Raw genomic sequence first — 288,358 nt, forward strand, 5'->3', positions numbered from 1 at the left:
AGCTACTTTAAAATAAAAATGTTGGATTCTAACAAAGATCACACTGCAGCAACAGAAAAAAAAATCTGATTGTGAGCACAATCTAAGGTAATTCACATTTCAGACAAAGGTCTTATTCCCCCTGCCAAGTTGCACCACTATCCAGCCATGTTAGAGTTATTTTATTGTTGGTTTGTTTGCTGCCCATCTCGTTTCAAACAACTCAAGCAGACAAGTTAGGGGAAAACATTGCTAATTCCCATCCTGCCTCTTTTCAAACCCTTACAGTCCCCTTATTTCCCTCCAAGAAATGGTGCACAAAGGCTAACTGATCTTCTTGATGGGCCTTATGTATATCCTTGGATGCTATTAGCAGAAAGGAGAAAATGCCATTCTAATATCTGCTTAAAATGTCTCTGCTGGCATAACACAGAAAACAATTTTCACCTGTCTTACCTAACCAGTATCTTTCAAAGTGTAGTCCGAAGACCTTTGGGGAGCCCCTCCAAAACTCTCAGAAGTGCATAAAACCAAAATTATTTATAAACCAGGCTGAAAAATACTGTAATAAATATTAAACTCCCACCGAACAATAGTAAGAAGTAGTACAGTAGTGGTAGTGATTTCATAATTTTAAACTTTAATATGGTAATTATTAATATATATAAAATCCATACAAACAAAAGATATTTTGGGATACTCCATAATTTTTTTAAAGTGGGGAGAGATCCTAAAGGTTAAAAAAAAAAAAGAAAGGAACACTGATCTAAATCATCCTTGGACTGTCTTAGAAGCACATTGACAGATTTAGAGCCAAAGTTGTGAGGAAAACTTTCAACAAACAGTAGGTGGATTTTTTTTTTCTTTTCCTGGGGCAAGACTGGGCATGGAAGGGCTTAGTGTGTATGGAACCAAATCCAGCCATTGAATTCAAGCTGGGTACTTAAGAATTTCTTATTCAAACATAGTAATCAGTATATGAATATGAATGTTGACGATGCTGAAACATTGTTGGAAATGTAAATATGTTTTAAATTGTTGGAAAATGTTTAATAAAAAGTATTTTAAAAAGACTTCTTATTCAGTTTGTTGCCGCTCTTGCTAATACACAGATGTGGCTGTGCATGGCAACATAGGTAGTCCTCAACTTATGATGACAACTGAGAGAAGAATTACCATTGTTAGGCAATGCGATCATAAAACGTGACTACATCACTGTAGGGATGGCAATCCCTGCAATCTTGGTTGCCATCATTAAATGAATCCAACAGTCATTATGTGAGACAACTTCCTGCTAGTTTCATAATCAAAGTCAGTGGAGAAGCCAGCTGGAAGTTGCAAGTAGATACAGATACAGATTAACAGTTGGAAGGGACCTTGTAGGTCATCTAGTCAACTCCCTGCCCAAGGAGGAGACCAGGAAATCCTACACCATTGGTGATAGATGGCAGTCTAGTCTCTTCTTGAAAGCTTCCAGTGATGAAGCTCCCACAACTTCCGAGGGCAAGCTATTCCATTGATTGATTGCTCTCACTGTCAGAAAGTTTCTCCTTATTTCCACGTTGAATCTCTCCTTGTTCAGTTTCCATCCATTATTCCTTGTCTGGCCTTCAGGTGCTTTTAGCTTGACCCCTTCCTCCCTGTGGCAGTCCTTCAAATATTGGAAGACTGCTATCATGTTTCCCCTGGTCCTTCTCAGTCCCAGATTGGCTGGCAAGTAAGCGCTACTGCCAGGCGGGGCAGGGAAGAAGTGCACGGGTGTGTGTGAGAGGCGCCTTGTGGCTCAGAAAGGGTGCGTGAGAGGTGCTGTGTGGGTCAGGAGGGAGTGCAAATATGTGTGAGAGATACCGTTCAGGTTAGGGAGGTTGCACGAGGTTCAGGGCAGGTTGGGGTGGTTGAGCAGGGATGCAATAGGGTGCGCATGGCTGCAAAGGAGCATGGTAAGGGTTGGGGAGGTGCATGGTGATTCATGAGTGGCCAGTGTGAATTCAGAGGGGTTGGGGAGGTGCATAGGGGAAGGGGAGACGAACTTGTGACCTTTCCTGCTGTCTTTCCCATTTAGTTTCTGAGGAAGCCAGTAGGAAAGGTTGCAGGTGGCAATCACCTGATTGTGGGGTGCTTGGCAACAGATTATATATATATATAGCTAATTGCCCAGATTATAATCACGTGACTATGGGGTTGCTGGGATGGCCAGATGCTGAACGAATGGTTGTAAATTGAGGACTATCTATAATCATTTGCAGGTTTTATTCCTCTCATTACTTGAACAACCGATTTCTTGCCTGTGGCTCAGTTGTTTATTTATTTAAAATATGGTTCCCAAATGACTCTGGTTAGCTTATAGCAATAGCGCTTAGACTTATATACTGCTTTATAGTTCTTTACAGCCCTCTCAAAGCAGTTTACAGAGTCAGCCTATTGCCCCCAACAATTTGGGTCTTCATTTTACCCACCTCGGAAGGATGGAAGGCTGAGTCAACCTTGAGCCTGGTGGGATTCGATCTGCCAAATTGCAGTAGAAATAGCTTGCAATACTGCACTCTAACCACTGTGCCACCGAGGCTCCCTATAACTAGGGACCAACATGCATATAAAATATATATATGTGAAAGATACAATTGACTGTAAGATCAAATATTCAAACTAATATTCATGCAAAACTAAACAAGGAAAAGGATAAAAGCAGCCTCCCCTGTCACCCTACGCCTACAAGGCTTGGAAGAACAACCAGGATGGGATAAATCCTGGCAGAATCTCCGGAGGTGGTCATTAGGGCAGGAATTGCAATTGAATACTGTAGATGTGCTTCCTGGTCCCACAAGATGACACCCTAGTACACTAAACTGGATGGGCAGAAACCATGGGAGATATAGGCAGTCCCTCAGGTATCCAGGCCCTATTTCTTAAAGGGCTTTAAAAGTGATAACAAGGACCTGTTTATTGCACCCAATGCTGCTCAAACTATTTATCAAATCTCTAAGGCCACTTATGCCAAAGCAAATCTGGGTAGCATTAAGATCAAATTTAAAAAAACAACTGTTGAAATAAGTTAATGAAAGATAAAAAGCAACACCCTCCTAAAGTACATACATATAGCTTTCCCACCTGTGACCCACCATCTAAACATAACCTAAAGCCTACAGGCAAAACCAAGTTTTAAAGGCTTGCTTGAATGAGGTTAGAGTAGGGGCCATACAAATCTCACAGGGTAGGGGAAACCTTCCTTTTAATCGGGATGAGCAGCTAACTCAACTGTGTGCCTCTGACTCCAAGGTTTAAATTTCTGGAGTCAGAATAGCAGCCCTTTTGTAGAAAGCAATCAATTTTACTTTTCGAATTATGCTGCGCTAGAGAGAGTTATCTACAGGCATCCCTAAGTATCTTTTTTCCTCAAATAAGTCCCACTGCATTTAGTGAGATTTACCAGTAAGCAAATATGGAAATGATTATAAAATCAGTTTATTAAACCAGAAGTAAACCCAATTCGATATACTGAAAAAATAGGCATATGTAAGCAACTACTGTAAGCAACATTATGCATATTCCCCTCTTCTCTTCTCTTTTCATAAAAACCGCCTCCGTTGTTCCCCCCCCCCCCCCCCCCCCCCCTTGGTGGCCGCTGCTTTTTTGTTTTGGGGTCTCCCCCTGTGTGTCCGCTTCCCCCCTCCCCCTCCGTTCCCCCCCCCCCCCCCCCGTTCTTCTTTTTCTTTTCTTCTTTCTCTTCCTTTTTTTGGATTTAATGATGCTAGACTAAAATTATACTCTAGTTAGAGGTGGGCTGTACATTCCTAAGTAAATAAATGATGTTCCAGCAAGCCATGGCTTACTAAATAAACAATGATTGGCTTTTACCCATTAAATTAAGAATTCCCTTACAAGCTATAATGGCTGGTTTGCCCAGGATGCTAGACCAAAAGCAAATCACCGCATTATGGATTAGCATGACTGATGAATCAGCATTATGGGACAAATATTGCCAAATAAATTAAATTAAAGCTGAGTATCTTTGAATACATTTTATGGGATTAAACATCTCATTGGCCAACTGATGAAATCTCAATTTTTAAAGAATGCAAGACTGGAGGTGAACACATTGTTAAGTTTTATAAAAGTGGGATAGGGATTTGGAAGCAAGCCATCAGATTTAATGTTAACCAAAAACAATACGGTACCGAAAAGTCCTACAGATTCGCCAAACATGGTTTACTTTCTCCCCAATTTTTTGAAGCTTATTTTACAAAAAGAAATCCCAGTTTAAAATGTCAAAGACCTTCTTTGCATCAAAGAAAATTAACATGGCTTGCTTTTCAGCAGTGGTGGGATTCAAATTTTTTACTACCGGTTCTGTGGGCATGGCTTGGTGGGCGTGGCAGGGGAAGGAGACTGTAAAATCTCCAGTCAGAGGTGGTATTTGCTGGTTCTCCGAACTACTCAAAATTTCCGCTACCGGTTCTCCAGAACTAATCAGAACCTGCTGAATACCACCTCTGCTTTTCAGTATGTTGTTCCAAATATTCCAGAACATCCAACATATTTCTAACATTGTCCTTGAATTGTCTTTTAAAACTCAATCTGATCTTCCTTATACAATATATTATACAATAATTTTCAGCCTATCAGGTATAATTGTTGGGAAAAACTTGTAGTTATTCTTCAATAATCATATCAGCTTAAAGTTTCTTATTAAAATCAACTCTTGTCCTCTTTATGTATTAATGCTATATTGGCCTTTCCCCAATTTTCTAGCATCTTTCCTCCTTGTAGGATAGAGTTCATCATGCTTTCTAAAGGCGGTAAAAGTTCATCTGCAAACCATTTATAATAGCTCGATACCCATGCTTTGCTATGAAACTATGTGGTCGGGCTTAGTTTTGGGGGAGGAAAATAAGGGGGGGGGGAATCTGCCTCTGCCTACCAGCATCCATCGGTATTCATCTGGCTAGGATCCTATCAATGTGTGTGAGAGTTGAGAGCTGTTTGGAAACTGAAACAGTATTTGCTGTGTGAGCAAGAAGGAGACACATTTTTTTCAGTGCTGAACAACCATTAAATGAATGGCTGTAAGTCAAGGACTCTCTAGTTTCATTGCCATATGTTCTCCACATTTTATTCTCAATTGAATATCATAGGTGTTGTATCTTTCTTCCAACATTGGGCAAAGTTTATCGCTGAAGCTGTAAGCATCTGTTTCAACCCCTCATCCCCCTTTTCTTTTTTTCTTTTCTTTTAGTTTTCATAATTAAAAATACAGTGGAGACTTTGGTATTAACCTCACAGATCTAAACATTCATATTACAAAATAATTCAGCATAATTTGCAACTTGTAATATTCAGCATCAACTGTATAATTTGAGCAGCTCTGTCCATTTACATCTCAGAAATCTTATTTCACATCGATATACATTTTCTATTTTGAAAGACAGTTTAATCATTATGGTGTTAATATCTTCTAGTAAGTTCCTATTATATGCTAGCTCTAGACCAGTGCTTCACTACAAAACTATGTGATTGGGCTTAGTTTTTGGGGAGGAAAATAAGGGGGGAAAATTGTGCCTCTGCCTACCAGCATCTATCGGTATTCATCTGGCTAGCGTCCTGTCAGTGTGTGAGAATTGAGGGCTGTTTGGAAACTGAAACATGGAAACTGAAACAGTATTTGCTGCCTGAGCAAGAAGGAGACAGCAAGAAGCCTGGATATCGCTTAAGTCAACTGTTCTGTACAAAAGCTGGTTGCTGCTGTGAAAATAAAACTGAAACTGAAACTCCCCTCCTCTGCTTGTGTTTTGCATTTGGAACAGATTTCTTTTCAGGTGGGGAGGGGGAGTAGAACTCCTTAGTATCAGAGCGTGTTAATAATGATATAGGAAATACTAATGCTCTGATGGTCATTTCGAAAAATCCTTTCTTAGTGAGCACCTAGTGAGCACCAAACTTTCTTAGTGAGCACCAAACGGAACATACTTGCCAAAAAATCCTTTCTTAGTGAGCACCAAACGGAACATACTTGCCAAATTTCAAGTTTGTGTGTATATATATATATATTCTGGGGTTTGTAGGCCAGGGCTGTTTCTCAAGACTACAGCTCTCAATATTTCCTGGGAAGAGAAGGAAATGGCTATTAAGTCAATGTTAGTATTTGCATGGCGAGTAACACAAATTTTAATTATACCTTCACTTTAAAAAAAAAGCATTATTATTTCAGGCTTGCATGACGCAGGCTCCACAAACTAGTCAGCCACATTCCGACCTAGGTTGTTTTATTAATTCAACCTCTGTGGTTAGGTTATGGTTTGTTGTGTAATGCAGACATATACGTTGCGTGAGTAAACCACATCTTTCTTAACTATGGTGAAGCACGGACACTGTCTGGAAAGCTCTGTCCTTTCATTCTTGATTTGGGAGAGTTGGCTATGATGGTGTAGCCTTGCTGGAAATATACTAGCATCTGCTGGTGGTTATTACTTCTTACGGAACTTTTCATGTGCCTTTAAATCAGTTCTGGTTCAGAAGCCAATCTAATCTCTCCGGAGGCAGTGTGTTGTCCCAAGAAGGTCCTTGCCCTTACATTGAAGGAAAGCCTCCTCCTCCTCCTCCTCCCAGAATACTTCCCCCCTCCAGAGTAGAAAGGGTGAGATCTGGGAAACCGTCAGACCAAGCAGCTTTTGCTAGCGTCACACAGCCTCTGGTTTTCCAGCTGGCAAGACTGACCGTAACTGCAGATGTGTTGGATGCCAGCCCAACTCTTCATGAAGGAGGGGGCAAAATGGTTGGGAAATATGTAGCCAGTTTGTTTTGGCTGAAAGACCAGTTTTCTGTCCAGGCAGAGAAGAGAGAGAGAGAAAGAGAGATGGGTGGGTCCTATTTTGTAGTGACCCCAAACGGCTGACTTCACAATATGTTGCTGGAGATGGGACCCAAGAAGAGCTGGCTTCAAGGGAACAACAGCAAAAAAAATAAAAAATAAAAAAATGGCATAACCCAGACATTGTTTTATTGAATCCCTCTACACTTGCACTCTCTTCCAGATAAAGGAAATCCAGGCCAGGAGTCACTGTTTTTTTTTTAAAGTATATTATTGGTTGTCTGCATTTCTTGGCATGGAAAAGCAAAGGCTGGTATGTGTACTGTATAGGCTTGCCTGAGATAGGGGCAAAAAAGCAGACAGCATTTTTAAAAAAGTATTTTAAAAAATTAAGCACATTGTCAACTTAGAAGAAACATCTTTCAAATATTTCCTCTTCAAAGCTGTATTGTACCAAACTCTGGAGCTCCAAAAGAGGTCTTCACAGGAGTTGAAAAAGAGAAAAGGAAGGCTGGCTATTGGCAAATATTAGCAAGGAGGCTACAGCATAAAAATGAGAATTATCACAGATAATGATATTAAAGTGGTATCGACCAGGACTGGCTAAAAAGTCAACATTTTTTCCAGTTTGCAGTGAAAAAGCGAAGAGCAGTAATAAGACAGTTTTTGTTTTCAGGTATATATATACAGTACTTTAAGAATATATCAAAAGAGGAAAAGTAGTTGAGAGAGATGAGAAAAAAAACACTAACATGCAGGTTGAGAATTAATTTAAGGACTGCTCTGAGTTCATCCTATTCAAGAAGAAGAACTAAGATGCTGGCCTTTCAAAGAAATTATAATAGTGCCTCATTTTTTCTCTGGTACAACCTGACTGAGTGACTGCTGTCAAAAGACAACAGAAAAAAAAAAAAAAGAAATAGGAAGCATAATGCAGTCCTAGTCTGCATTAATACAGGGAGAGAATCAATATCACGTGAAGTGTTAATACCACTTTATAATGTCTTGGTAAAGCCACCAGTTTTGGTTGCCACAATATAAAAAAAGTTGTTGACAGTCTAGAAAGAGTGCGGAGAAGAGCAAGAAAGATGACTGGGGACTGGAGGATAAAACATATGAAGAACAATACGTTTAGTCTAGTAGTGAAAAGAAGGATTAGGTGTAATATGATAGCAGTGTTCCAGTATCTCAGGGGCTGCCACAAAGAAGAGGGAGTCAAGCTATTCCCCAAAGCACCTGAAGGCAAGACAAGAAGCAGTGGATGGAAACTAATCAAGGAGAGAAACAATCTAGAATTAAGGAGAGCTTTCCTGACAGAACAATTAATCAGTGGAACAACTTGCCTCCAGAAGTTGTGAATCCTCTGACAACTGGAGGTTTTTAAGAAGAGATTGGACAACCATTTGTCTGAAATTGTATGGGGTTTCCTGCTTGAGCAGGGGGTTGGACTAGAAGACCTCCAAGGTCCCTTCCAGCTCTCTTATTCTGTAATTGCTTAACAATTTTTCATTTAGTTCCTGTAATTCTGGAGCCCAATATTGTCCAAACCAATAGTTTTCAGAATTCTTAATAAACTATACTTGTCAATTGATTGGGAAGCAGGAGAACTATCACCATCTAGTGGCATGTCTCAATGCAATAGTGAATGACCACATGATTTTTAAAATATTTAAGTGATTTCAGAAAATGCTCACATCCCCTCCATTACCAGATGCTGCTGAACTATGATGTGTAATAACCCCAAACAATATGGACAGTAAGGATTGATACTGACATAGGTTTTGCGTCCCAGGTTGAAATAGGATATATAAGGAAATAAACATTTTGTTTACTGTGTTAATTCAGACAACTTGAGTAAAATAGAACTCCAGAACAGTTTTTTTTTGAAACCAGCCAAGAACAGGAGAAAATGAGTGTACGACAAAGATTATTAATACAGGCTAAGTTTAAATATTATTTATTTTGTTTTACATTTAGCAGATTGTGTGAACCCAACCAATCATGGATTGAAAGAACCATGATTAAATATAGATAATCCTTGACTCATTACTATTCATTTAACAATGGCTAAAGGTTACAATAACCTCAGAAAAACTGACCTGTCCTTGAATTTACAATTGTCACACCACCCCACAGTCACACAATCACCATGCAGCATCTTATGGTTATGTAATTGCAATTTTTCAACTTTTCCAACCAATTTCCAACAAACAAAGTCAATTGGGGAAACTGGATTCTCTTAACCGTTATGTGATCACTTAACAACCATATGATTCACTTTACAACCACATTAACATTGTTGTACAATTGGGTTTGGTAATGTGATGACTCAATTTACCATTGCATCATTTAGGAACGAAAACTCTAGTCCTAACTGTAGTCATAAGTTGAGGACCACCCGTAAAGCTCACTGTGTGAAAAGTATATCTATAATGCCAGGTACAACTCTTTTAAACCAGGGAAGGGGTTAGCAATTAATCCTAATTACAAAAATCTGTCTTGTGGGGTGAGATCAGCCCTTGAGCACAAGTGACCTTGGTATCTGGCAGCCAAAAGGAAGCAGGGAAATAAGAGATGGAAAGAGAGAAAAAGGATTTAAAAAAAGATAATACGTTGTGACAGTGGGAATTGAAAGGAGGTAGTTGGGTTGCAACCACTTGTACATTAGATCATCCCCCTTTCTCTTTTTGGTCTTCCCTACTGCTATCATGGTTTCCTCACAGGCAATAGGTCTCATGACAAGGGGGGGGGGGGAGACATTCCTTTGATGAATGAAATGACTGTGAGGAGATACTAAGTGTTTTTAACACAGTATTCCTCCCTAAGGCCAGAGAAAGGAATCACATTTTTCCCCCTGAATGACTGCAAAGCTATAAACACTGGTTGAATCTCATTAGAGCAGGGCTATCAAACTCCCAGCCTATGGGCCAGGTGGCCACACCCAGTTTAGCAAAGGGGGGGTGGGAAAGTCCTGATATGTCACATGACGCCGCTGTGACATGAGTTTGACACCCCTGCATTAGAGAATGTTATTGCCCCCAATTTTTATGATCTGAATTTATGAGTAAGAAGCTAAAGCAACTTAACATAGCAGGGGTGGGATTCAAAAATCCCAGCAACCGGTTCGCTGTCTGGTTGCTAGGGGCATGGCCATGGTGGACGTGGCCTACCAGAACTTCCTGTTTCCAGCTTCTGGTGGGCCTCCAGAGCCTGGGAAAGGCTGTTTTCACCCTCCCAAGGATTCGGAGGCTTCCCCCAGGCTTTTGGGAGGGCAAAAATAGCCTCCCCCTGGCTCTGGAGGCCCTCCGGAAGCCGGAAACAGGTCCATTTCACAACTTCTGGTTTTTCCGGGAGGGCTGTTTTTCGCCTTCCCAAAGGTTCGGAGGCTTCCCCCAGGCCTTTGGGAGGGTGAAAATGGCCTCCTTTGGGCTCTGGAGGCCCTCTGGAAACAGGCCCATTTCTGGACTTCCATTTTTCCCCCTCCCAGAGCCTCCACACAGACCTCCATCGAAAATGGGCCACATGGAGACTCCTGGGGGGGTGGGGGCAGCCGGTCAGTTGAAATACTGGTTTGGCGAACCAGATGTAACTTTAACATCCGGTTCGTTCAAAACGGCCCAAATCGGTAGAATCCCACCCCTGTAACATAGTATTGGAAATTACACCATTCAGACAGAATTATCTTTTCAGGAATGGCCATTTTGATTACAAGCAACTGCAAGATTTTGTGTTACATTTTAAAGCCAACCCCTGACCCCAACTGTCCTCTCACGTGTCTTTTGTATCAATACAGGTAGTCCTTGACTTATGACCGCAACTGAGCCCAAAATTTATGTTGTTGAGTGAGATGTTTGTTAAGTGAGGTTTGCCCCATTTTAGGACTTTTCTTGCCACAAATGTTAAGTGAATCACTGCAGTTGGTAAGTTAGTAACATGGTTGTTAAGTGAATCTGGCTTTCCCATTGACTTTGCTTGTCAGAAGATCACAAAAGGGGATCACGTGACCCCAGGACGTTATGAACATGAGTCAATTGCCAAGTGTCTGAATTTTGATCATGTGACCATGGGGATACTGCAACATTTGTAAGTCACTTTTTTTCAGTGCCGTTATAACTTTGAACGGTCATTAAATGAACTATTCTAAGTCAAGAACCACCTGTACTGGATATTCAATACTGTAAGTTAAAAAACAAAGCTGCTTTTAAAAAGTGGATAATTAATCTCTAACTTCCCTCTTCTCTGCATCCATGTGTATACAAATATTTAAGCCCTCTTAAAAACCAAACTGTAAATATTTGTATTTGCTTTGCTGCATGATGGATTGGATGAATAGAAGCCATTCTTTCTTGAATTTGGATAAGCTTATATTGTGAACATATGCTGTACAACTGTACAACTATCTTTGACTTACCAGCACAATTGCGACCATAATTTCTGTTGCTAAGCAAGGCAGTTGTTAAGTGAATCATGCCCAATTTTACACTTTTGCCATGGTTGCTAAGCAAATCACTGCAGGGGTTATGCAAATGAGATGGTAATTAAGCAAATCTGGCTTCCCCTCATTGACTTTACTTATCAGAAGGCATCTGGGAAAAATCACAATGCTAACAATTGACCCCAGGATGCTGCAACCATTATAAATACTTGCTGGTTGGCAATTGCCTGAATTTTGATCCTATGACATGGAGAGGCTGTGATGATTATAAAAATGAGCAGCAATCATAAGTCCTTTTTTTCAGTACTGAACAACCACTAAGTGAATGGCTGTAAGTCAAGGACTCTCTAGTTTCATTGCCATATGTTCTCCACATTTTATTCTCAATTGAATATCATAGGTGTTCTATCTTTCTTCCAACATTGGGCAAAGTTTATCACTGAAGCTGTAAGCATCTGTTTCAACCCCTCATCACCCCTTTTCTTCTTTTCTTTTAGTTTTCATAATTAAAAATACAGCGGAGACTTTGGTATTAACCTCACAGATCTAAACATTCATATTACAAAATAATTCAGCATAATTTGCAACTTGTAATATTCAGCATCAACTGTATAATTTGAACAGTTCTGTCCATTTACATCTCAGAAATCTTATTTAACATTGATATACATTTTCTATTTTGAAAGACAGTTTAATCATTATGGTGTTAATATCTTCTAGTTCCTTTTTTTTTTTGAAAACAATTTTATTAGTTTTTAAAAACAAACAAAACAAACAAAACATAAAAACATCCAGCTTTCTTTCATAAATATACAAACAGTGTGTCGGTTGGTTTACCAGTTTCTGTGCATTCATTTCGTAGTCTCAATTACAGTTACATTACATAATAACTCATATTATCAATCAGAAATTATATATCCTAGTATCACTATTAAACAATCATTTGACTATAATTTTATTCATTCATACTTTACGAGATAGCTATTTTACTTAGTTTATTTTATAACAAATCATATAGTCATACCAAATCTATCCTGAAAACATTTTATAGATATATCAAATAACAAAGAAAAGAAAAAATATCTTTTTATATATTCATTATTATCTAAAATTCTAAATATTCTATTATTGTATTTTATCATCCATTGATAGAAAAGGTCCCAAATTTTATAAAATTGTTTATCCTCTTGTTCTCTAATTTCAAATGTCAATCTACTCATTTCAGCACATTCCAATATTTTCTTAATAATTTCTTCTTGCAATGGTATTTTCTCATTTTTCTCAATATCTTCTAGTTCCTATTATATACTAGCTCTATACCCGTGCTTCGCTAGAAACTATGTGATTGGACTTAGTTTTTTGGGAGGAAAATAAGGGGAAAAAATTGTGCCTCTGCCTACCAGCATCCATCGATATTCATCTGGCTAGTGTCCTGTCAGCGTGTGAGAGAGTTGAGGGCTGTTTGGAAACTGAAACATGTATTTGCTGCGTGAGCAAGAAGGAGACAGCAAGGAGCCTGAACATGGCTTAGGTCAACTGTTCTGTACTAAAGCTGATTGCTGCTCTGAAAGTAAAAACTGAAACTGAAACTCCTCTCCTCTGCTTGTGTTTTACATTTGGAACAGATTTCTTTTCAAGTGGGGAGGGGGAGTAGAACTCCTTAGCATCAGAGCATGTTAATAATAATATAGGAAGTACTAATGCTCTGATGGTCATTTCGAAAAATCCTTTCTTACTGAGCACCTAGAAGCCAAGAGGAACATACGTGCCAAATTTCAAGTTTGTAGGCTTTACGGTTCTGGAGATGTGGTGATGTGTGAATGGTATTTCGCTTTTAAATTAGATACATAGAAGATATAGATATATAGATAGATGTACCACTTTACTTGGCTATTTGTATTCTATAGAGTAATATAACAATTTTAAAAATAAAATGTTTCTGATTTTATAAAAAAAATCAATAAAAATCCTTCTTCCACAATACATTAAATAACTCTAAGGTAGCATATCTTTATTTTAGACTTTATTCTACTCCTTTGGCAGTAGTGAGGTAGGGGATGAGGGTCAGAGACTATCATTTTGTTCTTATGTACTGTATAAAAGGAGACATTGAGATTCTAGGAAAATGCAAGATACATATTCCGTGGAAGTAATGGAAGAAAAATTGTATTTTTTAAAACTTGGTAGAACATTGAAACATATGGTATAGCATGAGTTTAATTCAAGAGAAGAAGATAGGTATCAAGATTATTCAAGAAACTGGCCACATGAAGAAAACATGTTGAAAACAGCCCAACATGGAACCTTCCATAATAATCCAACTTTCACAATGCATGAACCTAATAATTTAAGAATATCAACATATTCAATAGAACAACTGACAGATGGAAACAGGTTTCGTATCACACAATGAATGACACTTTAGTCCATCATATTACAGACATGAGTGTTGTATAAATGAAGCCATATGTTGGGATAGGGTTGCTTGTGTCACATGAACCCCGGAAAATGCTAATTCCATAACCATAATCAACATACACATATTAACATAGCTGCAAATGTATATTAAAAACCAACATGGTGCTGTGGTTAAGGTGTTGGATTAGAAACAAGGAAAGCCAGCCTCTATTTCTCCCTTAAGGATAGAAACCATCTGGGTGATTTGGAGCCAATTCTTTTCTCTCAACCATAGACTAGGAAGCCGGAATAAAAACATCTATCGACCCACAATGAACCAGCACAATGGAATGAAGTCCATAGCCTTCAACGAAGAGACCTTCAAACTTGTAAAGCCGGCTGGATTACTTTGGGCCCGTCACTCTCTCTCAGCCCAACTTACCTGTTGTTTTGGGAAACAAAACAGGGGTCTTCAAACTTGACAGCTTTAAGACTTGTGGACTTCAACTCCCAGAATTCTTCCTCCAGTCATGTTAGTTAGGAAACAAGTTAGAAAACTTGCCAAGTTTGAAGACCCTTGGAATATTGGGTAAATTTGCCACCTGAAGTTACTTATAAAAACCATGAAAGCAGGATTTTAAAAAGTCCAAAAAGTACAGAAGTTTTATATACCCATAAATTTCACTACCACTATCAAAATTAGCACCCTATTAATGACTCTCCAGCAAGTGTAAGCGAGGTGGAGAGCAACTTTCATACAAGCTGCCTGCCTAACATTCCAAGGAAGAATCATGTTAGTAGTACCTCTCTATCCCAAACAGTGAGTACAAAGCCAATGAAAGATACCTATATCATATGTAGTCTCCTCGGGTCACTGAGAGAGGGGCTACCTCTAGAGACCCAAGAAGCATTGTCTGTATTTTCCTACCCTACCTTTGGAGGGTAGGAAATGCACAGCCCCTTCCTCCAGCCATTCCTCATTGGTTTACTATAGTTCCTTAAAAATCGTTGTTTTGCCGATTGGCTGGAGTTCCTCCTCGCCCCTCCTTCCCCTTTTGGAAACCGCCGGCCTGATGTGTTTTTCTTTTTAAAGGGGCGTTGGCGCTTCCTCCCCGTACCTTCAAGGTGCGCTCCCGATCTGGAGAGCCGAAGGCATCGGCTGCCGTCATGGGCGCTCTCAGGATCATGACAGGAGCGCTGCAGCCTCGGGAGATCCGGCGCCACTGGAGAAGAGGGCACGGTTTGGAGCTGGTCCTTCCCGTGGCTTTGGGCAGAGCCCCCTACTCCGCCGGAGGGAGAGAGGCGGTGATGAATGGCCGTCACCAGCAGCCGCAGCCGCCTAAACAGCGCCTCACTGACCAGTAAGGGCTATCGCTTGTCACGCTGTAGTTTGGGGGATCTTAAATCAGAGGGGGGAGGTCTCTGGTCATTCCCAATGGCCAAATGTGCAAGATCACTTTAATCCCAATCCTTGGAGTGCTCTTGCCTTGTACTAGCCAACTTTCTCCACGGGATAGATCCAGGGGGTGTGAGAGCCCAAACTATTTTTTCACATTGGCACCAAGGAACAAATGCGGCTTTCCTGCTACAGGTAGTCCTTGACTTGCAACAGTTCTCTTAGTGACCGTTCAAATTTACAAGGGCACTGAAAAAAGTGTCCTATGACCGTTTTTCACAATTACCACCTTTGCAGCCTCCCTATGGTCATGTGATCAAAATTCAGAAGCTTGGCAATTGATTCATACTTAAGACCGTTCACCTTGATCCGTGAACGGTGATCATCTTTTGCGGCTTTCTAACAATGGGGAAGCCAGATTTACTTAACAACTGGGTTACTAACTTATCAACTGCAGTGACTCGCTTAACAACTGTGGAGAGAAAGGTCGTAAGATGAGGCCAAACCCACTTAACAAATGTCTCACATAACAACACAATTTTGGAGCTCAATTGTGGTCGTAAGTCGAGGATTACCTGTACTCCAGATTTATTTATTTGTTCAGTCAAGTAAATGAAGTGGAGAGGCAAAGGAGATGGGATTGTAAAGGAAACTTTGCCCAGAGCAGAGTGTCAGCTTTTTAATTTGTTTCATTCAGTGATTCTTTTTTCTTTTTCTTTTAAAAGCAACTAGAGCTTCACACTGCCTGCGCAGCCACAGAGAGTTTTCAGTCCAAGACACAAAAGAAACATTAAGCTTTCTGACTAAATTCTCTAAATATTCAGAAGTCATTTTCACTGTCTTTTAATTGGTGCCTTTTGGTTTTTGGCATTTCATGTTCTATGACATGCTAAGCCTCTTCACTTCTGCCGGTCTGGGCAGTAAGATCTGAGGCTGTTCCCAGCAGAAATGCTGGCTGCCATAGAAACATCTCCTCAGCAGCGGAATTGCATTTGATCCAAAATGCAACTATGGAAAAGGAGAAACAAACTGAGCCTTGGTGCTATTTTATGATCTAAAATATATCCGGCATGGTTAATACTTTGGGGGATTTTTTTCCAGGGCATAAAATCTCTACCAAGTATTAAATGACAGTGATTGTGTTTCTGTAGGATGCATGATCTGATTGCAATTTGATTCTGTAGAAATAGAAATACGTATTTTACTTTTGGATGCATTTTTCTAACACTCAAATAACATTTGAAGTTCTTGAGAAATATTGGAGGTTTTTTAAACATAATCTTTTTTTGCCACTTGTTGTGCAAGGCTGTTATTCTTGTATTTTTTGTTCCTTTTTCACATTTTATGTGCAATTCAACGTGCAGGTACCTGAATGTATATTGATTAGTGTCTATTACAGGTGAAACTCGAAAAATTAGAATATTGTGCAAAAGTTCATTTATTTCAGTAATGCAACTTAAAAGGTGAAACTAATATATGAGATAGTCTCATTACATGCAAAGCAAGATAGTTCAAGCCGTGATGTGTCATAATTGAGATGATTATGGCTTACAGCTCATGAAAACCCCAAATCCACAATCTCAGAAAATTAGAATATTACATGCAATCAAGAAAACAAGGATTGTACATAGAACAATATCGGACCTCTGAAAAGTATAAGCATGCATATGTACTCAGTACTTGGTTTGGGCCCCTTTTGCAGCAATTACTGCCTCAATGCGGCATGAAATGGAAGCTATCAGCCTGTGGCACTGCTGAGGTGTTATGGAAGACCAGGATGCTTCAATAGTGGCCTTCAGCTCTTCTGCATTGTTCGGTCTCATGTCTCTCATCTTTCTCTTGGCAATGCCCCATAGATTATGGGGTTCAGGTCAGGCAAGTTTGCTGGCCAATCAAGCACAGTAATCCCACGGTCACTTAACCAGGTTTTGGTGCTTTTGGCAGTGTAGGCAGGTGCCAAGTCCTGCTGGAAAATGAAATCAGCATCCCCATAAAGCTCGTCTGCAGAAGGAAGCATGAAGTGCTCCAAAATCTCCTGATAAATGGCTGCGTTGACCCTGGACTTAATGAAGCACAGTGGACCAACACCAGCAGATGACATGGCTCCCCAAATCAACATAGACTGTGGAAACTTCACACTGGACTTCAAGCATCTTGCAGTGTGTGTCTCTCCATTCTAGGTCCTTGGTTTCCAAATGAGATGCAAAAGTTGCTCTCATCTGAAGCAACAGATCAATTCTGTTTTTCTTTAGTCCAGGTAAGACGCTTCTGACATTTGTTGTTCAGGAGCGGCTTGACAAGAGGAATACAACATTTGAAGCCCATGTCCAGGATCCGTCTGTGTGTGGTGGCTCTTGATGCACTGACTCCAGCCTCAGGCCACTCCTTGTGAAAGTCCCCAACACTTTTGGATGGCGTTTTCCTAACAATCCTCTCCAGGCTGTGGTCATCCCTGCTTCTTGTGCACCTTTTTCTTCTACACTTTTCCCTTCCACATAACTTTCTATTAATGTGCTTTGATACAGCACTTTGGGAACATCCAACTTCTTTTGCAATTACCTTTTGAGGCTTTCCCTCCTTATGGAGGGTGTCAGTGATGGTTTTCTGCACAACTGTCAGGTCAGCAGTCTTTCCCATGATTGTGCTTCCTACTGAACCTGACTGAGAGACCTACTGAACCTGACTGAGAGACCGGCTCAGGAACCCTTTGCAGGTGTTATGGCTTAATTAGCTGATTAGAGTGGGACACTTTGAGCCTAGAATATTGAACCTTTTCACAATATTCTAATTTTCTGAGATTGTGGGTTTGGGATTTTCATGAGCTGTAAACCATAATCATCTCAATTATGACACATCATGGCTTGAACTATCTTGCTTTGCATGTAATGAGTCTATCTCATATATTAGGTTCACCTTTTAAGTTGCATTACTGAAATAAATGAACTTTTGCACAATATTCTAATTTTTCGAGTTTCACCTGTATATCAATATTACAGTGGCATGCTTCTTTACCTTTTTAGAACCCATGCATTTCTGAAAAACATTTTAAGTAAGCTTTTTTGTTTTAAATTCATTCATCTAGAAATTATTTTTCCTTCAAACTAATTTTAAATAATAAATAATAAATAATAGCATTGGAACATAATGAATTATTATCCACTGTACAATTTATATCTCAACTATCTCTAAGGCTTAATTCTTTTTTTCTTCTTTTCCCCTGATTCTTGCAATTTTTTGTATATTAAATAAGATGCTGGAACTGAATGTGTTATATAGATAATGATCAAATTTATTACAACAACTTGCCAGAAATAAATTACTAAAGATGGAGAGATAAAAACAACTGGCCATGTCACTTAAGTACCAAATAATTATTAAACATGAATTTGAATGGAGTATAATGGATTTTTCAGGAATAAAAAAAGTACGGGGATATTTTTGAATCCACCTTTATGACTAAAAAGCAAAAGCCAGTTTAGAGTTTTGTAGATACTGTAGCTGTCAAGTTCCATGGGAAACAAAAGACTTGTTTTTTTTTAAAAAAAAAAAATATCTTTATTGTTTATATAGCAATACAACAGAATCTTAAAAGCATAGCCCAGTAATTTTTCTGCACAACTTATATCTAGTGTAATTAAGGCAGAATTACTCTCTTTCTAATGCTTCCCTGGGATTAAAGAATCTCTTCTGTGCCAACTCTCCTTCCTCCCTTAACTATCTTATTGTCTGTTTTGTGTTCCCGTGGCCTATGACAATAGAGAGAATGGAAACTAAATGGTTAGACTGGGAGAGCTACCCCAGCATTCCTGGTGAGGAGGCATTTCAATATTTTGAACAGCATAGACTCCCAGAATTCCTGAGTCAGAAGGGTCTTGATAAGTAGCCCACATAGTTAACTTTGACCCCATGAAGTTTCAGGTGTTTATCAAACCCCAAACATTCATTATATTAAAATAATGTAGATACTTCTTTAATGGTATTACAAATAACAAAAAAATTGATCCCTTGTACAGTCCCATCCACCTTGCTCTAAACCAGGGGTCGCCAACCTTTTGGACCTCAGGGACCATCAAACTCATAATTTTAAATCCTGGGGACCACTAACTGGTTCTGCAGGCATGGCCTAATTTGTGGGTGTGGCTTGGTGGTCATGTGACTGGCTGGGCATGGCTTGTATGTAAATATTATAAATATTTATATAAATATTTATTTTTTTTATAAAAAATAAGCAACTTTTACCCAAAATCGGGCAAAGCAGGCAAGCAGATAGAGTTGCTTACAGAATCACAGATTCACTTAGAGATCTGTGTTTCTGCCATTGGCTATCTGAGTCTACACTGCTTCAGTCCTAAGGGAGGTTCAGCTCTTCTTAAAAGAGCCGAAGATATAAAAATTAGCTAGAAAGCAGGAAATCCAATGATTTTCTGCTTTCTAGCTAATCTAAATCTCCCAACACAGCAGAACAGCTGATGGTCGGGAAAAAAAAAAAGAAAAAATAGCAACTTAGTAGGCAAATTTACCAGGTAAGGAGTGAGTGGGCGGGGAGGGTTCCCGCGGTGCGGCCTTGTGTTCCCACGCAGACTGGATTAATTGCTTTGGGGGGTGCTCTGGGGATGACATTTCTCTGCGGACCACCAAAATTTTCTCACGGACCACCAGTGAGCCGCGGACCACCAGTTGGCGACCACTGCTCTAAACCATTCCTGATGCTGGTGATTCTCCAACTTCAGTGAGGAGAAATCTACTTTTCCTATTGTCTGAGTACTGAAAAGCAGACCCGTAGGAGCTAATGAGGAGAATAAATTGAGTGTGGAATTATGTTTTCCTGTGGGGAAAATGTTTCTTGTCTCTCTTGGTAGCATGGCTTTAATTCGCCCATACTCTTCTTTTAAGAGATACTTCTCTTCCCAGGAATTAATTAATTTTGGTATATAGGATAAGCGAGACCTACAGTAATTCTCCTTTAGGCATAGAAGCTGGCTGGGTGACTTTGGACAATCACATTTTCTAAGCCCTAGACTGGGAAATTGAAAAACATCTATCAAACCACATTGAATCACCATGGTAGATTATGATCTATAATCTTCAATAAAGAAGCCTACATCTTGCTATGGGATGATGATGATGGAGGAGGATGGAGGATGATATGTTGTTCCCATTTCTCTCTCTCCAGGGACCTCTCAGTGAATGGGATGCTGCCACGTCTTAGGGATCTGCTCTTTTACACAATAGCCGAAGGACAGGAAAGCATCTCTGTTCATAAATTTACCACTGTAAGATATGCCCTTAAGAATGGCTAGGATTGCTTGGGTGGAAATGTTGGACTGCCATCCTCATTTCTAATTACAAATGAATCTTTTCAGTGAAAGTTTTTCTTTAAATTGGACATGAAACCTATAACTTTCCATTAATCTAAGTAAGGGATGTGTTTTTTGTTGTGCGTTGCTAATTGCATCATTACATACATGAAGATATACTTTGCTCCTTACAATTGTGTGATTGTATTATATGATTTATAATGCTTTTAAATCAGCAATTTTGGTGGAAATAAGAGAAAGCTTCTTTTTACTAGATAAGCACAGAAAAAATATGGTGGACATAGGATAAGTGTATCATATATAGAGTTCCTGTGAATTCCTCGAACTTATGTATAAAATTATGTGATAAAATGGATAGAGCTTAAGGATTTGCACAACTCCTGTGTAAAGCCTCCCAATTTCCATACTATTAGAAAATAAAATAGATCTCATGGCTTGAAATGGTGGAGCACCCAGTATGACATTAGACACTCAGAGAAAGCCTTTGTGTTGGAAGACTGGGGACATCCTTTCGCAAATAACCTTGTCTGTGATGCTACTGTCACAATTTCTACCCTAGAGGAAAGAAAGATTACAATAACATCTGCTATTCTAATGCCAATAGAAACGGAGTATCTATGGGTACTGTTTTACCTGTAATACAATTTATTCTCTCAGTTAATTTTTCTGGGCAATATGTATGATTTTTCATTGGAGCCTTCAATTTCCTCTTAGTAGAAATCCATCCACCCTCTGAAAAACAGCATGTGGAAGTTTTCCACGCATGTAAAAGCACATGCGTGCATGTACCAAAGTGTAATTAAGAATTCACCCTTCATACTGATGAAATATGGGGTACTGCATCCAGTTCTAGCAACCCTCATCTTGCCGTATGTTCATCCATGACTGGTTCTTAATTCAGGCCTTACAGCGTACTGGCCTTTGGACCTCAGATCCACGTCTTCGGGACTGCATGAATCTGATGCGGACCGCAACTCAAGGAGCTAGCAGTGGAGGAATGCTGAGTCGAGAACTTTTTCGGAGGTAGGAATTACATTGAAGTGTCCCTGGTGGTGTAGCTGCTCCTTTGCAACTGGAGCCCTGAATCTATGTTTGTTTAACAAAGTCTACCAGCTTCTGCAGGCAAATTTAGTTTTCGTTCATCATGTTGCAAATCCCAAGTCACAGATTTCCTTATGTACTCCTATTCTCACATATCTCCTGTGCATCTCTTCCTATATTTTCTTCCCCTCAGCCCACCACAATTTTTCATAGCCTAAAAACATGAGGGCTACTTTGGTTAAGCAATATACATGCTACAGTAGTTAAATTTGCATGTTGGGGAACAGCAAATATGTAACAGGGATAGCTTTAGAATGTTAAAAAAATGTCCAATTATTTTGAAAAACCTTAAGTTTTTTATTTGGATATGCTGAATTTCTACTCTGTTCCTAACATCTGATTTAATGGTAGCTGCATTCAAACAACATATTAAGTTTTCATGTGGTATTTTTTGATTGGGCTCTTTGTTGGATGAACCCAAACTGGAAGTTTTGTCAGTCACAACATAGTACATTGTGTGAACCCAGGTAACTCTGGTCTAGCAAACAAACTACAACTTAGCAAATCATACCACAGTGCAGTATACAATTCAGTCAATATATGGGAATGGAAGGTTTATTCTGTGTCTTTTTTTTTTGCTCTGGACTTCACATATGGCAACTAGAAACTGCAGGAGGTTAGCTAAAAAAAGAATTATACAGAAAGATAGGGAGCGGAGATAAATCAGTTAGCATTTCAAAACTGGAAGCTTTTTTTTTTAAAAAAAACCTGGCTAACTTGTTAAGTTTAGATGTTCAAAGTGCAAGAAAAGCGGGGAAAACATGCTTCTGAGTTGTTTGGTTGGTATTGTCAAGTCAGTTGCTTTTCAAGGCAAAGAAGTAGAAGATAAAATGGTCATTATAGTGTTTATGTCTGCTTGGTCACTAAATAAGACATCCTACTTTATTCTCCTATGTGCCATTCAATATCTCATCTATAATTTTGGCTTCCAGGTGTGTGAGTAGCAATATAGTTCTCTTGACCCAGGCTTTCCGGAAGAAATTTATCATCCCTGACTTTGAGGAATTTACATCACACGTGGAGCAGATCTTTGAGCTTACCAAAGGACTTAGGGAGGGCAAGGTAAAAAGATCTGATTGCACATAGCAGAGGGTAAATGATACGACTCCTTTGCTATCTTCCCCCAAAAAGTCTGTATGGAAAGCTCCCCAGTGCTTGGGTAGAATATGAAAGTGGCAGATAAGAAGGCGAAGAGAGTGGCTGGCCAGCCTTAGGATTAAGGAGAGAGGTGGTCTTATTCAACCTGCGTAAGAAGACGGAACTTGAATATCTCCCCTTAAATATCCTTAACTCTTACTAAAATCCCTCCAAAACGGTTTTCAGTGCTGTTGTAACTTCGAACGGTCGCTACAAATGGTTGTAAAGTTGAGGGCAATGTCGTAATAACATAAAACCACAAATGTATATGGCAGTCTAGGATTTCTTCCCCTGCTGCTGATTTTGATCATTAGTGCACTCTTGCAGGCTGAGTTTCTCTTGAGTTTCCATTTAATCCCCAATTCTCACTGGTGTAGAACGGAGGATGAGAGAAACGTCCTCCACTGCCCTCCCTTAGATGGGCTGCAGTGGTGTATTAACCATGAAGCAGACTAAGCACCTGCTTAGGGCACCAGGCCCAAAGTGGGCACCACATAGTTGAGAATATGGCTTCGTTTGTACAGTATGTACAAAGGAATGGGGCACCAAGATTTGTCAGTGCTTAGGGCACCAGTGAGCCTTCATCCGCCACTGATGGGCTGCAAAGGGGTCATGACTGTTTCCCTAGGGCTTGTCCCACATCTGAACAACTTCTCTTTCCTTTTATATAGGTAGCAAATTACATTCCACAAATGGCCAGATATAATCCAGACATCTGGGCTGTATCTCTCTGCACAGTGGACGGACAACGGTGTGTATATAGAACCGAGATGCAAAAGGGGCGGGGGGGTTGATGGTGGACATTACAGAATGGGAAAAAACTATTTTCCCCAAAACAACAACTCGGTGAGGTGAGTTGGGCTGAGAGAGAGTGACTGGCCCAAAGTCACCCGGCCAGCTTCCCTGCCTGAGGGGGACTGAAAACAATCTTGTGGTTTCTAACCTGGTGTTTTAACCACCAGGCCAAACTCAGTGGGATTGTAATACAGGTAGTCCTCAACTTATAATCACAACCGGGCCCAATATTTCTGTTCCTAAGTGAGATATTTGTTAAGTGAGTTTTGCCTCAACTTTCTTGCCACGGTTATTAAGAGAACCACTGCAGTTGTTAAGTTAGTAAGATGATTGTTAGGTGAATCTGCCTTCCTCTCTGATTTTGCTTGTTAGAAGGTCGCACAAGGTGATCACATGACCCCGGGACATTGCAGCTGTCATAAATACAAACCAGTTGTCAAGCATCCAAATTTTGATCACATGACCATGGGGATGCTGCAATGGTTGTAAATGTGAATAACAGTCATAAGCCACTTATAGGGCCGTTGCAACTTTGAACAGTCACTAAATGAACTGTTGTAAGTCGAGGACTACCTATATAAGATACGGCCCAATGTTTTTGGGACAGCACTCCAACTTTTGCACAAGTGTCAGGTCACCGTGTCTTTGTCACTGGGTACAAAAGGGCTGAAATCATTTCTCTCCCCTCCCCTCCATCTCCCTAGGCATTCCATGGGCCACAGTAAGACTCCCTTCTGCCTGCAGTCATGTGTCAAGCCCTTAAAATATGCTGTTGCTGTCAGTGAATTGGGCACAGAGAGAGTCCATCAGTATGTGGGCAAAGAGCCCAGTGGGCTGCGTTACGACAAACTCTCTCTCAATGAAGAAGGTGAGTAGTGGAGAGGAACCCCAGTGTTCTGAGGAACAGGTGACCACAGTGCAAATCTTTGCACACCTAGTTGTAACACAGGTAATGTTCTTTGTCAGCCCCTTTGACTACTAAAAGCCTTAACTGTGAGAATGAGACCATTCCAGTTGTGATGGAAAACATCTATACCTCCAATGTCTGAGCCAGGGGTGCAACTTCTGTTGAAAGACAAACCAGAGTTTGTGTAATATGTGTGAAATACTTGTTTTAACCTTCCGGGATGGTAACATTGTACAAATCCTGGGTGTACTGAAAGGTGGTATGGAAATGCTGGTCATAAGGTATCTCTATTTTCCCTATTAATATTCCCATGGAAAGTAAGAAGGGGCTTTCCCCTTAATCTTCATCTGTCCCATTGAAACTTTTCCTCTTTCAATTCACTTTAAATTCCATGCAAAATTGAGGCAGATCTTTCCACAGGACATATGCAAGGGGGAAATGAGAACTGCTTACAAACATCTTATGTTTATTTTTATATGTATTTGATTATTAGGTGGATGTTTTATAGTCCATTATTTCATTGGTCCTACTTTTTATTATGATTTGTTTATTAAGTGAATGGTACTTAATGAACCTATGAAAAATATGCATTCTTCATTAAAGTAATTGTGAATTTTTTTTTCATTTTCGGTAAAGCCTCCATAATGGCATACAAAGAGACAGTAATTTAGGATCACATGACAAATTAAAACAAAAGTTCTTATTATATTGTTAACAAGACCACAGCAAGCAACAGCACTTAGACTTATATACTGCTTCGCAGTGTTTTACAGCCTTTCTCTAACAGTTTATAGAGTCAGCCTATTGCCCCCAACAATCTGGGTTCTCATTTTAGTGGCCTCGGAATGGTGGAAGGCTGAGTCAACCTTGAGCCAGTCAGGATCGAACTCCTGTCTGTGGGCAGAGTCTGCTTGCAATACTACATTCTAACCACTGCACTACCATGACTCTTCCCCAACTCAGAGGTCCTGCAGATCTATGGCTTCTACAGTTCAGCCAAAAAAGTTGGTCAGTGCTGAGGGAGGATTTGGGAATTGTGGTTCCATCTTATTTATTTAAAAACATTTATAAAGCCTCCCATCTGTCAACCAATTCTGGACAGCTCCCAATGAAAAATTTAAAAACATATAAAATCACTTTCAAAGCTATAAAACTCAACCAATTAAAACATTAAAAACAACAGAAACCTGGCACCAATCAGACCTCTCGATGAGAACGTCCTTTTCTTTTTCTTTTTGTTAATTTTAAAAATGTAAAATTAATTAATTTTAAAGCGCATCCATCAACTGTGCAAGATCTCTGCAAGATCTATTTGTCTTCCTGACATCATAACCCTGCCGAGGTTTAGAAATTCTCTTTTTCTTTTCTTAGATTTATAAGGCTGTCAAACTAGAAAGACTCCAGGCAGCTTTATTTCTCATTTATTTCTGAGGTAATACGACTAAATGGAACATGTGGGAAGATAAGGGACAACGGTTACTTGGCTAACTTCAACACAAAAAAATGAATGGACGTACGTTAAATAACTTTAAAGAGTTGTATTAAAGAAGTTAACCTGATTCTATAGTATTGTTATAGCCAATCATTAATAGAACTAACCCTGTCTCCCTGACTGATGGAGGATTTCCGGGGCTAAAACTCTCAGCCTTCCTCAGATTTGCCCATCTACTTACACCTCCCAAACCCATCATTCCTCAGTTTCTGAATGTAAACAGAAAGGAGGTGCCCTATATGACCATGCTTTGATTGGCAGTTCCACCTCCCAATCAACCCAGATTCTGCTATATAGGGAAGGCCAGTGAGTTAGAGAAATCTTAACTGAGGAGGAGGATGCAGAATTCAAAGAATCCTGTTTTAATCCATTCCTTTGCATTCAGGGATTCCACACAACCCTATGGTGAATGCAGGAGCCATTGTGGTGAGCTCTCTCATCAAGGTAAAGTTTCTTCAGCTCTAGTATTGATATTAGACATGGGCTGGAGTCCCCTGACATTGGATACAGTTCAGATTAAAGACATTATCTCTGGACTCACTTCGCAAATGCTGGAATGTGGTTTGTTTGATTTTGGCTTAACTTGTAGCTTGAACCCATTAGCTGCTATCTTTGGTAAACTATGCCTTAGTATACTGTGTGAATAACTCCCATTGCCATATAAGGGGTTCTACATAAGGTGCAAAGTCTATATTGCAATGCACACATTGTGGCTTCTACTTCCCCTACCCCAGAAACAACATTTGGGTTATTCCATAAGGATCACCTTTGATATTATCCTATAAAGATGGATTCCGGTTCCAATTTATCTCCAAGGTGAGGGATTATAGAAAATTTGGGTTTGTTTGCTGTATTCTAGTTATGCCTGCTATTACCAATAGGCTATAACATGCTGTTGCTACATTGATCTTCCCATTATGTTTTTTTCCCCTTTGTCAGAGTTGCATCTGTTCTACTCTCTCACTCTTGGCCAAAGTTGAGGGATCCCTTGTTTCATAGGGCAGATCCATATGGAGCTCAAGCCTCTTCTCATCTACTCTCTCAAAGCTAAATATTCCTCCATGTCCTTAAAGTTCTACACAAGATTTAACAGCTGTTCTGTTCATTTCAATAAGTGATCCAGGACCTCTGTAGCTATTTTAACTAGAAGTTTTTGAAGGCATTGCTAAACCTATAATGTATTTCTAAACTTTCTAAACAACAACCATGCTGGATGCTTACATTTGTCAAAATTAAACTGTGTCTCTAAAGGCATTTGATTCTTTTCTCTCTCTTTTTTTCTTCTTCTTCTTCATCAGATGGGCTGCAATAAAGCAGAGAAGTTTGACTACGTGAGTGTGATCTTCATTTCCTTGCTGGAAAACTCCACAGTGCCCTTTCTGAAGGGTTGGAGGAGAAATTGATTTTCTGGCAGCACTGGCTGATCAAGTCATTTATCTTGCAATGCAATCCTGCCATTTGATTTAGTCATTTGTTTAAAAATCCCCTAGAATATTTAGTGATGAAGGGTGAAAAACACGTAGAACAGAAGGGCATGCTTTCTAAATGACAAAGTGACAAAGAGTATTTCTGATTCAATTAGGACAAGGATGGGGAAACTGCGGCCTGCAGGAGCATTCAATTGTCCAGCATCTCTTTTGCAATCCCAATTTTTTTTTAAAAAAAAAAAGTGCTTGTTTTTCTTCTTCTTATTTTGAAGGATGGGTGATAATTAACAAAATGGGTATCAAACTGTTACATGAAATTAAAAACCCTGCAGTTAGGCATACAAATAAATGACCGGCAACAGAAAAAGAAAGAAGGGTTATGGGAAGACTGGAAAAATCCAGACTGAAATAAAAAAAAGAACTGGATCGTAGAAGAGGTCCCTTCCGGATGAATTTTTTTGTTTGTTTCTGTTCTAGGTGGTGGATTATTTGAAGAAGATGGCTGGAAATGAATACGTGGGATTCAGCAATACCACGTAAAGCACATGTGTTGTGTGTGTGGTGGGGCTTGTGGTTAGAATGCCTAGCGTCAGGTTTCATCTGAATGACAGTTCTCCAAATGGAGACATCCAGAAACTGGGAGAAATGAGGATTTGTGCACATGTCTTTGCAGGTTTCAGTCCGAGAAAGAAACAGGAGATCGGAATTATGCCATTGGCTACTATCTCAAAGACAAAAAGGTAACAAGAGGGAAGTGGGGAGAGAGAAACCCTGGGCTTTTTAGCAGACCAGGATAAACACAGTGTTTGTTGAAAGAAACCCCACTTTGCCAAGATCTGACCCCACTTTATTGTCTTTGCTTCCCTACTTGGCAGTGCTTTCCACGTGGTGCAGACATGATGGCAGCTCTTGACTTGTATTTCCAGGTAAGTTGCATTTTGAACTGCAGCTGAGCTGGTATGTTGGGTCCAAAACAATCCGTTTGAGGGAGGCAAAAAAATTAAACCATTTCAGGATGATTTTTTTTAAAAAAGTTAATATTACAGAGTTGGATTGCAGTTTGGTGCTTTGGTGCTTTTTTTTTTCTCCTTCTTCCAAACTTATTCCTTTAGATCAGAGGTGGGGAACTATGGCCCTTTTATGACTTGTAGACTTCAACTCCCAGAACATCAGGGTCAGCGTGGCTGGCTCAGGAATTCTGGGAGTTGAAGTCCACAAGTCTTAAAGTTTGCCAAGGTTGGAGACCCCTGCTCCCCACCCCTGCTCTAAATTAATACCCCACAGGCCCAGTGGTGGGATTCAATTTTTTTTACTACTGGTTCTGTGGGCATGGCGTGGCTTGGTGGGCGTGGCAGGGGAAGGAGACTGCAAAATCTCCATTTCCTCCCCACTCCTGGGGGAAGGTTACTGCAAAATCCCCATTCCCTCCCCACCCCGCTAACCTGCTTTCCAGTTCCATTCTCCTGTGCAGGGCAACAAAAGAAGATCCAGCTGGTCAGCTGGGATTCAGGAGGCAGAGAATAGATGGGGGTAGGGCAGATGGGGGTATTTTCCGGTCCTCCGAACTACTCAAAATGTCTGCTACTGGTCAGAACTGGTCAGAACCTGCTGAATACCACCTCTGCACAGGCTAGTGTCTTCAAACTGCAATATGCTATAATCCCCATCATCCCCAGCTAGCAGATTATTTATGACAGTTTACACTGATGCATACGACAGGCATCAGGTTAAAAAGGTTGATTTTGAATATTTGGCCAGAACCTTTATTCTTTGTTCCGTTATATGTTTCTCTTTTACCTGAAAAGAGACTTTCACATAATCAGAATTCACAAATGCAATCCTTCGTTTTCAAGAAATATTATATCAGGTGTTTTCTCTGTGTTAAACCACATGAGTATATAGACCCTGAATTTTCACTCCAAGCAAAGGTTAGGAATGATTTCTGGGCTTCTTACTAAGATGTTATTATTATTATTTTGTTTAACCTTTCCCTCCTGCCCCTTATGAAGTTGTGTTCTGTCGAAGTGACTTGTGAGTCTGGAAGTGTCATGGCAGCCACACTTGCCAATGGTGGTATCTGCCCTATCACAGGCGAGTGTGTCCTCAGTGATGAAGCCATCCGCAACACCCTTAGCCTCATGCATTCTTGTGGCATGTACGACTTCTCGGGGCAGTTTGCCTTCCATGTAAGTTTCTGCTCTGTTTTGGGTGGGTTGGAAGAAGACACAGCACTGAGTAGCCAGAAGAAAGAGGGTAGGCCTATTTCCATGGCAACTGATCTCAGTGGGAATTCTCTTCTTTTTTAATGTAAATTTATTGTTTTATTGTAAAACAAACAAAGTGAAAACAAAAAACAAAAACATACATTACATTAATCTTCAAATCCCTCTGTTAACCATCTGTTATTATATTTAGCATATAGAAAGTCCACAAATGGTTTCCAGTCTCTTATATAGTTGTCTAATCCAGGGGTCTCCAACCTTGGCAACTTTAAGCCTGGCAGATTTCAACTCTGGGAGTTGGTTCCCCCAGGCTTAAAAGTTACCAAGGTTGGAAATCCCTGGACTAGTCCGTTATTGTGGGACTGTTTTCTAAAGGCTAATCCTATTGAAACGGTCAGATGAATTGAGTACTACTGAATATCACATGACCAAAGAAATATCATATGTAGATGGAAATGAAGCAGAAACACTTTTGCAAGTCCCTATACTATGCTGAGGCCTATGTCATGGCTTGCCTCATTTAATAAAGTGCAGGTAGTCCTTGACTTAAAACCATTCGTTTCGTGACTGTTCAAAGTTACAACAGCACTGGGGGAAAAAACCTGACTTATGACTGTTTTTCACACTTACGACCGTTGCAGCATCCCCATGGTTATGTGATCAAAACTGGCATTGCTTGGTAGCTGGTTCATATTTATGACGGTTACAGTGTCCCACAATCATGTCATCATCACCTTTTGAGACCTTCTGACAAGCAAAGTCAATGGGGAAGCCAGATTCACTTAACAACCGTGTTACTAACTCAACAACTGCAGTGATTCACTTAACAACGGAGGCAAGAAAAATCATAAAATGGGACAAAACTCACTTAACTGTCTCGCTTAGCCACAGAAATGTGATGCTCAGTTGCGGTCGTAAGTCGAGGACTACCTGTACAATTGCCTGAGTTCAAATGATATAGTCCAGCGGTCACCAACCAGTGGGCCATGAGAAAATTTTGGTGGGCCGCAGAGAAATCTCACCCCCAGAGCAGCCCCCCAAAGCAATTAATCCAGGCTGCGCAGAAACACAAGGCTACTCAGCCCACATGGCCCGCGGGAACCCTCCCCACCCATTCACTCCTTACCCAGCAAATTTGTCTGCTAAGTTGCTATTTTTCCTTTTTCCGACCATCATCTGTTCTGCTATGTCAGGAGATTTAGATTAGCTAGGAAGCAGGAAATGGTTGGATTTCTTGCTTTCTAGCTAAGCACAGCCGAACCTCCCTTAGGACTGAAGGTTTGCTTGCAAGCAAAGCAAGCAAATTTGAGAGACTGAGCTAGCTGATGGCAGATAGATAGATCACTGAATGATTCTGTGAGCAACTCATTCTGCCCGCCTTGCCTGATTTTGGATAAAAGTTCAATATTTACATACATGGTGTGTTGTGAATTAATTTTGTGAATTTGCTTGCTAGCAAATTTTATGAGTTTGCTTGCAAGCAAATTTTATGTGACAGACTGAGCTAGCCAATGGCAGATAGATAGATTTCTGAATGAATCTGTGATTCTGTGAGCAACTCAATCTGCCTGCTTTGCCTGATTTTGGGTAAAATTTGCTCTTTTTTATAAAAAAATCAATATTTATATAAATATTTATATTTACATACAAGCCATGCCCAGCCAGACACATGACCACCAAGCCACACCCACAAATTAGGCCATGCCCACAGAACCGGTTAGTGGTCCCTGGGATCTAAAATTATGAGTTTGGTGGTCCTTGAGGTCCAAAAGGTTGGCGACCCCTGATATAGTCGCCTAATTTGTCAGAAATGACATAGGGTCTCCTGCTTGGGCAGGGGGTTGGACTAGATGACCTAGAAGGTCCCTTCCAATTCTGCTATTCTATTATCTAAAAACAAATAAGCCACATTATATCATAGTATGAGATGTGAACTAGATCTAGGAAGGTTGTACCAACTGCCTCATACTCTATTTGCCTCACACGAATATTCAAGATCATGAGGAGAGAGGCTTATGTCCATGCTGGAGATTTGTGCTTCAGGGGGAAGGGGGGGCACTTTGCTGCTATAACGTGCTGAGGCTTGAGATGCTATAGGATACTTCTTGGCTTGTGTTGATCTCAGCTCAGTTCTGACAGCTGTACACTGACATCCTCTGGAAAAATATAGAGCACTTCTTAAGAGTTATGCAATGCAATCTCCTCTCTTGGGCACTTGTTTATTCATGGTGCTTTGCAAAGGAGGAACAACCCAGAAATGCACCATTCTTAAAAATAGGTGTGCGTGTAGCAGACCAGAATTTGTGGTTACAGTACTTGTATACAGATCCACTTCTGCTTTCAGAAATGCATCTCTCTAGTGCTATTTCCCTGCTTCATCTGCATGGTAATAGCCACCAGTTTCATTTTCCCAGCCCAGCATGAAATGTAATTTTGCACCAGGCAAAACCCAATTTACACCTGCAAAGAGCTTCCAGAATTAATAATACAACTGGAAAATACTGCAAATTGGGTATCTGCTTTGCCATTTGCAGCGATCAACTTTATCTCTTTGTCCCTCAATTATATTTATTTGGTTTAACGCTGAATAGGAGGCAGAGTTTTGAGATACTTAAAATGTGACTCGTTTTATCCTTCACATAATCTCTTTCTCATTACCAGGTTGGTCTTCCTGCCAAATCTGCAGTCTCTGGGGCTATCCTGCTGGTGGTGCCCAATGTTATGGGAGTGATGTGTCTATCGCCCCCTCTGGATAAAGCTGGCAACAGCACAAGAGGAATTGGGTTTTGTCAGGTAAATTTCATGAAACTACAGACATGACAGAAGGAGCCTTTTTAAAAGAGCCTGTGAGAATCATGGATGGAAAGGTGACAGAACTGGGTTGATGGGTGGGCTGAGCTTTTTTGCAGGCCACTCTCCCAGTCTCTGTTTCTTATGAGTAATACTAGAATAAAGATAGAAATGAAAAATATTAAATGAAGGGCAATTGGGGGAAAAAATTATGTCATAACCATGAAAACATATCAACATTAACATCTACAAGAAAGTATAAATAGTTTTACCATGAAGCACTTGAACAGCTGAAGTTTTTGTATGCCAAATTTTGAAATTCTTGATTATATTGGCATTAATAAACAAGTTGATGTTGATTCTTAGTAACTACATAATAAAACTTCTCCAAGGTGATCTGTCCTCACCATGGCCCTTCAGGTCTTCCAGTGATGCATTCATGTCTGCTGAAATCAAATCCATCAGCCTTGCTATTGGTTGTCTTTTTTTCTTTTTCTTTTCTTCCACTTTTTCTAGCATCCTGGATTTCTCAAGGGGCTAAGTCTTTGCATAACAAATCCAAAATATGATAATTTGAGTCTCGGATAAGAATTCCTGATTGATTTATCCTTTGATCCATTTGTTTGTTGGTTATCCATGGTATTCTCAGGAAGCTTCTCTGACACCTATATTCAAAAGTGTCAATACTCTTTCTATCCTGCTTCTTCAGAGTTTGACTTTTTTTGCTTCCGTAGACTGTCCCAGGGAAAAGAATTTCATGCATGATTCTGATATTTATAGGTAGCCACCTTGTCGTAATCTGAAAATCTTTTCCAAGGCTTTAATTTCTCTTCCACCAAATGCTAGTTTGTGACTTATTTCTTGATTGCTAGTTCCTTTGCTAGACAGTCAGTCCTAAAAGACAGAAGCTACCTGTCTTCAGTTAGTATGAAGGTTGGCTGCTGTACTTGTTAATAGTTTACACTTATAGTTAATCCAATTTTCTCCATGGTCCTTGAGCTTCATTAGTAGAGCTTCTATATCAGGACTGTCAAACTTGCAGCCTGTAGGCCGGATGCATCACACGCTTGGCCATGCCCATGCCCATGCCCAGTTTAGTGAAGGGGGGAAAAGTCACGATACGTCACAAGTTTGACAGCCCTGTTCTAGATCATTTGCATTGTCAGCCATCAGAGTAGGCAGTTTATTGAGTTATTTTCTTCAACCTTTAAAACCAACTCTCATCTTCTTCCAATCCAGCCTCCTTCACTATATATTAAGTATATTATAGGGTGAATATGGAGAAGAGAATCTATAGCCTTGTTTCATTTCTGTATCAATCTGGAGCCAGTCTATTTTGCCATGTTCTGTCTGGATTGTGGCTTTCTGTCTTCTATATAAGTTTCACATGAGGTTATGGGTGATTTGGGATTCCATTTTCCTAAGGATATTACTTAGGTCAATAATATAAAAGAGACATGTTGTAGTCAGTGAAGCATGAACTAAAAATCAGTTTGGTCTACTAGTTAAGGTATCAGGATAGAAATCAGGAGATTGTAAGTTCTAGTCCTGCTGGGTAACTTTGGGACAGGCATTCTCTCTCTTGACCCAATCTACCTCACAGGGTTGTTGTTGTGAAGAACATAGGGTGTGGATGGAGTATTAGCTATGTTCATCTCCTTAAATTGGTTATAAAAAGATTAAAGTGGCATATAAATAAAACATAAAATAATTGATTCTTTCTGATGTTCTTTGGGCGTTTAGATTTTCCAGCATGCCTTAGCAGGATTGCCTTTTGATTCTTGGCTTCTTCTAAAATGAACTTGAACATCTGGTATTTTCCTTTTCACAAGGGGCTCCAATCTGCATTGGATGATACTGAGCTTTTTTTTTTTTTTTTGGCATATGGAGTTAAGGATTTGGGGCAATTGTTTGCACATTTTATTAAGTCTTCTTTCTTTGAAATTGGTACTAGAAGTTTGGATCTGTTGGCTAGGGTCTCGTACTTCAGATTTGCTGGCTTGGTTTGGTTAGAGCCAAACTAGAACTGATTGTTTTTCTGTTGTTTGTCATATATTTGTAGCTATTTCATCAATTCCTATTGTCTTTGGATTTGGTAATGACCAGAGTACTGATCTGACTTCATCTTCTAATATAGATATTTTTGTAAGTAGGGAATATCTTCTAATGCAATGATTCTTAAACAGATTAACTTAATTACCCCTTTTCCTGGTCTCAAATATCATTACCCTCACACACAAAAGAAAATCCCCAGATTGTTATTTTACATAAGCATTTTGCAGCAGGAGTTCCAAACTGGAACATCAAGTCATTAACAAGCAACTACAAATTGTTTCATTACTCCCAGGATATGTTCAAATTAGTCTCTTGGATGAAAAGGCCCATAGTTTAAGAACCACTGTTCTGTGGCATCTTGGATGTTGATGTTCCTTTCACCTTTGAACTTATTACTAGAAAGCACTACACAGTTTATTTTATAACTTTTCTTTTTGATGTTTATTCTTGTCTTTTGACTGTTATTTCTTCAGGAATTGGTGTCCCTCTTCAATTTTCACAACTATGACAACTTGCTGCATTGTACCCGCAAGATGGATCCACGCCGTGAAGGAGATGAAGTTAGGGTAAGAGACCAAGAGCCTTTGTATTGGAAAGATACTACAGATTTAAGTGGACTAGAGTGGAAGAGAAACTCAGAGGACTTAAGAAGGTTAGAATAGCAGAGGTTGGTGAATGGCCCAGGGCTTAAGATGTATAAAAGAGAGTTTCAGGTGCATCAATTTATCAAGAAACTGATGCACCTGAAGTCCTAGACAGTACAGTGTAAGGATTGCCAACCTAGAGAGCTCTCAGTTCAGGACTATACAATTATTAAAACCATGGGAGATCTTTGCCTTCTTGGTTTCAAGAATCCATCCATCCATGCAATATAACCATCCACTCTGGATCCCATGTAGCTCTGATTTGCAACCTTTGCTGTGCTCCTGCTGTTACAAATAAGCTGAAGAAGTGGATGTGCATGGATACCTTTCCATCCTCAATTCAGTTGCACAAATAGTTGATCAGTCATGGTGTATAAGAAAACTGTGAGGAAACAACAACCAGCACTGCCTGCAATGCAGGTGTTTTCCTCCATCCTAGTCAACTGGAAGCTTCTTTTAGCTATATTCTAACCCAGTTGTAGAAAATTTTTGTTTCAGGGTATATATATATCCGGAATATTTCATTAGGAGACTTTTTAAAAAGCCTCCAAAATCATGAAGATGAGTTACTATAAGCCAGATGTGCTCAATATACTTCATATTTTTTTTCAGAACAAGACTGTTGTGAATCTACTGTTTGCTGTTCACAGTGGAGATATCTCTGCTCTTCGGAGGTATGATTTTACTTATTCAGGGAAAGATGGTGCTGAAGAGAGATCTTGAATATAAGTGAAATAAGTGAAATTTCCTTCCATGACATTTAAACTCTGTCCTTTTGGCTTTCTTCTAGGTTTGCTCTTTCAGCTATGGACATGGAACAGAAAGACTATGACTCTCGCACGGCCTTGCATGTTGCTGCAGCTGAAGGTATCATGTTCAGGATGCAAATCTGCCATGATTTCTAAGCACCTGCTCTATATCCACATTTACACCTACAGGCTTGCATGGTTTAAACCAGGGCTCCCCAAACCCCCCGGTCTGTGAACTGGCACTGGGCTGTGGCATGCCAGAAACTGGGCCGTGCGAACAAGTGAAGCCCCATCTCTGGTCTTTCTCTACAGAACCAGTCCCTGCTGCCCCAAAGGCTGGGGGCCACTGGTTTAAACATATACCAGACCTTTTGTAATTGGTGCTTCACTGGGGCTCATCTCTAACAAAAATGGGGAAGGGGGTTTGTGAAGGGGAAGGCAATGCTTTCATTCACGTAAGTTCAATATAATATTGATCCATCACCATTAGTCAGAGTGCACTTTAAAACAATAAGCCTTCATAAAAAAAAACAATGTATTGGATCTGAGGGAAGATGCTGTATGAAAAATATCAGTAAAAAGGTGAAAAGTATTTAGTACGCGGTAAATACAATACTGCCATTGAAGGGAATTCTACCAATTTATGAAGTTTCCTACATTTAGATCTCTCTAAAAATCCAAAGCAATTTCAGGTGTAAAGATGGGAAATTCTATGTTCTCCCAGACATTTATTATGGAATTGCTTTGCCTTAAATGGGTGTCATCATCTTCTTAGTATCCCTTGGTATCCCTACCACCAAACAAAATAAAGGAAGGAAAAATTAACTGTTCAATGTCATATGACTGAGACTCCTAGAAGCACAATGCTTATTCTTCCAACTGCAAATTGTACTCAGATTTGCAAGATTTATGTTAAGCAAATTTAGATATTGTATATTTCTGTCTCCAGGCTGGATAATTTTTTCCCAAACATTATCCCAAACATTCCCATACAGGCAGTCCTCAACTTACAACAGTTCATTTAGAGACTGTTCAAAGTTACAACAATACTGAAAATGTGACTTATGACCATTTTTTCAGAGTTATGACCTTTGCAGAATCCCTATGATCAAAATTTGGATGCTTGGCAACTGGTTCGTATTAATGACCGTTGCTGTGTCCCCGGGTCACGCGATCCCCTTTTGCAACCTTCTCACAAGCAAAGTCAATGGGGAAGCCAGGTTCATTTAACAACTTGGTTACTAACTTATCCACTGCAGTGGTTCACTTAACGAATGTAGCAAGAAAAGTTGTAAAATGGGGCAGAATTCACTTAACAAATGTCTCACTTAGCAACAGAAAATTTGGGCTCAACTGTGGTCGTAAGTTGAGGACTACCTATATTAAATGGAGGGTATTTTTAAAGTGTTTTAAAAATAAGGGTGTAAATAAAGGATGCTGTCTCACTCCAAAATAAAAAGGCTCACTCTTATAGCAAGCATGGGATCTCTAAATGTCTATGAAGATTCTCAGTCACCCAGGTCATGGTTGTCCCAAAGGTGCTTTTTTCAAGAGGCAACTGGACTTTCTAGTTTTTTCTTTGAAGACATTTTGCTTCTCATCCAAGAAGCTTCTTCAGCTCTGACATGACTTTTCCTAGAGCTGAAGAAACTTCTTGGATGAGAAGCAAAATGTCTTCAGATTCAACCTGGAAATAAGGACAAATTTTCTGACAGTGAGAGCAATCAACCAATGGAACAGCTTGCCTTCAGAATTTGTGGGAGCTTCATCACTGGAAGCTTTCAAGAAGAGACTGGACTGCCATCTGTCAGCAATGGTGTAGGGTCTCCTGCTTGGGTGAGGGTTTGGACAAGGTGATCTACAAGGTCACTTCCAACTCTGTTAATCTGTCTTCAAAGAAAAATCAGAAAGTCCAGTTGCTCTCGAAAAAAAAGCAACAGGGGACCTCTAATTGCACAATCACAATAATTTCCCCAAAGTACATTTCCTGAGAGATGGTGTAAGCATTCTGAGAAACATACATGTACGGTATCAGAATAACTCTTAATTTGTCAGTTCTTCTGATCTGTGTCGCTGAACAACAAGAGATTTTTTAGAAATCTGCATCCTACAATGAGAGCTTACATAACTGAACAGAAACAAACTTTTCCATACTTGAAATATCTGCTGTGACTTTCTTGGTAGCCCCCATTCTGCAGTCCCTCACCTTGAAGAACTCTGTAGACTAGGTTCCATGTTGCATGATGTTTTGGGAGTAGTTCAAAAGCTCATCTTTGGAAAGAGAGAAGAGGCTCTTTTTAAATTGTTCCAGTTGTATGATTCTCCACAGGACATCTGGAGGTTGTGAAGTTTCTGATGGAGGCCTGCAGAATCAATCCTTTTGTCAAGGACAGGTGAGGAACAATGGTCTGACAGTTACAGATTCAAGATCTTGTTTTTTACTTACAGAATTATAAAATCTTAGACCCAGTTTCTCCTAATAGCAAAGTTAGGGGCTTTATTCAGCATAAGCAGCAGCTGCCTATAATATATTTCCTCTTTCTCTGTCTAAAACTCCTTGATCAAGTTAGTTTCTTATTCTTGTTACTCAAATAGTTTGCATACTCATAACTTGTTTTAGGGCTGGTTGGCCTCTCTTGGAACCGAACTGTGAACAAAATAAAAGTTTAGTCTAATGCAATGTGACTATCATGACATCTATACATATCTAAAGGTCTCAACTGTAATTTAGCTTCTCTCTCCTTTAGTTGTGAGAAAAGGATGCATTTCAGTCAATGATCCAGAGTAGAAAGAAGGTTCATATATTGGTAACCTGAGGTCTAATTTGTTGTTTCAATTTAGCATGCTTGTTAATTCAGAGTCGGATATTGACAAGTCTCTATTATTATTTTTCCCTGGTACACCAGACACTGCCATAACAGTACTAAGTCTGACTCCTTGTGTCAATAAAGTATGTCATAACTTTGGGGAAACGTTATCACTTGACATATCATGCTTTTGGGAGATTTTCATTGAACAATGATGGCCTAAGAACTTATCCTACCTAGTGTAATGCAACATGATTTCATACTCCAGAAATATAAAGCCCTACTTGTTTTAATAATAATATTTATTTTGTAACATAGTATAAAATTATCAAGTAATCTTTGTAATATAGTACTTGGTGGGGGGATATATAAATTGTCCTAATTTTAAGCCAATATAGAACCTGATCCACAAATACTTACTTTTGATCTGTGTCAGGGTTCCAAGTAATAATTCCATATCAAGCAAAACTCCAAGGCAGGTAGATTCCTCAAAGAATAGCTTCATTGAAAATATATTGGCACAGATCTGGTGAAAACTGACTCTGAGGACTTCCACAGTTTTCACCTAATTAAAAGTAAAACTTTTCCCACTTTCTCAAAACAATCAAGTCACATGATCCAATCACAGTGCGGTCTGGCTGCTGGGTGACATCACTCTGCCTTCCTCCAACCAGGTGTGAGAATGTCCTTGGTTTCCAAGAGAAAATATTTTGTTTTGGCTACAGTATCTCAACTATCTCAAATCCCCCTTCCCTATCCCTCATTTCCAGCGTGGCAACACTGAAGCTGTCAAAAATGGCTTCTGTCAGGTCAGTTTCAGGGTTGACAATCTGCTTAGTTGAGAAAGAGGTGATTCAAGCTTTTGGTTGTTCCTCAGCACCTGGAACAGTCTTCTCCATTCTGACATCTTCAATATAAGTTGGGAACATAATTCCCGGGATTTTTAATCATTATGGCCTTTGGCTAGAAATTACAAGAGTTATAGCCTCAACCCATTAGAGGCCATCAGGCTGAGAAAAGCTGCTTTCAGTAGACATTGATTACAATTTACACATCTTCATAGTGTTGCCTTCTTTGCAGATGGGGAAACATTGCCTTGGATGATGCCGTCCAGTTTCATCATCTGGAAGTGGTGAAGTTGCTCAAGGATTATCAAGAAAGCTACATATTAGGTTCCAGACAGACCAAAGAAGCAGCTGAGGATCTCTCCAAGGAGAATTTGGAAAGTATGGTGTGAGAACGATAGTTTTTGTAATTGCTTTGTTATCCCTGTTTTGACTAGTTCATCTCACTTCTGAAAGGAGTGTAAGGGTAAACATGCTACTGCTAAGGACTTGAAGAAGAAGAGAGACATATAAAGGGAGAGACTACATTCTCTTCATTCCAAACTACTCCATCCGGTTGAGCAATGTGGAGTTGTATTTTTCCATAACTGTCTTGTACAAGAGACTCTCTCTGGTGAACCTTGTATGAAAGTTCAGTACTCCCTTTTGACAGCACAAGTAAAATCGATAAAATCCCCAGGAATTGAGATAGTAACTTTTGGTGAGAAAGAAATTTTAGCTGCAGAAAAAGGAGAAAAAGAATGCTCAACAGCCATTTTGGGTTGCCTGATAAAATCCAAGCAGCTATCACTATAAATGCTAAACGCATTTAAGGAAAAAGGGTTCTTCAATTCCTGTCTCCTTCAATTTTGTAACTTAATGAAGCTTCCACAGTGAATATTTTTCATTTTCTCCACTATGAATCTGTTATCTCCCTTGTCCAACCATTCCCCCAATAGGTATTTAAGCAAGAAGGGAAAACATATTTGTCTTTAATGAATTCTGACTTTTGTCTGTCCCCACCTTCAAAAATAGTCAACCATTTCTGCTATTTCAGTTACACTCCCTTTCCTACACCCACACCATCTGAGAAGGCTGCAAGGCTATCTCATAATACAGTTATGCCACTGGAGGGTGTGGAGATATAACTGTTACTTTTTAGGGAACTGATTTTTAAAGTGCAGTAGCTGATGACCAAATTAGAAATATAGTGCATCTATTCTGCTACTTGTTTCCATCAAAAAAAAGCATGATATCAAATTTTGATTGTGTGATTTGATAGAATGGTGGGGGCTACAAAAAGGGGATGCTGTCTATGCATTTCCCAGGTCTGCCTTGCTTGCTAGAAGCCATACAATATATTCTGCACTTGGGAGCAAAACTTTTTGATATGACACCGCATAACTTCTTTCAATATAGTACTCTCATTGTGGCATTTAAGAAATGAATTAGAATGACGTAAGGCGCATGCAGCAAAAAGATACAGGTAGTCCTTGGGTTATAACAGTTAATTTACCTGACCAGTCAAAGTTATAAGGCACTGGAAAAAGTAATTTGTGGCCATTAAAGCACCCCCATGGTCATGTGATCAAAATTGAGATGGTTGGCAACTCAACTGACTCATATTTATGATGGTTGCAGCATCCCAGGGTCATGCAATCACCTTTTGCAACTTTCTAATAAGCAGTCAATGGGGAAGCCAGATTCACACAATCATGTTACTAACTTAACAACTGCAGTGATTCACTTAAACAGTGTGGCAAGAAAGGTCGTAAAATGGGGCAAAACTCACTTAACAACTGTCTCGCTTAGCCAACAGAAATTGTGCGTTACATGCACAAACATTTCTCAAACTAACAACAAAAAAATTAGTCCAGTTGCAATGATTCAACCAGACAATTTTCAGACAACCTTCAAACCACTCTATCTGGCTGATTGAAACTTTTCATCAACATGTTACATGCACAATCACAACATGACTTCTATGATACTTGCAGTCACTCACAAGCCTCCATTTTGAGAAAGCCAAACTCAAGAAGCTAAAAATAATTTACACAAGCACCAGAACGGAAAGCAAAAATGGGGAAATAGCTTTCCTTTTATCTACATTGTTGCTGTCTCGTATTCTGGGTCACTACTTCAAATACTTGTTCACACCCCAATCAGTCATTTCCTCCACTCCAAAAAATTGATCACATGTATGGAGAAAGATACTTCAGGTTCAGTCATTACCCCCATATATAGAAAAATGCTGCCCAATCCTAAGCACATGCATTGCCACACAGGAAATGTCCCCCTTGAATTCCAGAGGGCTAATATGTGCAATCTTGCAATGTTCTTCTAACGTGGCAAAAGACATTCCATCAGCTGCTTGAAGTGGCACTATAATTTTTCCTGCACCTCTCTTTTCAGCAGCTACTTTACTGCTGCAATGAAAGTGTTCAGCTATTTTAGAGTAGAATGACAAAATACCCGTCATAAATCAGTCACTATGGAACAGGAACAACTGAAACCTTGAAGCAGTACAATGCTACGTTTCACTGTTGCTGCCAGCCTGACACTCTTGCAAGGTTGGTAGGCTAGACCATCTAGACTGTTTAACTACTATGTGCATTCTTTGGTGATAAAATTTCCAAACAGTGGATATTTTCAATCAGAAGTTCAGATAAAATAACGTTTTGTTTTAGATGCTTTTATTTTTACTTATTACAGTTATCAACATAGCATACAGAAGAGCATACAGCTCTTGCTACATCCAACATCAAGAAAAAGAAAACACTGCTTGAATATTTGCTGTTTTCAGCTAAATTTTAATTATGGTGATTGTAATAAACTGTAGCAAATTCTTTATCATTCCTTTTCGATGAATATATGTATCTGCAGGTGTGTATTGGGTCAATTCTTATTGTTTCAACCAATTAACACAGGATAATCTGGGGCTGGTATTAATAAAGTAATTCCCACAACATTAATTTGTGCACTGTACTGTTTATAAATTCGGGAGAGTTGGATTTTCACTGGTCATGAGATGCCATCTACTCAATTCCAAGCTAATTTTGTCCTCCCACCCCACCAGCAGGAGGCAATAGATCCTTTGTGTTAAAAAAAAATCATTGTTCTTATCAAAATGGAAATCTCCTTCAAATATCTGAAAGCTTAAGCAAATACTTCTAACAGGAAAAGGAAATCTTATATAATTAAAGGGCATCAAGTGGTCCTTTTATAGTCAGATTGAGATATTGCTTGCTTATGTTTGATGCAAATGGCTTAGAGGAACAATCCAAACATATTCACATAGAGATGCTCCAGACCTTTCCTGATGGAGGCCATTGACAGGAACAGGATTTGTAGAAGTCTTGAAAACCATCTATCCTAAGGCAACTACTCTTTGTGGTAATGACTTTGACTGGCTCTTTGGTGGTTCTGAGGCAGAATAATTTCTGGAATAGTTCTGCAACACAGTGGGAGAAGAGAATGTCCTGACTCCTACAGAACTAGAGACCTATGAGGTAAGGTATCAAATGGTGCAGCTGATCACATAAACAATTGCTGCTTTAAAAAAACTCATTTTTAAAGCAACCCTTTCCTGACAAAACCAAAATAGCAGTGCAAGATAAATATGGCACAAGTAAAGGATGGCAAATTTAACTCTCAAAAGGCAAGGAAAGAGGGGGGAAAAAATCTCAGTATCAACGCTCTTGAATAGATTTCAACTTTGCTTGAGCTTCTCAGGCACATCCAGGCCTGAGTGGGTGAGCAATTCACCATCCCAGAGGGCAAAGGCAGGCACCACAGGACCTCGGAACTCTGGCGACGTATTGTGGATAAACATGTGTTGTTGTGTATCTACCAAGCTGAATCTTTTGCGGTCATAGTCCAAGAATAGGCCGACTCTTTCTGGTTGGCCAATGTTAGTGATTGGAGTAGTTTCATTAGCAAACATGGCATTCCAGCAGCGATTCCCAAAAGCAAAGACCCAGGAATTGTCATCCATTCCTATGCAGACTTCCCGGGAGATGTCCACATCCGCCACCCCAATGCGGAACTGTTGTGATCGTTTCACAGTCACTTCCCAGTAATGGCAGCCCCTGGAGATGGTAGTGTCACCCAAAACTACAGCCCAGTCTCTGAAGCGTTCAGGGTTTTGAGGCACTCTGGTACGGTCAATCCCCAGCATACGATAGAGGACCCCAGTGTCCTTTTTGAATAAATCCAAGCTGCTGTGGGCTGTTTTCTCATCTAATTTGAAACTGATCTCTGAAACAAGAAAAATATGTATAAGGATCAAACTTTTGCTTTACTTTTATATATAACTCCTTTGTTAAGAATTGTCTTCCTAACTAGATAAATAATTTACCAACTCCTGTTGACAGCAGCACATTTCTATTAATCCTTCAATAATGTTATATTTTGGCTAATCAAGTCTTTCCAATCTGGTATCCTTCAGGTGCTTTGAGAATACCCTGAATTCCCAACTAACATTGCCAAAGGCCAAGAGTTCTAGAAGATCCAGTTAAAAGTATCAGGAAAACTAATACATAATGATTAGTTTAGCAAATGCTTCTCTTTCATTCAATTAAATATACATAGCTGATTGAGTTAAGCTTGCATCAGTTTGCATACAGTTATAGTTCAGAAATATTTTTCCTTAAAATTATGCACCTGCATTTTACAACTAAATTATTTCAGAAAAGGCTTGCTACAATATATACATATGTAACCAACATTTTAATGGATTTAATAATTAAAATTATACCAAATTTTTTAAAAATGGTATCCAACTAAATGGCAATACATTAATAGCAAGATTTATCAAGAACCTATATCTCTCGTAGGATTGATTCCCACAAGTGCTGCAATTGTTAATATACTAATTTGGAGGGGATTCAGTATTTTGGAGTGGAATGCCCATTTGTGCCCAAATCTTACATAAATTTATAAAACTTGTATGCTGACTGACGATTCTTATAGCACACAATCCAACAAGTGAAATGTAGAGCAGAGAAGATTAACCTATGAATACATAGCAGTATTGAGTAGCAATGCCAAGACATTCATTATCTGATAACAAACATTTAATATTTAAAAAGAGTTTGGTTACATCTTACCAAAATTTCACCTTCTGTCACCAAATAAAGAATTTTATTTACTAAATCAATTGTTATGAATATCCACTTTACAAATTAAATTCTGTGTGGTTCATAACACATTACAAAAAATAAAAAGAGAATAGTATCAACAAAACATTTTAAAAACTGTGGTACAGTTGTTCCCAAAGCATTCAACAAGACTATGGCAGGATCACTCATGGACCATCTAACATTCTGCTTTCATGCCCTGGAGCACATCCAGTTTTGCAATACTTTTACTAAGAGATGGTAAGATCAAGGCCAATCTAATCTTGGATGGGGGTGGATGGGGGTGGTGGGAGTGATGGTGTTTTAGAAGCTACTATTTGTAATAATATTTGTAATATCTATTTGTAGTAATAATTTTTCCATATCAGCATATATAAAGATGGAAGTTTTTTTTTTTATTACGAACAAGTAACCAGTCATTGGCAGAATAGTAGTGTATATTACTATTAGTGGGCACCTGATTCCAGGACAATTTTTGAAAGCTATCCACTGTATGCTAATTGGGGATAGATCTGCCAATTATTACGTATTCTAAAATTCTTTCTAGGCAAAAAGTGTTACTCATAGCAATGAACTAGATCAGGGGCCTCCAAACTTAGCAATTTTATGACTTGTGGACTTCAACTTCCAGAATCCCCCAACCTGCCATACTGGTTGGGGAATTCTGGGAATTGAAGTCCACAAGACTTAAAGTTGCCAAGAGATCCTGGAACTAGACTATAAAAATAAAATACACTGGAGCAAAATATAAGCAAGTGAACCATTGGTAAAAAAAAACAAAAAACGGAAAAAATTAAATCACCCTCCCAGATAAGTTTCTAGTGCATATAATGAATATAACAGAAAGCTACCAACTCAAGGAAATATTTTAAAAACTTGTCTTAAGTATCACTCCCGTTTATTCATATATTTAATTAAATACAACCTCTCTAAGCAAGTTTACTTGGAAACAATCTCAATGAAACTTAAGATGGTTATGAGTAGGTTCAGTTCACGCTGAGGATTTTCACATTCACTTGAAAAATACACATTTTCCCAAACTAGAAAAATCTGCACTCTTTTCCCCTTTGCTTATTTAATCCCTCTGCCAATAATCCCGTTTACTAAAAGAAGTAAATTGATATTTGCCTCAACAAAATTATTATCGGATCAAATCCTTTAATTTCCAAAAGATATTCGGTTTATTAAAAGACCGGATCCCACTAGCAGAAAAAAACGTCCATTCATCCTGAACTTAAATCTTAAACAGCAGCATGACTGGAAAATTCAACAGAAGACGCTTTGTTTCAAAGAGATTTTTACTACTGAATTTCTGTTGCTCCCGAACTAGTGAAGGGCACAGAAGCACTTTAAAGGAGTAAATCGGAGTGCCAAACACGTAGCCAAAGCCTTGGAGGAACGAAAGAAACCGTGGGAGTGTTGGCTGCAGCGTTAGCCGCTCACTGCGACCAGCCAGTTTTCTATCAGGCAAAGGACAAAATTTTCTACCTCTCCGGAACATCTGGCGATATCCGAGGCTACACAAACCGCAGCCCTGACCTCTCATGGTTCTCAGGATGGGCGCCGCCATCTTGTAATTCATAGATCACGTGAAACTGGCGACCTGAAGATAAATATGGGAACCATTTTGGAGGCGGGCATAACTGAGCCAACCTATAGTTGACAAACGCCATCTTGAAATTCAAAGGGCTGGATTGTAGATACCGGACGCGTTCTTAGAGGCCGCCATCTTATTTTAGGGCGCGGCATCTTCAGAAAACATCCCCGCGGAGCCATTTTAATCTGAAAAGAAGCTTCTTTTCCAATGGACTATCTGGTATCACGTGCTTCCCACGTTGATTAACTGCTCGATGAAAAGTAGGCCGATTTTCTATGTGAGGGAGAGAGAAGAAAAAAGTTTATATGCATTTTTAAATCTACAGTAGGTTAAAAATGCAAACTTTGGCGTTTTGTCACAATTTCATCAGACAAAAAGGTTAAAAATTAAAAAGACAGAAGGAAGAACATGCTTCTATGGTTTGGAATACAGGTGTCCTAAATTTATGGCCGCGATAGAGCCCAAAATTTATGTTGTTAAGTGAGAAATGTGTGAAGTGAGTTTTGCTCAATTTTGCGATTTTTCTCGCCACATTTGTGGAGTGAATCACTGTAGTTCTTAAATTAATAATAGGATTGTTCAGTGAATCTGGTTTCCCCATTCACTTTGCTTGTCAGGAGGTTGCAAAAGAGAATCGCATGACTCCAGGACAGTACAACCATCATAAATGTGAGTCTGCTTCTGAATGTAAATCACGTGACTATGGGGAGTCTGCATCAGTCATAAGTGAAAAATAGTCATAAGTCACTTTTTTTCAATGCCATTGTAACTTTGAACAATCATGAAATGAACTGTTGTAAGTAAAAGACTATATAAGAAAAAAAAAATATACTGTGTCTTAAAATCCAGCAGCTCTATTAATATGATAACAATAGTGAAACACACATTTATTTAAATGGGCTAAAGTTTTTTTTTAATTGTATAAAGAATTATTAAACTTGGGAACCAAAGATCGTACTATTCTAGTTGATCCTTGGCCTCATAGCCAAAAATGTATTGCTCAATACCTCAATTTCCATCTTGTAAATTCATTAAGAAATTGAATGTCTGGAGACATTTGTTTTCCTAAAGCAAGTTTTTGGCAACATTATGTAATTCAAGTTTTGGGGATGATTTTTAAATGGGCCAGTTGTTCTCTCAGCCCAACTCGACTTACAGGGTTATTGTTATGGAGAAAATAGAAAGGAATGTATATTGGATAAGGAAAAGGAAGGAAAGGGACTGGATTATATGTAAAAGACCTAGGAAATACTGCTGGACCCCAGCCAACCTGAAGAAGTATTGCGATGGAGCAAAAGACTTCAGCTGCATTATAAAAAAGTATTCGATTCCCAGAATTAATCATTCCTCTGCAAAGTGTGCTGGTTAGATTACCTGGCTTGGAGTATTGAACACCATCTCTTAAAGAAGATCTGGAGACCCTGGAGTAAATTCAAATTAGAGCTGCCAAGATGATTTAGGCTCTGGAAATCCAATCTTATAAAGGCCTATTAAAGGCCCTGAATAATGTTTAGCTTGCCCAAAAGAAGCCTAATGGAAAATATTACTTTAAACTATCTAAAGGCTATCATATACAAGAGAGAGGTACGTTTTTCCTGTGTTGAAATCAAAAGCAGGACAAGGAGCAACACACTGAAATCAAAAGAAAGGACAGATGAATATTAGGAGGATTTTCCTGATTAATGAAACCATCTACTGCAGCAGTCCCCAACCTTTTTCTCAGCAGGGATCAGTTTCTGAAAAAGGCAATTTTTTCACAGACGGGGTGGTGGGTTTTGTTTCATGCGCTACCTAGATCATGTGCATACACAGATGCAGTTTTACTCACTTCTGCAGCCAGGTATGGGTCCGCCACCTGGGTTTGGCAATCCCGATCTACTGTGCACAGGACAGGGCTCAACTCCCTTGCTGTTTTTTAAATACAACTGGATAGCATTTGTGAAGTAGAATTCTTAGTAGAATTCTGCGTAGAGTAGGAAGTTGGATTACATGACCTATAAAGTTCAACCCAACTCATGTTCTAGGATTGTTGTACTATGAGAATCTTTGTAAGCCTTTGTGTTATTTTTTCCAACATGAATTATTCCCCCAAGATGTTAATTTTCTGTGGGGGTGGCAGGAAGTGACACTTTTTTTTTTATGAACAAATATTTTAAAGAATGGAATGGTGACTTTTGGCAGCCGTAGAAAAATCTTCCTGGATTTCAGAGATTGTACTGGATTGTACTACAACTTTTTAACTGGTTTCTTCCTGAATCAACAACTAGAAATGTACAGCTTGCTCTTGCTTTGGCTAGCAGAACTAGTGTTAAATGAATTCAACAGCAATTTATTCCTTTTTCCCATGGGCTGCCTACAAGAAGCAGTATTGTGTATGAAGAATAATTAATCCTGTCATCCTGGAAAAAAATAATTTGGTAAAGCAGCAGCTTCTTATGGATAGATATTTTAATATTCATTGTGCATGCTTCATTATAACAATTTGACAAGGCACTGGAGATATATAACATAAAATCCTCCAGCCAACACCAGGGCGATACAAACCCTGTCCTCATTACTGATATATTTGCACAGCCAATGGCTGTAGAATGCTATAGGATGCAATAAATCATTAGTATGGAAATGACAAATATTGTTAGTCCACATTTTTGCCTTTATCCAAGATTTTTGCCCTTATCCAAGCACAACAGCCCAAACAGAAGCTCAACATACATAGTGTAGTAGAGTACTATAGTTCTGACGTTCATGACTCTTCCTCTGACTTACCTTGCCCCACACCTCTGAAAAACGAAATGATGAAGATATGCAGATGTTTTATATATCAGTCTTTTCAATTAGAGGAATTGGGATTTCACTATTACAGTACAGTAAATATGGATATGTGTGTTACATGTACACTGTAATGTGTGGTAGTATAAAAAGTACAGTACCAGTACTATATGGAAAATAACAAAATCCTTGCTTTCTACAAAATAAATCCACTTCATCTGAATATGCACATGAAGTTCTTGTAATACTTGTGACACTTCTCCATTTGAGATTGATGCACAACCTGTGGGTCATCTTGAATTTACAATTCCACCTCAAAATAGCAGGTGGCAGCTATAGCCAAGAGGACCTCTTTAGGTTCATTTAATGCATCAATTGTGCCTGTTCCTAGATTAGGAGACCCTTCAAACTCATGCTGCAGTCATCTCGCAAATGCCCTATTGCAATGTGCTTTATGTGGGTCCGCCCTTGAAGATCATTTTGAAGCTACAACAGGTCTAGAAGATGGTGGTGCAGATAGTAAGGGGCATCCCTTAGAATAGCCACATGACAGCAACTGCTCCATGAGATGCAGTGATCTCCAGTCAGCTTCTGGGTGCAATTCAAAATTCTGCTTACCATCTATTAAGCCCTTCATGTTATAGGACCTGACCACCCATGTCAATAGTTTCTGCCTTTCTTGTAAGATCAAGCAGAGGGGGTATGATTCAAGTCCTATAAATTTATCAATGAAATACAGAAATGATCTGTATATTACTGTATATTCTTTCAGGAGAATCAATGCTATTCAAGGTGCATAAAAAAAGTAATATGCCAAAGAATTAAAAGGATAATATAAGAAAGAAAAAAGGAAATCTAGCTAAATCTAGTTTACTCCCATGCCATTCACTACACCACTACATATCTAATGTTCTTCAGCACCATAATTCCAAGGTACAGTATCCCATTTTCTTTGTTTAGCCTTTCTGATGATCCAGCTTTTATAACCACAGTAAAAGGGTAAATCAAAAGCTGATGTCTTCCTGACAAAGGTGAGTTCTGATCATGACTACCAGAACTCACCTTTGTCAGGAAGACACCAGCTTTTGATTTAGAAGTCTTTTATTGGTGTTCCCTGATACTACACATTTAATGTGGAAAAAAATTGCTCCAAGTTCCTGCAAATGTTTGGCAACCTCATTTTTGCCTCTCTTTTCCTGTGAATTGCTCCCTTCATTTTCTTTGTGGCTTTCCAAGTCTCCACTAAACCCTAATTCAATGGAGCAAGGACACATGACTACAATAGGGTGTGGATGGATGACTTTGGTTGCTACCTTTTGACTGGCAGGATTGTTCTAGCTGTTTGTAATAAGTCAGCAAAGACCAGCCACAGAAAGGGGACAAACAGAGAGATGGGGGAACCTAGGTCAACCAGAGGTCAGCACCAGACCTTGCTTTCGCTGAGTGAAATGCTGACATGACAGCAAACAACATGGCAAGCAAAGGCTGCAGCCTCTCAGATTCCAGTAGCTGTTGAGGTAAATGCTCCTGTTGCTGCCTAATCTGAGCTGCCTCAAGTACAGGTTTCCTCTAGGGACAGGCCTAATAGTGCACTTTGGATATTGGGGTACATTCCCTTCCTGCTTCAATTAAGACAGAAGAAGCCACACTCTTTTTTGGGGGGGAGGGGAGCAGGGAGGTCTCCAGATGTCATCTTAACAAGGTATACCAGATTAAGAAACCAATGCCATGTAGGTCAGGGCTATTTTTATTGTATTATAATGGCATCTTGCAGGTCTGAATGTGCTTCTCACTCTTTCTTCATGTGAACTTGGGAGGGGCTTGTCTGAGATGTTTTCTCATGTATCTTTGGCCCAGCCTCAATCCGCTCTTATCTGACTATTGCCTCAATAGCAGCTCTTCCGCCTGCCTTCAAGGCCATTCCCTCTTCCCTGCTATAGCAGGAAACAGGAGGGTTTTAAAGAAGGTAAGATGACCCCATATAATAAGGTGCACATAAAATATGCACATAAAAAGGTGTTTGGATGCTTGGTTGGGGTTACCACAGTTTGACTCTTTCACCCATCTTATTAGACAAAAGTTTATCATATTTTGTCAACAGTAAGAACTATTCATATTCAGAGGAGCTCTATTATTCAGAAGATTGATTCCTACAAAAATGGCTGCTCCAGAAGGGGTTTGTATCAAGGATTAGTTATTAAAAGGTTCCAAAAGGGTTTCTTCTGTTTTATGGGCATAAAATGGTAAAATATATATTAAGACAAACATTTGACTGATGCTAAATAACTGTTTCCATTTACCATCAAATTTGACTGAAAGACAGATTTAGGAACGGATCTCATTTGTAACTCAGGGACTGCCTGTATTTATTTACAGTATTTATATGCCACTCAAATGCTGTAGAACTCTGAACAGCATGCAACAACAAAAAGAATTGTTAATTATTATTAAATATTATGATTTGCATGGTTATTGTTCCAATACTTTTTATGTTACTGCTATGAATTGCTTAGAGTCTTGATTATTAAAATAGTATAAAAACGTCTGTGATAAATAAGTACTCTACATAAATAAAATCAATTTGAAGCAATTTGGAATATGCCACCAATAGAATTGGAGTACTGTACTGTGCTTTGTGGAATAAATAATTTCTTGCCAAATTCCTGTTTCCATTTGGCAATCAAAGAAGAGCTACTACTGTATACCAGCTGACAAAACCAACTATACAGTGGGGACAATCAGACCTACAGCAGAGAGTTTAGGCCTGTTATGTCCCTGTTCTAAAATATTACCTACATTATGATTCATTTCAAAAGGGATTGGATGCTGTTCTTCACCATAAGCAATACAATGAACAGGCAAACAGAGGCTTGTCAGCAACAGAACAAGAATGTGAACAATTATGGCCCCTGAAACCAAAGCACAGGGCAGAGATAATTATGACAGCTGTCCCCCTTTAGCACACTGAAATGAGCACAGGAAATGATGGCACACACTTATAGAAATAAACTGAGAACTAATACTATCTAGGAGAAACCCTTATGTTGGAAGATGCACTGAATTGTGTCTTCCTGCCTAGTTTTGGAAAAGATGAGGACACTGATTCATTGCCAATTAAAACTATAAAGCTACAGATTAAAGATCAGGATGTGTAACTTCAAGCGGTTGAAAAAATAATTTTGGAAGGTTGGCCTATAAATAAAAGTCAAATGCCCATAGGGACATTTATATATATATAAATGTCCCTCTTCCATAGGGAGGGAATGGTTCTGCGTGTGTGGCTGGCAATTTGCATGCGCAGCTCAATTTGCATGAGTGGTGTGCACATGTGCAATTCCCTCGTAGACCACTAGTAGGCCGCAGACCATAGACTGGGGACCTCTGCACTAGACTATTGAAGAAGAGCTATTCACTTTTAAAAGAAATCAGTATGATATCTTACTATTAGTCCAATTTCTGAGAAACTTGATGAATAGACTGGTTTGACTAGCATGAGATTAACATACCATGAAATCTATCATCTATACCTAGGCCTTATACGACAATCATTTAATATAAAAATAATAAAAATCATGTTCTGACCTTGAGATGCTCAATTAATGGGGTTAAATCCATATTCAGGACACTGAACTCCCCACCTAGTGGGATCAGTCGATAGTCAAATCAATTCCCAAGGAGGGCCTGTTAAAGGACAGCTCAGAAAAACAGAAGTACAGAACACCATTGATTGTCACCTACAGCTTACACGCAAAGCCTCTTCCTCTTCCTTCATCCCCATAGCAATATTGATAGATTACACCAGAAATGGGAGACAGAGGTTTACTTCAAGTCAATGAAACTGTCAAAGGCTTGCATTGGCTGATTACATAAAAGACAGTCAAGAGCAAACATTGATGCAATTTAATATTTGAACTTCTTGAATGTGCAGGAAACAAAACATGAATATTGAAATTATATAATAAAATGAAAACAGAATGCTCCCAAGAAAAAGCATTACGTGGTCAATTTCTATGAAAGACCAGGAGGAAAGTGGATACTATATGAATGCATATGGAAGGTTCATATGGAGTATTTTCAGGCAGGATATTGCAATTCTAGGTGTGTCAGCTGAGACTGCTTCATTATTCCCAGTATGACTTTCTTTTTTTTTTGTACTCTCTAGGGGTGTAAATAGGCTGTATTTAAACTTGAATACAAACAAACAAACAAAAAATACATTGCTCAGTTCCTACTGTGCATTTTCGGTTAGACATGCTTCTTACGCTAACACTGCTGGAAACCCTGCAGCATATTTAATTGATTAATGTAGGATTTTTCCTTTCTTAAATAAAATGAAAACACTCATTTTCCATGTAAATTCATTGAAATATGATTGCAGTCTCCTTTGATCATACAAAAATAAATCCCATGCTGGAACACTGGTAACTGTGACAACCCCCGTTCAGGTGACTTCCTGATGAAGTTCAAAGAGCCCATTGCCTCGACACTTTTACTATTGAGATGTGCCAAAAACTCATTATTCACACATCTAGGAAGCTTGCCTTTTATTTTTATTTATTTTTATTATTTCTAACTCTTTCACTCCAGAAGCTGGAAGGGGAAGAGATGTGGGTGATTGTAGGTTATTGATTGGAGCTGCAACAAGGGCATAGCGTAGGTTAATGACACCAATCAAAGAAAACTAGGTTATTGGAATGTCTTGACTGTCTCAGGAACTCCAGTATTAAGTCCTTCTGACCACTGGATTGCTGCTTGAGAACTTCCTTTTTCTTTCCTGCTTCACCTTTTAGATTTTAGCTGATAACAAGAAAGGATGAGAACGCAGGTAATGTGGGAAGAGGACAGTGTTTGGTCAACCACTAGATGACAGCAGCAATGCACTTTCTTTCACTCAGATCAGACTTGGAAGGAAGACACCATGAGCATCAGGGAGGTAAGGCAATCCCTCTTTAAATGTTGAGATACTGTAATGATGAAGACTCCATCAGGTTTACCTTGATTCCTGGTAACCACATAGACAGATTGAATGTTTCTCAGCAAAAGAAATGGACAAATTTCATCTTTTGACCCACCTGGCTTTTTTTTTTTTAATAAAAATGTATTTGTTCATAAACCTACTCACTATTTTTCTGAATTCTTTCTAATGTCAGTTCTTTTCTTCCTAGCAGATTCTATCCTTCTTCCTGTATTTCTCCCCCTACCTTTGAGCACAATCTTTTCCAATACTTAAGGTCAACTGGTAATTTTTTAAAAAGTTGGCAATTTTTCTTAAAATGAATGTTTCCATCTTATTAATCAGAATATTCTATACTAGCTATTTCAAAGTATATTTTCATTTTGTTTTGTTATTTTTAAATGGGCGAGCCAATTACAAAGGTATTAAAAGAAATAATAGCAGATATGTTTTCCAAGATCAAGTATGGAATTTGTTCTCTGCGGTGATTTTTTAAAGAAAACAATGTATACAAACACTTCACTACAATTAGGTGAACAGTAATTTATAACTTTTCATAGAACTCTTTTAACTACCAGGATTCCTTAATTATACAGTCTCTTCCTACCTTCTTTCTGTAACACTGGTTTGACCTATGCTGGGTTATATTATAGATTAGCTATAGCATCTGGGCTATCATTGGCAAACCAATGGACTGGAAGAATCTTCTGATGTTTCTAGAATTAAGACATAGTTGAACTGGAATCTGTCTTCATTGTTCAAAAAAGAGCTTTGATTTATTGCCCTCAAGATATTTTAGACTACATTATTTTTTATTTATTGGTATCCCACCTTTATTATTTTTACAAACAGCTGAAGGCAGTGAACAAATTCAATCCACCTGCCTCCTTCTATTTTCTCCACAACAATCCTGTGAGGTGAGTTGGGCTGAGACCAGCCAGTGATGACTATTTGTCATATTGCTCAAGATTGATGGGAGCTCAAAACATTAAGTGGGATCCAAATTGAAGAAGATTGCTTTAAGAGAAAAGCCTGGAGTTGTGCCAACTATGTCAGAGAGGTCTACTCTGTAGATCTGGTTGGAGAATAAAAAAAAACACAATTCCCTGATTTATAAAAAATTCTCCTACCAGAGGGTGGAATTGGGTTATTTTAGTGGCAGATCTCAACAACCCACCAATCTTTTTTGTCGAGTTGTGTCTAATTTTTTTTCTTCTTCCTTCCTTTCCAGGAATTGCAGAGCCGTCAATTCTGGTGTAGCCTATTGGCAGAAGCCACAGGCACCCTTATCTTTGTCTGGATAGTGCTGGGTGCCTCATCCCCCGCTAAAGATGTGCTGCCTACTTCACTCCAACCAGCCCTTGCTGCAGGACTGGTAGCTATCAGTTTGGCACACTGCTTTGGTAAGATCAGTGGTGCCCAAGTCAACCCCGCAATCACTATGGCCTTCCTGTGCACTCGTAAACTGGATGCTCTGCATGCCTCAAGCTATATTTTAGCCCAGTGTCTGGGTGCCATCTTAGCATCAGGCTTTTTTTATCTCATGTTACCCAGCTCAGCCATTGGGCAATTGGTCACAAAGGTAAGCTAGTTACTTCTCTTTCTTTCTCTTCCTGATGATCTCCCTTCCTGTAAGGCAATGGTCCTCAATCTTTCCAGTACTGCAGATCAGCAGTGGTGGTGGTTGTGGTGGCAGCGGAGTGGAGGGGGTGGTGGAAGAGAGGATGGTTTTGCACGCACCCATGCCGCTTGCGCAAATGGAACTTCGCACACTCACCCGCCACTTGCCTGGCCTGCATTACATGTCCCAATGCTCTATGTCAGGAGCCCACAGTGGTTGTTCTCTACTAAGTAACCTGGTTCAATATCACTACCACTGGCTAAAGGAAAATGGAGTTGAAGAAGCCACCTTCGTTCATTGTGTCAAAGCATGCTACTCCTGTCAATTGTTCATTAGATTTATTTCCTTACAGTGGGATCTCTCTTTCCTCCATTCTCTAAAACCTTATAAAATAGGGTGATGTAAGAGAGTAACTCCCAATCATTTAGCATATTTTCAAAGCTGAGGATGGATTTGAATTTGTGGTTCATAAGATCTAATCCACTACCTTAACTGCTACCCACCAGCTACCAAAAGTTCTCTGATTCCTAGAAAATCTATTTGAGAAGCCTGATTTTGCTAAGTATACATAACATTTGTGAATTGTTTTATTCTTTGTTGCTTCCTAACTTCATTCTCACCTGCTGAGATGGTCATAGTATAAACCAGGGGTCCCCAAACTTGGCAACTTTAAGACTTGTGGACTTCAGTTATGCTGGTTGGAGAATTCTGGGAGTTGAAGTCCACAAGTCTTAAAGTTGCCAAGTTTGAAGACCTCTGGTATAAACTTTCAACCACCCATTGCCTTCTTGTCCTTCTCCTATTGCATCAAAGGGCAAAGTAATGAGCTGTCGCAAAGCGTGGAAATGTATTTATTTAATTTTAGATTTTTATCCAGTCTTTATTTATATAATTCAAGAAGCTGTTCCTGGCACTGCACTGTTCTGGACAGAGATCTCTGATGTTGTTCTTGGGATCTGTTGGAATCACTCTTCCAACTTAGGAGTCACAGGTCCAAGTGCTCCTATCACCACTAAGGACCACTTTGGCCTTTACTTTCCACATTCTCTCCAGAACCTCCTTTGGGTCCTCCTGGTACTTCTCCAGCTTCTCATACTTCTTCCTATTGTTGCTCTCTCTTGGCACCAGTACATCCATCACCACCACCATCCCCTGTTCTTTGTCTACTAGCACAATTTTTGGTTGATTGACCCATTACCTGCCTGTTTGTCTGATCTGGAAGTCCCATAGGATCTTAGCCCTGTTATTTCCCATGACCTTCTGTGGAATCTTCTATCTGGATTTGCAAAGGTCTAGCCCATACACTGTGCGATGTTCCTGTATACAATTGTCAGCTACTTGGTTATATTTTTCAGTGGGTGCTGTTCCTGCCTGCGCTTGTACCCTGCTGTTATGTGTTGGGTTGCCTCTGAGACCTCTGAAGATTTAGTGTGGTAGACTCCTGCTTCTATGGATTTGATGCCTAGTGCCTGTTCTTGTGCTGCTACAATCAGTGCCTCAATGTTGTCTTTTAGTCCAGCCACCAATAGGATTTCCCAATATCTGCCATGTCTGCTGTTTGTCAATGGTACATCCTATACACCATCTTGTTCTGATATTGCATTGACTCTGCTTGATCTTCCTCCTATATATGCAGCTACTATCTTCCTCCATGTGTGTTGCTGCTTTCAATGAGTTCAGTAGCTCAGCTGAATTTATTGGCTGGAAAAGCCAGCAGCCCAGGTCCAAGGTAGGTACATAGGATGTACCTAGGCATAGGGGTGGGATTCTACCAGTTCGCACCTATTCGCTAGAACCGGTTGTTAACATTCTAAGCAGTTTGGAGAACCGGTTGTTAGAAGAAATTACTGGCCTAATCCTGTAAGGAAGGCAGGAAGGAAACATTCTGGTGTTGCTTACAGAAACTGTGTCTCCGTTAACCCTTATTACATTCTTGGCAGGACTAGACTTCCTATCTCTGGAACTTCTCTGGAGTTTATTTTCCCTCCTTTGCTGGTACTTTGCTTGTGTGGAGTGACCATTCAAAGTTACAATGGCACTGAAAAAAGTGACTTATGACAATTTTCATACTTACAACTGTTGCAGCATCCCCATAGTCATGAGAGGCCAAGTGAGGAGATGCGTGCCTCGATGTGAGTGATGTTGAGTTGGCCACGCCCAGCCAGTCACATGACCACCAAGCCATGCCCACCAACTAAGCCACGCCCACAGAACCGGTTGTTAAAAAATTTGAATCCCACCACTGCCTAGGCACCACACGATGGATTGAGCTCTCATCCTCGCTCCAGCTCCTGCCAACCTAGCAGTTCGAAAGCATGCAAATGTGAGTAGATAAATAGGTACCAGCAGCATTCGGTGGGAAGGTAACAGCATGCTGTGATATCATGCTGGCAACTTGACTACAGAATGTCATTGGACAGCGCTGGGTCAATGGCCTTGAAAGAGAAATGAGCACCATCTCTTATACAGGCATGATATTCCTCAGAAAAAAAAGAGCCAAAATGCAGCACCATCCCTTATAGTCAGCAACAACTAGCAGAGTAAAACCGCCCCCCACCGCCGCCCCGGCCCCCCGCCCCGGCCCTCCCCCCCCCCCCCCCCCCCCCCCCCCATTCAAACGAATTCGATTTTAATCGGAAAAATATCACCTGCTTATGTCACCAACTACGCTCAGGGACTCCTTTACCTTTTTACCTTTCAATGGGCTCCAATCTAGCCTGCTGGGCAAAAGTCTGACAGAAAGACAATCCATTACAATTATCTATACGGATTTTTCCCTCTGCCTTTCCCTCTACTCACATTTGCATGCTTTCGAACTGCTAGGTTGGTAGAAGCTGGAGCGAGGATGGGAACTCAACCCATCGTTTGGTGCTCAGGTACATCCTATGCACCTATCTTGAATCTGGGCTGCCAGCTTCTACTGCAGACAAACCCAGGTGAGCCACTGAACCCCCATTGAAAGACGACCACAAAGAAAATAAAGATACTTATTTCCTATGAATATGCGCAATTTATAAAGGTTATGTTTTAGTCTTAATCTAAGATGGGTATCACGTATTTTCAAGCATAGCAAATAATAAATTGTTAGGTGTCCTTTTATAAAGACAAAACTAGGAACAAATGTATCTGTATGTTTAATTAAATCTTTGTCATACCAAGATTTTGGTTGTCATTTAGAGTCTTCACATCAAACATTAAATGTGCCAGCCTATTCATTTTATAACTCATGTTAATATCTGAATTGTTTTGATAACACCAGTTCTGTTAATATAGCAACATTAAAAATTATTATTTTGTAATAATAAACATAAAATAAAAATTAAATCATAAGGTCTCTTTAATATAACCTGTCTACAAATATTATAGATTAACTGTTTTGAAATCATTCCAGTGAACTGTCTCTGATTTCTGCTGACTTCATAGATTTCTTAGCAACAATGTGAAAATAGCTTGCCACTGCTTTCTTCTAGGCTGTATATACCCCAAGTAAGTCTTGCATCCAAGTGGCCTGTGCACAGTTTCAACAGTTAACATTTGGGCTGCAGAATATTTTATGGGACAATAAAAACTTATGCAGGTTAACATATCAAGCCCATGAATGACCTTGCAGAAGATCTCCGCCTTCACTCTGAACCCTTCCTTCTTTCCCTTCTTCATTTTAGGTCAGCACAGAGGGGAATGCTGGACAGGCTCTGGGGATGGAGCTGTTTTCCACTTTCCAGCTAGCTCTCACCATTTTTGCTGTAGAAGATCACCGGAGGCATGAACTAGGGGAGCCTGCTGGGATCTTGGCTATTGGTTTCTCTGTGATAGCAGGAGCTCTGGCTGCGGTAAGAGCCCAGACAAATAAGCGCTCCAAAGTGCACCCAATTTCCTGATACCAGAGCTTCAGATTCCCCCAAATATGTTTCAAGTAGCAAATTTTAATTAAGGTTGATTTTGATTAAGGTTAATTAAGTTAGATACTTGTGTTTGGCTGGTGATCTTTAATCGTGGTCTAAAGCAGGGGTGTCAAAGACCGGATCCGGTCTGTGAGGTGTTTAGATCTGGCCCACAGTGTTTAGATCTGGCTCCATTTTCACTGGCAGAGGGCTGCAGGAGGCCATTGCAGCCAAAAGTGGAGCCCAGGAGGGCTGCTGCGCGCCCCCCTGAGCTCCGTTTTTGCTGGCAGAATGCTAGCAGAACAAACTACTAACTAAAGTGGATCCCCCCAGCCCTGCCCAGGCCACCACAGGTGCCCCCGACATGAGTGGCGTCAAGCTGGACACCCTCCCTCCATCCCCGTCAAGGTCTGATACAGCCCTCAAAGAAATCAAGTCCGACACTCCTGGTCTAACGTGTCACTTTTGTTCAGTGAAGTTCATCCTCTGTAAATGGATCCCACTGTAAAAATGCAGTTACAGCTTTTATCCACAGTTTTTTTCTTTTTTGCTGTCCACAGACAGTAACAAAACTAGAATGATTCTTAAACAGAAACTCCTGGAAGGCAAAGTAACCAAATGAATTGAACCTACACCTGCAGGTATTAGGTTGTTGAGCGTTTTAGTATTTTGCATCTGCAGCCTACCAAATACAGTATCTTGCCACCTTGAAAATGCCTATCATGGAGCTTTTTCTCAGGCTTAATTTAACTTACTTTTATCTGCGCAGCTGGAAGGCAGCTTTAATAGGAACCCCTACCAGGAGCACATCTGCCCTTCATGGCTGGTCAAACCATTTGAGCATGCCTTGCTATATTGTAAATTTTATAGAGATCTAAACAGTAAACCTATTTTTGCCCATTAAACTACCCAGGGACAGGCAGCCTCCTGCTACTTGTACGGTTGTAAACTTTTGCATAGCAGCTTTGTGCAGCAACAGATAATGAACAGTCAGTGGCAAAACTGTAATCCATCTCTCTCAGCAACTGTGGCATATAATTCCCTGTTGCTTTTTACATTCCTACGTGTTACACTGCGTGCTGCTTTATTTTCTGGATATTTTAGGAAGCTATCTTAAGAGGCTGGCCTTTAACTGTAATAATAAAAAAAATATGTTCATCTCCCACAGTGTTAGGCTATGTTAACCTGTTGAGATAGTCCAGACAGGAAGAGTAACCAGAAGTACTAACTCTTTCTTTATTGTAAGGTTACACTAACAAAATTTTGCAAGACTGAAAGTATCCCCTCTCTGTGCTGTATTAGCATACTCCAAACCCTCGCAACCGATTGGTCCAGACGGACAGCGACCTGATTGGTCGAAACCCCGGCCGTGATTGGAGCGCTAAGAATCTGCCACGATTGGCTGTGCCGATCGCGGGAGATTCAAAGCACTGCCATTGGCCGCCGAGCTGCGAGCCAGCCCTATATGAAGGCTGCCGCGGCTTGTATTCCCCAGACTGTTCCTATTCTAAATAAAGAGCTGAACTCACTAGAATGGTCTCGCGTCTCACTCGAACCGATCCACCTCAGATCTAACACTGGCGACGAGGGTGGGATTGTGAGACAGACCACCCAGCACGTGGCGAGGCGGCACACAGCAGCAAGCAGCATGGCCGGCATCAACTCACCACCCGCACCCTTCAATCCCGCTACCGAGGACTGGGAATCCTATACTGATAGGTTCCAGATGTTCCTCGAGAGTAGCAATCTTAAAGATGCCAATGGCCACAAGAAACGGGTCGATTCCTCACACACTGCGGGCCGGCAGTGTTTAAAATGGCCAAAACCTTGGCCAAGCCAGAGGACGTCAAGACCATGGAGTGGGCCGACCTCGAGCCCCTGCTACGAAGCCACTATGCCCCGTCGTGCCCATCCTCATCCGGCGGCACGATTTCTACAGGCGGGGCCAGCGCGAGGGCGAGGGCTTGGCGACTTCATAGCGGCACTACGAGATTTGGGTGGCCTGTGCGAGTTCACCGACCTGGACGAGGCCCTGCGAGACCGCGTCGTCCTGGGACTCGAGACCCCATTCTCCAGAGCCGCATCATGGCAAGGCGACATCTCCCTCGCTGATGCACTCACAGAGGTAGCCGCGGCTGAAGCGGCCAAGAAATCGGCGGCTCGGATGCGGAAATCGAGCATCATGCCACGAGCAGCGACCGGCGAGACGACACCGAACCCAAAGGCAACCCGAGATCGACCACGGGACACAACCACGCACCACGGTGACATTGACTCCTTCTCAGAAACCGAGGACGAGGAGGAGGAAATCCACCGCCTGCAAGCAGCACGAGGGCGATGGGAACCCCGAGATCGTAAATCGAGGTTCCAGTGCGCCGGCTGCGGAGGCGATCACCCGCTCGGACTGCCGGTTCTCGATGCCGTTTGCCGACAGTGCGAAACGGGGCACATCGCCAAGGTGTGCAGGAATAAAAACACTACAGCCCGCGGCGATGAGATGGCAGCCCTCGGAGGCAAGAGAACACCCCACCAGATACCAAGACCGCCAGACGGAGAGCCGCTGGAGCCAAGAGGTCGGAACAGGCGGCTCAACGAGGCAAGACAACGGGAGGAAACACACCAGACTGTCGTCACGTCGGCCATTCCTCCACAAGCGACGCCAGAAAGGTATACGTGACGGTGGGGATAGAAGACCAGCCATGCGACATGGAGGTGGACTCCGGGTCCTTCCTCTCCATGGTCTCATGGCACACCATCAAGCGCCTGGTTCCCTCCATCCGCCGCAAGGAATTAGAAGACCAAACACTAACCCTCAAAGACTACCAGGGAAACCGCATCCCTGTAGTTGGCAGAGGCCATTTTAAAGTCACCTTCAAGAACCACACCGAAGTGCTACCCCTGACCATCGCCGACCGGGATTGGCCGAGCCTGTTGGGATTACAGTGGTTCGCACCCCTAGGCATTGAAGTAACCAGAATCCTCCGCACCACAGAGTCGGACTGGGAAGCGGCGCTCATGGAGGACTTCCGGGAAGTTTTTGACGACAGCCTAGGCAAGTACCAGGGGTCCGCTATCTCTTTTAATATAGACCCGAGCATCGCACCAATCCGCCTCAAGCCCAGACGAGTGCCATTTGCACTCAAGCCCAAGATCGATGAGCAGCTAGATAAGCTCATCGCGCAAGGGGTACTGGAGCCAATCGATCATGCCAGGTGGGAGACCCCCATAGTCACCCTCATCAAGCCAGATGGGTCCGTGAGAATTTGTGGGGATTATAAGGCCACCCTAAACCACGCGCTCCAGCAAAGCGCATATCCCATCCCAGTAGTGCAGCACCTTCTGCACTCACTGGGGGAGGCCGGATCTTTGCAAAACTCGACCTGGCACAAGCCTACCAACAACTGCCGGTCGACGCCGCAACCGCCGAAGCCCAGACCATCGTAACGCACCGGGGCTTTCCTTGCAACCGGCTCCAGTTCGAGTCAGCGTGGCACCCGGGCTCTTCCAAAGCCTCATGGAAAGACTCCTCCAGGGCATAGAGGGGTGGTGCCCTACTTGACGACGCCTTGGTGGCCGCAAAACGAAAAGCAACTAGAAGCGCGGTTGAGGGAGGTACTGAAGAAATTCAGAGACTCGGGACTCAAAGTAAAGAAAGGGAAGTGCCAGCTACGGGCTGAGAGGGTCGAGTTCCTAGGGTACCTCCTAGACAAACAAGGGATCCACCCCACAGAAAAGAAACCGAGAGCCATAAGGGAAGCGCCACGACCCAAAAACAAAACGGAACTGCAGGCCTTCTTGGGACTGTTAAACTTTACAATGGCTTCCTACCTCAAAAGGCGACCATGGCGGAACTGTTGCATAGGCTGTTAGATAAAACAGCCACCTGGACCTGGGAGCACGGGAGGAGAGCGCCTTCAACAACACAAAGAACCTGCTAACATCTGACGCGGTACTAATCCAGTACAGCGAGACCCTGCCATTAACGGTAACGTGCGACGATCGCCTTTTGGGATCGGCGCCATCCTCAGCCACCAGCTACCAGATGGGAGGGAAGCACCCATCGCTTTCTCATCAAGGACACTTTCAAAACCGGAGCGGAACTACAGCCAGCTCGACAAAGAGGCCCTAGCAGTCGTCGCAGGCGTCAAGAAATTCCACGAATACCTTTACGGTAGGACTTTTACAATCATCACGGACCACAAGCTGCTGCTAGGGATCCTGGCAGGAAATAAGGCCACACCGAACATTCTATCACCAAGAATGACAAGGTGGTCTGAATTCCTGTCAGCATACAATTACCAGCTGGTTCACCGACCCAGAAAGGACATCGCCCACGCAGACGCCTGAGCCGCTCACCCCTGCCCGACCTAGAAGACGACCCGGCACCCACGACAAAGGTACTTCAAATAGAGACAATACCCAACCCACTAGTGACCGCGCCAGACATTGCCAGAGAAACAAATAAAGACAAGCGGCTGGCGCGAGTCCTAAGCTGGGTTGGAAAAGGATGGCCGGAAGGGGACAGGGATGAACTATTCAGACCCTTCAGAAACAGACAAACTGAACTCTTTACCGAGAAGGGCTGTATACTTTGGGGGACAGAGTGGTAATCCCGGAAACATTGCAAGAAAGGGTATTGGGGATGCTGCATGAGGGGCACCCAGGGATGGTTAAGATGAAAAGCCTGGCCAGAAGCTATGCATGGTGGCCAGGCATGGACAAACAGATCGAAACCTGGGTAGCCAAATGCAAGCAATGCCAAGAATCCAGACCCAGTCCTCCCGCCGCCCCAATACATGAGTGGGAAACACCAAGAGGACCGTGGTCTCGGATTCACATAGACTTCGCAGGACCAACCAAGGGGCACATGCACCTCATCACAGTAGATGCTTACTCCAACTGGCTGGAGGTAAGCACCATGAAATCAACCACAACGGAGGCGGTAATAAGGAAACTGGGCAAACTCTTTGCCACACACGGCCTGCCAGATATAATAGTGTCGGACAACGGGCCCCAGTTCACCGCGCTAGCGTTTGAACAATTTCTGGCAGGCCAGGGCATACGCCATGCATTAACCGCGCTGGCAAATCCGAGATAAAATCAATAAAATGCTCCTCATCCAACATATTACACCTAGCGCAACCACAAATAGAAGCCCGGCAGAACTAATGATGGGCAGAAAACTACGATCAACACTAGATAGAATGCACCCCACATACACCCCTGACAAACCCCCGGGTTCCTCCAGCAAGCACAGAAAATTCAACATAGGTGATGCCGTATACGCAAAAAAACTGTCAGGGGAACCACTCTGGATACCAGCAACGATCACCCAAATAACCAGCCCCGTATCATACCGACTAGAAACAAGCGACGGGAAAAGCTGGAAACGGCACATTAACCAACTGAGGTCCAGAATAGCCAACAACCATACACCCGAGCAAGAAACTAGAAGGGGGGACAGCAAGCATTAAAGAAAGAGGGACCCCCTAGCGCAAGCTGAACAACCCCCACCGGAACAAATAACCTGCAAATAAACCGGTCCTACTCACCAGTAAACACAGGATCAACAGAACAGGCAACCCCGAATCGTCACCGGGAAGGAACAGCCAGGCCAGTTCAACCAGCCCGGAAAGATCCGGCAGGAACAACAGAGACGGCAGCTCAACCAGCCCGGATAGACCGGGAGGGAGCTACCAAGAAAGGCCCAGCCCTACCTTCCAGGCGGTTCCATCCCTGAGAACCGGAGCGACAGAGAAGGCCTCCGAACCGGTCAACAACCAAACGGGAACTGAGCCGCGCAGGTCAACTAGACAGGTACGAAGCCCCGCCTACCAGCGCGACTACGTCACGATGCACCGACAGACGAAACCAAGAGGGGAGGGTGTGCTGTATTAGCATACTCCAAACCCTCGCAACTGATTGGTCCAGACGGACAGCAACCTGATTGGTCGAAACCCGGCCGTGATTGGAGCGCTTAAGAATCTGCCGCGATTGGCTGTGCCGATCACGGAGATTCAAAGCGCTGCCATTGGCCGCCGAGCCGCGAGCCAGCCCTATATGAAGGGCTGCCGCGGCTTGTATTCTTTAGACTGTTCCTATTCTAAATAAAGAGCTGAACTCACTAGAATGGTCTCACGTCTCACTCGAACCGATCCACCTCAGATCTAACACTCTCCTTAAAAAAAAAAAAAAACTTTACATGATAGTTATCCAGTCTGTGGCTCTTCCTCCTGTCTCCCAAGGCCATTCCCACAGACCATTACAAGCTAGAACCAGGAAAATTCCAATTCAAGTTCACTTTGGTCATCAAAGCTCCTTTAGGCCAGTCTCCCTCTTTCTCCCTCCCCCCCCTCCCTGCCTGCCTCCCTCTCTCTCTGGTAGGAAAAAACAGGAGGAAGGAGTGCAGAGTATATCCAAGAGAGAGCTCTTGGAGCTAACAGCCCCAGCAAAAACTACAATAATTCATTGTGAGGGATGTCCCTGCAAAGGGGAAACTGATGTGATGAATTACAGTGAAGTGGCCATTTCTCAGGAAGGAGGAAGCACAGTCCAAGGACTGGGGCAAGACAAAAGACAGCCCAGCCCAGAGCTGGAGAGGAGATAAAGGAAGAGAGTCAAGACAGCCACTTACTAGAATCTCCCAGGGTATCTCCATCAGGTGAGAATAGTAAAGGTTACTCTGGCAAGATTCTGCATATTGTGTGTAAGCAAATAAAGAACTGAACTGTGGCTGGATTGCTCTGTGTCGTTCGTTGACAGAGCCCGACATTTCAACAGGTGGAATATCACAAATTGGGGAAAAATGCCTGCATAAAATTTGAGGGTTTTATCTCTCTCTCTCTCTCTCTCTCTCCCTCCCTCCCTCCCTCCCTCCCCTCTCTCTACATATTACATCAAGATTGTGTGGTAGTTTGGAGCCTGTATGCCACACCTGGTCCTGGTGTGAGGTTTCCAAATATAGTTGGCATCAGCAAAGAAATGGATTTCCTCAGGGCAAAACCTAATGTTTAAATTTCATTACATATTAATTGAAAAATGCCATTAATACAATTATTACCTATGTATTTAATAAATTCCTTCCCCCTATTAAAAATTACAATGCGTCATACAGTCAGTTCTAAAAGGTAGAGTAAATGAAGAAATACTATAGCTCTCGCCTTGGCCTCATTGTAATCTTCGTCATGGTTCCTTCCTCTCTCTGACAAGGTCATCCTCTTTACTGGTGTGTGGATCCTTTTGGATTATTGGTTTTGTTGTTATTGTTATTTTATTCCACCTCTCTTGCACATAACAAGGCAGAGAACATACCAAATATTCTTACCTATTTTCTCCAGAACAACCTGTGAGAAGGATTAGCCTGAGAGTGACTGGCCTAAAGTCACCCAGCTGGCTTTCATGTCAAAGGTGGAATTAGAACTCTTAGTCTTCTGTTTCCTAGGCTAGCATCTTCACCACTACCCCAAACTGGTTCCGTCCAAGAATTTCAGAGACATAAATAAATAGCCCTGAAGCTCAGCCAATGCACCAGCAACAGCTAGAAAGACGACCTTTTAAAAAAATAAAAATAAACAGGAAAAACTTCATAGAACAATCTGCCAAGGGAGGAATTGAAACACCATTGCAACTTGTACCAAACTTATATTTCCTAGGGTACCTTCTCTGGAGGCAGTATGAATCCAGCCCGATCTTTGGGTCCAGCTGTCATCACAGGATTCTGGGAACATCACTGGGTGAGTAGTTACTGCAATGGAGGTGAACGGCTTAGTCCTATGGAGAGGAATAGCCTGAGATTTTCCATCCCTTGGGTACCCTGGAGGGAGGGGGTCAATTTTAGTAGTTGTCTCTGGATTGCCTACCCAAGAGAAACTCTCCTTTTTCCTGTCAGAGAACTTTCTGGAAGTTTCTATTTAGGATGACCTTGAATGGATGATTATATTCAGCATTTAAATCTGTAACTTGGAACATTTTAAGTATTTTTCTGCTGCTATATTGAATTTTCAAGGTATTAATATAAGCTACCCAGAACTTGCTGGAGAATAGAAACACATATTTCCATTTTTTAAAATAGTATTTAGGTTTACCTTAGACTCCCATCTTTACTGGCTTCAGCCAATGTTAGGTATTTGTTTCCCTGCTTTTCTCCCTATTAGTCATCCCTTACGTTTACCAGTATGTTGCTTGAGCCTTGCTACAACCATGTTCTTGCCAATCTGTTGAATCTTATATGACCTTCCCCCATCCTTCCAAGAGCTGATATATACTGCTTCAAAAACTACATCATGGCTCTCACAGGATCTCTCCTATTCGCTTTCCAGGTGTATTGGCTCGGCCCTATTCTGGGTGCTGTTCTGGCTGGAGTATCCTATGAATTCTTCTTTGCTGACAGTGCTTCACGGGAAAAGCTTGTTGCCTGCCTGACCTGTCGCGACATTGAGATTGTGGAGGCAGCCAGCATGTCTCGGTCTTCACTCTCTGCTGCTGTTCAGGCTAAATCACCTGACAAGGAAGAACATGGCACTGAGTAGAAAGCAACAGCAATTCCCCATCTCTTTGTCTTCTTGTAAAGCCTCTGTTCAGCTTCCTTCCACTGTATGCAGCTTCATATATATTTATATGTGTACTGGCATTAAGTGTTTTGAGGCTCTTAAAGCACAGTGCTGCCATCATGACCCTGCCAGAATTCTGATTCTGTTCACAGTTTACAACATAAATAGAATCAAATAGAGTAATCTGAGGAAGGAGAGAAGCCAGGATTCCTAGATTCTCATTGTTTTTAGATAAGACCTAGTGTGTGATGCTCATCAGCTTCAATATACTTGGTGACTCCTCCTTAGCCACCATCAGTCTCCATACCCACCTGACTGATTTTAGATACACTTAATTTAAAACACATGTAAATGGAAAGCTCATGTAAATCCCATAAAGATCTCAGAAGTATTCTTAGAGACTAAAAATGGTTGCCACATAAAAGCCCAGTGCTTCATTTAGAAGTATGTTTGCCTGCCAAGGAAAAGAGATACAAGTAAGGTCCAGTAGCAGGGAATCCCGATTTGGAGCTCAGTAACAATTCTATTGTCCAGTTGTTGAGTATTTTGTTTTTGATCACTCCTATGATAGCAGAGGTTTTATGGGGGTGCTCATGAAATGCCCTAGAAATGAGTAGACCTATGTGACATTGACCCCCCCAAAATTGCTGATCCCATGATCTAATGAGATAGATCTAAGAAAAAAATGGTTGTTCCCATTGCTGTTCTAAGGACAGATGTAACCATCTGTGAGAGAAAGGACTGGAAACGAAGCCTCCTGCCTTCTGTTCCAAACTCTGCTTTTTATTTTATTGCACGGCCATGGACAAAAGCTTTTCTCCAGATCTGTGTCCCATCTGTATTATAATACTGTATGGTGCTATAGTGTGTACTGCTGTATCTATGGGCAATCAAAAGTAGATTGCCAAGACCCAACCGTGCTTTTTCACGAGGCAATTGGACTTTCTTGTTTTTTCTTTTGAATATGTTTCATTTCTCATCGGATGAGAAGCGAAACATCTTCAAACGAAAAAAACAAGCAAGTCCAGTTGCCTCCTGAAAAAGCACCTTTGGGACAACCATGACCTGCATGACTGAGAATCTCTATAGATTTTAGATTGTCAAGAATTTCTAATTTCCAATTGCTTGACAACCAGCCATAATATTATTCCTTTGCTCCTAAATTAGATTGTGGATATTCAGTATTCAAGACCAGTGCCTAGGTTCCAAATTCTTCCCTTCAGAATGTTATGTGAAGTTTTTTTTGTTCCAAAATTCGACTTAGTGGAACCAAAGTTCTAGTAAAAGCCAGCATAGATTCTGGAAGCCTGAGAACCCTCATGAGCAAACATTTCAGGGAAATCAGTGTGTTTCTCTTTGCCACATGGATGGAGTTTGACAAGAGGCCTAAGCCAACACACTCACACCCACCCCTGGACCTGATGTGCAATAAAATACGAGGCTGTGATTGAGCATGCATATGCTGATTCTCCTCTCCTGTGTCCTTCAAACATGCTGGCCCTGGTCAAATGCTGAGCCCAGCATATTCCATTGTCCTTGCTTCTTTCCAACTTGGCAGTTTTTCCTCAACTTGCCCAGTCCAAAGCAGGCGGATAAATCCCCTAGAGCAGAAAGAGAATTAGAGTCTGTTGAACAGTTCTGATTAAATAGCTGCTTCAAAATGCTACGGTGACAAATATTCCAGAGAGGCCTCTTTTGAAGCACAGAGGGCCCTGTTGGTTTTATCCTCATTCCCTTCACTGAGAAATTAACCCATAAGACCCCACCTCCACAGATATATTTCTACCTCGGTTGTTCTCTCAGTTTAGCTTTATTTACTTATTTATTCATTTATTTTTATAACTGGCCTCAATCCCAGTGGATTCTGAGCAGGGTATAACAAGGTCAAGAGGAATAATAAAAACCAATAATAAACTATCTGAAAACTAAATATCATAGAAATGCATAAAACTACACTAATGATCTAAGGGTGAATATAACATGGATTAGAATTATTTTAGCTTGTTTAAGTAGGGCTGGAGTCATCTGGGCTTCCAGGAAAAGAGTATTCCATAAAATGGAAGTCATCCCTTTGAAGGCCTGTTGCCTGGTTCATACTCTGTGTACCTTGGGAGGAGAAAGGGCCTGCAACAGAATCTCTTCAGATGGGCAGAAGAAATTCTGCCAAGGTGTTTCCTGGTACATCCTGGCGTTTCCTCTTAAGATTTTTTATTATACAATTACCTTTCCGCATTCAGAAATGTTAACAGGGATCCAGACAATATTTTTCTTATCTGTAACTTTTGTGGGTTGAAGGCTACCTTTGGCAGGGTTTCTATGTTGGGTTTTTTTCTTCTTTTCCACTGAAAAACCATAGATAATACCACTTTGGGGTTGCAGAAGAGACATTCAGCCAAGGGACAGAGATTCATGTAGCCTGCTTACCTTGCTTTATGGTAGAAGATGGCATTTTTTAAAAAATAAATGAGAGCTGTTTATATGCAACATATTTTGTTGGTAGGGATTATTGGTGATATGGTAGGAGTTGAAGTTCAATTACATCAACAGAGCAGTAAGTTTGGGAAGGCTGAAATACAGTAGAGCATTGTCAACAGTTCCTTATGGTTGCTTATTCCAACGGCATCAGCTAGTAGGGTAGCATTAGCAGCAACTGCCTACAACTAAAGTAAGCCTTAGTCACCAAACTAATACTCAGGAACCATAATTATATCTTGGCCATTAGGACCATCATATCTTGACTGTTGGGAGTGATATTCTATCAATCGCATCCCATCCTATTTAGTGAGTACCAGTTTATTTTGTTTTATTTTTAATCATAACAATATTTACAGCTAATAGCTATCATCCTCCTTGTTCAATAATGCTATCCCCCAGCTTGTGAGCTAAATCATTAGATCTCAGTCTAAAAATAGCTATAAGCTCGGGGGAGGGGTAGATAGTAGAGGAGAAATAGTAGTGTATAAATTGGATGGAATTGTGGAAATCCTGAGATAAACTAATGTGGTTTGTACTGATAGCTCCTGCCACCTTACATCAACTCACTGTGATGACCAACATTATGGGAATTTTATTCCAACCAAATTGTGCAGCCAGTTGTGTAATCCTGCATTAAAGATGCTATAGAATAGATTCTGGGATTAATAATGAGTGAATTGTTTCAAAAGAAAAAAATATCATAAGAAGACAGTTGGGGGAGAAATAGTGTACAGCAAGCACAAGAATATCATACAACATCAGACGTACTTCCAGTTTTCAGTGCCAGTAAAAACAATGTCACAAAGAGTTTTGTCAGAGAGAGGGGCTTTTCAAACCTGTAGCTAACCCTAGGCAAAATATCAGAAACAAAAGCATTCAGAGCCTGAGCTGATTTTAATCAATCAACATGATAGGTCTACCTACCCAATCTTCTAGGAGAAAAATGTCCAACAATATAAAGAAAAATTATTTGGTTCAGAGGTACAAAACAATGTATTGGTATTTTTTTTTTAACCTGCTAATGACATATTGACCATTCTGTGCTCAAAACTAAGCTGGAAATAGTGGAACAGCTCTTACCTCATTGTATCCTATGAAGGAATCCAGGAGGAAAGAGGAAAAAATACTGAAAATGTAAAATCATACAACAACTGACATGCCTTCAGTTTCCAGTCTTGTCAGAAACAATTTCACAAAGAATCTTAAGAAACACTGGATCTTTTCCTACTCACACCTAACTTTAGCGTAAACTTGCCCCTGACAACAATTATTTTTCTGCAGAGTCCCAGTGATGTCTTCATCTTGCCTCCAGCCCATGAGCGAGATAGCCTTAACTCTTTCTTAATGCAGCATTTCTCTTCCCCTACTCCCCATTTATTCAAGAACAGTCACAAGGTATGCAAAATCTATTTTTTATTTATTAGATTTTTATTCCACCTTTATTGTTTTTCTAAATAACTCAAGGTGGTGAAGATTCCTAATACTCCTTCCTCCTATTTTCCCTACAACAGCAGCCCTCTGAGGTGAGTTGGGAACTGAGAGAGTGACTGGCTCAAAGTTACCCAGCCAGCTTTCATTCCTAGGGCAGGACTAGAAGTCACAGTCTCCTTGATTTATCTAACCATTTAACCCAAAACTGGTTCTCAATCAGGCTGTTAGGTATGATGTTGGAAGTAAATCTGGTGTAGCAGAGTACTGACACGAACATCTCCATGCTTCTGTTTCTGTGGTGTTTTCCTTATTTTCTGGAACCTTAAGGAAACCTTATCAACTTAAATCTTGATGCCCCAGAATGCATCCTTACTGGGCATCCAGAATAGGACCTTCCCATGTTGCTAGCTATACAATTTTACTGCATAATGCTGTATAGGCAGGGATTTGGTTTCCCCACTGGCCAAAATCTGAAGGTCATCAACCCTTAATCACTGTATAGGATATATGCTAGGGCAAGGATTGTAAGGTCCCAGCACTCTGCCCATTTCTTTGTTTTTCCAAACGATTGTTGAACTATTGGCCTAATGACCACTAGTTGACCATGAAGAATTGTCTCTCTTGACTGCAACATAACCATCCTCCATTAATAATTTGTGCTGTTCAGCTGCAGCCACTGACATAATGTTCCTAAGAACTGGGTATATGTAAAAGAAGTTTAAACACTGTGGTGTTCTTTAATACATGCCATAACATTTGCCCAAAATGATTACTCTATTGGCCTGTCAACCTACTAATCTTAAGTGGCAAGAGAGAAATCTTGGCTTCCATCTAGCAATCAACCAGATTGGTGCAACACTGGATAAGTATAGTTAAACAGTTGGATTTTGAGAATCGTTTCCCCCCCCCCCAATCTCTGTGCAGGTAGACAAGTCAACCTATTCTTCAAAACACAGCACCTAGATTAGTTGCAGAAGTTGGGTTCCAATCTTCCTCACAAAACAACAGAAAATCAGGGGAAGACCCTTTGCCCATCTCCCATGTAATATGCGTGGAAATGGTATTCAGAAATAGGAATGGTATCTGTGAAAAATCTGTCAGTCAGGTGCTTTGGGTTATAGTCTCTCAGTTTAGGAAGCAACCATTTCACTTGACAGAATCATTAGAAGAAGAACAAAAATAAACCACAAATCGGTTGCAGAAGCTTGGTTTCTGGTCCATGCCAAAACAGCCGTGCACCACAGGTACAGAACCCAGTGTCCAAATGAAAGGAGGAAGTCTGAATGCAAACATGACAGATCAACCCTGGCTACATTATCTCAAGCAGCTTTTCCCATGTTCCCAAGACTGTTCATAGGGGAGGTCCATTGCTGGCATAACATTGAAAACACTACTTGCATTCCAGGACATCTAAAGTTATCTTCATGCTCCCATACACAGCAGGCTGATAATGAGACAGAGGCAACATACAAAGAAGTATGTTCAGTACTTTCTGGCACACTTAGGTGGCGGTGGAGATGCACACAGAGGCACAGATATATAATACTGTAGTGATCATCAATCAAAATAGCAAATTCCATACAAGTATAGCTTTCTGACAACTCATGAATTAGCTGAGAGCTCTTCAATTCAGCAATGGAAAAAAGTCAAGAGACAATATCCAATGACAGCAGCGGATACTTCCCTGGCAATCACACACATGATCCAAAAATGACATGTCACAAGTAGTCAAAAACTCTGGCTGCTTGCAAATGTTGGAAATTAAGTTGTTTCCGTGTCATGCACCTCTGCATTGGGAAGGACATGCAAGTGCCCCGCTATCCCCCAAGCTGCTGATGTGGATTGTGAAGGAGGACTCCCCTACTTCCCATTTAATGCCACTGAAGCCATTTGCTTGGGATCTTACTACAATAACTGCTAAGAAGAAAATGAAAGCAAATCATCTGAGCAAGGAGAAAAATGGAAATGAAAGGGTTCGAATTATTGGAGTTAAAGCTCTGTTAGCAGTTACAGGAGCTAGGAATCGGCTTATGCCTAAACCTTTAGATCAGACAGTGAAGAGTTAAGAGATTCCAATCAATCAATCTAAGTTCCCACCTCCTGGGCTGGACTATACTAGCAAACCTTATAAAGTTCACAGCCACAATAGAAAACAAGGGGCTTAGGTGGAGGGGTGGTGCAGCAAGCAGCAGTGAGCTTCAAGACCATCCTGCTGCACGCTCCTCTGTCCTCCCCCTGACCCATCATGTGGGAGGCACGCTTATCCTCCTTTTGGAGAGCTGTTTTTGCTGAGTTCTTAGGGACTATGTTCTATGTGTTTTTTGGGCTGGGGGCTTCCCTTCGCTGGATTGTTGGCCCCACAAATGTTCTACAGGTGGCCCTGGCTTTTGGCTTGGTAGCAGCCACCATGGTGCAGTCTCTAGGCCATGTGAGCGGTGCCCACATCAACCCAGCTGTAACCATGGCCTTTCTGCTGAGCTCGCAGCTTTCCCTCTTCCGTGCTGTCTTCTACGTGGTGGCCCAGGTATTGGGAGGATTGGCCGGTGCAGCTGTGCTTTATGGAGTCACCCCGCCAGCACTACGGGGTAACCTGGCACTCAATACGGTAATGGGATCATGCAAAGCTGTCTGGAAATGTTTTTAAGAGGGGGGGGTATCCCTACAACTGTAGACAAGCAATGAGTTAGTATTGCTATGTGTAGGACATTCTCTAAAGGGCTGCACACTGTGCCCTTTAGAATCTGGGTTACCAGAGAGATTATTGGGAACCAGAAGTATGAACGTACAAAGGGTATCCCACATAGGAGGGTTTGTTAACCCTAAATCTAGAAGGATGAAGCTGCTAGCATAGAACCTAAAAAAAAGGACTGAAATGTTTTCATAGGTATATTATTTTCAGGAAAAAATTGAATTATCTGGACCTTCAAATAGTGATAATAATGTAGTAGTTATTGGGTAAAAACCAGGTTGCCCAGGATATTCAACATATGCCTTTGTATGAGTACAGAGCATACAAGAAAATATGATAGAATTTTATATCAGTGTAATCAGATATACTAAGAAGTTTAGTGGGAGGATGAAAGAGATACAGATTATTTTTTGAGGATGGTAAGGTAAGGGTGATATAATAGGCATTTTTCATGAAGGAATTTTATCATTGTTGTAACCTTAAATCAGATCTGTATTTAGTTTTGAAGTAAATCACTTCTATTACATTTTTTAAAAAAAGCAAGCATTGTTTTCCTAACCAAATCTTTGGATTCCCCAACTGTCTGATTGATCATGTCAGAGAACATTGTTCTTGTTAAAAACAATCTTAATTTGAAGGTTTTCAGATATATTACCTGAAAGCCCAGATTTGCTTGATAATGAGATGGGCAGCATATAAATTTAGCCAATAAAAATATGTGTGAGTTAGTATTAAATCTAATGAACTTTTTGATGCAGAAACCCTTCCATTCTTGATGTAAACCAACTCTACTGCTAGGACATTCCCTGATGGAAATCGGCTAATACTATCACTATTATTAATTGTGAGGCTTATTTTTGTTTGTGTAAAAAAAGAAAAGTTAAAAATTTGTGCAAAAACACGGGAACATTTCAAGTGAAAGATAAAGTTTAGGAGCCTTATCTTTAGATAGGGTAATCGCATATTACAAGCTTCACTTGAATAGCAAAAACTTCCCTTGGATAGTAAATTCTCTTTTTGTAGTAAATGAACTGTTTTCAGGAGGCAAAAAATATTTAGAAGCCCTCAGACTAGCATTTCAGCTGAGTTTAAAAGCCTTTTAATTATGGATTTTGAATTGACATATTTTGGATTTGAACAATAATTGCTACATATTTAAATATTCAGTTATCTGAATGAAAATTATACTAGGAATGTATCTTGGAATAATCAAAGTGAGTGAAATAGATTGTTTTAAATACACTCTTTTTTAGTGTACTGTAACTCTCATATTTTTACATTTTGCTGGTGAACTAATTTCAGATATCAAATTTTGGAGGTGTGCAATAATGAATATTAAAATACCTAGATGAATTCTTATGATACAATTATGTTCCAGATGAATGGAAGGCATTCATCCTTCTCTTAGATACTATGAAACTATCTCAATTCTATTTAGAGGTCTGTCTGTAGCAGCCTAACGGCCTAACAGATTTTATACATCATGAGGCTGCCTTTAGACTGTTATTTTAACACCAATTCTGTCTCACAGATAATTTCTATAGTTCAGGATTGAACTTTGAATACTTGGTCTTCTCTGAGCTTGGTTGTTTTCTCACAAATGTTTCATAAGACAACTAAGTAATTTCACTGATTATGTTACGAGGTTAGTAATGAAACATCCGTAAGCAAATAGCCAAGTTCACAGAGCACCAAACCCCACAGACTGGGGATGAAATGAAGGCAACTTTATAGATACAGAGCCGAAAAAGGCACTGTTGTGGTGCATTAACATCACTGTGTCTTCTAGTGAGAAGCCCTAAATTGAACTGATTTCCTTCCATTTTTGCTATGGGAAAAACTGAAATATAACGATCAGTTCCCTTGCTGATTCAGAGCTTCTCAGCACTACCTGGTTGTCTTGCTGCTAGAATAGGCAGGCATCCGTTTTTGGAGGGCCTCTCTTAATCCCTCACTTTCCTGACAAGCAACCTCAAGGCACATTTCTCTGCTCGGCATCCAAAGTACCATATTTTCCACTTTACAACAAACACGTTGAGCTACAATGTCCCATGGACAATCCTCAGCAGCTCATTGGCTACTTTGCAGAAAAAGGACTGCCCCTTCAGCTGAGCCCATCCATGGCCTCTAGTGGCTTTTAGACCACTACTTGTTGCACTACAATACAGGTAATCCTCATTTAGTGACCAACTGAAGTTACAGCAATGATGAAAAAGTAACTTTACAATGATTCCTTGCATTTATGATCTTCACAGGTCTGTAAGGCAAAGGAAAACTAAAATAAAATCAAAGAACGGTTGTGGTTTCACTTAGCCAATGGTGTGCTTAATGGCTGAGTTGCCCTTCCCAATTGTGGTCACTAAATGAGGACTACCTGTAGTCAATATAAATTTTGCCTTGAAAGTCAAATATTGCTGCTTTGAAACTCAGCAGGGGCATTATTAGTGTTAGTGTTAATATTATTTCCAAGTCTCTCTCTGCTTTATTATTTTAATCAGTAAAATCCTACCATTTCACTGATTTTCCTGTCACATGAGAGGAGAGTATCACCTTCAGCTCCAAATTGTACAAATAACCTGTTCAGTATGAGATGTGCTAACCAACTGTTTCTAAGACCTTGATTCTGTGAAGAAAATTGTATGCAATTGGACCCCAGTATTCATCCAGAGGCAGTTAGAAATTTGTGGATGGGGTGAGGATGCACCCTGTGCATTAGGCATGAGGTAGGTGAGAGGCTGCAATTTGACAGAATGTTAATTTTAGTCCAGTCTCAAAAGAAAGATATCATAAAAAGAAGACAACAAACCAAAGGGACAGGAGAGTGAAGGAAAACTAGCAGGGATTCGCTAGATACATTTTACCTTACTCCTTGGTGCTCTGAATACCAAAAAGGAGTGAGTCTAGTTGCCATTTTAATTTTTGCCAAAACATCACCTTGGATGGCATTGTGAGAAATTAAAATACTCCCCCTTAAATTCCCCTCCATTAAATCCACTTGTCAGCTATGATGGGTGGCCATCAAAACATACTTCAAGCCAGGAACTGACTCTGAAGCCTAATCAGCTGGGAGTAAAAGAGGACTCTGCAAGCAGGCCAATGATTTAAAAAATCTGTAGATTCACAACCCACAAATTGGTGCTTGAACTTTACTATAGGGAGAGAGGACTTAACCTGTGCTACTCCCTTGAATATCTAATTTTGAAGAGTGTGCTGCTGGTGGTGGTGAGGCATAATTTGGCTAAAACTGGTTGGAATGAGAAATGGAGTTTGTGGGTTTAAGAATCCCTGCTCTTACATTTTCCCTTTTTGTTTACCCACTGACACGTTATATACTGGACACATGTATATGGTGAAATAAACAAAGGAATGACGGAAATTTTGGGTTCAGAGCTCAGATGAGGAAAATATTTAGTGTACTAATAAAAAAATGCTTCCTTGGTTAGTGGTATAGTGTGGAAAAGTTGGACTAGATGGCTTTTAGGAGTGATTAAATGATTAATCCTAGATTAATGATTGAAATATACCTCAGGTTCCAAAAACCAAGTCAGGATGATTCATAAAGATTAAAAGCTCATCAGAATTAATTAAATGAATGAGTGTGTCCCTGGGAGTTGCCAGGATCTAGCCTCCACCTTAAAGACGAGGAAGAAAATCAGCTATATGTGAGAGACAGGCCTATATTAGAAAACGCAGCCATGTTTGATTTATCCACTTGACATAGATAATAGACTCTCAGATTTGTCTCATTCATTTATCTATGCATCTCTAAAGCTTTCCTCCTGGCTACAGACTTCCTGTTGCTTTATAAACCTATCTTACTTTCTTTTATTCCTGCCCCGCCTTGTTGAACCTCTAGTTTGACTAGAATGAGGTCTGGCAGATAATCACATGTACACTATTAAAATGTAATATCTTCATTCTACAAACTTATTCTAGATGTAAATGCAATCAGTGCTCCCTCCTGGTATGTATAAATAATTTCTGGAAACCAAAGCCCCTAAGAGGTATAGTTACTGTATTGCGGCGTATAAGCGACCCGGCGTATAAGCGACCCCACCACCACGGACGCCTCCAGAAATCCCTGGGGCTGCAGCGGCGGGCAGAGTGCCAGGGGCGGGAAGAGCAGAAGGCTGCAGCCTCGGGCGGAGCGAGGCGGCGGGATGAAGCGGAAGCGCGCAGGGATCCAGGAAGCCGAGGCGCCTCGCTGCGTCAACAAGCATCAAGCCGGCAGTGGATATAGACCCCCACTTGGAGGCATGTTTTTGGGGCAAAGTCGTCTTATAGCGCAAACGGTAGATATGGAATGAATGATAACTTTTGCTGTTCCTCATGGTTTTATCCTTCCACATATCTTCTGGTTACAGATGCACCCTGGTATAAATGTAAGCCAAGCTACCATTGTGGAAATCATCCTGACCCTACAGTTTGTCCTCTGTGTCTTTGCCACCTACGATGAGAGACGTAATGGACGCATGGGATCTGTGGCTCTGGCAGTTGGATTCTCCCTCACACTTGGACACCTCTTTGGGGTAATGATGCAAAGTGCAAGATGCACCAATATACAGCCAGCTGTAATACTGTGCATTTAGGCAGACCCTTTAGTAGCCACCTGACCAGGCCTGGATGGAGGATTAGCCCTCCCGATACTTCCCCTCATTCTTAACTGCATCCTATTCTTCCAGCAGTTTAACTTCATATCTTCCTTCTGTTTAACCATTTTGAATCTATAAAACAGTGCGGAAGGGGGTCTTTCTTCCCATCAAGCATGCCAATCTTCCAAAGCTCATGTCTTTTTCTGGAGAAACTTTTATCATGGCTGGGATTTGAAGAAGGCTTTTGAAATTAAGCCTAAGGCCACATGAAATAACTTCAGCAGTCCTTGGAATTCATGTGAACCCGCTCCTGTTAGAAAGTGTTTCCAGGTTGCTATATGGAATCTACTCAGTGTAACAGCTTGTCCCTTCCAATATTTTAATTGTATATTTTAAACTGCCTTTCAATGGGTATACATTATTTTTAGTTTATATTATTTTTAAGTTTGATTTTGGTACTTTAGTGAAATTATTGTTGCTTTATTGTGTGTTTACTATTTGCCTTGTGCATGTGCCCAAAGGCAGTATATAAATGCTAATATTTAAGCAAACATATAAATAAGGAAGTTGGACCCTTTAGAATTAGAAACCTGAATTGCATGATGAAAAAAAATATTTCCCTATCATAACCCTACTCTTTTTTTCAGATGTACTACACAGGAGCTGGCATGAATCCTGCCCGATCCTTTGCCCCAGCTGTCATAACCCGTAACTTCACCAACCACTGGGTAATTTTTTTTTTTGTAAGGATAAGAAATGACGACATCTTACAGTTCTTTGAAACAACAGTCTAGGGGCTGAAAGATTATTTGATTTTCCCTCTCTGAATTTGGAGAAACAATTCCAACTTCAGAAGGGGGAACTTTTTATATCTTTATCCAGAGCAGCATCCAAACTCTTGAAATTTGGCTCCCAGGATGTCCCAAGTGAGATATTGTTTGGTTGAGGAGAAAACATAGCAGAGGCAACTTGGGTGCATTTTAATCTTCCATAAAAGTAAATATTTTTAACAGTCCCCCAAATAAACGGCACTCGGGTCCAATTTTTATTCTGTTGGTAAGTTGAGAGGGGAGAGCCAGTTTAGTGTAGTGGTTAAAAGCAGCAGGTTAGAAACCAGGAGACAGTGAATTCTAGTCCTGCCTGAAACACAAAGCCAACTGGGTGATCTTGGGTTAGTTCCCCTCTCTCAGTCCTGGGAAGGAGGCAATGGCAATCTCTTCTGAAATCTTGCCAACAAAAATAAAGGACTTAACCAGACAATTGCTTGACTCAGAATGAAAGAAAAATGTTGAGACAGCACTGAAAATGTCAGAGGATCCCAATGTCAAACTTATTTGGCCTTACTTTAAGATTCTATTAATTATCAGACACATGACAACATATAAATCTAAGCTTGGTGGCAAAATTTATGAGCAATCTTGAATCAATGGAATTAGAGATTGGGCAATTATGGAAGAGTCTTTGCTCTTCTTGGAATCCATTTGCAGGCTCAATGATGAGGCTAATAAAGTAGAAGAGACTAGCTGACTAGAGGTGCCGGTTGGGCTGCCAGTACTTTATGATTTATCAATGATGGGTGAAGAGGACTTTAATCTGCTAGTGGGAAAAGGCCCTGAATATTTTTTTTCTGCAATGCTATACTCTTAAGATGTTTCTGCATCCTTAACCTATCTTCTTGTTCCCCCTTCCCATGCTTTTGTCTTTTGTTCTTCCAGGTATATTGGGTTGGCCCAATTATTGGTGGTTTGATGGGTGGCTTTTTGTATGACTTCATCTTATTCCCTCGGATGCGTAGTATCTCAGAACGTCTGTCTATTCTCAAAGGTGACCGGCCTGTTGCAACCCATACATCCAGAGAACCTCCAGGGGATCCTATTGAGCTGAAGACACAAGCACCATAAACAGTGACCATAGGGTGGCACAACATAGCACATACACACATCCCTGCTCTGGGGAGAGATGGGGCAGAATAACTGGCCCAGTATACAGACTGTTATTGCTCCTGGCCAGTGGGAAGTGGTTGCACAAAGGAGGCACAAATCAGAGGGGAAAATATGTTATCCAGTCTTTCTCTCTCATAAAAACAAATTAACAGACACACAAAACATGGGATAATCGAATGCAGAGAGTGCGGTTGGGAGGGGAGGGAGACTATGTCATTGCCTGATTTTTAAATGATTTATTTTGCAGTGAGAAGTCTTAAAAACAGTTTTGTGGGGGGGAAACAAAAGGTATAAGAGTATAAGAATAACTCTGTTTTGAATTCTTGCAAAACTTGCATTCCCTTCGCACCTATTATGCTGAGTCACCCTTTGCAGACCTCACTGCTCTCCCTTCTGCACCTGAATTGTTGTGGGAGGCAGATTGTTTAGTGTGGGATTGCTAAGTAGTTCTTTGTGAGTTTGCCATTGGCATCTTTCAATTCCCCTGCTGCTCATAATATTCTGGCTCCAGCTTTGTGCGCTGTGCCGGCAAGGTATGAACCCTTGGCTCAAGTGGGTTTGAGGACTTGAATAGGTGGAACAATTCTTTCCTTCCATCAAAGTAGCTTCCCCCTTGGAGGAATCTTGCTCAGATTATCTATTGACATAGGTTGGTGAGAATAGTGAGGAAGAGCAAGTGACTTGTGGCCACGTAGAATATATACATATATAATTTTGGCTTGTGCATACGTGAGAAACAATTTTGGGGGTAAGCAAATGCAGAACCAGAGCCAGAACCCCAGCAGGGAACAAACATCACTGAATAAAGTATGTGCTTACATAGAGAAGGTCTTGGTTCAATTCCTGGCATCCTAGTAGTAACCTCAACATGCTCAGTGCTGATCTTGGAGCTGCTGCTAATAGCCAGCTTTGGATTTTTGTGCTATGCAATCCATAGCTCTGCTTTAAAATTCAAAATGCCAGGTAGGGATTTAGCAGCCTAAGTAAGAACATTTTATAACACCTATTTCAAACATCAATCACTAAATCAAAATAAGTTTCCTGAGGGAGGGGGAGTATCTAGCTTTTTATTTAAATATTTATTGATGTGTTTACATTTGTGTCGTTTCTTTCCATCAGAAGCTGCTGCTTTTGCTGTTTAATTTTCCTCACTATCCCATATAATTTATCCCAGTGCTAAAAAAGTGAAGTGAAATAGAATTAGGGCATGGTCTCACTTATCTTTAAGATAGGGTTGCCGTATCTAGACTGCAGAAATCGGGGTAGCCAACAGAAGGTACCAAAAATGTTTTATGTATCTCTCTGCTGCCATCTTAATTGTCAGATAGCCTACCAATAAACATGGGAATTCTACTTTAAGCAGATTGAAAGTATTCCGTCAGTTTGAGTTTAGCCGAATTTGAAATTAAACTTTCAAGCCCTGTGACTTCATCCTCAAAGGCACACTTAGGGCAAGGGGTGAGAAGAATGAATTGAATACAAAGGAGACTTGATGTTGAATATGAATCTCTATAATCCTTCCTTCATCAAAACCACATTTTATGAATTGCCTTTTAAACTGTAGACCTAGACATACATATAGCTTCAGTCAGAGGTGGCATTCAGCAGGTTCTGACCAGTTCTGGAGAACCGTTAGTGGAAATTTTGAGTAGTTCAGAGAACCGGCAAATATCACCTCTGGCTGGAGATTTTACAGTATCCTTCCCCTGCCACACCCGCCAAGCCACGCCCACAGAACTGGTAGTAAAAAAATGTGAATCCCACCACTGGCTTCAGTGAAGTTCCTTTGATAAATATAGAACTTGTGAAATGTTGTGGGCTCCATTTTTCATTGCTACCATAGTCTATTCCACTATATTCTCTGATACTATTTCACTTCCCTTTTCTTATTTGCTATGAAGACACTGAATGGAAATGGCCCTTTTTTGTAGAATCTTCTCTAGGACCTCAATAAAGCTATAAAAATAGCATAATTTTTTAGAACTGAAAGTTCTGCTTAGATGCTCGAAGTAAGAAAGAGCACAAACTCTGACCAAATTAAACCAAATAACCATATTTACCATATTAACAAATGCAAACCATATATTCTCAAGAGCCCCTAAAACCAGCCTCTTCATTAACCAAAACTAATCTCTGGTCTAATCATTACTGATTAGTAATGCAAAGTAAGCATCCATTTGTATCTCACCTTGCTTCCATGGAAGTCAAGTTTATTCCTCCATGGCTTGGTTAAATACAGCAGGCTAAGCTGTATTTTCAAAGCATAATGTGTTGCCCAGTGATTGGTTCCATACATCATCCTATGCTATAAACCAGAATGACTAGATTCTAACATCATGCTATTATCAAATCTGAAGTAGCCACATTATGATTTAGTACAGTGTACGAACTCAGCCCATATTAAAAGATCCACATGTAAAATATTGGTCTTCTAAAAAATATACATCTTGTCAGGAAATCTGGCATCTTCACCAGAGTATCTGTTTCAAAAGTTCAGAAAAAAATGGTTGAAACATGATTAAGATTAGAACGATCAATAGAAGAAAATATTTGTAGCTTAGGGTTGAACTGTAGGGTCCTTGGTGCTCTCTGATCTTGGTTGCAAGCTCAAGGAGCACAAGGGAACCCTGATTAGAACGATCTTCCAGTTCTTGCTGACAAAGAATGAGTATGGCTTTTAGATGGAGTTAAGAATAGGGAAGCCTTTGGCTGATCTATTAGAGTTTTTTTTTTAGTATCAACATGTGTATACTTGGCTATTGAAGCAAGATCTGATGGGAGGAAGGTTGAGTCATTTTGCTTCACTTATAGAACTACTGTATACCCACTCCCCCACCCCTGTGTAAGAGCCTTGAATGCTGTATTTCTGGACTTCCCCAAAGTTTCTAGTTGCTATATGTTGTAAATATGATGCCGACTAGTTTGGTCCAGCAGAATTTCTCTCATAGTTAGGTGAACTATTTATTTTACCCTTCAGGGTTGGTTTTTAGGCTTCTTATCTCTAACAGCAGCTTTTCCAACCAAATAGGTTGGAAGTGCTGTTCCAAAGTTCCCAGATATCACTGGGCTTATTGAGATCTAAGAGTTGCAATCTGATATATTGGAGGGGGCCAAATTAAGAAAGGCCAAAATGTGAGTACAAAGTGGTTTATTTACTGGTCAGGCAGTTCTAATAGTAGATGTGATTCAAGAGATTTCCCAGACAAACTATTGGAATGAAAAATGGTGACCAATATCTCAAAAGGAAAAAGGGGAGGGTGGTTACAGTGAGTGATGGGGTGCAGATGTTTCCTTCTGAAATGATGTCTGGGGCATGGTTATGAATTCTGCAGTATTAATATTTGAAGTAGATCCTATTTTCAGACATTTTGGTGTGAACTGTTTTATTTTCCCAATCTCTCTACTACAACTGTTATATCAAAAATGGTGTAAATTAAAGGTCAGTCAACAGAATTAACTTGGAATCACTCCACAAGGGTCCATCATCAATCCAGCTGAGCTATAAATCAACATAAACAGGATGAATCTGTCTGCTACCACAGAGCCATTTTATTAGGATTGAGTTGCACTGCAGTTGGAAATGGTTCCATTCAGATTATTTATAGGAGATGACAATTTATTTTTTATGTCTTGCTTTTATTTTTCCTGCCACATGATGCCAAGATGTTCATCTTTTTCAGTGAGCTGTTTAACTTTCTGTTTCACAGGTATAAATAACTCTTTAGTTGTTGTGCTGGGAATTATTTATTTAATTAAATGCTATAATTTATTTTTGCTAATAGCTCTGCATCAGAGAAATCTGGCAAATTTACATGGTTACAGTAAGGAAGCGGGACATGGCATGAAGAAGCAAAGTAATTCAGTATTTTATACATTCATGTCTAAATCACACAAGACTCTATCCAGCCCAAGGACTCCCACGACTTCAGAACACAGAGATTTCTACTAATTCCAAAATCTACATTGAATATAGTGGTGCTTTCTTCTTTAATACAGTTACACTAGGTAAATGTATATGAAACCAAACGTATAAATAGATCTATGCACTACTCAGCCTTTCAGTTTCAAATGATTATGGATGGTCAACTAAATACATTTTGAACGTCAGTGAAAGGAGAACATAGCTTCCTCTCTTGTTCCACATAAAAAACCTTAGTTGGACTGATACTAGCAAATACTAGGAAAGCAGTGCCCTCATTACATGGAATGGAACAGAGAAATAACTATTCAACATTCAACCTAACCCACCCTGGCATTTGCAAGCCAAGGATGCTGTCTGATGTACAGCTGTCTGTATGTCTTTTTCAGCAGCACCTATAGTTATTGGAGAGAGTGATTGTTTTTCCGTGGCTGTTTGCAGGCTCCAGAAACAAAATGCTACATTAAGATCCTGCTTCTTACCTAGCATAGTTCTTATTATATCAGTTATGTTTGAAATTGGAAGATAAAAAGCTGCCTCAAAGCCAGGATGACTGAGTTTTATTGCAAAGTAGAGTCAAGTGTATTTTAAAATAGGCACGCAAAGTTTATATTCTGTCCTGAATGCACACATGTGGGTTATATAAGAAATAGAATATAAAAAGAGGCATTTTAATTAAATTTCAATGATTTCCCATTTGATTTATATGCCTAGGAAATGACAATCTGAATTTTCTACCTCAGTCTCCAAGATCAAGCAGCTTAATCAGTAAAATGGTGCTGGGATAAAAATACACAATTGACAGTGACAAACAAAGCATCATTATTCCATGTTGTATGTTCAGAAAAAAATATTGTAAAGACTTTTATGTAATTACATTAATTAGCCACCATCATTAAGGATCTCAATCTACAACATCTTGCTAGGTTAAAAAAACAACAACAGTAATTTACAGTCCCAAACAAAACTTTAGTACCTCCATGCTGTGTATCCATACAAACGCCAGTAAAGGCTTTCACAAATATATTATATAATGAAATTAAAAGAGAGTGAGAACTAAAGGGAATGAGAAAGGTCTCTTGATGCTCCGTTCTCATTTATATTAACATTATTATTTCTAATGCATCCAATTATTTATTTATTAACCTTGTGAATTCCCATGTATTCCCATTTATATTTAGCAAATATAAAGTGTGCCTTACATGAATACATGAATAGCATTCCCATAGTTATTGCCATGCATTGCACTCCTACAAGTTCCTTTACACTACATTATTCTTGTATATTTAATAGTGTTTGCTGGGAGGATGATAAAATACATGTAGTCCTCGACTTACAAGAGTTTGTTTAGTGGCTGTTTGAAATTACAACAGCACCGAAAAAAGTTGATTTATGACTGTTTTTGACACTTACCACTGTTGCAACATTCCCCATGGTTACGTGATCAAAATTCAGACATTTGGCAAGTGACTCATATTTATGATGGTTGCAGTGTCTTGGGGTCAGGTGAACACTTTCTGCAACCTTCTGAAAAGCAAAGGGAAAGCCAGGTTCACTTCACAACTGTGTTACTAACTTAACAACTGCAGTGATTCACTTAACAACTGTGGCAAGAAAGATTGTAAAAAGGGGCAAAGATCACCTAAATGTCTTGTTCAGCAACAGAGATTTTGGGCTCAATTGTGGTTGTAAGTCAAGGACTATCTGTAATTGTACATTTAAAAAGCTGCATGTGTAAGATTAATGAAGCATGCTACATACTGTAAATAACAGAATATGTGAGACAGTATATATACACATGTACACACGTATTCTGAGTCTGTATATATTTACGTAGTGAGAGGGAGATCCATCTCTACCCTTTTCAGTCAGATAAATTGAATAAATAAATATATAAATAAATCCAGAGGGCCTTTTAACTACAGCACAAGAACACGACAGAAGCATGCAACTAAACAAACCATGGTATGATACATCAAATTGTGTGGGATTTTTTTTAGTTCGATGTTCAGCCCCTGAACTTTGATTTGAATGTATGTCAGACCATTTGCTTCTTTTTAGAATCTATTTGGTTTTCTAAAGCTAAAGTTCCCTGCCCTTCCCTCACCCTCCTTTCCCCTTCATTGAAAAATAAGAACTAAGAAAACTCCTAGATTTCTCCTAGTGATGAGGTTTATCTCCCTATCCTCTAAATAACTGTGTGTCTTTAAAGTAGATTATCAGCCTTTATAAAAGACAGATATCTTCATTTAACTTCTATTTCTATGGTCCCCTGTTTGATGTTAGGGCTGGAAAACTACTTTTTGTATGTAATATACATACTGGCTCCCAAACCCACTTGACTGAAGTACACCATTTTGCCTGTGTGGCAAATGGCTATTTCTACTCTTGATATGTATAGCATAGTAGCCTAACTAGCATAATGTCAACATACCAATAATGCTTTACATTGTCACAGCAGTGGGTGAGTGGCACTAGAAGACATGGATCACTACCATGAAAACTGCTAATCCCTTTTAATTCCTGTAATGACTTTTCTTTCTTTCCTTTTATTATGGCAGAATAAATAAAGCCCATCTTTCTTGTTCTTTTCTAGCTGCTTGTTAATTGGAATACTATATTTTCAAAGAGCAAAATAGAAATAAAAACCATCAAAGCGTATGATAAAACTGTATTAAAACCATAAAACATATGCAGCAGCTGTATAAACAACATTCATGGCTTTCAGCATAATCACTGAAGGGTTCTCTTCCCCAGCTGAAGCCTGAGGCTTTCCGAAAAGCCAGCCAGGACACATGTCCTTTAAGAGGCAGGCACCATGACAGAATAGTCTTTCAGGACCTTGTTGGATGACACACCTTGGTAAACATGCCATTCTTGCCAGAGGTAACTGAAGAGGCAGTCCATCAAATAACCCATCACATGCTATATAGGGCTCTATAGGTCATTATCAGTATCTTGAATTGAACATGGAAGCAAACTTTGAACCAATACAGCTTATAGAACAGAGGTGTAATGTACGCTGATCAGGGAGCACACGTAACTGTCCATTTTGCACCTGCTGGTGTTTCTGGGCAACCAGAACCAGGTCCCTCAGAAAGGGACTTTTTCACCCAGCCTATTTGAAAGCAAAAGCACAACATCATGGATAGATTTTACCCCCTGTGCTCTTAAGCAGGCTGACTGAAATCCAAGCAGGATTTACTGCTTGAATTTTGTGATGGATCTTTTTCAGACTATCCCCAGGAACCAGACAGTCCTCTGGGCAAGCAGCAGCAGCAGCTTGCAACGTTCCCTGCCCAACTTCCCTATTGATTTTCTGAGGGCAGGGAAGTTTGCACTTGGCAACCTGTTGTCAGGGCAAACAGATTGCCAAGCATCCAGATTCCAATCACATGACTGCAGAGGAGTTGCACCATAATTTCAGTTCTGGCTCATTAGTCCTTTCATTCAGCACCACCATACTTTCATATAGTTGCCGAATGAGTGCTCATTAAGTAAAGACCACCTGTACAATAATCCATTTGAGAGGTGTTGAAGAGTAAACCTCCCAGTCAGGGGTGGGATATGACAGGGTTAGCTACCAGTTCGGGATTTACGAGCTTCCCTGCCCGCTGTGAGCTGTAAATCATCATCGCTGCGTGTGCCTAGAAAGAAGCCTTTGAAACAGCCCTCATTTGGTTTTTTTAACTGCAGCTGTCGTTCGGCAGCTGAAGTTGAAAAATCAGGAAATAAAGATCAGGTAAGAGCCCGGGTGGGCAGGTGGGCAAAAACATCAACAGACATAGAACCGGTTCTATGTCTGCTGCTCTTCAGAGCTAGCGGTTCTACAGAGGTGGACAGAACCAGTAGAAACCCACCCCTGCTCCCAGTCCACAAATGGGCAAAACTGATGCACAATATGAAGTTCTTCACATAGGGGTCATGAATCCAGGAGCACTCTCTGGTTGCATACAGGGTTTCTTTGGGGCAATGCCACCGCATCCAGAACAAGGGGTGGTAAGTCACTGAAACCAAAAGGCCCCCAAATCCAATGCCTTGCTAGGATTGAGCTGAAACCTGTTTTCCCAACCATACCTCCACAGTCTTTAAAGACCAAGGCAGAAGGTCAACAGCAGCATAACTTAATACCTCACCACATGGTGACAGATGATCCCATCCAGAGACTTCCTGCAGAGGTTAAACACAAGCGAAGAGAGAACCAAACCCTGTGAAACCTTGCAAAGTAGGGTTGAGAGCAAGAATTATCATTCCCAAGGAAAATCCATTGGAAATAGCCATCCATGAATGAGAGTCTTCCAATATTTGAGGCGCTGCCATAGAGAGGAAGGGGTCAATCTATTTTCTAAAGCACCTGAAGGCCAGACAAGGAATAATGAATGGAAACTGAACAAGGAGAGATTTAACCTGGAAATAAGGAGAAACTTTCTGACAGTGAGAACAATCAACCAGTGGAACAGCTTGCCCTCGGAAGTTGTGGAAGCGCCATCACTTGAGACCTTCAAGAGGAGATTGGACTGCCATTCGTCAGAAATGGTCTTGGGTCTCCCGCTTGGGCAGGGGGTTGGACTAGATGACCTATAAGGTCCCTTCCAACTCTGATTATCTGTTATGTGTTAAGAATTGGCACAATACAACTCCTTTCACCCCCAGTTTTAGTCAGAATCTTCTGAAGCTATTTCTCATCAACCCTCCTTAAAAAGGGAATGTTAGATATTGGATGAAAGTTCTCCAGTATGGTTAAGTCTAGTAATGGCTTCTTGAAGAGAGGATGCTCTTTAAGCATCTTTAACAAATTGCTCTTTAAGATTTGGGCTATTGCCATAAATGTCTTTGTCCTCCAACAGCATAGTGTTACCCTCTTTCAAGTTACAAATAACATCCCACTATTTGGTTTTAGCATTCATTTATGATGATTCAATAGGATTAGAAGGCATTCATATGTCTAGTGCCTCAAGCTATTGTTAGTAGTCTGTATCTGTCTCCACTGGCTTTGCACCTATCTCAATAAATTAGTATAGAATAAAGCTGGAAGGGACCTCAGAGGTCCTCCAGTCCAGCCCCCTGCTCAAGCAGGAGAACCTATACTATTTCAGATAAGTTACTGTCTAGACAGTCTCTTCTTAAAAACATCCAGTGATGGAGCTCCTGTGATTTCTGGAGGCAAGCTGTTCCATGGGTTAATTGTCCTCACCATTAGGAAGTTTCTCCTTAATTCCAGATTGCTTCTCTCTTTGATTTGTTTCCAACCATTGTTTCTTGTCTTGCCCTCCAGTGCTTTGGAGAATATTTCCCCCACCCCTTCTTTGTGGCAGCCCCTCAAATACTGGAATACTGCTATCATGTCACCCCCTAATTCATCTTTTCTTTAGACTAGCCAAGCCCAAATCCTGCAGCTGTTCTTCATATGTTTTAGTCTCCAGGCCTTTGATCATCTTAGTCGCTCTTCTCTGACTGACAGTTTGCTAGTATAGAAAATAAGCAAGGATTGCAATAGGCTAAATAAGCACCTACTGTAATACAATATGCAAAATAAATATTGTAATACAGGAACGACCGTCGGTGAGTGCTTTACTGCTTGGAATACTGTTATGTGTATGAACTTCCCGGTCTTAGTTTGCTCCACCCATTGAGCCGCTGAGAATAGCTTTCGCTTAAAAAGGCGATGCCGCAGCCGAAGTGGAAACGTGGGGTCCAAAAAACAAACAAACATGTGCAATAGGACAGTCATTTTTGCCATATTTTTATATAAAGGCATCAAGGATTGCAACCATAATCCGGAACGTGCACCTAAAAACTGTCACACGTGGGCCAATTAAACCACAGGAATGGTTCGGATGGGCAAACAAATATAGCGGAATTAATTCAATTCCCTGGATTGTTCGAACGTTTTGTACCTTGAACCTAATAAATACCTCATACCGCAATTCTGCTTGCGATTTAGCGCTTCGAAGGAACGCAAGTCACTCTGCTTTACAAACTGTGGTTTAATGGGCTGTGTGACCATTACGAATTGTGATTTATTTCGCAAGGCCAGTCAGCGGGTCTACCTGCAAAGCCTTATAAACGATCTTCCCGGGCAAGAAACGCCTCAGCAATGAGCAATTGTGAGCCGAGTTCCTTTGTTGGCATTGACCCTTTAAAGAGCTAGCGATCATTTTAGCGCCATTTCAAGTTTAGGAGGCGGGAATCGCGGTGGAGGACGGTAAGGCGTCGGGATCGAGTTGTTTCTCCCGCTGTCGCGAAAACAGGACCTAAAAGCACAAATGGAGAGCCTGGTAAGTTGGGTATATCTGTGCATCGGGCGGTGAGGGCAGCGATTATTGGAAGGAAAAGCCAAATGAATAATATACGTCCCATCGGATTCTGTGCCTCCTATTCAGCGGCCATTTATTAGGAAGCGAGTGTTAATGACTTCTTTGCAGCTTAAATTCCGATTGAATTAGCTTTGCAAACATTTCCTAAAAGCTAAATTCTCTTGGTAAGCCTAAAACAGGTTCAGGATTGGTTTGGGTTGGTAATTTGATGACAGAGTTATGACACCCGAATTATATTTATTGGGGTGGGTGGGGCGGAGTGTGCAGTTTCGTAGTCATCCGGGTTATAGTTGTCTCAAAGGTGTTTTTTTCTTCAAAAGGCAACTGGAGAGGAGGTAGTCCACTGCGTCCATGTTTACAGAGTATTTGGAAGTACTCTGGTCTAAATCATCTTGCATAAGCGCACCAACGTGCCTACCGTCACTGTCCTGTTTCTTTTATTTCTTTTATTTTTCTTATATGTACCCATGTATTCATAACTATGTTTTTTTACTTATACTTATCTTGTAAGCAATTGACAAACATACATACATACATACATACATACATACATACATACATACATACATACATACATACCCTGTTTCTCCAACAATATGGCCTCCCCCAATAGGAAGTCCCAGCATGTTTTATAGGCATGAAATGGAATTAAGCCCCTCCTCCCAAATTAAGGCCTATATTAAAACATGCGAAATGGGGGGGAATGGTGGGGGGGGGGCTTGCCGTTAGGAAGTACTTTTGTTGCACACCCGGATATGGTGCTGCCTGCATTGACCCCGATACAAAGTGCCCCACCAACGCCGAGGTCAACATCCAAGCTGTCGCCATCCGCCCGCCTGAAGATGCAAGGGGGGGGGGAATTAAGTCACCCCCGAAAAGATGGCCTAGCCATTTTTTCGGGGCTCAAAAAAAAAATAAGACCCGGTCTTATTATATGATAAACACGGTACATATCGTACAGGACTGCAAGTTAGCCAAGCAGCTCTTAAATCTGCTGGCATGTGGTATGCACCCAGTTGTAGTTGTTAAAAGTTCTGAAGAACTGGATAGAGTAAACCATAGGCAGCTTTAGGCAAGCCGTGCAAATTCAGGCACAGAATTCTCTGGGGTAGAATGGGACAGATCTGGACCATTAAAGAAAAGCTGAAATGGAGCATTCAAGGCATCTGTAGTAAAGGTATGGAGTGGGTTCCTATTCCCTGCTAGCCATCTGGTCTTCAGTATGTGGCTCGTTGGTCTCTGGACATCAGATTCTCACCACCCAGCACCAGTTCGGAGGTTCCTTTCCCCTCATCCCCTCGCAGGCCAGGGAACACCTGGGAAGGGCTCTGATGCTGCAATCTCCCCCATGCGCATCAGTTCATCCACTGCCGATATCACCCCTGTTGCAGACACTGGTGCACTTTAGACCATGAGTGGTCTACAGCCCACCCGGTTGGCAACTACTGCCTTAAAGAACATCTAATGTAAATGGTTTCCCCAGCCTTTTCAGTGTACTGGGCCCACTTGGAATTTATGCATATTGTAGGTTCTTGGGGATGGAAGTGTCATTTGTTAGAAGTTTGTGCTTCAGTTGCCTGATCCACAATATCCATTTCTTGGAGAAAAAAAAAAAGTAATTTCTGTAAGAATGGACCGCAAGGCAGAGAGGGTATCTGATTTCTAAAACCTCAAGACAGTCATTTGAGCAAACATACATTTGATGGAACGGGAGAGACAAATAATTTGGCCCAAATCCTACTGTGTATGTAGAGGTGTTCGGAGGCTGTTGGGGTGTGAATGTAATAAAAGAGGCTGAAATAGAAATAGAATTCTTTATTGGCCAAGTGTGAATGGACACACAAGGAATTTGTCTTCGATGCATACATAAAAAATACATTCATTAAGAATCATAAAATACAACACTTAGTGGTACATAGGATACTAAATAAGCAATCAAAATCATACTAGGAAACTAACATATAAATCGTAAAGCAACAAGGTTATAGTCATAGGTAGAAGGAGATAGGTAATAGGAAGGATGAGAGGAATAGTAATACAGTCTTAGTAAATAGTTTGACAGTATTGTGGGAATTAGTTGTTTAGCAGATGGTATGCAGGAAGAAACATTGTCCTTGTGTCTGGTTCTGGTATATAATGTCTATAATGTCATTTTGAGGGTAGAAGTTGAAACAAATTATGTCCAGGATGTGAGGGATCTGTAGATATTTTCACAGCCCTCTTTTTGACTTGTGCAATATACAGGCCCTCAATGGAAGGAAGGTTGGTAGCAATTGTTTTTTCTGCAGTTCTAGAGCTGAATTCCAGCAAGAGTTGTTATTTGCTCATCAAGGTGTTTAATAGCTCTATTGTTTTCTGTGTAGGGAATAATGGTATCACCAAAAGAGAGTCATAATTTTGGAATCCCTCTGGGCATTAGATGGCTAGAATAGTCTTTTTCAAGTTTTGATTAGGGTGACAGGAAGGATGCGCCCTAGAGTGGGATCACCTCACAACAGTACTGGAATTCATGTCCTCATCACCACAGGGCTAGATTACTGCAGTGCACTCTACATAGGACTGCCCATGGAGACCACCTGGAAATTTCAGTAGTCCAGAGTACGGTGTTTATTAATTGCTGGCACTTGAAATCACAAACAGATTAAAACTATGTTCTGAGCTCTGCACTGGTTCCATATAGCTTCCAAGTGCAATTTAAGCCATTAGTCATTAATCTCTTAGAGTTGAAGAAGCTTCTTGGATGAGAAGCAAAACGTCTTCAAAGAAAAACCAGAAAGTCCAGTTGCCTCTTGAAAAATAATACTTTTGGGACAACCATGATCTGGATGACTAAGAATCTCCATAGACATTAATCTCTATATACCTTGGCATCAAAGTATCTTCGGGACCGTCTTTTCCAACCAGAATTGATCTGCTGGACTTGTGGGTCTGAGAGAAATTGCTGACATGGTAGATAGGAATTTCTGTATGGAACGAACCAAGGAGGTCCACAGGTAGCTATTTTGTGCCAGCACTTTTACTTTGAAACGGCTTCTCACATGAACTAAAGTTAACATAGTTTGGCCTTTTGGAAACTGTTGAAAACAGGGCTGCTCTTTATATTTTATAGATATGTACTTTCAATTTTTTATTGTGGTTGTTTTTATATCTTTTATTACTGTGAACTGCTGAGAGTCTTGGATTGCAGGGAGTAGTAAATTTAAATCATCGTCCATTCCCCTCTTATAAAAGGCAGAAAAGTTGATGTTCAGCAGTATTCAGTCACAGAAATAAAATATGAACATGGTGGGGGGAGAGTCAAGCTCAATAGATGTAATGAAATTAATGAGCACAAGTAAGATACCATCATGTTGACAAAGAGATAATCTCAAAAATGATGGTGATGGAAGTTGACACTACTGTATGCCAGCTCCCAATTACTTTGTTTTAACTTGTACATGATCACAGGATTTTAGAAGAAGGTACTTTTTATTCTGGTAAATAATGGCATATAGAACATTGCATTGTTTAGCAGACATATTTATAGTTTTGTGTCTTTTTTGAATAGACTGAAAGGAAATAAAACAATATTTTTAAAAAGAGGGGGAGATACAATTCCCAGGTTTTCTTTTGTCATTAACCTTCTGGTGGCAATTTTAGAACAAAGACTCCAACACAAAAGAGCAGAAGTAAAATCATTCTTTCCTCACTCCCTGTACCTTCAGTAGGGACAAATATGTATCTGTCATCAATTAAAGTATATCTAAATCACCATTATGTCATTACAGTACTGTATCCTGTATTGCAACCTCCCCAGATATCTCTGCATATACTTTTCACACCTTGAAAAATATGCATGTATCACATATTCACATGTAATTCAAGCTTTTTTAGGAAGTAAAATGTAGCCCAGAAAATCTGTGTCCACATAACGCTTCCTTTTTGTTAAAAAATAGAGACTACTACAGCTAGCTTTTTAGAATGTCAGCAGAGAATTGTACTGGATGCTCTGTTTGCTTGATTCTTTACACAGCATGAACACAGAAAAAAATGTGTATTTGAAAGGCATAGCACAATTTGTGCTGGCCAATCAGCTTTGCAATGTTTATCAATTTTTCCCTCATCAAAAGAGGTTAGGTCAGATTAATTGATTCATGGTTTCTAAGTTTTTTTACCTGAATTGTCAATGATAATCTGAGAGAAACCAAACTATTGATAATTTAAATGTCCTTGGGATTAGGCTACTTGAGACAACTAGTAGATAAACTGGAATCAATTTATTTTTAAGATATGAAAATGACTTAGTATTTTAAAATATTCAGCATCAGAAGAATATTGTAGAACATAATATTATAAAAATGACTAAGTGATGCTTATGTACTTGTAATTAATTATAAATCAATTAACTGTCACTTGGTTTTTAGACAATCATCAACATTTGAAAAGACCGCTGAATCATAACTGATAGAACAGGAGTATTTGACTAGAATTTCTGGCTATTTTGATATGTGGAATTATCTCGCATCTAAACATTTGATATATAAGGTAATACCCCACATTTAAAAATGGAATTGAGGAAGAGGGACCAACCCTTTTTGAAGTAGGAAAAATATTTTTGATTCTGACCGTATCCATGTCAGAATAAAGGTTTTAGTATCCACTATTATACACCCTGGTGACAAAATTCATATGATGGCAGTGATTGAAATCATGCAAAGTCACAAGGTTAACTATTTGGCTTAGGGAGGTCTGTGGACATATTCATTTATAGCTTATTTAGAGGGTTCTGCATGAGGAGGATTAACTAAACTGTAATTATTTAGAGCATCTTCATATGATTAATTTTACTTTTTAGATACCATTGCAATTTACAGGATCTTAGAGTTCTGTGCTGCAACCATGATATTTGGTACTTACGCCAAAAATATTATTTGTGAAAATAAGATTTAAAAATTCAAAGGATCTAGAAGTATGTTGCTTATTAATTTATTAATTTATTAATTCACATGATTAGTAAATATAAAATAGGTTTCTTTTGTGTGTGTGTGTGTGCGTGCATTTGTATATCTTATAAATAGAGAAAGATTTTGATTTAATCCCTTTGATTTGCACAAATAAAAATTGCTGGTGATGGTGGAAAATATACATGAAAAGTTCTCAGATCCATACACTCATATTCATTCAGAAGCAATGGGTAAATTTTTATTTTGGACTTCATCCCAAAGCAATGAAATAGTTAGGCTATTGGTATTTACTCCGAGCTTGGCAATTTGGTTGCAAACTTTTCGGTTTGTCCCCATTCAAGAAGACACCGTCAGTGAGTTTTGAATTGTGAACTTTTTTGAAATAAAATAATTGCTACAATTTATTTATGTCATTTGACTAAGTTAGTCACTTACATAATTACATAATTGATGCAAAATACATAAAAATACGAGATGTAATTAAGCAAATGACGTAACTTACATAAAATATAAATCAGGTTTACTCCTCCCTCCCCCCCAAAAAAAAATGATCCATTAAATCTAAGTTTTGCTATAGAAAGTAAAGAACTGCATAAGTGACCAAAGTCCAGGCTTTGTGACTTTCTTACACCTGGTTAAATTTGAACCAATAAAACATTTGTTTTAACACTTTATAAATTCCCTTGAGCTTTGCATGTCTCTTCAAGGATCTGATGCCAGTCTGGAAATGTTGTAAGGAGGCCTTCTTTCTTGACCTATTTTTTTTTTTTAAAAAAATCTCTGGCATTGTTAGTGCAGAGCGTTGTGGTGTTCGATTTTGAGAATGAGGTTTGTTGTATAACTCAGTCCCACGTCTTCTGATAGGCTCTTGCCTATCTCATTCATTCCCAGAGAGGCTCTTTTTCTCAGAATCTTGAATGGAACTGGGTTTCAACCTCCTGCACGTCACATGAATTGTTGTCCTTCCTGAACACTTGGGGGCTCACGGGAGAGTCATGGATCAATGCAGCTGCATTGTTGCGATTGAGGCCAATTACTGCTGAAAAGCGTTTTCATCATGGTTTTCGCTTTTTCCGTACCTGCCAGCAAAGGAAAAATAAGGGTCCAGATGTTTTTAAGCATTTACCCAATGCCTTTTAAAAACATCTCAGCTTTTCTTAACTGTTCTCCTATTAGTTATCTCTTTCTTCTAAGTTGCAGGTATTGCTTTGAATTGATTTTGTTTACTTGTTGCTTTTGTATAATGTTTGAATCGCCATACAAATACAGTTTCTGGATGATCTTAAAAACAATATTATAAAACAAGATGATCATTTTTTCTCCGTAGTGAGGGAGAACTGACCAAGAAGCCTTCATTATGAGCCAGTGTTTTGGGTGGTTCGCAGCCTGGACCCTTAGTCAATATGTTCTATCAATTTTTCCCAACTTTTCTCTCTCCAAACATGAAAAGGGAGTTGGAATATGTTTTTAATTTTGTTTTTAAATATGGGAAAGAAGTACAGGTAGACTTACAACAAATGGGACCAAAATTTCTGTCCCTAAGTGATGTGCTCGTTATGTGAGTTGCACTCAATTTTATGACTTTTTTTTGCTATAGTCATTAAACAAATCATATGGTTGTTAAGTAAATCATACATTAGTAAAGCAAATCTGGTTTCCCCCATTGATTTTGATTATTGTAAACCTTTTGGGAAAATTGTAAATGGCATTTGTTGTCTCCAGAATGCTGCAGCTATCATAAATACATGCCAATTAATAGGACCTAAAATGTGATATGTTCTTCACACAACTAGATTAAGAAAAACCCAATTAAATAATGGAGCCAAAAACATTATACTTGTTCATTTATTCATAGACAAAAATGATCCAAAGCAACATATTTGTGTATGGCAAAAATACGTGAACCTTTAGGATTATCAATTCATTAAGGAGAAAATTGAGTCAGGTGTTTTAATCAGTGGGATGATACTCAGATGTGAATGTTGAAGATCCTGCCTTATTTAAAGAATAGGCTCTTGAATATTCACTGTCACATCTGGGATCTTCACAAATGCATATATGTGGAAGTGTGTCATGGCTTGAATGAAGGAGATTTCTGAGGATCTCTAAACACGGCTGTTAAATGCAGGCTGGAAAAAGTTATAAAATTATTTCTAAGGAGTCCACTGTCATGCAGATTGTGTCTAGGAGTAGCCAATCATACAACATCATACTAAGATCAAGGTGTATAACATCCCGGGAGATCTCAAAGAACTCCGGGGTAATATATAAGAAACTAAAGACTTGTCCTATGTTGGCAAATGTTCTGAAGTACCAAAACACTGAGCAACAATGATTTGCATGACAGAGTTACAAGGAGAAAGCCACAACTTTCTAAAAAGAACATTGCTGCATTTGTACCCATTGTGAAAGACCATTTGGATAAGCCAGGAAGTTATTGGAAGAATGTTTTGTGGATGGATGGAACTTTTTGGTTTGAATGAAAAATATTTTGCAAAAGGCAAACACTGCATTCCAAGAACGTTATCCATCTATTGGCAATATCCTACTTTGAGCCTTGACCGGGTACAACTTGCCATCGTTAATGGAACTATGAGTTCTGAATTGTATCAGCAAATTCTACAGGAAAATGCCAGGCTATCTGTCTATGAACTGAACCTCAAGAGAAAGTGGGTCAGTCAGCAAGACAACGATCCAAAGCACACAAGTCGTATACCAACAAAACAAAAGCAGAAGAAAATTGATGTTTTGGAATACCCAAACCACGAGAGAGAACAGTTCTTTGAGATAGGACAGGTCAGGATGCTACTAGGATTTCAGGAATGCTATTATATTGTTGTAGGGCATGATAATAGGATCTTGAAAGCCTGACAAATATTGAAACCAAGGTGATTAGACCAATAGATTGCATTTTTGTCAAGAAAAATGCAATGCTCTTGAGTTTCATGGACGTCTTGGCGATTATGACTATGATATACGGGTTTTAGAAGATGATGTCAAACGGATAGGCAGTTCCACTTCTGCCTTGTATTATATCCTGCCGCAACTCTTTATAAGCAACTGCATGATTATGGTCAAAAACACCACTGCTCCTGCCTTCTCTGGAGTCTGTTTTCCAAATTATTTCCTAAGGGGTGTGCAACCCTAATACAAGTAGGGTCTTTGACTTATGACTACAATTGGAACCAGTATTTCTGTTGCTAAGCAAGATGGTTGTCGATTTCTGCCTGTAATTTTTTTTGTCACAGTTAAGTGAACCAGTCCAGTTGTTAAGTGAATCATGTTATTAGGTAAATCTGATTTCCCTCATTGACTTTGTTTGTCTGAAGCCTGCTGGGAAGATTGGGAATGGCGATTAAAGGACTCCTGAACATTGCAACTACCTTAAATACATGCCTGTTGCCAACCACCTGAATTTTGATCATGTGACTATGGGATGCTGTGATAGTTTTAAGTGTAGGTACCAGTTGTAAGTTACTTTTTTCAGTGACGTAACTGAACAGTCACTAAATAAATGACTGTTAAGTTGAGGATTACCTGTACATTTGTATGTACATTGAGTAGTACCCTAATTTTATTTCCACAATGATTGAGGGGCTTTCTATTTAAAAAGTGCGAGTGGCCCAAAATTATTTAGAGCAGGGGTGTCAAACTTGTGGCGTCACATGACATGACTTTTTTCCCCTTCAATAAATCAGGTTTGGGTGTGGCCAGCCCGTGACGCATCTGGCCCGTGGGCCGGGAGTTTGACATTCCTGGCTTCGAGGCTCTTGAGCCTTAGTCTCCCAATTCAACCCTTTGGTATTATCTCATCTTCCAAATATTTGTGTATTTCTAACAAGTCCCTCTGCAGTATATCTGCGCATTTATCATACTCCCAACATTTGTGTGTAGTGACCTTGGTTATCATTACCTCCAAGATGGTTGGAAAGTAGGTTAGATCCCTATAGCTGGCTGGGTAAGTGGACCAGTTATGTAAACCAGGTTATGCCGTTGTCTTGAGAGCAGTGTGAACAAAGCAGGAGCTAAGATGTGGGAGATAGTGAATTGCCTTGTCAAAAGTGGGTGGAGAAAACAAGTAATCCCCCCCCCCAGCCTTTTTTAAGGAGTCGGGGTTTTGCTAGATGCAGTCAGACCTCTTGTCCTGAGTGGTCTCTCTGTTTGGCTGCCCCTTTCTCATAGCCTCTGGAAGTTTGGAAGGATTAAAGGCCGTACCTTATCTGAGGAGTTTGTGTGCATGAAAATCAGAGGAGGGAGATTTGGCTGGTAAATAAGTTATGCAGTGGTTTATTTGGAGTTGATGGGGAAAAGTCTATTGCTTGCGATCTTTAGCCCTCAATAATTATTTGCTGTCTTGCAACCTTCTTTAGACTGTGGGTTGCCCTAAATTTCAATCTTGTTTGGGATCGAGGCTGATCTGCTTGACATAGAATGTAAATACTTATATATGCTTACTTATCCTAGTACTTGTGCAAGTCCAGGTAATTGGTAATCAGTATAGAAACCTAGTTTGCTGATTTCCTTTTGGTTTGCTCATTAAGGAATCTATGAACAGAGAATGGAGGAGCTGTTCTTTGTTGCCGGGTTCACGGAAGTTAGGATACCACGGGTGAAGTTCTTTTAGTTTGTTTGTTAGATTTATATCCTGTTTTTTCTCCAGGAGGAGGAGGTGATGTATATGGCATTTCCTCCTCCAATTTTTCTCCACAAAAATAGCAACTTTGAGAGAAAGGCTGCATTGAAAGAATGATGGTCCTAAATCTCCAGTGCCTGAGTGTTATTTTGATTTGTAATTGCAATAATAAACACCCGAGGTTGAAAGTAGACTTGAAACAGGATTTGCTTAGTCCTAGACATGTTTTTACTAAACCAATGGTGATCTGAGCTGATCGTCCTCATGTTTTGTTGTGCTTGATCCTTTGAAAGTGGAGAGATTTGTTTCTTTCTCTATTAGGAGAAAGTAAGTACTTTTCTATCCACCGACTAGGAGGGACAATTTCTTTTGGGAAAAACAGTAAATATACTGACTGAGTTCTAAAGTCCTTTTTACCTACAGTTTTCTGTGTTCACATGATACACTGAATCATAGACCAACTAGATGTGTTTATGTCAATGAGGGTTACAGTGCAAATCTTTCATTTCTAGTTTGATGTGTTATATAAACCTAGTAGCTCCCTTCTGAGATTTGTCACTTGCAAGGGGGCTTAAAGAATTAGTACCGGCTTATTGGATCTGGCACATAATTAATTTGTAGGAAAATAAGGGGACAGAAAGTATGAGCTACGTGTGTAGAGTGCAAAGAAAGAATTTCATCATGTTTATCAAATAGCCAGTTTCACATTTAATGAATTAGTAAGTGTTTTAAGTTTTTATCTAATTTGCTCTGTATTAATATGATTAAAACTGCAGAGCCATGAAGTGCTTTGAGGTTGGATTCCAAAATATAATTCTGAGCATTTAGGGGCACAAAGATAATAACACCTTGCAGCTTTTTAAAGTAGCTGCATTTGTTCCTAGGTCCTAGTATATATAGCTCCAGGGAGAACAGTGGGGTAGGGTGGGGGGCTGCTTTCAAAAATTGGAGACAGGCATTAACCTTCCAGTTGTAACACACTTCAAAGGGCATTATTGAAATCAAGCCCAAAGCATTGAAGAGCCCTACAAAACTGTGTGGAGCTAATTTATTGCTTGATTGTATTATGTCTCTTGAATGGGAAAGTTTGCTGTTAATAACATCCTTTGGAAAAAAGATAATAACAATCCAATGGGTCAATCCAATGGGTCCTGATTTTCCCGTGTGTAGGCTCACTTGGTTTAGTTTCTACCAGTAGGTCTTTGTCTTAAAACAGTATACTTATTTCCAAAAAATTCACACATATTTTCAGCTGTATTGTACTATTCTACATGTACAGTAGTTAGCATTTAAAAAGGTTAATTTTAGCGGGACCTTGATTTTGAAGTCAATTGCTAGAGTCAAAAATAAGCATACATGTGTGCTTGGATAAATTCAGGTAAGAATATCAGTGTAGACTTATAAAATAATACGATACATCTCACATTGCTGTTTGCCTCGATAACAATTTGGAAACTGGATTATGCGTCTACACATTAAAGAAGCTGGTTTATTTTATGGGGTTTTATGTTTAAGCAGCATTGTGTTTTAATTGCAAATTAGGATTTCTACCAGAAGTGAATATTTGTTCCTTCAAGATCACATTTGTGTTCCAGATACCTCACACTTCTTTTATTTGCAGAATGTATATGTGGTAGTAACTTTAATAATGCCTGCTGTCCATGAACAGGGGGAACAGACACCATCTTACTGTAGCCCTATCCAAGACATTTTAAAGCATTCTTATAAAATAATTTTAATTTAAGAATAAACAGTTAAAAGGCTAGATAGTTTGCTTAGCCCTCCCTCATTTCTTTTAAAGCCATATCTGGAATGTAAAATCCTAGACTACCTTGACTTTAGTTAAAAACTCTAACATTACAACTGCTTTGGATTTTTGCAGGCTTCTATGGTAGATATTAAGCAAGTACTCATTGTTTCATCAAGTTATTCCCTTGCTTTATGAATATTCAACTGCATAGCCAAACTCTCTCTCTTCTCTGCAGGCTCCATTCTTTTTCTTAGTCTGAGATTTATGGACTTGTACATGATGAATTGTGAACTCCTAGCAACTTGCAGTGCCCTTGGATTCTTAGAAGGGGACACCTACCATAAAGAACCAGACTGTATAGGTGAGAGATCAAGGATGGGAGGTATATATTACCTGTAAGGGCTGTTTAGGTTTCAGTTATTGATTGTTTAGATGGAGTCAACTAAATAATGAAGTAGGAAACATTTAAGTCCTGTAAACATTTAAGTTTCTAACTTTTTGTTTTGATTTTGAAAAAGTTAGGAGCTATCTGCTTGTCCTCCTTCTTTGGATGGTTCCAGGAGACAACAAAATGGTTTAATTCCCTAGTCATACAACTTTATCAATTGAACAATATGTTACCTTCCAGATGTTGTAACTAACTCCCATCAGTCCTAGTCAGCTGTGACGAAGTATGATGGGAGTTGTAGTTCAACAGCATAGGCATTTGTTGCCTACTCCTCCTTTAGTATATTAGTATAAATAATATGTATTCTGGAATAGCAATTCTGTGCGCTCTAGCTTTGTGCCCATTAAAAATTTCTCCTACTTGACTTGAATTCTTCCAGAGAGTGTGAAAGATTTAATTCGCTATCTGCGCCATGAAGATGAGACTCGGGATATTCGGCAACAGCTGGGAGCTGCTCAGATTCTGCAAAATGACCTGATCCCTATTATCATCCAGTACCCCCAAGATAAAGAGCTGTTCGATGCTGTCATCAGGTAGGAATGGCATAAGATATGAGAATACTCTAATGGAATGGAATACATTATAATATGAATTGGAATTGGATAAGTTTAATACTTAATACTAATAAGGTTAATGTGATATGAAATTGACCAAACAAAATGAATAGGTAAATATGGTCATGTTTGTATCGTATTGAAACCTGGAACCATACTGCTTGCCAAATGAGATTTTCTTTTATTTAAAAAAAATAGAGGAGGAAATTGAATAATGAAATTATTAGGTATGTCTAATTGATATGGTGGTTGGCATTTGGAGAGAGTATTGAAATGTTGAAAATAAGCAAGGAAGGATTTTGACTTAATATGAACATGGATATTAAGAGATTATTAAGCATATTAATGTATGATATATGGATGCCACACAGTTAATGTATTGTTGTGTATGTGTAGATTGAAATAAAAAAACTTATTTAAAAAAAAAAAGGAAAAGTTGCCCTGAATAAAATTAGTTTGTTCTTATTTTAGCTCTCACAGAATCAACAAAGCTAAACATATCCTTTTTTCAGCAGGATATGGTGGCATCTCATCTCCTCTTGTTTCTGATTAAAACTAATTATACATTAATTTAATCTAAATCCAGGCCAGGATATGGCACAGAGGGAAACTGTTGAGGTAATTCCCCGTTAGGAGAATGAGCGCATACAGGGAGACGTATTTGAGAGGAGTGTTTGAATAATACACACAGAGCACACAGATACACTGTACAGTAAATGTAGGTTTTTACTTCCAGAAAGGTTTAAGCAAAGTACAAAATAAGCAATCCAAAAGTCATTCACAAGTAATCAGTCAGTTTTCATCCAGGGATATTCCAATTATCAAATTCCAGTGTCAAAGACAGTTCAGTATCAGACTTACATTAAATCCAGTAATATCAGTCAATTAGAAGAAATGGAGCAACGGCAATACTTTCCAACAGAAGGAAACAGAGATACACTCACACTCTCTTCTGAGACTCAGACTAAGACAAACCAGGTTTCTGGCTCCATCTTATGGCCGTTTGAGAAACCACACCTAATTACAGTTTTGCATTTTCTTAAAGTTACAGTTTTAAAATGTTTATCCTGGTTTATATATTTCTAACCCAAATAGCTGTTAGGTGACTCATATTCCTAACAGAAACTACTTTAATTGTGTTTGGAGGAAGAACTAATATTCTTTAAAAAACCAAATTTTAAAATGTGTACAATGCAGCTGCCATACCAATTTTTATTATCCCCAGAGATGAAGGCAATCTAGATTGGACATTAGAATGAAAAATAAGAAGACTAGCCTATTTAAAAAAAAACAAACCCTTTACCATGCAAATCTAGTATGGGTTTAAAGAAAGAATCTCCAGATTATTTTAAAATCCCATGATCCCAGTCTGGATTAAGCCATTATCCACTTAAATTTAAAACTGAATCAAATCCTGAACTGGAACTGTGTGTAATATAGGTGGCAATTAGGAATTCACTACTGAAAAATACTTACAAAAAATGAAATACTGAGGAAGCCATCCCAATGAATTATCTAAGGACTACGTAATATATCAACGTAGAGATGTATTCATTGCTTAAATTTGTCAGTGGGAAATTAGTATAGCTTTAAGATGTTTGTGATGTGTTTTAATACTGAAGTGGTTTAATGACAACACAATTAAATTGGCTTTATCTTATTATCATTGACAAAGTCTCTGTGTCTTATTTTCCTAGGTTAATGGTGAATTTAACTCAACCAGCTATCCTCTGCTTTGGAAAAATTCCCCAGGACATTAACCTCCGCCATCACTTCCTACAGATTGTTTCTTACCTGCAGGGTTATAAAGAAGTGAGTGGGACGTCTTCTCTAGTCATTGTTCCATTGTGTCTGGGATTACAGGATTATGAGGAAATAAGACCCTGCTTTTCCGAGCTGAGGTGCTCTTTGTAATTACAACTTGAAGCTTTTTACAGTAAGTTTTGCTGTGCTTAAACTGAAGGTCTTTGAAGGAAAGAAGAATTGTAGCTTCTGGGATTTCAGCTAATTCGAAGAACACCCAAAGGGACGAATTTTTTTTAGAAATAAACTTAAAGGCAAATAATAAAGGGGAGAAGCAGATTGTAGTTTCCATACCAAGTTTTTGTAACTTGCTTTGAGGGAGAGGGTGTTGCTCTGTCTTCACAGGAACCTAATACAGTACATGGTTTTTCTTTCTCCATTCTTTTTAGGCATTTGCCAGTGATAAGGTCTTTGGACTGTTAAGTGAGAAGCTGTATGAACTGTTGCAGCTGGTGAGTTGCACTTTGAGCCATTTCCTGGGTCAAAAGGGAGGTGGTTTAAGGGCAAGAAAAGAGTGTGAAAGGAGACAAAAGATTTTGGCAAGCAAGACTGGGGTGGGAGCAGTGAAGACAACAGCCACCCCCTTGAGTTGACCTCTTTCGTGTGCTCCCAATATGTGTGTTTCCTATGATCTCTTCTTCCTCATTCTAGGACTGGGAGCAGCGCCAGGAAGAAGATAACCTGTTAATTGAGCGCATCTTGCTTCTGGTGCGCAATGTGCTGCATGTGCCAGCTGATCCTGATGAAGAGAAGGTATTGGAGTGAAAGGCTGGCATGATGTCTTTGAGTGAAAATACAAGCATATATCTGCAGATCAGAGGAACCTGGGCTTCCCAAATCCCTCCCTCATTGAGTTATATTAGTTGGTGCTGTTGTAGGTGACTGTTAGGATTGGCATCGTCGTCTTGAGCTTCACCTTCGCTAGCTGCCAGTCTGCCATGAATTATAGGGGGAAGGAGGGCGGGGGAGGCTAACTGCTCATCATATCTTCCAGAGACACCATGCTCATCATAACTGCTCATCATATCTTCCAGAGACACCAAAAGCCTGGGAATGGAATAGTTCACCCATCAGCCCACTGTTGAAGGGGCAGTGCCCAAAACAATGTATTCAAATGTAATTGGACAATATGGACTAGCAAGGGCAGGACTGACAGTGATGTTGACGGATATTCAGATAAATCGGGAGTTTCCTATTCAGTGTGTTCATCTGCATCATCTCAACAACTCCTTGCAGTATTGTTGAACGACTGTTTCTTTTAGGGGTGGGAATGCCTTAAAGCTTAATAAATTGCAGTGCCCTGAGGGTCACGTATTCACCTTTTGCAACCTTCTAACAAGCAAGATCAATGGGAAAGCCACTTAGCAACCGTGTCATACTAAATGTGTGCGATGATTCACTTAGCAACTGCGGCAAGGAAAGTCGTAAAATGGGGCGAAACTCACTTAACAAGTGTTTCACTTTGCAATATAAGTTTAGGGCTCAGTTGTGGTCGTCACTCGAGGACTACCTGTATTCTAATGGTTAATCCCATCTGATCCCTCCCATAGAACATTGACGATGATGCCAACATCCATGACCGAGTGCTCTGGGCTATGCACATCAGCGGCATGGATGATTTGCTCAAATTTTTGGCCAGCTCCCCAAGTGAACAGCAGTGGAGTCTGCACGTGCTGGAGATAATCTCTCTTATGTTCCGTGACCAGGTAAGCAAGCGAGTCTGTTTGAACCAGAAATGGTGGCTGGGATAGAGTGGGAAACATCTGCAGGTGGTAGGAAAAAAGCAAAGGATGCAACAGTGTTTCTAGGTTAGAACTCCAAAGAGATTTCCAGGAATTTTATTTTTATTTTATTTTTTAGCTTCAAAAGGGGATGCAGTGGCCCAGTGCCTAAGATATTGAGTCTTAGACTAGTGATACCCAACCTTTGCGGCTTGACTTGGCTATGGAGTGGGGAGGAGAACCAGGCTGCGTTAGCAGCTGCCTGGCGTGCATCTGCCCATGTAACTCGATTTGTGTGAGTGGTGGGCTGGCGCGCAGGCATACGCAGCTCAACTTGCACAAGCTGAGTGGCGCATTTGTATGCACACACACCAGACCTCCACTTGCAGAAGTCGGACTGCGTGTGTACATGTGCATGCTGGCCTGCTGCTTGTGCAAATTGAGCTGTGCCGTACGTTTGCGTTGCCGGCTGGCCGGCCACTTGTGTGGCCTAGTTTCAAATAGGCCATGGCCTGACAATGGGCTATGTCCCGGGGGTTGGGGACCCCTGCCGTTAAAGATCTACAGCTCTGCAATTTGAATGCTGCGAGATGGAGTGAGCCCCCGTCACTTGTCTCAGCTCCTGCCAACCTAGCAATTTGAAAGCATGCAAATGCAAGTAGATGGAATAGGTTCCGCATATCAACATCCAGGAAGGTTAACAGCCTTCCGTGTTTCACCGCAAAGTCTGTGCTACGGTGATGTCACGTCAGCCATATATGATCACAGAAATATTTTCGGACAACACTGGCTCTTTGGCTTAAGAAATGGAGGTGAATATTGCCCCTCTAGTCGGACATGACCAGCAGGGTAAAACCCACAGAGACACCTTTACCCTTTTACCTTTATAGCTTCAGAAAGTGGAAGAGGGAAAAGGAGCTTGAGAGATGGTTGGACTGTCAACAAGATCGATAGTTGTACTTTTTATTAGAAAAGATGGCTCTTTAGCCCATGTTACATTTTCATCCTCTGGGGTTCTGGCTGGCCTCTGTCAGAGTCAGAACATGGTGGTTCGTTAACTTAGAACAGCTGTTGTCATTAACATTTTTAAATCAACATTTCATTTAATGTTAATTAAACATTGTCTTAACGTTTAAAACTCTACTGTGGTGAGGAGATAAAAGCTCCTTTATCCTGCCCAACCTCTGTTGGCTTGCTTTCTGCTGGAGGTGCATGGATTTAAGGGAAGGGGTGTGGGGGGGGCGGAACAAGCACAGCTTGCTTTGCTGGAAGAAAATTGTTCCCAATAGAATCCAGAGCTGCTGGCAGCCACAGGGCAGACCCGTTCAGCCAAGGAACAGAGCGTGGATGTGGCAGAACTGGAAGTCTTGAGGCAGAAGGAACAGGCTGAGAAGAAGAATCGCGTGTTCCAGCGAAGTAGCAGGTGAGGAAGTGAGGTTGGAGGTCTCCCACTTGCCTTTCCCAGCCAAAGTCACTGGGGATGGTTTCGGGGGGAAAAACAGGATCCTTCCCGTACCTTGTTGTACCATCCTTTAAAAGTCAAGAATTGAGCCAGTAACCTTTAACAAAGAAAGCCATTTCCCTTCCTTGTAAATGCTACCTCTAGGCTGGACAACCTTCCCCAAAAAAAAAAACCCACATCTTTCTTCCAAAGATAATTATACTACAATCCCAGTTGTGGTTTCCTCCTATAATATTCAGATCCTAAGCAGGCAGGGATGCTTCAGACCTATTTGGGGCAGTCTCCTTGTATCTATTTGTTTGTTAAATTTATTTGCCACCTATCTCACCGTGGGGCTACTCTAGACAGCTTACAATAATAAAAAGGAAGACAAATGAAAGGAGGGTAAACAGAAGTAAAATAACAGAACAAATAAAATACACAATAACAAACCTACCAGTTTATCCTTGAGTGAAAGAAATATTGAAAGAAATAGGTATTTGAGCTAAGGAGGCAACAAGAGTCTTAGAAATGTTGTAACGTTTGTTACTACAACCCCCTCCCCACCCCAAAAAAGGAGAAGCTCTTAAAGAGGGAAAGATGCCAGATTTGGCACCTTTCTCCCTTTACTTGATTTTGATTCTGAGGCCCTTTGTTTTATGGTGTATAAACCTCCTGCTCAAGCTCTGCAAACAACAACACATCTTTTTAATTACAGCGGTGACACTGAAAATGAAACAACGTCAAAGAAAATATTGCAAACTTTGAGAAAACTGAGAAAATTGCATAGAAAGCAGCACTAGTATTAGTTATTGAAAGTGCAATTTTTCCACTTTCTAATAAGTCCTTAAACCAAATAAATGGCCATTATTATTAAAGATGAAAATATGTATTGATTTGATTAAAATCCCCTTGCACAATTTAGAAAGTCTTTAAATGTTTCAATGCAGTTTAAGGGAACGTGAATTATACTTTCCATTAGAAAATATGGCTCGTTAGCCTGTGTAACTTTTTAGTCTTCTGGCTTTGGCCAGAGTCAGAATGTCATGGTTCATAAATTTAATCTAGAAGAACTGCTGTCGCTATTTTTTTTTTACGTTTTTTTTCTTTGCAATTTATTTTTACAATCTATTTTTGATGACTTTTCCAAATAAGATTCAAAATTATTTTTTATTCAACAAAGGAATTCTAAATTGACTCATTCATTTCAGATCCAAATAGTGTATGCATTAAGATTTCAGGAGAATCAATTGTATTTGAAAAAAAATATGTATTTATTATTGGGGAGTTATCTTTGATTTAAGATAAGTAGATAGGTATCAGTCTTCACAAATGGTTGATGTTATGATTCATAAATTAACACACTTGCTCATGTGAAATCGAGGTAGAACTTGGGACTGCTTCTTCTGAAGAATATATTCAACAGAATAGATTTCCCACAGGAGCCAAGTTTCTAATCTTGTACAATAATCCATCTTCCCATTTGCTGAAGAGAGATTGTTTATCACAATGGTTCTCAAGCTGTTCTTCACCGCAGACCTTTTGGGGCCATAGCATAGCCATGGATCACCAAGACTTAACTCATAAACATTTAAATCATAACATTTCTTCAAGCGTTCGCAACCCCCCTGTGATGACATCGTGGCCCCCAAAGGGCAGGGGTGGGATTCAACTGGTGTTACTACCAGTTCCGTGACTACGTTTTGCCGCACGCACGTGTAAAAAACCTTAAGCTGTGCCGCTCGGACAGCTGAAAAGCACAGTGTTTGAATAGCCACTTTTTTCCTGCTTTTCCAGCCTCAGTTGTGCTGCGCAAAGCTGCTGAGGTTGAAAAAGCAGGAAATAAAGGACAGGTGAAGAGCCTGGGCGGGCGGGCGGGCCAAACAGCAGCAAACACAGAACCGGTTTGGTGTCTGCTGCTCTTCAGAGCTACTGGCTGTATAGAGCCGGGCAGAACCGGTAGCATCCCACCCTGCCCACAGGGTCCGTGGACCACAGGTTGAGAACCACTGGTTTATCATTTTAAATGTGGTAATCGAGAAATGGAAGAAGAGGGAAAGAGGAAAAGAATCTGAACTGTTTTCAGCTTTCCATACTATTCAAGGAAGGTTTAGTTACAAATTTGTAAATTCCACAGCTTTATGTTGAGGGCAAGAGCCTGTAGACCAGTCATTACTAGCTTGTTAAGTATGTCGTTATCACCTCATTAATTCTGCCAGAACACTTGAATTCAAGTCTTTCAATATTGAATAAGTCTTTCAATACCAGTGATCGAATGGGGTTGGATGTGTGCAGGAGAAAAGGAATCTTGCAAGAATGAAGTCCAGCACTCTTGCAGTTGGTTCTCATCATGCATGCTTCACTGGACAATGATTAAGAGACAGGAATGGACAGAGGGAATTGAATGTAGTTATTGCCTGCATAAGAGCAAAACAGCTGCTATCACAGTAGACAACTCTGGGTAGGTTAGCCAACAATAGTCTGGCTTTCTCTAAAGTCAGCTTCTGCCTCCTCTTGTTCAAAAAGTGGTATTTTGGTAAAAGAGTCTGTTCTAATAGATTTTCTGAATTCTTAAAATATACAGTACAAAACTAGGCCTTGGATTTGAACTGAATGAATCGGCTTAAAACTCCTTGTTGAATGATGTTGCATCTTAGTTAGGAAAGTGACACTTTTACCTGTTTTCTTTTCCCTTAGACATTCTCGCTTTGGTGGCTGTTACGTTATTCAGGGCTTGAAAGCTATTGGGGACAGAGATGTGGTGATGCACAAGGGGCTACACAATGTAAGTCACTTCAAGCTACTATGTGCAAAGCTGGAGAGGGTGGATTTTTTTTTTTTCATGATGCAGCATCTGCACCTCTTTATAGTGTTGAGGGTGCTTCTTCGAAGGAATGACACTACTTTCTGCACTTATAGGAAACGGAGAAAGGAAAGTATGAGATGCTATAGCATGTGGATCATATAGCTTTTTTTATTTGTCTTCAAATCCTCCTGTCTAAAGCTTTGTCACAGTAACTCTTACTGAAAGTGTTAATATAAAAGATGACTGCAGCTATTGGGTTTCCTTGTCCCCTGTGCTATCGTTTATGCCTTCAGAAATTCTTGGCTAGTGTTGGACTTCATCCACCAGCACAGGCCCCTGAGCAACTCATTCCTTTTTCATAAGTTGCTTCCAGTTTTCTTAGCATATTCAGTTGGTTGAGGTCAAGTTTCAGAGCTTCTCTTCACTAGCTCATAAGACTATCAGATTATAATCTAGATCAATCCACAGTTGTGAAGAAGTAATTGCACCATCATCAACCATATTTTCCAGGCCCAAGCAGACCATATACGTTTAGATTAGACCAGGGGCTCTCAACCCCAGGACCGTGGACCACCAAGAACAGGGCAGCACAAATGAGCGAAGCCCCTTCTGCACATACATGGGATCCAGGCAGCACACAAAACATCCCCCCCCACCTCCAGTTTTCCCATGGAAAAAAACTCCCTCCATGGAACTGGTCCTTGGTGCCCAAAAGGTTGGGGGTGGCTGGGTTAGACCGTCTAAAATTAAGCTAATTTTTACAGAAACTGTGTAATGCGTGTTAAAAAAAATATTCTGATTAATAACATTTATATACATCACATATTCACTGAAGACGATCACTTGAAAAACAGTGTAATTGCCAAGCTTTGTCTAATATTATATCTGCACTTTATTAAGAAATGGAAAATTTTCTGCAGAAAACAATACAGCTGTGGTAAGCTTTCCATCTGTAGTCCCAAAGATGCTTTTTCAAGAGGCAACTGGACTTTCTGGTTTGTTTTTTTAAAGATGTTTTACTTCGCATCCAAGAAGCTTTTTCAGCTCTAATTGGATAGTGAAGAATGGAAGGATTTATACTCCTTGCAGAAAGCTGGTCATTTGAAATCTTTTAGAGAGTTGTTAAGGCCACCTGGAGGTTTGTCTGTGCCGTGTCAGGGTTACCTGAGTGCAAATGGGTGTAAAGCCCTCTTGGAACTGTTGAAAGGACTGTGTTGTAGACTGGAGATAGAGGATATCCTATCCTTCTCCCTCTGTTGAGAGGGGGCTGTTCAGTTTTGACATAGATGGCCTCTTTGACCCCTCTTCCAAGCCAGTGGTCCTCTCTGTCCAAAATGTGCGCTTTGCTGTCTTCAAAAGAATGGCTGTTGTCTTTTAAATGAAGATGGCCTGCTGAATCTTGTCCCGATGGGCTTATTCTCCTCTTGAAAAAGCACCTTTGGGACAACCATGACCTGGATGAATGAGAATCTCCATAGAAATTTCCATCTTGGTACTATTGGAACTAAGATGGAAGGCGTTGAATCTACATTCCCCCTTCCTTCCCCCTGACTCATATTCTGCCCCATTCCTGGACAGGTGAAGAACTACAGCCATGATCTAGGCAAGGAGGTCCGCCGGGTGCCAAAAAGGCAGCAGCTTGCCAGTGATGGTGAAGGACCTCCTCGCCGTTCTGCTCTAAATGTACGGCGCTTCCTCCAGGAGTTCTGTGTGGAGTTCTTGGAGAACTGCTACAATCGCCTCATGTACCTGGTCAAGGTGAGAAGGAGTTTCAGGTGTGGAGTTGGCCGATTGCAGGGTACCATAAAAACGAAGAGGGAGATATCTTAGCCATGTTTGACCCTTGTTTATAGGACTCTGCAGCAATCAGAATAATTGGGATAACCCGTATATTTGATGGATCCCTTCCATTTGTATTGTATTCAACATCTAAGGCTGTGTTACATGTTCTGCCATCCTTGGAGATAGGTTTGGGGAGTAAAAAAAAAATGGAATTTCTTGCCCAATTGTAAATTTCTCCCCTATGAAAAATTCTCTCTCATAGAAGGGCGCCAAATATTTCCCCCCAATTCTGCCATTCCTTTAACAACTGTTGTGGGAATATGTGATTAAATTGGCTGAAATTCATTTGTAGCAATAGTACTTAGACATACGCACTGCTTCATAGTGTTTTACAGCCCTCTCTAAGTGGTTTACAGAGCCAGCCCCCAACAGTGTGGCTCCCCATTTTACTGACCTCAGAAGGATGGAAGGCTGAGTCAACCTTGAGCTGGTGAGAATCGAACTCCTGGCTATGGGCAAAGTTAGCCTCCCATACTGCATTCTAAGCACCAGGCTCCAGACTGCTGTCCTGTCACTGTTCTAAGTGCTGAAATGTTACTTTATGCCTGTTTAATCTCCATTGTTTGCATTTTAGGGTTTTTAATTGTCTTAGCCTATCAGATCCGCTTGTATTCTAGAACTGAATGCATCTAATAGGGAGCCAAAACAACAGAGGCTACGTGTGACATGATAGGTGGCCTTAGACATTCTCTTTCTTCCCCCAGGATCACTTGCTCAGGGAAAAGGCCCAACAGCATGATGAGACATACTACTTATGGGCTATGGCCTTTTTCATGGCCTTCAACCGGGCCTCTACTTTCCAGCCTCAGCTGGTTTCTGAGACGGTTGGTGTTCGGACCTTCCATTTCATTGAACGGAGTCTGACCAACTACTATGAAATGAGCATCGTAGATAAGAAGGATATCACCTCCTGGTCTAAAAGGTGAGAGGACATTCTCACTATGGAGTATTCCGTGGAATTCTTGATCTTTCTTTTTCCGGCCTGGGCAGTTTTAAATAATGCCATTTATCTCACCTTCCTATGCAAAGTCAGAGGAATTCCTACTCAACTTCTTTTCCTTGTCTCTCAGGATGCATCTGGCTCTCAAGGCTTACCAAGAACTGCTGATGACTATGCATGAAATGGACCATTCCCAGGAAGAAGCTGTGCGCAACAGCAGCCACGTCCTTAAGAGTAAAGATTTTTCCCCCCCATCAGATATCAAGTTATTTCCTGGGATAACATTCTAAGTTTTCTGCTGGAAGTAGAAACCAATTTTAATCTGTACCAATTCTCAGGGAAAAGCTCAAAATTACATTTGCTCATAGATAAGTCCAGACCTTTTAAGTTTTCTAGCCATTCCCTGAAGATACTATAAATTGAAGTTGTAGTCAATGTACCTCTAGGAGCCTCCATGCTTTTCTTATCAGAGGTAATAATTTGCTTAGCAGATACATTTAAAAGTAGAGAATGAAGAGAAAAGCAACAGTGGCCTTTCAGCTCCCAAAATTAAACTACATTTTGGGGTGGTGGGTGGTGGAATCTTTACCCACTTTATTATGACTTCCCCTCTCCATTATTTAGGAAATTGTTGGATTTGCTTGGATGAATGACAGACTAATGACAAACGCTTTCTTCCTTTAGATAACATTTTCTACATGATGGAATATCGGGAGTTGTTCCTCACTCTTTTCCGTAAGTTTGATGAGAAAAAGCAACCCAGGTCATTTCTGAGAGATCTGGTGGAGACAACTCATCTTTTCTTGAAGATGCTGGAGAAATTTTGCAAAGGGAGGAAAAACCTAGTGGTCCAGGTATTTTGGGGTATGGGGATTGAGTTCCTTTCCTTTGAATTTCCAATGATTTCTTTTGGAACCTTTTGGTCAATGTGCATATTTATTCTTTTCACTGTTAGCCAGTTTTTTTTTCCAGAAGCTAACCGCTTCCTTTCTTCATTACTATGCTCCCCATAAGTGGTTGTTGTCAGTTCTGCCATCTTCGGCTAGGTGCCTTGCTGGCATCCTGCCATCAAAGGTTAGCGGGGAGGGGGACAAATGGGCAATAAACTTGTATGGGGATGTGATGGGAAATGGGGTGGGTGGGATGACAGCTGGACGGAAGACCTGGAAAGCACTGATCCAGTTCGTGCCAGTCCTCGAAGCCACGCACCCTGAGAATGGAATGCGGATTGCCCCAAACATCTCAGCAATTCTCAAAATATCAGTGTGGTTCCTCATTGGATGAAGACAAACTGGTCAAGTGGGGAGGGTTGGGATGAAGGGAAAAATCTTTTGCGCAGGAATCTTAGTTCTAGCCTGACTTTACTGCAGCCCAGCAACTTTTTGTAAAAGAACCTATCCCTTCACCTAAATGAAATCAAGGGTCTTTCTTTCCTAAGGGACCTAACTTGATCTGAGAGAGAGCACTTAGACAATGCCATATTGAAAGCTGAGTTTGAATCTAGCTAGAATCTAGAGGATCTTTGGCCTAGAATAGATGCTGCTAAAGTAAAGTTCTCAGGGACCCCAATCAACATGGCAAATAAGATAAAGACTTCTCTTTTCTCAAAGCACGATTCAAAAATTTGTTCCGCCGCAGAGCAAGAACTACAGGAGAAAAAAGAAGTCCAAGGCTCGTTCTACTGCGCCTGGTGTGCAACCACAAACTCCCGAAGAGTTGGAGGAGGTGTGGCCAAAGCTGGTGGAGCAAATTGATAAGTGCATAAAGGTAAGATGACCTAGTCGACAGGAAGAGGGCATCTTGCCAACTAGATGGCAGGAATTTGACTCTTCAGAGTGCAGACATCAGGGCCTCTGGGCTCCATCTTGCTCCCAATGAGCAGAAATCCTTCCCCTTTTTGGCATGTTGTCCTGTAAAACAAGATAGGATTCAAGCTGCAGAAAGTGCCAGCTGGGCACTTCTCAGAGAAGAGTCTTCTGCCTGGAGGTGCCAGGCCTGGAACCTGTTACCTTCTGCATACAAAGCACAAATACAGTACTCTGTGGCTGAGCTATGGCCTTTCTCTAAAAGTCATAAAAACCCTGTAAGCGAGGTGTAGAAAAAAAGACATATTTGAAAAAAACTAATTGCACACAACCCTTGCGAACAAAGGAAGAGCTCTCCTGGATATCTTTATAGTTTTTTTTTTTTTTTGCTGTTGTGCAAGTTGTGTTGCTTTGTTTCCAGATCAGCCTTTGTAGAAGGAAAATGAACACTAGATCAGTAGCTCTTTTCTTCCTTTTCCCCTTTCTCTAAAGCAATGGGATGGTGGGTGGGTGGAGGAATTATTCCCTTGGCTTACATACTTCATTCTAGCAGCCAGCTGCTAGATGCTTTCAATGCCAGGTTTTTCTTCCCATCTTTTTCTCCTCTGAGCCAAGTTTGACATTTTGGGACAACAACCCGGTTTTTAAAAAACGGTTCTTCCTAATAATTACAAGCCAGTGCTGCTTCCCAAGACTTCATCAAAGTGGGCTAGAAGGAATGATGGTTCTTGCTATTGTCTTTTCCATCCTTTTCAAGCCATTCCCGAGGATTCCGTGCCGTTCCAGCTTATCCTGGATTAATTTACACCTGTGTAAAACTTGCTTCGGCTACCTGAAATCCATTGGTTGACTGTAGCAAAATGCAGGATCTTTTATTTGGATCTATAACATTTCTTGCTGAAATTCTTTTGAGGGGCAAAAAAAAAAAAGAAAGGATCTTGCTGTCCCAGACTTCCATCCAATATCTCTTCTTGCCAGGGCTTTGAGCCTCCTCCAGATGACATCATTCCTTTTGATGCCGCTTCAGAAGTTCCGTTAGAAGAGCAACGAGCTGAGGCCATGACACGGATCCAGGACAGCTTATTAATTGGCCAGGCCCCAGAGGCACTGTCCCTCTTGCGCTCGGCAAGGTAAGGGAGCAACTTCAAAGATGCATCTGTGTGTCTTTTTAGCCTTCAGATAAAAACTGCAGGTCTGGCGTGCAACAGTTCAGAGCAATATCTTATCCTGATTCAGCCAGGTTGTTGCTCTCCAGCTGACGGAAATGGGACTAGAAGGACAATGATTGGGTAGGAGAGTCTGCTCATCAACATATAAGCGAATCTTCTGGATTCCTGCATTGAGGGGGCCCTCAGTGGTAGCAAATGAACCCTTCCAACTTTACCATTCTTCCAAATGTCAACCCAAGACTTTTTTTAAAAAGTAAAAATCCCGTTAACAGTCTTATTTAACGAACAGGACTATTATAATAAGATGAAATCAGGAGAGCAATTTTCAATGGTTTTTATATGCATAGTTAAATGACAGATTTAAGGTAGACATTAGGGCAATTGAGCAGCAGGAGATAGAATTTGAAGCCAAAATGTGTACAAATGATGTACATACAATTGCTAAAAATATGTAAAGCTTTGTTGACATTTGAAACAGAAGAGCCAGTAAGCACCAGCCTAGAAACCAAGAGACCATGAGTTTGTCCTGACATAGTTATGAAAACCAGCTGGATGACTTTGGACCAGTTTCGTTCATCCCAAATCAGTTATATTTTCTGAACCTTTACAATAACAGTTGCTAAGCAATAGATAGATATTGGTGGCTGTGTGTTTAACCCTTCCTGTAGTGTCTGCAGTGCTTGATGCTGAGGAGAAGGGAAATTTATCTATCTCCCGCCCTTAGCTAAGATTCCTTTGTTCTGCTCCATAAGGGAGGTGTGGCCCGAAGGAGATGTGTTTGGATCATCCACGGTTGATCCGGTTGAAGAAATGGAGCTGCTGAAGCAAATCTTATTTGCCAACCTCCCTCGTGAGTATATGCCCTCATGAGTACGCAGCTTCCCTGAGACTCAGAGTTGAAAGAGCCGTAGTGACGCAGTGCTTAGAATGCAGTACTGCAGGCTGAGTCTGCTCACTGCTAGCAGTTCGATTCTCACCAGGCTCAAGGTTGACTCAGCCTTCCATCCTTCTGAGGTCGGTAAAATGAGGACCCAGATTTTTTTGTGGGGGGGGGCGATATGCTGCCTTTGTAAATCGCTTAAAGCACTGTGTAAAGCACTGTGAAGTGGTATATAAGTCTAAGTGCTAGTGCTACGGCTAAGACTTTCTCTTACCACTGCCCTTCATAGATTCTTTCAACAGTTTAGGATACCTTGGTCTTTTTTCTGGCTGGACTTTTTTTTTTAAACAGCAGCACAACATTATGCAGATCCCTAAAGGCGGAATTCCTCATATTTCTATAACAACAGTGTATCGTGCATGTATGCACAGACACACGTTTTCTCAGGCGAGGCGTTTGTGTTTCTGAGCTGGATTAATGACATTTTCCTCAAAACCTCCTGCATGTATTCAGGGCAGGCAGCAGCTAACCCAGATGAGTCTGAGGAGGCTGCTGAGGAAGAGGAAGCTGCTGAGGAAGAGTTGGCATCGGTGCAGGTATCTGAAAAAGAGTTCAGCTTCCTGGATTACGTGAAGCGGTAAGCTTTTTCCTCGGTCTATATTTATCTTCTTCATGCAAGTATTTCAGATGTCATACATTTTCCCTGCATTCTTAGCCAACCCATAATACAGTTACTCCTTGACAAATGACCGAAGTGGAGTCTGCCCATTATAGTCGTATGTTGTGATCTTTGTTTTGAGGTGGTCGTTACATGAATGGCACGGTCGTAAAGCGAACACCGTGATCATTAAGCGGTGGTGTTTCTCTGCGGGTGCTGGTTTTGCCAAAAACTGGAAGCGAGTATCAGGTTTTGACAAAGCCATTGTAAAACGTGGCCACATGACCGAGGGGTGCGGCAAATGACCCTACCTGCGGCCATGTTGCCGAGCGCTCAAGAAGTTCAATCATGTGACCACAGAGGGGGCCTAATCGTTGGAACTTCAAAACCAGGTCATAAGTCCCGTTTTCCTGGTTTGTCATAACTTACATAAGTGGCGTTAAGTCGACCACTAGAAACAGTAATTGGTGCATCTGAAAACACTGAAGAAATTGAATCCTGTTAGTCCCTTGATGTTCTGAGTTCCAGCCTGCGTGCGCAAGTAATCTTCCCCTGCTGTTTCCCAGAACATGCCTTCATGTCTGTATCCTGTGGTGCAGGTTTGCTAGTGCGAATGTCGTCAAGGCCTACGTCCTGCTGTTCAGAAACTACCAGCAGAACAGCCCCCACACTAATCACTGCGTGGTCAAGATGTTGCACCGCATTGCCTATGACCTCAAGATGGAGGCCTTACTCTTTCAGCTTTCAGTCTTCTGCCTTTTCAACCGCCTCCTCAGTGACCCTGCCGCCGGCGCTTATAAGGTGAGGCGGAACAAAGATGTGCGTGGCTGATTATCAGTTTGATGAGAGATTAAATTTGAAGTGTAAGCCTTTTGTAGTGACTAGATTAAAACCATCAACTACAACACAGGGAAGGGAGCAGACGTCCCTAGGTACAGGTAGTCCTCGACTTACGGCCACAGTCGAGCCCAAAATTTCTGTTGTTAAATAAGATGTTTGTTAAGTGAGTTTTGCCCCGTTTTTACGACCTTTCTTGCCACAGTTGTTAAGTGAAGCACGCAGTTAATAAGTTAGTAACCTGGTTGTTAAGCCAATCTGGCTTTCCCATTAACTTTGCTTGTGAAAAGGTCTCAACCCATGACCCTGGTTGGGACACTGAAACCGTCATAAATATGAGTCGGTTGCCAAGCATCTGAATTTTGATCACGTGACCATGGGGATGCTGCAAAAGGTCATAAGTGTGAAAAACGGCCCTAAGTCACACTTTTCAAGGCTGTTGTAACTTTGAATGGTCACTAAATGAATTGTTGTAAGTCGAGGACTACCTGTATAGCACGTGTTTTCTGTAGCTGTGCTTGCCCTCTAAAAAACCACCACCTCCAAGATCAGGTCTTCCATAGAACTGGTCTTTCTGCTGGTGATCCATAAAGCACTGAAGACCTGGATATGTTCCAGTGCCTGGAGGGTTGGGAAGTTCAATCACCCATTAAACCACCCATTTCTGTGTATCTGTTTTGTTGGATTCATGTTTGGGGAAATATTTGGGTTTTTGGTTTTTTTTTCATTTTGCATATGTGTTTATTGTTTTAATGTATTGTTTAGCTGCCCAGAGTCAGGTTTTAGGTTCCTTTCCCCACTTCTGTGTTTAAAATGAATAAATGCTGGACCACATTCTGAGCAATGTCAAATGGTGGATCTTTATACAGGTGGCCCTCAACTTACAACCATCATTGAGCCCAAAATTTCCATGGCTAAACAAGACAATTCTTAAGTGAGTTTTGCCCCCCATTTTATGTCCTTTTTTGCCAGTTGTTAAGTGATGCAGTTGTTAATAACACAAATGTAAAGGAAATCTGGCTTTCCTGTTGATTTTGCTTAAATGAGAGTCGCAAAAGGAAATCCCATGACCCTGGGATACAAACACATGCCAGTTGCCAAGCGTACACATTTTGATCATGAGACAATGGGAATGCTGCAATAAGCGTGAAAAATAGTCTTAAGTTACTTTTTTCAGTGCCATTGTAACTTTCAACAGCCCCTAAATGAATATTTCTATGTCAAGCACTACTTGAAATACAAATTGCGGTGGGTGCCTTTTTTTAGACTATAAAAGATATTTCAAGACTTTAACTGCAGCTTAAAATGCATGAATCATGCCTATCACGGGCTTACTTGAAGCTCTGAAGCTGCAGCAGACCATCTATGGTTTAAATATATGCAGAAGGGCAGAACACACAATCCTGCAGTCCTGATAGGCTTCTTCCCAGTGGAGAAAGATAGGGTATATTGGGATTTCAGAATTCCTAACCAGTATTCATCCAGTTCTTTTTTTAAAAGCCTTATTTGAATACAGAAATCAAACTACAACATCTATGGAAAAGATGTTTGCAAAAATCATTGATATTTTTCATCTAGAAGTCCCACAAACAAAAAATAAATATATGTCCCAAATTTCAAAAACCCCTTTCTGTGTTCTTAATTTGGACATGCATCCTATTTTCTCCCATCTATAATACAATATCCCTAAGCAGAACTAAAAAAAGTATACAGAATATAAATCATCCGTCTGCTTCACTGGGAAGGCGAGGGAACATTTCATTCATTCATTCGTTCATATTTTAACTTCCCCTCTTCTTCAGAAAAGAATAATTTTCTTTAATGAAACGATTTTTCACTTATTAACAATAATTGGGACTTGGGATTCTTGCTAAGTGACAGGGTCATAAGGCATGATATCATGTGATTGCTCTGACTTCTGACAGCAGTTTCTGCAGTCCCACTTGCCATTGTTAGGTGAAACTCATGTGGTCACAACATCCTGTAGTCACATTATCAGCATTTACAACTCCATTACCTCTGCTTATCTGAAGCTGCCAGTGAAGATTGCATATGGCAATCATATGACCACAGGATGTTGTGACATCCTAATTACGATCCAGTTGCCAAGCACATGAATTGGGATCGTGTAACTGTAGGGATGCAGCAATGACTGCAACTGTGAGGTTGTAAGTCCCTCTTATTCAGCTTCATTGAAACTTTGAATAGTCACTGAATGAGCAAACGTTAAGTGAGGACCACTTATTCTTTTGGACTTACAACAAACAAAACAAAATGCCTGTAAATTTTAGGAGCTGGTGACATTTGCCAAGTACATTGTGGGCAAATTTTTTGCCTTGGCATCAACCAACAAAAAAGCCTACATGGAACTATTGTTCTGGAAAAGCACAGCTGTGGTTCGAGAAATGACTGAAGGCTACACGGTGTTACAGGAAGATGGAAGGTAAGGTATTAGGTTAATACCTAATTTCTAGGGATGGGGAGCATTTTGAGAAATGTTGCACTGGAAGATGGACTACTACCTCCATAGTATTGTCTGTAAGTTTAAGTATTGAATAACAGGAAAATATCTCCAGCCATTTAGACAGTGTTCTCAAATTATGGGAGCTTTGGTTTTAAGGAAGTTGTACGTTTTAAGGTGGGAGGGTAACCAGAGTCGTAACAAAAGTTGCTCTTTTTCCAGCCATTGATTTGACCAAGAAAAATGGAAAGGAAAAACTAGGAGTTGGTCATATGCGGGATACTAAAATAGAAGTGGGGAAAAAAGACGGCTCCCTTATTTCTCTGATCAAACAGGCTTCCAGGATAGAAGGATGAGTGCACACACACATGCATGTTCATGCACTCACCTTCAAGTCGCTCCTGATTCCTGGTGACTACATGGACTAGTTCTTAACACTTTTCTTGGCAAGATGTCAGAAGCGGTTTGCTGTTGCCTCCTTCCTAGGGTTGAAAGAGAAGAGAATACCTGGTCCAAAGTCACCCAGCTGACTTTGTGCCCAAGGCAGGATTAGAACTCACAGTCTCCCAGATTCTGGGCCAGTGCCTTAACCGCTACACTAAGTGGCTTCTCATAGATGAGAATATTTATGAAGATGAAGCCGCTGGGTGATGCCATCCAATGGCAAGGGGTTAGTTATCATCAGCACTTGGCTACATAACCTCTGCCCTGCCTGATCAAATAACGCTGCCTTGGTTCTTTTCAGTATCTGGAAGTTGTGGTGGTCTGAATGGAGGGGGGAAAAAACAGGCTTTGACTTAATAGTAAGGCCAAGTGGCTGTGGGGTTTGCCCTCCTTGCCCTCTCTTCCCCAGTATCTGGACCTGAGGATTTTCTACCTTTGGTTCTGAGTGAGGCTGGACTCCCCCCACTCAGGCCTGATGCGTGATGTGTGTTGTCTTCATATAACTCCATCTTGGATCGGGAGGCCCTCCTCACGGTCCTACCTGCTTTACGCACACCCTGGTTGGATTTCTGCCACTCTGTCTGGAGCTGCCCTTGAAGACCAGCCGCAGCTGCAACAAGTCCAGAAGGCAGCAGCATGGATAATAAAATGGGTGCACCTCATTATGACCTATGAGCCGCGGTGGTGCAGTGGTTAGAATGCATGCGAATGCAGTACTGCAGGCTGCTTCTGCTGACTGCTGGCTGCCAGCAGTTTGACAGTTTGTGTCTCACCGGCTCGAGGTTGACTCAGCCTTCCATCCTTCCGAGGTAGATAAAACGAGGACCCAGATGGTTAGAGGGGCAATAGGTTGACTTTGTAAACCTCTTAGAGAGGGCTGGGAAGCTCTGGGAAGCGGTATATACAACTCTTAAGTGCTATTGCCATTGCTAATGGATGCATCTCAACATGCCCGTGTAATGCCGCTATTCTGCAAGTTGCACTGGCTCTTGATAGGCTTATGGGTGCAAATCAGGGTGCTGGTTATCACCAATGAACCCTATCTGGCAGAGGACAGGTTAACTTTAGATCAACGTGTAGGAGGCCATATCAAACAATGTGGGTGCCATCAGTTCTACATAAATCCAGAAACCCTGTGAATGTTTTTCTTCCTACAGAAATGCTCAAATTTTAGATACTGTTTCATGGGGAAATTTTCTCAGGAGGATATTTCTTTCCTTCACAGTTCTAATTCGCACAAAGCCTCCTCCCATTGGACTGAAAAAGAGGAGGAGGAACTTCAAGAGCTCTACCACAAGTATAAAGAAGTGGAAGGTAGGTACCTAGCTGCAGGGAAGGGACATCAGAAGAAAAGCCAGCTGATAAAGCAGTGCAAGATCAAAACTCACTTTAGGGCTTTCTATTCTGTGGCTGATAAGAATTTGACTGAGCGCTTGGGGCGAGCTGAAACTTCCATAAGAAAAGCTTTGGAATCCCATAAGGAAGACTCTTTATTTGGTGGCCCACTGCAGAACAGCCTCCAGTGTATTCCTGACTCCTCTTTTTTTGGAGCTCTAGTTTTGAAATGAAAGAGAAGTTTCTAATGGAACAGATTTCCAGATAAGCAATCACTTATGTTATGTCCCAAGCTGCCTTTCTTCAGTTGTTGAGTTCTCAAATTCCAACGTGCTCTAAAGCCAGGCAGCGCTGTTCTAAGGTTGAGTGCTGGTACTATGGGTGGTTGTTAGTCTTGGGTGCTCTGGTGGGTTTGTTTTTAATCTTGTAAGTCTCCCACTCGTACGAGGTGGGAGGCTGTACAAATGATCTAAGTTAATGTTCTTTTCATAATTGAACACAAGGCAGCATTAGCACGATACTTTTATCCTGGCACATCAGATTGCATTGTCAGAGCATGCTGTGTTGTAAGAGAAGGTTTCCTTCACATTTTGTTCCCCTAAAGAAAATAAGGGAAAGGACATTGGTGTGTGTGTGTTTGTGTTTAAAAAGGGGAAGTGTAGTTTTGAAACTGGTGCTGATTGCAGAAAACCTGAAGGCAAAGCCATATAACCAGGGAGAGGATTATCCTTATACATGCTACAAATGGCTATCGGAGCCATCACTAGGCACGCATGTGTACAGATAGTCCTCAGTTTATGTCTACAGGGGAGCCCAAAGTAGTTATTAAATGAGTTTTGCCCCATTGCGTGACCTTTTTGCCACGCTTGTTAAGCAAATCACTGCTGTTAGTGAGTCATGCGTTCGTTAAGTGAATCTGACTTCTCCCGTTGACCTTGTCAGAAGCCAACCGGGAAGGTGACAGATGGGAATCACATAAACATGTGTCTGTTGCCAAGTGCTTGTATTTTGATCATGCGACTGGGGATACTGCCAGTGTTGTAAGTGGGCAAACTGGCCATAAGTCACTTTTTTCAGTGCTGTTGTGACTCTGAATGGTTGCTAAGTGAATGTTTTGCCTGTATAATGGCCAACCCTTTTGCTTCTCTCCACTGTCTTAGCCAAAGTCCAAGCACCAGGTCTTGTGTTCCTCTCAAAGCCTTGTTTTTCAATCCCCCAGGTGAAGATGTGCTTGATAACATCCTGTCACATGTCGGCTCTCGTCACCGAGGACGAAAGCGGGTGGCCAGGAAACTGGTGCAGTTGGGGTTGGTGAGCAGCATGCGAGACTTTCCTCCGGAGCGGTAGGTCATGCTAACACTTCCCATGAATTCAGGATCTTCAAAAACAGATTAAAAAAAAAAAGCAAATGATAATCGGCACGAATGCATTTGGATGCAGATAACAGATAATCAGAGTTGGAAAGGACCTTATAGGTCATCTAGTCCAACCCCCCCGCCTAAGCGGGAGGCAAATGGCAGTCCAATCTCTTCTTGAAGGTCTCAAGTGATGGCACTCCCACAACTTCCGAAGGCAACTTCTGTTCCATTGGTTGATTGTTCTCACTGTCAGAAAGTTTCTCCTTATTTCCAGGTTGAATCTCTCCTTGTTCAGTTTCCATTCATTATTCCTTGTCTGGCCTTCAGGTGCTTTAGAAAATAGCTTGACCCCTTCCTCTCTGTGGCAGCCCCTCAAATATTGGAAAACTGCTATCATGCTATCAAGCCCAGTTCCTGTAACCCTTCTTCATATCTTTTAGTCTCCCGTCCCCTAATCATCCTGGTTGCTCTTCTATGCACTTTTTCTAGAGTCTCAACATCTTTTTTATAACATGATGACCAAAACTGGATGCAGCACTCTAGGTGTGGTCTTACTAAGGCTTTATAGAGTGGTATTAGTACCTCACTTGATCTTGATTGTATCCCTCTGTTAAAGCAACTTAGGATGCATACGGATGTTATTAGGGAAGGCTCGGATTCCTTGAAATGAGCGACTGAACTCTCTGCCATAGCTCTTTCTTACTGATAATTTCAATCATATTTCCCTAAACGGAGCTCCTTCTTTCTACCCTTTAGTCTCTTGCTTGATGGTATAAGCAGAAAGGTGTTGCTTCTGCTACTTCCATCCCGCTTGCCGAGCGAATACCTTTTCTTGGCTAGGAGCTATAGTAACAGAAGAGGCATTAGTGGGAAGGATGGTTAAAGGATGAAATGGGTCTTTGCTTTGTCTCTTAACACCTTTTTTTATGATTCTTCAGCTGTTGTGTGTTTTATTTCATATTTATTTATGTTAATGTTGGGGGCCACCCAGATGGATGGCTCACATGTTCTTGAGATGGAATGGGTATAAAATGTATTTTACACATAAAACAAGGATACATAAGTTGTAGGATATAGATACCGTGTTTCTCATATAATAAGGCCGGGTCTTTTTTTTTTTTTTTGAGCCCCGAAAAAATGGCTAGGCCGTCTTTTCGGGGGTGACTTAATTCCCCCCCTTGCATCTTTGGGCAGGCGGGGCAGCGACGGCTTGGATGTTCACCTCGGCATTGGTGGGGCACTTCATATCGGGGTCAATGCAGGCAGCACCATATCCGGGTGTGCAACAAAAGTACTTCCTAACGGCAAGGCCCCCCCCATTCCCCCCCCATTTCGCATGTTTTAATATAGGCCTTAATTTGGGGGGAGGGGCTTAATTTCATTTCATGCCTATAAAACATGCTGGGACTTCCTATTGGGGGAGGCCATATTGTTGGAGAAACAGGGTAGTTCTTGGTCAATGATGGAAATTAGGACCAGAATTTCCATTAGTAAGCAATACATCCAATAAAGAGTGACATCATGTGACTGTATCACTTGGTGACGGCAATCCCAGGATTCCCTATTGCCATTGTTCAGTGAGGTAGATAAGTGACTCCCAAGAGATTTGCAGGCAGCTACAATCCAGAAAGGTCAGGAGAGGCTCGTGCCAAGCAGGATAGAAGGCAAATAACTTGCCAGAGTGACTAACGACCTTTCTTGCCAGCTTCCAAATTGATTTTACTTGAGGGAGGCTACCAGGGAGCATCGCAAATGATGATCGTGTGTACAGGACACTGCAGTTGTTGTAAGTGCAAATCAGTAGCCGAACTCCCAGGTTGCAATCCTATGATGGTAGAGTTGCTGGGACAGATGGAACTTCAAGGGCTGGTCATAAGTACCAGTCGTTCAGCACCATTGTTACTTTGGAAGCTGGTTAAGTGAGAACTACCTATCGTTTTGAACCCACTTAGAAGACAAAACAAGCCATAATACCCCCTCCCCATTTTGCCTTTTGCCTAGAAATCCTAGCCTCACTCCTTTGGCTGTTGTTATCATTCTGCCCACTGTGGCCTCTGTTGCCCAACAAACTTAACGTGGGCCCTTAGCTGCCAAAATATTGCATTTCTCAAATAGAAGATTGCTTTGAAAAAGAAACAGAAAAACCAAGACTGTACATTTTGATAGAAGAATTCAACTCTTGGGTATTTTTTTTTTTTAATTGAAAAGGCCTTCTGTTGCAACCTGTACTGTAGTGACAAGCCTGGTTAATTTCCTTCGGCAGGAAAGGGACTCGCATTGTGCTATGGACAGAGGAGCAGGAGGTAGAACTTCGTCGTCTCTTTGAGGAGTTCCGGGACTCCGATGGTGAGACTGCCTGGCTGGTTAGCAGAATTTCATCTGCACCCAACATAGTAGAGCTCTGGTGTCTGGAGGTGTGAGATAAGCTGGGTGGAGATGAGGGAGCTGGGACCGGAAATATTTTTAAGGATACCCTCACAAACTGTTTTGGTGGTGAATTCTCTGCTGTGGAGGGATTATTTTCCAGTGAGCCTCCTAAAGCTAAGAGTTACTTATCTCTGTTTGGCAATCTCTGCTTTTTCTGTCTCCCTATCACCAAGGTTTGAATGGGCTTGTCTGAAATTATTAGAAGCAGTTCTTGTTTAGCAACCACAGTTGGGACCAGCAACTTGGTTGTTAAGTGAAGTCACTAAGCAAAACTGTGACTGTGCTTGTGATCCTATTGCAGCTTTCCTGATTTGGCAAATGTTATAAACATGAAGATTGATTATAAAGTTAGCTTTTCATCACTATAGTAACTGCAAAGGGTTGCTAAATCAAGCAGTCGCTAAACAAGGACTACCTATAGTACTTTACCAATATTTCCACAGACAGAATGTAGACTTGGCATCAGAATAGGAATTTCATATGACATTGTATTTACTTGCTCTGGGTCACTAGATAAAGAGAATTTCATGGAACCAACAGGGGGAACTAAATATGCTGGCATACTGTTTGCTCACACTGCCTTTGCCTCTTTCCTCCCTCTGTAGATATCCTGTCCAATGTAATGAAGCACATCACAGCGAAACGATCTAAAGCCCGCATTATTGAGAAGATGCTTAGCATAGGGCTGGTGTCTGAGCGTAAGGAGCTTTACAAGAAGCGCAAGCGCAAAACTGGTTCGCTTAGATCGGTATGCTACACACACCCACCCAATCCTTTTTCCTATCTGCACACCTCGCTTTGAAAATGTGAGCATGCCCACATCTATGCATCTACAGCATCATAAATCCTAAGCTAGTTTGATTTATTTAACAATAGGAGGGAGGGGGTATATATCAAGCTCTCACCGATGCAGTTTCTCAGATCTTCTTTGAGTTTTCTGCCAAAGGTGCTTTTTCAAGGGGGAACTGTTAGAACTGAAGAAGCTTCTTGGATGAGAAGCGAAATGTCCTCAAGGAAAAACAAAGAAAGTCCAGTTGCCTCTTGAAAAAGCACCTTTGGGACAACCATGACCTGGATGAGAATCTCCATATTTGACCTTTGAGCTTTCTTCTTTCCTTCAGCTCTACTTCTTCAAACATGCCTTCTCCTCCCAAAAAAATAGCCTAGAATTGTTGTTCTAGTCAAATTGACACTTGCTTCAGTTTGTCAATCTTTTCTAACTGAACCTTTCAAAATATCAGTAAAAACAAAAGTAGCTCACAAGAAATATCCAAAATCTTATATTTATTTTAATATAAAATGTCCTCCAAGAGACTAATTTGAGCCAGCCAAAAATACTGGGGGTGATGAAACCACTGTTATTACATCTAAGGCAATGGTTGTTTTTGTCTCTGGTGTGGATTATTGAAGGAGGAACACCCTAATTTAGCATCTCCTGCTGTTCTGTACTCTTAAGAGATGGACTTAAGTTTCTTTCTTTCAGAATAAGACCTCGTTCCCCAAAGTTTCTGAGGTGCCTGACCTGGATGAGATAGATGACCAAGATGAAGAGGAAAAGGATGATTTGGATAGTGAAGAAGAAGAAGAAGATGATGAAGAAGAAAAACTGGCCAAGGAGGATGCTGGAAATGACAAGGACCAAAAATCCTGGGGCAGGTGGACTAAGAAAATATGGGGAGATGCTTCAGATCGAAAACTTGTGCAAAGCCTGAGACAAGAAGGTGAGAAATTGGTCTGTCTGATTGCAAAAGGAGGAACTACAGTATACAGTGATGATGCTGTCTAGTGTCACAGAATTTTAGTGCTGGGACGCAAACTCAGCTTTCTACGCTCCAAGAATTTATCTCCCTTCAAATGATCTCTTAAAAAATTCTCCAGATACCTCCTTCACAACCGCCCAGAGTGGTGTGAAGTATGGCCTAACCAAATTGCCTAACTTCCAAACTATATAACTTTGCATCCCCAGAGCAGAGGTGGTATTCAGCAGGTTCTGACTGGTTCTGGAGAACTGGTAGTGGAAATTTTGAGTAGTTCGGAGAACCGGCAAATACCATCTCTGACTAGAGATCCTTCCCCTGCCATGCCCATCAAGCCATGCCCACAGAACTGGTAGTAAAAAAATTTGAATCCCACCATTGCCCCAGTGGCTATAAAAGAGGTTTATCAGGAGAGATAAGTAATCCGATTGGGGTGGGAGTTTCTGGAGATCGCTAATTGACGTAACAGATTCCCCCCCCCCCCATGCATTTCTAGCATAATCCCCATGTGTTATCCATATTTTAATATGGGCCTGAGCACATCCATTAGAATGTATTTTATCTCTTCATCTCAAACGGAATCATTTTTCCCTTTCGTAATTTGCTTTTCACTTTTCCCCATTATCCTTGCAAATAAGAAGCTCCAATTCTTAGGAACATTGACCTTTTTTGTGACGGGCTTCAGATCATGAAAGCCTACAACAATCTTTTTTTTTTTTTTCTGGTTTTGCTTGTGTTCCTGTTTCTAAGAACTTTGATACATTAAACTAGCTTACTGTTTTTTTGGGTTCTCCCACAAGCTGTCTTCTGAAATGGGACTGGCCATTGCATGACTTTTTCCTTCTCTTCGTGTAGAGATGGCCTTCAGGAATACGATAATGTGGAACTTTTAAGACGACTGCTGAGGGATATCTGAAGGAGGAGGGAGGGGGGTTTTCAATTTGTGTGATTATATTCATACAAAGGTGTCTGATATCCTGATGTCAGTATGTAATTGGGGCACCTGTAAGATTAGATCATTGTGTCTGTATTATTATTTTTTTGCTGTTGCTTGCACCTCTTGGCCTGCTCACGTTCCCATGCAATTTCGCCCTGCAGGTTTTGCTGGTCCCTTGCTCTGGCTTCAAAACTGCTTGAACAAAACAGCTGCTGCCCGAGGAGAGGATGGTAAGTAAATGCAAACAAACTGGGGTGTCAAGACTTATTTGACAAATGTACGTGGCCGCCAATCTCACTCAAAGTGACTCTGTGAATAAAACCAGGAATTAAAACATTTTACAAACCCTTTAAAATAATAATAAGAGATAAAATGGGATTATGAAAGTGAGGACGTTACATACAAAGCAATCAGCACACAGGCTTCCCCATTATCAAGGCATCCCCAAGACTTGCTGAAAATGTTCTGGAACGCAATAAGGACTGGGGATAACCTCACTTCAGGAGCGAAGATGTTCCAGAAAAGGTTCACCTCTTAGGTCCTTTCAGGTGGAACTCTTTCACCGCTCGAATCACAGTGTGCCTCTCCTGCCAGGTCTCATGTAATAGAGAGAAGGCAGTCCCTCAGATACTCTGGCCCCATGCCAAAACCATCTCCTTAAATTGGACCTAGTAGCAAACTGGCAACCAATGGCAGCACACAGCAGAGATATAACATGTGTCTATTTAGGGATGGTCATAATTGCCTGAGCTGCCGCATTTTAGTGTAATAAGATTGGGACTGGGTTAGAGACTTCTGCCCTCACTGTGAGTTGTGTTCCGGGGGGGGGGGGAGGGGGGGCATGCAAGAAGGGAGGCTCAGCCAATTTCATTGCACACATGTTGTATTCTGACAATAAAGGTAATAATAAGTAATAATAATAACTTTTGCAGCAGCTGAAGCTTTTGGATACTCTTCCATGGCAGACCCATGTAGAGTATTTTACAGTAGTAGTCCATCTGGGAGGTGACATTCTTATGTCGAGCATGAAAAGTTGGCTATTTCATATTACTGATTAAGCCAATTTTCATAAAGTAATGCCCAGGGCTAAGCTCTAGTTTTCTTCTCAGGAAAGAGCTACTTATCCCAAGTCTCGCATGGAGGGCATTCTTCGGCTTGCTCTAGTTACAGCTGGATATATTTTTGTTCCCCCAGGATGTGCCCAGGCTGTTCCTTTGGTGCCGTTGACTGAAGAAAGCGAGGACGCCATGGAGCACAAAGATTTCCAGGAACTGCTGTGGAAGATGGGCGTACGATCTCCAGCCAATGAGCAGGTGAGGGTTTTGATGTGACTTCTGCGTGCCATCAGAGTAGACCTTAGATGCTTCCAAGCTGCTACCAATTTTTTTTTAATCCATTAATTATTATCCCGCTTTTATTATTTTTATAATTAACTCAAGGTGGCAAACATGGTCAATACTCAGTCTTCCTATTTTTCCCACAACAACAATCCTGTGAATCGGTTGGGCTGAGAGAATATCGTCTCTACTGAAATATAATAAAAAATGAAATGTAAAGGGAGTAATCATGTGAAGCATGATTAATTTAATTTAATTTAAATCAGACAATTATTTGTCTTGGCCCCTTTCACTTTTGGAATGAATCCCTCAGCCCAAGGAAGGTTGTACGTTCCCAAATTAAAGGGAGAGACTATAGGAAATGTCTACCATGATATAAAGGAATTATGTTATTTGTATTATTTGTTCTAAATGTTTCTTTTATGTAAATATTATGCCGGAAGGAAAGCAATGAGGAAAATTAAACGTTTGTATAAATGGTGCAATGTGGTATGTTTTAATTGCCATTGTGTATAAAATAAATATTTTAATAGAACACAGCAGATATCAGCCTCCATATCTGAATATATATGAATATCTTTTTCATATGGGAGGTTGAAATATCATCCTGTTGTCACCTCGATAGATGATGTTATCAATTTGGGTCAGAAAAAAAGGCTGCCTGTATGGAGCATGCATCATCTTAAAAAAAATAGGAAGGATGGGGTAATTTTTCTAAGATGGGAGAGTTGACCCCTGCCTTACTGAATATTTGTCCCAGGTTTTCCATTTAATATGCTAAGATTTTATTGTGGCCTAAAATAGAAAGGCCTGGTATTGACAAACTGTAGATAGTCTTCGACTTAAGACCACAATTGAGCCCAAAATTTCCATTGCTGCATCGGTCTTAAGTGTGAAAAATGATTGTAAATCCTTTTTTTTAGTGCCATTGTAACTTCGAATGGTTGGTTACTAAACAAACCGTTGTAAGTTGAGAACTACCTGTACAGTATATTGGGTCTTGTTCAGTTTGCCTTTTCATGTTGATACTGATTCAGGATCAGATGAACCCTTAAGGTTTTCTCAAACAATATCCCTTGGCCATGATCTTAATATCATAGTCTTGCATAGCCTGTGAAAGAGAGGCAACCCAGTTCAAATTATGTTACAACATTAGAAATTGAAAGGGAGGAGATGCACTTTATTGTGTTTAGAAACTTAGTTTGCAGATGGAAATGTTCTTATAGACACCCATCTGGACATCATGAAGCAGCATACCCAGAACTTTGTATTTGAATAGCTTAATAGCAACTAGGACAAAATTATTCCCATGCCAGTTTGCAAATTTTATAATTGCTAGAATTATTCCTTGAGCCTGCATCGTTAATTTCCTTGCTTGAGTGCCCCAGTTGGTAGAGAACCGAAGTTAAATGCCTAAATATTTGAAATATTTCATCTTCCGTCTTGACAGATCTTTCATTTATTGACCATTGGTGGTGTTCGTCATCAAACAGATAAGCTGCAGAGCTCAGTAGGGGGGGCTGCCTTTTTGATTGGGTGGGAGGCGGGGAACCTTCTAGGTTAAAGAGACCTGACCTAGGAAATTCTCAGAATGCAAATGCCAATGCAGATAAAGAGCAAACATTCTTAGATTATTTTGATGCAATCGTATTTACAAATCTTGGGTTTAACTGTATGCCAGTTTCTGTTGAGAGAAACTGTTTTGCATGTGTTGAAATGTATATAGAACTGGATGCTAGAAAAAGCAAGAGAATAATTTACCAACCTTTCTTCCTCAGTTCCAATTAACAACACTTTCAAATACTGACAGAAAGGTTTCGCAACCCATGGCCTCTGGGCCATGGCCCGTTGGAATCTGGCCGCAAAGTGGCAGGCAAACATACGAAGCTTCATTTGCGCATGTGTGGGATGTAGGTTGTGTGCGCAAAACCATTCCCCCACCACAGCCGAAACTGTTGAAGCGCCACCACCGCCAGTCCTCAAAACCAAAATGGTTGGGGACCCCCGAGTTACAGGGCCTCGCTGTATATTGATCTCAACTTCATAATAGGGTAATTTTGTGATTTCCCTTTTTTACAGTAAAATAGGTGGTCATATCTTTACTACTGTATATGTTCTGTGAACAGTTAGCTCTTTATCCTAGTAGAGTCGTACCCTGATAGCCGACTGCTTTGAAATGTGTTGAATTTGGTACTCAGCGTATTTTGATCCCAAACTTTTGCCCCAATACTTGTCGTTTGTTTGGTATTCAATGTGCAAACTTAGAACTTGTTGTTGTCAGTTGCCACATGACTTGCTACCCTTTCCAGCAAAAACAAAGGATCACCCTTATGGAAGAAATTTGTTAGAACTCATCATTTTTGGTACTTGTCATGCTCCTAGAACCAATTAGGTACCGAGGTACCACTGGATCTGTTCTTTCTCATTTGGGTCTCCAATGACATTTTCTAGTGATGATTTTCTTTCCTTTAGGCTGATGCAAATTTAACTGTTATCATTTGCAATTTATTTAGTTTATCATATTTCTACATCATCCATCTCACCCGAGAGACTGTGGTTGATTTATGAATAAAAACCATAAAAAGAGACATAGTTAAAACAATATTGGAAACGGAATTATAAAGAGTAAAAAAAATTAAGAATTACCCATTTTAAATTAAAAGTTAATTAAAGCCTGACTTTAGTAGTGCTGTGATAAAAGAACTTGCAAGGAAATAAAAACAGGATTAGGCACAGGTTGTAATCTCAGAGGATCAGGACCAAACTCACTTTTTGCCTTTGTTTGTCTGGTAGGAATCCTTCTGGCGCATCCCAGCTAAACTTAACTCAGAACAATTACGCCACATGGCTGCTTTCATTGCTTCAGAAGAAATGGAGGGGGAGACTCAAGACCAGCAAACTGGTAAGTTAGGTGTAAAGAGAAGGAAAATTGGAATCATTCATTAACACATCACTAAGCCAGGTGGGCAAACTAGATGCTGCAGCTGGCTTCCCTTGATCATCCCCCATCCCCAGGTTCATGCCGCTGAACTTCAGGCAGGTTCCAATTCTGAGAAGTACTTTTTTTTTTTTTTAAAGTATTTAATTCCACACTATGTCCTTCCTCCCTCACCCCCATGTGCAATAAGCTTCTGGTAAGCCCTCCCTTTTGAGTTTAAGTAACCCGTCCATTCTCACAAAAGGCCTAAAGCAGGGGTCTCCAACCTTGGCAACTTTAAGCCTGGTGGACTTCAACTCCCAGAATTCCCCAGCCAGCAAAGCTGGCTGGGGAATTCTGGGAGTTGAAGTCCAGCAGGCTTAAAGTGCCAAGGTTGGAGACCCTGCCTAAAGGAACAAGAATGTTGGCCTGGTCTCATTTGCTGATGTCACCATCAGATCCTAGTCCTCCTTAGAAGACCTCCGCCAACAAGATTAAGTTGCCCATTCCTGGAATACAGTGATATAAAGGATTAATTGTAACGTGTATCTTTATGTCGGGTGGGTTGCTACCGGTTCAAGCGAACCGGTATCTAATTTTATCATTTTTAATAACTGGTAAGTCCCACCCCTGGCTCGCCCCGCCCCACACAGCCTGAGCTCAGGGAGGTCAAAAATCAGGCATCCCAGAGGCTCCAGAAGGCTAGGAATGGGGCCTGTTTCCAACCTCCAGAGGGCCTCTGGAGCTCAGGGAGGGTGAAAACGCCCCTCCACCTGTGGTGCAGGAGACTGACTAGGCCACACGCAACATGGCCGTGCCCAGCCAGCCACCAGGCAGAGAACTGGTTGCTAAAATTTTTGAAGCCCACCCCTGCTTTATGCAGTGCCACTTTGTCTGCCCCTGCCTTTGTAATTATGGATACTTGGTTTGAATTATTTGTTTTTTGTGTTTACATATCTAAAACTTCAAAAAGAAGTAGACAAGAAGGAGTTACACATTAACACTGAAGGTCAACTCTTGTTGCAAAATCAAGGGCTTGACAACCCCCTGCTCTCTCAAAACACTTTTAGTATGGAGTGGTGCTTGCTAACTTTCGTTTCTCAAAACGCACATGACTGACACATGACTGTAGGAAATAGGTTGCTGCCTTCTAATACTATCCCATTTTCCTGCCCAGGAAAACTTTTGCCAAATCCCACCCACAGGCTCATAATGCAGACTAAATTTCTAGTTCCATACTCACCTTGGGGGTGTGTGGCATATTCTGGACCTCACATATCCCTAGATATGTATGGTAGCTTGATAAATTTTCATTCTGCATCACAGAAGGCTGGCAAACGTGGCTGATGGGAGCACAAGCAGCCAGTGATTTTTTGTCATAAGTGAAAAAGTCTGGATTGTACATTGTCCTATTTATTAAAAAAAATGCAGATTAAGAATAGTGAATAACAAGCTGATAAACAATTCTCTGTGTTCACCCCTCTAATACCGAGTATTTAGAGATGCAAGCAGTCTACAGGGGCAGGAGGGTCACCATATTTCCTAACTGTGATACTCATTCCATCCACTCTTGCAGTGAGATTTCTCTGCAGCCATAAGAAAGAATATAGTAAATAGTTGACAGTTTGCTGTAACAGAATATTTCTGTGCCATAAGAAATACTTGACATTTCTTACCCAAACAGACAGAGAACATCCAAGATGAATTACTCTGTCCAGTATTACTAGTAAATTGCTCCAGCCTTTTCCTGAGGTGGCTTGGCCTTTCCCAGTTGATGTGCTTTCCTCTTGTTGGTTTCAGAAAATAATTCAGAAGATCATCCTGAAGTAATAGAACCAAGAGGGCTGAAAGCAGAAACGTGAGTATTGGATTAAGAACAGGGGGATGGGGGGGGGAGAAGTTCAGAACGGATGGGGGCAGATATCTTACAGAAGTAAGAAAGAGACAGGAAGGGTGTAATTAGAACAACCTTACATATTTCAGTGTGATAGAGTTGCTGGATAGGCAAGAAGAAACCACCCATAATTGAATGTTCTTGAATATGTGTTGGCTTTTGGACACGTCAGTATTTTTTTCCTACCGGAGCTTTTCTGCCAAAACTGATGAAACTTCTTGGATGAGAAGCAAAATGTTTTCTTCTTCCTCAAGGAAAAAAACAGCCCAGTTGCCTTTGAGGAAAAAACAAACAAACCACCTTTGAGACAACTATGACCTACATTTCCCTACAAGTCCCTTTATACATTTTGCTAGTCTATCAGGGATCAAATACCAATGATACATCATTTGATAGACATTTTCTTTCAAGCTATAATTTAATATAAATTTTAGTCCATTGGTCCATACATTCTCCCATTTATCTAGCATTATGTTATACCCCCCAAAATTGCCCATTTTACCATATAATCATTAACATATTCATCTTTCAGATTCATCTTGACTTGAGTAACATTTTATATACTCTAGCAAGCAAGTGATTATCTCCAGAACATAAATTAATATCAAGTTCAGATTTAGTTCCTATGAAAACAATTTTTTGTAAAGTTTAAATCTTTCAAAAAATTCTATAATAATTAAAGCAATCACAAACAAAACCTTCTCTTACGAATTGTTCTCTTTATCTTGAATCCCTATTTTTCAAATATCAGTAAGTCCCGATAAATCATCCATTTACATTCCAATACTGTTTCTGTTCTATGTAGAGCTTCATAAGGAAATAGCCAAAGTGGCAATTTATCAGCTAAGCTTTTGTACTTCCACCATTGATTGCTTAATAGCGTGAATCTTAAAACCAGGGTTAACTTTGTCATACCACAGATAAGTATGCCACCTAAATCTCAGATCAGAACTTTTGAGGTCTAATAGCCTTGAATTTTTTAAAAGTTATTCAATCTTTTAGCCATATCAGACAACAAGCATTGTAATATAATCTTAAGATCCAGCAAACCCAAACCTCCTCTGTCTTTAGAATCCTTTAGCAGCTTTTATTTAATCCTTGGTTTTTAAATAAATTTAGATATATCTTTCTGCCACTGTTTAAAACATCACTATAGTTTGGAATAGAAATAACTTTCTAGGTAGTACATTCATTTTAATTACTGAAATTCTTCCCATTAATGACAAATCTAATTTTTGCCATCTGTTTAAATCCAATTTTATCTCCTTCCACATTTTAACGTAATTATTTTTGTAAAGCTTAGAATTTTCCTCAGTAAGAGCTACCCCGAAATACTGTACCTTTTTCTCAACTTTAAAATCAGTTTTAATTTCCAGTTTCTTCTTGGTCAGTATTGTCATCTGTAATTAATTTATTTTTTTAAAAAACCCATTTCTCCAAACATTTTGATCTTCCTCATAACATATTCAATGTTCTCTAGCAGGTCTTGCACAATGAATACTAAGTCAGCAGCAAATGTGTGAAGTTTGTAATGGTGTGCTTTAATTTGTAGTCCTTTTGCTTTGGTGTCTTGTCTAATATCTCTGTTTAACAGTTCCAACACCAGAATAAATAATAAAGGGGATAAAAGACACCACTGTCTTGTTCCTTTCGGGATTCTTGTCAAATCTCCATTTACCATAATCCAAGCTTTCTGGAATGTATAGATGGACTTCAGACCCTTTATAAAGCCCAATCCAAAGTCGACCTTTTCCACTACTTTAAACATAAAGGCCCAGTTCAAGTTGTCAAATGCTTTTTCTGCACCTAGAAAAATCAATGCAACCTTTTTGTCACTACGTTGGCATAAATGTTCAATTATACTCAAAATTACTCTTACATTATCTTTTAGTTGTCCTTTAGGTAAGAAGCCACACTGGTCTTTTTAAAGTCTTTCAGCTAGAACAGATGTGGAAGTTTGCATGAGAGAGATTGGCCATGATAGTAACGTTTACTATCAGTTACAGTAGAAATGAGTAAACCATTGGGAGACTTGAAAGAACTGGTTAGGAATCAGTCAACATGGAGAAGAACCTTGTCTGCACTAGAAAACAACTTGATGGCCCATAATAAATTGGTTATCAGTTTGGCCATCTCTTCCTTTAGAGTGAGGTTTGGTTTCAATGCTGGCCTGCACTTGGGAAATGGAAATATAGTAACAGAGATTTGTTAGAACTGAATTTTCCTACAGAATGTTCTGAGGATAGAATGACTAAAGTGTAAGAGAAACGGCTTGGCGGATGTAGCAAGCAATTTGTATTCTCGACCCCCTTCACTTGGTTTGTCTAACAAGCTCTTTCTTCTTGCTACTTGCAGAGAGGAGCCTATCCAGCATCCTTTGGGCCCCAAGAGAAGCCGCTCGATTGGTGAGGAGGAAAACCATAACCAAGGTATGCTTGGCTCTAATTCTGGGGTTTTAAACATCTCTTTCTAGTCTTCATGATATGTCAAATCAAATTATTACAAGTCTCTGACCCAGATTTTGTTTAAAAAACAAAGCCAATATATAATACAGACTAGAATAGAATAGAATAGAATAGAATAGAATAGAATAGAATAGAATAGAATAGAATAGAATAGAATAGAATAGAATAGAATTCTTTATTGGCCAAGTGTGATTGGACACACAAGGAATTTGTCTTGGTGTAAATACTCTCAGTATACATAAAAGAAGATACATTCATTAAGAATCAAGAATCATAAAGGTACAACACTTAATAATAGTCATAGGGTACAATCAGCAATCAAATCATACTAGGGAACAATCAATATAAATGGTAAGGATACAAGCAACAAAGTTACAGTCCTACAATCACAAGTGGGAGGGGATGGGTGATAAGGAGTGATGAGAAGATTAAGAGTAATAGTAGTGCAGACTTTGTAATAGTTGAACAGAGGGAATTATTTGTTTAGCAGAGTGATGGCTTTCGGGGAAAAACTGTTCTTGTGTCTAGTTGTTCTAGTGTGCAGTGCTCTATAGCATCGTTTAGAGGGAAGGAGTTGAAACAGTTTATGTCCGGGATGTGAGGGGGTCTGTAAATATTTTCACAGCCTTCTTTTTGACTCGTGCAGTAAACAGGTCCTTGATTGAAGGCAGGTTGTTTATTCTGCAGTCCTAATTATCCTCTGAAGTCTGTGTCTGTCCTGTTGGGTTGCAGAACCAAACCAGACAGTTATAGAGGTGCAGATGATAGACTAAATAATTCTTCTGTAGAACTGTATCAGCAGCTCCTTGGGCAGTTTGAGCTTTCTGATCTAAAAAAAAATGCCAAACACCTGAAGTCATGCATAGCCTATTTTCCTGTCACAAGTTCTACAAGCTACAAATGTAATGTTTGCGATTTGTTAAGTTGGATTAAACATAATGCTGGTTTAAGAGAACATTTGCTGTGCCCTAATTGAGCTATAAGTGACATCTTGATCTTTATTTATTATTAAATGTATATGCGGCCCACGTCACTATCAAGCAACTCTGGGTGGTTTTTAACAGCAATATAAAACATTAAAACAATAAATAAAAGACATTTTCTGTTTATAATTTATGTCGGTAATTGTTTTAAGATTTTCTGTTGCCAGCTTTTCTTCCAGCTGCATTTGCATCTTGTGTTATTTGTCATTTACTTGATGTTACCAAGAAGAGTAAAAATTATCGGTCAGCATAAGATGTATCCGACTTTGAGGCTGAAAGTGGGCTTTTAGCCATTATTTGGGTCCACGTAGCCATACACTTGTTCCGTTTGCATAAGCTCTGCCTCCAAACATAGAACAAAGTTAGTCATACATTTTGCTACCTGAAATACCTTTCTTAAGAAGCCTACTCTCTCAAATTTCTCATAGTTGAATCCTGGTTTTAATTGTGCTCTGTGCCAGCATCTTCCCTTCAATAAGCTTTACGATATTGGAATATATGAATAAGTGACAGCAATTATTCCCAGCACCACTTTTTACCTATCCTTATTTTCACATTTGACTTTCACACTACAGATTCCAGTGATGAGGATGGACCACGTCCCTCCAGTAAAAGGAAGTGCCTGCGAATTGAGGAAGATGAGGATTGAGGAAATAAAAAATGTCACTATAAGCATGTCAATAAGACCAGTGAAACCAAGCCTTGGGGCTACTGCCAGTCACCTCAAAAACTGGAATGGGCAAGATTGAGAGCAATCGACGTCCTCAGATCCTCTGTGCCCAACAGTGAAAATATTAGAGGAAGAATATGGAAATTGAATTTCTATATAATAATTAAAAATCTGTATGATCCCCAATGTGGAGAGAGTAGGATAAGAAAAGAGCTCATAACTTCTGCTCTATGATTAGATACAGTTGTTGTTAATGCTGTTGTGACAGTCACCTTTCAAACTGTTCCAGATTTGTATATAACTGTTGTTGCCTGCCTGCCCTTTGCTTTGCTAGCCTTCCTCCGTATCATTTGCTTGGAGTCACTAAGAATTGCCCTCAGCAGCTAGATTGCCAAACAAAAAAGTGACATACTGGCTTGGTTTATTTGTGGATCTGCCTCTTGTGTGTCTGGTTTAGACTAAGATATGAGCATATATGTCACATTTTGCCTTAATTACCTGAACACATCAGTATTGGCTTCTGCTGTTTCTCTTTTTTTTTCTGATTGTGAAATTCCTTCTTTTTTTAAAAAAAAAAAGGAACTGAAAATAGTCCATCTGCAAGCCTTGTTAAAAATATGGCAGTGATGGGATGAGGATACAAGAGATATTAAAGATGCAATTGCATGCTTCTCTGATATTTCTGCTTTGCCACCTTTGGTAAGAGTTGTTTTTTACATTGGATCCTTCTGAAATCTGTGTCAGCAGGATAATGTATAACAATTGTGGATGGCTTTGTTGTACTTTTGATATTTTTTTTTAAAAAAAGAACATTCATTGATTCTAAAAAATAAAGTATAAAATATCTTGATGAGATTTCTCTGCCTTTCTCTTGTGTGACTACTTAAAACAGCCAGAAGATCTGGGAGCTGGCCAGACATGAGAATATTGTAAAGGATTATTCTACTGTTATTTCTGTTCTGCTTTCTGTTCTGCTACTTTCTGTTCTGCTACTGTTATTTCTGTTCTGCTGGGCAGCCCAGCAGACTGCTCCAACTACAGACCCGGTCAGGTTACTGTCACACACTATGAAGATCTTCGAACGCGTCCTCGATAAGCGCATTCGGGACATCGTCGACATCAGCGTCAACCAGGCCGGATTCATCAAGAACTGCGGCACCACCGATGCCATCTTCTGATGGAGGCTCACAGAGAGAAGAAAATCCCGCTCCACACCGCCTTCTTGGACTTGGAAAAGGCCTTCGACCGAGTCCCGCACGATCTCATCTGGTACGCACTGCGAGATCACGGCGTGCCCGAGCTACTCGTACAATGGGTCCAACTCCTATACAGATGTCACAAAAGCCGTGTAAAAGCGGCAGCTGGGATATCAGAGGAGTTCAATATCACCGTCGGCGTACACCAGGGCTCTGCTCTCTCACCACTGCTGTTCATTCTGGTGATGGACACAATTACACACGACCTGCACACACCCGCCCCATGGACGCTGCTCTCACGCCGATGATGTGTTCCTGGCCAACCTGCGCAAGGCTGAACTCGAGCACCTAGTCCAACAGTGGCACGACCGCCTCGAGCAGTTCGGGCTCGGTTGAACCTAAAGAAGTCCGAATACCTGACCACTGACAACGAACGACAGGCTCCATCCACGTGAACGGGCAGGAGCTACTGCAGCGCCTCCACCTTCAAGTACCTGGGAACTACTCTTGGGAAGAAGGCCTACTACAAACTGAGGTGGCAGCCAGGATCAACGCAGCGTGGGGCAAATGGAAGTCCGTCACGGGCGTCCTCTGTGACAAGAAGATGCCGATGCGCCTGAAGGTGAAAATCTATAACTCTGTGGTGCGCCCGTGGCCATATACGGCGCAGAGTGCTGGCCGACGACCAAAGAAGTCGAAAGCAGACTCAGACAATGGAGATGCGAATGCTCCGATGGTCGGTAGGCCTCACCCTACTCGATCGCGCCAGGAATGAAGAAGTGCGCAGACGGTTCAACGTCGTGCCCATCCCCACGGTCATGAGGCAGTCCCGGCTACGATGGTTCGGCCATGTGAGTCGCGCCAAGGAAGAATCCATCATCAAATCTGCGATGAAGGTGATTGTCGGAGGAGCGAGACCGCGTGGTAGACCTAAGCAACGCTGGATGGACACGATCAAGGCCGATCTAGAGATCACGAAGGCAGACCCGACATACGTGGCAGACAGAGAGGCGTGGAAGCAGTACTCAAGGACATTAGCGGACCTCGCCAGAGCGCGAGACAAACGCTGAAGAAAAAAGAAGAAGAAGATTTCTGTTCTGCTTTCAATAGAAACAGGGTGATTGTAGTAATTCCTAGTATTTTCAGGTTCAAACAAGCCTATGTGGAGGCTTGTGGGAGGGGGGTTGTCCTCACTGCAATTGTGAGCATTACTTCCTACTTAAGGAACAAATATGAGGAGACAATTGCTGTCATTATGCTTTTACTAAGCCCACCTATGTTCCTTAAATTGGATTTGTTTTATTCCCAGTTCAATTCGCTCCTCTCAGTAAAACTGACAAGGCAATTATGAGTTAGCCTGCATGCTGTCATTGGCATTGCAGCTAAGAAACTATTCCTCATTTATCCCATCCCATGCTTTTTTTTTTCTGTGGAGCGAAGCTAACTCTGAGACCTTTACCCGTCACATGAAACATAAACTATGGGAAATGGTTTAATTTGGGGTCCCTTCAGTTTTCCTGGGAGTTCAGGGACATTAATTTTTGTAGCTGACCTCCACATGCACATGAATAAATCAGTAAACCAAACTGCCACACTGAGTATTGGCTCTCTCTGGCGTTCATTTGTTAAAAATAGAGTTACTCTAATTAAAGCGACAAAATCTCTCTTCTAGATTTGAGGTAGGTTGTGCCAGATGTTGTAACAGTTCCATGCTATGTCATATGGAAGTTTGTTGCCGGGGCAAAATAACAGCCTCTTAGCTGCTGTTACTGATTACAGGTAGTCCTCGACTTAACGACCACAATTGACCCCAAATTTTCAGTTTTGTCTCATTTTATGATTTTTCTTACCGCATTTGTTAAGCGAATCACTGCCATTGTTAAATTACTAACACGGTTGTTAAGTGAATCTGGCTTCCCCATTGACTTTGCTTGTCAGAAGGTCCCAAAAGGGGAGAATGTAACCCCAGGACATTGCAACAGTCATAAGTATGAACCAGTTGCCAAGCATCTGAATTTTGATCACATGATCCCGGGGATGCTGCACCCGTTGTAAGTGTGAAAAATGGTTATAAGTCACTGGTTTCAGTACCGTTGTAACTTTGAACAGTCCCTAAACAAACTGCTGTAAGTCGAGGTCTACCTGTATTCAATGCACACAGTTTAAGTCACTATGGAATTCACTATGTCCTGAATTCCAAATGCAATGACAATAGGATACATCAGTCTTAAGACGGGAGGGGTTGGAAGAGAAGGGTGGCCGGACAAAAGGCTCTTACTGAATGAACTAATCAAAAATGCCTGATCGAGGATGAAGACATCAGAATGGCTGACCATCCCTCGTCTCACTGCAACTCCAGATGTTGTAGACATGCATGTTTGTTCTATACAAACAAAGCAACTGATAGATAGGCTGTTCTTGTCTTCTCTTAATGCATTACTCAGCATTGTCTGTTTCTCCCTCTTGTTATGATTCTACCTGTGGACCACTCAGGAATTCCTACCCTCTTCACCATAAAACAAAGGAAAACTACACAAAACATAGGAGTTAATCAGACAAGTAACTCTGGGGGCTTTGGCAGAAGATTAAGAAAGGCCAAAAGTTTAAAGGGGCATGAAATGAAGTGTTGCAGTAAGGTTTGCAGATAAGGCTGCCAGAGGTAAGGGTGTATAAAGACCAACTTTAATCAGTGCTCAGTTCACTCTGGAGCCTTTTGGGTTTGTGTTGCCTCCTAAAGCAGGTAAGTTTCTCTTTCCCAGGTGAGGAGGGAGTGGGAGAGGGAAGCATGCAATAGCTGTCAATATGGACAAAGAAATAGGTTACTTTGGAAGTGAGAATAATGTGTCACGCTGTCAAGCCTGTGTTTCATTAGTGGGAGATCAGCATCTAGGGAAGAACCATACTGGCGCATTAACATAGCTGGTAGTGGCAAGAAAATGGCTTAAATGTTGCGAATGAATGCAGACCACAAACCGGTTGGCTTCTTGACGTACTAAATTGGTCATCTTTTGTTTGAAATACGGAACAATTTGATAGATTAACAATCTTTTTTTTTTGTAAAAGCTTGGTTCCTGTTCATTATTTGAGAATGTGGAGTATGGTTGCTTATTTTGGAAAATGTAGTCCTAGACTTTGTGTGTGTGTGTGTGTGAGAGAGAGAGAGAGAGAGAGAGAGAGATTATTTATATTGAGTAGTCAACCTTTTTATACCTACCGGCCCCTTTTGTATCTCTGTTAGTAGTAAAATTTGCTCTAACTGCCCACTGGTTCCACAGTAATGATGATTTATAAAGTAGGGGACAAAACTCCTTCCACCCACCATGAAAGCTGGAATGCCCATTAGTGGGCGGTAGGGACCAGGTTGACTACCACTGATTTATATCCTGCCTTTATTATTTTTACAAATAAGGATATGCATATAAAGGAGCATGGAAAACTAGATGTCATACAATATAGAGCACTCTAGAATGGTGAACTAATTGTTCATTAAAACTGCTTTATGGCACAGGTCATTTCCTGATGGATTTCAAGTATTGCTTTGCAGAACCGGGCAACGTATGTTGTAGAAGGGTTGGTATCTGAAAGCAGCAGGGAGGTGTAAAATTGTGCTGTGCACCCTGGTATTTATGCAATAAAGGGGAGATGAGGCAAGTATAGATGCCTCTGTAATATAGATACTGGAGAAGTACCCGGTCTATTGTTTCTGCGAGTGGAGAATCACGGCATTGTCTCTCTGGGTGGGGGAATTTCCTGTATTGACCTTCAAGGATTGCTGAAGGGAGGGCTATGTGCTAGAGCGGTTGTTGCCAATCGGTGGGTCGGGGACCACTAGTGGTCCGTGAGAAAATTTTGGTGGTCCTCAGAGAAATGCCCCCCCCCCCAAAGCACTCCCCCGAAAATAATTAATCCAGGCTGCGTAGGAACACAAGGCTGCGCCGACCACATGACCCACCCACCCGCTGGCCCCCACCCTTCAGCCGAGCGCAAACCTTACCTTGAGTGGAGCCATGCGAACTGGAACTGGAAGGTAAGACCAATGGCGGGGGAGGGAAGTCTGCCCCAGGGTGGCTTGCTGACGTTGCTGGGAAAGTCGATCCCATATTCCAGAGCTGCAGTAGTCACAGGACTGGGTCTTTGGTCATCCCACAGCAGCTCCTCCAATCCATGGCAAGCTGGTGAACCCGGGTGGAGGAGCAGCTGCACTGGGATGACCAAAGGGCCATGGAATATGCGACCGACTTTCCCACCAACGTTAGCAAACCACCGTCAATATGAGTCAAAATTCATATTAGTGGTCTATGGGATTTAAAATTATGAGTTTGGGTGTCCCTGAGGTCCAAAAGGTTGGTGATCCCTGTGCTCGAGTAAACGCCTACCGCCCGCCTAAAGTCTCTTATTATGTTAAATACCCTGTCAAAATATTATTAGTTATGCTTATTATCTTGGGGACAATTGACAAATCAATAAATAATTAGTAGGAGACTTGACTAGGTCTGTATCAGCTACACACAGTTTAATGAGTGCTTTGGCCTGATCATCAGAGGTGGTATTCAGCAGGTTCTGACCAATTCTGGAGAACTGGTAGCAGACATTTTGAGTAGTTCAGAAAACTGGCAAATACCACCTGTGACTGGCCCCGCCCCCATCTATTCTCTGCCTCCTGAGTCCCAGCTGGGTCTTCTTTTGTTGCCCTGCACAGGAGAACGGAGCTGGAAAGCAGGTTAGTGGGGTGGGGAGCGAATGGGGATTTTACAGTATCCTTCCCCTGCCACACCCACAGAACCAGTAGTAAAAAAAATCCCATCACTGCTGATCATATTCCATGCTGAGTAGAAGACCTGGAGAAAAGCTCAAGTAATTCAGGCACCAAAACCCAAGAAAGACGCATTGTCATTCCTCCAAGCAGGTTTTTTTTTTTAATTGTTCCTCACTTATGGAGAGAATCTTGGCAAACAAGCAAGCTACCATCCTCAGAAAGCAGGACTGTCAAACTACTGGCCTGTGGGCTGGATGCGTCACATGCTGGCCATACCCATACCCAGTTTAGCAAACGGGGGGGGGGGAAGTCGCCACCATGTCTAAGTGAGTTTGACACACATGTCATAAAGCATGTACTTTGGGAACTATCAGGGAGGAGTCGTCTTCACCCTCTTTCTCTCACACCCTTAGTGTGAGAGTTCACATCTATCTGAACAGAGTTTTCTCCTTAGACTGTATTATTTAACTCAAGGATCAGGGGTTATTGTTTCTAGCTACTGGTCTTTTTTTAATGTTTGCATCTTCCCCGGAGGTGGATGACTTTCTGTATTACTTAAATAAATCAATAAATCGATTTCTTCCCATTGCAGCAGTGTCCAAGAAGCTGCCATGTACTTATCACCCTCTCTGATGCTCGTGATTTTCCTTGGCCTCCTGCTGCATCATGGATTGGGAGGGCAACCAGTGACTACAACCGATCCAAGAAACCATATTGAAAATTCCATCTCGGATTCCAGCCTCGCTTCTCTCCGCACTTTGCTCACTTCCATCTCTTCTAATTCCACCCAGCTGCCTGAAAAGGTTTCTTGCAGCGACTTAATGCCAGATACCTTTGAACATTTTGACAGCGTGCCTCGACCAGCCCAGATTATGATTCAAGCTATCCTGGTGCTTGCCTTGCAAAATGCAGGCTGCAGCCGCCATGCCGAAATGCTCGGGCTAGGGCTGTACCAGCAACTGGGGCAGAAAGATGCTAGTGGTCTCTTGTTGACAATGATAAAGATCCTGGACACAGCTAAACCTACAGCTAAACCTACAAGCTTTGCTGCCCTACAGTTCAATTTGGACCAGTTAGCCCAGAAAGAAGCCTCACATTGCCAAGGCCTGATACAAGTCAATAGAGCTCTCCTGCATGGCAAGGTGTACCGTGAATATAAGTGGTTTCCAACAGCTGCTGCAGCCTGTCACCATTTGGGGAATGTTTGTGGAGGAGTTATCACCAATGGCAGCAGTCCCTTCCAAGTGGTGCTTAGAAATGGCAGCTACTTCTGGCCAGAGCAAGGTTCTCATTCCTGGCTTCATCAGTGCCCAATGCAGGCACGCATGCGACGTTCATCACCAGAACACTGTGTAAATGTGATAGAACAAAAGGTTCACAAGCTTTTGGGGTTCATACCTGGAGTCAGCACTCTATATAACTTCGCAACCAGCATATACTACTATACTCAAGACTGCATTGACTTGGCCAAGAAGCGTGCTCAAGATGGGGCCATAGACCTGGGTTTTGATACCTTGGTTGCTCTCTCTGGGGGGGTTGGTACTCCCTTTAGGATGGGGGTTGCTATGGCACTGAAACAAGTGTTCAGAAAAGGTGTAGAGGCTGTAATTTTAGATTTTCAAAAGGAAGAGGAGCCACCGTGTCCGGTCCCCACCAACGTCTGTGCTGCAAACATCAAAACCTAATCCAGGCTTTCTCAGACTTGGCACTGCTACAATCACCTCAAATAATAAATGAGTATGTACAACCCATCCAATAAAATTTCCAATTTGATTCTGTTGGAGTTAAGTCTGAGCAAGAAATAAATGTATCACTTAAATGATTAAATTTTAATCTATATAATGATTACCATGATTCTTGAATTTGATACGTTCAGGCAATTAACCGAGAACCAGAACAGGGTCCAAAGATTGATATCTGACAGCTCTAAATCCAAAGATTGATATCTGACAGCTCTAAAGCTTTACAGTTTTTTTAAAAAGAAAACCCTGATACTTTTCATTTACATTTTTTCCCCAGCCCTCAGCCCCCCACCACAAAGTGGAAATGTCACAACCCAAAGTTTGAGAACTCTTGATTGAAGCTATTAAAAATTATATCAGTATTTTTAAAATACGTGCTGGCGGTTTAAGTGACAGAAAATGGCGGATGCTTTGCTCTTTTCTTTTTCCACATCAGCGGCTTTTAGATGCCCAGTTTCATAGGATGATTTTTTTTACAAAACATTGTGTCAGAGACAGCTGGGCATAGAGGGTTTACTTTTTGTAGTTGGATGGTCCAGAGAATCCTCAGAGGGACATGTAATGAACACCCAAGCAGAATTTTGTAGAACTGAATATTCTTTGTCCTACTCTTATTGTCATCTCTGATCTGCTGGTTCCTTCTTGTATCCATGTCTTCTTTTTGTTGTTGTTGTTAGTCGCAAAGTCGTGTCTGACCCATAGTGACCCCATGGACAACGTTCCTCCAGGTCTTCCATGTCTACTTTGCTAAGTTGCTTTTTCTCCCCTCATTTTATCTATCAGTTGTATTTACAATAATCATAAATGAAGGTTTATTGATTATGTAATGTAACATTACACAATAAAGCTGCTTCGAACTGACAGGTACTATGTACAATCTATTAGCTTCTCTGGTGTTTGTCCAAAACTGTTTGCACCCTGTGATAATTCTGTGAATTGTCAGAATTCTGTTGTCCTGTGTTAGTTATGGCTGGAAAAGGACAGCACCACGGAGTTAGCCTGCATTCTGTCATTGGCACTGCAGCTAAGAAACTTTTTCTTATTCACCCCATCCCATGCCCTATCCCATGCTTCTTTCTCTGTGGAGCGAAGCTAACTCTGAGACCTTTACCCGTCACACGAGTTTTGTCCCATTTGACTACTTTTCTTGCCACATTTGTTAAGCGAATCACTGCAGTTGTTAAATTACTAACACGGTTGTTAAGTGAATCTGGCTTCCCCATTGACTTTGCTTGTCAGAAGGTCCCAAAAGGGGAGAATGTAACCCCAGGACATTGCAACAGTCATAAGTATGAACCAGTTGCCAAGCATCTGAATTTTGATCACATGATCCCGGGGATGCTGCACCCGTTGTAAGTGTGAAAAATGGTTATAAGTCACTGGTTTCAGTGCCGTTGTAACTTTGAACAGTCCCTAAACAAACTGCTGTAAGTCGAGGTCTACCTGTATTCAATGCACACAGTTTAAAGTCACTATGGAATTCACTATGTCCTGAATTCCAAATGCAATGACAATAGGATACATCAGTCTTAAGACGGGAGGGGTTGGAAGAGAAGGGTGGCCGGACAAAAGGCTTTTACTGAATGAACTAATCAAAAATGCCTGATAGAGGATGAAGACATCAGAATGGCTGACCATCCCTCGTCTCACTGCAACTCCAGATGTTGTAGACATGCATGTTTGTTCTATACAAACAAAGCAACTGATAGATAGGCTGTTCTTGTCTTCTCTTAATGCATTACTCAGCATTGTCTGTTTCTCCCTCTTGTTATGATTCTACCTGTGGACCACTCAGGAATTCCTACCCCCTTCACCATAAAACAAAGGAAAACTACACAAAACATAGGAATTAATCAGACAAGTAACTGGGGGCTTTGGCAGAAGATTAACAAAGGGGACTGAAGTTTCCTGGGGCACAAAGTGAAGTGTTGCAATGAGTTTGCAGATAAGAGTGATTGCCAGAGATAAGGGTGTATAAAGACCAACTTTAATCAGTGCTCAGTTCACTCTGGAGCCTTTTGGGTTTGTGTTGCCTCCTAAAGCAGGTAAGTTTCTCTTTCCCGGGTGAGGAGGGAGTGGGAGAGGGAAGCATGCAATAGCTGTCAATATGGACAAAGAAATAGGTTACTTTGGAAGTGAGAATAATGTGTCACGCTGTCAAGCCTGTGTTTCATTAGTGGGAGATCAGCATCTAGGGAAGAACCATACTGGCGCATTAACATAGCTGGTAGTGGCAAGAAAATGGCTTAAATGTTGCGAATGAATGCAGACCACAAACCAGTTGGCTTCTTGATGTACTAAATTGGTCATCTTTTGTTTGAAATATGGAACAAGTTGATAGATTAACAATCTTTTTTTTTGTAAAAGCTTGGTTCCTGTTCATTATTTGAGCATGAGGAGTATGGTTGCTTATTTTGGAAAATGTAATCTGTGTGTGTGTGTGTGTGTGTGTGTGTGTGTGTGTGATAATCTATGTATATTCCGCCTTTATTATTTTTACAAATAAGGCAATGAACAGATCCAACACACCTCCTTTCTCCTATTTTCCCCTCAGCAACAACATTCTTATTAGCTGGGTTGACTTGAGAGACAGTGACTGGCCCAAAGTCACCTAGCTGGCTTTCATGGCTAAAGTGCAATTTGAACACATGGTCTCCCACCTGATTGCCTGATGGCTTTAACCACTGGAAGGATATGTTCTCAGCTAACTAAATGAAGATAGATATTTAATTATCTTTTTGAATGTGCAAGTCTGTTCTTAAACTGAATTTAGCATTTCAAATCAGACCATTTAATTTGCATTTTCACTGTGGCTAGGAAGCAACTTGACGGTATCAAGCCAAGTACCACTTAGGTTGACCCGAGAGTCATGTGAATTGCCCACATGCAATAGAGGCCATTTTGTCATCTTCCATCTTTTTTGCTACCGGTAGTTTTGTCCATCTTAGCAGGCTGCCATGACATCTCACTAACTTCTAATTTACACAGGCTTTCAGGACTTCCCTCACTATTTGGAGAATTAATATCCATACAGAGTTGGACCTTTGATCTTTTTCAAAAGAGGCTTTTGGTGAGGGTTTCCTGAGGTCTTCTGAAACATTGTGACTGTTTTTTCTTGAGAGAGAGGAGTGGGTACGGACAGACCTCCTTCCCTATAATTTACCCTGTAAGCTCTTCCCTCCTGTTCAGGTAAGAGCAGAGAAGGTAGGGGTGATATGGGAAAAAGTATATATAAAAACTTTAAAAAAATCTACCAAAACAATCTAAAAGAAGGGATAGGAGTAGTAAATGCATATAAAGGAAAACTAGATGTCATACAATATAGAGCACTCTAGAATGGTGAACTAATTGTTCATTAAAACTGCTTTATGGCACAGGTCATTTCCTGATGGATTTCACGTATTGCTTTGCAGAACCGGGCAACGTATGTTGTAGAAGGGTTGGTATCTGAAAGCAGCAGGGAGGTGTAAAATTGTGCTGTGCACCCTGGTATTTAGGCAATAAAGGGGAGATGAGGCAAGTACAGATACCTCTGTAATATAGATACTGGAGAAGTACCCAGTCTATTGTTTCTGCGAGTTGAGAATCACGGCATTGTCTCTCTGGGTCGGGGAATTTCCTGTATTGACTTTCAAGGATAGCTGAAGGGGGGCATATCGATGTGCTAGAGTAAAGGCCCCCCAATAGTTAAATACTACTACAAAATAGTTAAGTATGCCATAGGGGACTACAAGTGTCTGTTGGATTCATTGGCAATAATGGTAGGAGACTTGACTAGCTACACAATGTTTAATGAGTGCTTTGGCTTGATCATATTCCATGCTGAGTAGAAGACCTGGAGAAAAGCTCAAGGAATTCAGATGCCAAAAAGGAAGAAAGACACACTCTGATTCTTCCAAATAGGGTTTTTTTAAAAAAATTGTTTCTCACTTATGGAGAGAATCTTGGCAAATTGAAGCAAGCTACCATCCTCAGAAAGCATGTACTCTGGGAACTATTAGGGAGGAGTCATCTTCACCCTCTTTCTCTCACACCCTTAGTGTGAGAGTTCACACCTATCTGAACAGAGCTTTCTTTTTAGACTGTATTATTTAACTCAAGGATCAGGGGTTATTGTTTCTAGATACTGTTTTTTTTTTTAATGTTTGCATCTTCCCCGGAGGTGGATGACTTTCTGTATTACTTAAATAAATCAATAAATCGATTTCTTCCCATTGCAGCAGTGCCCAAGAAGCTGCCATGTACTTATCACCCTCTCTGATGCTCGTGATTTTCCTTGGCCTCCTGCCGCATCATGGATTGGGAGGGCAACCAGTGACTACAACCGATCCAAGAAACCATATTGAAAATTCCATCTCGGATTCCAGCCTCGCTTCTCTCCACACTTTGCTCACTTCCATCTCTTCCAATTCCACCCAGTTGCCTGAAAAGGTTTCTTGCAGCAACTTAATGCCAGATACCTTTGAACATTTTGACAGCGTGCCTCGACCAGCCCAGATTATGATTCAAGCTATCCTGGTGCTTGCCTTGCAAAATGCAGGCTGCAGCCACCATGCCAAAATGCTTGGGCTAGGGCTGTACCAGCAACTGGGGCAGAAAGATGCTAGTGGTCTCTTGTTGACAATGATAAAGATCCTGGACACCGCTAAACCTACAGCTAAACCTACAAGCTTTGCTGCCCTACAGTTCAATTTGGACCAGTTAGCCCTGAAACAAGCCTCACATTGCCAAGGCCTGATGCAGGTCGATAGAGCTCTCCTGCATGGTGAGGTGTACCGTGAATATAAGTGGTTTCCAACAGCTGCTGCAGCCTGTCACCATTTGGGGAATGTTTGTGGAGGAGTTATCACCAATGGCAGCAGTCCCTTCCAAGTGGTGCTTAGAAATGGCAGCTACTTCTGGCCAGAGCAAGGTTCTCATTCCTGGCTTCATCAGTGCCCGATGCAGGCACGCATGCGACGTTCATCACCAGAACACTGTGTAAATGCAACGGAGCAAATGGTAAACAAGATTTTGGGGTTCATACCTGGTGTCAGCACTCTATATAACTTTGGAAGCAGCATATACTACTATACTCAAGACTGCATTGACTTGGCCAAGAAGCGTGCTCAAGATGGGGCCATAGACCTGGGTTTTGATACCTTGGTTGCTCTCACTGGGGGGGCTGCAACTCCCCTTAGGATGGGGTTTGCTACGGCAGTGAAACCACTGTTCAAAACAGGTGTAGAGGCTGTAATTGTCAATTTTCAAAAGGAAGAGCAACCACCGAGTCCAGTCCCCATCAACTTCTCTGCCTCAGATATCGCATGTTAATCTAGGCATCCTCAAACTTGGCACTGCTACAATCACCTCAAATAATAAATGAGTATGTACAACCCATCCAATAAAATTTCCAATTTGATTCTGTTGGAGTTAAGTCTGAGCAAGAAATAAATGTATCACTTAAATGATTAAATTTTAATCTATATAATGATTACCATGATTCTTGAACTTGATAGGTTCAGGCAATTAACCGAGGACCAGAACAGGGTCCAAAGATTGATATCTGACAGCTCTAAAGCTTTCCAGGTTTTTTTTTTAAAGAAAACCCTGATGCTTTTCATTTACATTTCCCCCCCAGTCCTCAGCCCCCCCCCCCCAAAGTGGAAATGTCACAACCCAAAGTTTGAGAACTCTTGATTGAAGCTATTAAAAATTATATCAGTATTTTTAAAATACATGCTGGCGTTTTAAGTGACAGAAAATGGCGGATGCTTTGCTCTTTTCTTTTTCCACATCAGCGGCTTTTAGATGCCCAGTTTCATAGGATGATTTTTTTTACAAAACATTGTGTCAGAGACAGCTGGGCATAGAGGATTTACTTTTTGTAGTTGGATGGTCCAGAGAATTCTCAGAGGGATGTAATGAACACCCAAGCAGAATTTTGTAGAACTGAATATTCTTTGTCCTACTCTTATTGTCATCTCTGATCTGCTGGTTCCTTCTTGTATCCATGTCTTCTTTACTAATTTGCTTTTTCTCCCCTCATTTTATCTATCAATTGTATTTACAATAATCATAAATGGTTTTATTTATTATGTAATATAACATTACACAATAAAGCTGTTTAGAACTGACAGGTACTATTTACAATCTTTTAGCTTCTCTGGTCTTTGTCCAAAACTGTTTGAACCCTATGACAATTTTGTGAATTGTAAGAATTCTGTTGTCCTGTGCTAGTTCTAATTATGGCTGGAAAGGACAGCACTATTACTCCTATTTTCACCATTTCAAAGAAATGTAATCAAAGGGCATTCATGACAGAACAGTGGTGAATGGGAATGTTTTCTGAAGAAATATTTACTTATTTAAAATAGTGTCAGCAAACTTGGGGAAGGGCGATTGCAAGGTTTCCAAAACCAAACAAAGCTGTAAATCTCATGAAATGCTGGCTGTTGAGGGAAAAAATAATTGGAGGTGGAATGGATTAGACAAGCTGGATTTCTGTACTACAATCCTTTATTCAGAATATTTTATTATAGGTCTCCCATCTTTGGAAAAAATGGGGGAGGGGGAAGAAGCACGTGTACATAGGTTCATTATAATATTCCCTAGTCATCACTGTTACTTGTGAAGACTGACAATTAATCAAGAATCTCACCAGGAATCCTCTCAAAAGGAATACTGCCTTGCTTTTTTCCAGAGAGGGAGGCTATGAAATTAATTGTTCAATTCCATTGGTAAGGATGGTCTTCTCATTATTTTTTTCTTCTGAGTGACATACTACCACCGCTCCTTTTAGGGCTCCATTTCTCCTAATACTTGTTTCTTCCTTGCTGTGTTCAGTTTGTCGACAAGACTTCTGCCTTTTCCAGTAATTCCTCATTTTCGTGGATGAAACCACGAAAGGGATGGGATTCAAAATTTTTAACAACCAGTTCTGTGGGCATGGCTTAGGTGGTGGGTGTGGTTTAGGTGGTATTGTGACTGGGTGGACATGGCTTGGTGGTCATGTTATTAGCTGGGTGTGGCCAACTCAATATCACTCACATCGAGGCATGCATCTCCTCGCTTGGCCTCTCATGATTGTGGGGATGCTGCAACAGTCGTAAGTGTGAAAAATGGTCATAAGTCACTTTTTCCAGTGCCATTGTAACTTTAAATGGTCCCTCCACAGAAGCAAAGTACCAGCAAAGGAGGGGAAAAAACTCCAGAGAAATTCCTGAGACAGGAAGTCTAGTCCTGCCAAGAATGTAATAAGGGTTAATGGAGAGGCAGTTTCTGTGAGCAACACCAGAATGTTTCCTTCCTGCCTTCCTTACAGGATTAGGCCAGTAATTTCTTCTAACAACCGGTTCTCCAAACTGCTTAGAATGTTAACAACCAGTTCTAGCGAATAGGTGCGAACTGGTAGAATCCCACCCCTGGATGAATCTCAAGGTGGCAAGACATGCCCTAGTAGAGACCCTACACTTTCTCCTCCAAAAATATGATCAGTTTGCACTGGTGCAGTTATAGCTACAGTCCTCCTTGGGTAGGAATACAAACATAGCACACACCTTGTAAGTCACTACGGTGCTAACTTTTTTTTCTTCATGCCTTTATTGCTCTTAAGGGTTGTGCGGATCCAGATTAGATATTCCCTCTTAGTTTTCCTGGTTTAGATTCTCACCTGTAAGAAGATTCCCACAAATTAAATTTCATTTATTTCAATATTTTAAGGCTGTCTTAAAATGTCTTCCAAAATGTCTCTTCAAAATAAAACACCACACTACTAAAACTTAACAAAAATACTGTCAGAGCATTTGGCAGCGTGACTACCTTTATGAGACACCCAGGAGTGATACACAGCACACAGAGACTTAGACAGTAACAGTGGTTTAATATACAACAGGTATATACAGACAATAAACACGTGGTAGGCAAAATACCTTTACAAGCAAGCTTTTCTTCTTCTTAACACAGAGATAACTTCTGCACTGAATACTGGTCACAAGGAAAGAGAACCATGCCCTCTAATGGCTGCCTTTTATATACACACCTCTTAAAAGGAACTTTAAAGGGAAATACCCATACTCGGCTGAATCACTCTTGTTACATCAGTCAGACTTACATCAGATTCACAACATCTAGCAGCTACTCACCACTGTTCAGTTCTTAAATCCTAATACCTTAACAAATACTAGTTTAGCGCAGTGGTTAAGGTGCTGGCCTAGAAACCAGGAGACTTTTGAGTTTTAATCCTGCTTTAGGCATGAAAGCCAGCTGGGTGATCTTGGGCCAGTCACACTCTCACCTTCCTCGCAGGGGCGTTGTTGTAAGGAAAATAGGAGGAACGGGGATTATTTATTTGCATCTTGCCTTTACTATTTTTATAAATAACTCACAGTAGTGAATATATCCAATACTCGTTCCTCCTCCTGTTTTCCCCCTAACAACAACCCTGTGAGGAAGGTTGGCCTGAAAGACAACGATTGGTCCAAAGTCACCCAGCTGGCTTTCATGGCTAAGACAGAAGAACTTGAACTCATGGTCTCCTGGCTTCTAGCCTGGCACCTAAGTCACTATATATATTATATATATAGCTACTTATAAAATAATAAAGGCAGGATAAAAAAAATCTAGTAAATCTAGTGGCTGAAGAAATGGGAAATGAACACCTTTATAACAATGGGAATCCTGCACTGCCATTAAACACACTCACACGAGGAGAGAGAGCTGAAATACGCATTTAATTCACTTCAAGACAGGAATGCTGGAAGAAATGTCCATCTGGGTTCAGTTCCAAGTGGGAAGAAAGACACTGGAAACATGGAGACTGCTCGGAAGGATGGTTTTCATGGTGGACAGGACCACATGGTTTGAGGTCTTGGGCAAACTGGAGCACATGGGTGAGAGAGGTCAAGAGATTTATAACCTCTATTGGGCTTTGAACTTGCTTCCTGTTCCTGTGACAAGAAATGCATCCTGATTCCCATGGGGCCATGCAGGGGTAACTTTATAGGGTGTCTTGAGTCCCAGGCTTGGTTGAATCTTGCTGGGTGATGTAATGTCCCCAGGTGATTTTGCAATGCAGGGAGCCCTGCTCTTAGATGGGTAGAGGGCTAATCCTATCATGTCCTGAGGGCCATGTCTTAATCCCAACACCCTGGAGCTGAAGGGGCGGGGGGAGGAGGAGGGAGGCAGGTGCAGAGAGCTGCTTTGTCTTTAAAAACACGTTTCTCGTTTTCTCATCCAGGGAAATATAATATTCTGCCTTTTTGATATTTTCTCGAGTATTTCATTTTCATTCTTCTAGGAGAGGGGTGGGTGCTAACTTTCTACAGGAATTTCCCTGCAAATTCCAATGAAAACAGATTCCTACCCCAGCACAGCCCGAGCATCAACCGCGCAGACTCAAACCGGGAAAGTCAAAAAAAACACAACACCGCACACACGCTTGCAACCCCCCTCAGCCAATAGCCGGCGTGCAAGGTCCCCGCCTCCATTGCTGACATCATTCCTGGGAAATCGAAAACGCCAAGCGGCCGAAATCGGCTCTTCTTCAGACAGCACCTCCTCCCTCCGCTCCTAGACGAAAGCTCAGACTTCCGTCCAATCACGGAAAGGGTGGGCGGGGCTGCCCTCCGTCTCGCCTGCGCAGAAGGGACCAGGTTTGTCCTCCAAAGAGCTTGAACCTGCGCTGTTTACATTGCTGTGCCATTCCCGGGAGGGAGAGCGGCGGCTTCTTTCGGCAGGTAGCGGCTTCGCTGCGGAGGGGAGGGGACGGGTGGGGAATCGTGCAGGGTGCCGAGATCTATGGCCACTCTGGAGTGTTTTAAACCCGGGCAGTGAAAGGGTAGGAAGGCGTGTCCGTTTGGAGGGAAGCAGTAAAGAATAAAGTCAGGGAAAAAAAAGAAGGGGTCGAAAATCCGGCTTGCAAAAAAACAACAACCCCAAGTTGGCCCTTCCCTCGTGCACCTTCCGGGGGGAGCACAAGAGTGTGGAAATGAATCTTAGCTACTAAGCCCTTTGCAAAATTCTCCCGAAAAGCGGTAAATGGAGGGTATGCCCTGTCTTTCCTTGCGAAGTTGTTGTGGGGGGTGGCTGGCTTCTCACTGAATTATCCCGTCGACCGCCCATCTACCCGGCTTCCTTATTTGATCGAGCGGATCGGTTCCACTTCGGCGTGGCTTTTTGTTACTTTTTCCATTTCTTCCCCCACTTCCTGCACCCACAGTCCCAGGACCCCTTGGAGGCTTCTGCTTTGGCTGTTGGCAAGCGGGACACACAGTCAAGCAGAAATTTGGAGGGTGGGTGGGGGGAAACCAGGGGTTGTGAAGAGGGTACCCCCTCCCCTCTCTCTTCTAGTTCGGTCAAAAGGGCTGGCCGTGATGCTGGAAAAGGTGATGGGCAGCTGCTCTAACCATGGTTGTAGGATGCTGCATAGAGCCTCTGTGGATGTGGGAGGGGAGGGCATGACTATAAAACTTTGCTTGGATGCCAAGGGCTGGCTGGTGGGAGTCAGACGAGAGTTTGGGTTGTGAAACTAACAAAAAAGATTAAGATTCGTTTGATGGATATTCCTGCTTGGGCATAATAGGTTGATCAAAGAATGGTTTCAGCTAGCTACCAGTTGGGGGTGTGGCAAAATTAAGTTTCGTTTTCAAGAAGTTGGGCAGAGCCAGCAAGCTGCATCAGATTGTGGTGAGCCAATTAATCCAATCTTAAAGGCTTTTTCCTGGCTTTTTGGATTTAATTTTTCAAAAAGAAAACACTGAGCTGCAATTCCATTCATCCCTCCTCCCATTCTCTGCTTGTTCTCTGTCAGACGTCTACTGATTTAATCTTTTTGTGTGGTCTACCTTTGAGTCAGTTCTGGTTTCTTATTGATTAGTCTCACAGCCATATCAAAAGCAATAAAATAAAGGTAAAATCGGAAGTCTGTTTGCAAGATAAAATAGATAAAAGGAAATACAATAACAAAAGTACATATGTGCTAAATAAATAAAAAAATGTTGAGATAAATGCATTGGTTAGGCACCCAAATCTCTTCAGTATAACAGATTCTTAGCTGAACTGACTTGTCTATATACATTTAGCAGTTCTGCTAACAATGTTCACAATAGAGTCCAGGAGGAAAGAGGAAAATTGGTGATTCAGGTTGTTCAAATCAGACTCCTGACAACTTTCTGGGCTCCACAGTTGTTCTTGGAAAGATTTAGGAAGCTGTCTGCAATTGGCTTCTTCCTAGAAGTAAAAGAGAGGAACGGCCCAAGGACTCACCCATCTGAGTTTGTGCCTAATGTGGGACTAGAACTCATGATCTCCTGGTTTCTAGCCTTACATTATACCATACTAGCTCTCCTCATTTGTTCTGATTTACATCCCTCATTTGCTATAGAACATTAAGGTAACCCTACCTTCTTATATGCCCCACAACAACAATTCTGTGTTGTGGTTCGCCGGCAACTGGTGCGGATGGCAAAGATACCCGACAGTGAGGATGAAAGGGAACCAGTCCGGGAGTCTGGCGAGGACTTGGACAAGGGTCCTGCATCTGATGCAGGGATGGGACCAGGACCATCTGAGAGTGGGGTGCTGCCTTTAGAGCCTTTGGAGTCTGGCAGCAGCGAAGCAGAGGACCCCCCGGGAAGCCCATTCCCAGTGCGCATATGCGCAGGGCTGCTAGAAGGAGAGAGCAGCTGAAGCAGCAGGGGCGACTCGGGAGTAAGGCTGGAAGGTGATTGCCCCTCCCATAAGGGATAAAAGCCCAGCCCTGGGTGATGTGCCCTTTGCAGGAAGCAAAGAAGTTCATTAGATTCTGATTCCTCATCGAAGCCCTGCAAACTCTGTTTTGTCTTTGCTGGAATTTCTGTCAGTTTATCTCCTAATTAAGTGGATTTCTGTTTCTTGGCAGCCTTTTACAATCCTGAAAGGCGTGCGCTTATCTCAGACAATTGTTTTTAATGAGTTTTGGCTGGGAATGCAAATAATTCCCAGCGTCACATTAAAAAAGGTTTGCTTTTACACACAGTGTGTTTCCTTAATTTGAATAAAGCCTGGGTCAGAACATTCTGTAAAGTTGGCTGGGTTGAGGGAGAGTGATTGGACCAAATCACTCAATATGATAGAATATGCACCTGCAGCAAGGGGGGAGGGGAGGGGGGATTTTGCCAACTTGGAAGAAATGCAGATCAAGAGATGTGCAATCTTGAATTGGATGAGGGAGAGGGAGGAAGAACAAACAGAATTTTGGGGATATACAGGTAGTCCTTGACTTAAAACAGTTCATTTAATAACTGTTCAAAGTTACAATGGCACTGAAAAAAGTGACCTATGACCTTTTTTCACACTTACAACCATTGTAGCATCTGCATGATCATCTGATCAAAATTCAGACGCTTGGCAACTGTTTCATATCGTTGCCGTGTCCCAAGGCCACATGATCACTTTTTGAGACCTTCTGACAAGCAAAGTCAATGGGGAAACCAGATTCACTTAACAATCAGATTACTAACTTATACACTGGGTCACTTAAGAACTGTAGCAAGGAAGGTTGTAAAATGGAACAAAATTTACTTTAACTGTCTCAGCAACATAAAGTTTGGGCTCAATTGTGGTCGTAAGTTGAGGCCTACCTGGATTTCTTTTGAAATTTGGCCATTAGAAACTTGAGAAAGCCTATTGCATTCCAGAAGTAGTATTTTTAATTAGATTTTCTTTCTATTTACTGTATTAAGAAGGAGTTTGCAGTTTCCAACAGCCCCTATGCAATATTTCTATAGAATGAGCCCTTTATATAACCAAGGAAAAAGGGAATTCCTTTGTAAAATCTAAATCCTGGGCAGTTCAACCACACCAAGGATATCTCCTGTATTTGTGCAAATGCTTTTCATTACTTTTTGGATTGAGCTGAGTTATGCTGTCAAGACTTCCTGGTTTCTAAAACTCTACAGATATTTTCCAGCTTTGTTTGTTTACAACATTTGACTCCTGACATTTCCCCCCCACCCCTTTGTTTCACATCCCCTTTGCTTTCATTCAGCTATGAAACTCATGGTAATTATTTTAGCCTTATGCTGACAAAATTTGGAAACAGAGCAAAACTCGTATTTTCTACATTCACAAGGCAGGCCTTCATTTGATTTGCATTGTTCTCTTTAATCTTTTTTATTTGATTTTTTTTTTTTTTTGCTCTCTTTTGCTCTCTTATTCTCAACCACAGAGAAGCAACAAAGAACTTCTTGAAATCAAAAGGAAAAAGCTACTGATGTCAAGGGAATATTGTGGCTTAAATCATATGCCTTTTCATAGTTAGGCATGCCTCTTAGCATGTATTTAAAAATGAGTACCATCTCCCTTGCAGAGGAATACCTTCCTTATGATCCTTGGGCAGGCTTCTGACTGGCCCCATTATATGGTAATTTGTTTAAATTCTGTGTACAAATTAGCTTTTATCAGTTGCAGCAAGGAACTCCTTACTGAAACTTGGCAACTGATTACACGCACGCACACACGCATACACACAAGCACACACAGAGAAACACACATGCACAACACTTTATAAATACCTGGTAAGAAATTCTTGTAGGAGAAATGCCTACTTCAATAAGGAACCAGAACTTACAGATGGAGCAAAGTAACTTATAGTGGCATGCACAACTACAGTATGAACTGGGCACGGCCCCAAAGGAATGCAAAAGAGCCCTGAACAAGGTAATGTGTTATATAGCCGTGGTGGCACAGTGGTTAGAATGCAGTATTGCAGGCTAATTCTGCCATCTGCCAGCAATTCAGTTCTCACGAGCTCAAGGTTGACTCAGCTTTCCATCTTCTGAGGTCGATAAAATGAGGACGCAGATTGTTGGGGGCAATATGCTGACTCTAAACCTCTTAGAGAGGGCTTTAAAAGCAAAATGAAGTGGTATATAAGTCTACAGTGCATTCAGAAAGTATTTAGACTCCTTCACCTTTGTCAATTTGGTTATGTTGCAGCCTGATTCTACAGTTGTTGAAACTCATTTTTCCCCCCATTAATCTACATTTAGTACTCCATAATGACAAAGTGAAAACAGAATTTTAGAAATGTCTGTAAATTTATTAAATAGAAAAAAACTGAAATATCACATTGGCATAAGTATTTCAGACCCTTTATAACAAACATGTGAAATTTAGCTCTAGTGCCTCCCATTTCTCTTGATCGTTGCTGACGTGTTTTTACACCTTGAATAGAGTCAGCCAGAGGTAAATTAAATTGATCGGGCGACCAGCTCTTGGAAAAGTCCTGGTTGCACCAAATGTCTTCCATTTGAGAATTATGGAGGCCACTGTGCTCTTAGGAACCTTCAGTGCAGCAGAGATTTTATTGCAGCCTTCCTCAGGTCTGTGCCTTGCAATAATCCTGTCTCTGAGCTCTGCAGGCAGTTCCTTAGACCTCGTGGCTTTAGCTCTGCTACAGCATGCATTGCCAGCTGTGACGCCTTCTATAGAGAGGTGCCTGCCTTTCTAAAAAAAATTAGTTTTTACTTTATTGTCATTGCACCTCGTACAACAAAATTAAATACCATCTTCAGTGTACATTACGACTATGAAAATAAACACAAATACACATCCTTCACATACTATACATTGAATTGAAAACCTCTGATATTGCATTAATATTGCATTATACAGAATTCAATAGAGTTACTTCCCAGGGATAGAAGCTGTTTTTCAGCCTCTAAATCACATCCAATCAATTTAATTTACCACAGGTCAACTCCATTCAAGGTGTAGAAACAGGTCAGCAATGATCAAGAGAAATGGGAGGCAGTAGAGCTAAATTTCACATGTTATAAAGGGTCTGAATACTTAAGCCAATGTGATATTTCAGGTTTTTTTTTCTTTTTAATAAATTTACAGACCTTTCTAAAATTCTGGATTCACTTTGTCATTATGGGGTACTGAGTGTAGAGTAATGAGGAAAAAATTGAATTTCAATAACTGTAGAATCAGGCTGCAGCATAACAAAATTGACAAAAGTGAAGGGTGCCTGAATACTTTCTGAATGCAACGTAAGTACTATTGCTATTGTCTATGGAGATTCTCAGTCATCCAGGTCATGGTTGTCCAAAGATATTTTTTTTCAATAGGCAACTGGACTTTCTGGTTTTTCTTTGAAGACGTTTTGCTTCTTATTCAAGAAGCTTCTTCAGCTTCTTGGATGAGAAGTGAAACATCTTCAAAGAAAAACCAGAAAATCCAGTTGCCTCTTGAAAAGCACCTTTGGGACTTCTATTGCTATTATATTCCTTCAGAAAGGTTACATAGGAATGAGAAAGCGAATCAAATTCTATGACTTTACAGCTGGAATGTCACATCTGATAACACCACAGGATGACCTTGCTTTGGCTGTTTCAGCATCTCTACATTTTTCTTACTAATGGGACTCTAACCTACCCTAATTACAGAAATTACCTCACATTCCACAATGGCATTTACAGTATTTTACTGCCTCCCTTCACATCAAAGGAAGGAAAAACCCTGGTCTCATTTCTGTTACTTTCTCCTTTTTCAGGGAGTTTTAATTTAGCAGCTCCTTTGTATTTCTTCATCTTTTTCATACTTATGCCACGTACAAGCCATCATACATGACAACCCCGTGCAAAACACATTTTTTATTTTGTACTTGATGTAGACATGCTTTTGAAAGAGAACGTGTAATACAAAAAAAATTACTTTTCTCAGTTGCTCAATGTTCTTACAATGTTCCTGATGTCTTTCCTTGCTTAGGTGTACGAGGTTCAGCAGCACATTCCAAGATGTCTCAATGGCAACGAATTCAAATGCTGGACAAGGTTCACATGGACCAGATAGATTTACTCTATTCAGAGGACACCTTACCCATGGAAGTGCGTCAGTATTTAGCCTACTGGATTGAGGAACAAAACTGGTAATGCTTATTTCTATCAGTCATTTCCATGAAAGTAATTCATCTTTGATCTGCTGGTTTTTATTATTTATTATTGTGTACATCTCTTTCTATGTGAATAAAGGTCTTTCTGACATACATCATGTGGTATCAGCTAACTCTGAAATGATAGACCCTAAATATAGTACAGGTAGTCCTTAATTTACAACAGTTCATTTACTGACTGTTCAAAGTTACAACAGCACTGAAAAACATTACTTATGACCATTTTTCATACAATCATTGCAGCATCTCCATAGTTATATAATCAAAATTCTGACCCTTGGCAAACGACTTGTATTTATGACGGTTGCAGTGTCCTGGGGTTATATGATCATCTTTTGTAACCTGACAGGCAAAGGAGTGGGGAAACCAGATTAATTTAACAACCGTATCTCTAACTTAAGAACTGCAATATTTCACTTTAACAACTATGGCAACAAAGACAAAAATTTTGAGTTCAATTGTGGTTGTAAGTCAAGGACTACATATACAAATGGATGGCTTTCTGAACCTTGTATTCTAAAGATTGTACACTTGAATAAAAGTATGAAGTCTACTGATTGTTTTAACATTACTAAGTCTGTGCATTAATAGAACCGTAAAATAAGTATTTCCCTAGTTTAAACACAATGCACTACTCAGATGTAGTAACAACTACATATTTATTCAGTCATCTCAAAGAATCACAATTTGAGAAGCCTATCCAAAAGTTCTGTCAGATAGATAGATCCTTAAAAATGAGGATTTAACTATCTAATATTTATTAATCTAAACACCTGGTAGGTTACAGTCTCTTCACCATTGTCAGAGAAAAAGCAAATATAAGAATTAAAAGATTATTATATTTCATTTAAGTAAGCAGGTCTCTGGCACTTTTCTTGCCTTAGCTATAAGTTTAGGAACTTCATTAAAATATTCCCAGATTATGGGTTTGATGACTCAAACCTTGCTCCTGGTAATTGTCTTGACTAGTCTCTACAGTTTTCATGGCAAGATTTCAGAAGTGGTTTTCCCTTGCCTCCTTCCTAGAGTTGAGAAAGAGGGATTGGCCTATGGTCACCAAGTTGGCTTTGCGATTAAGGCAAGACTAGATCTCATAATCTCCCAGTTTCTAGTTCAGTGCCTTAACCATGGTGCCATTTTTTTTCTCAGACCTTATATTACCTAAATTGTGACCCAAGAGGTATAAGACTTGGTTTGTTACGGTTCCATTTTCTGACTACCAACAATCTCCTCCCTTCCCTACCTCCAAAGCTATATGGGATGCCTTTTTTGGCAATGACTTTCTCTTTATCTCAGCCAAGGCAGTCTGAGTCTTGCTTTGCATTCTCTCCATTATCTGCTTTTAGGAACCAAGCAATAGAACTGGGCCCCTCACAAGCCAGCTGTCTTTTTCATACCATGTTGTCTTCACTGGATGATCAGATCGGACGCCTGGCGTTGGGCGAAGAGAACAATGCTAACATGTTACTCAAGCACAACTTGCGCCGTTCCAAACTGCATCTATCGGTATGCATAGAACACTTTCCTGCACAGCGGGAAAGGGTCAGAATGATATGGGAGCCTCCCTTCATGATACCAAGACAGGAGGAAGAACTGAAGAGCTTGGCATTTTTTTAATCATCTATGCCAATGTTTCTTAACCATGGCCTCTTTAAGATGTGTGGACTTCAACTCCTAGAATTCTGCAGCCAGTCATGCTGGCTGAGGAATTCTGGGAGCTGAAGTCCACACAACTTAAAGGGGCCAAGGTTGAGAAGCACTGGCCTATATAGTTTAGAACCTTATCCTTGCTGACCAAGCGAGACAAAATGTGTGCATTTATTGGGGAACTCTTAGTTGCTGTGTGGGCCTTTCCTGCACTCATATGATGGCCATGAGGAGAGCCGTGGTGGTGCAGTGGTTAGAATGCAGTACTGCAGGAAGTGAGTAAAATGAGGACCCAGATTGTTGGGGGCAACATGCTGACTCTGTAAACCGCTTAGAGAGGACTGTAATGCACTGTGAAGTGGTATATAAGTCTAAATGCTATTGCTATCCTGGTGCGATTTCATACTGCCATTTGTCAGAAATGGTGTAGGGTCTCCCGCTTGGGCAGGAGGTTGGACTAGATGACCTACAAGGTCCCTTCCAACTCTGATTATCTGTAATCTGTAAACCTCAGGTAAGATAAAGAACCTAGTTAGTGACAGTGGAAACTGTCAAACAAGAAACCAAAGACTATATCTTGTTTTTCACTAGAGCCACCCAGATGACATGCAAATGCTGAGTTCAAAAAGGTCTGGTGTTCTTGGCCACAGATGATATAAAAAGTTTTTATTTGGATATAGCCTCATACTTTTCTGTCTTGCTGGGTCCTGCCTTCCAGAGCAAGTATCAAGAACATCCCCAGGAACTAGCCATTGCCATTGAGGCTCTGTTGAGACAGGAGAAAGCAATACTGTCCGAAGCCTTTTCTGCCTCTCAGGTAAACAAAAAAAAAAAAACCCATGCTTGGTCGTCTTCTCCTTGTACAGTCACAAAACACAGTCTCCTCCATCTAGCAATTTGATTTACCAAATGCCCATCTCCTCCCAGCGAAGGAAAAGAAAATCCTCCCCCAATTTATTTATTTTATTTTATTTATTATATTTCTATGCTGCTCATTCTCCCCAACGAGGTTGACTCTTGATGACAAATTGTCAGAAGGTGACAATTTCCCCAAGAGTTCGTTTTAAACCAACCCATAAGTTCATTACAATATGAATTGGTTTGTTACATTTAGTCCTCAACTAACAACAGTTTATTTAGTGACTGTTCAAAGCTACCACGGCACTGAAAAACCATTTTTCATCGTTGCGATCTTTGCAGCGTCCCCATGATCAAAATTCAAATGCTTGGCAAGTGGTTCATAGTTATGACCGTTGCTGTCTCCCAAGGTCACGGGATCCCCTTTCGCGACCTTCTGACAGGCAAAGTCAATGGGGAAGCCAGATTCACTTAACAACCAGATTACTAACTAATCCAACTGCAGGGATTCAATTAACAACTGTGACCAGAAAGGGCAAAACTCACTGAACAAATGTCTCACTTAGCAACAGAAATCTTGGGCTCAATTGTGGTTGTAAGTCAAGGTCTACTTGGACTAAATGCCCCATCCCATCCCATCAGGGAAAAAAAAACCCCTCTCCCAATCTATTTATTTATTGATTAAATTTCTATGCCCCTCATCTCTCCTCCAAGATGATGCTTGATGACAAATTCTCACAAGGTGACAATTTCGCCAAGAGTTTGTTTTAAATCAGCAACCAATCCATAATTCTACTGAAGTATGAATTGGTTTATTACTGTGCTGAAGGCAGCTGTTGCTAAACTTGGAAACAGTTAAGCATCACCCCCCCATGTGCGGCTTTATGCAAATTAAGGTATACATACGATGAATTCAATACAATTAGTTGATTAGTAGATATAGAGCCTCGGTGGCGCAGTGGTTAAGAGTGCAGTACTGCAAGCTACTCCTACTGCAGTTTGGCAGATCGAATCCCACCAGGCTCAAGATTGATTCAGCCTTCCATCCTTCCGAGGTGGGTAAAATGAGGACCCAGATTGTTGGGGAAAATATGCTGACTCTGTAAACTGCTTAGAGAGGGCTGTAAAGCACTGTGAAGCAGTATATAAGTCTAAGTGCTATTGCTGTTTACATTACATCAGTGTATTTGACTGGTCATGTGTTCAAGTGAGGGTGGAATGATGAGGTTATGAGACTTAGCATTACAAAGACAATAGCTTTTTGAGTTAATCAAGGGCTATCTTCTTATTTTGCTGGGTGCTCTGTCTTCTAGTGTTTTAATCAATATTTATTATGGCCAAATGCTTCTGTGGTTGTGGAAAGAGTTTGTTTTTTTTCCTGGGAAGGTGGACTTAGGATAGGAGTAATTTGCAAACTCTAATGCTGTATTTTCTATTCCACCAGCATCACACTTCCAGCCAGTATTGGGATCTTACTTTAGTCACTACCGGTTTGGTGGGTGATCGCCCGTGTGCACGCCCCCAACAAGTCAAGCAGCTGAGAGGATAAAAAAAACAAAAAGCTAGGAGCCACCCTCCCATGCACCGTAGTGATTTTGCTACCAGTTCGCTTGAACCGGGCCAAACCGGTAGCATACCACCACTGCTTCAAGCATAATTTTAGTACATTCTCCTCTCCCGAGATCTGCACCAAAGCAAAATGCATCCCAAGCTTTTAATTTTATGTTTGTTTTGGATGAACATTTTCACTGGGTAAATCAGCCCTGAATTGGAAAGGGAAATCCAGAGACTGAGAGAGAGAAAAAAATCTGCAATGGGAAAAAAAGAAAAATAGGAATAAAAGAATGATATAAAATAACAGTGCTATAAAGGTGTAGGGGGAAAGGTCTGAGGATTTGAGCGAGATACAGGGTGTCTCTCTTAACAACAGGAACTTTTTTGTGGGGGGGGGGGGGCAGGGAAGCCCCTTCAATGATGATCCATACAAATGAGTTACCAATTTTTGTGTATTTTTCTCTCTTCAGGCAAGTGTGGATTCTCCATGTGATTCTCCTGTACCTACCAGCCACCAGCATAAGATTGAGGAGAGGCTAATGGAGATGCACAGGACAGTTCAGGTGAGAGTGGGAAGCCTGGCAGTGCTTTTTAACTCTTTCCTGCAGAATTCTAGGTTGTTAGATACACCATTTCAGGTTGAGGCAAGCCACTGCATGGCTTAGATCACACTTTATACCAGGGGTGTCCAACCTTGGCAACTTTAAGACTTGTGGACTTCAACTCCCAGAATTCCTCAGCCAGCAATGTCCAACCTTGGCAACTTTAAGACTTGTGGACTTCAACTCCTTTGCTGGCTGAGGAATTCTGGGAGTTGAAGTCCACAAGTCTTAAAGTTGCCAAGGTTGGACACCCCTGCTTTATACTAACTACCATGGTCTGCTTGAACTGTGCTTGAGTTAACAGTGGGCGAGTTAATGCAATTCTAAACCTTAAATCGAGGTTTGCAGACTACACTGGCTGGATTCACAACTATAGTAATCTGCAAATGTTATAACTCAGCATAATATGCACTAGATCACTGGCTTTTTCAACCAACCCTGATTAAAACAAAACATGGAAATGTATGTGATGTTTAAAACAAGCTATTTCATTTTTATTTGATTATGATTCTATTCCCACATTCCCACATCATTTATGTAACAGATACAGAAAGGTGAAATTAATTTTGCACCTATTCAAATTATATATTAGAACAGGGTCCACAACCCTTGGTCCCCAGCCCACTACCAGGCCGTGGCCTATTCAAAACTGGGCCATGCGACAGGCAGGCCGATGTTTGTGCAGGCAGCTCCACTCGCACGAGTAGTGGGCCAGCGCATAGACAAGTGGAGCTGCGTGTGTGCGTGTCAGCCTACCTCTTGCATAGTCCAGTTCCAAATAGACTACAGCCTGGCAGTCAAGCTGTGTCTGCTTGCACGTGCGCATCAGCCCACTGCTCGAATGGCCTGGTTCCCCTCTTCCCCCCTCAAGCCGGGCCGCCAGGCCACAAAGATTGGAGATTGCTGTATTAGAAAGATATTCCTATTGTTTACTTTGTGTTCATTATTAATCAAACCCTGGAGGAATGAGGGCTTAAGGGTAAAGACAGGAGCATTTTGTCTCCCAGAAATCTCTCATTTGCATCTTGAAAGATATACCAGGAAGTGGGTCAAAATTAGTCACCCAAACAGTTCGGAGTTTCTGTGGGGGTACAAAGAGTGGAAATGGGAATAGACATTTCATTTGAAGAGCAACAGTGGCGCAGTGGTTAGAATGCAGTACTGCAGGCTACTTCTTGCTGATCACCGGCTGCCAGCAGTTTGGCAGATCGAATCCCACCAGGCTCAAGGTTGACCCATCCTTCCATCCTTCTGAGGTGGATAAAATGAGGACCCAGATTGTTGGGGGCAATAGGCTGACACTGTAAACCGCTTAGAGAGGGCTGTAAAAGCACTGTGAAGCGGTATCTAAGTCTTATTGCTATTGCTATTTTGAATAGGAAGCCCCAAAAAGCCTAATTTTATTGGCACAAACATGTTTTGGGATGCTCCAAATGGAATGCAGTGCTGTTCCCGATTGACCTCCTTTGTACTGATTGAATTCCTGCTGTGCATGACAGAATGGAGATCATCTGAGGTCCTGTCTTTTCAGGGAGTCTTACTAATTGTTATACTTGTTCAAAACTCTTGCTTGGTCTGTACTTTGACGTCTGGCTGTATTCCACAGAGTCTGAAATGTTCCATTGAGCAACACGACGATCTGCAGGATAATTTTGATTTTTCTTTCCGGACGCATAACTATTTAGGTGAGGAAACTTAACCAGAAGCTCCCTCATTTGGGAACCATGACAGGAAAAGGGCAAGTTTTTTTTTGTACGTTGGTGATGGATGGTGAAGTCTTTCCAAAGAAATTGCTCAAGAGTCTTGAGGGACTCCTTGTCCAGACAAGTCGCTTAAAGACCTCTGCAATAGGTTGAATGAAGTTACGCAAGAATGCAGCTTTTTAATGGTACATTTCTTCCTTGAAAATCGCCTGGAAATAGCTAAAGCTATTTATGTATTTGCAAATAGTGGTGAATATCTATAGCTCGAGTGTAGGATAAGGGTGAAAGTAACATCTTCAGCAGAGTTGAGGAGATTACCTAGTCTGGTAAGGAAACGTTCAGAAACCAACTCACAACCTTGGAGAACGAACCTTCACTCCCTCTCCATTTATGTATACTTATTATACCTATTATCCAAACCTGATTTAGGAAGAATGGGTAGCTCATTCAGACGCTTATCAAGGACAACCAAACTTTTGTTTTACAAGTGGAAAAATTACTGATCTATTGGACATTAGTTCCCATTATGCTTTACCATTAGTTCTGTGGTGTGTAGCTAATGAGAGTCCAGCCATATGAATGGTTTCTTTCAGTAAACATTTGTACCAGACCCATGTTGGTGTTTGGAAAGGGACAGATGGGACCACTCTTTTGGATTGAGGATGAGGCTCGCTTACCAATATTAAAACTTTTCAGAGCTGGTGTTAAACAATATTACACACTCGCAGCTCTGATTTATGGACTTAGAAGGAGTTCATGGCCAGCACGGTGCCAATATATGAATTGGAATACTGAGTAATTTTGAAATGAATCTGATTACAGAAATTTGGATTATATACGCATTTCCCGAAAATAAGACTGGGTCAAGACTTTCTTTTGGATCCCAAAATAAGCACTAGGGTTTATTTTTGGGGGGTGTCTTGTTTTCCATGTACAGGAGGCTCACTAGTTCTGCTTGTTCACGGCGGGAGGGGAGGTATGCTGCGCAATAGTGCCGCTGCGCGAGGTGGAGGGGTGGAGCTGCCCCATGTGCCCCACATTGGCTTCTCAGGGCCCCCACAGCCAGGCTACCCATGTCCTGACACCTGCCTCGCCTCAAGGCAGCAGCTCCAACACCCCAGCCAGCAGGACCCCGCGTGGTCACCGCCCCACTTCTGCTTGTTCCCAGCCGCAGAGAGCAGGAGGCTGAGCAACCTGCCAATGTCGCAACTACGTGGTGAGGGAGGGAGCTGCTTCATGTGTCCTGCACCGGCTTACCTCTGGGCTTCCACAGCCAGGCAATCAATGCCCTGATACTTGCCTCATCTTGCGGCCGTGGCACCAGCACACCACTCAGCCTCCTGTTTCATTATGACTGCAAGCAAGCAGAAGTGGGCTGGCGGCCATGTGGGCTCCTGCTGTACATGGCTGCCAGTGCTACTACCACGAGGCACCAGTCGGTGCGTGGATGGCCTGGTTGTGGGGGTCCTGAGGTAAGCCAGTGCGGCGCACATGGGGCAGCTCCACCAACCCTCACCTCACCATGGCACCATGAGCAACCAGGCGGAATGAATGGCCAGCCGGCTGTGCAGGCTGTTAGGTAGGGCTTATTTGGGGGGTAGGGCTTATATTAGGCACACACACAAACACATGCTAGGCCAAGGTCTTCAAACTTGGCAAGTTTAAGGCTTGTGGATTTCAACTCCCAGAATTCCTGAGCTAACATGACCGGAGGAGGAATTCTGGGAGTTGAAGTCCACAAGTCTTAAAGCTGTCAAGTTTGAAGACCCCTGTTCTAGGCTTATTTTCAGGGTAGGGCTTATTTTCAAGGAAACGGTACAAAAGCTTGATGGTAGAGAAAGATGCCATTTCACCCCAATCCAGTTGTTTGAATTTTGCTAGCGGTTGTCATGCTCGTCCCTACTCAGATCCTGCTATACCGCAGTCAGCTTAGGGAGTCAAATCACTCATCCTAAACAGCTCCTTGTTAGAGATGAATCCTGCTTCCTGTCTGTTATTTTCAGACAGGAAGTTCAGGGGGACTCAGTGGCTCCCTCAAAACCATTGACAGCTTTGAAGTGGAGAGCCAGCACTCTTGGCAATCAATACTCAATATGAGAACAGGTTCAGCGTTCGAGTCCTCCTCTAAAGCACTCTCTTTTCTTGCAGAAAAAACCTGTCCCGCTAGTGAACCTATTCGGAGTAAAACAATTCAGAACTTACAAAGCATGTTAAATAAGTTGAACCACTTCCGTCAGGTGAGTATGAGCACTGGCAGGTACAGTAGCATGGTTTCCCCCCATCCTTTCGTAGTTTTTTTTAATGACGTTAGTTAATTTCAAATGCTGCAAAAGCAGAGGATTTGAACTTACTAATGCAAAAATATATGGTGTGTCTTAAAAGATGCAACTCCATTTTTCCTTTTTACAAAAACCATACATGGAAATACACAGGTAGTCCTTGACTTAACTATTATTCAAAGTTATGACAGCTCCCCTCCCCCCCAAAGCTACTTACAACTCGGTTTTCCAATGTCACCCTCGCCTGTCCCACACAGTCACATGACTGCATTTTGGTTGCTCAGCAACCAGCCCAGTTTGCAGTGCCCGGAGGACACATGACTGTGATTTATAGCAGTTTTTCTGGAGACTGTCATTTAGTTCTGTCATTTAGTTCTGCCCCAATAGTTTTGCTTAAGGACCGTGGCCTTTGCTTAACAACTACTGCAAAAAAGGATCATAAAATCAAATCTGGTCCTGTCACCCATTTTATGATTGTCACGACTTACAACTGTAATTTGCAAAATGGCCGGCACCTGGGCTGCTGGTGTCCTTTTCTCTTTTAAGGCTTCTCCCTAACCAACCCAGTACAGGTAGTCCTCAACCTACGACCACAATTGAGTCCAACATTTCTGTTGCTAAGTGAGGCATTTTTAAAGTGAGTTTTGCCTCATTTTATGACCTTTCTTGCCACAGTTGTTAAGTGAATTGCTGTAGTTGATGAGTTAGTAATCTGGTTGTTAAGTGAATCTGGCTTCCCAACTGACTTTGTCAGAAGGTCACAAAAGGGGACCCCAGGACATTGCAACCATCATAAATATGACTGCTATTTGTCAGAAATGGTATAGGGTCTTTTGCTTGGGCAGGGAGTTGGACTAGATGACCTACAAGGTCCCTTCCAACTCTGTTAATCTTTATTTGTAATATGAGTCATTAGCCAAGGGTCTGAATTTTAATCACATGAAACTTCAAAATCATACCTGTGGAAAACGGTCATAACTCACTTTTTTCAATGCCGTTGTAACCTTGAATGGTCACTAAAGGAACTGTTGTAAGTTGAGGACTACCTGTAATATGTGGTATAAAAGCTGAGCAGAGAGGCAGCTGGATGTTATGGTGTTGATATAAGGCGTGTGAGAGAAGATGGCTTGTATATGTTTGGGAAACTAAAACAGCCTGAAGAAGCCTAAGGGAAATAGTTACAGTTATAGTTCTTCAGAAGTAGAACACAAAGAGAAGTAGTGGAGGAACAAGAGTTTATAGTAGAATTGGGGAAGAGTGGTAGTGCTTGAGTGAGTATTATTATTAGCCTTTGAGTGCTTGAGTGTGTGTTGCCTCAGGTGCTCCAGGTGTGCTTGTGTTAGCTCTTGGGGGTTTTGGAGCCTACTGACCTGGGCATGTGTAACAGAACCTGTAACATCAGGCTTAGTTTCAGTTGTAAGTTGCTGACTATCTGTTAACTATTGATAATAAAATTATTTATGATAACATCTTAATTCATAATTGCCTTTTTTTCTGTACTATTTTCACATTTTCGTATTCTACCTGTGCACTGCCCAGAGTTGCTCTGTGAGGGAGGTAAATTGTTTTAAAAAATGATGAATAAAATAAAATAAATTAAATAACACATTTGGCTTGTGTGTGTTTTTTAATCAGGAGATGCTGAGCCAAATCCATGAGCTTCTGGGACGCTCTGCTACTCTAAGAGATTTGCTTCTGGAGGAGGTATTGCAATGGCAAGTTCGTCAGCGGTTAGTTTGCATTGGAGAGAAATATGATACCAGCTTAGGGCGTCTGGAAGAATGGTAAGTGGTAATAATGGCAATGATCCATATGGACCAGTTCCTTGTTTTTAATGAGACATTTCTGTACAATGATCCCTTTAAAGAAATGCACTACAGCAGCATTGCAGTTCTCCGCAGGCCAGATTGGTAGTTGTGGGAGACGGGACAGACTCCTTGTGGGCCAAAACAGCAACCTGCAGGCTAAGATGGGCCACGGGGGGAGGGTTGCACGTGCCTCCCCGCACCCCGTTTAGGCCAGCAAAGTGCTCCAGGAGACTGTCCAGGCCAAAAACGGGCACTCCATTTTGGCTGCCAGAGGCACTGTGGGCTGGTCGTTTGCTGTTTCCAGGCCAGTCCCGCAGGCCAGATTTAAGCACCCTGTGGGCCTGATCCAGCCCACAGGCCTTGAGTTTTAAGTCTTCAGCTTACTACTATTCGTTCGGTGACTGTCTTCACTTAGCAACTGTGGCAACAAGTCATAAAATGGGCTACGATTCACTTCCTTCCCTGAATTCCCTATCGAAGCCGTTGAAAGCAATTGCAGTCTATTTAATTTCAGGCTTCCCTGTTCAGGGCTTCTAGTTAGGGGTTGTTGTTGTTTTGACTCTTGCAGATCTCTGCACCCCTGTTCACAGCTTGTTCATGGACAGTCCTGTTTTCCACTGATCTTCCTCCTGAATTGCAGGTTTACTAAGAACGCTGAGATCCTCTTCCAATTGCTGCACCTATTAATGATGCTGAAAGGGATGTACGATAAGGTGACTTACCACACAGATCCCCTCAAGGACCAGTTGCCCCTTCTGGTCAAACGGCTTCAGGAGCAAATAATCTGCCTCTTGAAAAGGTGACAAGGGAGGGGAAGGATTCTGCCAATAAGGAAATGTTAAACAGGGTGGTGGGCAAAATAACAGATGAGCTGTAGAAGACTAACATTGCTCTGCTCTTGCCAGTGCTTTTGTAGTGGAGGTACAACCTAAGATGCAAGTTCCCAATAAACGTCCACTGGTGCTGAGAACCAGCCACAAGTTCTCCGTCCGGGCCAGGTGAGAAAATCCTTACTCCAACAGTGGCCATTCCTGGATATCAGGGTAATGATTTAAGAGATGACCAGCTGCTATGATGAAATAATACTAGGAATGAGTCAGCAAGTTTTTTGGGCTGATATCACTTTAAGAGCCTGTAATAAGAAGAGGCCCTGTTGGGGTGTATCTCTCTCTCAGTGTATGTTTCTGTGCTGTAATTGCTGATTACTGTTTGAGGTCTGACTAAAGTACGTGTATGTATATATTCTTTGTAGATAAACCAGTATTTAAAATACAAACCTCTGTTTACTATATTTACTCCTGGGTTGTCTCACATCATCGCACTGTGCACACTCTGACACTGGAGACTATTTTGGGCAGGAAACTGAAAATTTTAGAAGGGGCCAGATCAAATGATGTGGGTCCCAGACATTTATAGTATTGGTGTTATCATTATTGTTATTATCCTCTTAAAGAATCACTGTACATGGGAGCTAGTTCATCTCTATTCAGAAAAAGTAGCTTTCTCTCAGAACAGGGCTAGGTTATTTAGCATGTATTTATGATTCAGATCTATATAACTGCCAGTCTCATAAAGATGAGTCTGGGTAGCTTATAATTACAACAAATTAAAAAAGACAGTATAACAACTTAAAAAAATATAAACAATATAAAAGCACATAAAACATCCTCATATAGTAAATTCCTAAAACGCATAGCTGAGGTAATTGTATCTAACAATCACAATCGCAATCATGGCAGAGCGCGGAGAGCTCCTACTCCTGCCAAGCACCTTTGCGGCAGACCCAAGACCTTCAGCGTCCGCCGCTGTTGATTTCCCTTCTGCCCATGCCGCCGCCGCGTTTGGAGCTGCCACTTCCACGTTTGGAGCACCGCTGCCGTTTGGAGCTGCCGCTTCTGCATTTGGAGCTGCCGCTGCAGCGTTTGGAGCTGCCGCTTCCACGTTTGGAGCGCTGCTGCTGTTTGGAGCACTGCTGCTGTTTGGAGCTGCCACGTTTGGAGCTGCCGCTGCCGCGTTTGGAGCTGCCGCTTCCGTGTTTGGAACCCCACCGCTCTTTGGAGTTGCCATGTCCGCATTTGGAGCTGCCACTTCCGCGTTTGGAGCACTACCGCTGTTTGGAGCACTGCCGCCATTTGGAGCGCCGCCGCCACTCCAAACATGGCGGCAGCTCCAAACGCGGAAGTGGCAGCTCCAAACATGACGGCAGTGCTCCAAATGGCGGCAGCACTCCAAATGGCAGCAGCACTCCAAACACGGAAGCGGCAGCTCCAAACGTGGCGGTGGTGCTCCAAATGGCGGTGGCACTCCAAATGGCAGCGGCACTCCAAACACAGAAGCGGCAGCTCCAAACGTGGCGGCGGAATGGGCAGAAGGGAAAGCAACAGCGGCGGGTGCCAAAGGTCTTAGGTCTGCAGCAAAGGTGTTTGGTGGGAGTAGGGAGCTCTCTGCGCTTCGCCATGATCACCCGTTAGGAGCGGCTGGTGGCGAGGCTGCCCACGGGGCACTCTAAATGAGGATGCAACGGGGGGGAATTAAGTCACCCCCGAAAAGACGGCCTAGCCGTTTTTTCAGGGCTCCAAAATATATAAGACCCGGCCTTATTTTATGAGAAACACAGTAGTCTTCAGGTGCAGGATGTTCTAAGGGGCAGGCCCCAGGACAGAAAAGGACGTTTTCCCAGGCCTCATCAGGTGGCAATCCTTCTTGGACCAGACTCACAATGTGTGTCTCCGGTTGGATCTGATGGGGTGGGTAGATGTAACTTGGGAGAGGTAGTTTCAAATAAACTAGTCCCATGTCATATAGGCTTTATAGCAGCGGTGGTGTGCTACCGGTTTGGACCGGTTGGGCTGAACTGGTAGTAAAAAAAAGCTCCTACGATTAGCTGAGAGAAGGAAAAAAAGCTGCCTACATCAGCTGAGAGGAGAAAGAAAAGAAAAGTGCAGGATAGGCCCTCCCACCTGTCCCTGTGCTTTTCTTTATCCTCTCAGCTGATTGGTGCTGCAGGCCTCAGCTGGTATGTGAAAAGCTGTGCACGTGCCCAATCACCGAATCAGTAGTGGAATAGGTAGGATCCCACTGCTGCTTTTTAGGTCATTACTAGCACCTTGAATTTAACCCGGAAGCAAACTGGCAGCCTTTGCAGCTCATGGACAAAAGATGTTCAAATTGTATGGTATGCATAACTAACTGCCTGTGTGCTGGATTTTGAACCAGTTGAAGCTTCCAAATATCTGTGGTGGGAATAGCAATAGCACTTAGACTTATACATCGCTTTACAGCCCTCTCTAAGCAGTTTACAGAGTCAGCATATTGCCCCCAACAATTTTAGATTCTCATTTTACCCACCCCGGAAGGATGGAAGGCCAAGTCAACCTTGGAATGGATAAGGATTGCATTTAATATTAGAAGTTTTAACTGGAAACTGAAAAATAGTAACTTCCTCTTCTTAAATATTAAAAAAAACAACACTAAATAGCAACAATTTTTTTGAAGAACAATTACCATTTCTAGCTCTCAAATGCTCTTACGATCACAATTTTTTGACTGAGACAATCTAATTGCAGATTTAGATGGTAAAACAGAATGAATTTGCTCTGCTCCATAAACCTTAGTGCCAAGATCAAGGAAAAGAGTAGTTTCCCACTTGAGCTAAGACTGCTTTATTATTTGATTACTTGGGACAAATATGCAAAAACACCTTAAAGACAGTATTAATAAACAGGATATTTCAGAAACACTTTTGACTAGTAGGAAAGCAATTCATTTTGAAAATATAAATACTTCCAGCCCCTACCCACCCACCCCCCTTTTTTTTAACCATATGGATTTTAATTGGTTGCTCTTTCCATGATTCAGACTACTAGTAAAACTGCTGGATCGAAACAAATCCCCGGAGGTGAAGATTGACATTGACCGGTATGTTATTCTACTGCAAGTCTAGCTTTTATAAAAATGATTTGTTTGGCCAGAGTTAAAATGAGAAATATTTTTTATAAAATCCTACAAACCCTAAATGAATTTTTTTGCCATACTTGGTCAGAAATGACAACAATTTTTGGATTTGTGAAAAGATCCAAGGGGTGGGGAGGGTGAGGTTATGGGGGAAAAAATGAGCTATGTGTGTAATATAAGCTGCCCAGAGTTGCCTTTTTGGAGAACTGGGTGGCATATACATTTAACAAACACCAGAGAAATGGGAAAATGCTAATTTGTACTTGTTGCAAGAAAGATCTGGTGTTGCTTTTTTAAATATTATTTTTTCTCTTTTTTTTGGCTTTTTTTTTTTTACACTTTGTATTTCGTTTCTTTCTATTCTTTTTTTCCAAATTTCTGTTTGTGCTATTAAAACTCTTTAATAACAAGTATTTTTAAAATAAACTTCTAGACCAGGTGTGTCCAACCTGTGGCCCATGGGCCTCATACGGCCCTGGACAGTTAGTAATGCAGCCCCACAAGTTTGTAAACTTTTAGCTTTATTTTGTGATTTATATGTGGCCCGTGCAAGCTGGGTTGGTGACCCTTGCTCTAGGCTTTGTAGATCTTAACTTACTAATGGAGCTTGTAGCATTGTGGTGGGAAGGGACTAGACCTGGGGGATCACCCATTGATTCCTTGTTCTTACCTTTTTCAGGGATGCTACAGATTTGACCGGGTAAGAAATCGCTGACTAAAAGCAATGGGGAATAATGAGCCTTTCCTGTCTGGGAGGGTAGTGGGCCATGATTCTTAATTTGGAGATTGTAAAGCTTTATTTATCTGGTTAATGGAGGAGGTAGGTGGGGCCCTTCAGCTACCTTCTTAGAAAGAGATAAATGGGTTATTGATAGATGTGAGCTTTGAAGAACTTCCTTCAGCCCTCAGGTCCACCTCCAAAATCACCCACCTAGCGGAATCGAAAGGAAACAAGAGACTGGAAAACTGCAGTAGATACAGAGGGGAGATTTTTGGAGAAGGCAGTAGTGTGCCTGCCCTATAATTTGAGTAAGCCAGAAGTAGATAAGCTCTTATCTAGAAACTCATCTTAGTTCCCATCAAGTTCTTAGTCCGATTTCTTTATTGGATATTTTAAAAATTGCACAGTGCTAAATGAGATGTCGTTAGAAACCAGACAGCCAGCCTCCGGGGCACTTGTGGTGCCCAAGACTGTCCCTAGTTCCTTCATAAACTCTGTGGGCAGTTTTTGCACATAAAAAGATGGGCATTTATAGTTCAGTGTTTTGTTTGAAAGTGTGCCCAGACAAGAGGAAGAAAGGTTCCTTGGAATGGTGAAGAGCCTCCCCAGTTTGCTGCCTGGAAAATTAGTGTTTGTGACACAGTCACATATTCACCATGGCAGCTGTTTTGTGAATGGTCATTACAACCATGTTGGGAGAGCATTCACAACCTATTTTCATAATTCCAAATTTGCCAGCTGTTCAAAAAGTTTTATTATGAATGTGTTAAGCCAAGGCACTATCTCTAAATACATACTTGCCTGGTAGGGGAAGATACCATGATTGTGTTTTATATAAATATAAAAATATCTTATCTCTGGCCACCAGGAAATTGCATGTGTTGTGACTGATCCTTCTCACTCTGTTTTTCATTCTGAAGGTTCCGGAGGTTCAATATTTTGACATCCAGCACCAAAACCTTGATGATTCACGATCCCCAAAAGCAAGGACTCGTTTGTGATTTTAAATACATTGTATGGGAATATTGGCTGATGATTTGAACCTTTAGATACATGGGAAGGAGAAAGGATAGTTGGAGCAAGAGCATCTGTTTAAATGTTAGAAGGGAGAACTGGAAATACAACATGAGCCGCAGTGGCACAGTGGTTAGAGTGCAGTACTGCAGGCTGTTGCAATTTGGCTTGAACTGCCAAAGGTTGACTCAGCCTTCCATCCTTCCAAGGTTGGTAAAATGAGGACCCAGATTGTTGGGGGGCAATATGCTGACTCTGTAAACTGCTTAAAAAAGGGCTGTAAAGCACTGTGAAGCGGTATATAATCTTTCAAAATCTTTTAAAACCAACTTGAACATTTGATATACAAGAGAAGAAATTGAGGAAAAGCTGAAATTGATGAAAAACATTATTTGGAAGACATGCTTCTGATCTCATATCAGCTTTCTGCTATTCATTAAAGTACAGACATCTTTTTCCAGACATTTATGTTGATCTGTAAGAAAGATCCCATTACTTCAAAAGTTGTCCAGCATCAATCATTCATTTATTTTAAAGCAGTTGCATGTTTTTTTTTCAAGCTTTCATGGAAGACTAAAAAGATCAGCATGCTTTAATGAACAACAGAGAGGTGCTGTCCTTGCATAAGATATCCAATATTTTTTTCAGAACTATTTTCTAAGGGGTCACAATCATAAAAGCTAGGTTTGTTTTGTAATAGGCTGTTTTGTTTGTACAACTGAATAGGATGATAAGTGTTTCTTTGAAAAGATAACCTGCTGATGTGATGTATTTGGAAGGCAATAGGTTTGAAAAGACTTTCAGCAATACAATGATTTGGTTTGATCTCATCTGATATTTGTTCCCTTTCAACCTTATTAATAAACGTTCTTCTCTTCTCCTCCCCTATCCTCTCCTCTCTCTGATGAAGACACTGAAAGAACAGAAAATCTCTGGTACAGGGAAAGGCAACAAAGGGATTAGTGAGGTGAGATTTCAGTTAAATAAGAGGTGATTGTTTAGTGTAAAGATGCCCTATATTAGTTGTGGACCTGGCCACAGGTTTGGACTTAATAATCAATACCTGGAGGCTGTATTATCTCATTCCCAGCAAATGTTAAGAATGTGCTGCTTAGGGTGGTAGAACATGTTTTAAAATTGGGAAATATGTCTCAAATTAAAAATGAGGATTAATTGCAAATTACATTACTTCCCTGATCTTTGGCCCCCATTGCTTACGCTTCTGTTTACTTATATGTGTGTATAATTTTTTTCTCACTAAAGTGAAGTTTCCTTCAAGTCAGGCTCTACTTCTGATGTCCTCATGGATTTTTCATGAACATGAAAACTGTTCATGCAGTTTTCTCGGAAGAGGCATTGCCTTCTTCCAGGTTGATCTTCAATTTCCCAATGTATCCTAAGCCCTGGGCATCCCTTATCCAAATATAAACCAAATCTATCCCAGCTTCTTTTGTTGTTTCAGCAGGGTTCTGATTTGCTGCAGGAGATTTTATTTGCTATTACTGCAGGGGTTCTGGAATAGGCGATGTCTATTTTGTGTATTTAGGTTACACAATACATTTGTGTATTTAGGTTGATTTACAGTATGGCCATTCGGTCAGCAACTGTTCCAAGTTACCAAGGTGTGGAAGGAACGGTGGTTACTATCAGTCCTCAGTGTTCTGGCTATCTCAGTACCCCCATGATCACATGATCATGATCTGGGTGCTTGGCAACCCATTCACACTTAAAATTAGTTATCAAGCACCCTATGATCCCATGTTCACCATTTGCAGCTTTCTCTTCCGGCTTCTCCCTAGAAAGTCAGTGGAGAAATTAGTAGGGAAAGTTACAAGTCACTGGGATAAGCACATCCAACCCACCACCCCTATCATTTCTGTGTTCGCACTAGTCAGTCGCACACCCTTCCTGAACTGTGCCTCCCACAGTTGCTTACCATCCCCAGCCTGGTCTTTCACTGACCCTTCCTAACCTGTGTCTCTTGCGCATCCATTCATCCTCTTGAGCACCGCCTCTGAGCCTCTCGCACATCTCCTTGGGCAGCCAACCGACGCCTCGCACATCCTCCCCAACCCATGCAGCAACGCTTGCACGCCACCTCACTTCCTCCCCCCCACCCTGCAGCAGCCATTTACCTACCTGCAGGCCTGGGACACAGAACTTCTTAACTAACTTCCCCGCTTACTTTGGTTGTGGGAAACCAGCAAGACACCGCCTTACCTAACAATAGGACAGCAATCAGGGATTGCCGTTGCTAAGCAATGTAGTTGCCCTTTATGATCGCTTATGCTTGGAGGTGGAAGTTCTGCTCCTAATTGCCATTGTAAGATGAGGAATCCCTGTACCAATTTCTTTCTTTCGTTCTTTGAATATATAAAGAAAACCAACATGTCACCCGCTAAAGAGAACATATTTCTTTCAAAGGAGGCTCTTGTAAGATAGTGCTGCAGTAAAACCTGAAAGCATGGCATACAATAGTCTCAGGAGCTCTGATCAGCCGTTGTTCATTTTCTCTTGGGGTTTGGGCGATAGGGATCGTTGCCTGTCACCGAAGAATTGCACATTATCACTTTTACCCTGGACTACTCTTATCGAGGTATCGAGTGCCAGCTACAGGTAAGAGAATCTTCCTGATTCCATTAAATTTAGGAGGGGAAGGCAGCTATATTATTATTATTATTATTGTTGTTGTTATTGTTATTATTTAATCTTTAGTGAGATTCACAGCCTTTGGGGCTGGTTGGTAGCTCAACAGCTGGAGTCCTAACCAAGGTCCTAGGAACTGTTCAGGTAGCGTCAGAGGATATAAGCTGTTCCAAGTAGGGTGGTTTTTTTGTAGAGTCAGGATATTCAAGTCTGATAAATTCAGAATTTCCTATTATTATTATTATTATTATTATTATTATTATTATTATTATTATTATTATTATTATTTATTGTTGTTGTTATTGTTATTATTATTATTATTATTATTATTATTATTATTATTATTATTATTATTATTATTATTATTTATTACTGTTGTTGTTATTATTATTATTTATTACTGTTGTTGTTGTTATTATTATTAATTAAACATGGAACTCAGTCAAATGAACATTTAAAAATGTATACAAATATCATTGACTAGCACTGATGTTTGATACTAGTTGGTGCCAGCATCCTAGGTATCAACCAAGTATCTTCTTAAAAGGTATGATGTTCCAAGTAGATGATGATGAGTATTATTATTGTTGTTGTTGTTGTTGTTGGTTAATCTTCAGTGAGATTCACAGCGTTTGGGGCTGGTTGGTAGCTCAACAGCTCGAGTCCTAACCAAAGACCTAGGAACTGTTCAAGTTGTTGTTGTTGTTGTTGTTACTATTATTACTATTATTATAATTATCACAGTCAGCCAGATATTCAGACTGGGTTTGGCATTTTTGTCTACCTATCGAGTCCTTACCAAGGACCTGGGATAAGCAAATTTGTATGTTTGATGGTGTTACAGATATCGCTGCAGGATGGAAGCTGTTCCAAGTAAAGCTGCCTTCTGCAATTGACTGATGGCAAATTTTTATGATGATGACGATGATGATGATTCATGTGGACGTTATTATGGCATGGGGAGGGCTTAGACTGGGGAGATCCTGGTTAACTAAATTCTCCTCTGATCTGTTTGTGGTCAGTGTTGGCATAAGATGCATCCCTTCTCTTGGTGGCTATAAAACCAAAAGACTCAACATTTGTTGCTTCTTGTGAGGTGGGCAGCTATATATAATTGATGTATAAACAAACATTATCACCTATTTTCTATACGAGTCTAAATTTCTAGACTTTTCTTAATATGAAGGAGAAATAAAAATATGTTACTATCAAAATAACTATCTTCTTCTGCGTTGCCACTACACTGTCCTTCCCCAAAGAACTACCTGAGAACCTGGATTGGCTATAATCCTTTGTGATTGGAATTGTGTCTGTACATCCTGCTTTCGCGCCACTGAATGGACCTACTAATACAGCAATAAGTCTTTTGTAGCCCTGGAGTACTTTTGTGGTATATTTGTGTCAATTCCCTCTTTTCTAACCTTTTTTCATCATCAGACATCCACCTTGCCAGTGGTGATAATTTCCAATGCCAACCAGATCTCCAGCGCTTGGGCTTCCATTTTATGGTTTATTATGCTCAGCAGAGATACTAAGGTAAGAACCTGTTTTCTTACAGCTGTTTCTCAGAAGTGGGCATGATCTCTCTAAGGTCGACCAAATGTCTTCTACCCAGATTGGCCATTTATCATTTTCTTATCACTTGTATTGGAACCAACTTTCCTCCATTTTGGATGGGGAAGGCTCTCATTCTGCTTCCATAGATCACTAGTCTTAAGTGCTCTGAAGGAATCATTTCTCTCATGCCTCCCTCTTGTATGCAATTCAAGAACACTGAAGTCGTCTGAAAACTGAGGTGGCAGCCAGGATCAACGCAGCGTGGGGCAAATGGAAGTCCGTCACGGGCGTCCTCTGTGACAAGAAGATGCCGATGCGCCTGAAGGCGAAAATCTATAACTCTGTGGTGCGCCCGTGGCCATATACGGCGCAGAGTGCTGGCCGACGACCAAAGAAGTCGAAAGCAGACTCCAGACAATGGAGATGCGAATGCTCGATGGTCGGTAGGCCTCACCCTACTCGATCGCGTCAGGAACGAAGAAGTGCGTAGACGGTTCAACGTCGTGCCCATCCCCACGGTCATGAGGCAGTCCCGGCTACGATGGTTCGGCCATGTGAGTCGCGCCAAGGAAGCATCCATCATCAAATCTGCGATGAAGGTGACTGTCGGAGGAGTGAGACCGCGTGGTAGACCTAAGCAACGCTGGATGGACACGATCAAGGCCGACCTAGAGATCGCGAAGGCAGACCCGACATACGTGGCAGACAGAGAGGCATGGAAGCAATACTCAAGGACATTAGCGGACCTCGCCAGAGCGCGAGACAAACGCTGAAGAAAAAGAAGAAGAAGACTGAAGTCGTCTGAAAAAGTTCTGCTTAAATTTCCATTTCTGAAAACTTTCGTTGGTGGCACCTCACCTATGGAACTCTTGTTTCTAGAATCATATAAACGATAGTAGGCAGCCTAATAGAGGAAGGATGGTCTTGTGTGCAAGTTACGTTCTTTGTTGGTGTTCACTTGTCCTCTAGCAGCCAGCTTCTGTATATATAGCAGGATGCCATCACTTTGAGGATAGAAAGCAACATCTATTCTGATCCCACAATAAAGGATACATTTAACCTCTCAGAAATCCGAGTTTAAAGCAACTCTCCCTAATATGATGTTCCCCCAGGCATGTAAGAGAAAGGTCTCATCATGGCTGAGGACAGAGAACTTTCTAGTGGAAACTGTTAAGAGAAGGTTGCAGAAAGCTAGACTATCGTCCCCGTTTCCTTAGACAGCCCAAGGGAATGAATTATGTCTCTAAAACTGTTCCTCATAGGTAATCACTGAAGAGCCTTTGCATGAGAGGGGGGCATATTTAAAATAAAATCTAGTACCTGATTAATGCTTCCCCCCCCCCTCCCTTTTCCTAGGACCAACTGTTTTTTTCCAAACCACCAGCTGCCACCTGGGCCCAGCTTTCCACTGTATTGTCCTGGCAGTTCTCAGCAGCTACTGAACAAGGCTTGGATAAACATCAGCTCAAGATGCTGGGAGAAAAACTCTGTGGTAAAGTGGGAGGTTTTGTCCCTAGGGAGATGACGCAGGGATTTCACTGATATGGACAAGTCTGGGTTTAAAGTCCTGCCCAGGCATATGTCTTTTCAGCAGAGAAGTTTAGGCAAAATGGTCTTAGAAGCTTAGGAATGTAGAATCAAAATTGACAGCAGCCATGTTTGATTCATTGGAGGGCTGTGCTCAATTTCTTCAATTCTGCTTCCCAGCAGTTTTCACTTTCCTTGTGAGAAAAGAATAGCCCTGTTGAAAGAAGTACTGTATTTTTCAGACTATCAGAAGCTCTGAACTATAAGACGCACCTAGCTTTTGGGGAGGAAAACAAGGGGGAAAAAACTGCCTCTGCCTCCCAGTAATTTGCCTCCTTGCAGCCTGATTTAGCATGAGCAGCTGATTGGCGGTTGGATCCGCCTCCTGGAATACCGACAATAAGTTGTTTCGGGCTGCAGGGATGGCTGCCGCTCATCCACGCAGTCGCCGCCCATCACCGCTGCCACCTATCGCCGCCTCCACATGCCCCATTTTTGGGCAGGCTGAAAACGGGATGTGCGGAAGCTCAAAATGGGATGCACGGAGGCTGAAAATGGGGCACCATGGAAGCTGAAAACGGGATGCGTGGCGGCAGCGGTGGTGCGGATGGGCAGCGGCGATCCCTGCAGCCTGAAACGGCCGTTTATCGGTATTCCGGGAGGCTGATCCAACCGCCAATCAGCTGCTCATGCTAAAGCAGGCTGTGCTGAAGCTGACCAGGCTGTTTGCTGCAAGGAGGCAAATTGCTGGGAGGCAGAGGCTGGCGGGTGGGGGCCGGCGGGTGGGCGAGGCTTCGGCAACAATCACTCTATAACAGTGATCCCCAACCTTTTTTATGCCGCGGCCCGGTACCGGCATCAGCTGGGCGCCGCCCTCTTGTTTTGATGAAAAAGTGCTTCCGGTGAGCTTTCTACCTGGAAAAGCTCACCGGAAACACTTTTTCATCAAAACAAGATGGCGGCGCCCAGCAAACCAGCGGCCCGGTAGGACTTGTTCCACGTACCGGTACCGGTCCACGGACCGGTGGTTGGGGACCCCTGCTCTATAAGACGCACAGACATTTCCACCCACTTTGGTTTTTTGGGGGGTGGGGGGCGTCTTATAGTCCGAAAAATATGGTAATAGTTCTGCTTGGGTTCACATCCTTATCAAGGCAGTTATGTGGTGTTTCTCCTTATTTTTTCTTCCCATTAAAGGGCCAGGCGTGAACTCACAGAGTACCATCACATGGGATCAGTTTTCAAAGGTAAGGAATTGTCCTCGAAAAAAACTCCTCCAGGGTTTCTGCTGTCCACCTGCCAGCATCCTCGTTTAGCTGTCCTCTTTTTTTTTTTCCCTCCAGGGAGCGACTGCGAGCTCTCCAGAGGACAATAATTTCAGCTTCTGGACCTGGATTGATGGGATCCTACTCCTGATTCAAGAACATCTGCTTCAGCTCTGGAAAAATGGGTACGGATTGGGGAGAAAGGAATAAGTGATAAAAACGAGAACCTCTTGGTTACTGCTAGCCTTTGGGGGAAATGCCAAATCATGCACAGGTAGTCTTCAACTTACAACAACTTCCTCAACCTCAGCTTTGTTTAGTGACCATTCTAAGTTACAGCAGCACTGAAAATTTTCAGTGACCATTTTTCACCTTTACAGCTACCGCCATTGTCACCAGATCAAAATTAAAAAGCTTGGCAAATGACTCATATTTATGCAGAGTTGCAGAGTCCCAGGGCCAAGTGATCCCCCTTTTTAGATCTTCTGACAGGTAAAGTCAATGGGGAAGCCAGATTCATTTAACAACTGTGTTATCTAATTTAACAAGTGCAGTGGGGTGAAACTCATATAACTGTTTTACTCAGCAACAGAAATTTTGGGGTCAATTGTGGTTGTAAGTTGAGGACTACCTTTATTCCTTGTTAGAGAGCTAAATATCAGGGTAGTAGCAGCATCTCTCCTGGATTTGGGAAGAGAATTTCATAACCTTATATTGGAAGGCTGGGGATACAGCTTTTTCCCATAGTGTTCAGCACCATGTTGTCCTAAACCACTGTTTTTTTCCCACAGTTTTGGTAATTTTAAGACATGGGAACTCCCATCTTCCAGAATTCCCCAGGTAGTATGCTGGCTTGGGATTAGTGGGAGTTGAAATCCACATACTTTAAAGTTGCCAAGTATTTTTTTTTAAAGTCTGTAGAGCAGGAGTCCTCAAACTTGGCAACTTTAAGACTTGTGGACCGAATTCTGTTGTCAAGTTTGGAGATTCTCCATCCTCCAGGTCATAGTTGTCCCAAAGGTGCTTTTTCAGGATGCAACTGGATTTCCTTGTTTTTTCTTTTTACTTTTGAAGACGTTTCACTTCTCATCCAAGAAGCTTCTTCAGCTCTGACAGGATAGTAGTATCAGGGGATAAGTGACCTTAACTGAGATTGCAAAAGGCAGGAAAACAGCACAGTGTTTAGAGTTTTGGGGTTTTTTGTTTTTTGTTTTGCCTGGGACAGCAATTTACTAACCTGTGACTCTGCATGTAGGAAGCAGGGTTTGAAAAGATACAGTGAGGAAGAGGTGAAATCAGCACTTCTGGAAAGCAAAGGAAAATGAGGGGCTTTTCCTGATCTATATCTTTCCCATTCCCAAATTTTGACTAGACTCATCATGGGATTTGTGAGCCGCAAACATGAAAAGCATTTGCTGAAGAGGAAAATCGCAGGCACCTTCCTGATACGTTTCAGTGAGAGTACCTCCAGCGGTGGGATCACCTTTACCTGGGTAGACTTTAACAGTGATGGTGAGTTTTGGATTCCTACCTTACTTTTTAATCATCCTCAGTGATGCCTTAGACCAGAGGTCTCTAAACTTGGCAACATTAAGACTTGTAGATTTCAACTCTAATCAGTGCTATTAATTTTGCTGTCTCTGCCAATTCAGTCAATTTTAAAATCCACTCTTGAACATTTGGTTGTCCATTTTTCTTTCCAATACTTGGCATAAACAATCCTTGCAGCATTCACCATGAAAAGAAATAAAGTCCCAAACTGTTTTTCTATCAATTTGTCCATAATACCTAGAAGAAAAACTTCAGGTTTCATTAATATTTGCATTTGGAATATTTTCTGCATTATCATTATGTTTATCCAATTTGGTTTACATACTTACAAGATCACCATTTGTGATAAAGTGTATCTGGAGTTTGGTTACATTTCCAAAACTTGCTAGAAGTTCCTCTGTACATTTTTGTCCATTTGTCTGGAGTCAAATACCATTGATACATCATTATATATATTTTTTCTTTCAAACTGTAATTCAAAGTAAATTTTAAATTGTTGGTCCATACATTCTCCCATTTCTCTAATGATATTATTATAATCAGTGTTTTTCACCCACTTTACCATGCAATCTTTGACATATTCATCTTCCAAATTAATTTTAAGTAATATTTTATAGACTTTACCAATCAAGTGGCCATACCCAGAATGTATGTTTGAGTCCAATTCAGATTTATAACCTGCAAAAACAAAGCTTTTTATTGTTTAAATCTTTCAAAAATTCTATAATAGTTAAACCATTCACAATTAAATCTCTTGCTTATTAATTGTTCTCTTGTTTTATCTTGTCCTTTTTCTTCAAATATCAATAAATTATGACATCATCCATTTAAGTTCCAACAATTTCTATGAAATGCTTCATGTGATGAAAATCATAATGGTACCAGATCAGCCAATCTGTTTTTGTATTTCAGCCATACACAACCTCTTGGTTAGGGATACTGGAATTTACTTTTTTTAAACAAACAAGACAAAGTTTGAAAATTCCTGACTGAGCCACTCAAGTCATGATTTAAATCCTCCACCAATAAAAGAATACTTTTAGATCTATTTTTAGATCATTTCGGTATAACAGAGATCTAAGTATAACAGAAACATAGATCTATGTTTAGATAATTTCTGTATAGCAGAGTCCTCTTGCAAGCTCATAAACACATTTGGAGATGTGGCAGGTTGAGACCCTCACTCTCATAAAGGAGTCTCTAGATCAGTGTTTCTCAGTTTCAGCAACTAACTTTAAGATATGTGGACTTCAACTCCCACAATTCTCTGCTGGGTGTGGAATTCTGGGAGTTGAAGTACATGCATCTTAAAGTTGCCAAAGTTGAGAAACACTGCTCTAAATACTCCATACTCCTGGCTTCATTTATCATTTGCACTCATTCTGGGACATCTTTAACTTTACAAATGCCCTGACAGACTAAGCTGCTGAGAAGATAATGTCAGAGATGTTTCTATTCTGCTCCTCACAATTTAAAAATCAGTACAGAGGGCCTTGTACTGGAATAGACTAGATGGGGGCAGCAAACCACTCCCAGGAGTGTGGAGAATGAATATCTCATTGTCATTCCTCCCCCCCTTCTCCATTGTCTTCAGTTTTCAATTATAATATTAGGATACATAGTCCCTTTTTCCATTCTTGATTCCTTTCATAAATTTCTTTCACTTACTGTCTTTATGAGGGCAATGTTAGTGAGTTGTAGCCGAAGCAGTGACTTTCCAGGCATTAAGAGTATATTTTTAAAAATAGGTGGTACAGCAATAGCACTTATACTTATATACTGCTTCATAGTGCTTTACAGCCCTCTCTAAGCATACAGAATCAGCATATCGCCCCCAACAATTTGGGGTCCTCATTTTACCAACCTTGGAAGGATGGAAGGCTGAGTCAACCTTGAGCCTGGTGGGATTTGAACTGCCAAATTGCAGGCAGCCGACAGTCAGCAGAAGTAGCCTGCAGTACTGCACTCTAACAACTGCGGCACCAAGCAGTAACTATGAGAGGGAACTAGGAGTCCTAGTGGACAACCACTTAAATATGAGCCAGCAATGTGCTGCAGTTGCCAAAAAAGGCAGTGCAGTCTTAGGCTGCATCAACAGAGAAATAGTATCAAGATCATGTGAAGTATTAGTACTGCTTTGGTAAGACCCACTTGGAATATTGTGACCAGTTTTTGGTCACCATGATACAAAAAAGATGTTGAGACTAGAAAATTGTTGTAATAGTCTTGCATTTATACACATTTTTAGTAATCCTCCAACATTGGTTAACTTTGGTTATTGCTTAACTTTTGTTACTGTTTAGCATAGTAACTAATACAATTAATTATCTCTAGTTAAAGTCTAACATATGTTTACTTCCTCTCTCTAATCCTCCTTTAGATGAGTGACTTTGTTTGCCTGAGTTGTAATTGCTTGTAAACATTCTTTATCTGAGGTTTGCCATCCAAGATAAGAACATTCCTGCAATTACAACTCTACAGAAAATGTGGAGAGAAGAGCAACAAAGATGATTAGGGAGCTGGAGACTAAACATATTGCAGAAATTGGGTATGTCTAGTCTAATGAAGAGAAAGGACTAGGGGAGGGGGGGGGTGACATGATAGCAGTCTTCCAAAATTTGAGAGGCTGTCACAGTGAAGAGGGGGTTGCCTATTCTCCAAAGGACCTCAATGGAAACCTATCAGAGAGGTCTAACATAGAACTAAGGAGGAATTTCCTGAAGGTGAGAACAGTTACTGGAACGGCTTTCTTTCAGAAGTTGTGGGTTCTCCATCACTGGAGGTTTTTAAGAAGAGATTGGACAGCTATTTGTCGGGAACGGTGTAGGACCTCTGCTTGAGGAGAGGGTTGGACTAGCAGACCTTCAAAGTCCCTTCCAACTCTGTTATTCTGTCTTCTGAATCCCCCCCCCCACTCTTCTCACCAAGCGCATTGCCCACCCAGAGTCAAATTTCAGGATGACGCAGAAATTTCTCCATATCATCAAAAACCTAATTTCTGCAGGTTCTCCCAAGTTCAATTCAGTTGAGCCCTACACCAAGAAAGAACTGCAGTTCCTCTCACTGCCCGATATCATCCGAGATTACCAACTCTTTGCTATCGAGGCCATTCCAGAGAATCCACTCCTCTACCTGTATCCTGACACTCCACGGGATGAAGCTTTCGGTTCTTACTACGAAGAACGCCAGAAAGGTATTAGCGGCTGCCAGTTTTTCCTTGGGCATTCTCCACCGGGACTCTTATTTATACCCTGCAACTCAGTTGAACTGCCTTTCCCCAGGGATGGGTGTATATATGTAATCTGATATTTCCAGAATTGCTATATATGGTGGTTGACATCTAGTAAATGTAACTGTTTGGATAGGGAAGGTTTAAAGTACGTTTTGTCAGAGGGATGATGACGTTGATTACGATGACGCGTTACAGAGCAACCTAAATTGTTCCAGAGGGTTTTACAGTTTAAATGAGGTAAAGATCAGGTATGCAGGTAGTGCTCTTGGCATGGCAAAGAAATCTTCAATTAGTAAACATTTCTTTCTTTGTCATGCAAATTTCAACAATTGAGCCAAAAGATTAGGGCTTCCCTTTTCCATGCGACATTTCCACCAGAGTTCTTCTGAAATATTCATGCTATTCTGAATAAAATGATAGTGCAAACATTTATCTCCATAGAAAGAATATTCGTTTGTTTGTTTGTATCCTGCCTTTATTTATTTTTTTTACTAAAAACTCAAGGCAGCAAACATATCCAACACACCTTCCTCCTCCTATTTCCCCCACAACAACAACCCTGTGAGTTGGACTGTGCTGAGACGGAGAGTGACTGACCCAAAGTCACCCAGCTGCCTTTCATGGCTAAGGCAGGACTTGAACTTTCAGTCTCCTTATTTTGAGACTGGTGCCTCCACCACTACACCACAAACAGGCTCTCTACCAAGAAAACTATGAAGGGAACTCTGTTAAATCTGACGCAAGGATTGTAAAAGTATTGGCAGTGTTGCTGCTTCTCCATCCTTCAAACCCTGCTCTTTTTTTCCCCCCAGTAAGCACGACGGAACAAAGAGAATATTTAAACCGCCGCCTGATCAGAGTCTCCACGTGAGCAATGCCATCTTCTCCTTTCTTTGCTTCCTCAAGCAGTTGGTTGTAATTGTCGCATGCATCACTCCCCAACTAGTTCCCCTGAATCCAGTTAGTGGTATGATATCGGATCAGCCGAATCGATAGTAAAAAAAAAGTCGACAATCAGCTGAGGGGAGGGGAAAAAAATCCTCTCACAATCAGCTGAGAGGAAAGTGAGAAAAGCGCAGGATCGGCCCTCCCACCTGCCCCTGAGCTTTTCTCCTCTTTCTCCTCTCAGCTGATCGGCGCTTGCAGGCCTCAGCTGGTGTGGAGAAAGCTACCGCCGGCGTTAGGCAAAGCATGCCCAGAAAGCCACACCCCAGAAAGTCATGCTCACCGAACCAGTGGTAAAACAATTTGAATCCCACCGCTGCCTGAATCCATCATTCTACTGCAATCCCACTTCTCATGGGCTCTGTCCCTTGTGATAGACATGAAAGGCTGAGCTAACGTGGGAATCCCGTTTAATCTCACCGGATGAAAGGCCGCCTACGAAGGCCTTGATTTGGACCCAGAGTAATGCCAGTAGACATTCTTCTGATGGAGTTGCCTCCTTTCTTCTTTGCCCCACTTCTAAACCAGCCCCCAGCTTTTGAGACAAATTTGACTAGAGGAAAGAATGACCAGGAAAGGGAAGTTCAGAGAGCAAATAGGTCTTCTGGGTTAGGGAACTCCTTGCTGAGGTTGTGTGTCCTGCACAGTCTTTGGGTAGTGTTCTTCCCTGATTTAATTCCTCTCTCCTTAATCCAGAGACTGGCTAGCTGGGCACCTTTTGAATAGAAAAGGTAGCTCCCCATCAGGCCCTTGCCGCTTGTACCTTCCACTCAGGGAGGTGCTGTCTCAAAGTACATTGCTCAAAAAAATAAAGGGAACACACAATTAAGACATCCTAGATCTGAATGAATGAAATATTCTTATTAAATACTTCGTTCATTACATAGTTGAATGTGCTGACAACAAAATCACACAAAAATTATCAATGGAAATCAAATGTAGCAACCCATGGAGGTCTGGATTTGGACTTACACTCAAAATTAAAGTGGAAAAAAACACGACAGGCTGATCCAACTTTGATGTAATGTCCTTAAAACAAGTCAAAATGAGGCTCAGTAGTGTGTGTGGCCTCCATGTGCCTGTATGACCTCCCTACAATGCCTGGACATGCTCCTGATGAGGTGGCGGATGGTCTCCTGAGGGATCTCCTCCCACACCTGGACTAAAGCATCCCCCAACTCCTGGACAGTCTGTGGTGCAACGTGGCATTGGTGGATGGAGTGAGACATGATGTCCCAGATGTGCTCAATTGGATTCAGGTCTGGGGAACGGGCAGGCCAGTCCATAGCATCAATGCCTTCGTCTTGCAGGAACTGCTGACACACTCCAACCTCATGAGGTCTAGCATTGTCATGCATTAGGAGGAACCCAGGGCCAACCGCACCAGCATATGGCCTCACAAGGAGTCTGAGGATCTCATCTCGGTACCTAATGGCAGTCAGGTTACCTCTGGCGAGCATATGGAGGGCTGTGCGGCCCCCTAAAGAAATGCCACCCCACACCATTACTGACCCACTGCCAAACTGGTCATGCTGGAGGATGTTGCAGGCAGCAGAACGTTCTCTACAGCATCTCCAGACCCTGTCACGTCTGTCACATGTGCTCAGTGTGAGCCTGCTTTCGTCTGTGAAGAGCACAGGGCGCCAGTGGCGAATTTGCCAATCTTGGTGTTCTCTGGCAAATGCCAAACGTCCTGCACGGTATTGGGTTGTAAGCACAACCCCCACCTGTGGACGTCAGGCCCTCATACCACCCTCATGGAGTTTGTTTCTGACCATTTGAGCAGCCACATGCACATTTGGGGCCCGCTGGAGGTCATTTTGCAGGGCTCTGGCAGTGCTCCTCCTGTCCCTCCTTGCATAAAGGCGGAGGTAGCAGTCCTGATGCTGGGTTGTTGCCCTCCTATGGCCTCCTCCATGTCTCCTGATGTACTGGCCTGTCTCCTGGTAGCGCCTCCATGCTCTGGACACTACGCTGACAAACACAGCAAACCTTGCCACAGTTCGCATTGATGTGCCATCCTGGATGAGCTGCACTACCTGAGCCACTTGTGTGGGTTGTAGACTCCGTCTCATGCTACCACTAGAGTGAAAGCACCGCCAGCATTCAAAAGTGACCAAACCATCAGCCAGAAAGCATAGGAACTGAGAAGTGATCTGTGGTTACCACCTGCAGAACCACTCCTTTATTGGGGATGTCTTGCTAATTGCCTCTGCTTTCCACCTGTTGTCTATTCCATTTGCACAACAGCATGTGAAATTGATTGTCAGTCAGTGTTGCTACCTAAGTGGACAGTTTGATTTCACAGAAGTGTGATTGACTTGGAGTTACATTGTGTTGTTTTAAGTGTTCCCTTTATTTCTTTTGAGCAGTGTATTTTTCTGTGAATCAGTTAACCCGGGGTGGGGGTGGGGGACACCTGAACGCAGGTTTAAAAAAATGGGAGAAATAAAGTCTGGGCTGATTGTCTTAAGTCTTAAAAGATTTTAAGAAGTTTCAACTGAACTTCTCTAGCAAGAGAATTCCCCAACTTGGATGCCATGGCAGAGAAGATGCTGTATGCCCCCCTCCTGCCCCCCTCCTGATCTCAATTATGGATGCTACTGAAAGTGGTACAAAGCTTTTTTTTCTTTTTCCTCTAATTCATCTCCATCCAGGCAACCAGGAGAGACTCAGATGTCAGATGTAAATGAACCACTCCCTATAAGCAAGGAGTTGGTAACTGATGAACTGCAGAATACTGAGCACACAATGAAGAACTTTCTGCTTGACAAGGAAGGTAAATAATGTATCTGGACCCTCTTAAATTGGGCAATTGTTATAATCCCTTTGAGACTATGTCCCAAAGGAGCTGGTTTTTTTTTCAAGAGACAACTGGACTTTCTTGTTTTTCTTTGAAGATATTTCACTTCTCATCCAAGAAGCTTCCTCAGCTCTGATTTGATGGTAGGGAACGGAAAGATTTATGTTCCTTGCAGGCAGCTGGTCCATTAACAACACAGCAACTCTCTAAAAGAATGCAAATGACCAGCTCTTTGCAAGGAGTATAAATCCTTCCATTCCCCACCATGCAGTTAGAGCTGAAGAAACTTCTTGGATGAGAAGCTAAAGATCTTCAAAGAAAAAATAAGGAAGTCCAGCTGGCTCCTGAAAAAAGCAGCTTTGGGACAACCATGACCTAGAATGACTGAGAATATCCACAGACATTTTAAGACTATGTTTGCAGAATTGTTTGTTTGTTTGTTTGTTTCCATTCTCTCTCTCTCTCTCTCTCTCTCTCTCTCTCTCTCTCTTTATTCTCTCTCTCTCTTTTTATTTCTCTCTCTTTATTTCTCTCATTTGTCTTTCTGACTTTAGTTTGGCTGATTTGCTCTCCCGTCTTCTTTTTTCTTAGATCCTTTTCTTTTCCAGTCAAATGAAGAGCAACAGGAACCTTCCAGCCCCTTTGATATCCCACAGTTGCGGGTGGATGACCCAGACTTCCAATGCCTGCTCAATCTTGAGGGTACATATTATGACACTCCTGGAAATGATATTGATGATTTACTGATTCTTTATTCTAAGGTAGAAGTATAAGTCTGTAGGTCTGTGTCTGTAGGATACACACACAATTCTCCACATGTCCTTTATTCCCCCCATTCTTTCTTGCCTATAATATACAATCAGGGGCATCGGCATGTAGGAAAATATACTCTGATTTCTCTTAACTTCTCTCCATAAATCTTTGGACAAAAGATATAATTTACTAGAATCTAGAAAAGTAGTGGGGAAAAAGACACCCAGGAATATAAAAATGATGTTCTCATTCAATTAACTGGGTAGACCTTTTGAATTAATGGCTCAGCATCCATCTAAGTCAGGGGTGTCAAACTCGATTTCATTGAGGGCTGCATCAGGGCTGTGTTTGACCTCAGAGGACCGGGTGTGAGTGGCTGGGTGGGCATGTCCATGGTGGGCGTTTGACACAGGCTCAAGAGGCATTTTTCCCCTTCTTTCTTTCCACAGTTCTTTACTATAACCATTTTCCTATCTCTTCTACCAGATATTATGGGCAAATATTTATTACTTATTCTTCATACTCCACCAAACTTTTTATTTCTAAATTTATACCCCATTGTTTAATAATAAATTGGTTTTCCAGGCAGAAAAGCTATACTATTGTATTTTTATTATTCAACTACTAATAAAAATACAATAGCTTACATAACATGATAATACAAGATCTAACAGCAGAGGTAAATTTCCAGGATAGTAAATAGAAATAGCTGTCAGTTAGATTGTTGATTGTAGATTAAATGGACAGCGGGCCTGTCCTTTGATATTTCCAGGCCGTCCTCATGGGCCAGATTTAAGACCCTGTGGGCCGAAGCCAGCCTGTGGGCCTCGAGTTTGACACCCCTGATCTAATTTATTAGCAGGTGTGTTTGTTTTAAAAATAAAATATCATAGTTGTTGCTTGTAGAATTAGAGTTACCATGACAGTAACCAATGACTAATATTGAGCTTTCATTTCTGTTTGCCTTGCCTCTCAGCTATAAATCTGTAAATAAATAGATGCTACAAAACGTGGCTTCAGTCTGCATTCTTTATGGGAAGCTGGCCCGGTCAAACTGTTCTGGAATTTCCCATCATTTGGAGAAGTGGCAACTGTACTTTGGTAAAATTGAGCAAATATGAGCTACATCCACACCAACCCTTTCCTCAAATACGTGTGTGTAATTTTTGCTATCCTCTGCAACTCTGGGGTCTTTTATTCACTCCTTTTATTTTAATAAAAACATTCAGATCATTGTCTGGCTTTGGTATTTCTCTCCTGTCAAGCATGAGGCACGGTCTGTAAGATACAGATGTAAAGGTCTGTGATAATAAATTGTAGGAGTGATGACATTGGCCTACTGCAGCACAGCTGTCACAGCATTATGTCTTCCGATTTTTAAAACTAACAGTTTGGCAAATTCTGATTTATTATAAAACATTGAAATAGAAGTGTTAAAATTTGGGACACCACCAGGGAAAGGGAGGTTTCCAGGAAAAGGTAGTGGGAGTCTAGGCTCTCTACCAATGATGCCCCCATAGTTCCTGTCATCCCAGCACTGTATAAAAGATGTCAACGAAAGCAGCTCAGTTACATATAATTTTGCATATTGCAGCACTGGATGAGTTCAGGCAGCATTCTGCTCTGCCCCTGTAGGATACTAGAGGAGAGGGGAAAATCTCCCACCTCTATGTCTTTTTTCCATTTATGGAACTGCTGAATTCATTTCAACCACATAAATATAGCTTTTTATTGTAGTCAATCATACAAAACACTGTTTTCACAATCCCTCAAAAGAGGATGAACATACATTTTACATTGTAAATGAAAGCGTGAGATTCTTGAGTGATTTCCCCCACTTTTGATATTAATAGTTGGCACTTAATTTTCCTATATATACTTAGTCACTAGCACTGCCGTGCACAACAGGAATTGAGCCATATAAATAAAAATAAATACATTAAATAAGTATATTAAATAAATAAGAGCACATAATGGACACACCCTGTTTCTCCCAGGTCACCCTCCCCTAACTTTGTTGGTTTTTGCATTCCCAAGGAATGAATTGTATTTTTTGGATAATGTGCATGTGTGTGAAGGTTTATAATGGAATATTCTCTCTCCCCATCCCAGCATTGTTTTAGCTCAGATAGTTACATCCCTATTCAATGCGGCACAATGGGAAAAGACGCGGGCCACCAAAATGGCAAACAACTGCAGGCGCTGTAAGATGGTATCCATTACATGCAGTTTCTCCCATGCTTGCATTTGTTGGGCTGGACTGCTGCTTTCATTCTGTAGTTAGAGAAGAACATAAGTCAGATCTGCATTTTATCCAATTATCAAGGCGTCGGTCCTTGTGAATGCTCATCCTAGCAACACGTGTTTCGATGCTTGAGTTAGAGAAAATCATTTGGCACAATTGGACCAGTGACTAAAAGGGTGAAGGGGGACATTTGGAGCTATAGGTCCTCTTCAGGAATTGCCTGACTTTCTTACGTTTACAGTATGAAAGCGGCTATGAGAGTAGTAGGGGGTGTAAGGGATGTAACTTTATTCCTTTTAAAAATAAGAGCCTTTCCTAACATGGTTAGTGCCTTCTTGAGAAGTAGTCAATAGTGACAACCAGTCCTTGCACTTGCATTGTTGCAGTGTCCCTGTTATCAGCTCCTTTTGCCTCATAATCATACTTACTTTTGGAAGGAGCTGCAACAAATTAGTCACAGCGGTTCGGAGCTCAGTTGTATCTGACGTTGCATACTGTGTCAGAAGTTCCTGGTAACGATGAAGGCCCCGACTAATCTTCATCAGACACAGCTAAGACAGAACAAAAGCTGGTGGTCATTTTAATTCGATTCACAAACGAGACTTGGAGATCCTTCAATAGAGGGAATTTGTTCAAAGCTACAGGCTTCCTTGTTCCTTACTTGGTTGAGGAATTCTGTGTCATGGGTTCTTTTAACTACTCAATTTGATGCGCTCAAGACCCAAAAGAGCTAACAACACAGGCCCCTAGACAACACACACAAGCACTTCAATACTATTAAACATTAAACACTCTTCTCCACAACTACTCTTCCTACTAGTACTTCTTCTGAGTACTGCTAGAGAAAAACATCCCATTCAAGTTGCTTCGGGCTGCCACCACACCCCTCCCTCTTCTCTTCCTCTCCCTCCCCACACTCAGCTTTTATAGGCAACCTTGCCTTGCTGAGGTGAGGAGGGGGCTTAAAGAGACAGGACAAAAGCAGCACAGGTGCTGGCAATCTTTTGGGCAGCCATTCTGCTCTCACACTCTGGTAAGAACAGAACTTGTGTGATCATCTCCCTCCTCTAACCCCCCTCCCCTCCCACTTTTAAAATGCCAGCCTCAAAGCTGCTTTTAAAACATCCTTTAAAATAGGTGTTTTGCTAACTATCGAGGGTCTCCAAATGATTCGTGGACTTCAACTTCCAGAATTCCTCAGCCAGCCAAGCTGACTGAGGAATTCTGGGAGCTGAAGTCCACAAGTCTTAAAAGTTGCCAAGTTTGGAGACCCCCCCCCCCACTAAATATGAATGATGACGTCTGACTGGGGCTGCTTATTGAAGAAAATGTACTAATATGTACTAATTTTTCTCTTGTCATGCAAAGTTGGAAAGCTTCTATCTTGGCCCTCCTTCTTTGATTGCCAGCTATAAACCTTGTAGAAAAGCGGCCTTCATATTCAACAGCTCAAAGAACAATCTTGCAGGTCTGCCACAAAGGGTTTAGTATTAGCCAGATTCCTCAGGCCAGCTTATGAAGACGCTTTGTGAATTCTCTACATACTGTATTTCTGTATTGGACAAGTAAACTTTTAGGGAAATTTGGCATACCCATAATAGATTTCTATGCAAGAAATCTCCAGAGTCAACTTATCAGTGAGAGGGTCATCATATATATTTAATAACAAAGAATAGAATAGTATAATAGAACAGAACAATTCTTTATTGGCCAAGTATGATTGGACAAAAGGAATTTGTCTCTGGGGTATAATTTCTCAGTGTACATGCAAGCAACAAATCATGATCATAATCATAATTTTTCCTTAGAACACAATTTAAGCACTATTGTTCTGTTTTGTACAATTAACTCCATAATAATCGTTCAGCCATTACTTAAGTGAATATGAAGCCAGTCTGCATAACTATTATTTTTGTACAATTACAACTGGATGATTTTAGAAAAACTCTACGTCACTAATGGAGAAATGATCTAAATGTATATAAAAAATAAACAGTTATAGTTTGCAACTGTTCTTAGAGTAGTTTAAAACCACCAAGATTACAGAAATCACAGTTTGGTAGAATGAAGTATTGTTTTACTGTTTGTGACATCTTTAAGTTTTTCAATACGGCTTGATTTGGATATACATAATTACCATGCTATTCTTGCCCAAGGAATCTGGATCACAGTGATCGTTGCATTCAATCCGCTGAGGAAATGAAATAATTAACGGTTTTTCCTAGGGGGGAAAAATAGAGGCACTAAATATAAAGATGTACTAAATATAAAGATGCACTAAATATAAAGAGCATACTTGAAACAAAAATGAGGGTGGGAATACATCCATCCCTACCATATACATCTTACCTTTAATCTTGTTCACCTCTTTTTTTTCTGTTCTAAAATTATATTGAGTAGAAAATGTCTTCTAACTTACTGCACCTGTGTATGGTTTGCCAATTGCACAGTGGCAGATAGGAAAGCACTTCAGAGGGTTAACGTCATTGCCCAGAAGATCATTGGTTGCCCTCTCCCCTCTTTGGAAGAGCTTTATAGCTCCCGCTGCCTTAAGAAAGTTCCAAACATTCTCAAAGATCCATCTCATTGTAGGCACCCTTTTTAAAACTATTATCATCTGGCAGACAGTACAGGATAATGAAAACAAGGACAAACAGGCTGAAAAACAGTGTTAAATCCCAGAGCAGTAGCTATATTGAATTCTACTATATAGCACAATATTAATGCAATATCAAGGGTTTTCTTCAATTCTATAGAATATGAAGGATGTGTGTTTGTGTTTTATTTTTTATAGAGACAATGTATACTGAAGATGGTATTTAATTTTGCTGTTTGAGGTGCAATGACAATTAAGTAAACTAAACTAAATGTCTGTCTATCCGCCTCCTCCTGCTTCTCTGTATGTATTCAAGTAAAGACTGTGCAGCCATTTTTCAAGCATTTGGATTTGGATATGTGCAAAATTAAATAATCCCTTCAGACGTGGTGTTCAGCAGTTTCTGACCAGTTCTGGAGAACCGATAGTGGAAATTTTGAGTAGTTTGGAGAACCTGCAAATACCACCGCTGACTGGCCCCGCCCCCATCTATTCCTGCCTCCTGAGTCCCAGTTGATCAGCTGGGTCTTCTTTTGTTGCCCTGCACAGGAGAACGGAGCTGGAAAGCAGGTTAGTGGGGTGGGGAGGGAATGGGGATATTGCAGTATCCTTCCCCCAGGAGTGGGGAGGGAATGGGGATTTTATCATATCCTTCCCCTGCCATGCCCACAGAACCGGTAGTAAAAATATTTTGAATCCCACCACTGGATCCTTTCCAGGTCTACATTTCTAATCTTTTTTGAGTAGGACTAGGGAGACAGAAGCTCACGTGATCCTAGAACTTTGGGCCAAACACACTTTCAGACCAATCCACTTCACAAATGTGATGGTCATAAAATGAGGAGAGACCCTCTCCCAAATTACAGCCTCCTTGAGTTCTCAGAAAAAAAGGCAGATTAAAATTTAAGAAATGATTAGACTGAGAAAGATCAAAAGGAAAACATGAGCAAGATATTTTAATTTCAGCAGTTCTAAGAAATGGGCCTTGTCACATCTGTGGGTTGTGACAAATTTAAGAAAAACTGAATTGCAAAATGTGGTCTTTCATAGGAGCCTAATCTGCCTCTGAATCTAGTCACAAGTGACAAATTCACAGACACAGAGAGATGGATGTATGAATACAAGTGATCAGAAAAATAAAATACAGGTCTCAGATGACAACTCAAAGGTGAATCCAAATTGGTCTTGAAAATGGGTAGAGCAAGTAGCTTAATCGTATGTTTATATTTACTCTTCACTGAGGCCTTCGGTAAGGGAGGAGACTTTGATTATATCATACTTGCTATATTTTTCTTCATTTTTGTATGTTTTATTGTAATTTCTTGGTTTGTTGTGAGCCACCAAGAATCATTAAGAGTCACTGGCATACAAGTTTAATATATTATGGCTTGTTGCAAAGTCAGCCACATGTTTAGACTGGAGTTGGTTTTTTTATCTGCTTATAGACCTAGATAGGCAGATGATGATGATGATGATGATATACCCAGCGACATGAAATCACAGTTGCCAGTTCTTTAGCTGATGTTAACCCTCATTCAAGTCCTTCCCAAGAACCTAGGATCTCATAATGTATTGGTATAGTACACATTGGGTGTCAAACGCACATTGTCACGGCGTCGCCATGTAATGTATGGGGATTTTTTTCCTTTTTGCTAAACCGGGCATGGGTGTGGCCAGCATGTGACTCATCCAGCCTGCAGGCCAGGACTTTGACAGCCCTGGTGTACATATAGATAGATCCAAACACTGTGGTCTTTTGTAATTGACAAATTATTATTTAATTAAATTGATCTATGAAACCTGTAATTTTAATTCAACTATATTAATTAAATAATTAATGGTAAATAAATAATAATACCAAACAACAGCATCTGCCTAATCCATCCCTATCCCTTGGGAAGGACTAAAATGCCAAATCCAGTCTAAAGATCTGGCTGACTGTGCAACCAACCATAATTATCCACCAGAAAAAGAAATAATATCCAGCAAGATGTCATGCGCATGAAGCATACTTGATTTAGGTTAATTGGCTGGAACTCATTTAGCAGAGCCTGAGCTACCTCAGGTACCTAAAAATCATTTTACCTCAGATTCATGGGGCCTGAATATTTTCAGTTATGCTACATCAGTGTGGCTAAGCATTGGGAAAAGGATGTTTTTCCCCCCTTAGTCATGTGAACACAGGGGACAACCATGCTGCAATACTAGAGTAACGAGTAGGGAAAAAGCAGCAGTTGCATCAGAGCATGTGGTTTCAAAATGAAAAGCAGTAAGATTGAATATGAAACTTTTTTTAAAAAAAAAATAAGTTACAGGTGGGGAGAGTTCTATTTAAAATATCGGAATCAGATTTGTTTTATAGGGGATGAGAATGTTCTAGATAAGAGCAAAAGTGGTTGAGATTTTTCAGTAAACCGTTTTACGTGAAAATATTTTGGGACGGCTTTCTCAACATTTGCTGTCAGATTTTGGATTTTGTTTCACTTTCTTCATCAGATGTGCTGATGGATGTACAATATGGGAATTCTATTCTGTATTCACTCTTGGTTACATTGGTTCATGGGTGTTAGGTAAGATGGATGTGTGATGATGACCTTTCATGTTTAATGTGGGAAAAATTAAGGGAAGCGGTTGGTAGATTCCTTTAACATCACCTGCAGGTGAAGAATTGCTCTTCCTGAAGGATAGAGGTAGTTCTCAACTTACAACCATTTATTTAGGGACTATTCGAAAAAAAAGTGACTTACAACTGGTCCTCACACTTATGACTATTGCAGCAGCCCCATGCTCATGTGATCAAAATTTGGGCATTCAGCAGTTGTTTGTGTATTTAGGACATTTGCAGTATCCCTGGGTCACATGATTGCTATTTGTGACCTTCCCAGCCAGCTTCTGACAACCATAAACAATGGGGGAAGTTGGATTTGCTTAACGACTGGATGATTCACCTATAACGACTTCAGCGATTCGTGTAACAATGGTGGCAAAGATTAGTGTAAAATTGGGCATGGCTTACTTTATAACTACCTCGCTTAGCAACAGAAGTTCTGGCCCTAACTGTGGTCATAAGGACTGCCTGCAGGGGTGGACTGCTGGGGGTTCGCAGGAGTTCAGGAGAACCTCTAACTAAGATTCTGTACAGTTCGGAGAACCCCGAATGCCCACTGCTGGCTGGCCCCGCCCACCCCACCCCTCCCAGGAGTCCCCACCCGACATGTTTTGGATGCAGGTAAGTGCAGGGTGCACACAGAGCAGAGGTGGGATTCAGCAGGTTCTGACCAGTTCTGGAGAACCGGTAGCGGAAATTTTGAGTAGTTCGGAGAACCAGCAAATACCACTTCTGACTGGAGATTTTACAGTATCCTTCCCCTGCCATGTCCATCAAGCCACACCCAAAGAACCAGCAGTAAAAAAATTGAATCCCACCCACCACTGTTACGGAAGCTCAGGGAGGGCGAAAAACAGACCTGGAAGTTTGGAAATGGGCCTGTTTCTGGCTTCCAGAGACCCTCCGGAGCCTAGGGAAGCCATTTTCGCTCTCCTGGAGTCTCGAGGAAAGCCTCCAGAGCCCAGGGAGAGCAAAAACGCCCCCCCCCCCCGCACCATGGTGCAGGAGGCCGAGTAGGCCACACCCACCGTGACCACGTCCACTCAGCAACCGGGCAGAGAACCCTTTGCTAAAATTTTTGAAGCCCACCCTGACTGCCTGTATCTCTCAAAGCCTGGTACTGAGTTACCAGATTAGAAGGACAGTAGGTCAGGAAAGGAAGAGACAGATAGAAAGAAAGGAAGGGAGTAAACTGTTACTCCTTGACTATCATCCATTTGAGGGGCTACAGGTAGCAGAAGACTGAGTGGGGGGGCTCCTATTCTTAACCATGTGTCTTTGTGGTTCCTGGAAGACAAGAAGAACCATATTTTCATAGTAGCACCCCCAACTTGTCCTAGCTTAGATGACAGAGGAGGTTGTGTGGCCATTTGAAAGCTAGTTGTGTGGAAAAGTAGGGTGTTTTTTCCCCCCTGCATCCAAGGAGGATGGCTGAATAATGAAAGAGAGGGGGAGGGAGGGAGGGAGGGAGAGAGGGAGGATGAAGGGAAAGATCTGCCTGGACAGTCTAAAATTGGCAATAAGACTGCCAATCCCATCCTCAACTTCATTGTGTAATTATTTCCTATGTCAGGACATATGCTGGGAGAAACATAAAAATGGTATTTTAACACTGACCACAGTATATAAAGAGGACATAAGGAATCTTTTAATAATTAGAGAGGCATCTTTATGTTGGGGTTAGGAGGCTATGAGAGATAGCCCTTATCTGGAGCAAATTCATAGCAAGTGTGATTTTAAGACATTCCCGATTCTTGCCTGATCTTCTTCATACTGGAATAATGCTTCAAGCTTGCTCTCAAATCTTGTCAGTTTTCCCATGAAACGCCCCTTTTCCTATACTTTCTCCTATTAAAACCCTGAAAATAAACCTCCTTCTTCAGCCAAATCCTTGTCCTTAAGCAAAAAGAAACAACTCAGCTGTGGGGTCCTTGCTGCAAGAAAACCATCCAACTCAGAGAGCACCAAGGACCCCACAGTTCAGCCCTGAGCTACAAATATTCTTTTCTATCAATAACTCAGTTGGAAGTTACCTTCCCTTTATCTTGCTCCTTTCTTTACCGAAGGGATGCATAAAGAGCCCAGGCTGACAGGCAGCTGAACCTTCCAATAACTGACGACTCTAACTTTATTAAACATGAAATCCCAATGAATCATGTTAGCTATATTTGGTGCCAAAACGTACATGTGCATCAAATAAAATCACATGTTGCTTCTGACCTGACTTCACCCAACAGTTGTCTCTTGATCAGGAAGATGTCATACATCCCAGCCTTAGGCTAAGGAAAACTCTTCCAGAAAATGATACCAAGCATGATCTCCGGATCAGGAGAAGATGTACTTAACCTTTCAAACACACTCAAGCTCTTAAATGAAATCAGGCACCTCATGACTAACTACTATTTGCATTGCAGGAAAGAAAATGCCCATTGGAGAATTTTCGGATGCAATATGAATGGGGTTGGCATTTGGATTAGAATTTTCCTGATCCAGATCCCAATCTCACTCTTATAACTGCTAGGCCATCTTTTTGCAGCCCTCTAAGCCATTTCTTTGCTCAGCTAGAGTTTATTAAAGAAACTACAACTAACTGGTTTGGCACAACATGGAAAATCATAAACCATAGCTTGCAAAAACTATAGGGATGCATCCAAGATTTTCAGTTTAGTGCAGGGGTCTTCACTGGCACCTTTAAGACTTGTGGACTTCAATTCCCAGAATTCCTCCTTAGCTCAGGAATTATGGGAGTTGAAGTCCACAAGTCTTAAACTTGCCAAGTTTGAAGACCCTTGGTTTAGGGCCTCACCTCTAATTGGAGATCTCAACCGTGACAGTCCACCATAAAGCTGTAGTCCCATTCAGATCACTCAATGGAGAGAAAAGCTTGGTCACTTCCAACTAACTAAACCCAAACAAACATTTCAATTTGCCAAAAGGTATTAAGAACAACCTACATAATTATAATCATGATGAGGTTCTCCCCATCACTATCTGTCAGCTTTTCCCCTGCCCAGACTTCCTATTTGGAATTTGGTCCCACTGCATTCTTTTTTTTAATATTTTTTTAAATTTTTACTATATAAAGAAAAAGCAAGAGTTTCAATATCTATATAAACAATGTGTTGTCTGGTTACAGTTAATTTGAGCAATGGTCATCATCATAATAGTAATAATGTTCATTAGTAGTGATCATATAATAATAGTATTTTCTCAACATATTAATACTTCTTAATTGTTAATACCAAATCATATTAATAATAAACATATCGTAATAAGCCCTCATAGTAAAATTAATCCTTCTCTTATAATTTTAAATGTTGTACTTCTGTTTCTGTTAGTTAACAATTGATAAAATGAATCCCATATTTCAAAATATTCCTTATCTTCCTTCTTTTTAATTTCAAGTGTTAATCTATCCATTTCTGCACTTTTTTTTAATTATCTTCTCTTCTGTAGGGATCTCCACACCTTTCCAATATTGTACAAATACAATTCTGGCCACTGTTAATACATGCAGTATTAGATACACAGTCCCCTGATTATATATTTTTGGTATGATACCCTACAGAAATATTTCTGGTTTTAAATCTATATGCTCCTTTATCCTTTTTGCTATCCAAGTCCCACCGCTTTCTGTGAAGAAGTCAAAGCGTTCTCCTTCTGTTTCTACTCACCACTTCAGTCACATTCAGCTCCTGCAGGTGCTTGAGGATCTCTTGTGAGGCAGTTTTGCAACCCTGCCAATCTATATTGCTTTCCCTGCGCAGCCTCATTCCTCTGGAAACAGTAAATAGGAGGACAAGGAGGAGGTAAAGAAGGCTGCTCTGCAAGGGATGCCCTGGGTTCAGCATCATCTCTGAAGATTTTAGACTGAACCTCAAGTGATACTGGAGGACCTTCTTTGATACTGGGAGTCAGAAGAACTAGGATTGTATTTATCTTGCTACTATAGGTGACTCAGGCATATAGTGGGGAATTCCACCACTGGAGAGACAGGTGGGGGTGGTATTGTAAGTGCACTGATGTCAGGGATCAGAGTGGCTTGATATGGCCAACAATTAGGGTGACAGAGCTGAGTCCACCAGAAAAGCAGAAGTGATACCCGTTTTTGGGCTCTCCAAAGATCAGTAACCTCAGAGATCTGCTCATTTGCCTAATGATGCCTTTGGGCAAATCATAAATCCCCATTTCTCTCCCTACCTGTAAACATAAACACAGAGAAAAACCCCATAGTATTTTTGTGATCCCAGCTAATATCTATATCAGTATTAGAAAATGATTGTGGGAGAGGAAAACAAGAATCTAATCTGCTGTCCTCCGACTGACATTAACTCAGAAGACCTTTTGCTTCTTGGGGAATCAGATGATTTTCTATTCCCCCCCCCCCAACTTACATTATTAATGTTTTAGGTATTTGCTCTGTTCAAAACCAGAATAAAATTTACTTAAAAGTGTTAAATTTAGGGGAAAGATAAAAAGTTGTCATACTTCAACCAGTCATTACAGGAGAAATATTGTATTAGAAAGAAAAGAAAAAGAGATAATTGAAAGAGAACGGACAAAAGATGCAAGTATAATTATTTAAACTGAGATGAAATAAATAAAATAGAATGAAGAGAGTGAATGAAGAGAGAAAATACATAGAAAATGTAGAATGTTAAATAAGATATGAAATAGTATATTAGTGAGAATGAATTTGATTTATGTCTGTACAAAAATATGTTACCCGGGGTAAGCCACTTTCCAAAAAGAAGTTTTATGTATTTATGTTTTGTGCTTTGTTTGTTTATCAAAACGTTAGAAGAATGTTGGAAGAGAACAATGAAATTTTAAATAAGACAGATGGATATAATGAATATATACAATTTAAGGCAAAAGAAATATAATTGAATAGAAGGAAAGGGAGAAATAAAGAGAAGTTGGGAAAAGATACGAAGTTGAACAGATAAAATGAATATACATATTAAACTGTGTTGGTATGGAAATGTGATAATTTGGAATTATCCTGTCTTTAAGATGTTTTATTTGTTTGGTTTTTTAAGAAAATTTGTCCTATGTTATTATTCTACGTTTTGTTTGTTTTTGTATTGTTTTTTAAAATTAATAAAAACTTGTTTTAAAAAAAAAACAGAATAAAATTTAGCAATCTGAGTTAAGAAAATATATAAACATATAGTGAGTGTCTGCAGAGGAATTCTAGATTGTCCAGAACACTAGACAGAAAGAGAAGAATCTAACAGTTCTTCTCAAAAATAAATTGACAAAACTTCAACATTCAAAAAATCAGAATCCAACTTATAACTCTAAATATAGTTCATAAATACAGCCAAGCAAAAGAGGCACAAAGTTGTTTTTGTTTGTTTGTTTGTTTCATCCCTTTTTCTAAAGTGGTTATTAGAATGAATCAGATATCCCTCTTCCAGAAAAATTCCATAATTGTTTCAAAAAATTATAGTAACTATTTTTAAACAATCCTGTCTCAAAAAGAGAAGGCACTTGAAAAGATTCCTATTAGAATGAGAAAAAAAGGAAGAAACTTAAGGATAAACCCAGATAATTCACTGAATTCATATACCATACTAAGCCATCGTTTGTTTATTTTATTTTATTTTTATCCTGCCTTTGTTATTTTTTATAAATAACCCAAAGCAGCGAACATACCTAATGCTCCTTCTTCCTTCTGTTTTCCCCACAACAACAACCCTATGAGGTAGGCTGGGCTGAGAGAGAGTGACTGGCCCAAAGTTATTCAGTTGGTTTTCTGACTAAGGCGAGACTAGAACTCACAGTCTCTTGGTTTTTAGCCTGATGGCTTAACCTGTGGCTCTTTAAACAATTTTAACATTGTGTGTTTGTTTGTTTACTAGATTTATGTGCCACTCATCACATCTAGAAATTGAATAAACCATAGTAGCTTTGTTCATACCTGGTCCATAAAAAGCTATGACTTATCAATCAGAAAAGTTGGATTTATACCTCACATTAAGACAAAAGCAAATAAGAGATATTAAGGAGATCTGATCAGCACATGTGAAGAATTCATGAGGCATGGGCTGTGGGCAAGTGTCAGAAACATTCCTGCATCCAGCCCTCAAAAGGTGATCCCATGATCCTGGGACACTGCCGCTGTCATAAATATGAACCAATTGCTAAACATCTGAATTTTGATCATGTGACCTGCAACAGTCATAAATATGAAAAATTGTCATAAGCAACTTTTTTCAGTACTGTTGTAACTTTGAACAGTTACTGAATGAACTGTTGTAAATTGAGGACTACCTTTTCTGATTACTGGTATTTGGTTGTGTTTGGATTACCCTCATCCAAGCCTCCTAAAATCTCCTAAAGGAAACCTCTCCTGAGAATATCTTCTAATACCTATTATCTGCATATCTTCTAATCCATCTAATGTGATAACAAAGTTTGCAGATGATACCACCGGACTGGATCTTATTATAGGAGGAGACGAATTAGCATACAGGGAAGATGTCCACATGATGCTCAGAAAACAACTTGCATCTAAACAGGGATGGGATTCAATTTTTTAACAACTGGTTCTGTGGGCGTGGTTTAGTTGGTGTGTGTGGCTTGGTGGCCATGTTATTGGCTGGGTGTGGCCAACTCAATATCACTTACATCGAGGCACGCATCTCCTTGCCTGGCCTCTCGTGACTGTGGGGATGCTGCAACAGTCGTAAGTGTGAGAAATGGTAATAAGTCACTTTTTCAGTGCCACTGTAACTTTGAATGGTCACTCCACACAAGCAAAGGAGGGGAAAAAAACTCTAGAGAAGTTCCTGAGACAGGAAGTCTAGTCCTGCCAAGAATGTAATAAGGGTTAACACAGAGGCCGTTTCTGTAAGCAACCCCAGAATGTTTCCTTCCTGCCTTCCTTACAGGATTAGGCCAGTAATTTCTTCTAAAAACTGGTTCTCTGAACTGCTTAGAATGTTAACAACTGGTTCTAGCGAATAGGTGCGAACTGGTAGAATCCCACCGCTGCATCTAAACACCAGCAAGACAAAGGAGATGGTTAAACTTCCAGAAGCAGAGAGAGGAACCTGCCCCACTCTACATCAAGGGGGAGCTGTGTGGAGAGGGTCTCCTCTTTCAAATTCCTGGGAGGCCACCTTAGCCAAGATCTCACCTGGAAAAATAACACAATCCAAGTGGTCAGGAAGGCTCAACAGAGACTCCATTGACATAGTGTCTTGCAGAAATATCAGGTGAAACAATGACTGATGACTTCCTTTTACTGGTCCACGTTAGAAAGCATCCTTACTTATTGTGTTACAGTATGGTATGCTGGCTTGACAGGCGCGGATAAAAAGGCATTACAGAGGGTGATGAGCATAGCACAAAAAATTATGGGCTGTCCCCTGATACCACTGGATGAAATCGCCAGGTCCTGCTGCCTCAGGTGAGTGAGGAAAATCCTCAGGGATAATTCACACCCTGGTCAGCACTTCTTTACTCTCCTACCATCGGGCAGGAGATATAGAAGCGTAGCCAGGCGAATGAATAGGCTGAAAAATAGCTTTTATCTGTGGGCTGTCAGACTTCTCAACGCAACATAACACCACAATTAGGTTTTAATATCAGGGATGGGATCTGACTGGTGTAACTACTGGTTCAGTGATTTTACATTTTGCTGCGTGCGCATGTATATTGTCGTCAGCTAGCTGCCTGGACAGCTGAGCAGTGCTGCGCACGGGTGTGCAGCAGTTGAAAAAGCCCTTTCCTGCTTTTTCAACTGCAGCTGTGTCGCGCAAAGCAGCTGCAGTTGAAAATGCAGGAAATAAAGGTCAGGTAAGAGCCCGGGTGGGCTCTTAACAGCAGCAGACATAGAACCGGTTCTATGTATACTCTCTGTTTGCTGCTTTTCAGAGCAACCAGTTCTACAGAAGTGGACAGAACCGCTAGAATCCCACCCCTGTTTAATATGATCGATGTGCAGGGCCAGCACAATGTGCAAGATGTAATTTGTGTTGTTGTTTTTTTTTGGGGGGGGGGGAAACTGCACCAAGGGAGGCTTATTTCAACTTCATTGTACACATGTTGTGCATTGACAGTAAATGTTTGATTTGATTTGAATGAGTCTCTGATCACTGAGGTCCAAACCTCTTCGGCCTCCAAACCATTCATTTATTCCATTTTTTCCCATCATAGGATCTTTCAAATTGAGTCACCATAAAACCATACTAGTGTGACATTTGATGTCCCACTGTCAGTTCCTGTCCAGCTTCTGGGGTTTTTGTTCTGATTAGCTGATGAATGGCGTTCTTCTTATTTTATGCCCCCATTATATGATTATTGTTGGATTTCTCTGAGGTTTTCATTACTTTTTGTTTTGTTTTATCTGCTTTGCTGGAGGAAGGCAGCAGACCATCGAGATAGAGCATGATTAGAATGGTGACAGACAAGAAAGATCAGAGTGCTAGAGTTGTCTGATTTAAACCTTCTCATATAATAAAGGCCTAATAAATGGTTTAGTACAACTTGATCCCCTTACTATGAGTTCAGCTCCCTGTGACTCTGCATGAGTCCTTGTTCTGAACTTCCTAATGTATTCACAACAAGGCCAGTGTAATGTAAGACCTGCGGAAAAACAGCAGCTTCTGATCTGTGCGGCAAGGCAGTCTAACTCAATGCAGTGCTACCACACAGCTGGTTGGAAGAAGGCAAGGATAAAAAAAGACATCATGCAGAGAAACAGCAGGAAATGGTACCATCAACAGATGCTTCACTTTCACAGTATGCAACATTTAATTATTATCACGGCAGAGTATCCATTCTCTTGCAATGCATCAGTGTATTTTGTCAGCTTGGGAATAACTGGTTAAACACTCCACATGCCAAAGGATGGAGGGATGGAATCCAGGCACTTTGATCGACAGTCTTGCACATTAGGTGTTTTGTATTGATTCCCACTCCCATTCATCTCCTCTCTCTCAGTGATTCTCAACCTGGCTGGGGAATTCTGGGAGTTGAGGTCTATATATAACCTGTTTCCCTGAAAATAAGCCCTATCCCAAAAATAAGCCCTACTTAAGAGCCTGCACAGTTGACACGCCGTCCATTCCGTCTGGTTGCTCTCGGTTCCAGGGCCACAAGGTGAGGTGGGGGTAGAGTTGCCCAACGTGCCCCACACTGGCTTACCTCAAGGCCCCTGCAGCCAGGCTATCCATGCCCGACACTTGCCTCACGTCAGCAACACCAATAGCCATATGGGCAACAGCCGACTTCTTCTGCGTGCTTGTAGCCACAATGGAGCAGAAGGCTGAGTGGTGTGATGGTACCACGGCTGTGAGGCAAGGCAGGTGTTGGGGCATGGATGATCTGGCTGCAGTCACCCTGAGGTAAGTCAGTACAGGGCACATGGGGCAGCTCCACCCCCCCACACCTCACCTCATGGCCACAGCACCAGTGCATCGCTCAGCCTCCTGATCTTCTGTTTTCACAAGCAAACAGAAGTAGTGGGCCAGCAGCCACATGGGGTCCTGCTGGAGCCACCGCTGTGAAGCAAAGCAGGTGTCAGAGCATGTGTGGCCTGGCTGAGGGGGCTCTGAGGTAAGCCCATGTAGGCCACAGCTCCACCACCCCCCCGCCTCATGGTGGCATGGCCCTGCCGTGGGGAACAACTCCAAACCCCCCACCTCGCAGTGGCAGTATCACACAGCCTCCTTCCCTACTGTGAGAAAACAGAAAAAGTGGGCCTCCCGTACATGGGGAAAAAAATAAGGCACCCCCCTGAAAATAAGCCATAGTGCTTATTTTGGGGCCCCCCAAAAAATAAGACATGGTCTTATTTTCAGGGACAAACAGGTATTTTAAAGTTGCCAAGGTTGAGAAACATGTCTGTCCCCCCTTCTCCTCCCCACAACTGCATATGTATACTATATGTATGTGTACATGTATAGCTATATGTACATGTATATCCTATTTTTTTACTTTGAGGCTGCCAAATCCAACAAATACTAATCACACTGATTAATTTCCTCAGGAAGGGAGGACCCTCCATTTAATCACAACCCTTATTGATTAGCATTTTTGTGTTACAATTTTTTCAGATCTCAGAATACAAATTATGGGAAATCCAATGGCAAAACACAGGTGACCTATGATTTGCTGGCATAACAATATTTGAGTAATTGAGAAAATAATCAATTAAACTGTCTCATGAAATTGCATCAATAAGGATTGCCATCGAAATGATCATATTATATCTATATTAAGGAGGAACAGCAAATCTTTGCTACTTCATGGACATATTTTTGACAACAACAATATGGAAATAGATTACCATTGCCTTCTTTAGGAATTTTTTTTACCAATGGCCCTGGAATTACCTGGTGATCTCCCATCTAAGTATTAACCAGGTTCAACCCTACTTAGCTTTTTTATGTTCAGTCTTTGTTGGCTAAGTACTATGATACTAATCAATTATAAACATACAAAATTAATTATATATAATTAATTACTTTTATATTTTCCTACAATTAAGTATCTTTACATATCTCCTTGAAATGTATGGAAATATCAATAGAAAATATTAGATAGAAGATCATTGGCCAGATAGACCTGGATTGTGGTTTAAAAGAAAACATTTACTACACTGGAGGAAAAACAAGCAAAAAACAAACAAAAAATTCTCACCAATTTTATGGTATAGATGGTGGTATTTGTTAAGTATATTTTCTCCACTTCTCAGTTGGCTTTAATTTATTTTCTTTCCTGAACTTTGGACAATTCAAATGATAGACCTCATATAAACAGTGTTTTACTATCTTTGCAGTCTGAGAACATGTTGTCTGTCACATAATTGATGTCAAGGGTGGGCTTATCAGCCCTCCCACTGGAGGTGGTCAAGAGTATTAAGTTTCTCCAGGTGCAGATAACTAACATTCTGACTTGGTCTTTTCATACATTATCTTTAGGGAAGTGTACAAACCAGTGTTTGCATTTCCTGCGTCAGATGAGGAGAGCACATCTTTGTCCTTCTGTCCTGGCCACTTTTTATAGAAGGCCCAATTGAGAGCGTTTTAATAAACAGTATCACTGTTTGGTTTGGTGGCAGCAGTGCCTCAGGTAGAAAGTCCATGTAGAGAGTGGTAAGGACAGCTGAGAAGATTATTGGAAGCTCCCTCCCCATTATTCAGGATACTGCTTATAAGTGCTATGTGCTTAGAGCTCAAAGCATTGCTAGAGACCCCACACACCCACTTCACGATCTGTTTCTGTTGCTCCCCTCTGGGAGGAGGTTTTGAATATTTATAGCAGGACTACTAAATTCTGTAACAGCTTTGTTCTTTATGCCATCCATCTTGTAAATTCGCAGGATTCTTTTTCCCCCCGCCATGTATATGTATACATTCAAACTAGACTGTGATGTTTCTCTGTGTCATACATGACTGTGTGTGTATGTGGGTATATGCAAAATGGTTATCTTTTAAGAACTAAATGCAACAAAATTTCATTTTAATGTATGCTGATTAGCGTACATTTAAAGTGTCAAATACTACTCTGCTCTGCTCTGCTCTGCTCTATTCTACTCTACTCTACTCTACTCTACTCTACTCTACTCTACTCTATATTAATAAAATCCTGATTGAGAAACTGGAGGGACCAGTAGTCAAGTTATTTTTTTATTGGCCTTCTATCTGCTTAGGATCTCTCCACAGCTCACACACAGCTCATACAAAATGTGGGCCGATGGGAAGTTATTTTGCTTCCAGCAACCACAATAGACATGGCCAGTGAAGCACAAAGCTTGTATAGGACTTGTATAGGACAGGACAATCCTGTAGTGGACCTAATGGAGCCATGCAGGCTGTCAACTTCTTTCAGGCTCCTCCTGTTAAAGTCAAAATGTTCACTTGAGAGAATATTTTCTGGGCAAGTTCAAACAATAATGTGGGAAAGAAAACTTTGGGGACCATTTGTGACAGAGATGCATTCTTCTACAGAAATAGAATATGGAATGCTGGTGTTTGATTTTGTGGCACAAGCACAATGCAGCTTCCCTTTTATTGAGTTTCATTCAAAGAATCTTAAAAAAGTTAAGTCAGGTGGCGTAGGCAATCCAAGTGGCACCAGGGGAAATGCCATTGGGCACCATTTTGCTTATTCTTGCTTCAAATTTTTCAGTTTTAAAATCTGCAAGCCATTGTAGCAAACTTTAATAAATAGCCAGAGGAGGGCAAATTTCTAGGGCAGTTTCCCAACATTATACTGCTATAGAAACCACACACTCCAACTTGGCATTACAGTGATGTGAAGAAAGAACTCCTTATGCTTGTAATTGTGAGCTTATTCATAACAGACCGAGAGAAGGAAGGGAGGAAGGAAGGAAGGCTATTTTGCACTAGAATTTTTGGTATAACTGTGATCATATAAACCCATCCATCCGTGTTACTAACTAAATAACTCCAATTATTCACTTCCATAAATTCTGATATACAATGACATTAGGAGAAATCTTCATTTCTACATGCATATGTTTGTAAAGGCAGTTTAAAGAGTATAAAAAATTACAAATACAATGTATTTATGCTTCTCTTAATTTTTTTTTTAAAAAGGGGGAACTAGCAAGGCAGGGCTGTTTGAATGCACAGCTGTTTCGGATGCTGTCCAAGAACTAACCTTGCTTAGCTTTTTTCTAAGGTCATTTAAGGTCAGCTTGATGCTGCCCTATTATATCAGCACTGAGTGGTCATATGCAGCACAAGCAGAAGAAAAGCAAGATGGAAATTAAAATAAGCAAGCAAATTGTGCAGGAAAGGAAAGGAGGAGACGGAGCAGCCAGGAAAACAAACCTGTAATTCACACAAATGGGAAAATGGCAGTGTCGTTTTCAGGTTTATTTTGATGCATGGAAAATTGCCTATGTAGATAAATCTAGAATTAGCCACTATCAATCTTCCAGCACTTTCCAGACCAAACCTGGAAACCAAAGACACACAAAGGTATACTAATTTTAAGATAACTTTGTTTTACTGTAACACAGGGTTGTCAAACTGGCAGCCCGTGGGCCAGATGTGTCACGTGTCGTGCAGGCCACATCCACTCCAGCTCTGCAAAGGGGGAAAACGTCATGAAACGTCATGTGATGGCAACATGACGCCACGAGTTTGACACCCGTGCTGTAACAGAAACTTGCAGGTCTGATGTGCTTACCCTCACTCCCTTCCTTTATCTTTATGAGAATTAGGGAGGCACTTTCTCAAAGTACAGTTCTGGCTCGGACTCAGATTTCTTTTCTCTGTCCATTGGCGTGGTCGCAGCTCTGCCTCCTGTTTCTCTTCCCATGACAGCCTGGAAAAATATTTCCTGTTCTTGGATTCCCCTCCTGACCCAGGGTTGAATCCAGCCATCCTGTCAGTGGATGTCACGGCAAGTTCTGGCTAGGAAGGCACATGGCTAGTTTGGTGGAGATTCCAAATGTTGTCAAGTGAAACCTAAACCCATTAGGAAATATCCCCTTCCTGTTTTCCTAATGATCCAAAATTGCATAGAAAGATACTGCACGCAGCTATGAAATTCACATGACACATTTTGACCCGCCTGAACTCATTACAACATCCTTCTTTTCCATGCCTCTTTGCTTGAAACGTGTGTTCGGGAGCGGTCAGGTGGGAAGGGAAGAAAAACCATGTAATGAGTAACCCGAGGCACATTTGGAACTTGGCCTCTGGTTCTATTGCATCACTCCTGATTTCAAAAGAACAAAGGAACTAATGAGTGATGATTGCATGTCAATTACATAATATGCTAATTATTTTTAAATTATCCTGTTGTGGCTTAACCACCACCTTCTTTTCCTTGAAAAATCTATTTTAGTTTCTGTCTTTAATGTTTGTATGATGAGATTTCTGGAGAACATTAAAGGCAGGATGGAAATAATCAGAATAAAAATTGACTTGATCCCATACACAAGAGATACCCATTTTATTCAACTGTTCTACCTGCTGTATTATGCTGTCCTTTTGCATACTATTCATGCTTTTTTTTTGTTTCTTTAGGACATACACTACAGCAATAAATAACCATAAAAAGCAGAATCATAGTATAAAATTTTTAAAAAGTACAAAGTTGTCCAGAGCAGTAAAGTCCAGTGACAACGTCTTGGGAAGAAGATATACAGTGCCTCTTTACATGGTACCAGGAACATTCCCTACCTCAAGGATGAATTAACCATTGCCAGGACCCATTCAAAATTACCTCCTGGGTAATGTTGACCAACCAGGAGGGGCATGGATCTAATTTACAAGTGGCTGCACTTACAGTCCCTGTCCAGTTCCTCAGATGACATCCAAGGGGATCAAAATGTTCCCAAATAACTGGGAAAGTGTGTTCCCTGGGCATCTACAAATGACTTGCACCATGTTTGGTCTCCAATTGAGAATGGATCTGAGCAACTTTATCTACCAGGTGCACCAAAAATTCTTCTGAAGGTGAACTTCTGAATTCCTCTTATCCAGTGGGTACAGGTGATTCTAAACAGGGCTGCCAGGTGATTCTCTGCAGATGCGACAAAAGCAGAGAAATATTACCACAAGTTATCTTAATAGTGGCTTTAATTCTTGGTTGATTAGATTCATCCTTCCTCTTCCTCCAGCGGTTCTCTAGACATCCTTTGATCCTTTTCAGCTCCCTCAACTCCTTTGTCAGACATGAGGAATATTGGAAGTGATAGGCCAAGAGAAGTCTCATTGACACAATCCTCTTCAAGGCCTCAGCCACCTCCCTATTCAGGGCCAGGGCCTCAGCAGGATCATGCACAAAACTTCTCCTTGGAAGCCTTTGAAATCAGTTGCTGGAGGTAGACCGATCCATTCAGTTATATCTTCCTGTGGAAAAGGAAGAGAATCCCAGAGACTCCCAACCAGTGGTGGTATTCAAAAAAATTTTTTACTACCAGTTCTGTGGGCGTGGCTTGGTGGGCATAGCAAGGGAAAGATACTCAAAAACCTCCATTTTCACCCCACTCCAGGGAAAGGATACTACAAAATCCTCATTCCTTCCCCACCCCACTAAACTGCTCTCCAGCTCCGTTCTTCTGTGCAGGGCAACAAAAAAAGACCAAGCTGATCAGCTGGGACTCCGATCAGCTGGGACTCAGGAGGCAGCAAATAGATGGGGGTGGGGCCAACCAGAGGTGGTATTTACTTGTTCTCTGAACTACTCAAAATTTCCACTACTGGTTCTCCAGAACCTGTCAGAACTGGCGGAATACCACCTCTGCTCCCAACGTCAGTAGGGCATGAACTGACCATGACAGGGAGGACAAACCCTAACCCTAAGATTACACTGCCACTGCTCTGACAAAAAAACACCCATATACTGTGTGTGACCACGGTTTCAAATTGGGCCATAAATTATCTGGGATAAGCCCATGACCGCCATGATGGCCATGAACTTCCAAGCTGCTTCCAAGACAGGGGATGTCCCAAAGATATCAGATTGAAGTCCCCAAAGGCTATAAGCCTGAGGCACTCCACAGCCAAACCCAAGAGAACCTTCAACAGCTCAGAAAAGGTGGTTGTTACACAGTAGTAACAGTCCCAACTGATCTCAAGAGTCTACCTTCAAAAACAGGGTCTCACAACTGGCAACTTGTGAACAGCACTTTTGAAAGCCAACAGAGACTCCCAGATGACAGCTGTTACTCCCCCTCCCCTGTTCTGGGTCTTGGTCGATACCATACCCTAAACCTGGTCAGGTACATTTCTAAGAGGGACAACCCCCCCACCTCATGATAGCCATGGCTCATTTAGGGGTGTCATGATGGCAGTGTTCTAATATTTGAGGGACTGCCACAAACAAGAAGGGGTCAACTTATTCTCCAAAGCACCAGAGGGCGGGACAAGAAACAATGGATGGAAACTAATCAAGGAGAGAAGCAACCTGGAATTAAGGAGAAATTTCCTGTCAATGAGAACAATTAACCAGTGGAACAGCTTGCCTCCAGAAGTTGTAGGTGTTTCATCTGTGGAGGCTTTTAAGAAAAGACCGGGCAGCTACCTATCTGAATGGTATAGGATCTCCTGCTTGAGCAGAGGTTGGACTAAAAAAACCTCCAAGGTCTCTTCCAGCTCTATTCTGATTGATTGAGAGAGTCAGAACATGGCATTGGTACCAAATATCAGATACATCTTCCCTGGGCGTGGTCCACCCTTTATCTCCTGTCAAACTATCCTATGCCCATCACCAATTTAATAGATTGACGCACCCCAAGACCTCAGAACCATTGTTCTCCATTAATTTTTGCCTCCTGGTTCCCCTAGCTAGGATCCCCCATCCACTTTGATATTGCGGATTACTTACTAACAGCCCAGAGATAGTGATGAGCACCCATGGTGCTTAGCCCTGCCTTCAACACCATTGGGAGCCTGAAGCCACAAACACCACTCCGTCCAACACCATAACCTTAACCAGCTTTTCTCACTAGCCAACAAGCTAGGCCCCAGCTCATTTCTCTCCTCTTCACAACTCTTTCCTGAGTGAGAAGGTGCTCAGCTAAATACACATTTATTCACATTCATATTTACATTCACTCGCATACTCTTCATATCTATCTATGCATTACATTCCTGTAATGATAGTGATAGATTATACCTGTCCTGCAGAAATGCAAGCAGAGATTTTAGTTCAGGTCAAACAAATTGTTCAAGGAAAAAAACCATGCATTGGTTGATTATGTAATAGACAGCTCAAAACAAGCACTGATGCAAGTCAAAAATTGGAGCTTACTGAATGTACAGGAAATAAAACATGAATATCAAAATGATGTAATAAAAACATTAACAGAATGCTGGCAAGGAAAAGCATGTCACAGTCAATTTCTGCAAAAGACTGAGGGGAAACCGGGTAAAGATAAAACTTGGCCATGGCTTTCAATTGAGACATTAAAAAGGAAAGGTCTTTTTTTTTTTGGCTGCTCAAGAGCAAGCTATTTGAATTAATACAATCATTGCCAAAATTGAAAAATCATTAAATGATTCAAAGTATAGATTATGCAAGGAAGCAGAAGGAACAAGTGATCATATACAGTACTCAAGCTCATAGAAGATCATATCAACTGATTATTTAAAAATGACATAACACCGTTCCCAAAATGATTCACAGGAACATCTGTAAAAATTTTCATGTGCCAATAAAGAAAAATTGCTGGGAATATATAGTTGAAAAAGTAGTCAGAAATGAGCAGGAACATTTAAATATTGTGGGATTTCCAAATACTAAGATAAAGTCTAAGCACATAACAAGAAAGTGGTTGGTTGAAAAGAAGAAAATATGTATAATTGATGTGGCAATATCAAGGGATAGTAGAATACGAATATTACTCTACTTACAAAACTTTGAGTTGCAAACTTTCACCAATACAAATAAAGTGGTCCACAAGTCCTTCCTAGAAGGTCCTGGAAGTCAGGGAAATGTAGGAAAGGTTTAGATTCTGGAACGCTGTATACGTAAGCAGCACACCAGAATTTAAATCTTTCCCATCTTCTGCTGCCTTCTCTTGCCTTCTCCTGAAATGTCTGCAATGAAGCACCAGAGTGATAATGAGGAGAAGGCAGCATAAGGAAGCGTCAATCCATCCCGATCTAGACCAGAGGTGGGGAACTACAGCCCCTTTATAACTTGAGGACTTCAACTCCCAAAATTCCTGAGCCAGTCATGCTGGCTCAAGAATTCTGGGAGTTGAAGTCTGCAGGTCATAAAAGAACAATAGTTCCCCACCTCTAAGTAGACAAAGGTGAATATGTTGGAGGGCAGGGGGAGAGGGAGAGAGAAGATGAAAGTAGTATAGTCCTTTGGCATGAATTGTTCCACAATTGGAACAATAATTAAGAGCAAAGACACAATCATGGAACAGGTGAAAAGTTCAATGCCCATGCAATCTGTGACAATAAGCAAGAGGACATGGGGAAAAATGGAGATGCTATTCAGCGTCAGCGACATGTGCCGCTGATCCAGGAGCTTGTCTCACCCTTTGTAACAGAAGGCTGGTGAAAGAGCTGCTCAAGACATGTTTGTTGCAAGATGTGGGGTGGTTCCTGCATTTGAAGGCACATGTGAAGCAGCACAATGTGAAAGTGAGTGGAGAGGCAGTGAGCGTGGATGAGGATGTAGCCGAGGGAGGAGTTCCCAGAAACCCTCAAGGAGATTTTTGAGAAAGGTGGTTATTCGCCCCAGCATATTCAGTGTGGATGACAGACAACAGACTTTATTGGAAGAAAATCCCAGATAGAACCTACATAAGCAAGGAAGATGCTAACCTTCAAAGTTGTGAATAATGCTAGGTGGCAACCCTTCTGGTGATTTGACCAGCTACTAGTCTACCACCCCAAGACTTGTGAGCTCTTAAGAACGTAGCTTTTTCTCTGGTAATATCACACTACTAACCAGAGCATACAAAACATTTGCTAGACCAATACTCGAATACAGTTCATCAGTCTGGAACCCACCTTACATATCTGATATTAGCACAATTGAGAAAGTTCAGAAATATTTCACAAGAAGAGTTCTCCACTCCTCTACTCGTTGTAGAATACCTTATGCCACCAGACTTGAAATTCTAGAACTAGAAAACCTTGAATTACGCCGTCTTCGGTCTGACTTAAGCATGGTATATAAAATCATACATTGCAATGTCCTACCTGTCAATGAATACTTCAGCTTCAACCATAACAACACAAGAGCACACAATAGATACAAACTCAATGTTAACCGCACCAAACTTGATTGCAGAAAATACGACTTCAGCAATAGAGTGGTCAATGTCTGGAATACTCTACCCGACTCTGTGGTTTCTTCCCCAAACCCCAAAAACTTTAACCTTAGACTGTCTACTATTGACCTCACCCCTTTCCTAAGAGGTCTGTAGGGGGCGTGCATAAGCGCACCATCGTGCCTACCGTCCCTGTCCTATTGTTTCTCTTATTCTTCTTTTATTTTTCTTATATGTATCCATTTCATGTATTCACAACTATGTATACACTTATACTTATTATCTTGTAAACAATTGGCAAATCAAATAAATAAAATAAAATAAATAAATAAAACATCTCAAGGAGCTCAGTTCCTCTTGTATGGAAAGCTAATAAGAAAACTTTGGTCACCTTTCTCAATGTTGAAGAAAGATTCTTCCATCATTTTATCCCAGAAGTAGAGGGACAAAAATATCGTATTCAAGACTTCGCCAATTTTGGAGAATGCCCTGGGTCATCCACCTTACCAGAACAATTTCAATCCAAATGTGAAGGTCATGCATCTATCTCCAAACACCGCCTCCCTCCTGCAGCCTATGGACCATGAGGCAATAGCAACCTAGAGAAAAAATATTATCCTTATCATACATTTAGGCAGGCAGTTCAGGCAATTGAAGCAGACTCACTCATTTGTGCTATTTATGGAAGCCCTTCAACATCTACAAGGCAGCCTTTTCATCAAAACAACCTAGTTATCCCTGTGAACTTGAATGTGTTTAGATATGTCTGAAGGGGTTCAGCTTGACTGAGAAAGCACTGTCAGTATCCCCAACACAGGACCCTAACATTGATGCCTCAACAAAGTGTCTGCAGCTGTCCATGATGCAATCCATTTTTGTCATAGATAAGAGGAAGGATTGCTACCCAAACCTCAATGTAATGCTTCTTCAGGAAGGTGAGGGAAATGTGCCATATCAACTCCAGAGGATTAACCAATGCCATTGCTGTCTGGTACTGTGGCACTGCTGCCACTTATGTAAAGTCAGAAGTCTTCTGCACATGTTTTTTACACTAATGTGAACTTGCAAACAAAACAGACTTGCAAGCAGCTTCTCAAAATGTAACCTGTTCATACACAGAAGACAAAGAATTGGAGAAGATCTGAAAATCAAAGTTGAAAGATTGTGACATAAACCAGTCATGGTGGCCCCACTGAGTGCCATGCCCTAAAATCTTGGACAGCATTTAGAAAATCTGCACATTGACAAAATTTCTTTCAGTCAACTGCAAAAGGTCACACTGCTTCGATCCACATATACCTTGAAGCGAGAATAAATGAAGAAATAAATAAAATTATGCTGATATCTTATAACATCCTAGATTCTTGGGAAGAACTTGATGTGTAGGAAGCCTCATACCAATAAAAAAACTGGTAGCTATAATTTCACATTTTATATAACAATAAACTTCTGGCTGAGTGTATGATCAATAACAATAATTTCCATTTTGTAAATTTACAGCGACATCAAGGAAATGACCTGTTCTGTAGATAGGTTCAAGCTGAGGTTTATAGTGGGATGAAATCTGTTGAAGTCATGAATGAATTTGATGATACACTCCTTTCCATGGGACCAGAGGATGGGAATGTCATCAATGATTCTTCAGTAAAGGAAAGACATCAGGGGTAAGAGTTAGGAAAGTGTTATTCTAGGACAATAATGAAAATGTTGGCATATATTATGTGTCTAGAAAGCTGCGGTGTAGCAGATCCTAAAACAATATTAGCATTTCTTCCCTCCAACTGCAACCCTTTCCTGCCAGTTTCTTTAGTTCATTTCAACTCCTTCTTCCCCTGGTAAGAGATTCTAAGTGAGTGTGAAAAAACATATCTGATGATTTTCTCAGCTTTTTCCCAGACACAGATTATCAATTGCAAGTGGGTGACATGTCTGGGAAGTGACATGACAGGATGGCAGACCATGTCTACCTTCTCCATTCTGTCATATCCCCCCTCCCATTTCAGTGAACGGGGGATGTTCCTCAAGATTTCCACTGGACTCACTGACATTACATTTGCAGATAGCAATCTCTGGGTCAGTTCCAAGACTAGAGAGAAGACCAGCAACTTGATTGTGTTTCTCTGATTAATGATAAACTACTGTAAAACTTGTATACTGTCAGACATCAACAGCTAAGTTTCCTATTAGTCTTTGTTTCTTTTTCAAACAAACTAATGGTTCGTGGCTTTTGACTACAGTGAATTCACAACTACATAACCTTGAAATTTTCCATGTTTTTCCAGAAAATATCTTATTTTGTATGTTACTGTATATCCTTTTTTAGATAGTAACTTTTCTGCAGACAAAGAATTGGATGTTGCCCATCCTCAGATTGTTGGTTTAGGATTATTCCCAATTCCCACACCAGATCTAGCAAACGTAAAACAAATGGAAGACTGTTATTCTAGTCCTCTTAATGCAGAGTGGCTACACAAAGCAGTTGTTGATTCTTGAAAGGTTTTTTGACATGCAGGAATCCAACAAAACTTGGTACATTAATTCCTTCTTGTTAAGTCTGTAAGAGCATTTGCTTTTTGGGGGAAATGGAATATAAACTCTCTATGGTACCATATAATTCCTAGGATTGCTTTGATCTTCTTGATAGTTGGAGACTTGCCTATGTTGAGTAGCTATATCTTCTCTTCTGGCTTAACATCTTGTTGATCAATAATCAAACCAAAATAAAGCAGTTCAGAATAACCTAGATTGCATTTAATAGGATGGCTAAGCCTGCTTTTTTTTTTAAGACTGGAAAAACATTCTTTAAGTGCTGCACATAATGAGTGATCTCCATTTTGTGCCGAGCTTCAGGTGAATTCCCTTAGGAAGAAGTGAGTTTAGTTTTGCTTATTGTTTTATTGACATTTGCCTGACTCCTTGGCATAAGATAAGACTACCTCTTCAAAGACTCCTAAAATCCAGATAATGGTTTTCTACATTTTATTACTGCCCTCTAATAGTTATCCAGGGCAGGGGTGGGATCCTACCAGTATAACTACTGGTTTGGTGATTTGCGATGGATATTTCTTCCAACAACATCATGCAAACAGGATCACTGAGTGATTTGTATTTGTTGCTTCTAAGTTTAGAATTGTTGTTGACAAGCTGGGGAGAGCAGAGGTTCATTGGATCAGTAGGGCCTTTTAATAAAAGGTAAAGTTTCTGTTCAGCAATCCAACATCAAGAAGTCCCAGTTCCATTTCATTATTGCACTGGATCTATCTGCGTACACAATATTGAAAACTGCTCAAGCTCTCAATGTTTTTTTGCAGCATTTTTAAAGCTGTTATCTATAAGCTGCAAGGTCTGAGGGTAGCATGTTCCCTTTGCATGTCATCAACTATCTTAGATCAATCAGGAAGTGAGGTCTTCTATTTTCCTTAGTTCTGAAGAATGATACTTAAAGTTGATTTGTCCTTGCTTCCCCTCCTTCCCTCAATAATTTGGTTTCTATTTCTGCAGTTTCCCTGGATTCCATTTTCATCAGCTCTTTGATATATAGTTCCCACTGTTATTTCCACAGTAGCTCCTTTGATTCTTTGTATTAACTTTCTCTGGTTTTTTTTTGCCTTTATTAGTTCTGCAAATGACTCAAGGCATATCCAACAAACCTTCCTCCTCCTATTTTCCTCCCAACAACAACCCTATGAGGTAGGTTGGGCTAAAAAAGAGCGACTGGCCCCAAGTCACCCAGCTGGCTTTCATGGCTAAGGAGGGACTGGAACCCAATCTCCCCGTTTCTAACCTTTTGCCTTAACCACTAGATCAAATTAGCTCTCTGTTTTTATTTGTCTGATGGGAGCATTAAAAATACAGTACCATCCAGTCCCCTTTCACTTTTCTATTTTTTTTTCCTTTTGCATTTATTCAAATAGGAACAATAGGTACTGAAATAATGTGTCAATTTTCAGCCTGGTTCACAGCAAAACTATATATTTTATTAATGTTCCAATGTAGTAGATAGGCAAGAAAGAAGCTAATAAAGATACCCTGTTTCTCTGAAAATAAGCCATAGCATAGTTCTGTTTACTTGCTCCTAATTTAAGCCCTACCCACAAAATAAGCCCTACTTAGGAGCCTACGCAGCCGGCCAGCCACCCATTCCGTCTGATTGCTCATGGTGCCGCAGCCATGAGATGAGACGGGTGGTGGTGGAACTGACCCACGTGCCCTGCACAAGTTTACCTCAGGGCCCCCACAGCCAGGACATCCTCATCCCGACACCTGCCTCACGGCAGCAGCACTCACAGCCATGTGCAGCAGGAGGCCACATGGCTGCTGGCCCACTTCGTCTGCTTGCTTGTGGTCATAACGGAGCAGGAAGCCAAGTGGCATGCTGATGCCGTGGCTGCGAGATGAGGCAATGTCAGGGTGTTGATTGCCTGGCTGCAGAGCCCCTGAGGTAAACCGTTAAACCAGATGCATGGTCCTGCTACCGAGAATGTTAGAGCTGCCACCGTGAAGCCAGGCTAATATCAGGATGTGGGTGGCCTGGCTGTGGTGGCCTGAGGTAAGCTGGTGTGGGGCATGTGGAGCAGCTCCACCCCCACCTCATGTGGTGGCACTGGTACGATGCACAGTCTCCTTCCCTATTGTGAGCAAGCAGAACTAATGGGCCTCCCATACTTTGGGTGGGGGGGAACACACTCTCTGAAAATAAGCCCTAGTGCTTATTTTGGGACCCAAAAGAAAATAATACCGGTCTTATTTTAGGGGAAACATGGGTAGTTTTTAAGGAGTAATCCCATTAAAAACCCTCCTTCTAAAATCAGGTCTTTAAATTGTGAATGACACTATTTATTATACTTGTATTTTTTTTATCATGGATTGTAGATTGTTCCAATCAAAACTGGCTTTGCATACAATTCCCCTTAGTAAATTATATATATATATATATATATATATATATATATATATATATATATATATATTATATATGTATATATGTATATATGTATATATGTATATATGTATATATGTATATATGTATATATGTATATATGTATATATATATATATGTATATATGTATATATATATATGTATATATGTATATATGTATATGTATATGTATATGTATATGTATATGTATATGTATTTGTATTTGTATTTGTATATTTGTGTGTGTGTACACACACACATATACACAATAACCAAAGAAATTACCTACATAATACTTGAGACCAAACCACAGTTAGCAAAGCATTTTAACAACTTTTAGTTGCTAGTGAAAAAAAACAAATCTTCCAGACCACATAAATGTTTAAATAGGTAGGTTTTAAGAAACTTCCAAAATGCTATTCAAATGTCCAGAGGAATAGCCCTCAGCAATCGCACTTAGACTTATACACCACTTCATATTGCTTTTACAGCCCTCTCTAAGTGGTTTACAGAATCAGCATATTGCCCCCAACAATCTGGGTTCTCATTTTACCAACCTCAGAAGGATGGAAGGCTGAATCAGCCTTGAGCTGGTCAGGATCGAACTCCTGGCAGTTGGCAGAATTAGCCTGCAATACTGCATTCTAACCACTGCACCACCAGAATGTGAAGGATAGAGAAGTGGTCCTGGTGATGGGAATGCAGAGGGAAGCATGTTTATTCCTATAAGTTGTAGATGTTACCGGAAGAAGAATTATAGTCCTGCAGATATCTCAATCCTGTATCATAAAAGGCTGAAAGCTGACAACCAGCATCTTAAATTGCACTTAGAATTAAATAGGTAACAATTGCAACAATAGTGTTACGGATTCAATAAAGAGCATCACTGATTTCTGGACCAGCTTCAGTTTCCATCTTTGAAATAATATTAAAACTTTCTATTTTGGGTTTATGTTGCCCCAAAGTTATCTCTGATAAACATTTTAATTTCCCTTTGTTGTATCATTTTTCCACTCTATCATTCTACCTATCTTGCACAAAAGATTGTGATCACTTACTATGTGGAAAACTAACTTATTAATTTAAAACTTTAGTCAGTAAATCCTGCTTAATATCCTGAGAAATTTTAAAACCGATTTTCAAAATACTTATGATGGGTTTTGCTAACAAGGGGCACAAGTACGCAGACACATCCATGTATTTTGTATGTAGTTGTTCATGAAGTAATATTAATTATGTAAATTTGTGGAGCCCACCTTAGCTGTATATCTAGAATTTGGTCAAAAATTACTCCAGTATAGCTACACTTTAGGAAATTTCATGACTGGTGTTGGAAATAACTTGGACTCTTTTTTTTTTTTTAAACAAGTTTTATTAATTTTTTTCAAAACACACAAGTCGTCATTATCCATTACATATTTAAACCTTTTTCCATTATAAATTTAACAAGTCAGATAAACTATAATTCTGTTTTAAACCATTTCCATATAAACATACAAAAAAACCTCTTATCCATTTTCTCTTTCTTTCTCTTTACTCTTATTCCATTTTATTATTATTATTTCATCTATTTCTTTCTGACTTAGTTACCATTATTCTCATTCTATATTTCTGCAAGATTTCATTAATTCTCCCCCCCAAAAAAAACATATATACACAACACACAAAACATAAAAAAAGATCTTTTGGAAAGTAACTTGGACCCAGGTATTTCTTTCTTCATGGACTTCAACTGTATTCATACTCATCTTACATATCATTACTTATTTATTTACCATTCTAAATCTTCTATATTAACTTCTCCCCATATTTCACTCTTTTTAATTCTATCTTAATTAATCATCTTAATTTGAGTCATTATATTTGTATCTTTTGTCCATTCTTTATTGTACCTTTGTCTCATTCCTTATAAAAAAAAAAAAAGAAATTTCTCCTGAAATCACTAATCAGAGTATGATGCCTTTCTATCTCCCGACTAAATTAATCAAATTAATCTTTAGAATACCCAATCCGATTTTGCTTGGTACATTCTAACTGAATAATACATCCAAAATAATTAAATACATAGTTAAACAATAGATCTAAATATTAAAAACAAATACTATAATGAAAATTTTATAATAACATCAATCCCATAATCTTATTAAACTCTTTAATTAAAGCTCAATATTCTAAATCTCCCCTCATATTATATTTTAAAACCAATCATTATTAACATTTCAACATTTTAATCTCTTATCAACTCTTAAGCCATTTAAGTTTTCTATTTCTAATACAATACTACCATATCATCTTATGTACCTTGCAAAATCTCTTTGAAGAAATTATACTTATCCTTTATCCCTAAAAAAAATTCCTTTTTCCCATTTAATTTCAAAACTTTGTAGCTTTTCTCCACCTTTTCCCTTTCTTTCTTCTCCCAACAAACCTTTCTACCCCCTTCTTCTAGCCTCTGCCTTACTGGCTTCCCTTCTCTGTCGTATTCCTCTTCCCTTTTGTTTACCATCCTTATATTGATTTTGCACCTTGTTTTTCCCTTTCTTAAATGTTTTTTAAATCTTAAGTCCTTTATTTCTCTTCTCTTCCCTCTTCCTTCCCTCTTGGTCGAGTTCTGAGATTTATTAAAGATGGTTTCCTCTCCTTCTTCTTCTTCTGCTGTCTTCATCTGCTGCAATGTTTGTTGATAGTTAATAAGCGCCATTTCTAAAAAAAGGAAGGCTTCTTTCAAACCAGCTTTACCATTTTTTTTTTGCTTGCTCATAATCTTTTCTCAGTTCCTCAATAGAAGGAGCCATTATAAATCTTTTCTTTTCTTTTCTCTTACAACAGTCAGAATATTCCAAAGGAAAAATAAGACAATCCCAAAGTTATCAGTCAGTCCAAACCAAGACAGAGTTCCCACTCTCTCCTCCTAGGGTAGTATCAATCAGAGAAAAAGAAAGTCTAAATCTGTTTCTTAAAATCTTATTGCAATATATTTTAGTCTTTCAATCCTTAAGGCATCTCCTCCAACAAAGTCTTAGCATACAAATATTTTTTTTAGTCCTCTCTTTTCCCACTCATCGCTTAAAGCCAGTTTTCACCTAAAAAAATAGATTTCTTAATATTCACTTTTTATTCCGTAGAAAAAGAGGGTAAGCTATCCTTTCAGCACCATTAAACTGCCGCTTTTTTCCTCTTCTCGAAGGTATCATTCAGAAAGTCATACTTTTCAGGAATTTTGTTAAATATGTCTTAGAGTCCTAGGAGCCAAGAAAAACTTTCTCCTTTCAAGCACTTTCTCCACTTCCTCCTGCGCATTCTTACCCGGCTGCCAGCTTCTTTGTGGCGGCCATTACGGACCGCCGCTGCACCGTCCTGGGAAAAGGGGGTTCTGCTGGCCGGGAGGGGTCTGCAAAACCCCAAACCCTTCTCCGGATCCCCTACCTTCAGCTGCCCTTGCAGGGCAGCCTAGCTCCGCACTCCGCCTGGGTCGGAGCCCCAAAAACGTGCTAGCGGGCAGGGGATCGCAGCAGCTCGCAAATCCCTGCCGCCGCCGGCCGACAAACCGAAGTCCCTCGGAAATAACTTGGATTCTTATATTCTGTGATAAGTGGAAAAATGAAATCTCTCCTTTTATGTGAATTTTATTATTACATGTCTAAAGTGTAGATTCCCAAGAAAAAAACATATACATAAATCACATAACTGAGGAAAGAACAATATGAAAAAATAGAATAATTTTCATAAAATTAGATAAAAGTTTTATATTTAAGTTAATAAATATCTGCCAAGAACCAAACTGCACAAAATAAGTGTTGGTATCTCATTCCTGCCTCTGCTATAGCCATTGATTCATAGTACAAAGTTGTACAATCTGTAGTTTGAAAATAGTTACTGAATATTATTTTTATTTCCCCAATTTTTTAACCAATGAATATAAAACCAGGGAGCAACACTAGCTCTTATGATTCAACGCCAGCCATTCCTCCACAAGCGACACCAGAAAGGTATACGTGACAGTGGGGATAGAAGACCAGCCATGCAACATGGAGGTGGACTCCGGGTCCTCCCTCTCCATGGTCTCATGGCACACCATCAAGCGCCTGGTTCCCTCCATCCGCCGCAAAGAATTAGAAGACCAAACACTAACCCTCAAAGTCTACCAGGAAACTGCATCCCTGTAGTTGGCAGAGGCCATTTTAAAGTCACCTTCAAGAACCACACCCAAGTGCTACCCTGACCATCGTCGACCGGGATCGGCCGAGCCTGTTGGGATTACAGTGGTTCGCACCCCTAGGCATTGAAGTAACCGGAATCCACCGCACCGCAGAGTCGGACTGGGAAGCGGCGCTCGTGGAGGACTTCCGGAAGTTTTCGACGACAGCCTAGGCAAGTACCGGGGTCCCCTATCTCTTTTAATATAGACCCGAGCATCGCACCAATCCGCCTTAAGCCCAGACGAGTGCCATTTGCCCTCAAGCCCAAGATCGATGAGCAGCTAGATAAGCTCATCGCGCAAGGGTACTGGAGCCAATCGATCATGCCAGGTGGGAGACCCCATAGTCACCCCCATCAAGCCAGATGGGTCCGTGAGAATTTGTGGGGACTATAAGGCCACCTAAACCACGCGCTCCAGCAAAGCGCATACCCCATCCCAGTAGTGCAGCACCTTCTGCACTCGCTGGGGAGGCCGGACCTTTGCCAAACTCGACCTGGCGCAAGCCTACCAGCAACTGCCGGTCGACGCCGCAACCGCCGAAGCCCAGACCATTGTAACGCACCAGGGGCTTTCCGTTGCAACCGGCTCCAGTTCGGAGTCAGCGTGGCACCGGGGTCTTCCAAAGCCTCATGGAAAGACTCCTCCAGGGCATAGAGGGGTGGTGCCCTACTTTGATGACGTCTTAGTGGCCGCGAAAAACGAAAAGCAACTAGAAGCCCGGTTGAGAGAGGTACTGAAGAAATTCAGAGACTCGGGACTCAAAGTCAAGAAAGGGAAGTGCCAGCTACGGGCTGAGAGGGTCGAATTCCTAGGGTACCTCCTAGACAAACAAGGGATCCACCCACAGAGAAGAAACTGAGAGCCATAAGGGAAGCGCCACGACCCAAAAACAAAACGGAACTGCAGGCTTTCTTGGGACTGTTAAACTTTTACAATGTCTTCCTACCTCAAAAGGCGACCGTGGCGGAACCGTTGCATAGGCTGTTAGATAAAACAGCCACCTGGACCTGGGGAGCACGGGAGGAGAGCGCCTTCAACAACACAAAGAAACTGCTAACATCTGACGCGGTACTAATCCAGTACAGCAAGACCCTGCCATTAACGGTAACGTGCGACGCATCACCTTTTGGGATCGGGCGCCATCCTCAGCCACCAGCTACCAGACGGGAGGGAAGCACCCATCGCCTTCTCATCAAGGACACTTTCAAAGCCGGAGCGGAACTACAGCCAGCTCGACAAAGAGGCCCTAGCAGTCGTCGCCAGCGCCAAGAAATTCCACGAATACCTTTACGGTAGGACTTTTACAATCATCACGGACCACAAGCCGCTGCTAGGGATCCTGGCAGGAAATAAGGCCACACCGAACATTCTATCACCAAGAATGACAAGGTGGTCTGAGTTCCTGTCAGCATATAATTACCAGCTGGTTCACCGACCCGGAAGCACATCACCCACGCAGACGCCCTGAGCCGCTCACCCCTGCCTGACCTAGAAGACGACCCGGCACCCACGACAAAGGTACTTCAAATAGAGACAATACCCAACCCACTAGTGACCGCGCCAGACATTGCCAGAGAAACAAATAAAGACAAGCGGCTGGCGCGAGTCCTAAGCTGGGTTGGAAAAGGATGGCCAGAAGGGGACAGGGACGAACTATTCAGACCCTTCAGAAACAGACAAACTGAACTCTTTACCAAGAAGGGCTGTATACTTTGGGGAGACAGAGTGGTAATCCCGGAAACATTGCAAGAAAGGGTATTGGGGATGCTGCATGAGGGGCACCCAGGGATGGTTAAGATGAAAAGCCTGGCCAGAAGCTATGCATGGTGGCCAGGCATGGACAAACAGATCGAAACCTGGGTAGCCAAATGCAAACAATGCCAAGAATCCAGACCCAGTCCTCCCGCCGCCCCAATACATGAATGGAAAACACCAAGAGGACCGTGGTCTCGGATTCACATAGACTTCGCAGGGCCAACCAAGGGGCACATGTACCGCATCACAGTAGATGCTTACTCCAACTGGCTGGAGGTAAGCACCATGAAATCAACCACAATGGAGGCGGTAATAAGGAAACTGGGCAAACTCTTTGCCACACATGGCCTGCCAGATATAATAGTATCTGACAACGGGCCCCAGTTCACCGCACTAGCGTTTGAACAATTTCTGGCAGGCCAGGGCATACGCCATGCGTTAACTGCGCCGGCAAATCTGGTGGCGAATGGACGGGCGGAACGCATGGTCCAATACACAAAAAAAGCCATACAGAAAATAGAAACAACCAACATACAAGATAAAATCAATAAAATGCTCCTCATCCAACATATTACACCTAGCGCAACCACAAATAGAAGCTCGGCAGAACTAATGATGGGCAGAAAACTACGATCAACACTAGATAGAATGCACCCCACATACACCCCTGACAAACCCCTGGGTTCCTCCAGCAAGCACAGAAAATTCAACATAGGTGATGCCGTATACGCAAAAAAACTGTCAGGGGAACCACTCTGGATACCAGCAACAATCACCCAAATAACCGGCCCCGTATCATACCGACTAGAAACAAGCGACGGGAAAAACTGGAAACGGCACATTAACCAACTGAGGTCCAGAATAGCCAACAACCATACACCCGAGCAAGAAACTAGAAGGGGGACGGCAAGCGTTAAAGAAAGAGGGACCCCCTAGCACAAGCTGAACAACCCCACCTGGAACAAATAACCCACAAATAAACCGGTCCTACTCACCAGTAAACGCAGGACCAACAGAACAGGCAACCCCGGAATCGTCACCGGGAAGGAGCAGCCAGGCCAGTTCAACCAGCCCGGAAAGATCCGGGCGGGAACAAAGACGGCAGCTCAACCAGCCCGGGTAGACCGGAAGGGAGCTACCAAGAAAGGCCCAGCCCGACCTTCCAGGCGGTTCCATCCCTGGGAACCAGAGCGACAGAGAAGGCCTCCGAACCGGTCGACAACCAAACGAGAACTGAGCCGCACAGGTCAACTAGGCAGGTACGAAGCCCCGCCTACCTGCGTGACTACATCACGATGCACCGACAGACGAAACCAAGAGGGGAGGGGTGTGCTGTATTAGCATATTCCAAACCCTCGCAACTGATTGGTCCAGACGGACAGCGACTTGATTGGTCGAAACCCCGGCCGTGATTGGAGCGCTAAGAATCTACCGCGTTGCCTCGGGAAGGGAAAGGCAAAAAGGAAGAGCCGCGGCGGTGCTTTGCAATGGCAGCAGCGGCACCAGAGGCTCAGGCTCAGCGGCTCCTGGTTTTGCCTTTTCCTTCCCAAGGCAACACGGGACTGGAGCGCGCGGAGCTGCGCCGGCGGTAGCAACTCCTGACAGCCCCAGCCAGACACCTGAGCAGAGCCCGGGCGGAACTGCCTGTTGCTGCTGCCGGAGCACTGCCGGGTCGCCTCCTCCAAGCAGCCCGCCCGCCGGGCTTCCCTCCGCCACGCGGCTCGGGGCCAGGCGTGAGCGCCTGCGAAGTTAAAAGGAAGCCGAAAGTTGCTGGGAAGTTGCTCAGGTTTCTGGGGCTTCCAGGCTTAAACTTTGCACAGGCAAAGTTTGCAGGCGGAGCGTCTTCCCGCCGAGGAGCGGAAGGGTTCCGCCCGGCGGGCGGGCGGGCTGCTTGGAGGAGGCGACCTGGCGGTGCTCCGGGTTTCCCCTCCGCCGCGCGGCTTGGGGCCAGCGCGACGCCCGCGAGGAAAAAGGAAGCCGCAAGTTGCTGGGAAGTTGCTCAGGTGCTGGGAGCAGGCTTTTAAAGTGCCGCCCGAGCAGGACCGCCAAGCCGGGAAACGGGGCACCAAGGCAGGGCAAGGCTCCACCAGCAGCAGCCTAGCTTTAGGTGGCTCCAAGCAGCCCACTCCAAGCAGCCCGCCCGCCCGCCGGCGGAACCCTTCCCGCTCCTCGGCCGGAAGACGCCCCGCCTGCAAACTTTGCCTTTGCAAAGTTTAAGCCTGGAAGCCCGGAAAAAAAAGGGGGATCGGCGGGGACTCACCTTCGGAGAGGTCGCACTTGAAGGTGATTTCAAACTCCCAGCCGAGGCCTTTGCAAAGTTCTTCTTTTCTTTCCTACCCGAGAGCGCTCCGCACCGTTTTGCAGCTTTGGGGGCCACGCGCGCAGGGCAATATGCCACGCCCAGCGATTTTTTTTCAGGTGCGGGCCGGATTGGACAGACCAACGGGCCGGATGTGGCTCGCGGGCCGTAGTTTGCCCACCCCTGATGTAGACGCTATAATGAATATTCATCAAATAACTAACATCGGCTTCCTTACAAGGAGTGGTGTGATAATAATGATTCATGGCTGGATGTCAAGGGGGTGATGTTGTAATAATGATAAGAAATAAATGATTAGTACATGGACTCATCGAGCAGGGGAAAGGTGCAGTTATCATGTTTCTTTAATTTAAGGATGCCGGATGTTAGGCAGTGAAGCCAGACGGAAGGTGGTTATAGTAATTATGTTGTTATCCAAAGTATAACATATATAAATACAGCTCTGGGTTGCAACGAAACCCAGAGCTGACTTTAAACATAATTTGATCGCTGTTACCTGTTGTTGTGGTGTGGAAGATGAATAAAAAACTTCACTGAAGCTACAGGAGTGAGTTGATATTTTATTGTTCACCCCCTCAATCTCAGACAAACAGCTGAAAAAATCAATCAAGTTCTCACTTGAGACACAAATGATCAGGGTCAACTTATCATATTTTGGACACATCTCTTTTGAGAAGTACATAATGCTGAGAATGATGGAAGTCAATCAGCAATAATATGGATTGATGTAGATGTGATGGGTGCGCTGTAGGAACCATGCTGGAGATAGAACTTCCTGAGAAGGTCTATCTATGTGGTTTCTAAGAATTAGTACTGATGTTCTAGCATTTAATCAACCAGGTTATCAGATTTATATAAAGCCCAGTGTCATTTCTTGGAAATTAAGATCCTGGAGATTGGCATTTTAATTGACAACATATCAGTTCCTACGTATTTCTTTAAAAAAAAAAAAAGAAAGGCAGAAAGAGCAAGTAGACAGTCACTGAGCACAAAAGAATTGTTTATCTGCATATTGGAGCTCAAAGGACTCCATATTGCCTATCTCTTAACAGAATGTGAAGTCGCCCAATGAAAGAACTGATTTAGGAAAATAATCATAGCTATATTTTATACAATGTACAACTGATTCATAGCATTCCTTGCCGCAAGACTTAATGGGCAGTTGCTAATATTTAAAGTACCTAAAACGTTGTGAGGTGAAAATCCCATATGCCACTGTTGGAAGAAATATCTTGGTCCAGTTCCAAGCCAGGAGAAAGGCACTGGAAATAAAATGGAGGCTGGAGGCCAATTGGAAAGAAAGGTTCCATTTATTGATTCAGCAGTACCACAAAGCACATGTAATTCTGGGACAGCTGACAAAATGGAGTGTAGAGGGGTGGGTTTTTATACCTATTGGTTTCCTATGGGGTCATGTAGGGGTCATGGTTGGCTCTATAGGCAAAAGGGGAAATGCAAATCCTAGGTGTTTGTCTGAGGTAATCTGTCAAGCTTTGTTGCTTATTTGAGTTTCTGCCTGACCCAAATCTTTCTGAATGAATTACCAAATAAATCTGCATTTCTAAAAGCTGGCCTCCTCAGTTTCTGCTTGGGGCAGAGAAACAGGCACTGGTTTCCGCCTCTTAAGATTTTTTCCCCCCATTTCTCCTTTAGGGGAAATATTCTATTCTGTCTTTTTAATATCCCCAAAATATTTCATTCTTTTTGGGGAGGGGCTTCCCACACCATCCATGACACCAAGTCTACTCCTCACCATCAATTCCACTCACAGACCCTTCTCACTCTGTCAAGTGAATCCAACAAACCTAAAACAAAAGTGTTTGGCGCTTGCTTCCTCTGTACAGGTGGTTAAGGGTGAAGCAGCAAGGGAATAAGCGCACTGTCCAGACAGAACACCAGCTCCATCCCTGTGATCCAAATACAGCAATGATTGAAATCTGAAGAGATTTAAGCCAGTTTTCTTTGCAGCTGGTTTAAGGCTGCAGTGCAGAAATGCTCTGACAGCTTTATACCCTTTATAGAGCTTTATAGATTGAACATTTACAGAGGAAGATGTTTTTGGATGGTTTTTTGGCAGCATCAAGGAAGAGCGTTTTTAGCATTTCCCAACTTGCTCCAGGTATTTCTATTGAGGACACGTGCATTTTGTGTAACCAAGCCACCCTTTTTCCAACCAGATCTTGGAAATTTTCCACCCTTGCTTGCATCATTATAGAAAAGGAAGAGGCAAGCCTCTGAATGCGCGTATTGCACTGATTCAGTGAGGCAGGAAAGTACAGAAGAGCTATACGATTGTGCGTGAGATTAAAAATACACTTTTAAAAAACCGGTAATTGTTCCCGCCGGGTGGGAAACACTTTTCTGACACTGTGTCACTCTTGTGTATGGGCGAGGCTCCTCGATTCCCTCCCACATGCCTCAAAAGACGTGAAAGGGAGGAAGTCCCATAAAACGACTTCACTCTCGACCGGGGTGGGGGTGGGAAGGGAAGGAATTTCTTTAATTGGTTGAGTCACATTCATGAGAAGCACTTTTGTTTTGTCCCTTTCGAATTTCCGTCCTTCCTCAAAAAGAAAGGAAACGCGGAAAGGGAAGAGCGTCCTCGCACGCTGTACGCCTAACACGACGTCTTCGCTGATTGGATCCTGCCCCACGAGGCCGTCTGGTGATTGGCCGTGGCGCGCGGGTGCTTTTCTTTCCCCGGCCAGTTCTGAGAGGTGGACGCCGGAGAAGAAATGAGGATGGTTCGGGTTGCTATAGCTGCAGCGAAGAGGCCGAGGAGGTGAGGAAGCGGAAACAGCCGAAGCGACCCCGGACAGCAAAGCATTGTGGGTAATGCTCCCCCCCCTCCTTTTGGAGAGCGGAGTTTGGGTATCGTTTCCCCGAAAGGATGGGAAGGCGCGCTTAACGTGTGAATGTTACGGCCCCGAGTAATCGGGGTTATGGGAACAGGAAGCTATGTGAACTTCCCGTAGCCTCACTTTTCGCGGTGGGTTGTGGGCTAGCTTCTGATTCGGCCGACACGGACTACGGAGGCCAGCCTTGTGAGGGCGTCCCTGATCCGAAAGGGGAAATGGCGAGGGTGGTGATTCTACTCCTCTTAGCAGCTTCTACTCCCGCTTTTCCTTGAGGTCGCCAGAGCGCGTCAAGCCTTCAAATGCGGTTGAACTACAACACTGTAACAGCTGGAGCAACGCAGCCAGTGATGAGGGATGCTGGGAATTGTAGTTCAAGCAAAGAAAGAGCCGCGGCTTTTTTATGGCCGATGATCGTTTGGAAGGGAATATCCACCAATCTTTCACAACGTGCAGCTTCCACAGTGCCATCCTTTACATAGCCATAACACTTAACATTTATATACCGCTTCACAGTGCTTTTACAGCCCTCTCTAAGCGGTTTACAGAGTCAGCCTATTGCCCTCTCCCCCAACAATCTGGGTCCTCATTTACCAAATAAAAGAGGGAGTGAGGAGGGTGGTAATTTCTTTGGGTCTGTTCTCCCATGTCTGTCTGTTCTTCCTGGAAATAAGTAACACTAAAATGGTGATAAGGTGGTGTTCTATAGACGCTAACTGCAACGAAATTGTGTACCATGTAAACTGACAGCAAACAGCACTCCTTACTAGAACCGATGAGGTACCTAGTTAGGGTAAGGGAAACGTCTACAAGAAAAAAAGCAAGCTCAAGAGAGCACCAAGGACCCCTTATTTGGCCATTTTCATTCAAAACAAGTTTGATAAACATTCTGTACAATTGTAAGTAATGAGTAAACACTGAGCTACAAAATATTCTCCTTTATTGGTAACAAAATGTTTTGTTTATTATTTTTGTGTGTGCCGCCATGTTGACTAGAAGTGACTCGGAGACTTACAAACATTAAAAAACGCTAAACATTAAAACCACCAACAACAACAACAACAACAACAACAATAATAATAATAATAATAATAATAATAATAATTTGATAATGATGAAATTTACAATTGAAAGGTGAGGAGGAAGGCAGCATGAGGTGGGATCTTCTCTTAATCCCAGGCCACCTCCAAGTGGTGCATCGGCAGAGTTTTCAGGCCCTTTGGGGAAGCCAGAAGGGAGGGTATGGATCGCATCTCAGGGAGGTGGGGGTGTATGTCGTTCTAAAGTGCAGGCACTGTGGCAGAAAAGGCTCTTCTGGGCCCTGTCAGCTGAAAATCTTTGGCCAACAGAGCCCGCAGCATGCCTTTTCTGCTGGCATGGGTGGGGTGGTTCCTCAGATAGCCTGGATCCATGTCGTGAAGAGTTATAAAGGTGATAACCTTCACTTTGAATTGTACCTGGATGCAAACTAGCATCCACTGTAACATGGGCCAACCTATGCCTTCCTCCCCCCAAAAAAATCCTGCCCGTACTGCCTCATTCAGTTGTAATTTCTGAATACTCTTCAAAGATAGCCCTGTGTACAGTGGTGCGTTTCAAACATTTTTACCACCTGTTCGGTGGGTGTGGTTTGGTGGGTGCGCCAAACATGCATTTTGCGTAGGCACAGAGGCTTTCCAACTCGCCTCCTGCAATCCTGCACTCTCCCTGTCGCTTCAGCAGCTGCTATGCAGCAATGTGCTGCGCCACGCAAAGCAGCTGCCCTTCAAAAGCAGGGAATAAAGGTTAGTATGGAAGCCCAGGCTCCCATACTAACCCAGATTGAGGTGGGCCCAACAGCAGAGCGTTGGAGAGAACCGGTTTGGTCTCCGCTGCTTATCGATGCTACTGGCTTGGGAGAACCGGGCCAAACCGGTAGAATACCACCACTGCCTGTGTAGACCACATTGCAGTAGTCCAGGCATGAGAGGATCAGGGCTTGAGTGACAGCATTTTTAAGTGTGGTTTTCCCCCAAAATAGGGGAAGACTGCAATTCCCCAATTCCAGTTAGTATAACAATTTATAACTTTAACTATGAATTTGGGAATTTTGATTCTGTGTCAGAGAGCTGAAGATAGGTTGGCATTTAAGGAAGGACTTGGTTCTGCTTAATTGTGAGCCATGCATGTTTAATTAGAAGTAAATAGAGTACAACTACTAGAGGTACTCCCCAAAACACAATTGGCTGTACATTTTTGTTTTTGTTTCCAGTATATCTCAGTTTCTTCAGTGGCAATTAATGCACACTTAATACACTTAGGTTACACATTTTAGTATTAGATAAATTTTATTACATTTTTTTTTCTTAGGCTTTACTTCTGATTTAGTTTCTAGCTGAAAAACACAACGTATTTGGTCAAATTTTGCTTCATATTGTTATGCTAAGATGAATCAGAGTTTAGGATAGCATTTGTGAAATATCTGCTAGCTGAATATTACTTTTTTTCCAAGTTAAAGCTGGACACATAATCCACTATTATGCACCTAAAGGTTGAGTTTTGGATCTTAAATAATATTATTTTTTTCCAAATTAAAGCTGAACACTTAATCCACTATTATGCATGTAAAGGTTGAGTTTTGGATCATAAATAATTTATTATTAAAAGAGCCACTTTGGTGTAGTGATTAAGGTGCTGGCCTAGAAACAAAGGGACTGAGTTCTAGTTCTACCTTAGGCATGAAAGCCAGTCACTGTCTCTCAGGCCAACCTACCTTATAGGGTGGTTGTTGTGGGGAAAAGAGGAAGAGGAAGACGTATTAGCTTTATTTGACACCTTGAGTTATTTATATGGGAAAAACTAATGGATAATGGATAATAATATCATTCTACTTAATGCTTTTATGTTTTTTGATCTGACAATGCCGCTTTCTTGGAAACAGCACCATTAGAATAATTCAAGTCCAGCTATAGCAGACACCCTTCTCAGGATGCTACATCTCTGTAGAGGGAAATTGAATTATTCATACCAGCTGCAATTTTTTAATTCTATTTTTTAAAATAGTTTTTTTATTTTTTAACAACAAACATAAACAAACATAAACATAAAACAACAAATAAAACCATCTTTCCATTGTACAATGTGTCGGTTGGTACATATCTTTTATGTCAACAGTCTTTCCCTTCTATATTTAAATTATAATTCATATTATATACATCAACTATGCATTTTATATTGTTATTAACACCTGATTAGACTTTAATTATAAATTTGCATCATTCTTTTTCAGCAAATCTCAACTATTACATGACCTAATACTTAATATCATTCATTTCATTATAATCATTTATAACATATCATTATCATTACTATTATGTTATATTTATAATATATTTTATTTCCCTATTTTCTTATCTAGCAATTGATAAAATAAATCCCAAATTTTATAATAATCTTTGACTTCTTGCTCTCTAATTGCTAATGTCAATTTACTGATTTCTGCACATTCCATTATTTTCTTAATGACCTCCTCTTCTATCAGAATTTTTTCACTTTTCTGATTTTTGGCAAATACACTTCTAGCTGCTGTTAATACATTTATAATCAGATATATCAATTTTTACTATATCCTTCAGGTAAGATACCCAATAAAAATATCTCTGGTTTCAAGTCTATATGCTGTTTTGTCATTTTGTCCAGCCATGTATGAATTTTAGTCCAGTATCTCTTGGCTTCCACACATGTCCACCACATGTGATAGTATGATCAAGGTATCTGATGACACTTCCAACATTTCTCTGATTTGTTCTTAAACATCCTTGCTATTCTTGCCGCGGGTAGATGCCATCTGTAAAACATCTTATACAAATTCTTTTTATATGCTATTGACATCGTTATTTTATAATTTTGAGATCATAATTTCTGCCATCTTTCTAAATCTATCCCATATCCAAAAATTTTCCCCCAAGCAATCATTGTTTCTTTTACTTGTTCTTCTAATTTTACTCCAAGTAAATATACATATAATTTTTTAATCACCTTCTCATCAGTACCTGTCAAAATTCCATCTAAATTTTTTAATTCTATTTTTAATGAGGAGTGCATAGTTTTGACAGTAAAACTTACTGAATTCAGCAGTGAATATATGCTGAGTATATTTATCTGGATGTTCAATTAAAAATGTTCGTGTAATTCTTCAGGAAATAATTGTTCAGCAGTATACAATATAACCAGTAGAAAGTATGAGAATAAACAAGACAAGGAAAAATCAATGCCTGCTTCTGGAATTATTTCCAACCCCTCAATAGTAGCTTGGATATAGGACACGGGATCAAGAGGAGGGGCTTAGAATGGAGTAGCCAGCAACATTTGAATGCACTGTCCAACTGCCTCCACCATAAGGATACATTGGGGAAAAATAAAGATCTTTTTGTTGTCTACAGTCACTAACCCATAATTGAGCAATCTTTCTTTTGCTGGCTTCTCTCTTCCCTTCCTCTCCTCCACACACATTCTGTTTAGTTTAGGGAGAACTATCTTGCTTTTGGAAAATCGGCCTTTTTACATAACTTCTTTCCAATATTCTGTTGAGTTAAAATTGTGTTGTTACTCATAATTTATTCCCTTATCGGGAGTTATTGTATGCAGTCCTTTGCCTCACTTTCTCTCTTTAGATTGTGACCTCTGAGTGTAACATTTGAACATGAGCAATCTTCTCTGATTAGAAATGGAATGTACTAGTATTGTAGGTATTGTCTACCTGCTTTTCTAAAGACTTCCATTGACAATTAGGATGATCAAATTGCTTGACACATGTATGTAACTCAGTTGATTTTATCTTACAATTTGGTTCAAATTTAGGGCTAAAAGAAGAGCTCATTAAATGAATATTTCTACCATATTTATACTACATTGGAAATTAAAGATTGTATTTTTTTCTCTGCTATACAGATAAACACCCACCATGAATTTTGAAGGTCTTGATCCAGCCCTTGCAGAGTATGTTCCCTCCCTACTTCCTGCCCTAGACCCCCACCTCAACCCAAATCTGTTACAGAATGTGGAGCTGGATCCAGAGGGAGTTCCTTTGGAAGGCATCGCTGTGCCTGAGTCAGTGCATATCATGGAGGGCATGTATTCCGAACTCCACACCATTGTTTCAGAAGTGGGTGTACCTGTTTCCTTCTCCCACTTTGACCTACACGAAGAAATGCTCTGGGTTGGAAACCATGGAGTAAGTAGGTTTTTTGTTTATGTACCAGGTTTGATTAATTTGATTATAAGCAGGGGTGGGATTCTACCAGTTCTCACCTATTTGCTAGAACCGGTTGTTAACATTCTAAGCAGTTCGGAGAACCAGTTGTTAGAAGAAATTACTGGCCTAATCCTGTAAGGAAGGCAGGAAAGAAACATTCTGGTATTGCTTACAGAAACTGCCTCACCGTTAACCTCTTGGCAGGACTAGACTTCCTGTCTCAGGAACTTCTCTGGAGTTTTTTTCCCCTCCTTTGCTGGTACTTTGCTTGTGTGGAGTGACCATTCAAAGTTACAATGGCGCTGAAAAAAGTGGCTTATGACCATTTTTCACATTTACGACTTGCAGCATCCCCACAGTCATGAGAGGCCAGGCGAGGAGATGCGTGCCTCGATGTGAGTGATATTGAGTTGGCCACGCCCAGCCAGTCACATGACCACCAAGCCACACCCAACAACTTAGCCACACCCACAGAACCGGTTGTTAAAAAATTTGAATCCTACCCCTGATTATAAGTTTGTATTAGATCATACGCTTCAAACTAACTTGGTGGCCTTGAATGGATGATTTTAGGAAAAGATAGAATACAGTTTTTGAAATTGAAACAGATGAATGTTTTGTAACTTAGTTACTTTGTGATCTCACTGTATTTGACTAAACAGTGACATGTATGTTAGCCAAAGGAAGAACAAGCTAAGATTAATTGACTTAGCAGACAGTATTAAATATTTGAGTAGGTGTAAGAAACAGAAGATTTCATGAGAATTGAAAGGAAATGGGCCCTTTGATTGAGAAGGCAGTGAATTGGGCATATTTGGTTTTTTTTATAAAAAAAGTCTTGCTCATTGCAATATCTGTACGTTCAGCCCATTGTTGAAAAAGGTTGATTGACTTGCCTCTCTCTGTTTTAGGGTCATGCCACTTCTTTCTTTGGTCCAGCCCTGGAACGGTATTCTTCCTTCCAGGTACACAGCAGTGATGACATTCGACAGATCCAAAGCCTGGAAAATGGTGTGCTGTTTCTGACCAAAAACAACCTAAAATACATGTCAAGAGGTGGGCTCATAATCTTTGATTACCTGTAAGTACCTTCTATTTCTGGGAGCTCTTTGATGATAGCAAAATACTTACAGTTTTTAATAGCCTTTTCTTTATATTCAGCAAGGGGTTTTAGCCTGCTTCCTCCAAAATCTTGAATGTAATTCTTAGAACTCTCCAAAACCTTGTGCTGAATTGCTTTTTCAGCATGACAGAATTTAAGGGAAATCTAATTTTAAAGGATGTGCAAACGTCGTAAATCAGGGAACAGAACATTCCCACAAACTACTTCAACATTTAGTTTCTCTCTGAGCTATGCTAGACTAAGTCTTGGAAATGTATGCCATTTCAGAGGTTAGTTTGGCAGTTCTTGGAAGTGAATGGTGCACACCAGAAATGGATTGAGATTTTGTAAATGTATTTATCATATATTTATTATTACAGCCTATGCATTGTTCTATTTCTAGAGACTATGAGCAGCTTGTAGTATTATAAGATTAAAAGAATTCAAGGATATTTGACAACAGGTTTGTGTGGATTTCTACTCAGAAAAGTGACTTGGACACATTTTTAGAGAAGAAAAACAAATCAGTTTTTGAGATATTACTTAAAATAAATAAATATCAAGATTTTTAAAAGCAAAACAAAGGATTATAAAAGTTTATTCAATCAAGGTTAAATTATATTTTTTCTTCAAGTAGCTTTTAATAGTTTTTTCTTGACCAGGAATAAGTGATGAGGCCCTAATTATCTTATAGATAAGATACATCAAGAAGAATTTTTGTTTCATGTTTAGAAAAAGAGATAAAAAAGGCAAGTGCTTAACTTGTGACAGAATTTCTGAGAGAAGATGAAGAGAAAATGATAAAAAAATTAATTTATGGGATATTATTTGAAGGGATTAAATATCAAGATTTCAGTATATTGTTGTTTCTGGTGGTTATTAATGTAATTTTTGTTGACTAAAATTGAATGATTAGACTTTGTTTACAGATATAAGATAAGGAACTAAGAGATTTTTTGGATTTTTAGAGAAATTATTGTGTAAAGAAAAGGAAAAGAATATGAAATTGATTTATTTGTTTAATGTTAATACACACACACACACACACATAAATTCTGTTAACTCTTAATGCCGTTTTGCTGATTAAAATTGAATGATGAGTCTATCATTTCTGATGGATAAAAGATGAAATATAGAATGAAGATACTTTTTGTTAAAAAATTGTTATATTTTTCTTAGCATTCACTACCTTTGTGTTTTTAATGTTCAGTAAAAATTATTATTAAAAATAGATATTTAGGCACTGAATCATGATATTGGTCTTCCTTGAAATTGCATGTATTCCTTAAAATTGTAAGACACATTTAGGAATTATTTCCACAATTTTTGTCTTAGTCTCACCCTTTTTTTGTTCAGAAGTCATCCATTTTATGGAGTTTAGCCTATAGTATACCATTTTTAATATATTATTAAAATAGTAAAATATAGTAAAGATCTACATTGAATTATGATAATGAAGTGAAACAGGAATTAAGTATATTCCCATGATTAAATTAACCAAACATAACAAATAATAAACAATCCATTTATTTATATTTCATATTTTGTAACTGTCCTCCATTTCCCTCTGGGCAGTGTACATATGGTAAGTATAAATGTCTTTGCGAAATCACTTCATTAATTTATTGAATCTGGATTGTGTAACAGCATAATACTCAGTCTTTTTAAAACAAATACTTTTCAAATATAGAGAACTTCATATCAGGAAGTTCCCTTTCTTTCCAGTTAAATCTAATTATCCTCTTTGGTAAACCCCAAGTTTGATAAAGCCAAAACTTTTTATAAGACAAGAAATTCTATATTGTAGGAATCATGTAGTTTATCATGCAAAGATTGGGAATTTTGGTCCACAAAATGTTGTTCGTTGTTGACTGATGGAAAAGACAGGATATTAGAAGCATGATGTGGGCTTTTTCATTTTATGCTTCTGATGCATTGCATAGCCGATTATTTCCTGTTTGAAACATTCCACAGAAACTGTAGCTTAGATTTCACAGTCTGTTTTTCTGAAATAAATAAGGGGCAAGGTCAATATCTGATGATGACCAAAGGTTTTTGTGTGTGTGATGTACCATTGTTTATATTTACTTAAAAAGATATAAGAAAATTGTGTAAACGGAAGATATCAGTCAGATCTGGCGTCAACTGTTCCCTTTTTTTCCTGAAGCATGGATGAAAGTGAGGACATGCACAGCCTTTTACTGACTGATCCTGGCACTTTGCTTGTTGGAGGTCTAACCAGCCATGTGATTGAAATAGACCTCAATACAGTGCAAGAAACTCAGAAGGTACCGTGTTGTTTTACTGTGGAATTGATCCAGATAACAGATAACAAATAATCAGAGTTGGAAGGGACCTTGTAGGTCATCTAGTCCAACCCCCCGCCCAAGCGGGAGACCCTACACCATTTCTGACAAATGGCATCTCTTCTTGAAAGTCTCAAGTGATGACACTCCCACAACTTCTGAGGGCAAGCTGTTCCATTGGTTGATTGTTCTCACTGTCAGAAAGTTTCTCCTTATTTCCAGGTTAAATCCCTCCTTGTTCAGTTTCCATCCATTATTCCTTATCTGGCCAACAGGCGCTTTAGAAAATAGCTTAACATCTTTTTTATAATGTGGTGAACAAAACTGGATGCCGTACTCTAGGTGTGGTCTTACTAAGGCTTTATAGAGTGGTATTAGTACTTCCCTTGATCTTGATTGTATCCCTCTGTTAATACAACTTAGGATTGCATTAGCATTTTTGGCTGCTGCTGCACATTGCTGGCTCATATTTAGCTGGTTGTCCACTAAGACTCCAAGATCCCTCTCACAGTTACTTCTATCGAGTCTGGTTTCACCCAGTCTATATGTGTACTTTTGGTTTTTCTTGCCTAATTGTAGGATTTTACTTTTCTCTACATTGAATTTCATTTTGTTAGATATGGCCCAGTGTTCTAGTCTGTCAAGATCCATCTGGATCTTGAGCCTATCTTCTTGGGTGTTAGCTATTCCTGCCAGCTTAGTACCATCTGCAAATTTGGTAAGTTCCTCTTCTATTCCTTCATCTAAGTCGTTCATGAAGATATTGAAGAGTACTAGGCCTAAGACAGAACCTTGTGGCACCCCTAAGAATCCTAAGATCCTAAGAATCTCAGACTGCTGCACAGTGTGGGTTTGGTTAAACACAGATATGAAAGCAAGAGTTTCTACCGAAATATCAATTTCTCTCAGTCTTATAAACAAACTGTGAGTCTAAAGCTGAAGAAATACTGCTTAGCTCATGTTAGAGAGAAATAATTCATTGAGAAATACTGTTCCCTCCCAGTGATAATTTTTCAGATAGTACTGGTTCTTGTTGTGACCAGTGCGAATACCATTACTTCTGCTCTCTCTCCCCCAAAGAGGTACTGTTGAAATAAAAATTGCATATTTCAAAACAAATGTGTTTTGTAACACAGATAGTGTTACAAATGTTAAGAATAAGATCATAATACAAAATCACAATACAGATATGAATAGAAGAAAAAAGGAGTCACAATGGTACTCTAGCAACACCCTTTTCCTGACAGTTGGTGGATGTTTTGGTTAAAAAGAAACAACGGCTTAAATTTTCCCTGTCCAATTTTTTTAACTCCAGCTTATATCTGTATCTCTATCCATTTCAGTATTCAGTGGAGATTCCTGGAGTTACAATTATGAGGCAGTCCAATCGTTTCTTCTTTTGTGGTCACACCTCAGGAAAGGTAATATCACCTTCCTTATTTCAACCTCTTGGCTTCCAAGAGCTATAAGCAGCTCTCATATAATTTATCTTAGGCTTTTTCATTAGGTTTCCCTACGTGATCTCCGCACTTTTGCTGCAGAACATGAGTTTGATGCCTACTCAGGCAGTTTGTCCGATTTTGACGTCCATGGCAATCTGTTGGTGACATGTGGCTTCTCCAGTCGAATGAATGGCCTAGCTTGTGATCGTTTCCTCAAGGTGTATGATTTACGCATGCTGAGAGCCATTACACCTCTGCAGGTCCACATTGATCCTCTGTTTCTGAAGTTTATTCCTACCTACACGTCTCGCTTGGCCATCATCTCACAGACAGGCAAGTAGCCAGCTGAATTGTCCTCTGATCTCACACTTTGATCATCATTGTGCTGGAACTTTAGAATGCTATTTCATCAAAATGTCACCCTAGAAAATAAGCGAAGTCATATGGGGAATGTTATGTTAAAAATCCAGAGAGAATTCATTTCTTCTTTTGCTTTCTGTTCTAGGTCAATGTCAGTTCTGTGAACCTACTGGATTAGCCAATCCTGCTGACATATTTCATGTTAATACAGTGGGGCAGCTAATAATGAGCTTTGATGTGTCATCCAGCAAACAAGCTATGGTTTTTGGAGACTCGGAAGGCTGTGTCCACTTGTGGGCTGATTCACCTGAGATCACCTTCAACGCTTACTCCCGGGAAACTGACTTTGCCTTACCTTGCATTGTGGATACCTTGCCCCACCTTGACTGGAACCAAGATCTCATGCCCTTGTCACTTATACCTGTTCCTCTGACCACTGAGTCGTTGCTGTCTGACTGGCCTGCGGCCAATTCTATCCCTGCACCCAGGTACTTCTTCAACCTAGGAGTGGTAAGAAGAGGATAGAAGTTGTGTGAAAGTAGCATCGTTTGAGATGGGGAGTTTGGAGGTATCATCCTCGCTGTTAGGGGAGCATAGCATTAAAAGGAATTATTAAAGAGATTTTTAAAAAGGATTGAATGATTGCCTATTTTGCAGACGAGCTCCACCTGTTGATCCAGATATCCTTCGGACCATGAAGAAAGTTGGCTTCATTGGATATGCTCCAAACCCCAGGACGAAGCTCCGGAATCAGGTAGCAAATTTGAGACCTTCTCGTTTTATGTGGGGGGCTATAAGTAAGTAGTATTAATGACTGTCTCATAAGAGTTTACTGTTTATAGTTAGGTAGGGAAATCCTACAAATACGACTGAATTAACGCTCTCAAATTTTCATACCATGGGCCACAGTGACTCAGGTTTTTGAAAATTAGGAATCGGAGATGCCTGATGTCTAAAGGTCTTTCTCTCTGGTTGAGTCTGGAGTTAACATTATTGCAAAAAGTATGGCGTTGATGTGTGGTTTGGAGCCCGATGGAAGGAGAAAGGAACAGCCATATGGATTTGGGAGTTGAAGAGTTTGTTATTTTCAACTACATCTGATTGTTTTTGTGCATCTGCTTTGTTTTGGCATTGCAAAATGTAAAATAGGAAAAGGTAAGTGGACAAACTGAAAGTGAGCTCTTTTCTGCAGATTCCCTACCGATTAAAGGAGCTTGACAACGAATTTGATAATTTCAGTCAAGTCCCTGAATCCCCCATAGGAAGAGAAGAGGAGCCACGGATCTATATGGTGGCAAAGAAATACAGGAAGGTGCGTTTTTAAGTGCTTCTCAGAATCTTCACCTTTTTCTTTAGAGAAAACTGTAAAAATACTCAAGGGGGCGGAAGTAGAAAAAGATTAAAATACCTCTTCTTTGCACCATAACTTATAAGTCTCAACCCCACCTGGAAAAAAAATGCTGAGCTTCCTTTGTTAGATTATTACTATTTTTGAGCTGGGGAGTAAGAAATGCTAATATTGAAATCTATGGTTACTATGGTAATATCACAAGCATAATGTTGAAACAGGGATTATGATGTGAGAATTTTCTTGAATTAGGATCTTTTTGCAAGGCACTGTAGGGCAGTGTACGTGAAAGAGAAATTATAGTATTGAAGGCCTCTGACTTACGCTGTTTTGCTAAGTTACCATAAGTGCACTGTCCTAAATGGATTTGTAAGATTGTCACACCAGAACATTTTTTTTTTTTTTTTTGGCTTGTCTTATTTAGGTCACAATAAAATATTCCAAGCTGGGCCTGGAAGATTTTGACTTCAAACATTACAATAAGACACTCTTTGCTGGTCTTGAGCCCCACATTCCAAATGCTTACTGCAATTGCATGATCCAGGTCAGCACAATATTGTTTCTTTTTTTGTGATAAGCCTATGAAGCAATTCCTCTTCCTCCTGTAACTGTAACTTTGTCTGTCCTATCTTTGTAGGTTCTTTATTTCTTAGAGTCTGTGCGCTGCTTGGTCCAGAATCATTTATGCCAGAAGGAGTTCTGCCTCAGCTGTGAGCTTGGTTTTTTATTCCACATGCTGGATTTGTCCAGGGGAGACCCTTGTCAGGTAAAGATAAACAGATCTTTGTGTTCACCAGATCTTTTACGAGGTAGGGAAGGTCAAGCAGAACCTTTGGCGTTTTGATCAAAGGTTATTTAGAAGACAACACAAGAAACTTCTTTCAAAGCGTCAAGTATAGGGTTGTATTAAACTTTCTGGGCAAGGATGATGAATAATGGCTAAAAACCAAGTTTACCAAGTTTAGGGCCAATTGTTCATTGGTTGGTTTATACTTATTGGTAACTGAATATGATGGGATACAGCTGGAAAGAGTCAATTTCATAGAGGCATAGTGTGTTAGAGCAATCCCAGGTGGGAGCTTTCTATCTGGGAGTGGCAATGCTTTGGCATATGTCAAGCAGCAGCGCTACAGGGCAGAATAGGGATTTATGGTTTCTGTAATACAAACAATGATAAATGTTAAATTTGTCAAAATTAAAATTAAACTAAACATAGCTAAACCTGGTTTATATCATACCATGCACTGTAGCTCTCCACGCCTTTCTTTCCTTACAAACCACTGTTCCTCCTACCACATCCATATACTGCTTCATATATTGCCCGTTTTTCTTCAAATGTCTCTGAAAAGAAGATAAAGTTATCATTGGATAGAGTTGATTCTCTATCCAATGATAATTCTCTCGATCTTCTTTTCAATTCATTTGTTCTCTCTTCATATATATCCTTGAGATTACCTCTACTTTCACCGAGCGGTGAAGACCTGGATCTTCACCTAAGCTTTTGGTAAAGGAGAGAGAGAGAGAGACACCTTGCTTCAGTCCATATGGGCTGTCATGCTTACCATTATTTTTCTTTTATTGATTTTATTGTAATTTGTTTGTTTGTTATGAGCCAGCCAAAATTGTTTAGAATCAGGCAGCATGTAAACTTAATACATTATTACACATGTGAAATCACAACTACTACTTTTTTTTAGCTGGTTTGGGTGTATATACATATCATGTTTTTTTCCCTAGAACCTAGGATGTCAAAATGTATCAGCATAGTATATGTGCAGATCCAAACAGCGTGGCCTTTTGTAATCAGATGGAAATTTTGTCAGTGCGTCCAATATTTTTTGCTACGGTAGTGCCAATAAGCACCAGAACCCCTAGGGCCAGTTTATCCCACAATCTTTCAAATCCGATTGTCAAATCTTGATACTTTGTGATCTTATCTATGTCTTCTATTATCCTGTACTGTTGCCGCATCAATTATTCACACTTTTTTCTTTTCAACCACAGTTACATCTGGTGTCTTATTAGTCAAGACTCTGTGTGTATGTGTGTATTCGGAAACCCTCTGCTATTTTCAGCTTTTCTTTTTTTCTTTTTCATTTATGTTACCACCAATTTTTCATCACTGGTTCATGATAATTTTTACAGATGTTCCAATGAATCATTTTGGCAACTCGTGTTACATTGTTTATAATCAGTTTGTGTAATCTTTTTGCATGAACTGAGTGTATAGTCTACTGTTTCTTCCACTTTGCATAATCTGAATCATTTGACAATTTTTCAGTTCTGACCTTGATTGTACTCAGTTGAATTGCTTGTTTTTGCAGAGCCAAATGCAAGTCTTTAGTAATATTCCAGTTGTAAGCTATTGCCAAGTTTTATCTTTATCAACTTTCCCCTCAGTCTTTTGTGGGAATTGCCTGTGTAATGTTTTTCTTGCCAGCATTCTGTTCACATTTTTATGATATGCTTTTGATATTCATGTTTTTCCCCCTGTTTTTAACTTGCATCAATGCTTGTTCTTGGTTATCTTTTACATAATCAACCAATGCATACTTTTCTTTGTTTGAGTTAAAATTAACCTCTGCGGGGCAGGTAAAACCTATCAATATCATTATGGGGATGTAATGAGTCGTGAGTTTTCTTGTTTTTCAGTCTAAACTGTTCAATTCTTCATGTCTAGTTTCAGCAGTGTATTTGTACAACAGGTATGGCCCAGATATCGATGGTGTTCCCACCATTTAATTTCATGTTAGTAGTTTTCTCACTCTTTGGATGTATTCTTTACTAATCATATTTTTAACTTACCCATGCTTGATGTTATCCAACTTTAAAATACCCGGAGATTGGCAGACTTCATCCTGATGGCTCCTGATTGTTTGGTCATTCGACATTTCAATTCCATTACTGTTTGTAATTTTATCCCAATTTACACACCTCTCTCCCAATTTACACACCTCTCTAGGCCAAATTCCATTCCATAGGTTTTGACAAGGTGCCCATCATGGCTATGGTCCATTGGAGCTTTTGGATAATGCTGTCTAGCAGGATGAGGAAGATGTTGCCAAGGTTACCAGCCACAGATAGCATTCCTTGCAAACAGAAAGGACAGTAGTGCTGCCAGTCAATTTGGGCCTATTTTGTCTACCCCATAGGTGCAATTGAAGCCTCATTTTCTCTCAAGCACGCTAATGTTCTATGTAAGCAAGGATCTCTGATTTAGAAAGAGTCTGCAAACCAACATACTGTAGCTTGCACTCCATCAATTTGGAAGTATATGTAGTATACCATCACACATCCTAGACTTATTTATTTTCTTTCTTTCTCAAAAGACTGTTAAGAAGCCAATTTTTGGAGTAATGTTAAGGCATCAGGCTAGAAACTGGGAGACCATGAGTTCTAGGCCTGCTGGCACAAAGCCAGCTGAGTGACCTTGGGCCAGTCAGTCATTCTCAATCCTAGAAAACAAGACAAGGGCAAACCACTTCCAAAATCTTGCCAAGAAAATTGCAAGGAGTTGTCCTGGCAGCTTCCTGGAGTCAACATTGACTTGAAGGTACCAAAACAGAAAAAAGGAGAGTGTTAACTTTAGCCTGAACTAGTTTTGATTCACTTAAATATTGAGGTCTGCATCAAGTGTACAAGCAGTGCTGCTTTCTTCTTGCCTCTGTCACTGAATCTTTTTTTTTTTTTTTTTTGGTCTCATATTTGTTCTTTCTCCTCCCCTCTCCCATCATCCCCAATTATTCAGCATCACAGTGCAAGTAGTTCTCAAGTTACCACCAGAATTAACCCTAGAATTTTGGTCATAAATCATTGGTCATAAGTCAGGTCACTACATAACTAATCTCAATTTTACAACTGTTTTTACTATGGTCCCTAAGTAACCACCACAGCTGTAAAGTGAATCATGTCATAAAACATAATTAACTTATCCAGGTGTTGTTGTTTTTGCCAGAAAACAGCAAAAATGTGTTGCAAAATGTGATCATGTAGGATGCTGCAACTAACAAGCCAGTTGCCAAATTCCCAAAATCCCATGATCAGAGGAATGGTGCAGCAGTTGTAACTAACTTTTTTTGAGTCTGTCATAACTTCGAATGGTCTTTAAGCAACTGGTCATAAATCAAGGATTACCAGCATGGCTGCCTACCATTCTGCAGCTGGCCTTCTCATCCCCCTATAGTTCCCTTGAATCAGTCCCACACTCCTTTGGTTACCGTGGCTTTCATGTCCTTTCCACATGATTCCTAATGTAGGGGGTGTCAGACCAAGCATGCCTTACAAGAGAGCGGAGACGTAGAGGTTTGTTGAGTGTGGTCTTTCAATCTCTTATGTTGGATTAGGAATTGCTTATTATTTTGATGTATAATTTTCTCTTGCCTTCCTTTGTCTCAGGGGAGTAATTTTTTGCGTGCCTTCCGCACCATCCCAGAAGCAGCTGCTTTGGGATTGATCTTGGCTGATTCAGATGAAGCTACAGGGAAGGTGAACTTAGGTCGGTTGATTCAAAGCTGGAACAGATTTATTCTGACCCAGCTCCACCAGGAGACTCAAGAGCAGGAGGGCCCTCAGGCTTACCGAGGCATTGGGAGCAGGTAATGAACCCTCTGCATGGGACAGCTGCAGGAGTGGGATTCAAATTTTTAACAACCGGTTCTGTGGGCGTGGCTTAGTTGGTGGGCGTGGCTTGGTGGTCATGTTATTGGCTGGGCGTGGCCAACTCAGTATCACTCACATCGAGGCACGCATCTCCTCGCCTGGCCTCTCGTGACTGTGGGGATGCTGCAACAGTCGTAAGTGTGAAAAATGGTCATAAGTCACTTTTTTCAGCGCCATTGTAACTTTGAATGGTCACTCCACACAAGTAAAGTACCAACAAAGGAGGAAAAATAACTCCAGAGAAGTTCCTGAGACAGGAAGTCTAGTCCTGCCAAGAATGTAATAAGGTTTAACGGAGAGGCAGTTTCTGTAAGCAATACCAGAATGTTTCCTTCCTGCCTTCCTTACAGGATTAGGCCAGTAATTTCTTCTAACAACCGGTTCTCCGAACTGCTTAGGATGTTAACAACCGGTTCTAGCGAATAGGTGCAAACCGGTAGAATCCCACCCCTGGACAGCTGTTAACCATGATGTACTTACCATATCTTGTTTTGATATGCTGTTTGAGCTTCAGAAAAAGAAAAAGTCTTAAGGGTCAGAGTTATATTTAATAATTATTAGTTTGAACTAATAATTTAGCAAAGAAAAATGAGTTGTGCAGTATATTCTGATCATAAAATGCATCTGCATCTGTTACTTAATATTTTCAGTTCTCTAACAACATCTCTAAATTAGGCTGTTGCCATGTTTCTCAACCTGAGCAACGTGAAGATGTGAGATGTTCAGCTTCCAGAATTCTCATTCTGGCTGAGGAATTCTGGGAGTTGAAGTCCACACATCTTAATGTTGTTGAGGTTGAGAAACACTGAACTCTTGCAACGAAGGGAGTTTGCTCTTGGGGAGTGAACAGGGGTGGGCTTCAAATTTTTTAGCAAAGGGTTCCCTGCCCGGTTGCTGGGTGGGTTTGGCCATGGTGGGCATGGCCTAGTTGGCCTCCTGCACCATGGCGGGGAGGATGGGGCTTTGCCCTCCCTGGGCTCCGGAGGCTTTTTTCGAGCCTCCGGGAAGGCAAAAACAGCCTCCCTGGGTTCCGGAAGCTCTTTGGAAGCCGGAAACAGGTCCATTTCTGGCCTTCCCGAACTTCCGGGAGGCCCATTTTTTGCCCTCTCCGAGCATCTGTGTGAGCCCTACACTTACCTGCATCCAAAACGGGCCGCCTGGGGACTTCTGGGAGGAGCGGGTGGGGTGGGTGGGGCCAGCCAGGAGTGGGATTTGGGGGTTCTCCGAACTGCACAGAATCTTAGCTTGGGGCTCTCCCAAACCCCTGCAAACCCCCAGTAGCCCACCTCTGGGAGTGAATATTGATGGAGCAAAGTATTAAGCTAAACTTTAATTGTTATGGCCTTGGTCTGAGTTATGTGCATGCAGTTAAATTGTCCCTTAATTCTTCTAGAAATGTATACTTGTCCTGGTTTATTGTTTTGTGGTGGACTCATTAGTAGACTTTGAGATTATAGGGGGGGAAATAAACCGAAGTCTGTCTGTCCCGGAGTATTTGGGCTCCTGAATATTGTCTCATGACATTCTCTACTGATCTAGTTGTGTTTCTTCTAGCAACTTTGGATCTTCTGGGGACTCGGTCATTGGGCAGCTTTTCAGCTGTGAAGTGGAGAATTGCAGTATGTGCCGCTGTGGCAAAGAGACAGTGCGAGTCTCTTCTACTCTCCTCTTTACTCTCTCTTATCCTGAGAACAATGGTATGGAGTTTCAGAAGTAATATAATGAGAGAGTAAATATGGTGTGGAACTGTCTTTTCTCAAAACATGGGACAGCAAATGTGAAGCGCTTGAGGTTTTCCAGCTACCTGATTCATAGTGCCTGAACCCATGTCCCTTAGAGAAAAATTGATTGAGAAGTTTTTAAAATAGGATAAAAATATTCCTAGAGCATCAAAGTCAGTTGTTAAAAAAGTTCTAAGCTATTCTGTCAGGCACAAGAAATCCGGAAGCAAGGCGGTTCAGATACAGGTTTACTGCATGCTAACGTTCTCTACAAGAATCTGAACTACTAACAGTCAAAACAAATTATGATAGATAAGAGTCAATGAAATTCAAGGTGGGCTGGACTTAGATCTCTTGTGGGCACAAAGAGACTTGAGATTGATGACATGCTTGACCCTTCCCTTGGGCTCATCTTCTCCTTATTCACTCATTTCACTAACCAAACTTCATAAGTCTTAACACCTCAAACCATCTCTCAGATATTTAGTTGTTGGAATCTTAGGTTTGGTTGAACCTAAGTTAAATTCTGAGTAACAAATAGACGGGCCTTCTGTTATTTAATTTTTGTAGCAGTTTCTCTCATGTGCTTTGCCATTTTTACCTTCTTACTCAAACCAACCCTGTAGCCTTTTATAGTGATACTTTTCATTTTACACTTAGAAAATATAAATGTGCTGGAGGAAACATACCAAGTTCATAGAATGATTGAAATAAGAATTTTGGTTTCTCAATCCCAGGTTTCTAAAGCATAATACAATTGATTGATTGATTGAATGAATAGATAAAATATGCTTAGTTCGCATGAGCAAGCAATTTGTCTACTCTAATTTAAATAATTTCTACCACACTCATCTATCAAAAGAAGAATAGAAAGACAAATCTTAAAAGACTATGTTTTAATGTGACATGCATACATTGAGCAATCATATCATTAACACTGAAGCGATTAATTAGCCCCGGGTTGCTTATATTTCCATAGGTTTCAAACTGATTTCTTCCCTTCTAATGCATGCCTAGGCCTTGTGCAGAGATAGAAGTGAATTGTCTGTATATCTGATCCTTGTCAAGTGGGCCTAAAACAATCTGTTACTTGCTTGAATGGTGTGCTCATAGTGACCAAGTTCAAGATTCCTGAGGAGACAGTTATTGGAATTGGGCTTTTCAACTGGTCTCGGCAACTATTCCTTGATGCCATCTGCTTTTCTTTAGCAGGGTTTGTTTTCTTCCCCGTGTGTATATCTCAGTCTCACGATGTCTGATGTCCTATTCTGAACTTTGCAGCAATGCAAATACATTCTTTTTGTGCCTCCGTTTTCCCCCAGATAAAATAATGGATTATGAATTTGCCCAGATATTAAAGAGAAGCATTTGCCTGGAACAGAACACTCAGGCCTGGTGTGAGAATTGCGAGAAGTACCAACCCACAGTAAGTGGTGAGGGAAGTGTTGGGTGGGCCCAGGCAATAAGAGGTCTGTAGCACTGATGCATAGAAAACTTTAGGTATGGCATATACAGCCATACTATCTGGGATTGCTTTGAGAATGGGAATTGTGCATTTGATTGACAGATGACCAGGCGTTAGTATGATTCCAAGATCTGTGGCAAGATCTATGATAAATTGATTTTGAAGATAAAATATTAATTTAAAGAAGAAAAATAGTATTCCCCTCTCCCCTGGTTCCCGCTATCAGTTTTTCTATGAACAACTGCTGAAAGATCAGAATAATGATCCTTAGTCTGATCAGAGCATGCCCATAACTAGGCATTACCAAATAAAGTTACAAAGATTCAATCTGTGTCATTGCTTCAGTATTACACAACATCTCTCTCTATCTGCCATTGCAGGTCCAGACACGCAACATCCGCTGTCTGCCAGATGTGTTAGTCATTAATTGTGAAGTCAACAGCTCCAAGGAAGCAGAATTTTGGAAGGTGCAAGCTGAGGTAGGGAGATGCACACGTATGTTGTTTTCTATTGCCATTCTTTAGGTGCAGTCACCTCTCAGGTGGCCTCAAACAATGCATTGTCAAACAGTTCACTACCTCTGATTCATGTCCATTCAAGATCCTTACTCCATTTCTAATGCCTCTAGTTTTACAGGTGGGACCTCAGTTAAGATAACCCAAAATAAGGAAACCAATTTCCAGTGGTCAGTTATCAAGATGTGGTTTGGGAAATCGTCCACAGAATTTCTTAATCTGTACATTATACACACACACTGTATACTATATACTGGAATAAGTTAGAAGTGCCATTGGCAAACAGAAGTAGAATGTGTTCCTCATACAACATGTTGAGAAGCAGTTGGAGAACTTATCCTATCTTGATCCGCTTGAGTTGATAGTAAACTAAAAAAAAATCAATGTATATCAAATTTAGATTTAGATTTCTGTGCTTCAGGTTCATCCTTTCTTTGACAGTATGCTTTTAAGAAGAAGATGCTGAAGAAGGGTTGCCTGGAATTCCCCAAAAGTAGAGAAATAGCAGTTGGAGAATGGTAAGTACCATTTCTATCCAGGGAATCCCTACTTTTCCTAACACTTTGTCCTGGCCCTACCGTTCCTTAATGATAAGCCTTGTTACTGAATTACATGACTGCTTCTACCATGTTCTTAATTATACCAAGACACGTAATGAAAGGACAGAGAAAGTCACTGAAGCAGTAAAATTGCAATTATACTGCAGATGGAAAAGTGCAGTTAGACACAAAAGAGTATAGAATTGGTCCATTGTAATTATGGATGATGAGATAATTAATGCCATTTCTCGCTGAACTAATCAGTCTCATTTCTTTGACTGGCAGTATTGGGTGCTTGAGCACAGGAAAAAAAAGTCTGCTGCTCAGTCCTGTTCACTGATAATTCCTTCCACCTCTGTGATATCGATTGGCGTTTGCTTTGCTTTCAGGAATGAGTTAGGAATGGCTGAGGGAGGACACTCTTACACCTCCATTGAAGAGCTAAAGAACATCTGGATTCCTTATTCCATCAAGATGAAGCTCTCCAAGAACAAGGAGTTGGAGGTTTACAACTGGGATGAAAGCAGTGAAGTAAAATATTTCTTGTTTACAAGAAAGTACTTCCTTAAAATACTTTCCTTATACCCGACTTAAATATGAAATGTTTTCTTGGTATCCTAGTTCTTGTGAATGCTCCCAAACCATGTTAATTGTGTTGCACAGAACCATTGCCCACTTTAAGAAGGAATGCTTAAATCATCCCAGAAAGAATTTAAGTATTTAATTTTCAAAAGCCTCAGTAGGTGAGAACAAGTTTTCATTTCTTTGTTGCTTTTCTAAGCTGCAAATAGTGTAAGGTGTAGAGAAAGAACTCATCAGGAAAAATCAATTTCAGACTCTTTGTTTTTTATTCCACCATAAAGGTACTAAGGCAGCTTGCAAATAAAAGCTTGTCAAGCTTCTTCCCACGTGGTAATTTGGACCAATGTGGGAGAAATGGCAATTTAGCCAAAAAGAAATGCTTGGGTTATCTAGTTTGCATTCAGGTTTGGTCACCACAGTATAAAAAAGATGTTGAGACTCTAGAAAAAGTGCAGAGAAGAGCAGCAAAGATGCTTAGGGGACTGGAGGCTAAAACATGAAGAACAGTTGCAGGAATTGGGTATGTCTAGTCTTGTGAAAAAGAAGGTCTAGTGGTGACATGATAGCAGTGTTCCAATATTTGAGTGGATGCTACAAAGAAGGGGGAGTCAACCTCTTTTCCAAAGTACCTGAAGACAAAGCTAGAAGCAATGGGTGGAAACTAATCAAGGAGAGAAGCAACCTAGAACTCAGAAGAAATTTCCTGACAGAATAATTAATCATGAAATGACCTGCCTCCAGAAGCTGTGAATGCTCCAACACTGGAGGCTTTTAAGAAGAGATTGGACAGCCATTTGTCTGAAATGGTATAGGGTTTCCTGCTTGGGGTAGGGGGTTGGACTAGAAGACCTCTAAAATCCCTTCCAACTCTTTTATTTTGTTATCTACACCTGCCTCTCTGTCTCTTACATTATTAAGATAGAGATAGGCAAACTTCAGGATTGATGCATCCTTTCTTCCATCTATTCCAGAGCAAGATGGAAAACAATGGCTCGAGGAACTTTCAAAGATATAAAACTAAAGACTTTGAATATAGGCTCCACCCAGGAATTTGATTTCAGCTTGAGAATTTACACACAGTAGTTTGTATTAGATTTTCCCTGAAATAGTCTTCCTAAGGCAGCAAATTTTTATGGAGAAATATCATTAGTTGCAATAGGTAATCCATCTGGGTTAAGTTTACCAATCTGTTATAAATCTTCATAAAAATTAACAGTAGATCCTAAAGAGCTGTCATGATGCAGTGGTTCGAACGCAGTGTTGCAGGCTAACTCTGCCGATTGCCAGCAGCCTTCCATCCTTCCGAGGTGGGTAAAATGACCCAGAGAGCTGGGGGCAATATGCTGACTCTGTAAACCGCTTAGAGAGGGCTGTAAAAGCACTGTGAAGCGGTATATAAGTCTCAATGCTATTGCTATTTTTGTCCAGTCTGTTCCTGTCATACTGTACAATCGAACCCAGGTTTGTGTGCTTAGAAGTGTTTTCCGCTCACTGCAGTGGGACTTATTCCCAGGAAACTGCAGAGAGGACTGCACCCAGTTCTCCATTCTCCTAAAATAAATTAAAGACAATAATTATACATTCAGTACAAAATTATTTGAAGATTCATAGTAGTGGGATGAAGTTAGAGTTAGTTTTGGCCAGATCCTCTGCAAGAGGTATCAGAAATAAAGGTTGCAGGGACATTTAAGCTGACCCACATCTGCCTGCTAATGGTTGAGCTATATTACAGCAGTAGCACTAGCGGTTAAGGGAAGGCTGGATAAGTCCAGGCAAATGAAAACATGAAGAAGAGGTATGCTGGGGAACCACCAGCAGCCAAACTTGTCATATGTATAGGTAGTCCCTTACGATCACAATTGAGCCCAACATTTATGTTGCTAAGTTGTTGTTCGTTTACTGTGAGTCAGCTCTCAGAGAAGAAAGGTTCATCAGGTTAAATCATTTATGTCAATTCATGAAACGGGAGAGAACACGATGAAGGATAAATGAACAAATAAGGCAAGTTAGGCTCCAAGCTTCGTTCTGCCACACTGACATTAGGATATAAGGTTCTGGAAAGGCAAACATATTGGAGTTGAGCTGTCCAGGGGGCTGGTTTCAGGAGTACTAAAAATAGTGTGCTTTTCCTCTTTGGGGAGAAAACTAGCTCACTTTTGGAGCTGTCTTGTTGCAGTTGGGCATGTTGGAGGATCAAGAATCTACATACATCTATGACCTCATGGCAACAGTTGTACATATTTTAGATTCCCGGACTGGTGGCAGCCTTGTGGGGCATATCAAAGTTGGAGAGACCTACCACCAAAGAAAGGAGGTGAGACTTTTAACAAAAAACAGTGCGTCTCTGGTCTGTAACTGTCGATTCCTATTAAATGGAAGGGGGTTAAATGTATGACTTAATTGCACCTAATTGTAATGTATGATTGCAATGCACCTTCAATACATAACTTTCTTTTCTTAAGGGTGTCACACACCAGCAGTGGTATCTTTTTAATGACTTTCTCATTGAGCCTGTGGATAAGGTAAAGATATTTTGATGATTTATTCTGTGCTCTTGCTTTCCCACATACAAGAGAAATGAAAATTAATATTTGGTGTGAAGTTATTCACTTTCCGTGCTTTTTAAAACTAGACAGCTTGGATTTTATAGAGTGTTTTGACATAAAGTGGAGATCAGAATTGAATAGATTTGAAAGAGTATATCTTTAGAAAGTAGCTCTACATAGATTGGAGCGTTTCAAGTCATATTTCCATATTAATGAGAATTGATATTTGTTTTAAAGTGTCTGTGAATGTCTGTTTTATTGAAAAGCCTAGCTGAGACATCATAGCCTATGTTACATTTTTTGCCCTGCAAACAATATTAAATTGTACATTAAAGACGGTATGTGAAATGTCTTTTATAGTCGTGGACATAAAATAACTTATTTTATTTGGAGACATGTAATGTTACTACAAGAACAGATGTAACATATTTATAAAGCATATTTTACTAATGTATATGCCTTGTGCCACGGAATATGCACCAAGTTGCTGTGCCCCCACTGAGAAATTTGAGATCTTGTCTTTAGGGTCTTAGAATTTACAATCTAGCCAGGGTTGCCCTGAACTGTTGCCATGGATAAACAAATGTGGGTATTCATTCATCCAAGTCATAAGTTGTATCCATGCTGAAACTTCCTTGACATTCAGCATTCACGTCTAAAGAAATTTAGTCAGCTCAGACAGGCACAATTCTAAGTCAACATTTCTTATTTTGAACTATTTCCCCCCACCTTTTCATTTTAATTAAAAACAGGTTCCAGAACTCATTTCTGATCTGTCTGTTCTCCTACTTCTGTCTGTCTGATTTTCCCTGTCTGCCTTTGGATTTACAGTGTGAGGCTGTCCAATTTGACATGACCTGGAAAGTGCCTGCTATCCTTTATTATGTGCGGAGGAACCTCCACTCCAAGTACAATTTACACAGTGAGTGTGTTTGCATGTACAAATGCAGTTACAAAAACAGCAAGAAATTAGGAGTTGCTGTTTCTTAAAACCTGACAACCAGGTTCAGCCATGATGATAACCTTTCATCTCTTATAACCCAGGTATCCAGTAATATTAGGGCAGGAGCTATAAGGTCCCTCTATATAGGTATGTATATAAGAAGCATGGCTACAGGAATTCCTAAACAAGTACTAGATGATTGTCTTATTATAACTTATTGTAATGACATAGAGGTGGTCCTTGAGTTATGACTATAACGGAGACTGCCCATCATGGTCCTAAATTGTGATGGTTGTAAAACAGTCCACTTAACATGACCGAGCCAATGTTATGACTCTTTTTTTTGCAATGGCTGTAAAGCAAACCAATTGTTCACTATAGGCCAGTTTTGCTGAAAACCAGCAGTAAAAGCCAGCAAAAAATGTCATAAAATGCAGTCAAATGACTGGGATGCCTCAAACAGCCATAAATGGGCCACTTGCCGAGACTGTGAAATACAGTCATCTGACAGAAAGAGGGGAGTGTCTGTTGTAACTTTGGAACTAAGTCATAAGTACTCCCAGGGAAGTCTGTTGTAAATTTGAACAATCACTAAACAACCAGTCATAAGTTGAGGACTACCTGTACTGATATCTTTGTTCAGGAACTCCAGCAGCTAAGCCCCCTTATTATACAGGGACATAGAGAGAGAGGTGTTACTGAGTAAGTGGCTTTGAAGGTTGTATAATAGGAATAGAGTGTGATTCAATAGTATGTCATTGCACCATGAGCCCAGTTCATAGATCCCAGTAAGCTACAGTGGTTAGTAAGCATATTGAGTTCAAATAATGTTTTTTTTTAAAGCCACCTATCTGTTTTAAACGCTGATTAGGTGAAATTGAGTGTAGGAAAGAGGCCATGTTCATCCTGAATAACCAAGAGCATAATTATGATTTAATTTAAGCATATTTCTCTGGGCCCTCTTGTTCTCCTGCCTGAAGAAAATTGCTTCCCACACAACTAAAAAAATAATGATACCCTAAATGAATAATTCACTTGACATGATGCTCAATTTGAAAAGCCAAAAGTTATATTCAGGTTCATCAAGCCGTGGGGCTTGGTTGGGTTCTGCCTGCCTTACATTGCCCAGTGAAATCTCCTTGTCAAGCAAGGCAGCTAGGCTTTCCTTCCTGTATTTTTAAAAGATAGCTCTGTCTACTTAACAAGTGGGGTATATGACTAGCTTAGCCTTCAGACAGTTCATTTTCTTATATCCTCACTTGGTTGTTTTTCAGGAACCTATTTTGTACATATTTAGCACATGCACATGAAACCTTTAATGTTCTAGGAGGAGAGAAAGGTTTCTGTCCTGCTTGGAGTGACCTGTGTTCTCATGTTGAACAACCCCAATTTCCTCACTTTCAGCCTTCCTTACAACCACTGGGCACCCACTCCTTGATCTTTTCTTTCATTGCCTTTACAGCCAAATGGAAATTCCAACGAGAAGCATCATATAATAGTGTTGCACAGCCAGGAGGAGAAACAGCCTTATCCTCCCTCACAGTCAGTGAATGTGAGGATGGAATTTTTGAGAGGTGGTCATAAGTTAACACCACAAAGATTGAGACAACAAAGTAAATATGTTTTGCAAGGAAGTGCGGTACTCTGAAGAGGAAGTGAAACAAACTGAGCGATCATCATGAGATGAAAAGGCCCATCAGCATAGACAACAGAGGTCGCGTCCAGGATGAAAAACATTGCTAACCAAAACACTTTCGTTGTGCTCTGAAATAGAAATTGTTGGAGGGTGTTTAGATGAATGCTGAAGCAGCTATGCAGCTGTTTTTCCACATAAACCAGTGTGTCCAGATATTTATTGCAAGGCTGCTGGTCACTTTTTGAGAAGCAGCTTCAGTAGAGTTCTCCATCTTAATTTTAATGTATTTTGAATTGAATTAAGTGTGAATGGATAATGTGGATTCCTGAAACTACACTCCATGTGCCATCAGAAATCTATTTGGCATGTTTCTAGAAATGTGGCCAGCTTCAGGATTGAGTCACCCTTGTTATGGATCTATCTTATTAAAAAAAAAAAACCCTTGTTTTAAATTCTGTTGTTCAGTTCTTCTAGGGAAGTCAGTCCTATGGCATTAGAGGTTTTCTTTTAAGAGTTTTAGGCCCGTTAGGTTTGAGTGATCAACCGATTCTTAGAAAATAGTATCATTTGTACGAAGGAAGTTGTGCTCTTGAGGTTTTCTCTGGGGCATCCACTGACCGAGATGGGGTTTCCCTTTTTGTTTGGTTTTTCTGTAAACGGAGTGTAATCTCTGAGTGAGTCAACTGTGATGATCAAATTTCATTTTCTTTTTCAAGTCAAGAACCCGATTGAAGCCAGCGTGTTGCTTGCTGAGGCTTCCCTTGCTCGCAAACAGCGCAAGTGTCACGCCACTTTCATCCCCCTCATGCTGAGCGAAATGCCTCAGGTTGGAGACTTGGTGGGATTGGATGCCGAGTTTGTCACCCTCAATGAGGTAGGCGTCACACATTAGGAGAAGAAGACAAGGTTTCTGGATTCTGTGATCAAAAAAGCGGTATCTATTCATCCTTTCATCATCTGCGATAGGAGGAAGCTGAGCTTCGCAGTGACGGGACCAAATCCACCATCAAACCCAGTCAGATGTCAGTGGCCAGGATCACGTGTGTCCGGGGGCAGGGTCCCAATGAGGGCGTTCCTTTCATTGATGATTACATTTCCACACAAGAACAGGTATGCAGCTCAAAAAACATATTCCACGTTTTTAAGACCGTGCAAAAAGTGAACAGGGATCAAGGCCAATCTGAGCTCTAGAGGAATGATGTTCCGCAGAGAAGGATCCAGGACAGAAAAAGACTTGACGGAACCTGATGGTAGAGAGACGATACCTCAAATAATCTGGTTCTGTGCCATGAAGGGCTTTATAGGTCATCGCCAGCATCTTCAATGGCACCTGGAAGCAGAACGGCAACCAGTGCAGCCTACAGAGCAGAGGTGTGTGATCAAGATACGAGAGACTACGAGCTGGGCTTCCCGGTCACACAACAGATAGTTGTGCAAAGGCCCTTAGGGGGATGGCTATCGCTTGTTCTTTGAACAAGAGCTAGACACACACACACCCCCGCCCCCAAATTGCACACAGGTTCTTTTTGAAGTATCACAACTCTCATCTAAAATAAAAAGTGGAAAGTCTCAAAAACCAGGGGCCTCTAGCACCCAAAGTCACTTAGTCGAGCTGAAGCTTGTTATTCCATTACTACTACTACTACTACTACTACTACTACTATTATTATTATTATTATTATTATTATTATTATTATTATTATTATTATTATTATTTGTTTAATCTTTAGTAATATTCACAGCCTTTGGGGCTGGTTGGTAGCTCAACAGCTCGAGTCCTAACCAAGGACCTAGGAACTGTTCAGGTAGCATTGGAGGATATAAGCTGCTCCAAGTAGGGTGGTTTTTTGTAGAATCAGGGTATTCAAGTCTGATAAATTCAAGATTTCCAAATAGTGAGGCAGCCCTTTAGGTATTGCTCCAAGGGCTCCAATTACAATTGGGATAACATTATTATTATTATTATTATTATTATTATTATTATTATTATTATTATTATTATTATTATTATTATTATTTTCTAGCATGTTAATAGGAATTTGTCTTCCTTTTTCCTATCAGGTAACATATGTTTTTGAATGGGAGGTAGATCCACTGGGTGGCCTGGACGATGAGAAGGGAACAGGAAGACACTTCGATACATAACAATTCTATTTTCTTTGTTCTTATAGGTGGTGGATTATCTTACTCAGTACTCGGGAATAAAACCAGGAGATCTGGATGCCAAAATTTCATCCAAACATCTCACAACCCTCAAATCCACCTATTTAAAGCTACGCTTCCTTATAGATGTTGGAGTCAAGTTTGTGGGCCATGGATTGCAAAAAGATTTCCGGGTTATCAATATCATGGTGACTGTCTCCTTATAAACTCTTGATAGATCTCTCTCTTTCACAGGTTAACTTCTTATAGTGAGTGAGAATAGAGCATATGTAAAGACGGTATAGTAACAAAGATGTAACTGAACATGAGTGATATGTATGAATGACTTAATACCTTTATTTAGATTCCCTGACTTAGATTGCTATACAATTTAACATGGGCTAAGGCAGATGCACCTCTGAACATCTTCCTGAATTTTAAAGAACTTTTCAACTACATTAGAAGCTCTAGCATTGTTGAAGTCACTGAGGAATCTGAAGTCACTGTTTGCAGACACGTCTCATTTTCACAACCTGTCTTTGAATTTTATTAGCATTCTCTCCCACAGTTGCTTTTTCAGTGGACTTTCTGGTTTTTCTTTGAAGATTCTCAGAACTGAAGAAGCTTCTTGGATGAGAAGCAAAACGTCTTCAAAGAAAAACCAGAGAGTCCAGTTGCCTCTTGAAAAAGATAACCATGACCTGGATGACAGAATATCCATGGATATTTAGCTTTCTGTCATTTAGGCTCTTTCCTTGCCATGGGCAATCCCAGAGAAATGGCTGTGTTTGAATGCATTGGCTCTGAGCTCACAAGAAGCAAGGATGAGAGCCGAGGCCTTGCATAAACCAGGCACATGCTCTGATATTATGGTTTAGGCTTTGAACTACCTGCTTATACTGTTACTGAGGCCAACATCTATCAAAGAACAGGTGCTAACTATTATCTTTGGTTATTCTTGTTGCCTTTTTTCCTAGATTTGTCTCCTAGTAAACTTTTACTTCAGATGTGTTGCCAGAAGTGGTAACTGAGGGACAGTCCACTTGAAAAGCACACCCAATAGGCCCCAGCCATCAGATTTGCACACTTGTAACAAGCCTGATACTAGCCAGTAAAAACAATCATATTTTTTTGTTATTTAAATTAGAGCACACAGTGCCTGAAAACTTCGGGTCAGCTCCTGAGCCCCCCAGAAATTGCTTCCAGGCTCTTATTTTTAATATGGAAGGCACAAATTATTAAATACATCAGTAGTAATCAAAGGCAGTCAGCTAATTTGCTTTCAGTTATATCCATTACCAGATTTAATTGTTTGTCTTGCTTCCTTCTCTCCATTGGAGCAAGTGGACCTTAGGCCAAGTCTGGTTTCGATCTAAGATTAGAAGGTCTTATAGATTGAGATCTCTTCAGGGAATGAATACGTGGTTGTGTGCTAATAGGGCTATACCTGCCTCTTACAGGTTCCCAGAGATCAAGTAATCGACACCGTGTATTTGTTCCACATGCCTAGGAAGAGGATGATCTCCTTGCGCTTCCTTGCCTGGTATTTTTTGGGTCAGTACAATAATCCTGTGGGCAGTGTTAAGCTGTGCTCCTCTTCCAGTCAGCCAAGCTACCCCGCATGAAAGAATAATATAGTTGCTAAATAATTCCTCAGGTACAGTTCTCAGGAAGGCACTATTGATGAAAATGTGCAGGAACTGATATCTAAGCAAAAGCAGCTGAAACTTTAAATGCAGAATAATGAGAGAACAACTTGGAACCTGCTCAGGTAGTCGCCTCCCTAATTCCCTGAACTTTAAAACAGGAGGAGGTGCCACACAAGCAGACTTGCACAGTTTTGTTATTAAAGCCCAAATGCAATGAAAATAGTTTTATGTGGAGCTGATTTCCTGGTCCAGTGTACCTAGTAAGGCTGACTGCCCTCATGAGTTTTACAGTTTCTCAAACCTTGCATTGCAATTGAGAATGGGGAATAGGGAAGGCCTTCCATATTAGATTAATATTGGAGTCTAAAAATTGAGTTTATTTTCAACACTGACAAGAATGAGTTCTTGCCACTAACCTTAGCCTAAAGAGATTTCCTCTTTTCTTGAAACAAAGGAAGTAGGCAAGACAACATTTGCTATGTCTTTGGATTTTTCTCTCTTTTGCTTAGACCTGAAAATTCAAGGAGAAACTCATGACAGCATTGAAGATGCACGAACAGCACTTCAGCTGTACCGGAAATACACGGAACTGAGCACTGGAGGCTTGGAACCGGAGGAATTCCGGAAGGTGCTGAAGGGCCTCTACGAAAAAGGGAGAAAAATGGACTGGAAGGTCCCTGAGCCTGATGGCCAGAGCAGCCCCAAGAGTAAGTTTCTGTTGCTTGGCCTGTCGAGCACTAGCGTTCTGTGACAATCTGATATTGGACTGGGATAAATGGAAGATTCTGTATCTCGGGAGAAAAAAAATCAGACTCCTTGATAAAGGACTGGGGAGATCAGACTTGGCAGAAGTGCATTGGGAAAAAGTGTCAGGTGAACATGGGCAAGCAGTGGGATGCAGCCCCTTAAAAGGCCAGGCCAGGCCTGGCTTGGCCTAATGGAAACATGTCCAGATCATGGGATATATTTCATGACAAAAGCTGTAGTGGGTTCAGAGGAAGGCTACCAGAATAGTAAATGGTAATAATAAAATAATAAAATATAAACCACTCAGAGTTAATGCACGGTAAGACGGACAGCTGATAAATTTTACAAATAAAATAAACAAGAAATAAATAAAATAAAATAGAATGACCTGCAAATCAAGTCCCATACAGAAGAATGGAAGGAGCTGGCCATCTTTTGACAGTAGAAGAAGAGATGTTGCAAGTGATCTGACAGACATGTGGACAGCTAAATGCCGCAATGTGCAAAAGGATGTAAGCCTGTTTCTTTGCTGAAATTGAGATTGGAAAGAGAACCAACAGACTAAAATTAAAAGAAAGGAGATTTAGGCTGAATATTAGGAGGAAATACCTTATGATGAGAGTTGTTAATCAATGGGACCATCTACCTAAACCTGGACTGCAAGATTGGAACAATCTTGCTTTAGGTCACAGGGGTGTCAAACTGGCGGCCCTCAGGCCGGATGCATCAGGCTCAGGCCACACCCACCCCAGCTCTGCGAAGGGGAAAAAAATGTTGCCATACATCATGTAATGGCACAGTGATGCAGCACGTTTGACACCTGTGCTTTAGGAGATTCTTGCCCTAAGCATGGACTTGAGATAGATCATCTCCAAGGATCCTTCCAATTCAGGGATTCATTTCATTGGTTCTGTATAAAGATTCACAAATGCTTGTAACCACATGCAGGAGAGTGCATTTTGGCATACCTCTATTAGCTGTGTTTCAAATGTGATGGCTGGAAATATATGCCTTCCTTCATGCTTTTGAACCTATAAAAGTGTGTACTTTCATACAGAATATTTAAATACATGGATAGTGATAAGTGTTTATGCTTTCAGGTAGAAAGATCAAGCCTCCAGTCCTTTATATTTCACCTGCAGAGCAGAATTTGCTTAAACGATGCTGGAAAATAAAGTCTTACAGAGAGTTTGCTTTGCAACCAAGAAGGTGTATTGTTTCCCTGAAAGGCTTCTTAGGCTAAGTGGAAGATGCAGATGTGAAGCCCTTAATTTTTAAGGGTGTAAACAATACGGCCTGCATGTTGTCTGCTTCCTTTGCAATTTGGGAGGTTTTAAGGACCCCTCCTCTTTGTAGGGGTCCCCTGCAAAATTCCTTCCTTTTCCTTCGAAAAGATTCTGCCTGCTTTGGGGAGTATGCCAAGGGACATTGTACGTCTTTATCTTAAGCTTATCACAATCTTCCAGCAGAGACTGTTGGCTTTGGGCTTGGTTTCCTTTGGCCCATATTCTTCTTTCTGGTCCTAGGATGTGACTTTAGATCCTCTCTTAGATATAGTCTTGTAAGTCATTGTAAGGCTCATTCTTTCTCCATAATTCACAGGACTGTGCTGTCTTTCTTTGGCAGGTGCTGCAGTCTTCTCAAGTGTGTTGTCTCTCTGATCCACGTCACCCTACCATTTCCCTTGAGTCCCTTGAGAAGAGGACCATCCCAAGCCTGCTCCCTGGAATATGGATATCAATGGACCGGAAGATAGTGTGGATGTATAAGACAAGAAGGCACAGTAATTAATGCATAGTGGACATGAATTTGAGGGATCGGAGGATTTCTTTTGGAAAGTCTCTTGAATCTCAGGTCACATTTTAAACAACCTTGGCAAAGAGAGTACATGAGACAGTTTAGGTGCAGGCCACAGAGGGTCACGCTTCCTTTCAAAGACCTGCATGCATTCACCAACTACATGATGCAGCATCCATTAGGTGCTTAGGGATAAGCTGTTCTTGATAAAAAAAAAGATGGTGAGAAGCAACTGATGAAGTGTTTTAAGATCCTTTCTACACCTGTCAGTGTTCTTAGTAGAGCTTGCAGGAGGCCCCTGTTCTCTCTAGCTGGGAGTTGCTCCTAAAAAAACCCAGAGCTGGACTCTTACTGTCATGGAAGTTTTAATCTTTTAATCTTTTCTATATGTAAATTGTGATCAAGGTTACATAAAGACTCTATAAAAATGTTGGTGCTTCTAATGCAATGTTGCAATCCAGCCTTTTGTTTGCTTTTTGTCCTATTAATTCACAGTCATCCCATGTTGTTTCATCGTCATCTCTCTTGTCAGAGTAGTATTAATGTATCATCCTGGTTTTAATTCAGTGGAGTTGAACCTGAAGGTGGACAAGTCACCCGAGCAAATTCAGATTTTATTAATCTTACATCAAGGTTGGTCAACCTCTTTTATACAGCCTAAATTTTAGAGGAATTAAGTTTATGCGAATCTGTAACAGCATGATTGACAACCATGATGTTTTGCCAGAGCAAAAAAAAACATTTTTATTTATGTCAGGAATATCAAATAAAATATTTAAAAAATGATTTAAAAATAGAACTGTGTAAGCACCAACTAAACTTTTGCCAACCCAAAAAACTATCCAATCTCAGGAAAAACATCTCCTAGAAGACAACCAAACAATTTATCTAGCCGAATTGGTAATTTGGAGAAGAAGCTGGACAGTAATAAGAAATGCAAAAATTATAGATGATGTTTATCCTGCAGAAAACTGGAACATGCATGTACCCCAATCTCCACTGGCTTCAATGTTTAGGAACAAAAGGCCCAATGTTCCAGTGGTTTTCCTTCTTCCTCCAGGTCCAGTCCCAATCAGTGAGGGGTGGGGATCTAGCCTGAAAGCCTTCCTTTGTGAGTCCCTCAGGCCTGTTTTCTGTCCTCACTCTTATTTATCATCTACATCAGTGGTTCTCAACCTTCCTAATGCCGCGACCCTTTAATACAGTTCCTCATGTTGTGGTGACCCCCAACCATAAAATTATGGCTCGGTTCCTAAGACCATCGAAAATATGTGTTTTCCGATGGTCTTAGGCGACCCCTGTGAAAGGGTTGTTCGACCCCCAAAGGGGTCATGACCCACAGGTTGAGAACCACTGATCTACATGAAACTACTTCAATATGGGATCAGGCATCATCAGCATGCTGGTGATACTTAATACTACACCCCCACGCTACTGTGTTCAAGTGATGCTATCAAGTTCTTTGTCAAGGTTTGGAAGCAGTGAGGATCTGGATGGAAAAGATCAGACTTCAGCACAACCATTTAAGCGTCAAGAGCCTGCATGTGCCTCTTCCGAACACTGATTTGTTTCCCAGGACTCAAGGGACATTTTAGCCCTCTTTGCTTATGAAATGGTTCTTGGTTGTTTTCCTCAAGGTCATCTCCCAGATTCCTTACACAACCCAAGGAAGACTGAGTGGCTCCATCTCCTTTGAGTTCTGGATGGGTTTATCCTCTCCCAGATAGAATTGGTGCAACATTTAGGGGTTTTCTTCTTTGCTCTTGCTGGAAGAAGAGATGGCAGCCATGGCACAGATCCATCTTGCGATTATTGCCTTTTTAATAATAATAATAATAATAATATGCATCTGCCTAGTCATTAAAAAAGGATCTCTGCTTTTTGATACATGAAGCATCAGTGGCCAGTTGGTTGAAATCCATTCAGCCATCATAATTCCTTTCATCATAATAGTCATTTCCAGAACAATAAATGACTCCTTTTTGTCCTTTCAGTAATTTCTTTCCTGCCTAATTTATTTTCATAAATTATTAGCATACAAGGGAGAGCTAGTGTCATCATACTTGGCCTCCTTATTGCTCAATTGCATATTTTTAATCAGCAATACCACACACCCCCCCCCCAGGCTGATTGGTTAAGAGACCCAAAGAAAAGTTCCCCTTAAAAAAAAACTTCTGACTCAGAGGAAGAGATGACGCTTTCTGAAAGAAGTTTTGATGGAAGATGAAAGTTATCTGAAGATGTGACTCTGCTAATTTAGCCCAGCAATTTTCCATATCTTGGAGAATTGACTCTAATCCAGGCAGATGTAAAATAGAGAAGATATGTTCTAGAATTATCAAACAAGACAGTATTTTATTATAAATTGTTGTAACAATTTGACAGTAAATAGATTGAAAGACACAAACACAATGCATAAAAAACAATTCATTCTTGAATATTATCTGCAACATAGTAACGGCTTGGTAACAATTCTGTAATAGTAAATTTCTTCTGTTGACTGAAACCCAATTTTTAGTATTTTTAGCCACTGGAAAGGGATAGAGAGGCACCCTCTGTCCTCCTTTATAGGTATTCGGTTGGTCAGGCCAGAGTACTGTTGCGCTGCTTACCATTGAGACTGTACTATAAACTTGCTTGTTTGCTAGATGTGACACAAATTGTAAAATATAAAAATTCAAAAAGGTGCACCCTCAGAATGCTGCTTCAGTGTCATCTATTCCCCAGAAGACGTACTTTACATATTCTCAGGCAGATATATGTTTATCCTGCCATAGCACAAGTACGGTATGTTACATTTCATTTGGAAGTACTCCTTCAGGCCACCTCTACCCTATGATAGATCAGAATTGTCATGATAGTTGAACAATTGAGTCCAAAGGGTGATAGGATGGACCCCTCTGATTTTATACAGCTAAGTCCACTTCATGTTTCCAGCCAGCTGTATGGAGTTACTGCTTCTACCTGCTGTCTTCCAGTTGCCTTACCTAGCAATTTTATCTAACTCCAGTTAGTAAAGGAGGGTTTTCACCACACGTGTTGCCCTACTGATGATTGAAAGGTAAAGTGGAGAATAATTAAACCATTTCTACCTTACAATTTTTTGGTGGTGTGGCTAGAGCCACATGATGTATGACTAAAACTTTCAGCCCTTCCTGTCCCATTCATCTTTTAAGAAGTAAATCTTGCAATTGGTAATCAAAACATTTTCTTTATTTAAAAGAACTGCTCCTGCCATCATAGATACAAGTATTTAGAAATGAAAAACAAGTGTAGATCAAGAGCAGCTTGGTTAAAAGCAATGATGCCCCAAGGAGGCCATAAGAGAGTACTGGTCTACTATGGATCTCTGTCGAAGGCTGGAGTAAACAATTCCAAATTAATAGAGATTCCAAGAAGATCTTGATGTGCATGATATCATTCACATTCCTCCCCCTCCCACAAGGGTCTTCAAACTTGGCAAGTGTAAGACTTGTGGACTTCAACTCCCAGAATTCCTGAGCTAACATGACTGGAGGAGGAATTCTGGGAGTTGAAGTCCACAAGTCTTAAAGCTGTCATGTTTGAAGACCCCTGATATAAAGCAATCACAGGATTTCTCTAGCACCTGGCATCTATATATATAATAAAGGGCATTTCCCTCTCATGAAGATGTGGCTCGACTGACATGGATTTGATAGCCTACAGGAAGCTTAATTTTCACAGTGGAGTAGTCTTTGCCCACGGAGTTCAGAGGAGCATAGAATATGTTGGTACGTATTGCCTTTTTTCATGGAGGATTTAGAATGCAAGAAACCTTAGAAACACTGGCTTAAAGTGACTCAGTAGTAACCTTTAAACCCTTGAGATTGTTCACTCAGTCTCTTGTTGCATCTCCAAGTATAGATGGGAAAGCCTACCCTAAAACTTTGGGGGGTGGGTTTCTGCATAATTGCCATTTAAGATGTTGAATTGCAGCTCCAGTAGCTCCAGAAAGTATTGCCAGCAGGCAGGGATGATACAGCTGTAATCCAACACAAGGTCAGCCAAAGATAGACCGTGAAAAATTAGAGGGTGGGGGGGTGTCCAAAGTTCTGTGTAAGGCAGTTTCAGGGAAGATCTGTTATTACAGTTTTTACACAGGAGAAACAGCTGCTTTCCCAGTTGCACTCAAGTGTAACGCAACTAAGCCCAGCAACCTTTTTCCTTGGTTGTGTCCTCATGACATTACAGTCATCTCATTCAAAGCTTGAGAGTGACACTTTTCTAAGTCATGTGTTGAGGAAGGGGTTTCCCCCTTAACCAGTTGGCAGATATATAAAATGCTTCATTACTCTTTATATTAGAAGCCAAGAGCTATAGGGACGAAAGATTGGCACAGGTAGTCCTCAACTTAGAACCAAAGTTACAATTGCACTGAAAAAAAGTACTGAAAACTAGTCCTCACAGTTACAACTGTCACAGCATGCCAGTAGTTATGCGATCAAAATTCAGGCACTTTGCAACTGGTATGTATTTACCATAGTTTCAGCATCCCAGGATAACGTGATCACCATTTACAACCTTCCCAGGGGGCTTCTGGTGAGTAAAGTCAGTGGGAGAAGCCCGATTCACGGATCACTATGGAAGAGTATTGGCAGATAGCCCAAATCTGCAACGATGAAGTCAGGAAAGCACTCAGAATGAACAAAGACTTGCAACACAAGTCAAAGATAATTTTTTTTTAAATTCTTTCAACATTTAATGAACAAGAAAAAAGTGAAGGAAGCAATAGGTCCACAAGAGAGAAGGTGGCAAGGAAGTAACAGGCAGCAGAGAGAAAGTATAACTGCTTAACTCATTCTTTGATTCACACAAAAAGCCCAATCTACCAAAAACATAACTGTAAAAGACAGACAAGAAATAAAAATTAAAATAAACAAGAAAATGGTTAGAGAACACCTATCTGATCTTGACATATATACATCACTGATGGGTTCCACCCCAGAGTTCTGAAAGAGCTGGCAGATGTTAATCTCAGAACCATTGTATCATCTTTCAAAAATCCTGGAACACTGGGGAATTATCTGAGGATTGGAAAAGAGCTGATGTGGTTCCCACCTTCAAAAAAGGAAGAAAAAAATAAAAACAGACCCAGGAAACTAGAGACCAATCAGCCTAACATCGATACCTGGGAAGATCATCCCACACAAAGATGTTCCCGTTTCACACAACTCATTCAACACAAACAAATCTAGTATGTGAATTTTAGTTCATTTAAGGATCAATACAATCTATCCTCCAGATGTGTTGATCTATAACAGAGATGTCAAACTCACAGGCCAGATGTGTCACGTGCTGGCTATGCCCACCCCTGTTTTAGCAAAGGGGGAAAGTCGCAATATGTCATGGGACAAAAACATGACGCCACAAGTTTGACATCCCTGATCTACAACTACCATTTTTCTCAGCTAACTGTAGTCACTGGCTGAGCTAATTGAGAAAATTAGAATTTGGATGGCAGCTGTTGAGGAAAACTGCATAAATGATAACCCATGTCCCTCATCTCAAGACCAAGTTAGATATTCTGCAAATTACAGCAGTTTGTGTTTCTTCCATTGTACGGCTGTTATGATTTCTAAGATCCCACCTTTCATTTCAAAGTAACTCTATCCGTTAGTAGCAATAAAAGTTTCCTTCCCCTAAAATGAAATATACCTTTGGGCAAAAAGATGCTTGTTTTCTGATATAATAATTGTTTATTAACATTCTGAAGTCTTCCAAACCTACTGAATGTGATTAAGAATAAAATCTTGACCTCATTAGAGCTCAGAAGGTTTTTTTGTAGAAATAAAGCTGGTGTGGGAATCAAAACTCTTCTCCTTACTGACCACAGGGAGTTTCATTTGCATTTCTGCATGTTTCCCAATAAGAGGATAACAGAAAGTTACTTCTGAGTAAAATGAGGCATTTTCTGGAACAAGGAAAAAAAACAGTTCAAAAACTACCGTTAAGTTAACAAGCTATTTTTACTTATGGTTAAAAAAGGAAAGAAAATAATGTTGTTAGATACTAGGCTAAGATGTAGCTACTGGGTAGGCTTAAATTTATTAAATGTTTTTAGAGCTGTAACTTCAGCTATTCTTAGAAATAGGTTTTTGGAGGTATTTGGAAAGGTGGTCACTTACAGCTATTTTGTAACTGACCACTTTCTCTAACATTTCAATCCACCCCAACCCAACTCATTCCATATCTCATCTTTTAACAAATAAAGGTTCAATGTTTCATCTTAATCAGCAAAAGTCCATTACCAGAAATAACAACATATGCATTTTAGCCTTAATCAAATCAATTTCATATTTGTTTCATTTGTTGATCATTTTCTGTAAAGATACAACAAAAAGGTATCTTCTACCCATATCTCATGTCTATATACAAATCTTTAAAACTTTGTCATTGAATTAATCAAGAAAATATTAAAATCTCTCAGAAAATAGTTTGAAAATCTTAATCTTTAATCCCTTCAAATAGTGATTTATAAATTCATTTATCTTTTCTTCATCATCTCTTAAAAACTCACAAGTTTTACACTTTGTTTCAATTTTAACACCATAACTTATCATAACATTCTCTAAACATACAACCAAAAAAAATCACCTCTTCCCATAACTTACCTATAAGCAAATGCTTAAAGTCTCATCATTAAATCCTGGTCATGAAAAACCCATTAAAACGTCAAACAAAAATTACAAATTTGAACAAAGAAAATAGAAAAATCAAAATATGATTGGGATGATAGGCACATTAATGCCTTACACATGCCCCTTAGGGACCTGTTAAATATGAAGCAAGGTCCACAGAAGTTAGAATTAAAACTGTGAAAGTTAACGGCTGAGTCAAGGGAATCAGGTAAGATATTCCAGACCGACAATTTGGTTACAAAAATTTATTTTTTTTACAAATTGAGTTTAGAGCGGTGTACATTAAATTTAAAGTGGTTGTTTGCACATATTACATTATGATTAAAGATATAAAAGTCATTTACAAGTAAAGCGTTACTGTGTACAATTTTGTATGCAATACTTGACTCTGACCACAAGTGTCACAGTTCTAAACTATCCAAACCAAGAATTTCAAGCCTAGTAGCATAAGGTATTCTATTATGGACAGAAGAATACAAGAATTTTTTCTTGTAAATACTTCTGAACTTGCTCAATTGTATTAATGTCTGATATGCAGTAAAGATTCCAGATAGTTTTAACCTTGATCAAATAAGCCAACACTCTATTCCTACTTTTGCTTTCAATAGTAAAAAAAAAAATGGAAAATCAGTTTTTGGGACATACTTAAAAGGAATAAAGTAGTGTCTTAAAAGTTGATTTTTCATTTTTTTTTCTTTATCTTTTCTCAGGAAGTCCTTCATAAGTACAGTATAACAAATCTGTTTTGTATGTCCAAGGTAAGAAAGTTATCCAAGGCACTCTTGTAAGTTGAAAGCCACACATCCAAGTCACTGCATGCATTATCGGCATGTTACTTTTAAGTCATTAAAACATCAGCCAGTTCCAGTTTTAAGTCCTGTGTCACGTCTTTGTCCATATTGTTCATAGTTTTCTTGATAAAGAGGGAAGTCATTTCTTTAAATATATTTTTCTTTATATTTTTCCTTCCTCCTTTTTTTTCTCTCTGTACTTTTTTCTTTTTCATAATCTTCTTCCTTTGTGTTAGCTTTTTATCTTCCTAATGATAATCTTAATAAAATATTATTTAAAAAGAAAAGAGTTATTCTGGAAGGGTAATGGTGAATGATTTGATTCAGGGACTATTTAATTTCATTTGATGATGTTATTTTTGTTTTTATTGTTTTTTTAATTCGTACTGGGATTAGTTTGTATGCCTTGGTTTGTATGGCTTAACAGCTATACACCAATGAAATATACACATTTGCATCAGATACAAGCAGGTCATAATTTATATAATCAATAAAAAATTGAAAGGACAGGTAGGGCTGAAATTGGTTAAGTTTACTTGTTCCTGCTTTAGAAAATTATAGAGCACAAAAATCCATAGATGGTATTATTCTCTTCTTTTCTTTGTACTTATTGAATGGTATCAATGTTATTCATCCAGCCATTTCTACTAATATAACACAGGCAGAACCATATTTAATAGCTCTAGTACCTTCAAGATAAGATCTGTATGATTCGCCACTTATATATACTAATGAGATAGGCCAGGGACCAGTGTAATTCAACATTCTATATTAGAGCCTTATAGGAAGGCTTCAAGGTGAATTTGAGCACTCTATGCCTCTCCAACCAAGTCTGCTTATACCAGTACAAGAAATGTGATCTGAATCTGGCAATTATGTACAGTCATTGTGACTAATATTTCAATGTTCTACAAATTTGCCTGGTCCTCCTCAAAATTATTTTAAGGAAATGGCTATGCACAAATTGCATGGCAATCACAACCATCTTCATTCATTCATTCATTCATTCATTCATCATTCATTCAATCAGGATCCAGATTGTTGGGGGCAATATGCTGATTCCACAAACCACTTAGAGAGGGCTGTAAAGCACTCCGAAGTGGTATATAACTTATAAGTACTATTGCTATTCTTGTCTATGTAGCTATTCAAGTTCACGGGGTAGCAGGATAATACTGTATATCACTGTATATACCCATGATGGCGAACCTATGGCTGTGTGCCACAGGTGGCACGCAGAGGCATTTGTGCTGGCACGCGAGCCGCAGGCAAACTTACCTCACTGCACATGCATGCACTTCACAGCTGATATTTGGCTGGTTCGAGGCCTTTTTCAGGCTTCCAGAGGCTTGAGGAAAACCTCTGCAGGCTTTTTAGGCTGAATAATAGGCCCATTTCGTTACTTCCTGTATTTCCGGAAATACTGGAAGTGGTGAATGGGTCTATTATTTGTCCTGAAAAGCCTTCAGAGGCTTTTCTCAAGCCTCTGGAAGGCCGAAAAAGACCTCAAACCTGCTGAAAATCAGCTGTGAGGTGCAGAGCAGGTAAGAGGGTGGGGAGGGGGAATGCACGTGCATGCACAGGGGCAGAGGGGATGTGCGCATTGCCTTCTGGGTGCTGGCATGCAAGCGCATGCGTACAAGTGCATGCACAATTTTTGACACAGGAGCCCAAAAAGGTTAGCCACCACTGGTATATACTATCTATTACAGGGATCGCCAACCTTTTGGACCTCAGGGACCACCAAACTCATAATTTTAAATCCCATGGACCAGAGACCCTGGGAAAAATGCCCCCCAAAAAGTCTGCAGGAAAATTCCCCATTCCGTTTTCCTACCAATTGATCATTCTTTATTTGGGATCTCAGGGTACCGTCTCCAGCTCCGTTCTCAGGGGGAGAGAGAGATTTTTGGCTCCATGCAAGGAAAACACCAGAAGCAGCAGAAGTCTTTCTTTCTCTCTCCCAAACTCCACCAGAAATGAATCTTTGTGAGACTTGTCATGCCTGCGCAGCCTCTTGGAGCAGGATGTCTTGCAGGGTCCCAGAGACTCATTTCCGATGGAGTTTGGGGAAGAGAAAGAAAGACTTTTGCTGCTTTCCTTGCGTGCAGCCAAAAGTAGAAGAAGAAAGAAGCAGAAAGAAGCAGCCCGGTGGCCAGGCCAGGCACGTTGGGTGAGTGGGGCAAGTTCTCCCCATCCCCTCACTGCCTCATGTTGTTCGCAATGCAAGAGACACAAGCCTTGTGTTTCCGCGCAGCCTGGATGAATTGTTTTGGGGGTGACATTTCTCTGCGGACCACCAATATTTTCTCACGGTCCACCAGTGGTCCCAGGCCCACTGGTTGGTGACCACTGATCTATTACATACCTGTGCTGTGTAAAAAAATAACTATATCCATGTTGAAGTATTTAATTTGTCTGCTGCAGTTTGCCCTGGAAGTTCTCAGAAGGGTGGCTCATAATTTAAGTTTGAAGAAAGGTATGAATTCATACATGGAATAAATAATAACAGAGATCTGTACTATAGTTCTTATTTGCCCCTGTTCTGTCCTATAGTAACTCCATACTATGTTCACAGTAGGTATAAAGATAGATGAATCATACAGTGTGAACCATGGAAATGCTTAATCCAATTATCATCAAAATGTATCTGACTAACTCACAGCTGAGGCAGGTCCCAATTCCAATTCCCTGGAAAGGATGGGAAAACACCTCATTAATGAACATTCATTTGCTGCCATGTCACTTCCTATTTTGAGGTTTGAAACTTGAGCTGTATTTGGAACTGAAAAGGCTGAAGTTCCTGCAAATTTTTAACTTAAATCTGCCACAAACCCCAAATTGCCGCAAATCTTGCTTAAAACATAGTATTATGCTGGAGAGGAGAAATAAAAGATTAACTATTACGGCAGTAAGATCATAATGATGGATCCCCAAAATACAACTTCAAAAAAGCCAACTATGATCTCATAGCTGCCGACCTATCATCTCTTGATTGGCACATTCTGTTCTCTGACTGCCATACTACAGAAGACCATTATAATGCATTCTTGCTTGAACTCGAAAGAGTCATTAAACTATATGCGCCATTAGTAACCCCCAAAAACAAACAAAAAAACAAATTACCCATAAAAATAAGGAAACTTCAATAAAAAAAATTGCTATGGTGAAAAAACAAAACTAGCTACATAGCAAACTTTAAAAACCGACACACCTTATGCCGGCTGATAAAAGCAGAATGCGCCAATTATCACTGCAAGCAAGAGGAAAACCTCCTACGCACAAAATCCACCTGAGCCTTCTACAGTTTTGTAAACACCAAACTTAAAGACTCAAGAACCATCCCACCTTTTAGACCTTTTAGGGAAAAGGACCAAATGGAAAAGACTGTAGGAATGAAGCCGTTAAGGCCAACTTCTTCAACACGTTCTTCAGTTCAGTCTTTGTAAACAGCAATGGCTCATGCCCCACATTTCATAGTTGTGCCACAACTAATTGCAATGATCTACTACATATTGACTTTAGAAAAGATAACATAGAAAAGGCACTACGTAACCTAAAACCACCCCTATCTATTGTCCCCAGTGGACTATGTGCATACTTCTTAAAAAAGATCTCCACTGCCATAGCAGAACCCCTAAGCATAATATACGAGATATCATTCAGAACCAGCTCCTTACTGAACCTATGGTCCTTAGCAAAGGTCATCCCTATCTTCAAAAAAAACAAAAAAACCAGCCTGGTTGAAAACTACAGACCAATCTCACTGTGTTGTGTCATGTGCAAATCATTAATCAATCATTAACCAATCCATTACTCTCCACTTAGAGTCAAACAACCTACTCTCCAAAAAACAATTTGGTTTCAGGAAAAATTGTCCTGCAATCTGCAACTCCTACACTGTAAAAACATATGGACCTATGGTTGGACTTAAGCGTAATACACAAAATTATACAATATCCTTCCAGTCAATGACGGCTTCAGCTTCAACAGCAACAATACAAGATTACACAACAGCAACTTTCCCCCTTTTTGCCAAACCGGGCTGGGCATGGCCAGCACATGATGTATCCAGCCCACATGCCATGAGTTTGACACCTCTGTTCTATATGGTGCAGTAATCATCCAGACTGAGCTACACGGTCCTGTACAGGTTCCAGTTAGATCCTCTAGAGCAGAAGCAGCATTTGCGTCTGCTTCAGTGATCTTTAGCTGAGAGAGGAGCTTAGCTGGAAACCTTCTGGAACCTGAACTTTGCAAAATCAGAATAGTCTGCCCTGCCTAGGAACATCTGCTTGATTTGGAAACTTTCATTGGAGCAGAATGGTTAACTAGAACCCGGGCTTCCTCTTCTTCCATAGTGAACTTTCATTAGCATGGTGTTAAGGCTATTTTCTTGCTACCTGTGTAAATCCTGCCCATTTATTTGAACTGGCTGTGGCTGTTACAGATGGTAATCTTTTCCTGTGGCTGTCAGGGTCACCGGCTGCTTACCAAACAGTGGGACTGCAATCATCTGGAAACCATTTGTGAAGTTCTCCCTGATTGACCCTTTTAATTGATTGCCCACTCACGTAGGAATTGCAACTCATTTTTACAGGTGGCCCAGGGAAGAGGATCAGAATTCCTCATACTGAAAGGGCCATGTTGATCAGAATGTATATTTTGGGTGGAAAGAGTCCACCCATCTGATATGCAGCATGATAACAATCAACAGAGAAAAACTAAAAGAGGCAAACAGAAACCTGAAGGTGGTTGTAATAAAATAAATCCATTCATTTAAAAAAAAGGGGGGGGGGTGGTTTACAGCATCAAGATACAGAGAGAGATTTAAAGCTGCAACCTTCCTATTTCACCCTTCGTATCAGGCAATTTGGGGTTTACACATTTAGAATGCAGTCTTCTTTGTCAGCTAGATTGAGTTTTGCTATGCTTCACCTACCAGATAAATATTTATCTATTTGTCAAGCATGTATTAGATAACAGATATAATTAGAACATGATTATGATTACATGAAATGGGTTACGAATAAAAGGGGACATTAGGGCAGGGATGGTAGGCACTTTGGTGCGCTTATGCTCACCCCCTACAGGCCTCTTAGGAATGGGGTGAGGTCAACAAGTAGACAGATGAAGGTTAAAGTTTTTGGGGTTTGGGGAAGAAACCACAGAGTCAGGTAGAGTATTCCAGACGTTGATCACTCTGTTGCTCAAGTTGTATTTTCTGCAATCAAGTTTGCTGAAGTCGTATTAAATATATAAAGGATTTTAAAATGTCAGGGACAGTCAACTTGGACTAGTGGCTGAAGACCGGCTAAGGAGCAGGGTAAGATGAATTTTAGCTTGCGGTAGGCATGGAAACCATCTGGATGTTTATATGTTCTCTCAGCCTTTGGAAGAAGATGAAGGCAATCTTCTTTTGAGAATGGTGCCTAACGCTGTTCTGGAGGAGTTTGGTAGCATCTTTTCCAGATAATGAACTTTATTAAGTGGAACATACTTTTGTGAACAGTAGCTCATTTCATCAGCTCTGATCCAGGTGAAAAAGATCTTTCAAATGTTGAGCTACAATACGGCTCTCCTCTTATCGTGAGGAGCCTCCTAACAGGTGCTGTGCTGGGCCAAAAAGGATGCCAAGCCAGACTGTCTTTCTAGAACGCCTCTTCCTTTTTTTTTTTTCAGGGACTCAAGGTAGAACCATCAACTAAATGAGAAAATGAGGACTTTTCGTAGTGGGATCACCAGATACTAAAGATCACCAGATACCAATCTCTCTTGGTCTTTCCTTTGCAGTGCCAACTCCTCTCAGCAGCACTTGTCATACCCCGAGAGCCAGCGTTGAATTAAGTAAGTTTCTAGCTCCTCAAGCAGACTTCGCTAAGAAAAATCCCCCAAGGAGGGATGGAGCAAAAGTTTCCAAAGATCAAAAGGTAGCTGTTGATTTTTCCACTGACCTTGCACATTCCTGTGCCAAATTGCAAGGGGTTTGGAAGTGGGGGGGAATGCAGGATGGTGAAACAGGGGGATGGTGTAAGAACTGAGATATGAACTAGGAAATGCCTCTTTAAATATCTCTTTTTAAGAGATATTTAAATATACCTATACTTTTTAAATATACCTCTTTTGCAAACTCACTGTGACTGAACAAGTGTTTGTTGAGTTGCCTTCTTTCAGTCTCTTGGGAAGATTGGCAGTTGCCTTGGAGCAGAGGGAGAATGCTTTGTTCTTCTATTCCAGACCTGACAAGTAGTCCATCAGGGGGACTTTAGGACCTCAAGTAGTCCATCAGTGGGACTTTGGGACCTCAAGTAGTCCATCAGGGGGACTTTGGGACAAAAAGGCCTTCTGATCCTTACCTTATTAGGAAATGACAGGTTTAAATCACATGCCAAAAGCAAAAAGCAAAAAATTCTGCCACTGACTTGCTGTCGAACTCCTACATCGCCTATAACTGCAATCCCCAAACCAATTATCTTACTCTCCTTTTAGCCTTGGCAGGAAAAATGGCCAAGATAATGTAGGTAAAACATTTACAAGTGTCATGGGAACAATATAAAAATTATAGAAGGATAGAATTGTGAAGGAACCACAAGGATCATTTACGTTCAGGAAAACCTAGCCTCTAACCTCCTAACCTCTTCTTAAAAATCAGCAACCTCAATAGATGGACTGTTTCAGTGTTATGACGATCAGGAAAAATGTCCTGATATTTAAGTGAAATCAAGATAGCTGCAACTTCTTCCTGTTATTCTTGGTTCTAGTTTCCTTTAGAGAGACATATACATCTATTGCATATATCTTTAGTTTTACAGTACTTATACTGTATAAAATACTGTAACTTTTCCGTAAATATACTGTATTTACTGTATATATATATATATATTGTATATTTAGTTGTATCGTACAGGTAGTCCTCAATTTACAACAATTCATTTAGTGACCCTTCAAAGTTACAACAGCACTGAAAACAGTGACATGACCATTTTTCACACTTATGACCCTTGTCCCCTCCCCATGGTCCCATGATTTATATTTGGACGCTTGGCAATGGGTTCGTATTTATGACAGTTTCAGTATCCTGGAGACATAGGATCCCCTTTTGGGACCTTCTGACAAGCAAAGTCAATGGGGAAGCCAGATTCACTTAACAACCGTGTTACTAATTTAACAACTGCACTGATTCACTTAACAACTGTGGCAAGAAAGGTCGTAAATTGGGGCCAAACTTACTTAACAAATGTCTCGCTTAACAACATAAACATTGGGCTCAATTGTGGTTGTAAGTCGAGGACCGGTATACTGTATTTAGCTTTACAGTATTTCCTTTTCTTTAATCTCTTATCTTCAATTTCTTTTGCCAGCCACTTCCTTTTTCCTGCTCTTTGCCCGGTGTGGCTTACCCCAAAAGGGAACAGCACAGCTGGCTTGCACATATATTTAAAAGTGAGCAGATATTATAGGTAAACAATTCCTGCCTTTACAAAAGCAAAGAGCCATGCAGTGGAGCAGCTATGCTGGGACAATCTGTCTTTATTATCTACGGTATGTGGCCTTCCAGAAGGGACTAAGCAGCTTTCCTTGTGTCCCACAAGCAGTTAACATAACATGTTTGCAGTGGCATAACACAAACTCTGCTCCTTGTGTGCTTGCATGTGTCATTGCAACACAAGCATAAAAAGTTGGAACTGTTTTGGGGGGAACATCCCAATGCACGTTTTCTCATTTTGCCAGAATTGCAACTAGTGTTGCAACAGACATCCATGGCTACAGCTTTTGTGGAACATTTGGAGAGGCACAAGTTCCCTGTTCCTGAGACCAAAGCCATTAACAAACCTGGGTGGGTAGGTTTGCCACTAAACTGCTTTGGCTTAAAGTGAGGAGTGAAAATGCTGAATGTATATTAAGGGTGTGTTAGTTCCTCACCATGTTGCCCTGCTTTCAATATCCTTTGGGGTAGGAAGAAGGTGGCCAAAACAGAAGGTGTATCTGTTTCGTGCCCAGGACATTTTAAGCCATGATTGGTTGCTTTAATGTAGAAGGAGAAAAATTGAGATTAAAACGTGGCAACCCAACATCTTCGTTATCTCCTCTGTAGTTATCGAGAGCCAGGTAACCCACTTGATTTCCAAGCTCCTCCCTAGTTCTCCTCAGCTGCTTGCCTCCACAATACCACTCCCAGGTCATCGAGCAGCATTTGGGCAGAGCCAAAACGCCCTTTACCCCTTCCTGGTGTCAGACAGACAATCTGACAGGCAAACCTTCAAGCCCTGGAAGCAAGAACTTCTGCCATTCTCGGAGGCTGAAACTTCTAAGGTAACTCTCATGGACCTGTCCGCCAACTCTAGGTAGTGTTCTTTCTCTGGGCCCCTTGATGAGGGATCACTCCCTAAGAATCTAGTCAAGGGCCCTGGGTTTTCCCTTCCATGTACAAGATGTTCTACATTGGATAGAATGTCTAAAAGGTTTGTTCCACTCTGGACATATTAGGATTGACAACTTCAAAGGATCTCATGGAAGACCCATGTCCTTTGCTTCCATTAAGCTTTTATCAGAAGACTTAGCCCTGGGAGATACTTCTGTTTCCCCCAACCCAGGGGTAGGATTCTACCGGTTCTGTCCACCTCTGTAGAACCGGTAGCTCTGAAGCTACCAGTCTTCTGCAGGGGTGGGATTCAAATTTTTTAACAACCGGTTCTGTGGGTGTGGCTTAGTTGGTGGGCATGGCTTGGTGGTCATGTTATTGGCTAGGCGTGGCCAACTCAATATCACTCACATCGAGGCACGCATCTCCTTGCCTGGCCTCTCATGACTGCGGGGATGCTGCAACAGTCATAAGTGTGAAAAATGGTCATAAGTCACTTTTTTCAGTGTCATTGTAACTTTGAGTGGTCACTGCACACAAGCAAAGTACCAACAAAGGAGGGGAAAAAACTCCAGAGAAGTTCCTGAGACAGGAAGTCTAGTCCTGCCAAGAATGTAATAAGGGTTAATGGAGAGGCAATTTCTGCAAGCAACACCAGAATGTTTCCTTCCTGCCTTCCTTACAGGATTAGGCCAGGAATTTCTTCTAACAACCCGTTCGTCAAACTGCTTAGAATGTTAACAACCAGTTCTAGTGAATAGGTGCAAACTGGTAGAATTCCACCCCTGGTCTGCTGCTGTTTTGCCCCCCCCTGCCTGGGCTCTTACCTGACCTTTATTTCCTGCTTTTTCAACCTCAGCTGCTTTGCACAGCACAGCTGTGGTTGAAAAAGCAGGAAAAAAGTGCTTTTTCAAATGCTGCGCAACCACGTGCAGCGCTGCTCAGCTGTCCAGGCAGCAAGCTGATGATGTTATACACGCGTACGCAAAACGTAAAATCACTGAACCAGTAGTTACATGGGTCGGATCCCACTCTCATTTTTCATTCTTTCCTGCAGCAACCTTTACATCTTACTTTCTTATTGGCATTATTATGATTATTATGACTCTATTGCTGTGCATGTACACCGGCAGCTTCTGATTTCTGCACTGTTTCGTATTTTTTTTATTGCAGCATTATATGTT

At 41.0% G+C, this 288,358-nt stretch overlaps 10 protein-coding genes and 1 long non-coding RNA gene across 23 annotated transcripts; 9 read left to right on the plus strand and 2 right to left on the minus strand.

Annotated features, from left to right (window-relative positions):
• Positions 1-14,698: 14,698 nt before the first annotated feature.
• GLS2 (glutaminase 2) lies at positions 14,699-43,539 on the plus strand. 2 transcript variants are annotated; one of them, XM_087956266.1, is made up of 19 exons: positions 14,699-14,977; positions 20,186-20,285; positions 21,232-21,353; positions 22,364-22,493; positions 23,240-23,319; positions 24,068-24,231; positions 26,148-26,206; positions 27,061-27,093; positions 27,667-27,725; positions 27,863-27,929; positions 28,065-28,115; positions 29,199-29,375; positions 32,073-32,204; positions 34,730-34,822; positions 35,513-35,574; positions 35,691-35,767; positions 37,979-38,042; positions 39,537-39,682; positions 41,993-42,483. In XM_087956266.1, exons 1-19 carry the CDS (start codon positions 14,784-14,786, stop codon positions 42,064-42,066), a joined length of 1,884 nt encoding a protein of 627 aa, XP_087812392.1. In that variant the 5' UTR covers positions 14,699-14,783; the 3' UTR covers positions 42,067-42,483. The 2 variants fall into 2 exon arrangements, with proteins under 2 accessions (XP_087812392.1, XP_026535800.2); XM_026680015.2 differs by having other exon boundaries at positions 39,537-43,539.
• Positions 41,957-46,207, minus strand: SPRYD4 (SPRY domain containing 4). The gene is made up of 2 exons (XM_026680017.2): positions 45,907-46,207; positions 41,957-43,537 (listed from the first exon to the last, which is right to left on the minus strand). The coding sequence occupies exons 1-2, from the start codon at positions 45,998-46,000 to the stop codon at positions 42,990-42,992; spliced, it is 642 nt and encodes a 213-aa protein (XP_026535802.1). The 5' UTR covers positions 46,001-46,207; the 3' UTR covers positions 41,957-42,989.
• LOC113420150 (aquaporin-4-like) lies at positions 46,151-70,852 on the plus strand. 4 transcript variants are annotated; one of them, XM_087956267.1, is made up of 7 exons: positions 46,162-46,684; positions 53,575-53,717; positions 54,591-54,655; positions 54,970-55,320; positions 59,022-59,189; positions 66,893-66,973; positions 67,559-70,852. In XM_087956267.1, exons 2-7 carry the CDS (start codon positions 53,648-53,650, stop codon positions 67,766-67,768), a joined length of 945 nt encoding a protein of 314 aa, XP_087812393.1. In that variant the 5' UTR covers positions 46,162-46,684; positions 53,575-53,647; the 3' UTR covers positions 67,769-70,852. The 4 variants fall into 4 exon arrangements, with proteins under 4 accessions (XP_087812396.1, XP_087812393.1, XP_087812395.1 ...); XM_087956268.1 differs by lacking the exon at positions 46,162-46,684 and adding an exon at positions 47,933-48,432; XM_087956270.1 differs by lacking the exon at positions 54,591-54,655 and having other exon boundaries at positions 46,151-46,275.
• Positions 70,853-73,851: 2,999 nt separating this feature from the next.
• MIP (major intrinsic protein of lens fiber) lies at positions 73,852-82,272 on the plus strand. The gene is made up of 4 exons (XM_026679956.2): positions 73,852-74,300; positions 78,749-78,913; positions 79,624-79,704; positions 80,692-82,272. The coding sequence occupies exons 1-4, from the start codon at positions 73,941-73,943 to the stop codon at positions 80,875-80,877; spliced, it is 792 nt and encodes a 263-aa protein (XP_026535741.1). The 5' UTR covers positions 73,852-73,940; the 3' UTR covers positions 80,878-82,272.
• An 8,281-nt stretch (positions 82,273-90,553) lies between these two features.
• TIMELESS (timeless circadian regulator) lies at positions 90,554-141,219 on the plus strand. 2 transcript variants are annotated; one of them, XM_026680018.2, is made up of 30 exons: positions 90,554-91,116; positions 102,717-102,842; positions 103,309-103,462; positions 105,181-105,295; positions 105,676-105,738; positions 105,938-106,039; positions 106,837-106,992; positions 108,297-108,430; positions 111,146-111,233; positions 112,833-113,012; positions 113,801-114,018; positions 114,167-114,270; positions 114,721-114,890; positions 115,675-115,803; positions 116,820-116,971; positions 117,763-117,860; positions 118,404-118,527; positions 119,148-119,349; positions 121,677-121,828; positions 123,516-123,604; positions 124,845-124,968; positions 127,247-127,329; positions 128,016-128,158; positions 128,894-129,131; positions 130,266-130,334; positions 131,299-131,417; positions 134,235-134,343; positions 136,159-136,216; positions 138,608-138,681; positions 140,276-141,219. In XM_026680018.2, exons 2-30 carry the CDS (start codon positions 102,746-102,748, stop codon positions 140,347-140,349), a joined length of 3,618 nt encoding a protein of 1,205 aa, XP_026535803.2. In that variant the 5' UTR covers positions 90,554-91,116; positions 102,717-102,745; the 3' UTR covers positions 140,350-141,219. The 2 variants fall into 2 exon arrangements, with proteins under 2 accessions (XP_026535803.2, XP_087812400.1); XM_087956274.1 differs by lacking the exon at positions 90,554-91,116 and adding an exon at positions 100,202-100,364.
• A 3,018-nt stretch (positions 141,220-144,237) lies between these two features.
• LOC113432089 (uncharacterized) lies at positions 144,238-148,258 on the plus strand. The gene is made up of 2 exons (XM_087956271.1): positions 144,238-144,306; positions 146,915-148,258. Exon 2 carries the CDS (start codon positions 146,934-146,936, stop codon positions 148,005-148,007), a length of 1,074 nt encoding a protein of 357 aa, XP_087812397.1. The 5' UTR covers positions 144,238-144,306; positions 146,915-146,933; the 3' UTR covers positions 148,008-148,258.
• Positions 148,259-149,839: 1,581 nt separating this feature from the next.
• On the plus strand, positions 149,840-154,180 carry LOC113420191 (uncharacterized). 2 transcript variants are annotated; one of them, XM_087956273.1, is made up of 3 exons: positions 150,040-150,109; positions 151,053-151,230; positions 152,285-154,180. In XM_087956273.1, exon 3 carries the CDS (start codon positions 152,304-152,306, stop codon positions 153,375-153,377), a length of 1,074 nt encoding a protein of 357 aa, XP_087812399.1. In that variant the 5' UTR covers positions 150,040-150,109; positions 151,053-151,230; positions 152,285-152,303; the 3' UTR covers positions 153,378-154,180. The 2 variants fall into 2 exon arrangements, with proteins under 2 accessions (XP_087812398.1, XP_087812399.1); XM_087956272.1 differs by lacking the exon at positions 151,053-151,230 and having other exon boundaries at positions 149,840-150,109.
• A 3,464-nt stretch (positions 154,181-157,644) lies between these two features.
• STAT2 (signal transducer and activator of transcription 2) lies at positions 157,645-197,634 on the plus strand. 3 transcript variants are annotated; one of them, XM_026680023.2, is made up of 25 exons: positions 157,645-157,780; positions 163,797-163,956; positions 165,327-165,486; positions 166,346-166,444; positions 168,510-168,602; positions 170,248-170,326; positions 172,493-172,581; positions 174,259-174,407; positions 175,072-175,230; positions 175,337-175,429; positions 178,290-178,349; positions 179,065-179,085; positions 180,027-180,120; positions 181,031-181,087; positions 182,653-182,736; positions 184,204-184,302; positions 185,680-185,815; positions 187,048-187,097; positions 187,194-187,300; positions 188,488-188,627; positions 191,671-191,859; positions 192,711-192,765; positions 195,501-195,622; positions 196,238-196,407; positions 197,376-197,634. In XM_026680023.2, exons 2-25 carry the CDS (start codon positions 163,826-163,828, stop codon positions 197,379-197,381), a joined length of 2,442 nt encoding a protein of 813 aa, XP_026535808.1. In that variant the 5' UTR covers positions 157,645-157,780; positions 163,797-163,825; the 3' UTR covers positions 197,382-197,634. The 3 variants fall into 3 exon arrangements, with proteins under 3 accessions (XP_026535808.1, XP_026535805.1, XP_087812401.1); XM_026680020.2 differs by lacking the exon at positions 197,376-197,634 and having other exon boundaries at positions 157,655-157,780; positions 196,238-196,552; XM_087956275.1 differs by lacking the exons at positions 157,645-157,780; positions 197,376-197,634 and adding an exon at positions 161,427-161,445 and having other exon boundaries at positions 196,238-196,552.
• A 607-nt stretch (positions 197,635-198,241) lies between these two features.
• On the minus strand, positions 198,242-207,621 carry IL23A (interleukin 23 subunit alpha). The gene is made up of 4 exons (XM_026679967.2): positions 207,523-207,621; positions 200,782-200,865; positions 199,073-199,195; positions 198,242-198,673 (listed from the first exon to the last, which is right to left on the minus strand). Exons 1-4 carry the CDS (start codon positions 207,619-207,621, stop codon positions 198,524-198,526), a joined length of 456 nt encoding a protein of 151 aa, XP_026535752.2. The 3' UTR covers positions 198,242-198,523.
• A 30,578-nt stretch (positions 207,622-238,199) lies between these two features.
• PAN2 (poly(A) specific ribonuclease subunit PAN2) lies at positions 238,200-273,359 on the plus strand. Of its 5 annotated transcripts, none has more exons than XM_087956277.1 (26): positions 238,200-238,557; positions 243,560-243,842; positions 244,775-244,944; positions 247,133-247,253; positions 248,615-248,692; positions 248,779-249,046; positions 249,219-249,561; positions 249,731-249,827; positions 250,266-250,385; positions 250,846-250,965; positions 251,059-251,187; positions 254,817-255,016; positions 256,635-256,777; positions 258,124-258,227; positions 258,647-258,745; positions 259,223-259,299; positions 259,710-259,851; positions 262,079-262,216; positions 262,365-262,424; positions 263,280-263,370; positions 265,744-265,901; positions 265,994-266,137; positions 267,199-267,378; positions 268,630-268,723; positions 269,328-269,525; positions 271,192-273,359. In XM_087956277.1, the coding sequence occupies exons 2-26, from the start codon at positions 243,573-243,575 to the stop codon at positions 271,224-271,226; spliced, it is 3,579 nt and encodes a 1,192-aa protein (XP_087812403.1). In that variant the 5' UTR covers positions 238,200-238,557; positions 243,560-243,572; the 3' UTR covers positions 271,227-273,359. The 5 variants fall into 5 exon arrangements, with proteins under 5 accessions (XP_087812403.1, XP_087812402.1, XP_087812405.1 ...); XM_087956276.1 differs by having other exon boundaries at positions 238,424-238,603; XM_087956278.1 differs by having other exon boundaries at positions 238,484-238,607.
• A 12,557-nt stretch (positions 273,360-285,916) lies between these two features.
• On the plus strand, positions 285,917-287,180 carry LOC148132261 (uncharacterized). Its single transcript, XR_015747781.1, has 3 exons — positions 285,917-286,354; positions 286,544-286,649; positions 286,916-287,180. It is a non-coding gene; the product is annotated as an uncharacterized LOC148132261 (long non-coding RNA).
• Positions 287,181-288,358: the final 1,178 nt, after the last annotated feature.

This window comes from Notechis scutatus, chromosome 2 (assembly GCF_049901735.1).
Source record: "Notechis scutatus isolate UNSWTSFEM ecotype Mainland chromosome 2, rNotScu1.2, whole genome shotgun sequence".
Taxonomy (NCBI): Eukaryota; Metazoa; Chordata; class Lepidosauria; order Squamata; family Elapidae; genus Notechis; species Notechis scutatus.

Excerpts from the sequence above, each read along its gene's own strand:
- SPRYD4 (XM_026680017.2), bottom strand. The coding sequence starts at position 46,000 with ATGAATTACAAGATGGCGGCGCCCATCCTGAGAACCATGAGAGGTCAG. Across the intron at positions 43,538-45,906 it reads TCGCCAGATGTTCCGGAGAG|AGATCAGTTTCAAATTAGAT; the intron begins GTAGAAAATTTT and ends TTCTTGTTTCAG.
- LOC113420150 (XM_087956267.1), top strand. The coding sequence starts at position 53,648 with ATGACAGCAGCAATGCACTTTCTTTCACTCAGATCAGACTTGGAAGGA. Across the intron at positions 54,656-54,969 it reads CTCCACAACAATCCTGTGAG|GAATTGCAGAGCCGTCAATT; the intron begins GTGAGTTGGGCT and ends CTTCCTTTCCAG. Across the intron at positions 59,190-66,892 it reads TAGCAGGAGCTCTGGCTGCG|GGTACCTTCTCTGGAGGCAG; the intron begins GTAAGAGCCCAG and ends TATATTTCCTAG.
- STAT2 (XM_026680020.2), top strand. The coding sequence starts at position 163,826 with ATGTCTCAATGGCAACGAATTCAAATGCTGGACAAGGTTCACATGGAC. Across the intron at positions 168,603-170,247 it reads AGATGCACAGGACAGTTCAG|AGTCTGAAATGTTCCATTGA; the intron begins GTGAGAGTGGGA and ends TGTATTCCACAG. Across the intron at positions 178,350-179,064 it reads GTGAAGATTGACATTGACCG|GGATGCTACAGATTTGACCG; the intron begins GTATGTTATTCT and ends TACCTTTTTCAG.
- TIMELESS (XM_026680018.2), top strand. The coding sequence starts at position 102,746 with ATGGACTTGTACATGATGAATTGTGAACTCCTAGCAACTTGCAGTGCC. Across the intron at positions 115,804-116,819 it reads AAATTGATAAGTGCATAAAG|GGCTTTGAGCCTCCTCCAGA; the intron begins GTAAGATGACCT and ends TCTTCTTGCCAG. Across the intron at positions 119,350-121,676 it reads CTGCCGCCGGCGCTTATAAG|GAGCTGGTGACATTTGCCAA; the intron begins GTGAGGCGGAAC and ends TGTAAATTTTAG.
- GLS2 (XM_087956266.1), top strand. The coding sequence starts at position 14,784 with ATGGGCGCTCTCAGGATCATGACAGGAGCGCTGCAGCCTCGGGAGATC. Across the intron at positions 24,232-26,147 it reads ACTCTCTCTCAATGAAGAAG|GGATTCCACACAACCCTATG; the intron begins GTGAGTAGTGGA and ends CTTTGCATTCAG. Across the intron at positions 35,575-35,690 it reads GATATCTCTGCTCTTCGGAG|GTTTGCTCTTTCAGCTATGG; the intron begins GTATGATTTTAC and ends GCTTTCTTCTAG.
- PAN2 (XM_087956277.1), top strand. The coding sequence starts at position 243,573 with ATGAATTTTGAAGGTCTTGATCCAGCCCTTGCAGAGTATGTTCCCTCC. Across the intron at positions 250,386-250,845 it reads TGGCAAAGAAATACAGGAAG|GTCACAATAAAATATTCCAA; the intron begins GTGCGTTTTTAA and ends TGTCTTATTTAG. Across the intron at positions 258,228-258,646 it reads GCGAGAAGTACCAACCCACA|GTCCAGACACGCAACATCCG; the intron begins GTAAGTGGTGAG and ends CTGCCATTGCAG.
- IL23A (XM_026679967.2), bottom strand. The coding sequence starts at position 207,621 with ATGAGGCTGCGCAGGGAAAGCAATATAGATTGGCAGGGTTGCAAAACT. Across the intron at positions 200,866-207,522 it reads AGCTGAATGTGACTGAAGTG|GAAAAACCGTTAATTATTTC; the intron begins GTGAGTAGAAAC and ends TTTCCCCCCTAG. Across the intron at positions 198,674-199,072 it reads TGTTGCAGCTCCTTCCAAAA|AATGAAAGCAGCAGTCCAGC; the intron begins GTAAGTATGATT and ends CTCTAACTACAG.
- MIP (XM_026679956.2), top strand. The coding sequence starts at position 73,941 with ATGTGGGAGGCACGCTTATCCTCCTTTTGGAGAGCTGTTTTTGCTGAG. Across the intron at positions 74,301-78,748 it reads GTAACCTGGCACTCAATACG|ATGCACCCTGGTATAAATGT; the intron begins GTAATGGGATCA and ends TTCTGGTTACAG. Across the intron at positions 79,705-80,691 it reads GTAACTTCACCAACCACTGG|GTATATTGGGTTGGCCCAAT; the intron begins GTAATTTTTTTT and ends TTGTTCTTCCAG.
- LOC113420191 (XM_087956272.1), top strand. The coding sequence starts at position 152,304 with ATGTACTTATCACCCTCTCTGATGCTCGTGATTTTCCTTGGCCTCCTG.
- LOC113432089 (XM_087956271.1), top strand. The coding sequence starts at position 146,934 with ATGTACTTATCACCCTCTCTGATGCTCGTGATTTTCCTTGGCCTCCTG.